At 38.3% G+C, this 272,182-nt stretch overlaps 7 protein-coding genes, 1 long non-coding RNA gene and 2 pseudogenes across 19 annotated transcripts; 4 read left to right on the top strand and 6 right to left on the bottom strand.

Moving 5' to 3' along the window:
• Window positions 1-24,556: 24,556 nt before the first annotated feature.
• Window positions 24,557-29,257, bottom strand: LOC113107726 (endothelial lipase-like; annotated as a pseudogene).
• A 3,376-nt stretch (window positions 29,258-32,633) lies between these two features.
• Window positions 32,634-42,537, top strand: LOC113107727 (probable bifunctional methylenetetrahydrofolate dehydrogenase/cyclohydrolase 2; annotated as a pseudogene).
• A 1,911-nt stretch (window positions 42,538-44,448) lies between these two features.
• On the top strand, window positions 44,449-47,006 carry LOC113107724 (epigen-like). 2 transcript variants are annotated; one of them, XM_026270415.1, is made up of 5 exons: window positions 44,449-44,690; window positions 44,802-44,900; window positions 45,246-45,366; window positions 45,666-45,818; window positions 46,007-47,006. In XM_026270415.1, exons 1-5 carry the CDS (start codon window positions 44,651-44,653, stop codon window positions 46,059-46,061), a joined length of 468 nt encoding a protein of 155 aa, XP_026126200.1. In that variant the 5' UTR covers window positions 44,449-44,650; the 3' UTR covers window positions 46,062-47,006. The 2 variants fall into 2 exon arrangements, with proteins under 2 accessions (XP_026126200.1, XP_026126201.1); XM_026270416.1 differs by having other exon boundaries at window positions 44,462-44,690; window positions 45,249-45,366.
• A 7,518-nt stretch (window positions 47,007-54,524) lies between these two features.
• Window positions 54,525-64,989, bottom strand: LOC113107723 (protein TsetseEP-like). 2 transcript variants are annotated; one of them, XM_026270413.1, is made up of 12 exons: window positions 64,792-64,989; window positions 62,277-62,606; window positions 59,158-59,202; window positions 58,767-58,802; window positions 58,049-58,327; window positions 57,798-57,836; window positions 56,984-57,067; window positions 56,761-56,850; window positions 56,540-56,650; window positions 56,032-56,076; window positions 55,831-55,921; window positions 54,525-55,502 (listed from the first exon to the last, which is right to left on the bottom strand). In XM_026270413.1, exons 1-11 carry the CDS (start codon window positions 64,834-64,836, stop codon window positions 55,841-55,843), a joined length of 1,185 nt encoding a protein of 394 aa, XP_026126198.1. In that variant the 5' UTR covers window positions 64,837-64,989; the 3' UTR covers window positions 54,525-55,502; window positions 55,831-55,840. The 2 variants fall into 2 exon arrangements, with proteins under 2 accessions (XP_026126198.1, XP_026126199.1); XM_026270414.1 differs by lacking the exons at window positions 62,277-62,606; window positions 64,792-64,989 and adding an exon at window positions 60,742-60,890.
• Window positions 64,990-68,051: 3,062 nt separating this feature from the next.
• On the bottom strand, window positions 68,052-73,746 carry LOC113107722 (Rieske domain-containing protein). 3 transcript variants are annotated; one of them, XM_026270411.1, is made up of 4 exons: window positions 73,603-73,746; window positions 70,640-70,861; window positions 70,401-70,435; window positions 68,052-70,301 (listed from the first exon to the last, which is right to left on the bottom strand). In XM_026270411.1, exons 2-4 carry the CDS (start codon window positions 70,803-70,805, stop codon window positions 70,017-70,019), a joined length of 486 nt encoding a protein of 161 aa, XP_026126196.1. In that variant the 5' UTR covers window positions 70,806-70,861; window positions 73,603-73,746; the 3' UTR covers window positions 68,052-70,016. The 3 variants fall into 3 exon arrangements, with proteins under 3 accessions (XP_026126196.1, XP_026126195.1, XP_026126197.1); XM_026270410.1 differs by having other exon boundaries at window positions 70,640-70,828; XM_026270412.1 differs by having other exon boundaries at window positions 68,052-70,298; window positions 70,640-70,828.
• Window positions 73,747-76,615: 2,869 nt separating this feature from the next.
• LOC113107721 (neuronal calcium sensor 1) lies at window positions 76,616-101,079 on the top strand. Of its 6 annotated transcripts, none has more exons than XM_026270409.1 (11): window positions 76,630-76,766; window positions 78,138-78,260; window positions 78,367-78,471; window positions 78,739-79,430; window positions 86,008-86,032; window positions 92,677-92,815; window positions 96,580-96,658; window positions 98,292-98,380; window positions 98,489-98,566; window positions 99,588-99,692; window positions 100,134-101,079. In XM_026270409.1, exons 4-10 carry the CDS (start codon window positions 79,367-79,369, stop codon window positions 99,684-99,686), a joined length of 573 nt encoding a protein of 190 aa, XP_026126194.1. In that variant the 5' UTR covers window positions 76,630-76,766; window positions 78,138-78,260; window positions 78,367-78,471; window positions 78,739-79,366; the 3' UTR covers window positions 99,687-99,692; window positions 100,134-101,079. The 6 variants fall into 6 exon arrangements, with proteins under 6 accessions (XP_026126193.1, XP_026126188.1, XP_026126194.1 ...); XM_026270404.1 differs by having other exon boundaries at window positions 78,367-78,477; XM_026270408.1 differs by lacking the exon at window positions 78,138-78,260 and having other exon boundaries at window positions 76,616-76,766.
• A 3,968-nt stretch (window positions 101,080-105,047) lies between these two features.
• On the top strand, window positions 105,048-186,039 carry hmcn2 (hemicentin 2). Its single transcript, XM_026270402.1, has 81 exons — window positions 105,048-105,809; window positions 110,625-110,695; window positions 111,211-111,369; window positions 112,039-112,161; window positions 121,929-122,100; window positions 122,209-122,315; window positions 122,391-122,511; window positions 122,823-123,086; window positions 123,643-123,787; window positions 124,756-124,877; window positions 125,822-126,094; window positions 126,902-127,043; window positions 127,356-127,483; window positions 128,095-128,208; window positions 130,737-130,895; window positions 132,352-132,546; window positions 135,107-135,202; window positions 135,288-135,415; window positions 135,516-135,660; window positions 136,671-136,783; window positions 138,114-138,273; window positions 138,350-138,509; window positions 142,174-142,301; window positions 142,929-143,174; window positions 143,514-143,597; window positions 148,967-149,164; window positions 149,525-149,655; window positions 150,168-150,315; window positions 150,483-150,609; window positions 150,690-150,847; window positions 152,273-152,551; window positions 152,632-152,774; window positions 153,004-153,154; window positions 153,234-153,464; window positions 153,616-153,729; window positions 153,845-154,032; window positions 154,212-154,308; window positions 154,812-154,973; window positions 155,074-155,187; window positions 155,275-155,471; window positions 155,922-156,003; window positions 156,094-156,225; window positions 156,331-156,474; window positions 156,591-156,750; window positions 157,279-157,403; window positions 157,486-157,669; window positions 157,760-157,857; window positions 157,979-158,257; window positions 158,645-158,838; window positions 158,937-159,018; window positions 159,830-159,966; window positions 160,058-160,199; window positions 161,200-161,344; window positions 161,433-161,560; window positions 161,690-161,846; window positions 161,973-162,094; window positions 162,300-162,464; window positions 162,576-162,683; window positions 162,789-162,923; window positions 163,088-163,222; window positions 163,312-163,581; window positions 164,676-164,866; window positions 164,965-165,178; window positions 165,254-165,388; window positions 165,710-165,900; window positions 166,035-166,116; window positions 166,202-166,372; window positions 175,431-175,583; window positions 178,094-178,231; window positions 178,375-178,496; window positions 179,105-179,345; window positions 179,502-179,561; window positions 179,700-179,819; window positions 180,060-180,194; window positions 180,384-180,503; window positions 181,106-181,231; window positions 181,313-181,441; window positions 181,585-181,896; window positions 182,225-182,344; window positions 182,452-182,578; window positions 184,478-186,039. Exons 1-81 carry the CDS (start codon window positions 105,554-105,556, stop codon window positions 184,851-184,853), a joined length of 12,636 nt encoding a protein of 4,211 aa, XP_026126187.1. The 5' UTR covers window positions 105,048-105,553; the 3' UTR covers window positions 184,854-186,039.
• Window positions 186,040-188,059: 2,020 nt separating this feature from the next.
• On the bottom strand, window positions 188,060-189,307 carry LOC113106830 (glycosyltransferase family 92 protein F13G3.3-like). The gene has a single exon (XM_026268847.1). The coding sequence runs from the start codon at window positions 189,305-189,307 to the stop codon at window positions 188,060-188,062; it is 1,248 nt and encodes a 415-aa protein (XP_026124632.1).
• A 27,627-nt stretch (window positions 189,308-216,934) lies between these two features.
• On the bottom strand, window positions 216,935-218,106 carry LOC113106829 (uncharacterized). Its single transcript, XM_026268846.1, has one exon. The coding sequence runs from the start codon at window positions 218,033-218,035 to the stop codon at window positions 216,935-216,937; it is 1,101 nt and encodes a 366-aa protein (XP_026124631.1). The 5' UTR covers window positions 218,036-218,106.
• An 18,181-nt stretch (window positions 218,107-236,287) lies between these two features.
• Window positions 236,288-238,718, bottom strand: LOC113107718 (uncharacterized). Of its 3 annotated transcripts, none has more exons than XR_003292705.1 (6): window positions 238,601-238,718; window positions 237,316-237,385; window positions 237,132-237,232; window positions 236,963-237,028; window positions 236,809-236,880; window positions 236,288-236,699 (listed from the first exon to the last, which is right to left on the bottom strand). It is a non-coding gene; the product is annotated as an uncharacterized LOC113107718 (long non-coding RNA). The 3 variants fall into 3 exon arrangements; XR_003292704.1 differs by having other exon boundaries at window positions 236,289-236,699; window positions 237,341-237,385; XR_003292703.1 differs by lacking the exon at window positions 237,316-237,385 and having other exon boundaries at window positions 236,292-236,699.
• Window positions 238,719-272,182: the final 33,464 nt, after the last annotated feature.

Here is a 272,182-nt window from a genome sequence, read left to right as displayed (position 1 = left end):
GGCTTTAGAGGTTTCTCATCTCATGGACAAACAGAAATTTGCAGGTTAAATGGCATCCATGCTGTGATAGAAACGAGTCCCAATTTTTTTGTATTTTTATATATAATATGAAACAAAGCACTGTAGAAAGAATACAGTTTGTAAGCAATGCTTGAAGTACAAACTCATAGTCAGTTATTAGAGCGATAAGCACAACTACACTGCAAGCATGAACAAAGGTGTTTCAAGCGGAAGGGGGCAGCTGCGATTTGTTAGTTCTGGGCATCTTGTGCATACAGATTCAAGCACTCTAGAGATGGTGCACACATCTCATCTGAATTAAAATAAAAGTTTAGCTCCAAACCCTAATCAAACACAACTGAACAAGCTAATCAAGATCTTCAGGATTACTAAGGCTACAGACAAGTGAGTTTTTTTTTTTTTTTCAGGGTTGGAGCTAAACTCAGCAGGACATCGGCACTCAATCGATGTTTCCTACCCCTGTGCTAGATCATGTGCAAACTATAGAATTATAGGTTAAAATCAGGGAAGAGCACATGATTGTTTACTCCAACAAAAAAGGTCAAAGGATCTTGCTTTGGGTTCAGGTGCTTTAGCAGAATGTCATGTGGATTTGAGGTACCGTGACATATATTTCACTGGCCTTTAAAACATGACATTTAAGCTGTGATACACTGCAAAGTCACAAAAGACAAATATGACATGGGATCAAGGCTTGGTTGCTTAGCCCCTGCTGGCAGATGTCATAAGCACACAATTCTGGGGGACAATAGCATGTTTTTACACTGAAACACAAAATGCATTGCAAGAAACATGAATCTGTATTATAATGATACACTTACCGGCCTGCTTATTAGGTACACCAGTTCAATTGAGGCAAGGTCTTTACAGGTGATCTGTACCTGGGGCTCATCTAGTTGTCCTAGTCTCCACTGTCTCTCAGGGCTGTAGAGGTCCTTTCTAGGTGCTGATCCACCATCTGGTCTGATCTGGATACAAACTGGATCTGGTGGCTACGGTGACCTCGGAATAAGAGCGAAAACAGACTAATATTAGCGTAGATGCCATTCTTCTAATGATGTAGCAAGTACATCAGAGTTTTAGAAAGTGTTCCCGGTTCCGGTTTAATTAATGCAGTCTAAAAATCCTTTAACGGATTTGGATATTATAATTATTTTTGGATATTAGAATTAGTGTGTTATGTGCAAGCCAGGTTAAAGAGGTGGGTCTTTAATCTAGATTTAAACTGCAAGAGTGTGTCTGCCTCCCGAACAATATTAGGTAGGTTATTCCAGAGTTTAGGCGCTAAATAGGAAAAGGATCTGTCGCCCGAAGTATATTTTGATGTTCTTGGATGTTATCATGTCAATATGGCCCAAAATTTCTGAGGAATGCTTGCAACACCGTGTAGAATCTATGCCACGAAGAATTAAAGCAGTTCTGAAGGAAAAAGGGGGTCCAACCCTGTACTAGTAAGGTGTACCTAATAATGTGGCCAGTTTATGTATTTCCAGTTTCCAATTTATGTATTTGTCACACCAAATGCATTACAAATAACACTACATGAACCCACATCGGTTTACTTGTCTGTGTTTAATGCCATTCTAGCTCCTGTGGCTATTTTCATGGCAAGAAATATTGTGGCTGAATTATATGTTTTATGTTTTTATAATTTATTTTTGCTAAAAACTGCAAAACTGTATTTGGCTTAACTCTATAAAAAATCTCTTCATATGAGTTAACTGAATCACAAAATGTTCTCACTGAGTTAAAACAAGCACAATCTAATAAAACATGGTAAATGTATAAAGGGATTCCAAATAATTAATAAAAACTAAACTAATATAAAATTTAGCCTAACCTTTTTCCCTTCAGGTTTGGAAATCACCATTTTAAAATCTCCTATTGCAGATTTTCATGTAACAGTACTTAACAATATAACAGAAATTAAAGTTTGGTTGAGTAGAGTTTTATTATTATTATTATTATTATTATTATTATTATTATTAACCGTTTTATTTAGCAAGAATAAAATCACAGCATTTCTAAGTTGAATAAATGTAATATTTAACTTTCTATTCACCAAAAAATAAAATAAAAATAAAATCCTGAAAAGATTTTCCTGAAAAATCCCCTCAACTTCCACAAAAGCACAACTGGATTCAATATTCTTAATAATCAATAAATGTTTCTTGAGTAGAAAATTGGCATATTAGAACTAATGACTGCTATAAATTCAGTGTTGCCATCTCAAAAACAAATTACATGAATAAAAGTCACAATATTAGTGTTTTATTGTGTTTTTGATCACACAAATGCTGTCTATGAGAGGCATTATTGGAAAACATATAAAATAATACACCAGAATCAAACTTTTGATTGCTAGTGTAAACAGGATTCCCAAATTGTTCACATTAAATTTACTTCTTTAATACTTTAATGCTATTATTCATTAGAAAAGATTGTAGTTGCATTTGTTGTCCAGCAGGTGACGCACAACTACTACAATACGTCTTTCTGCAGTCTATAATAAAGAGGTTACTCCTTATAATCAACCCAAAACACTGAACCCAAATCACCCAGTGGGTGTGTGGTTAGGGTGTTGGGGTATTCTTGCATAGTTAGACTCTAGACTAACACAGACTGTGTGTGGTCTGAGGCTGTGCTTGGCTGAAAGAAAGTCTGTTCTGTGTCTACTGTTTCCCAGTTACACTAGCCTACACTTTGCAAAGAACATCAGATTGAATATTAGTGAAATGCAAATTGTTCACACAGACAATGAAACCATCTACTTCTGTTATTAAGAGGCAACTTATGCAGCCTGGAATTTAACTTGAGTGGAGCATTGCTTCTAACCGAATAAAATCACACTGCTGTCAGTTTATGCAGTACAACTGAATCAATTCATTGAAATATATTATCAGTCTGAAGAATTGGCCTTTACATATGAAATAAAATCAACATGTTAAAATACATATAATTATTGTGCTATTATTATAAATTATAATTTTACTGTTTTCATTATTATTAATTAAAGTGACTTTTCAACTACATTAGACTGTTTGTAGGTCTAGCTGAATTAAAGTGAATAACCAACATGTTTATGATTATTTTAGGACATTTTGATATTGTTATTGTTCATTTCTGACACTGACTGAAATGGAAAATAACAGTGTGATAAAACCACAACCTGTTTACTGTTTTGAACATAAAATGGGGAAAGTCCAACCTTTTCTGTGGGAGGATGTGGGGGTACAGAAGTAAAATCACAGCTTCACAACAATTACTTTCTGTCTGTACCAGGGCTCAGCGCTTAGAATACAACAGGTTTTTTTTTGTGTGTAACATGACTATTGTTATATATTATGTTATATAAAGTTGAATTTATCAAAGATGCAGTATTGGGGTTGAATCTGGATATAAGTGAAGGAAAGAAATTTAAAATATCAAATGTCATGTGGCTTAAAAACATTAGAGTAGGCCTACATTTCTTTAAAAACGACCTATTTAATTCACACTATGGAATTAATTATAGTGAACCATAAATCAAAGCATTCTTCATTCTCATTAAGAGTGTCCAAATGTTTCTGCTTTTGTCATGACCCCTTATGCTGTCTTTATTTTAAAAGACTGGATTTTAGAGACTCAACAGTTCCTCGCATTGCCCAGATGTACTACATGTGTCAGCGCACAGTTTTATCAGCAAGTCTGTGGGTTTTTCATGCTTTAGTGGTCAGCGTTGAGCTTGCAAATACGTAAGTGACCGATCTGAGGACAACCCATGGCAACTGCGTGAGAATGTCCAAGTTCAGCAGAATTTACTATGAGAACGCAGATGCTGCCCAGCAGACTGAGAACTGATGAGATCAAATTCAGCTCTAAAAAAAATATCTAACTCGTTATAAGGATGCCAGCCTCTGGTGACAGAAATAATTTTCTTCTTCCAACGAAAATCCTTCCATAAACAGACCGGCTGGTAAAGCAAAGCCACGCACACCACAGTGCTTGAATGTCAGTGAACTCAAGTAACCCAGTTTAAGGTGAGACCATAGCTCTCTCAGCCAATCAGAAGCAGGCAGAATCATGCTGCTGTTGTGGACCAATCAACAGCCTGCATTTATTTTTTTATCTTGTAAATAGTATTTTAGTTGCTCACACCCACAAAATCGTTTAACATTGAAGGCGCTTTGTTAAGCCGCCTCTCATGTATTTTCCTGTAATTGCTTCGCTTTTCTTTCATTCTTTCTTCTCACTTTAGACTACTGCAGAGGTGTTCATGTATTGACTAAACAAAGCAACAACTGTCATCTTTAGTCATACATTTGTTGGCTTTGTAGACCCACAGTAATCAATCTATCTGTCTGTCTGTCTATATCTCTGTCTGTCTGCCTGTCTATCTGTCTGTCTATCTCTCTCTCTGTCTGTCTGTCTATATCTCTGTCTGTCTGCCTGTCTGCCTGTCTGTCTGTCTGTCTGTCTGCCTGTCTGTCTGTCTGTCTGTCTGACTGTCTATCTCTCTCTCTCTCTCTCTCTGTCTGTCTGTCTGTCTGTCTATATCTCTCTGTCTGCCTGTCTGCCTGTCTGTCTGTCTGACTGTCTATGTCTCTGTCTGCCTGTCTGTCTGTCTGCCTGTCTGTCTGTCTATATGTCTGTCTGCCTGTCTGTCTGTCTGCCTGTCTGTCTGCCTGTCTGTCTGTCTATATGTCTGTCTGTCTGTCTGTCTGTCTGTCTGTCTATCTCTCTCTCTCTCTCTCTGTCTGTCTGTCTGTCTGTCTGACTGTCTATGTCTCTGTCAGTCTGTCTGTCTGTCTGTCTGTCTGTCTGCCTGTCTGTCTATATGTCTGTCTGCCTGTCTGCCTGTCTGTCTGTCTGTCTGTCTGTCTGTCTGACTGACTGTCTATGCCTCTGTCTGTCTGTCTGTCTGTCTGTCTGTCTGCCTGTCTGTCTGCCTGTCTGACTGTCTATCTCTCTGTCTGTCTATCTCTCTCTCTGTCTGTCTGTCTGCCTGTCTGTCTTTCTGTCTGTCAGCACTTCAGAATAGGCCTCATTGTACGCTGTTCTGCAATGAAATCTTCTCCTAAAACAATAAAACACTTGTATAATTTCACACATTCCAACAAGTGCAAAACAGTTTCATTGTAACAGAGCTTGAGAAATCTGCCATTTCCATGACCGTGTTCAGATGAGGGAGCTTGTTGTAACCCCGTAGTTTGTGTCCCACCACACCAGGGTGAGGGGCAATTTCACTTTGATGTCTGTGGGAAAAGTCTATCTTCAGTGGGATTTAGTTCCTTGTGATTTACAGGAAAGAAAAAAAAAGTGAGTCACAAGACAATTTGACCCCAAACATATTTTTTCTGAGAGTTATTGCCCTCGTTGTGATTCATAGCAATTTTCTCTGCACTGTCTCATCACTTTTCTGGTGAAATAACTAACCATAATGGGATTCCACAGCTGTAGTCATTTAAGTTCTCAAAAGGCCTAGAAGGGTCTCCAGTAAAGTATGACTACTGAATCATGTTCTTTGGTTCTTGTAGTATGATATTGTATTATTTGCAATTGCTTACTTGTATTACCAAATACGGAGTACACTTTTCCCCAAACTCTTCACATACTCTGTTACCAGTTCACAATTTGACACACTCTTCCAGCATGCACTAAAATCAAAGAAGCATTTCACACATCTCAAAATCGGCTCACACATTTAATAAAGTTCTTCAGTAAAACAGATTTTTTAGAAAGTCCATTATGATACCTTTTTTTCTATTTCTTTAAACTTTTCTGTGACAAAACCATTAAGAAAGTGTGTTTGTGTGTGTGTGGGGGGGGGGGGGGGGTAGTCTATGTCTTTAAACTTCCATCTTATTAAAATGTCATTTATATGTGAATGTATCAGTTTGCTTCAAAGTGACACAGGGATCATATGTATAGTATACACTAACAAATTTATGTAGTTTTCACGGCATTATTACTGTAAAAGGAACAAATCCATACTGTAGAATATGTTTACAGTATTTTGCTGTAAATCTCCAAATCATCATGGGCAAAATTACAATAGCAGGACATTTTACAGTAATAGTATTATCCTGTGAATCATAGCATAGTAATTTTTTCTCAGTTGGATTAACCGACGAGATGTACCTAAATGCTTCCTTTTAACCTCAGAAATGTAAAGTTGCTCATATTTTTAGCGTATATTGTTGTATAGACTAATTCAGAGTAGACGTCACAGTTATGTCACTTGCAGCTGCGTGCGCATAGTGGTTGCAGAAAAACAAGTAGAGCTAAATGGGTAAAATCCATGGAATAAGAGAAAAATTTATATTTTTTGTGCCTTTTGATGTCAAGATTGGAAATGCAAATAATTTTTATAGAAAACTGACATCAAAGACACCATTTGAAGCTAAACGCTGACGTTTAAATTTACATATTTTGGATGAAAACTGCTATGATTACTCTACTTTTAAAGTTCCACTCACTTAAATGATACTTTGGCATGTCCATTCTAAATAATGAGGACAAATAATTAATTTACAAATAATAAATAATACGCTTAAGGGATAACATATAACACTTAATCAAAACATTGATTTTTGAGAGCATTAGTGGCAGTGTGCCGATTTTTGCACAAACAGGGGCAGCAGCTATGGTGCTTGGCCTGGAATGAGGTCACAAAATTCTGGACTATTGATAATACCAAGGATTTATCAAAGTCCACCGAAGGAAGTAGAGCTTTTTGCTATTTTACATTGAAATGGCCTTCCTGATAATGTTTGGGACTCAAACACACTCTTTTAGTTTTGAATCAGATTAAAAGACATATTTTTAGCCAAGTATTCACAAAACAAAACTGATAACCTTATACTCCAGTTATATGTGATGAAATACAATTTTTTGTCTGAAATAATATGAAGAGCAGGTATGCTAAACTTTCTCCTTTTGATTTCTTGTTTCTATCTCAAGATGTCCATCCTAAGGTTACTAGAGATTACTCCAGCTCCAGTTTGGATCCAGCCTCACCTGTAAAGACTTCAGATGACGCCAACGCTCACAAAGACTTCAGGTGATGGCAACTGTAAATGGCCATACAAAACTGAAAAAAATTACCCAATATAAAAAAAAATAAACTTTTTTGCAGCATAATAATTAGCAATTAAAAATGCTGTGTTTAAAATGAACTATGTATCTCAGAGACATAATAAACATTGCTCTTTTGCATACTTTACCTACATTGTAACAATTCAAAATGGATTGAAAATTTACCCTTTACCCTTCAATAATGATGAAGGATAGTGTTTAACTGAACGTGACTTGTTTATTAAGATATTTTCAGAAAAGATTTTAGAATTTTTATCATGCAATTTAAAACATTTTAACTGCTTAATTATTATTTGCCTGGCTTTTTTTTATTTACCTTGAAGATAGCTTTTGGGGGGAGGGGGGACTTTAACAAAATAAAGATGTGTACAGTACATCCCAATTGCTGCCAGCAAGTTACTGTAATTTTCATGGAAATCTTTCTGCAGTTTCATACTCCTCAACGGTGGGCATGTGCCACAAAATCTGACAGACAAAATGTTTTAAACAAGATACCTATTGTTTCATAATCTGAAACCTAATTATTTTTTGTATGAAATGATTTGCTGTGCTAGCTTTATTTCTTAATATTTTTTTGCAATCGCTTAGGCTCAATTCTCAAATGATATTTTTTCTCTCAAAACAATGTTCAGATGTCTGAACAATTAGTTTCTTGTTCACATCAGATTTGAATTTCTTATTGATTTAAGCACATTGCATGTGTTTTGGCGTGAGTGCAAAACTGTCAACACAAATTGACTACAATTTGCACAATAACTAAATGCATGGCTTGATGATCAAAACAGTTTCTCAAACTCTTTAACAACTTTTATTTTTTTCATTGTGTGAGTAATCACATTTAAATTTTCCTCTGATTTTAGGGATTACTCGTGGTTAGGTTTAGGTGTAGGGAAATGGTCAAGAATATATTTTTGGAGTAAAATTTTGTGTAATACAGTGTTTACTTTTCCCAGATATACTGTTTGTAATCTCAATTTGTATCTAAAAAGCTCAGTGTGATACACAGACATTCCTGTATAAAGCAGTGAGTGTCAACAGAAAGTAGAAAAAACATGAAATGTTTATATAACAAATATTTCTATGGTGGAAAAGGTCTGACCATTTTGACCATGTGGCTAATACGATGACAGAAACCAATAGGTAGGTTTTGAAGCATGAATGAGATGTTTTGGGAGTTATTACATACAGTATTTCTGAATTCTTACAGTTTTTCTCAGTTGCTTTAGTACATGTCTCGAATCATCCTTGAGATTTGCAAAACAGTAAGTGCATTTCTCAAAACAACTCAAATAGCAAAACACCATGGATTACCTGCAAAAGCCAGTCTCCTGCTCAAAATCCTTAGTTCATCTCTTAAAAATAAATATCTGTGTCAAAAAGTGTGCTTGGCAGTTTGTGACAACTAGATTAACCATTTTGCATTTAATGACTTATACAATGAAATAAAGATGTTTTGAGGGGTAAGACTATTGCACAGAAAACTACTGTATTTAAGAAATTTTGAGCAACATGACATTAGCAACTGATAATGTAGGAGACTGCAGATAAATGTGCGTAATCAATTGCATGAATGTACAAAAGCAATCGCAAAAACTGGTTTTATGATGTGTATAAATGACTAGATGATGTGGAGGTTGTACAAGTAGTTTTGAGAATTTCATTTCTGTTTTGAAAAATGCACCAAAGTGACTGAGAAAACCTGTAATTAATTGTTTATGGTTTTTGTTGAGTTCATGCAATGGAAAAAAAAAAGAAGATGCAGTTAAGCCCTGCTAAAGTACTACATAGTGAGATTCTTTTTACACATTCTACTGACACATTGTTATTATGCTTCCAGGCATTTCACAGATAGTTGAAATGCTGTGTTCCTTTAGGTATGCTTTTGAAGGTTTTTTTTTTTTTTTTTTTTGTCAGATAATTTACAGTACACTCAGTACAGAGACGTGACCTAGGTGCATTCATGCCCTATGAGCAGGGTTTTCATTATGACTACTGACTACTGCCACCACCCACCTGGAACTTTCCTATTGTCAGTTCAGCTTTAGATATTTGATCCGGGCAGGTATACTAAGCTATATAAAAAAAAATAATTATTGCCAGGAGTCCTCAAGCTTACACTTGTTACCGGTTTCTGAAGTAATATAACCACTGTACAACCCTCTTTGCATTTTTTAGGACACTTTGGTTAAAAAAAAAAAAAAAAGCATATTGAAAAGGTGAATGATTTCATTTCTTATGATAGTTATAGGCTGGTTAATCCAACTCATGCCAAGTCATCTTCTATTCAAAGGACATTCTTCTCACATTCTCAATGTCCTCCGGTGGTTTCCCATGAGAAAGTCTCACAGCACAAATGGGACGAAGTCTAATGTGAGATGTGTCGTTTTATGGAGCCTGGGAGACTCCATTCATTTGAATGAACAAAGAGATGGCTATGAATCTGGTATTGTTCAGACTCACAGATGAATCTCTGTAACATTTAAGAAATAGACTGCAAGATGTCCCACACATAAAATCTGGACAATTGTTACTTTCTTAAAAGGCGTGAAGAAATACAGGATTTCTAAAGATGCAGATGCAAGATTGACTCTTGTAACAGGTGTGGTACGATTCTAACACGAGAACAAAAAAATAAAATAAATAAATAAATAAAACTTTTTCTTGATTGCTTAAACACATTTCTTGACATTGTTACTCATTTTCTCGAAACTCTAAACACAGATCTATAACTTTTCACCCGATTCCCCATACTTCCTATTTTCAGGTCAAAATGAAGCTCTCCACTCAAAACTATTCAATCTTGCTGAAACAAACAAACTTCACACATGACACGCAAGCCCTCTGAAACACACACACACACACACACACACTACAACATAATCTTACAAACTACAGTTTTTTTACGATTGCTTACACACCAAAATTAAAAATAACACACAGCTAGGGAAACCTTACATTCAAAGAGCAAATCTATAACTATAAGCACATTCTCAGCCTCACATTTTTTGGAAAACACTACACACATTGTTTTGCGAAATAATAAACACACTTCTCTACATTAGACACAAAAATCTAAAATAAAGTCACTTCTTTGGCATTTTACAACACTGCTTTGTAAAATGCTACACATATGAACCTATATTGATCAAACACAGCATTCAGGAGTGCAGACACTTAGACACAGGTGCTTGGATGTAAAATCAACAATCAAGGTGTAAGCACTATAAAAGGTTAACAGGCAATTTTTTGACATCAACAAATATGAAAGGCAGTGGTGCAGGAGGAGAAATAGGGAAAAACATCTTTAGCCAAAGAGCTCTTTTGAATGTCCCGGTTCAATATGGTGGTAACATCACAATATGCAGGTGCTTGTCAATAAATTAGAATGTTGTGGAAAAGTTCATTTATTTCAGTAATTCAACTCAAATTGTGAAACTTGTGTATTTAATAAATTCAGTGCACACAAACTGAAGTAGTTTACATCTTTGGTTAATTTAATTGTGATGATTTTGGCTCACATTCAACAAAATTCACTACCTCAACAAAATAGAATTCTTCATAAGACGAATAAACATTTTTTTTAGTGAATTGTTGGCCTTTTGAAAAAGTATGTTCTTTTACTGTACATGCACTCAATACTTGGTAGGGGCTCCTTTTGCTTTGATTACTACCATCAATTCATCGTGGCATGGAGGTGATCAGTTTGTGGCACTGCTGAGGTGTTATGGAAGCCCAGGTTTCTTTGGCAGTTGCCTTCAGCTCATCTGCATTTTTTGGTCTCTCGTTTTTCATTTTCCTCTTGACAATACTCCATAGACTCTCTATGGGGTTCAGGTCTGGTGAGTTTGCTGGCCAATCAAATCAGCATCTTCAAAAAGCTGGTCAGCAGAAGGGAGCATGAACGGGTGCAGTGACTTTGGTTTTCAAAAAACTAAATCGATCAACACCAGCAGATGACATTGCACCCCAAATCATCACAGACTGTGGAAACTTAACACTGGACTTCAAGCAACTTGGTCTATGAGCTTCCCCACCCTTCCTCCAGACTCTAGGACATTGGTTTCCAAATGAAATACAAAACTTGCTGTCATCTGAAAAGAGGACTTTGGACCACTGGGCAACAGTCCAGTTCTTCTTCTCCTTATCCCAGGTAAAACGCCTCTGACGTTGTCTGTGGTTCAGCAAATTCCTTGACACATCTGTATATGGTGGCTCTTGATGCCTTGACCCCAGCTTCAGTCCATTCCTTGTGAAGTTCACTCAAATTCTTGAATCGATTTTGTTGACAATCCTCATAAGGCTGCTGTTCTCTAAGTTGGTTGTGCATCTTTTTCTTCTACACTTTTTCCTTCCACTCAACTTTCTGTTAAGATGTTTGGATACAGCACTCTGTGAACAACCAGCTTCTTTGGCAATCAATGTTTGTGGCTTACCCTCCTTGTGAAGGCTGTCAATGATTGTCTTCTGGACAACTGTCAGATCAGCAGTCTTCCACATGATTGTGTAGCCTAGTGAACCAAACTGAGAGACCTTTTTGAAGGCTCAAGAAACATTTGCGGGTGTTTGAGTTGATTAGCTGATTGGCATGTCACCATATTCTAATTTGTTGAGTTGGTGTTTTTTTTTTTTATGTAAATGTTAAATGTGAGTCAAAATCATCACAATTAAAAGAACCAAAGACTTAAACTACTTCAGTCTGTGTGCATTGAAATTATTTAATACACAAGATTCACAATTTGAGATGAATTACTGAAATTAACTTTTCCACAACATTCTAATTTATTGAGATGCACCTGTATGCTGCAATCATGCAGAATGGGGTCCTACTCTGGCATGCAAAAATAGGTCCTTACAACACCGACCACACACGTACTAGGTGTCTGGTCCCATTATTCCAGTACCTCCCACAACAATTTCCCTTCCTTTCCTCTTCCCCTTCTGCATGGCTGTGGAAGTTTATGATCTCTGACCCGAATTCAAGCAATGAAGGAGGCCTGTGCCATAATAGATGCAGAGTCGGTGTAAGGATGGATTCGCCATTTGAGAAGATTCTTCTCTCGCTGTTTTGCAAGCAAGGACATTGACTGTGATACGGATGAAGAGGCCATACCCAGCTATATGAAGAGATGATGCTAAGGTGTTGTTTACTCATCTTCACAAAATGTTATGTACTACTGTTTATTGTATTTGGAATACATTCTTATTTTCAGAGCAAAATGCAGCCTAATTGTAATAATGTACTGAAAGTTTTTACAATGTGGTGAATCGCATGTGTTATGTTTGGTCAATATATTCATGTACTTTAACAATATCTAAAAAATAAATAAATAAATAAATAACTGCATCTTTGTTGAAAATGTTTAAGATTGTGCCTAGCAGTGTCTACCTGTTTTAAATGGAATCCAACTGTATGAATCAGGTGTGTGCCATATAAACTGGGTTTTGTTAAATTATTGTAAAGTTTTGAATGAAGTGCTTCGTTTGGCAAAATATCTGAGATGTTCTGATACTTGTGTTTGTGTATGTGTTAATTGTGTGTAGTGTTTTGACAAAATGAGCCTTGTTTTTTTTATTTTATTGTGACTAAGCAATCATAAAAAATTGTAAACACATTTCTTGAAATTGTGACTTTTCTTGAAACTCTAAACACAAGTCCATAATTTCTCACTCGATTCCCGATACTTCCTATTTTCAGGAGCTCTCCACTCAAAACTATTCAATCTTGCTGAAACAAACAAACTTTGCCCTCACACATGACACACAAGCCCTCTGAAAAACACACTAATGAGATCAATTCATAACACTTTTGCAGAAACCTTCTTTTGGTAATCAGGTATCGTTTTACATTTCATTGTCTATTACAACATATATACAACATAATTAGTGCATATACATTTTACAGTAAATATAGCAGATACAGTGAAATTCAACAATAAGCTTTACAATACAGTTGTTCTTGGTTGCTAACACATTATAACTGATTTTTTTGGCACACTTTTACAAACCATTCATACAGTTCCTGAAACAAAGACACGTTCTCAAAACTTTTAACACATTTCACCTTTTTTCACACATGCTACAATTTGCTCTGTGTTTTTTGCAAAACTCTACTCAAGAACGTCATCATTTTGCACAGGTTTAACCATGTTCTCATGCAGAAACCACAAACACACAAATACTTCAAGAATCACAAAACAAACTCAAACAGCACCCATTATCCATGTGTGAACATTCAGTAGCAAAACTGATGAGACACAGGTCAGAATCTCAGGATGATTTAAAAAGGATATACTGTATACGTGATTCAGAAAATGAATCCTACTAGTGTGAGACAAAGATGAAGAGAAGGGGAAAAGATAATTGAAGGGAATGAGGTAAAAGTACTTTTATTCCTGATTTTTATTAAATTTATGGATTTGGCAGACGCTTTTATCCAAAGTCATTTACAGTGCATTCAGGCTTTGATTATTATTGCCAGCATTTGTGAACCCACAACCTAATTGCGCTGCTAACACAATGCTCTACCACTGAGCCACAGGAACATCCTTATGAAATACACAGTGCTGTAGATGATCATGTTCTTGTCCATGAGGACAGCTGCACAACAGGCTCATCTACAGGCTTTCAATAATACTTAAAGATCAAATATAATGACAGAACAGTAGTAGTACTTCAGATGAGAGATTTTTTATATATATATATATATATATATATATATATATATATATATATATATATATATAAGTCTGTAAGACTATGTGACTATGTTGTACCAGTTTATTCAGAGGGCTTGTGTGTCATGTGTGAGGGCAACGTTTGTTTGTTTCAGCAAGATTGAATGGTTTTGAGTGGACAGCTTCATTTTGATCTGGAAATAGGAAGTATGGGGAATCGGGTGAGAAGTTATGGTTTGAGAGGGAGTCACAATTTCAAGAAATGTGTTTAAGCAATCGTGAAAAACTGTAAGATAAGACTACTTTCATTACACTGCTGTAAAGAGATCTTACAGTACAGTAGATGAAAAGCAAAGGAAACGGTCATTACATGTAAGAAGTACTTGGCTACAAATCAGTTCAACAGTTACAGTTTGAGTTTGAGGGTGCACAACTTGTGCTTCAGTATTTACTGTACCTAAATATATATAAAGTAAAAGTTCTCTCATCTGAAGTACTGCTACTGTTCTGTCATTATATTTGCTCTGTAAGTAGTATTGAAAGCCTGTAGATGGGCTTGTTGTCCAGCTGTCCTCATGCACAAGAACATGATCATCTACAGCACGGTGTATTTCATAAGGATTAAATGTACTCTCCTCTTCCTCTTTGTCTCCCACTAGTAGGATTCATTTTCCGAATCACTTACATATCACCTGGGCTCCTTATTATATCATCCTGAGATTCTGACCTGTATCCATCAGTTTTGCTACTGAATATTCACACATGGATAAATGTGTTCTGTTTGAGTTCATTTTGTGATTCTTGAGATAGTTTGTTTCACTATACCTAACTTGTATTTTCTGTACCCCCGCTGTATCATCATATAATTTGCTGGTATTTTTGAATAAACTTAAACTAAACTAAGTTATACTTGTGTGTTTGTGGTTTCTGCATGAGAACATGGTTAAACCTCTGCAAAATGATGCCGTTCTTGTGTAGAGTTTTGCAGAAAACACAGAGCAAATTGGAATGTGTGTGAAAAAGGTGAAATGTGTTAAAAGTTTTGAGAACTTTGTTTCAACAACTGTATGAATGGTTCGTAAAATGTGCCAAATGAATCAGTGATAATGTGCTAGCAAATCGAGTGAAACTGTAAAAATATTTTAGAAATATTTGGTCTGGGTTATGCAAATGTTAAATGAACATTGAAATTCTATTGTATCATTTTGCAACCATCATGGGAATGTTACTTTTGAATGTTCTCTGAACATTCTCAAATAAGGGCAACATTTTAGTTTAGGTACCAATTCTTTCTATAACCTATTTCTTACAGTTTTTCTGAATTGCTAAAACACTAAACCCCATTCTCTGAACCAAATTCTCACCAGCTTAAACCAATTTACTGAATAAAGCACTCTTTCTGCTGAACCTTATCGTTCAGGCAGATAAGCTCTATTTGCAAATCTCATGCTCTCTTTTTTTAAAAACTCGAAACACAATCTCATTCACTTAAACACTTATAACACTGTGATGCATTTGTGCTGCAAAATCCTAAACACAAGCGGCAAAAGATAACACAACTATAAAGCACAGTTGCCATCGTTTACACAAAATGATTCAAAATTGCTCAAACTTGTTTCTATTGATGGGATCAAACCAACTGTACAAAATATGAGCCAGTTCAGAGAGCACAAGTGGCACAGGTGACTGAATGATGATATGAACAATAGATGGAAACAATCTGAGAAGAAGAGGAAGAAGAGTACATGTAAGAACTGGAGGATGAGGAGAGAAAGAGTAAGGTTTAAAGAGTGTTATCAATGTCAGAACAGAGAGATTTTTTTCTTTGTCTAGCTAAAAAGACTACATTACAGTACTTGTGGGGTGGACAAAGTCCTCAGGTTGGACTTACGCACAAAGACACGATGCTGAGACTCTCTCCTTCACCCTGATTTTACAACTGCACAACTTACAGTACTGTAACATGCTATTCATTCAGAGTTTTATTTGACATATACACTGAACAAAATTATAAACGCAACACTTTTGTTTTGCCCCCATTTTTCATGAGCTGAACTCAAAGATCTAAGACACAAAAGGCCTATTTCTCTAAAATATTGCTCACAAATCTGTCTAAAGCTGTGTCCCTTTCAAGTTGAGTGTGCACACTTGAAAGACTCAGCCTCTGAAGTGCACGAAGGGCTCGCCGAAGTGCATGAGATGCTCCACCTTCAGGAGTTTCCGATTACCGATTAGGTGGACCTAGAATTGCTCATTTTTGTTTTTATGTTTTACGTCATAATGGAGGAGGAGGTGATGTACCTCACACACACACACACACACACACACACACACACACAGCAGTACAAATATTGACTGAGATCTTACAAAGCTGCAATTTTATGTAGTTTATTGTCTTGACCATGGTGATCATATCCAGACAGGTTTGCAAAACTGATTTTTTAGGCAGATAAGGATAAAGTTTTTATTTTATTTTTAAATAGAGCATACTAGTACAGCTTAATGTTCAGCGGCAGCTGTGACAGCTGAACAGTGAGTGCTCCGTTTGACCAGTCCGAGTCCTTCAGATGTAGCCTTTGATTGAGCGTTTCTCAGTGATTGAGTCATGCCAGACTTGGTCATTACTTTGGTCTTTACAAATACTCTCATAGCATCATTCTATGAGTTACAAGCATTCTAAACAAAAAAGCCAGCCAGCCAGCCAGCCAGCCCGCCCCTAAGGACACGGACTTCACGGACCCACAAAGCACTGCGCACTGAAGGAGAAGAGAACGCCAAGCACCGGAAACCCCTCATTTTGGCCATTTCCCCTTCACGGTTTACGATAAAATCCACCCTTCGGGGAACTTACTTTGATCCTCGTGTCGTGTACTTCTTCACCCTGTCACAATATATGTCGGAGTCCACACACTTCAGTTTGGGACAGCCTTCGTTGCGCCACTGTGATGAATTAGCACTTCAAATGTTCACTCTGGAGTCCATGCACTTCAGTTTGGAGCACAGCTTACATCTGTGTTAGTGAGCACTTCTCTTTTTCTGAGATAATCCATCCACCTCACAGGTGTGGCATATCAAAATGCTGTTTAGACGGCATGATTATTGCACAGGTGTGCCTTAAGCATGTCACAATAAAAGGCTACTTTAAAAAAATTGCAGTTTTATCACACAGCACATGCTGACTGCAGGAATGTCCACCAGAGCTGTTGCCAGTCAACTGAATGTTCATTTCTCTACCCTAAGCCGCCTCCAAAGTTGTTTCAGAGAATTTGGCAGTGCATCCAACCGGCCTCACAACTGCAGACCACGTGTAACCACACCTGCCCAGCACCTTCACATCCAGAATCTTCACCTCCAAGATCATCTGAGACCAGCCTACTGGACAGTTGCTTTAACAATCGATTTGCATAACCAAAGAATTTCTGCACAATCTTTCAGAAACGGTCTCAGGGAAGCTCAACTGCATGCTCATCATCCTCACTGGGGTCTCGACCTGACTGCACTTCGTCTGGTAAGATGGTGCAGGACAGCATTATGTGTAATTGCAGCTCACATTGTAATGTTTCCGCCACATTGTCCAGGGACATTGACAATGGCCCTTTGTCTGATGACATTTCTCCCCCTTCCTCTGGTTTTGCTGAGATTGAAACCCACCTCATCCACATAAATGTATTTACGGATAATAGCATGGGCAACCAATTTTCTCTGTAAATGACAAAATAACAACATGTAGATCGGTATATGCACAACAGCCAATAGGTCGACTTGTCTGATATATTGGAGAAAGGGCTGTATGCATACCTCCACAAAGTCATTTTGAAGGTTCCTGGCTCGGTCATAGTTCCTTTCAAATGGGACATATAGCGGTTTCATTCTCAGCTGATTTCTCTGGAGGACACAATGTATTGTTGAGGGGCTCACAGCATTTATAATTCACGATAGAGCAGAAGAGACGGCCCACCATGAAACCTTCACCTTGCTACTCTGTAGAAGATTCAAGAATAGTGGGAGTGTGTGCCATAAACTGTAACATAATACATACTATTTTATAAGACAGAATGTCTTCTTACAGTATGAAAATTCACCAGACTGTGACCAATTGTGCAGTGCACTGCAGTAAATGGATGCATGGGTGATAAAATATATGTATTATAGTATACCATTTAGGTTATGCTGAAATAGCTGTGTACCATGTACATTACAGTAAATTGCTACATACCTGTTATAACTTCTAAAGTTTCAAATTATACCCGCCACTGTAAATCAACTCAAATTAGAATCTCTCATTGTTAGACCATGGTTGATCACATGATCAATAAAAGTAACCCTAATCTCATCAGAGACAGCTCCTTGTTCCTGGTCTTTGTCCTCCTCCTCTGGCCTGTCTGGCTCATCCTCTTCCTCCTCTTGCTCCTCTCTGAACTCCTCATCCTCCTCCTCTAACTCAAACTCTGCCTCGTCCTCTGGCTCTCCCTCCAACTCCCCTTACTCTGTCTGCATTGTTTGCATCCATTGTTCAAAACCTATAACTTGACCTTTGGCCTGTTTATGGGCCTATTCTAAAGCCATGATTGGTCTGCTGTTTGAGTGTCAGGTTTCAGAAATTGTGTGACATAAAGATTTGGTGTGTAAGCAGTTGAAAAACTGTAATCTTTAAAAATGAATTATATACATAAACCCAAATAGGAAATAAAAGTTAAGCATGCGTCCTATTCATGTCCTAAACTCCTGAAACATTGGTGTCTCATATTTAACAGTTTTTCTCAGTCGCTTTTGTGCATTTCTCGAACCAGAAATGAACTTCTCAATACTACTTGTTCAACCTCCACATCATCTAGCCACTTCATAAAAGCACTTTCTTATTCTTTTGGACAAGTTGCGATTGCTTTGGTACATTCATGCAACTGATTTTGCACACTTGTCTATGGTTTCCTACATTATCAGTTGCTATTGTCATGTTGCTCAAAATGTATTACATATTTCTCTGTGCAATAGCCCTCAAAACATCTAGTAATTATTTTTATTATTATTATTATTTGCTAAGACAGACTTAATGAAACTAGCATCCACTTGATCTTCATCATCACATTCTTAGCACAGCAGAAGTCTTCTTTTGGAAATGCCTTAACACTTTTTCATTTAAAACACTCTTTGTCAAAACAGTCACCATAGACCTAGTGAAAGACCCCAAACTCTATTGGAGTCACTGTGTTGAACAAAAGGTAAACATCTACTCACAACTGATAGAAGGTACTTGCCTAATTATAAATCTATAATGCACCGTGAAACTCATTTGCACAACTCTTCAATCAGCAATCAGTCCTGTCCCTCTACAAAAGATTGCACTTCTGCCCTGTTATTTGCAAGTGTTGATAAAAAAGGCCAGAGGCATGGAAAGAAAGGGGTTGTTGAAGGATTTTTTATAAATTTATTCAACACTTCTGAATTTGATTAGTGTCATTTCATATTGATAGCTGTGTTTTGTATTTTGTTGTGTAGTGAATTATTGAAATAATAAATTAATTTGGCCATAAGCTGTCATGTTGGGTGGAAGTATTTGCTTACGTTTTTAATATTTTGTTTTGGAGCATTTTGCCAACAAAATGAGTCATTTGTAAACTGAGTCCCAGTTTCAGCCTGTGTGTTAACTGTTTTGTAAATGTGATGTCTGTGTAGACAAGTGTGTTTAAGTAATTGGGAAAAACCGCAGTGTTCCTGGAAGAACATTTGTTCACAACATTGAGAGAACCTTGCAAGAATGTTATAAGCTTGAACTGATAATTAAAGGAATAAATAACTCTCCCACCAAGTTATAAAAGTTTATTATCCTAATAAAAGACTGTTTATAATTTTAGCTGTTATTTAAGCAAAATACCAACTCTCGTATATTATTAGTATACACATTCTCAGTTAACAGCTTCACATAGAACTCATCCAATCAAAACATATAACCTTTTAGTTTAGAATGTGTGTAACTCATAGAGTGATGCTTGTGCTATGAGAGTGTTTGTAGAGACAGAAAGAATGACCTAATCTGGCACGACTCAATCACTTAAAGGAGTGTTAACTCCAGAAAATGGCATTAGATACAGATGACCAAAACGTGATCAAATGTACAAAATATCCTTGAAGGCTTTTGTAATTAACTCCATGACAGAAAATATAATCAATCTTGAGCATCTGAAGGTTCTAAGGTTAAGCTCATGGGTGAGAAGGTCCAAAAAGAAACCGTCCTCACTAGTTATGGGGGAGTTGAGATTCCCAGAAGCTTATGCAGGAGTCAGATGTTTGCATGTTAATACTTGAATTTCAGTTTCAACAACTGTAACCGCTCACACAGGTTCAATGAACTGGGATGAGAAACTGAAGAAACTCTTGGCTGTGCTCAGTAAATTTCCATTCTGCAAGAAAGGTCATTGTCGTATACTTTTACTTTCTTCCAAACCTATGAGCAGTTGTGAAATTATGTTTAGAGAGGATCCAAAGGATCCAAGAATTTACATACATAATTCTCACATCCATACTGACATTGATGTTTTGTTCACATTTTGTTAAATACAAACTCTTAATATATTTTTCTAAATATACTAACTCTAGCAAAACAAAGCAAACCAGAGTCGTTCGGTCAAAACACTGGCATTGGTTTTCTATCCAATAACAATATAGCTAAAAAATGAATAAGTCAAAATGATGACAATTATTGGCATTACAAAAACTGCATTAATTGTCATGTTTCAGTTTGACCTGTGTAGAACATACAATTAGTAGTAGTAGCCCTTTATTGTCACAAGTCACACGTACCAGCGAAATTAGCCATCAGGCTGTTCATACATACATACATACATACATACAATATGACAAGGGGATAGACAGGACAGGAAGACAGGGAATTAAGGATGAAATAAAGCATAACATTAGGAAAGTGAGGAGAAAAAACAACAACACCCAGACTATGTTCCTATTGGGAGAACAGTGTGAGAACAGGAAAAACACCTCAGCAACAAAGCACTTAATCAATACAAACACACGACTTTGCAACTGGGGATACATCGCAATATTGCAATATGTGATAAATTTAAAATAATAATCATAAGCCAGCTAGTTTATTTTTGTGTGTGTGAATGTGTGGATTCATTTTAGATGTGTACAGCATAAGGAGTCATCAGTACTTTATGGAATATAAAATAAAAAATACAGAATTGCTGCAGTAAAGGCTTTATTGGCTAAATGAATTTGCTGTCAGTGATCATAAAAAAAATAAAAAAAAAAAAAAAACCTTTGCCTTTTGCCCTCTACCTATCCCTTGTCAAAAGGTCAGAAAGAGCTTTATTACCAAGTATGTTTACACACACACACACACACACACAAGGAATTTGACATGACGACAGAAGCTTCCAGTGCAGAAGAAAATAAGGACATGGTGCAAACATACATGATAGTGCAGACATACACAGGAATTATACACAGCAACATACTATAATATAACACTTATATAATAAAAGCAGAAAAATTAAACAATGCACTATATACCGAAGTAGAAATATAGAGGGGAAAAAAACTTTATTGTTTAAATGAATGGACAGATATGTTATTTATGACTGAGTGTGCAGTTTGCAGATGAATTTCTTAAACCTTTTCCTCACTCTGGAGGTCTAAAGACCTTGGTGGTTGGGTAGGGGGCACCAATAACTTTCTCAGCAGTCCTGACTGTCCGCTTTAGTCTCTTAATGTCTGATTTAAACCAGACAGTCCTGGTCCAATTACCTACTCCTCTCCCTAGTCAACCTATCCTCTCCTTGGTCCAACCAGTCCTTTTCCTCACCCAACTATTCCTCTCCCTTGTCCAACTCTCCATCCTCCAGACATTTTCTGTCTTTTTCAGCTTCTCTGTGTTGTTCTATATTGTTTTGAACAAAACCAATCCGGAGAGTGCCTTCTTATTGTGCATGACCACGTCATGGAAAGACTTGGAAAGTTTACATTAAGATTGTTATCAGTCAATTCTCAATTATCAGTAATTTGTAAAAAAAAAAAAAAAAAAAAAAAAAAAAAAGGAAGATCCATGATTTTGGGGTAGAAAATGTAAGCATTAGAAACGTGTAAATTGACTGAATATTGTGTGAAAACAACATGAGTTATATTATTAGTATGGTTAGACTCACAACAGAGTCTTGAAAATGTGACTAGGAATGTTAGTGATTGAAAAAAATAAATATTAATAAAGTGACTGCCAATGAAAACATAATGATAGACTGATGAAAGTTCAGCCCCTTCTAGAAAATAATAGATTTCTCCAGAAGCTCTATATTTTCTTTTCCTGTCAGTGTTTCATCAGAGAGGACTAAAGCTCAACAATGGGTTCATTTCTTCATAAGTTATCCAACATTTTTTAACATTATTTTCTAGGCCATCTTATGATCTGTTTAGACACTGTAATGGATATGATGACTACATTTAAATCAACTTATTTGTATGTTTGTTTGTTTATTTTTCTTTTAATAAAAATGTAGCTAAAAATATTATTAAATAAAATTAAAGCATTGGAAAAGTTATGAGCTTTAAATAAATTATGGCATGCAAATCATGTGGAGATACAATTCATGCATCATTCTTATCAGAAAGTGACTCTTATCACCTCATTCACAACTGAATGAGGTGATAAACGGCATCTCACCTAACTAAATGTTGTGCTACTGTATGCGAAATGTCTGTGGTGGAAATCTCATTTTGCACTGTAATGTCTGTCTTGATTCTTTCTGATTCATTAAATGATTGTAGTTAATTACATTTCTGATTCATTAAAATTTTTGACTCTCCAAAAACATATTTTGGGGCCACTGTATAAAATACTAATAATAAATAAATAAAAACTTAGAGACAGATAGATAGAGAAATATATATTTATGATGTAGGTAGGTCATACAGCACAAACAATAATTATTTATAGACTATACACAAAGAATAATTATTAATCATTTACTTCATACATTTCTCGGCACCCACCTATATTAAGTTGAATGCATTGTGTCTTAATAGTTACCCGAGTAGCATTACAACCAGTCAGTATTGCATGCACATTTACGGGTTTGAACAGTGACGAGAACAGGTGTTTCCACTTGGCTGATATTCTTGGCAGATCAGTTCTGCCACACACAGCTGAACAACACCTTCTCTGGCTATGTTTGCACAACAGCCTGCTGCATGACGTATCAATTGATTCGCAGAAGGTTGAATGGAACATTCTGCACAGTTCAGAGCCTGTCATCAAAGGTTCACAAGAGCACCGCTGACAATTTCAATAGTAAGTTCAAGCTTTAAGGGTGCTGGAAATTGTTTGACATTGTTCTGACATATGTGGCATGTGCACTATGAGTCATAGTGAGTTGTGTGTTTGACAACAATCAAGATACTGTATGTAGGCATGCATGAGGGGAGTCACCTGACTGGGTCCATTCATGTTTGCAAACACATTTATGAGACAGACCATGTGACATTTTGCTTTTAATGCTAACTGATTAAGAAAAAGATAATATGTAAAATCAACTACATGTGGGTTATATATGTTTGTTAATAATAAAAAGGGATTCACAGTTACACTATGAGGGCAAGGCAGGGATAAGCCCTTCATGTTAAACAAACTATTTTAGCTTGGTGATTTATGACTATAAGTTATTGATGAGATTTCTACATTTTGACTAATTTTGAATAATGGTTTGATGTCGTTTAATATTTGAAATTTTGATAGAAATGCTAAAATGTGAGGTCAAAAATGTCTTCTATTTTTTTTAAATCAATATTTTATATCATTCGTTATATTTTTTTTCTCTAGATTCTATTTTTTTCTTAGACAGCAAAGTTATATCATACAATGATACAAATTAAACCACACTTGTTTTTTTTTTAAAGAGATGCATTAGTGATAATATTGTAGCAATCCACTGAAACCACGGTGTCAGAAAACAGCTATTTCCTGTCTCTTATCATCTCATTCAGTTTGGAAACTCTTTCTCTTTACACTAGAAACTGACACGTTCTAGAAAGATTGCAACATTCTTAAGAGGTTTGTCACCAGAACTATTCAGGGTCAGGTAAAAGCACGTTTTGAAAACATTTCTGAAACGGCACATGCAAACAGGTGAGTGATTTGTTTCAGGCTTGCCTCCCCGTCCACAATAGACTTTGGCTACACCCAAAATCGCTTGAGTAGTTTAGAATAAATGGCTACTTAGCGACTGTTAAAAAGAAAGAAAGAAAGAAAAAAAAAGTGTGTTCTGTACAGTGCGAATAGATTGCAGATGCACTACATTTGTCAAGTGTAAAACTTCTTTTGCTTTTTGGGATAATTAAGAGTAGCCTACCGTGTCCATTTTCATCTGCTATGCAGTTTTAGATGCACACTTTGAATATATAGAGAAGAAAGTAATTTTTAACCATGCCTGATACTTTTATGATGCATGTGCATCTTTATGAAAGCGTCAGTCCATAATCATTGCTGCAAAGAGGAACTAGCAAAGCCTTAATGTATCCTTTTGTGTTCCGCAGAAGAAAGTCAGTCATACCGGTTTGGAATGACATGAAATGATTTACAATTTAAGTTGCTAAGACACGTCTCACTACCATTTCCTTTGAAAAACTCTTCCTGAAGCAAGCAAAACAATGGAACCTACTCAAGTTACACAAATACAAATCAGCTGAAGTTATAATAATCAGCATTCAACTACTCAAAATTAATTGTTCTAATACAAACTTCTTCAAGTCAGAAACAGATTTGTTAATAAAATGCATCATGACAGTGGAATCCAAAGTAATTTTATTACAAATTATTATTTTTGTATATACACATTATATACATAAAACATGTACAGAGCAAGGCACAAAATGTTTGTCATTTATGAGGAGCGCTTCTCTCCATTCTTCTGACCTTAAATAATACTCTGAATTCACATAAAAACCTTCTTCCTGTTGAAATCCACAGACAAGCGTAAAAAAAGTGGTCACCAGGTAACTTGGGAGATAATTTATGCCTTGGTACAAGGTGTGCATAAGGTTCATAAATAAGCTTGGTTTTACAGTGCTTTTTTTCCTTCATAAATTAAAAAATGTACAAAAATATATATGACAAGTATTGTGTTGTTAAGAAAAAGTCTGAGATCCACAAAAAAAAACAACATTGAGCACAACAGTAGAAAAACATACAAATAGTACCAAAAGAATCTCAAACAATTCAGAACTTCCCAACGGTAGAGAGAAATGCCCTGAGCAAGTCCAGTAACCAGTCATCATCACCCATCCAAGCAGCACAAGTTGTGTTCTACCCATCCAAACAAATATGGTGCATTATCCACCAAATGTGTCCCAAAACAGAGAAAAGTGCTCAGGCCCTTCATCACCTTGGGTCCCTGGTAACAGTGCTTCCGCTCAGTAATGCAATCTGCAAATAAATAAACAAAAAGGCAAATAAATTAAAATGAACAGCACAATAGATCAAATGTATAATAGTAGATAGTAGACATACATACCGTTTTCTAGGTTTGACTTCCCAGCCATCACGGCATTTAAGAAATGTAATTTCTTGCCCAGGAGATATCTCCGTCTTTTCAGCACAGAAGGTAAACCTGTGAATTTAATAGCGACATTAACAATCAGTTAATGAAATTAAAAATAAAATGAAATAAATAAAAGGAGCCATTCACAACCAATAAGTGCCAAGACAGCACTTACTTCTTCTGCGTTTCTCCTGCCTTGACTCTGATCCTCCGAACCTCCAGAACTTTTTTGTTCTGTGAACTTGACCATGACCAGAATGATGACTTGAGGTGTTTCAACACAGAGGACCAGGAATCAGAAGGGCCTTCCCAGCGAAGAGAAATCTTCAGCAGATCCCCGATGTCCTCTTCCGTGAAGACGAGAAATGTGTTTGTGAGGTTTAGACCAACTCTATCAGCACTGTGTAAACAGAGAAGCCAGGTTAGGTCTTCTGAAGAACCTATACAAAATGACGTTTAGCAGCAAACAGGAGAATATACTGGAACTCTTAATCATGAGGTGCTTACATCTCTACACTGAGGTTATCAGTATCATTGTGGGATCCGTGTAGTTTGATGTAGAATGTAGGATCTGCTTTATCGGAGCTCTTCCTGTCGAAAACATGCATCTTCATCTGATAGTGGAAACCTGGAGAGGATTGGGCAAACAACCACATTTTAGCGACTGCTCGTGACAGCTTGCGACTCCGAAACAAGACGCTAGGATTACTTGCCTCCAAAAGGTGTGTCTGCGCGAGTCTTCAGGTACATTTTGCTGTTTCTCCTCATGCGAATTTTCTTGGCGTTGTAGCCGATGCTGTTGCAGCGGTTCTTCCTGCAGCTCAAGCAAATGCCCTTCTTGAAGCGATCAGGGCCGGTACATTGAAAAGCGTAGCTCACGTGGTCCTTGTTCATGAGGGAGTCCACGAAGAGATGCACTGCCCGCTCATGTTCACACTTCATGACTTCCACAAAGTCTGTGTGGCGACATGAATGATATGGTAAAATGGAAGAGTTGGAATTTGGTTAAACAATAAAAACAAAAAAAAGCACTCACTTCCTGCAGCAGCAGTGGACAGCACATCTCCTAAGGAACAACCTGGCTGTACATCCCCACCATTGGGATAAATATCAATGTGCCCAATAGGCTCCTGGATCCCAATACTGACCCCAAAGCTCCCCGTGTGTATGTGTGCAGGACGTCGACAAAGTCTGCATCATCTGGAGAAAGCCTCTTGTGGGACTCTGCCCCTTCGAACATGGGGCCAGCTGGGTCTAAACCTATTTAAAAAGAACATATGTTTGGAATTGGTCTACATGTGTGCAAAAAGACGGAGCTATTTCTTTTTTGCTTCGTTCCAATAACCAAAGTGTCCATCATAAATCTAAAATCTCACCGGTTATACGTCCAATTCCTTTTACAAAAGTTCCAGCATATCCGGCAACATGAGCACCAAGACTGTATCCAATCATATGCACATCCTCAAGTTGTAACTGCACTTCTTCCTATCAAAAACAGACACGCATTAGATTATGAGGTCACATTGTTGCTGTACCATGCTCAGTGCCAGCTGGGGCATCCTTGTGGGAATGTGGGGGGCTGATATGCTCAGCTGCTTATTTACATGGCTTGATTCTGTCCTGTATAAAAAGACCTTCAGGGTCTAAGGAACCCAGCTACGATGCATGAATATTTATTGTTCCATGAGAATACCCACAGTGCCTTGGGCAAAATCCTGACATCTCAAACAACGAAAAAAAACTAATTGTACTTCGCCAGGACATCTGCTGTACTGACGCCAACAAAGACCCAATGTCCGAGGCCACAAGCAGAGTTTTCACGGTTGCCAGTTCTCTCAAACGCCCACAAAGAGAAACAAACACACTCAATGGGATGTATAATGTAGACGTACCTGGAGCCAGTCCAAAAGGGCTGCAATGCTCTGCCCAACCCGGTGGGTATGGTTAACGGCATCAGGGTAGAGCTGGTGGGCCAGGCCCAGCCAGTCGACCACCACCACATTTGCCTCCGACTCTCGTCTCTGGACAGCAGCCACCAGGTTGTGCATCCAGCTCTCAAACATCCCACTCATCTGTGAAAGATACCGCACCTTTTACCAAACCCAGCCAGCAAAGTTCCAGCAATCATGTGTGAAAGCCTAATATTTGCTTCACATCGGAGAAGTGAAGAAAGAACATTTCAGTTTTTTAACACTATTTCTGGATAACTTCCAGCAATGCATCAAAGACTAAATATGAGGAATCTTCTGAAGATTCAAAGGCTGTGATCATCTAGAATATCTCACCGTCCATCCGTGGATGATCAGAATTGTCTTGACTGAGGCGTCAAAGCCACACTCCTCAATGCTATCCTTTTTCCCAGGTTCGAGGTAACAGCCGTCGTCATCAAGATCCAAAGACTTTCGCATGTTGTATTTGATTCGGTCATGAAGTAGGACTGGATCCATTGAGAAGCTGTCCTCGGCATCATCTTGAAAAAAAATAGCAAAACCATGAATATGTTCATGTAAATCCCAAACTCTACATAATATTGGCAAGACTGGGTGCTTGAGGCATTCCAACGTGCTTAACTGTTTCATAAGGTGTTGAGTTTATTCATGGTAAGCCGTGTGACAACATCTCGTTTTAATGACTAGCTTGAACAATAAAGATGCTGAACGCTTTTTCTAATGAACCAGTTAAACCTTTTAGGAATGCTAAACAGTCTTAATTTGAGTTTACAAACAGTCTGCACACTTTCAAGTGGAAGAAACCTACGACTTTTCGACCCAAGTAAGGAAAAACTTGGTAGCAGGCAACTCCATGAGTTTAACCAATCAGAGAAGGAGAAATCAAATAAAAAACATCCTAAAAACGTTTAGGTCTTTGTAAAAAGTATTTATACAGGATTAATGCATACAGACACGGTCTTATGTTTTAGAGTTGTGTTATGTATCTTCCCTATAGTTTATTTACATTTAGATTGTTTTCGATTAAAATGTATGCGGTTTATGTTTCACCTACATCACGCGACCGGTGATGGAAAAATATATATTTGATTAAGTTAATTAAATTAATGTTTAATGAAAATTAATGTGTAAACGGGCATATTTCACCTGAAGATTTAGATTTCTAAACTAATTAGTTATAAATGAGTGAATATTATATCAAATTGAGCTAAACAACAGAAGAATAAACGTTTTAACCTATTATTTAACAGTACTGTCAGGTATTATAAAAAAAAAAAAAAAAAAAAAAAAAAGTTTATTTTTAAATTTCCTCGAACGTCAAAAAGTCGTTCAAAAGTCACCACAAAGTCACTGCGGTCGACAACGCGGCAGTCCGTGATAAAACGTGGACTTCTCTAGGCGGTAACTTTAGTTTAAAAGGCACATCCGAGACAAAGTGGATTGTCCGGTTTTGTCCCAGACACGTCAAGAAAGCGGACATTTGAACTTACAAGTGACTAATTTGAGTTTTTTCTTTGACAGGTTCATTCACGTAGTTAGTCGCAGTCAGAACGTGAGAATGCGAGACTTAACGTTTCTCACAGTTTGAATGAAATCAGAGTTATTGTTAGCCATTGTCCGTGAAAGGAACGACTGTTAACAGAACAGTAAAAATATAAATAATTTAGGGATTTTGCCCACTAAAGTAACCACTCACTTCTTTGAAAAGCATTAAACAGCAATTAGTTACCAAACTGAAGACAATTTTCTTACCTTTCAGTAGCGTGTTCTCGTCGGGTGCAGCGGCTAAGGCACTGAATGAATGGCACAGGATAAAACATAAGCAAAGTGCAATTCTTATTGATTTTTCTACCATAATGTTCAGGGCTTTAAAATAGTTTCGTTGTTCTTTTGACAAACTGGAGTTACTGAGGAAGTTGTACGTGTTAATCCTTCACGACGTGTCAGACAATGTATGAACCTGTATCAGGTTGCTCATTAGAGTTTTAAATAGTTTTTTTCAGTCATCTGACCATCGGCAGATATCTACGACGAAATTCTTTCTTTCTAATTGGTCAAGCCCCTGGAACTACGTTCTAAGGGGTGTGTCATATATATGTTGAATGAGTTGTAGAAGACTGGCACAATTCTCACGCTGTTAACCCTATGCTCCCCGCGCTCTAATACATGCAGCAGTGCACATGAGTCATGACTATGTTTACAAATACACAAACACGGGGTTGTCTACTATATGTATTAAAGTTGCGAACACATGGGTCTTTTGGGGTCACTGTTGTTCACATGTTGTTTTGCAATGTAGAGTAAGACGGGACTCCTTAGGTTTTGTATAAATTATTGCTTTATTTATTTGTTTGTACTTTTTTTTAACTCAAAAATGTTATCGGGAACTAAATTCCCCTAATAAAAATACAGATCATTTTGAGAAGATGAAATGTTATCAAATTAAAATTTTCCACTATAACACTGCATAAGCCAATTGTATTGAATTTGTTCAAATGGCATACTGAGGTCAATGTGCATTACAAAATTGTTGCACTCTCTTTATTTTTCCTCTTGGGAAATACATGTTCATTGGATTTTTTGCCAAAACTACAAAATAGGTTATATATAGAGAGAGAAATTCGAAAACAACCCTACTTTGAGACATGTTTAAAGTCTTGAAGTGAAACAGTTCTTATCCAAACTCAAACAGTTTTACACTCAAACAATTGAAACTCTATGATAAGAACCTTTAGGCTAAATGTAAACAGCATGATATTGTATAACAGCATGATATTGAGTGATATGATATACCAAAGTCAAATGCAATGACTAAACTGACTGGTGACTGCTGGACAAATGTGTGGATGGATTTGTTTTATACATAAACTAAATATGCAAATGAGCATTAGACCTATATTTTTAATTTCCAAATATACAGTCACTGGGCAATGTGACTTTTCTAAGTTGTTTAGGCTAAAATATCCATTTCCTAATCAAGACCAAAAGGCAAGGTGTGAATAAAAATAAAAAGCTAGACCAACTAGATCAATTTGTTTCTCACAGGCATTGGTCAGAAGTGTCAAAATGACAAGCTGTGTCTTAATTCAATTCAAGTTTATTTGTATATTGCTTTTTACGATACAAATCATTGCAAAACAACTTTACAGAAAATTAATATTTCTACAATATTTAGTAGCTTATCGGTGACTGTCAGTTTATGTGCATACAGGAATTTGCAGAAGAATTAATACAAGACGTACTCCACTAGCAATTATTATGTGATTGCATAGTAAGTAGCAATATGCTAGTTCTGTATGTTTCACGGTTAGGGTCATCTGAGGTACTCTGAGGGGTTGGCATCATCTCTTCTCAGGTGTTCTGGATCCAGACTGGAGCTTGTGTAAATCCTAGTGACCATGGGATGTAAATCCCGTTGCAAAACAGAGAAACAAATAGAGATATAATTATCATAGCTGCTGTTCCAACAAAGTATAATGAATTAGTTTAACCAAGAATAATAATGCGCATTTGATCAGATACAACTGCAGTGACAAATTATGAGGTGCATTATTCAAATGAATGGCGAAAGAGATGCGTTTTTAATCTAGATTTAAATAGAGAGAGTGTGTCTGAACCCCGAACATTATCAGGAAGGCTATTCCAAAGTTTGGCAGCCAAATGCGAAAAAGCTCTACCTCCTTTAGTGGACTTTGCTATCCTAGGAACTACTAAGTCCAGCGTTTTGTGACCTTAGGTCACATGGATTGCGTGATGGATTGTAGCTTGATGGATTGTGGTATAAGGCTAGCTATGTACGCAGGAGCTAAACCATTTAGGGCCTTATAGGTAAGTAATAATAATTTGTAACTGATAAAAGGGGGAAGTCATGGCCTAATGGTTAGATAGTCGGACTTGCAATCCAAGGTTTGTGAGTTTGAGTCCCGGAATGGCAGGAATGGGGGGGGGGGTTAAAAGGAGAGCACGAACTCTGAGTATGGGTCACCATACTTGGATGTATGTCACATCACTTATTATTTTTTTATTTTTTTATTTATACGGAACTTAATTGGTAGCCAGTGCAGAGACTGTAAAATTGGGGCAATATGCTGTATTTTGGACTACCTGTAGCTTGTTTATTGAAGATGCAGGACATATGGTGATAAATGAGATGACTCCCCATTTAAATAAACAAAATGTAAGCGATTAGACAGGTCTTAGAAAACAATACATTTCTTACAGACTACTGAATGTTGGTGAAATCCAAGTGGGTCATATAGAAAAACCTTGGCCCCCTCCTTCCATAGTGGATTTTCTTCTAGAAAACACCCTGATGAAGTCTGCGTAGAAGACCAGGCTTGCATAATAAAGAGCTATAGAGCTTTACAAAAACACATTATTCATCAGCCACCTTCTCTGTCACAGAAGAACATTTGGAAATCAAAAACACTGACCTAGTAACTTACTTTTAGTGTCTAATCAAATCTCACATTTTCTTCCACATGTATCCAGTGGCTAAGCTTACATAATGTGAATCTGGGCACAACACATTTGTTTCAGGGCAGTATATTGGAGTCTGCCCTGGGTTAGGTAAGAATATATTTGGGTTAGTTAGGTCATAGAATGACAACTGCAGCATAGCAGACGATTACAAAACTCATTTGTTACATTTTTCACTGTCTTTAAAGTCTTGTTTATTTGGCACTGTTACTTCTAAAAGTTTTTAATCCTTTTGTTCTAGGATATTAAACTTTGGTGTATGGCCTGCAAATTGAACACTGTAGGCCTATTGAATTTAGACACATAATACAATCCAGATTTGCATGTCCTAAAGGAAAAACTAGTGCATACAAGACAGCAATAGAAAAGAGTTAAAGTAGTTAAAATGATACAGGTTTCTCAAGGTCATGGAGAACCCTGGCAATATGGGAATTATTAATAGTGAATTTCCATGTTAAGGCTAATTACAAATAAAGTAGCCTAATATAATATAGCCTAATAAGTAGGCTATTAATAAATGAATATAAATAAGGCTGAAATGAGCTCCAAAACTAAGTTTTGAAAAACTGCATTCGTTTAAGAACTTAAATAAATTGGTTAGAATATTATTCAGATATTATATTTGATTGATCAATATATCAGTTGTTTGGCTTTTTGTCTGCTCTGGCTGTTGTAAGATCTGTTTCGGCTTTTAGTTTAGGTTTTTGTGGAATTTCCTGCTACATTGATAGATGTGTATTCATTAAATTATTATGTTTATGTTATATTTTTATATCAAATAGAGACAATGAGATAATTGTATTTTGCAGACGGTTTACCGGAAATAGCTTTTGTTTTGAGTCTGCGCGCGTTGCGCGAGCTGTGAGGACCAGCAGGTGATCAGTACTGTATGGCAGCTTCCACTGCATTAATAGTGAATTATACTAGAATACAGACATTAACATCATATTTCCAGCACTGTCGATAAAAATGGATTAATCCGAAAACATTCAACCTGAGAAGCCCTTTTTGTCAGTCACTGGGAAGGTTTGGACTGAATTTCCCCCCTCCTGGTGCAGCTAAACAAAGCTTGCACGCGTTCATATGCAATCTACGCGTGTTTTCTTACCGGAGCAGAATATCATCCGGCTCTAGACATGACATACGGGGCAAATAGTCATTTGAGAAGGTTAATTCATTCACCGAACACATTTTGTGTGTTTGCATATTCCGCCACCATGTGGGTGTTATCGATACTGTCAATGAGATGCTTAAAGCAGAGATTTAAATACATTGCAGATGGATTATAACGGTTTTGATCAGTTTTCCATGGGTCTTTCACGGTCTATTGTTACATATATATTATGTTTGTCACTTAGACATGCTGCCACTGTGGTCTCAGGGACAGAATTTGCTCGGCAGATCCATAAAGAAGTGCAGAGTGATATAAAGCGAAACTAGTGGCCCAAGGCAACGAGTCCTCATCTGAGTGTCATCCTAGTGGGCGATGATCATGCCAGCCACACTTACGTGAGAAACAAACCCCGAGCAGCTTCACTGATTGGTGAGCAACACACAAAGTCAATATAAACTTCAACGTTTTGATGTGGAAGCAATGATTCACAGCAAGAGGTCCACTAGGGGGGCTCTGCAAACTTCTAAGGAGGCCAAAATAAGTCTTAAAATTAATTAAATGTAGTTAAATGAACATAATCCTAAGTATAGTGCTAAAAAAGAAAACACATTCAACTTTATACTGATATTGTATTTAAAATTTTTCATGAATTTGTTTTATTATAACTGATGTAACATTGGGGATTTACAGAAGCCCATTTCTGCCACGGAATAAATACAAATTAAAAAGGTACTTGCAACTTTTTATCTCACAATACTGAGATGAAAAAAACTACAAGATATAAACTCACATTTCTGAAAAAGTCTGGATTTTGAGATATAAAATTGTGAGAAAAAAGTTGCAATTACCTTTTTTTCATGGTAAAAACAAATAAACAATTGTGTGATATAAATTCAAAATTCTGAGAAAAAAAAGTCAGAATTTAGAGTTTCTGTTGCACAAATCTGTGTTTATATTTTGTATAAGTCTGAACTGTGAGATAAAAAGTCATAATTAGCTTATTATATATATATATATATATATATATATATATATATATATATATATATATATATATATATATATATATATATATATATATATTATTTTGTGGCAGAAACAGGCTTCCATGCATATTGCATTAAATAGGAGGGCCTTAAAATATGGTCTCAGACAAAGGTTGGCTTTGAATCAAAAATAGAACAACTTACGATATGTACGACAAGTACGATATAATCATGTGTTCACCAATCTCTTCTTCAAATGGTACTTGTTTGACAAGGCATGTCAATCAGCACAATCTTCAAGCCATCATCGGTATCTCAGGAAGAGATGGTGGAACTGATAGACAAATTCAACAGAGACAGAAACATCAGCAGGCTGCTGGTCCAACTCCCTCTTCCAGGTACTCAATTATTCTGCTGGATAAAAAAAAAAAAAAATGTGAAACTGTTTGTGTAAAATATGAATTGCGAATAAAAATGGGGTTATTCATTGCTTCACATCTTTACTGTAGTGAAACAAGCTAAATCTAATAGTGAAAGCTAATTTCTTAGCTACAATAAAACCACAGGTGGCCGAATATATCTGGATCAGGTTTGTAATTGTGAATTCATGTTTTGAATGCATCTCTCTCAGTCAGAGCACATCAGCGATGAAATGCTGTCACCCCAGAAAAAGACTTTGATGGATTCCACATAGTAAACATTTTGGAAAACTCTTGGACCAGAGGTGCATGGTGCCAGCCACAGCAGTGGTGGTGTGGGAAATCCTCAGAAGAATGAGTTTGTGACAGCTTTCATAGAACTGAGATAAAAATCTTCTTTGAGTTGTAGAATAGTTTCCAATCCCCAGCAGAGGTGTGATTGGGTTGTCTGTGACTACATTGGTTAGGAGCAGGTACAACAACAGTATCTGATGTCAGTTTATATTATTACTTACTCATTTGAAAACATTGCTTTGCAATTATATCTGTTTTTTGATGTTTTGTCCATGCCATGGGCATTGGTAAATTTGAGTTATAAATGTTTCCTCAAATTACATACTAGCAGTCAAATGTTGTTTTTTTTAATGTTTTATAAAAGACATCTCTTATGCTCACCAAGGCTGCATTTTCTTTTATAATATTATTATTTATTTTTTTAGCAGCCATTACTCTAGTTTCACTTGATCCTATTGTAATATGCTGCTAATTATTATTGGTTATAATTTATTAATAATGGTTGTTATTATTATCAGTATTTTGATTTGTAACATTTTTGTTGAAACTCCAATGCATTTTTATTTTTTGTTTTTTTCAGGATTCTTCGATTATTATTGTTATTATTATTTTTTTTTACATGTTTTCTAACATAGCCTTTACTGTTACTTGTTCTGATCTGTTCTGTACTGTTACTGAATTAATGCACCTCATAAGAGTTTAGTTTGTTTGTTTTTTAAATTGTAGTTGAATGGTAGTATGTCACCATTTCCACAAAAATATTAAGCAGCCAAAACATTTATACTAATAAGAACTGTTTCTTGAGTAACAAATCAGATATTAAAATGATTAGACTGAAGAAATGGCGTCTGAAAACTTAGCTCTGCCATCACAGGAAAAACTGTTTTCCAAATATAAACTTAAATTGTAATAATATATCTCAATCTCACTGTGTTTTTGAACTGCAGCCTTGGTGAAAATAACAGACCTCCTCTAAAAGATTGAAAAACTTAATTATTCCAAACTTATGACTACTATAAATGTCCCTTTTTTCAGGCATTGAAACAGTTGGAAAAAATGTGTTTGTCGTTGGGAGCTCCAAGAATGTAGGAATGTCGCAATGCTGCTACATTCGGATAGAAACCATGAACGGCCGGGAGGTGAGATTTGTGTCATTACCCATTATTATTATTATACATTTTTTTGTATTATTTTGTATTTTTAAAATCGGGTGGAGAATCCTCAGTTTTTATTTTTTTCTGTTCCGCCGCTGGTCCAATGGCCGGCGGCACCCAGTTTTTCATAGAAGAGCAATTTCTCTTTCCTCCGAGGTGCAAGGCTCGCGGGTTGCCTCCTCATTCTCACCCACGAAGCCCCCTTTCGCCAGCGTTCAAGAGGTCGCGGTTCTGAGACGCAACGCCTCTCCACGCGTCTCTGGCCAGTTCCTCTGGGAACACGAGGAGTTTGGCCGTGATGACTTGGAACACGATGCCTTCTGGGCCATCCGACACAACTCCCCATCGCTGCACCACTGTGGGTATGTCGACTGTCTCTTTGGTGCCACTTGTACGGAGTTTGGCAGCGTGGCTTGTCCTGCCCAACCCGTCACGATGGCTCATTCAGACGGTCCGACTTGGTTATGCGATTCAGTTCGCCCGGCGACCTCCTGAGTTCAATGGCATCCCCGAGACTTCGGTGCCAGTCCGGGACGCCTCTGTCTTGCGCGAGGAGATTGCTGTCCTGCTGGCGAAGGATGCAATAGAGCTGGTCCCTCCAGCCGATATGAGGACGGGGTTTTACAGCCCTTACTTCATCGTACCCAGGAAAAGCGGTGGCCTTCGGCCTATTCTGGATCTGCGAGTCTTGAATCGGGCCCTGCACAAGCTCCCGTTCAAGATGCTGATGCAGAAACGCATTCTCAAATGCGTTCAGCCCTAGGACTGGTTTGCAGCGATCGACCTGAAAGACGTGTACATTCATGTCTCGATCCTCCCTCGCCACAGACCGATTCTGCAATTTGCACTGAGGGTCAGGCATGGCAGTACAATGTCCTCCCCTTCGGGCTCTCCCTGTCCCCCTGTGTCTTCACGAAGCTCGCGGAGGGCACCCTTGCCCCACTCTGGGAAGTAGGCATCAGGATCCTCTCGATGACTGGCTCATTATGCCCCGATCCCGAGAGCAGTTATGCGATCACAGGACCTTGGTCCTCTGGCACCTCAGTCAGTTGGGGCTTCAGGTCTACAAAGAGAAGAGCAAGCTCTCCCCTGTGCAGAGAATCTCTTATCTCGGTATGGAGTTAGACTCGGTGAGTATGACGTCACCAGCGAGCATGCCCAGTCAGTTCCTTCAGAGGCAGGACAGTGGTACCACTGAAACACTTTCAGAGGCTCCTGGGGCATATGGCATCCGCAGCCGCAGTCACGCCGCACGGGTTGCTCCATATGAGGCCACTTCAGCACTGGTTGCACTCCCTAGTCCCGAGATGGGCATGGCGCCGTGGTACACATCGTGTCACCATCACACCGATGTGTTGCCGCCAATTCAGCCACTGGTCAGACCCTGCCTTTCTACGGGCCGGCATACCCTAAAAACAAGTGTCCCGGCATGTTGTTGTCACAACAGATGCCTCCAACACGGGCTGGGGCGTGACATGCAACGGGCAGGCAGCTTCAGGGTCCTGGACAGGACCTTGACTGCTTTGGCACATCAACTGTCTGGAGTTGCTGGCAGTGCATCTAGCCTTACGGCGGTTTTGGTCTCTGTTGCTAGACAGGCACGTGTTGTTCCGCATGGACAACACTGCGGCTGTTTTGTACATCAACCGACAGGGCTGTCTACGATCACATTTGCATGTCTCAACTCGCCTGCCATCTCCTCCTCTGGAGTCAGATGCGGCTCAAGTCGCTGCGCGCTATCCACATCCCGGGGGAGCTCAATTGTGCAGCCGACGCGCTCTCACGACAGCTCGCCTTTCCCCGGGAATGGTGACTCCATCCCTAGACGGTCCAGCTGATCTGGAGTTGATTTGGGGAAGCCCAGTTAGACCTGTTTGCTTCCCACAAGTCATCCCACTGCCAGCTGTACTATTCCCTGTCCCAGGCCCCCCTGGGCACAGATGCACTGGCACACAGCTGGCCCTCGGGCTCTACGCAAGTATGCGTTTCCCCCAGTGAGCCTGCTCACACAGATACTGTGCAAGGTCAGGGAGGACGAGGAACAGGTCCTGTTGGTTGTGCCTTTCTGGCCCACCCGGACCTGGTTTTCGGAACTCATGCTCCTCGTGACAGCCCCTCCCTGGCGCATCCCCCTGAGGAGGGACTTTCTCTCTCAGGGGCTAGGCACCATTTGGCACCCGCATCCAGATCTTTGGAACCTCCACATGTGGCTTCTGGATGGGGCGAGGCAGACCTAAGTGATCTGCCACCAGCGTTGGTAGACACTATAACTCAGGATAGAGCCCCCTTTATGAGGCAGGCCTATGCTCTGAAGTGGAGTACGAATTGTTGTTCTTCTCACCAAGAAGAACCCTGGAGATGCTCGGTCAGAGTCGTGCTTTCTTTCCTGCAAGAAAGGCTGGAGCGTGAGCTGTCCCCCCTTCACCCTGAAAGTGTATGTGGCATCACAATGCAGTGGACGGCCGGCCCCTGGGGAGGCATGACCTGATCGTTAGGTTCCTGAGGGGTGCCAGAAGGTTACATCCTCCTAGGACACCCCTGATTCCCTCCTGGGATCTCTCTATTGACCTGGCGGGACTTCAGAGGGGTCCCTTTGAGCTGCTGGATTCAGTCGAGCTTAAGTTCCTGTCTCTCAAGACAGCGCTCCTGATCACGCTCACTTCCATCAAGAGGGTCGGGGACCTCCAAGCATTTTCGGTAAGTGAAGAGTGCCTTGTGTTCAGGCCGGCCTACTCTCACGTTGTCCTGAGACCCCGGCCGGGATACGTGCCCAAGGTTCCCACCACTTCCTTCCGAGATCAGGTGGTGAACCTGCAAGCGCTGCCCCTGGAGGAGGCAGATCCAGCCTTGGCGTTGCTGTGTCCCGTAAGAGCGCTTCGCATATACGTGAACCGCACCCAGAGCTTCAGAAGCTCTGAGCAGCTCCTGGTCTGCTTTGGAGGTCAGCATAAGGGGAAGGCTGTCTCCAAGCAGAGATTGGCCCACTGGATAGTGGATGCCATCGCCTTGGCGTACCATTCCCAAGGCGAGCCGTGGCCCCTGGGGGTGAAGGCAGACAGACAGACCCGTTCTGTCAGTCTCTTCTGGCAGCCATTCAAATCTGTACTCTAAGGTAGGACCTGCCTCAGAGACCATATCAGTATCTCCACATGTCACCTCCCTATGGGTGGGATGTGGTCTCCATAGCGACCTTTTCCTAAGGCTCGCTTTCCCATTGTCTTGCCAAGCTGAAAGAACAAATAGGGAAAATTTGAAGCAATCTTTCTCTGAAGGTTGAAATCCCTTCCATCAACTTTATGTGGGCGGAACAGCAGCGTGGCCCCTTCGGTACCAAGGTCAGTGAATTTGCGCTGGGGCTTTGGGAAGGTTACGACCATAAGCGTAGCTTTTGTGGCACGCCACGTCTTGCCGACAATTTTGACAGTGTTCAGGTTGTGGCATTTTCCATAGGACCCCATATGTCGTTCGACATAACTCGTAGTGACAGACAGATAGGGAACGCCTTGGTTACGTACGTAACCCTCGTTCCCTGATGGAGGGAATGGAGACGTTATGTCCCCATGCAACAACCTTGGACCAGTCGATGTTGCCGGGAGACGTTCTGGGCTGCTCAGCGTAAAACCTAATGAGTGGATGCACCTGTCGCCCTATTTATACCCATTGGCACGGGGAGTGGCTCAGGTATGTTAAATTCACTAGCCAATGTTCATTGACATTTTCTCTTAAACTCAGAGATGATTGGCCTCCCAAGTGAGACCCCATATGTTGTTCGACATAACGTCTCCGTTCCCTCCATCAGGGAACGAGGGTTACGTACGTAACCGAGACGTTTTGAAATCCCAAGCGCCCCCTAACATTCACATTGCACTATACTCGGTTTGAACCCTTTTCATTTAATTTTCTTGTTACAATATTCATAACCATTTATGTTTAAGAAATCCCACCAACACTTACATTTCCCAAAGACTTAGACAAGGAAACTGTGCCAAAAAGCTGAATGCAATGCATTTTTTAAATGCAGATATTAAGATGTTGTTGTTTTTATCAGCAGTGTTTAGTATGAAAATACTTTACTTGAAAGTACTAAGTAATTACAGCAAACTGAAAAGTAAAACTTAGTTTTTTTTAATTAAGTTGCAGGAACATTTTCAGAATTTCAATCAATAATCTACATCCCAGTCACCTCGCTTTTTGAAGGGGAGTGAGCGAATTGCGAAATTCACAGAATGAACGGATGTTGCCTCTGCTGACACAAGCTGTCAAATCATTACAATCAAGAATGAACATTTTACCAGTAACCTGTAATAAGCTTCTCAAACAGTAATGGAAAACTGCTGAGAAAACAAGATTTCATCATCCTTAACCATGTAGTTTTATGCTATATTTTTAAATATATAATAGGCGGTAGTATATTGATTGTTTTAAAATCCATATACTGCATGTGGAAACAGAATGCAAATGAAGACATGCAAAGTAAATGTTGTTTTCAAAAATACCTGTTTCTTTGCATAGAATTAAACAGTGATTAAAATATTAGATGGAACCTATTAATCCTAAATAGTTTTGAAAAAGGTTTGATAGTTGCATCATAACTTTTGATTTGCATGTCTCCAGAAATAAGATTAGTTATAATTATTAGAGAATTCAATTCTATAGATCTCAGTGATTAGGAGTAGGTTTGTGCAAGATTTTGATGATTTCAGCAGATAAAACACAAGACATGTTTGAAATGAATTGTGAAATTTCATTGAAAGTTTGTGCTCCGACATGTATTACATTTTTTAATAATGAGAGAAACGGTTCTGCTTTTCAATTTTGTGTGACTCATAGCCTTATAGTATAAAAGGTGAACCTGTGATTACCTGAAGAAACTTTAAGGTTTTGGCAAAACCTCTTAAATCTGTCTAATGTTGAGTTTCTGTGACAGGATGAGTATTGTATTATATAGAATCATTCCCGTCATTTTGCTACATCCGTGGAATTACAGTAGCTATTTTAATTCTGCAGCATGTAACCTGTGATTAGCCAAATTTGATAGCTTTTAGTTTATTTGGTGGTGTAGTTACACATTCTGCAAATTTCTGCTTATGAATGTTATCGTCATGCTGGTGAGCAGAAACCACCAAACCATGAACATTTTTTTTGCTAAAGATTGTGTGGAATGAGCAAAAGATGGAAGATGGCACTTTAAAAATGGCATGAATTTACTGGTGCCTGCATACAATGAAATACTAAGAAATGTTTCAATGTTTTAACATTGTTTTTCTGTGCATGGCAATCAAACTATATTAGATTCAACAATGAAATAAACTAATGAACAAAATACTAGATAAATACTCCTGATGAGTATTGTGTCATTCAGGTGATTCCACGGTTGTTATTGCTCATAGTTGCACTCCTCTACCACACTGAAAAAACTTGCCAGTCTGGCTGACACAGCTTTTTGTGTCCTGGTCAGGTATCATTATTACATGGCTGTCTAGAATACTCAACTCTGATTGGTCAATAGCTGCAGTCTGTGGCCAAATATAATTGTGTAATGACTGCTAAACTGCAAGACTTATGAATGTTATGAAGACTTATGAATAGAGCTGCAGTTATCGATGTCGGCATCAACCGCATGCAGGACCCTGTCACTGCTAAACTTCCGCTTGTTGGAGATGTGGACCTTTATCTATACGTCAATATCAATATCAATACGAGTGGTTCATACAGTGTTTGCTGTGTTTTACAAGTCCGCTTCGTGTCAAGCCATTTTTCACCAACAGTTTGTTCCTCCACTGAGCTTTTGAGTCAATGCCGAATCAATGCAATTCTTAAATTAATCTTCTGGTTTGGTTTTGTGAAGAGAGTGTTTGGATTCATTTAAGAGATCTGATATGAACATGACAAGGTTTTCAGTGAATAATGATTCATAATTCCATCTGACTTGAGGAAGAAGATAAATAGTATGGGTTTGGATTGGAATGACAGAATTTCATTCATTTTTGAGTGATCGGTTCTAATACTTCTGCATGTGCGTCAGTCAGTCTATCTGATATTGTGTCTCAAACCCTCTAGGGCTCTGTTTGGCTCTTTGTGTGTGTTGGTTGGTTGGCTGGAAGTCACATAGCAACATGATTTATAGTTCGATTTCTTTTCTCTTGGAGGAATAAAAGAAATACTTGGCTTGGGCAGAGCTCTTAGTTTTATTTAAGACGTGGTTTGTTTTTGTCTCCCTAATCAGCTGTGAAGGTCAAGGCTGGATTCATCACTCCTGTGCCTGGAGGAGTCGGCCCAATGACCATCGCCATGGTAATGAAAAAACACAGTCACTTCTGCCAAAAATGCTCCAACATACTGAACAAAGACACAAAACCTGCTATTATGGGTGGACAAGATACAAGCACTTCATCCTGGATATTTCAATTGGCACTAATTGTCCTTATCTTAATTATATACGCAAGCCCCTGCAAGCTTCCTTTACAACATCCTTCCCTGCCTCTCGGCAAGCTCTAACAGGCCGTTCTAGCTGGCACGGCAGCCATGCATGGCTATGACAGTAACTACACCCTAATTCTTTTCTTAAAAATTAGAGAGATGCCTCCTCAGTGATTCTTAGTAACTGCTTGCTGTGCTAAAGTATTATTATTTCGTCGGAGCCGAGAAAAATAAGGTGCAAGTGTAACATTACCTCCCTGACAAAGCATGAGTGAAGCCGAAAGTCTGTTGCATCATCCTCACAGAGAGTTTCGGTACGACTTGCCTGGCCGCTCAACAGTTGGCCTCATGGCAGGGTAACAGATGGTTCTCAGATATCTGAGACAAACGAGACATTAATACATTTTCTCAGGAAATTCTTTTAAAAGTGTAGTATAAAAAAATAAATAAAAAAAAAATGGCAAAAAAAAAAAAAAAACTTAAGGATGCTGCTGTATTTAATATTTATTTATTCATCTGTCCATTTAAGGTATTTATGCTTTGTTTATTTATTTATTTTTAATAAATCATAGTTTTGGATTTTTAGCCCCATGAAGTATTTAATATTATTTACTAAAGTGCAATTTATGGAATGTTCTTGACATTAAACACTTTTTTTTTTTTCTTTTAGCATTTTGGGTCCTTTACATTCAAATTGCCAATGAAAAAAAAAAAAAAAAAAAAACATTTTTATATACCCATATTTTGCATTATTAAAAAACTGATAAAAATATATATAAATATGACTTGAAAGTAAAACAACTTGAATGCTTCTTAAGTTCTAAAATATAATATCTTGTATGAGGAACAGACCAGAATTTTAAGCCACAATTCAATGAAAATCAACCCTTGCTGTGTGAAACTGAAGAATAGCAAGCAAAAACCATGACGTTTGGCGCCATTGAGATCAAACGTGGCGTGACATGTCTTGGCATGAAAGAGTATGCAAATCTGAATGAGATTTGTGAGATATGGCAGGAGTCAAATGGACTACCGTACTTTTACAGTACTTTTTGTCGTTTTTGGTCACCACTCACATTTATTGTATGAAACAGATCAGAGATGCTGACTAACATTTTTTTGTGTTACATGAGAGGGAATACATGATGACATAACTTTCATTTTTGGTAAACTATCCCTTTTAAGGCTCTTGTGTTGCTAAAGATATTTCAGTCTGTGACTCTTTAAAAGGGATTGGATTCTTGCTGTTCTTAAATATCGGTGGTTTACAAGAAGAAGCTGTGCATGAAAGAGTCTTCATCAATAAACCAGCTCATGGAAGATTTAAAGGCATAGTTTACTCCAAAACCAACATTGTCATCATTCACTCGCACCCTCATGTCGTTCCAAACCTGTATAACTTCCTCTTGTGAAACATAAAACAAGACATTTTGAGAAATACAACAGAAGTCAATATCCTAAATCCTTTGCATGTTACCAAAATCTTTTAAAATATCTTGTTTTGTGTTTCACAGAGGAAAGTAAGTTTATAATGATATGAGAGTGAGTAAATGATGACAGATTTTTCATTTTTGCCTTGTGGAAAAGCCCCATCTGATTACAGATAAAGAAATATAAATACAAATCATTTAGAAGTTTGGAAATCAGTTATATCATTGACCTGTCAAATAATTTAAGATTATTACTTATTATGTGATATATTTAACATATCTATTTTGCTGTTGAGATAAATGTTTTGAATGGATCTTTCAAAACCTTTCAAATATTTCATTTCTAAATTATGTCTTCCCACATAAACGCTTAAAAATATTAAGTAGCTGATTCAAATTTTTTTGTCAATTGGAATATATCTACACTGTGTCCAACAGCTAAATATGATGTCAGATCGCTGGTTAAGTTACAGGAAAATGTTATACAGACTGCAGAGTTTAGTGCATGAGAAAGGTTATTTTTTAATTGTAATTAATAACTACCCCAAAAAAGTGACTACCCCAAAAAAGAATAAAATATGTTAAAATATGAAAAACATTCAAAATAGGATGCTTTTTTTCTTTCTTTCGGGAATACTTATTGCTTTCATTATGTGACAGGAGTGGAATGTGACATAAGTGTGAGTAAAACACATTTAACAATGAAAATAATACTTTGACTGAATCTGTAATTAGACTTTTCTTTAATACCACTTGTGCCAATAACTATGTCAGAAGCCTGTTTTTGCAGCTGCAGGGAAATACTTTGAACACTTTTTAAAATGTGGGGGCACAAAACACGCCTGTGCATGCTGCTCGCCTGTGTGGATCAGGAAGTATTGTACAGGTATGGGTAAAAGACTCTGGAATCACTGCACTTCCTGTCAGTAGTTAAAACGATTGGCTACCATTAGTGACGCAGAAACGGATATAGAAGGATGGTATAAATTGTGGGGAAAAACCGCTTTCATTTGGAGAGCAACCGAAGTTTGAGGAAAACCGGATACACCCAGAATCTCCAGTCAAACTGAACCTGTATTTGGGCCTCAGCATGACTCAAGAAGTGGATAAAAGGTGTTTGCACTATCAGGGTGAGTCATAATACTTTTCAGAACACAAAAATAGATCCTATTTGAAGCTTACAACAAAATGAATGTCTAATACTTTAAAGTGTATTACTAAAATGTAATCTTGTGTATCAGTTCTTGGATTGATGGTAGTGTTAGCCGTCTTCTCTGGACTTGGAGACACTAAAGAGAATTCAGAGGATGGGATCCTATACAACACAACACACAGTAACGGTAAGTACGTCAAAATTATATAACATTATTTTGAAAGACTACAACTTTTTTTTATGTTTCTTACCAGGCTGCATTTATTTGATAAAAAAAATTCACTAACAGTTAAAAGAAGTGTTTTCTATTTTAATATAATGTATTCTCTCTCTCCCTCTCTCTCTGTATATATACTCTAATTATAGTTTGTTGACATGCAGATGCTAAGTTACTTATAATTAGTATGCTCTGTGCTAAGAATGCTAAGAATGCAGGTTCTTTGGCATGTGGACACAAGTCTGAATGCCTGTCCAATAAAATCACAATCCTTCATGTTTAACTGTCTGGGTGTGTGTGTGGGTGTCTTATCAGCAGAAAGTGCAGAGGAACCACAAGTTTTGGCTGTTCAAAAGTCCTGCGGTCCAAAACATGAGGGATTTTGTCTCAACGGTGCATGTTCCTACTCCTCCGACCTGGACATCCCCATCTGCCGGTGAGACCAGCCACCAATAACCCCTCAATACATTAGAGATCCCATCAGTCAGTTGACACTGATGATCAGGTCTTGATTATCTAGTTCATGTTTGTTTGATTAGCAAACTGGCAGGTTGCAAAGCTTGGGTTGTGGCTGTGATGTGAATAAAGCCTTGTGGATGTTTACAAAATGGGACGATCTCTTAGAGATGTCACACCCAAATTTCCTGTTAAACAAGGAATCAACATATGGAAAAATAACTGGTAAACGATGGATTCTGAGACCTTCCTAACCAATGTGATTTCTACTGTCTTTAGGTGTGACAAAATGTACAACGGTGTGCGCTGTGAGAATTATATTCTGAACTCCCATCAATTGTCTAGTCCTGAAGGAGTCATTGGTATTATCTGTGGTGTAGTTTTATTACTGGGAATCGTTGTCGGACTGATGTACTGCTGTTTAAAGAAAAGGTAAAATCCTGAATACAGCGATTAGGCTTTGTTTATTGATTATTTTTACATTTATTTCTTTATTTTAAATTGTTATTTAATTACTTTAACTTTACTGTTATATTATCAGACAATGTTTGTAAATCAATGAAAATGGAAGCATTTATTGAATGTTTTTTTTAATGTATTTTCTGGTTTATATTTCACAGGTGTCAAAAGTCGTCACCACCCTACAAGAACTATGGCTTTGAAAACTCTGTTTAATTTATTGGGCCAGATATAATTCATGCTCTTAAATAGTGCTTTTAGGCCTAAGACAAGAAGGGGGACAAAATATCAAGACTGATTCTACCAGCAAAACAGGCCAGACTTTGGAGCAGAGACACTACACCCTCTAGAGAACGGAGCAAGAATAGCAAAGAAACACTTTGTGAAACTTTGTGATCTTCATGTTCCACAAAGGACACATTGATCCGATGGTTTTCAGTCCTGTTCCTTTTGCATTTTCCACGTCTCCATTATCAGACACACTCATTTGAGTTCATGGGGCTCTTTCCTAATGAGCTGGTGATCTGAATCAGGTGTATAAATTATGTGTAAATATGTGCAGAGCTGTGGGTCTCCAGGAACAAGTTTGAAAACCACTGCATTAATCAATGTAATTTATTACAATAACAGTCAAAATGGGAAAATGCATGATGTTTAACACAATTATTTTGTTATTTACAAGTTATAACATAACTTGGGCACTGTAATGTTAAAATAATTTACTAACATTTAAAAAACTGCATGTAAAACTGTCAATCAGATGAATTTTTGTGTATCCATAAGCAAATGTCCTACGCTGCCTCCGTTATGAATGTATTATTTAAGTGCACACAGGTATTTATTGCACAGCTTTAAACATGATAATACTAAATATAAAACCTAAACTGTGCGAATGTATTTGTATCAGATATTTATTTATTGACAAATTTGTATAAAATTTGCACCTGAAATAAACAAAAGACAAGTCAAAATGTCTTTCATTTGAAATTACTGTCGCATTGCTGCATTATGATCTTTATGATCTCAGCTCAAGCATTATTACATTTAATAACTGTAAATGTATTGCAGTGTTGTAAGTTGTTTGAAAAATGAAAAGCAGATCATATTGTTTTAATGAAAAATGTCAATATGTAGAATAAATGTGTTCCTGTATTCTGAAAAGAACGATATTCTTGCAAGCACCCCTAATAATGACAAAACGGGTATTTTTCATTTATGGATTTAATAGAGAAAGGCAAAAGTAGTTGGTACACTAAACAGTGTTCAGAAAGAAACCAGAATGTGATTTTTGTTTTCATAATTTGGTACAAACCAGTGTTTTATTGTAAATTTGTCACTCTGGATCATTAATAAAAAAAAGTACTGAATATTCAAGTTATAGTCAAGCATTTGGGAAAACAGAAATCAAACAGAATTTTTTCAGTATGAAGTTGTGCGTGTGGAAGTGGACCCAGCATTACAAAGACACACTGACAGGAAATGAAAGCGCCTGTCTGTCCTGCGATGCATTTAGAAAAGTTAGCGATGCTCCAGAGCTGTGTGAGGAATTTGACCAAGCATCTGTAAAACATAAGAATGTTACATTGAAAGTTCAGGCAATATGCTGAAGAAATCAAGATACAGTGCAGTACTGTATGCTATACTTACACCTCCCTCTTCCCACAAGGGTGTTGAAAACATTTGTAATAGTCATTCTTTTGGAAGAACTGCTTCTTCCGTAAAAATGGGCTCCAGAGCTTGAAGTCTATGATAGGAATGATGCCATTGTGTTTTATAAAAATGGTTTTGCATGAAAAGCCTGAAGATAATAAATGAAGGAAATGTGTCTACATGTGTAGCATGACATCCAGTGCGTTTAGTGGTTCTCAGTCTTCTTTTAAGTGTCTCCCGAACCTGTTAGGAAAAGGAAATACATCTCAGTCACCAAATACTAAGCTCATAAAGCAGAAAATTCAGCTCCTACCTTCTTTTCCATCAGTTTTCCAAGAACCAGTATGGTCGACTGTAAGAAAGGAGTTCATGCAAACTAAATGATATCTTAATAAAAGCATTTAGCCTACATCAGGGGTGTCCAACTCGCTGGATAATTTAAACAATAACATAGAACAATAAATAAAACATCATTTTGAAAATTAAATAAAGCATATTCGCTAAAATATTTTATTTTGTAAATATCTGTATTTATCATGTCTTTGACATTATCCTTGGTTGAGCAACAATTGTGTAATTTCCCCTGTCAAGTTGGGGCACATAAGACAACTAATTTTGTGAATTCTGTAAAATAAAATATAAAAAAAAAACTTAAACGTGTGTGTTCCTTTACTTAACCATATTTTGGGGACAAATGTGTCAGCTTGGTACACGGAAGTAAGCTGAATCTAACAAAATTTGCTTTTGGGGACTGCATGTTTTATATACACTGAACAAAATTATAAACGCAAAACTTTTGTTTTTGCCCCCATTTTTCATGAGCTGAACTCAAAGATCTAAGACTTTTTCTATGTGCACGAAAGGCCCATTTCTCTCAAATATTGTTCACAAATCTGTCTAAATCTGTTTTAGTCAGCACTTCTCCTTTACTGAGAAAATCCATCCACCTCATAGGTGTGGCATATCAAGATACTGATTAGACAGCATGATTATTGCACAGGTGTGCCTTAGGCTGGCCACAATTAAAGGCCACTCTAATCACACGGCACAATGTCATGGAATGGTGAAGTTTTGAGGGAGCATGCAAATGGCATCCAGAGCTGTTGCCAGTCAACTGAATGTTCATTTCTATACCATAAGCCTTATCCAATGGTGTTTCAGAGAATAAGGCAGTACATCCAACTGGCCTAATAACCGCAGACCACGTGTAACCACACCAGCCCAGAACCTCCATATCCAGCATCTTCACCTCCAAGATCATCTGAGACGAGCCTCCCGGACAGTTGCTGCAACAATCGGTTTGCATAACCAAACAATTTCTGCACAATCTGTCAGAAACCATCTAAGGGAAACTCATCTGCATGCTCATCATCCTCATTGGTCTCGACCTGACTGCACTTCGTCATCGTAACCAAGTTGTGTGGGCAGATGCTCACATTCGATGGTGTCTGGCTCTTTGGAGAGGTGTTCACTTCACGGAAGAATACCAGGGATCCTGTGGGTGAGCTGTTTGCTGATGTCAGCATTGTGGATCGAGGGGCCCATGGTGTTGGTGGGGTTATGGTATGGGCAGGTGTATGTTATGGACAACGAACACAGGTGCATTTTATTGATGGAATTTTTAATGCACAGAGATACCATGACGAGATCCTGAGGCCCATTGTTGTGCCATTCATCCATGACCATCGTCTCATGTTGCAACATGATAATGCATGGCCCCATATTGCAAGGATCTGTACACAATTGCTGAAAGCTGAGATCATCCCACCTCTTGCATGGCATGCATACTCACCGGACATGTCACCAATTGAGCATGTTTGGGATGCTCTGGATCGGCGTATACAACAGTGTGTTCCCGTTCCTGACAATATCCAGCAACTTCGCACAGCCATTGAAGAGAAGTGGACCAACATTCCACAGGTCACAATCAACAACCTGATCAACTCTTGACCCCTCAATACAGTAAAACTGCACATTTTACAGTGACCTTTTATTGTGTCCAGCCTAAGGCACACCTGTGCAATAATCATGCTGTCTAATCAGCGTCTTGATATAAAGATGGATGGATTATCTCGGCAAAGGAGAAGTTCAATTCAATTCAATTCAAGTTTATTTGTATAGCGCTTTTTACAAAACAAATCGTTACAAAGCAACTTTACAGAAAATTATGTTTCTACAATATTTAGTAGTAGCTAGTAGTTTATGCACATTTGACAGGATTTTAGAAAAACTAAAAAATAATAATAATACAAGACGTAGTCAGCTAGACGATGAACTATCAATATTATTAATTAAGTTATTATATGATTAAGTCACACATTTAGGAATAATTGTTAGTTCTGTTTGTTGATTCAGGGTCAGCATCATCTGAGGTCCTCTGAGGGTCAGCATCATCTCTTCTCAGGTGTTCTGGATCCAGACTGGAGCTTGTGTAAATCCTAGTTACCACGGGATGTGAATCCCGTGGCAAAACATAGAAACAAAATACAGACATCATTAGCATAGCTGCTGATCCAACAAAGTAAAATTAGTTTAACCCAAGCTAATGAATAAAAATGCACCTTTGATCAGATGCAACTACACTCACAATTAAAAAGATACATTATTCGAATGCTTGGCGAAAGAGATGTGTTTTTAATCTAGATTTAAACAAAGAGAGTGTGTCTGAACCCCGAACATTATCAGGAAGGCTGTTCCAGAGTTTGGGAGCCAAATGTGAGAAGGCTCTACCTCCTTTAGTGGACTTTGCTATCCTAGGAACTACCAAAAGTCCAGCGTTTTGTGACCTTAGGGAGCGTGATGGGTTGTAAAGGGGTAGAAGGCTAGTTAGGTACGCTGGAGCTAAACCATTTAGGGCCTTATAGGTAAGTAATGATAATTTGTAACTGATGCGGAACTTAATAGGTAGCCAGTGCAGAGACTGTAAAATTGGGGTAATATGATCATATTTTCTTGACCTCGTAAGGACTCTCGCTGCTGCATTTTGGACGACCTGTAGCTTGTTTATTGACGAAGCAGGACAACCACCTAGAAGTGCATTACAATAGTCCAGTCTAGAGGTCATGAATGCATGAACTAGCTTTTCTGCATCAGAAACAGATAACATGTTTCGTAGCTTGGCAATGTTTCTAAGATGGAAGAATGCAATTTTTGTAACATTGGAAATATGATTTTCAAAAGACAAATTGCTGTCTAATATAACACCCAGATTTCTGACTGTAGAGGAAGTAACAGTACATCCGTCTAGTTGCAGATTGTAATCTACAAGATTCTGTGTAGTGTTTTTTGGTCCAATAATTAATATCTCCGTCTTATCCGAATTTAATTGGAGAAAATTCTTTGTCATCCAATCTTTTACATTTTTAACACACTCTGTTAGCTTAGATAATTGGGAAGTTTCATCTGGTCTCGTTGATATATATAGCTGAGTATCATCAGCATAACAGTGGAAGCTAATTCCGTATTTTCTAATAATATTACCAAGGGGCAACATGTATATTGAAAATAGAAGGGGACCTAGGACGGATCCTTGTGGCACTCCATATTTTACTGATGATAAATGAGATGACTCCCCATTTAAGTAAACAAAATGGTAGCGATCGGACAGGTAGGATCTAAACCATCTTAGAGCCTGCCCTTGAATACCTGTATAGTTTTGTAATCTATCTATGAGTATGTCATGATCTATGTTGTCGAACGCAGCACTAAGATCAAGTAAGACTAGAAATGAGATGCAGCCTTGGTCTGACGCAAGGAGCAGGTCATTTGTAATTTTAACAAGTGCAGTTTCTGTGCTATGGTGGGGCCTAAAACCTGACTGAAATTCTTCATACAGATCATTTTTATGCAGGAAGGTGCTCAATTGAGCAGACACAACTTTTTCTAAAATTTTAGACATAAATGGAAGATTTGAAATAGGCCTATAATTTGCCAGTACACTAGGATCTAGTTTTGGTTTCTTAATAAGAGGCTTGATAACCGCCAGCTTGAATGGTTTTGGGACGTGTCCTAAAGATAACGACGAGTTTATGATATTGAGAAGCGGTTCTTCGGCTACAGGTAACAGCTCTTTCAGTAATTTAGTGGGTACAGGATCTAATAAACATGTTGTTGGTTTAGATACAGTGATAAGTTTATTTAGCTCCTCCTGTCCTATGGTTGTAAAGCACTGCAGTTTATGTTTGGGTGCGATGGATGAAACTGAAGTGTTAGATGCTGTAGAATCTACATTCGCTATTGTATTTCTAATGTTATCTATTTTATCAGTGAAGAAATTCATAAAGTCATTACTATTTAACGTTGGTGGAATATTTGAATCAGGTGGCGTCTGGTAATTTGTTAACTTAGCCACTGTGCTAAATAAAAACCTTGGATTGTTTTGGTTATTTTCAATGAGTTTGTGTATATGCTCTCCCCTAGCAGTTTTTAGAGCCTGTCTATAGCTGGACATACTGTTTTTCCATGCAATTCTAAAAACTTCTAAGTTAGTTTTTCTCCATTTGCGTTCAAGACTACGAGTTACTTTCTTGAGAGAGTGAGTATTACTGTTATACCATGGTACAGTACGTTTTTCTCTAACTTTTTTCAATTTGATTGGGGCAACAGCTTCTAATGTATTAGAGAAAATAGTGCCAATGTTGTCAGTAATTTTGTCTAATTCATGTGTATTTTTGGGTACAAATAGCAGTTGAGATAGATCAGGCAGGTTATTTGCGAATCTGTCTTTGGTGGCTGGAACAATAGTTCTGCCCAGACGGTATCGCTGCGACATATAGTTAATATCAGTTATACGCAGCATGCACGATACAAGGAAATGGTCTGTAATATCATCACTTTGAGGTACAATATCTATAGCAGTAAGATCGATGCCATGCGATATAATTAAATCTAGTGTATGATTAAAACGATGAGTGGGCCCGGTGACATTTTGCTTGACTCCAAAGGAGTTTATTAGGTCAGTAAACACAAGTCCTAATGTATCATTTGTATTATCAACGTGAATATTAAAATCTCCCATGATTAGCGCCTTATCAACTGTAACTAGAAGGTCTGAGAGGAAATCTGCAAATTCTTTTAGGAATTCTGTATACGGCCCTGGTGGTCTATACACAGTAGCCAGAGCAAGAGATACATTAGATTTCTTTTGCATGTCTGACAGAGTAACATTTAGCATTAGTATTTCAAAAGAGTTAAACCTGTATCCTGTTTTCTGGGTAACATTGAGAATATCACTATATATTGTTGCAACACCCCCGCCACGACCAGTCTGACGGGGCTCATGCTTATAACAGTAGTTTGGTGGAGTAGACTCATTTAGACCAAAATAATCATTTGGTTTTAGCCAGGTTTCAGTCAAGCAGAGTAAATCAAAACTATTATCTGTGATCATTTCATTTACAATAACTGCTTTTGGTGTGAGTGATCTAATATTTATGAGCCCAAACTTTAAAAATTGTTTTTGTTCATTTACTTTACATTTTTCTGGTTTAATTACGATAAGATTTTTTCTAGATCCTACATTATATTTATATTTATATTTTGACCTCACTATTCTGGGAACAGACACAGTCTTAATAGGTTTTACAGCACAAGTACTTTTATCATTTAAGCGGGTGGAACAAAACTCATCATAATGGTTATTTGAGAATTGTCTTACTAGTCACATGGAGCGAAGTGTCCTGGAGATGTTGTCAGAGAGAAGCTCCGCTCCGACTCGACTGGGGTGTAATCCATCAGCGCGAAACAGCCTAGGACGCTCCCAGAAAAGATTCCAGTTATTAACAAATAGCAGTTTCTGTTCTTTACACCATGACAACAACCATTCATTTAAAGCAAAAAGTCTACTGAACCTTTCGTGTCCTCGTCGATACGTGGGCAGTGGTCCTGACACGACGATCGTCGCCGCGGGCGTCGTGCTGCGAACCATCTCGATCAGGCTCCTGAAGTCCCTCTTCAGCGTCTCCGTCTGCCGCAGCGTGGTGTCGTTAACCCCGGCGTGAAGCACGACCGCTCTCGGGCTCTCGTCGTCCTTCAGGATCGCGGGTATCTGCGCAGAAACATCGAGAACACGAGCACCAGGCAAACAATGAGTGTGCACTTTACCTTCGGCTAACGTAGCACTTACGTGTCGGACGATGGAGTCTCCGATGATCACAGCGTCGCGTCCTGTCTCGCGGAGGGGAGCGAAGCGGTTCTGGATGGAGATCTCGAAGGCAGGAGGGGGAGATGTCGTCGCCCGGGACCCGGCTCGCATCCTCACAGATTTAGACAGCTTTGTGAACACTACTTGAAAGAAACAGGCCTTTTGTGTACATAGAAAAACTCTTAGATCTTTGAGTTCAGCTCATGAAAACTGGGGGCAAAAACAAAAGTGTTGAGTTTATAATTCTGTTCAGTGTAATACTGACAAAATATAAATGTTTAAAAATATTAATATAAAATATACAGTATTTTCAACTTATAACTGCTACCAAAAATCTGCGATCAAATAAACATAAAAAGAGACACAGACAGAACAAAACATTACTGAATTTTACAGAAAAAGGTTTGGTTTGTTTGTTTGTTCAGATTCTTTCCTTTGCACTTTACCTCAAACCCCGGCGTTTCGGGCGCAACAAATCGGTTTCCCTACTGATATTAAAGTCATCGAAACACTTACCTGGGCACAGTGGGTTTGAATCCCATTGAACAGTAGTGAAAACGTGATTGTTTAGGTGCCATCCCTTGGCAAAATATATATATATATATATACTTAAACATGTATATTTTAGTGCCGTTAAGGCTTCTCTTTGATATGTAGAAGTTTGATGATCAAGGAAAACTGAACACTGTCTCGCGGATTCGATTCCAAGCTAACTTGATTCCCTCGAAGAATCAATTCTTCAGATGTACCAGTCTATGGTTACACCGGACAGTTTAATGAGAGACAAATAAGTTACGTCGCATCAATGTATTTACATTCAGTGCACTGGAACCCGAGGTTATGAGTGGAAGTCAAGAGAGCAGCGAAAGTCAGTCAAAAGTCTAATATGCTTGGCTAATTCTTTCTTTATTCAATGTATTTTTCTTCACTTAACTTGTTCACAAACATTTGTGACACTAAAACTTCATAAATAAAGCTGTTGAGAGGGAAGGCAAGGGAGTCTGAAGTGAGAAATGTAAAACCTGAAATGGCTAGAGTTGATCGATTTAAAAAAAGCTTTGTGATGGAAGGAGAATTGCTTCATCTCCAATCGACACTCTGGATTCTGAACCCGGCAGTAATACTGTATCTTCTCCGTGGATTGACCTTCCATCAAAATTTACTTTGTTGTTGCTGGCGTTTATTTATCATAAAATACAGGAAGATTGAGTAAGTTTAAATTCAGATAACAGTCGAGGCATTTTGGATATTACAATTGTGAATTGGCAAAATGTTTCCATTTATTTACCTTAATGGATATGTGTCTTTAAAATGTTTTGCCACTGATAGATAAACAACAGTGCATCCCCATACTCAAACCCAAGGGTCATTTGCATCTTGTAGCATAGCGGTAGTTTAGTCAAAAATTTCATCTAAATGAAATGCATACAGCTAAATTTGGGAAGACTAATTATCCTCAAACTCCCTTTATTTATCATTTGGAAAAGGCACATGTGGATGGTTGAAATAAGCACAGAAGAGATGTTGTGATGGTATAGTCTGAAATCGTGCTCCAAAGCACTCCACTACAAATCATTTAATCAAATAGAACAAGGAGTATTCATTCCACTTTACAAAAGGGTCCAAGTAAAAACATATACATTTGCAACACCCTTCCATTTTACTTTACTACGTATGTAATGTATATAACGGCATCAAATTCTACTGTACATGCATATGGAAACTGAAGAAAATTAGCCAGAAGCTCAGAAAAACTCCACCAGCGAAGAACAGCCACACATCCTTGTCATAGTTGAGGAGAGAATCAGTACAGAAAGGCACTTTGCAATGTTTCATGTTTCGCCAACTTTTTATGTCCTATGAAACTGTAAAACACAGAAAATTTATATTTTATTGTTGCCATGGCTCTTGAACCTTATCTAATTTGTTCATGTTTTAAGTGTTTCAAATTACTTGAAGGGATAGGTCTCCAAACAGATGATGGTCCCCTATATATATATATATATATATATATGGTACATGCTTTGACAGTAAATAAGGACCATTAACTGTTTGGTTACCCACATTCTTCAAAATATTTTTTTGTGTTCAGCAGAAGAAAGAAAGATTCATACAGGTTTGGAACATCTTGAGGGTGAGTAAATGATGTTCATTTTTGGGTGAACTTTTCCTTTAAGAGCCCCACAATCTTACCATAGGCACTTTAACCTTCAATTGCAACTTTGGTAGCTCCCAGACATCCATTTATGGCATCCAAAGTTAGGCCACCAGCCACTGCCAACTCCTAGAAAAATGAGAATATGAGAACTGAAACAAATACTATTTGTTGGTGGGGTGATGGCAACATCGTTTTTCATACAATGAAGATGTTTAAAAATACTGAAGGAAAAATACCTTTATAGTTTCAGTTTCTACTTGTGGCATAATTTCATCTTGAGCCTGAAATGTATATAAATATTCATAATTTCACTCGCAGTAGCAGTATTTAATATAAAACTGTTCTTGTGTACTTTCTATTTAACAAACAATCCTGAAAGATCATGGTGTCCCAAAAAATATAAAGGAACATAATTATTTTCAACAGTGATAATTATAAGAAATCTTTTTTAGCACCATATCAGAATAATTTCTGTAGGATTAATGACTGCTGAAAATGTAGCTTTGCCATCTAAGGTATAAATTACACTGTACAGTATATTCAGACAGAAAACAGTTATTTTAAATTATAATAATAAATAAAAAAAATCTTCTATTTGTTTATATACTGTATTTTTAATCATATAAAAGCAGTCTTGGTGAGCATTAAAGGTTTCTTTAAAAACATACAAATCCTAACTAACCTCAAACTTTTGTGTATGTGTGTACATATCTGTAAATAATGGGATGCTGCAGTCAAGCTCACTTGTATAATCTTTGCTACAGGCACAGGCAGAGGCTCAGGCTCAGGAGGAGGAATCGTTTCTGACAGTGTCTCTGATAGAACCTCGGGGGCATCTGTTGTTGTTTCAGGAGTCTTTGGGAAAAGGCCATATATTCTATTTAGATCCATCCAAGGAGCTAACAGGATTTAATACCTGATGTGCACATTGTAGGTGTGTCTCCTCTCTTAGTTCTACTGCTCACCTGCTCCTCTTCAACGGTTGGGTCCACCGCTACTGACTCAGTCACAACACATACTTCAGCGATGGGGTCACTTTTGGACTCGACCGAAGGCTTGAGCATGTGAAAACCCGAGGGCAAGAAACCATGTTTAAAATTAAACTTCAATCTAAAGGGATTCTGAACAAATATGCTTGAAATTACTAGATGAAAGGAGTTAATAAAAAGCATATTTTTTTGGTTTTACCGTTGGTTCTTCCAGTAGGACTGGCTGCTGCTGCTTCTGCTCAGGCTCTGGCTCCACTAAAGCTTCTGCAGGTATCGCAGCTTCCTAATAAAAGGAATGCATATTATTTCTATGCCCCTGGGCATTCATTGCAAATGTTATTGAAGTGAGCTTTTTACCACTACAGAGGAATATTTTACTTTACTGGACAGTTTACAAAAAAAAAAAAAAAAAAATTCAGGACTTTTTAATAATTCTCATGTTTTTCCAAACATGTAAGACTTTATCTCTTCTGCAAAACACAAGATACTCAGAAATGTATTTGTAATTTTTTGTTTGTTTAATGTTTATTTTTTAAAAAAAAATTGGGGGGGGGGGGGGGGGGGGTTCAAAACAGTTTGCCGAAGTCTACTTTCTAGAAAGGTTCCCTCAGCATCTATATAGTAGAAATATAAATATATAAAGTAAAATCTAAGTAAAAATATATATAATTAAACACGCCAAACTAAACAGATTGTCCACGTTGTTATGATATGCTTTCTTAACTGCTGTTTTCTCACCACTTCCATTTGTTGTGTGTATTGTTATTAAGAGATGGGTTTGCAACACATAAGGTATATTAAAAGAACTTGACATCTGTGTTCATGTTCTACAGAGGAAAGTCAGTCAGTGGGGTCCAAAACAACTCCACTTTCACTGTATAGACAAAATTCTGAGATACATCTGTGTTTAAGTTCCAGAGAAGAAAGAAAGTCATACAGGTTTATAAAGACAAGAGTGTTTTTTTTTTTTTTTTCCGTTTTTTTATACTTGGAGAAAAATCTAAAGAGTTTACCACTGGAAACTCTTCTGGTTCAGGCTCTGCGTGTACATCCTATAAGAAAGCAAGGAACTTGTTTAAAATGTTAAGTTTGCCTTAAAAAACACTGACAAAAGTGTCCAAGGGAATGTAAATAGAAGGGGATGAGTGATGCTCTCCAAACAAGTACACAAAACGGACAAGACAGAGTAACCTGTAGTGCATGCAAATACATTCATGCAATGAGTCCATTGCTATGTGCCAAGAAGATGTATTGTGTCAGTCACCTCCATGACTTCTGTGTTGACTTCAGCAGGCTCATTTTCAACAGTTATGGCTTCGGCTTCAACAGCAGGTTCTTCCAAGACACCGACTTCCACTGCAGCATCAGCAACAGGCTCAACTTCAGGTACTACTGTTTCTGTCACAGTTTCAACCGCAGCAACAGTTTCAGCTGTAGTCACCATCTCTGGCACTGGCATCTCTACTACAGGATCCTCAGCAGGAAGCTCAGCTTCATCTTCACACTTGGTTTCAATCTCAACAGGCTGAGCTACAATATGAGTCTGCACCAGAACATCACAAACATGAGGAAAAAATGCAAAACAATGTACACAAAATGCTCAGGTTTACAGATCCTGGGCTTCAAATGTTACAGTACATGGAATTATAGTGAGTTGCATGTTAACCCTGTAAAGCCTGATGTGATATTTAAAAAAATATATTCTTTTGAAATTGATCTGCCTACTGAAATATATCATATTTTAAATCAAGGCTCTATGCTACCATTCAAAAGTCTGGGTACAGTAAGAATTTTTTTAAAAAAAAGGCATAAATGCATTAAAACAAATGCTATTATATATAAAGGCTTTAAGTAAAAAGCATTTATTACATATAAAGGCTTTAAGTGAATTACCTAATTTTGTTTTGTGGTGGTAAAACAAATAGTATCAAACCAAAATAAATTACAGTATTTTCTATCTATACATATGTATATCAACCAACCTCTGTGGCTACAGGTGTAGTGTCCTCGAACTGAACCTGTCAATAGCATATTTTAAAAAGATCATAGTTAACGAATGAACAAATTCCATTGATAAAGTCCATTATATTATAACCATTACATCCTTATATATGTTTATTCTACAGGCATGATGTATGTTTGTGTAAAGCTAGAGTCCTTGTTAGTATGAGTTAATACATTTTCCTTACACCTCATAAAGCAAAGTTACGAGAAAAGAACATTAGTGCACTCTGAAAGGTAAGGTGCCGGAGGCCTGGTAATAAGGAAAAACCCATTTACCAGCCCATTAGTGTGTGTGGTCAAAGGCAATGGTGTTTAGTAGATAAACAGTGGTGAAATGTCAAGGGCTGATGGGATAATGTGTTACCATACCTCAGATTCTGCAGGGATCGACACTGGCTCATCAATAGATGTGACCTAAAAGAAAAAGAACAGTAAGACACAATATTTTAAAGCTCAGTGTCCACATCATACTAACGATCCAATGTGTTACAAACTGTCTGTCATAAAGTCCCTTAAACTATAGTATAATAATACTGATAATCACAACACTTCTTTAATTTATACTTTATGTCACAACAAGAAGATAAACGGCTAAATGTTAATAATGCATATTCATTCCAGAACAAAGTGTAAAACGAGTACAACATATGCATGTTGAAATATTGAGTATGATTTAATATTAATGTGTTCTACTTTGCTATGCCAGTCTCTGCTTAGAGTACTAAAAAACACTTGCACTTGCTGACAGAAGGTAAGTGCTCCAAACGCCCCCTGTGGGAGCAGAACAAAATGTTCCATGGCTAATTCGAGAATTTGAAAAAAAAATAAATAAATAAATAAATAAACTAGCAATGTGCAGCCAAGCTGTTCTGAGATCGTCCACTTTTCCATCTGTGGAAGCCCATTTCTGCCATATAAGAAAAAAGTTATGCTTTAGTATCACAATCATTATTATGGCATGGCAAAGTAATAATTCTGAGAAAAAGTGGTGGAAATGGACTTCTATACCTACCAGCATACAGAAATGTCAAATTGTCATACAAAAGTTTCTCTTTTCAGTGGGCCTCACTTAAGGTTTTAATGAGACTTTTAATTATAAAATAAAAATTATAAGCGAAAATCAATGAAAATGAATGCAAAAATTGAAAATCTTCTAATGCCAACGCAAACATGGCCACACAATGTTTTACAAGTCACCTTTATTAAGCATGAAAATGCCACAAGACAGCACTGAGAAAGTTGTACAGCAATTAAAAACTAAATTGGATTAAAAAATAAATAAAAAAATAAATTAAAAAAAAAATGATAAGAACCTGGGTAAAGTATTACTGTCTAATGTATGCACACATCACACACGCCCCATATGCAGAATGACATTTGTATTGTATTGTACCACACAAAGACTTACACAGTCCAAAAATACACACACAACTGTCACAAAGTTTGTTGTTAAAGAGACAAAAGAGATTCTGTTGGCCACCACGCCTCCTCAGAGCGGAGTATGTGCATGTGGTTATAAAATGAGCTTACAGTCAGATATCTGCTTCACATTCTCTTTCTTCAAAAGTTTGACCATCTTAGAACAAAACAACGTCTTTTACTAATTAATTTAGAAAATCATCGCATTTACAATTCTAATTTATTTAGTAGTAACTTCCTACACTCAAATTTAACAATAAATAATTAAAGGTGCCATACCCCCTCATTAGCATGCATGACTAGGCCATGTACCCCACCCAAGCACATTCCTCATCTCCACCCACCTATCTGCACACACAAGCTCCTCCTCCAAACTGTCTAACACACCAGACACTGAAACACCCACCTTGGCCTACAACAAATACAAGGAGGGTTGAAAAAAAGCTAGGGGCAGACACAGAGACAACAAACTATTATTTTTTCCAGCAGCTAAACCCCTTCACCAAGCCTCCATCCATTAAGGTGGGAGCTCACCTGCGTTTCCACAGAGATATCCAGTAAGTCAACAGGCTCGCGAGGGCCTCGAAACCAACTCAGAATGAGACCCATGCCGTCACAGACCTGACAATCTCCAGTAAACTCAGCCTTTAACCTGACACTCACTGCAAGGGTATGTGCCTCTCTTTCTCTCTCGCCCTGCCCTGTGCCACTCTCAGTGTGTGTGGATGTCCAACCCCAGCTCTTGTGATGTCTGTGAAGGGAGAGGAGAGGCTGAAGCAGAGCTCGCAGGAAAGGAAGGGTGGGCTTTAAGAGCTTGGCTGCTCTTCAAAAAACAGGAGGGAGGGTGAGGTGCAGGAGGTTGAGGAGAGAGCGGCAGTGGTTTTATATTTTGGTATCATTTAGGAGGAACGTCAGCTTGTATAAAAAAAAAAAAAAAAAAGAAAATTGCAACATGCAGAAAACACAACTAAGAAAACATGCTGAAAATACACTATAATATTTGTTTAATATATCAATATTTGTATTAATATAATGTATTAAACTTAACAGGCTTTTATGATACAAACAAGTAATAATGAAACATTACTGCTTAGCCCAAACAAATCACATTCTGTTCAGAATATTTAACAGAATGAAGATGCAGTTTAAAGACTTCATGAAGATCAAGTGTAATAATTCTCAATGGCAGTCTCCCAATAATCAGTTTATAATTTACAGCCATTATCAAAGTAAATGTGCAGTGGAGTAATGCTGAAATCTGTTTATTTTATGTTTAGAGCCGCAGCTTCGTTTAAGCAGCAGAAAAGATGCCAGTGTAAAAATGCAAGCCTGTTATCAATTAAGTTGTGCTCACATTAACAAAATTTTGTGCGAGATACAAGTCTATTTTCTATTGTACCTATGTATAAAGATCACAAAGGGGTTCCACAAGCTGGATTAAACAAGAAAAAGAAAAACATATGACCAACTTGAAACTGTTGCAAAATCTGTGAGGGAAAATCTGTGTGGTTTCCTTGTGCCCCTCGGTTGAAAACGTGATTTCTTTACAATCCAAGCCCCCTCATGCTTGCACCCGGGACAAAAGGTCCAGTTGCCCACCCTTTTTTGATAGCCCTGCTCACAACCCAGTGTGTGTGAAACTGGGCCTAAGGATAAACATGAGAATATCTAATCTCATATATTCAACAGATTCCATAAGATAAAATCCTACAGAGCCAACTGGTATTCAATGACAACATGTCTTAAATACTGTCCCTAAAAAGGAAGCAGTATTCAGAACAATTTTCAAGATATTGAAAATTCACAAGAATTTTCAATAAAACTGCAGTTTGGAAGAATCTGGCTCCAGGCATGCTGTACACAATGTTCACTCACTAAAATATTGCCTTCGTTCTTCCATGCTGGCTGCAAAAGGCTATTGCTGCCAGGCAAATACATATATTGGTCACAACAGTGACATCTATATGATAAATTACAGACTTCATACTATTATTTAGTGTGTACTTGATAATTATCAGCTCTGAACCTGTATGAATGACTTCAAAAGATGGGGTTCAATAGCACATTACCTCTGATACTGGAATGACAATGCTTTCACCTTCCTCTGTCACATATGGCTCTTTTGCAGGGGGTTCAACTGGGGTTTGTCTTAGGTCCTCTGCATCTTTCACCACTTTGTCTTGGATGGCATCTGTGACTAGGACTTCTAATGCGACTTCAGGTACTTCAGCAGGAACGTCAATGGGAGCAATCACTGGGAGGGAAATTGGAACGGTAAAAGGACACTCTATTGGAATTTGATCAGGGTACTGGCAGGGAATTGCATGGAAAGCACGTACTCCTGGGGTTCCCTTTCCAGAGGAGGCGAACCGCTCCTCCAGAGCCTTTCTCTGGGCATGCTGGCCAAAACAAATGAAAGAATGAGAAATAGATGAGATTTGAAATCAGAACCAATTTAATTCTTATCTTTAGTTCACTTGACTGCATAATAGTATTAGACAGGGTTTAACAAATTCACTAAGAGCTTATATAAGTGAACAAAAGTTGGCCGTCTAATGGCAAAAAAATGGCTGAATCCAACTGATTCAGACATGCCTAGTCAACCGAGTTGGAAGAGTCAGCACCCCTCTGAGCTCTGGATGGGGCTAAACAGAATGGACAAAAACGCTAATCACATCATAATGGAACCATAATCACATTATAATCACACTCACAGCTTCATTAGCCAAAAGCAAGGGCTGGCCAGTGCCGTTTACATAGGCCTCTAAAGAATGTAAGCTCTCATTGTGCATGTATGGGGTGTACAGTGGCCAATGCAGTAAAGGCCAAATTATGCAACCATGTGTGAAGACCAGCATCAGCACTGACAAAGCCAAATCAGACAAAACATGGGCTCAAGTCCATGAAGCAGGCCACAACAGAATAAACGGTCTGGTATTTGGGGGAACAGAGGAGGTGGTTAGAAAAAAACTAAAAAAGCATATTTTGCTTCAAGGTTGTTCATTCTATAAAACAGGATAAACTAGTTTGGAAGATGGGCCTACAGCTGAAAAAGATGAGTTAATTGGATCTGGCAGCCGAGTTTAAAAAGATATGTATTCTGCTTTGAAGCACTGGTTAGCAAAAAATAGGGTGTTGGAATGCACTCACCCCCCAGTACTCACTATTTCCTGTTTTACCAGGATGATTGGAGAGGGTGAAATGTGCCCTGTTAAGGACCAGCTGTGTCTGGGGGGGGACTTAACAGCTAGAGAGATAAAAGATACCCCTCTATTTCTGTACTTGTGTGAAAGACAGTTCTGTTGATGTGACTGCATGCCAAAGTTTGGGACAACAACAACTACATGTTTAGCTAAGAATGAAAAGAGTGAGATTTTAATGACATGCACTTTCAAAAGCTCCTGTAAAATTCAAACAAAGAGTCCAGTGTTCACATGCACAAACTGTGTGTGTTTCATTATGTCACTGGTCAGAGAAGACAAAAATGTCTTGGAGTGGTGAGGCATGGTCAGTATTGTTCAACATTCCTTTGCACTGACAGAATGTAAAATAAATTACTTACCAAAAATATATTTATTAAAAAAATCAATGGGTTCATACTGGGTCAATGATACAGAAGACCAGTGGATGCTAAGGTTTTTCTGGTGGTCTCTGGACCAACAGCCTCTGTAGGAATGTGCCCTGAACCATGTTAGGAATCAGACTGGCTGAAGGGATATGCCAAAATCAGCATAAGTCCATATGAGTTTGTGGGTGGGGTCAAAAGGCAAGGTTTGGTTTGTTGCACAGACAGAACAAACAAACAAAAAAGCCAAAATGCAAACCAATCACACTCTATAGAGGAAACAAACACACCCACAAAAAACACAGAGTAACTTATTTATTATTATTATGATTCTTGTATTTATTGTCATGCACAGTGCTACACTGTGATAATGCAGAAGGGTCAAAATCAGGAATATGTTATTTGAAATGGTCATTTCAAATGAACGTTCCAAGCAACACTTTTTTTTAGGACAATACATTAATTTATAAGAGCAGTTATTAATGCAGTGAACCCTAAGGAATTGATGAATTGAGGAATAAATTAATAAATTAACTAATTAATTCAGGTTTTACACAAAATATTTTTATATTCATATTTTTATATTATATTATATTTATTAATTAATCCAAATATTTATATCTATACAAAGTGGAAAGTTTATTTCGGTTCCACTTCTTTACTGGTTCGAATGGGACACACCCCCTGTTACTACAGATACCACTGCAAGTGACATAATGGCAGAAAAGATTAATACATTCTTCATCTGGAAATAGACCAATGGCCAGAGAACAGAAAATTATAAACATATGGTAACTGTTCACTAAATCTGAAAGACTTCGCTAAAAATGCATTATTCTACATTTTCTTAAAAATAAAAAAATAAAAAAATCCATGCAAAGCCGACAGTACAAATTTCAAGTATTAATTAAGTTTGCAAACTAAAAAAAAATACATCAGAATTGTTTGCATGACAATCTGAGAAGAAAAGAAAAGAAAAGAAAGAAAGAAAAGTGTGAAATCAAATGTAGGCTACTCACCACTTTTCTCATTCTGCGCTTGTTCTTCTTTCTCTTGCTAGGCATGTTTACTGTGAATAGTGTTTTAGAATGAACGAATAATAAGTGTATTTCTTCTGTCGTGCGTTGAGGTAATGGATGCTGAGCGGATCTGTCTCGCTCTAGCAGTCAGAATGACGATATGGTTCTATTTAAAGGCGCGTTGATTTTTTTCATCTCTCTGTCTGTCTGTGGGGGAAGGGGTTAGGAGCGCAGTCCACGCTCCTCAGCATCAGTCTTCGTCATGACATGATGTGGGCAGACCCCCACAGCACTTTGCAAGGTTACGCAACATTATTGCAACTCTGGTCCGACAGCACAAGTCGCATTTTAACGCTACTCCACATAACACAGTGTAGCCTATAACATTAAGTAACAGAAGTTGTAAAATCAATTATTTTATATTCATTTTGCTTTGGTGGAGCAAGGATAAAAAGCCAAGTTAACAGATCGAATTATCTGCCTCAGCGCGGGGTGTGCGATATTGTAAGCGTTTGTTTTAACACACGAACAGTGCAACTTACAATGATTAAGTGATATAGTTTTTTTTTTTTTTTTTACCACAGTTAAATAAACAAGAAGTTCATTAAGAGACGTTTTAGACACCATGTTGCATTTGTTGCTCTATTTCGCAACACACTGAGCAACATATATTTCGTTCATGAATGAATCAACCGTTTTAATCGATCAGGTTCAATCGCAAAGACTCAACTATTGAAAGTGATTTGCTGCCACCTATTGGCGGTTTTAATTTCACATTTCGACTTTAAATCATTTTAAATATCTGAATTCAACGTTTTATGTTTCATATATCAAAACATTATTTATGCATTTGTAATTGCAGATTTCATTTGCTTGGTAACAGCCCAAATGTATTTAAAAATAGCTTTATAAAGGCAAAATCAGTTTAAACATATTGGAATTTTTTTTTTTCAGTGAATATAAAGTATATCAAAAACTTTAGGAGTCAGCTGTCAACAGCAGTCCTTAAGATACCAGTATAATACCAGAAAATAACGATATATAATATTTTGTTAATATCGCACACCCCCTACTCAGCGGTCTTACAGAGCTCATTAATTTCAAAGTGTTTGTGACGGCCAATCAAATCAAAGTAGGCGGGGTTTACGTTCACAGGAGTTGAGTGTAAAAATTCCATCTCGAACGCCTCAGACATGTTGCAACTAAAGTTTTTGATTGTATTATGACAACTTTTCCAAAACAGTAATGTAGCAACTAGCAAGATGTAAGTAGCTAAACAAAGTATTTCATACTTCACCGCTGTTTAATGATAGAAATGTTAAACGACTGAAATATTCTGGGATGTATAGCCTACTTATAAACTTTTAATTTCGCTGTTTAGAATTATGTAGGCTATTTGATTAAGTGATATCAGAATCATGAATATAAGGTTACCAAATATTTAAATTTTTCACTAACACAGACGACACTGAAAAAGAATATCAGTCAAAACTCAAAAATGCCCAAGGTTCCCAGGATGGGATTAGCATTATTACAGTCGTTATGTACCTAATTACCACAGAGATTTGTGATCTTTGTTAATTTCAGTGGAAACTGTAGGCTCAATCTAACAACACCACAAACGCTTTATATATATATATATATATATATATATATATATATATATATATATATATATATATATATATATATATATATATATATATATATTATTATTATTTTTTTTTTTTTTTTTTTTTTTTTGGGATATGTTATTCTTTATTGTCAAAAATAAGCAAACTAGCAAACTATATATTCTTTATTTTCAGAGTGGATCATTTATTGTAACATTTATTCTGATTATCATGTTTAAGAATCTTGAAAAATAATGTATGCTACTACTGCCCACTGACTTGGTTTTATTATTATCCAATTTATGAGCCTTAAAACATCTGAAAGTGCACACATTTAGTTAAGGAAAAAAACTAAATTTTCTCGCTGGACCATGCCCCCAAACCCCCACCAATCTTCATTTTGGGACCTCTGTATTGTACAGCACTGCACATACCCACACAATTTTTAAGTAAAAGTGGCTTGAAAGTGTAATCTGTGTGACACACATAAATCTGTGTACTGGTGTTGGAATTGGTCTTGTAAGACGTAAAACATCCACATTTAGATTTACCTTATTAACGACTGCATTCTACACAGTGTGTGAATATATGTGTCCCAAATAATAACAAATCTGACCAATTCATTTTAAAGACCTATAAATCTATGCGTTATGGCTACTATAAGTTAAGTGATTCGAGTTCTGATACACACTCAAAAAAATATAAAAGTTAAAACTTATTTAATTCAATTAGATGTCAATTTTCCATCCAATGTAATCACATAAATCCAACGCAAAAGTTAATATTTGTTTAAGCTTCACCTTTTCATGTTCAGTTAACGTAAATGAATTAAATACATTTTATGAAAACTGATGAACTGTGATTTAAGCTTGAATAATACATAAACTTTACTCATTTTCAATAACTTATTGTTACTTGCTTTATATAAGCACCTTACAGTTTCTTAATTCTATTAAATAAATGGACAAAACATGTTACATTTTCAAACCTTTATTGTTGTAATTGAAAGTGACAAAAGTGAAAGTGATGTGACATTCAGCCAAGTATGGTGACCCATACTCAGAATTTGTGCTCTGCATTTAACCCATCCAAAGTGCACACACACAGCAGTGAACACACACACACACACACACTGTGAGCACACACTCGGAAGTGGGCAGCCAGGGGGTTCGATGCCTTGCTCAAGGGCACCTAAGTCGTGGTATTGAAGGTGGAGAGAGAACTGTACATGCACTCCCCCCACCCACAATTCCTGCAGGCCCGAGACTCGAACTCACAACTTTTCGACTGCCAGTCCGACTCTTACCATTGGGCAGCAACTTCCCTATTTTTATAATTTTAGCTAACTTGGCAGGTCCTCAACCCAACCACAAGCTCCACACTTCACCACAACGGTAACTCGCACAAAATACACCAATATAAAGTCTTTTAAAATGCCCATATAATAGAGCATTAGACTTGAAAAAGTCTCCTTATTATCACATTTTACTAAAAACTGCATAAAATAACACTTTATTTCAACATTTTCTCTCCCCATATCCAGTCCTGTGCAAAGCATGATGGGAAGTGTAAAACTTATTTTGAGGTACTTGATTGAAACATGTTCTTTCAAAATGAAAACTTTATGTTAAACCAACGAGTGACGGTTTTAAGTCAGTTTAACATGACACAATCATGTTGAACTGAAAAATAGCCAAACTGGCATTAATTCAACATGAATTGTTCAGGTAAAGTGAACAAATGTGAAAAATCATTTTTTTGAGTGCATACACAAATGATATAGCCTACACAATGTTTCCAGTCTGAAATACATACATTCCTGCTCTATTTTTCTCAGCCACCTTTACACACACACACACACACACACACAAATACCCCTTGCAGAGAAAGCAAGCCTGAGGAACTGGAGTTGAGCTGTGATAGGTTGATGAGTTACATAACTAACATGCCTGGTAAAAGGAAAACAGAGTGCTGTGATTACAGTTTATTTTTATATTCCACTGAAGACTTTCTAACTAACTGTGCAAATACATATCAACTAACTCTCATTAATTTGCATCGGTTTACAGGGTACGTGGGAGGAGGGAGGGGCACAGGTACTGAAGCGGTGCCGATACTGTAATAAGACTGTACATGTGGGGTATATTTTAATGTATCACTTTAGATTTTAGATTTAATTCTATACTTCTTATTGTCTTGTACTGTCACTTAGAACTTTTTTAATCAGGTACAATGTACTATGGAAATATTTGGTCTTCACAGAAAGCTGCATAGCTGAATGGCAGAAATATATGAAAGGTTTTCAGTCATTTTTGAAGCTTTTGACTCCTCAAGAGTAAAGCCTAAAGTGCAGTGGTAGTGATGTTATTTTACATGCTTTACCTCCAAAGGATTGTAGTCTTTGTGTTAAACAAAATACTGGGACAATGTATGTATTTATTTTTGAGTTGATATGATTGTACAAATAAAAATAAAAACTATTAAAACTATTGTTTTGTATAATATGCATGTTACAGAAATGTCACTAAACCTGTATGAATTGCATGCTTGATATTGATTGTAAGGAAATTACATCCTGTATTCCATCTTATTTTCTATTTTAACTACAGGTCTTTTTTGGTCATTGGTGTTGGTGTAGAATGTTATCTCCAATTGCTATTTTTAAGCATTCCTCAGGTCCACAAGTCCGCCTTAACCACTCCTGTTTACACACAGATTACAAACCCTTTTCTCTCATTCAAACTCGCTCCTTTCACTTCCATCCTTGGCCTCTCATTTTTCCATGTCACCCTCTGAGCCCAGACACACTCCACTATCAGTTCAACAGTCATCACTGTCAGTTCTTAAATCAAATCCCCTACCAGCTCGGAGGACCGCTCTCCTGTTCACAGAATTTAGACTAAAAAGCGTATATTGTGTTCATTCTTTATTTTAAACAGGGAATATAATTAAATATAAACATTATTTTACCTATGACTGTATACAGATATGAGCAACACTTATAATCTTTTTCATTAACGTGTAACGTTAATATGAATGTGCCCAACTTGTTATAAAAGTTGATATAAAAATTTTTTTTTTTTTTTTTTTTTACATTTTATTATTCTGTGCACTTGTCACTAAATTTGCATATCGGAGTAATAAAAGTGAGAAAATCCATGGGATTAGATACAAGATTGTGAGCAAAAATCACGTTAGTAGCCTGATTTAGTGATTAAATTATTATAAAATAAAAAGTTACATATTTCAAGTCAACTTCTACAAAAGTCTGTCTAAACATTGAAAATGTAGGTGGATTCAAATAGTTCATAAGTAGTAGATTTGTCCATTAAAAAACACTTGTGACAAAGTACCGTAAAAGGCTCAAAAATGGTTTTGGGACATGCTAGCTGGTTTTTAGTTGGTCTAAAATGATCATTAGTTAGTAAACCATCTTGGACCACCAACAAACTTGATGGACAGGCTGATTTTTGGAAAATGGTGCTTTATAACTCAGCTTTATAACTCAACTAGGTTTCCAGCGGAGACAGATGAAAACAAATTCAGCAGAACACGTTTGCTGATCAGCTGATGCTTGAGACACTCACTTATCCCATCTATCTTCCCCTGAGGTCACTTTGTTTTCTTCTGCCCTTCTTTCAGGAAGGTGTTTCTATATTTCTCAGTCTGATAGTAATCAGAGTCAATGGGTCCTGGAGAGTTATTTAAGGTGAGGAACACATCTTCGTTAGACACTGTCACTGTGTGGACTCTTTGTTTTATGCCTTTAGAGCACCAGGTTGGTTTCAGGGGCTTCACAGAAGGGTCCACTGCCTGGTAGAGACCCTCACCTTCAGCTAATGTAATTTTATACTTATGCCACGGGCACACTAAACATGTGCGTCCATCAAAGTCCTTCTTTGGCAAAAGAGAAAATTTAAAGTTAAAGCAAATTTGTGGCATTCAATATAAATAAGAAACATAAATTGCCTAACGAAAGTATTTAGAACAACCCACCTCTATATCTCCTTCCTGAAGTGGACCTCCAGAGTCTTCAACAAAAGGAAAGCATAAAAAAGCACAACAGTGTTATTTGTTTAATATATGTGAATAGATATATTTTATGAACATACTAATGAGGACTGAAGGATTTACATGGCCTTCAATCTGTAAAGTTCTTAACAGGCAAAATAATTATCCATGCATAAACACTTTAGGGTGAACTATCCCTTTAAGTCAACCAGCTCTTAACTTACGATAGCAGCGCACGTCAATAGCATAGAAGTCCCCCTTGTGGTAAATCACCAGAACATCTCTTTCACCAACTGACTTCACCACCCGTCTGGCTTGAATTATATTCTCTTTCTTCCCTATGAAATAAGAATGTCTGGATACAGCTGCCACATCTTCATCAGAGCTCATGTTTCCCCCTCAATCTTCTGACACTGTGAAATGGTCCAGAGGAGATAACATCAGAACTGCACGAAATAATAATAAAATAGTCAAACACGGCTTAATTGATAAGATTAAAGGGGAGGGGAGGGAGGGGAGGGGAGGGGGGGGGGGGTGAAATGCTCGTTTTCACTCAATCTCCTGTTAATCTTGAGTTCATATAGAGTAGTACTGCATCCTTCATAAATCCAAAAAGTCTTTAGTTTTATTATATTCATAAGAGAAAGATAGTCTGTAGCTGTGTCCAAATTCAGGGTCTACATCCTTTTTTTTTATTATTATAATGACATTTGAAACACAGAATGACATCAACATATTACATGCCAGGGAGCAAAAAAATAATATACCTTTTAAAAAGATTCACAGTTTTTACAGCTTTCTTATTGGAAGAGTCAGAAATCAAATACAGATACAGTTTTAAATCTTCCAGAAAAAGGTTAAAGAAAGGCTTACATTTACAATATTTACACTTGTGGACAAAATATTTTGGCGAGAAGCAAAATAAGATTAAGTAAATAAAAACATCTGATTGTTCTCTTTCAAAATGTATATAACAGGGTCTACATCCTTCGGAGGACGCATTTGAAGGATGTTACATCACAGCGCCGCGACGAAGTTTGTCCAAATTCGTAGGATCCTTCAAATGCGGCCCACAAATGCGTCCTCCTTTTCCCCGAATTGGAAGGATGGGTGTGGTGGATCCATAGACAGTAAAAGAAATGGACACAGCGACCCCATTGGAACTCAATTGAGACAAGTGAAGCCCATTTTTAGCGTTTTTTAGCACTTCCGTTTCTGACGCGCAGACTCAAACGAAGCTTGACGACGTCAGCAACCTGTCAGACAGATGTAAATCTTCTAGTGGCTGTGCGTGCAAACTGCCATCGTTAATCCTGCAGAGACGGCGAGCTTGAGCGGGGAGTTCTTTGTCGTGAGTGAGCAGGAGTAAGTATTCTGATTAATTATTTTGTATAGTATTTTAAAATGTAACGCCAGTACGCCATATTAAGTTAATTGCCTGCGAGCTTCTCCTCCTGTCTGTACGGTAATGGGACAGAGAGTCGAGTGGTTAGGACGCAATCGTTAGCCTATTTTTTACAAAAACTGTTTCTACGGGGCCATAATGTAACATAGAAGGTAATGGAGCCCTATATACATTGTCGTGTATCTTTAGAAATAAATAATGGACAAACAGAGTCTTTAAACGCCTCAGATGTAAAGTTATTCGCTGTCAAAGTGACGCCAAAATGAATGGGAGTCAATGGGAATGCTAACGCAAGTGAAGTTCTGCTAAAAGATGGCAGCCCCCACCTGACTTCAACTTCCTGTCGAGTTCCTTGCCCCCTGGGTGGATCCTTTTGCGTCCTACCTATCCCATAATTCTTTTCGGCAGGACGAAGCGAGCGGTAGCGGAGTATTATTTTCGATGTTTTTTAAAAACTGGCTTTTCAAAAATATATATTTTCAGTGGTTTTCTAGGTAGGCATTTTGTTTTAGCGTTAAGCATTTTTTTTTTACATTTGTACGTGTATATGTAAAAAAAAAAAGTTTACTTTCGTAAACTAGCTTCTTCGTTTCTGCCTGTGTGAATATCCCCTTACACACAGCTTATTTGTTAGTGATTGAAGCTGTTTTTAACGCTTCTAAGGACGAAAGAGCAGACAGAAGTGTTTATAAAGCTCAGGGGAGAGAACGATGAGCTCTTCACCTGCATCTTGCTTGGCGCTGTCACGGTTGCTAGGCGACAGGATATGAGCAACGGTTAAGGGAGGGAACTGAAAGAAGGGTAGGCTGTCCAAATTCACAAACACCGACTTCCGGTTTTTGTGGTCGTCGGAGGACCCATCCTCCTTCAACCGGGTAGGAAGGATCCTAAGGAGGATGCAGACCCTGAATTTGGACACAGCTTGTATCGATTTTTCCCGGAAAAACACGACCGGCTGGAGGCGTGGCGTGTGGGCGGAGCTAAAGAATTACGAGCGCGAATAGGCTTTTGCGTTGAGAGGATGTGGACACTGTGACATTACCTTGAGGGAAAACCCATCATCCAAAACAAACCATGGCTCACAGTCAGATTCAGCCGTTTATTTATGATCCAGAATCAGATCCAGAGGCTGAAACTGAACGAAAACAGCAGCAGCAACGACTCGCTCCGAGTGGGGTTCGAACCCGGATCTCTGGCATGGGAGGGGACGCACTAACAAGGAGGCAGAGATATTTGAAGCAGTTTTACTCACCGCCTGCGGTTCCAACACATGATCGTGACCCTTTTTCATTGGGATTGCATCATCCTTAAGAGTGTTTGTAAAAGTAATTTTTTGAAATAAATTACATTACATTAAGGTCCATTTTGTGTACTATGTGTATTAATGTGCATAATTGCATTATTATATAATTGATGTATTAATATGCATTAATAAAACAAGTTTGTGAATCCCTGCATTAGGGTACTTGTTTAAAGAGAAATAACTTGAATTTGTGCATTTTAATGTGTTTGAAAGACAAAAGCCTTCCAAAGACATAGAAACACATTTTATTTATTTATTTTTTTAATCCAGTGTTCAAATGCTGTGTCTTCATTCTTCTGTGTAGATTACAGCCGCTTCACTATACTGGTCTTTATGTGGAAACCCACAAAACTGAAAGAGTTTCCGGGTGTTTATAAAAAGTATGATATTTTAGAAAGTAAAATTTAAAAGATGAAACAGAATTAGGAGGAATAACTAATATATTATGAATAATAAAAATGCAACTGCAGTCTGATTACCTGTATTTGACGTTTACTTCTCAAAACGTGATAATCTTCTCTGGCATCTTTCTCACTTTGTCGCGTTTCAAGACAAATGATCAGTAAATATTTATGACTTAAACATTAAAGAGGAAATCAAAAAGTGAAACAATGCGCAGTAGTTTCCGGTTATGGCCAGCGCTTGCGTTTCAAAATAAGAGTTTAGACCGCGAATGAAGAGTTTCCACAAGAAGGATGAACTTTTCTATTTACTATTATTATTATTATTATTATTATTATTATTATTATTATTATTATTATTATTATTATTATTTAACTCTCAATTTTAACTTCATTTTCCTTTTTGGTGGCGTAATTTTAACACGTTTAACCATCCTGCTTTCAGATTAAATGTTTTATTTATTTATTTATTTTATTTTTATTTATTTAATAAAATAAATAAATAAAAATTTTACATACTCTATATGGCTCTGATAGGCATGTACATGTCATCACAGGACATTAATTTTCCCTTAATAGAACAAACATGTAAAACCCTGTTTTTATACTGTCTATGATAAAACCCCATTACAATATTAAATAAAGTTTACTGTAAAACCTTTAGGCGGCGCTGTTGATACGCAACCCAGTTGCAAAATTGGCTATATCATCTGTCAATGTCCTGTCAGATCAACGACTTCAATTAATGTATATGAAGTTTTTTTCCTCTCCAGTTATAACTCCACTCACATGCTTTTGCATAGTGTTTATGTTATCTGAGAAGCCATGTTTATTAACGATAACATTTACATGACAGTTGCAACTGGCCTCAAATGTCATTCAAAATACAAAAACAATACATACTTTAAATTAAAAAACTATTATGTTTAAAAACAATAAATAAAAAGAGTAATAAATGCAAAACAGACTCATTACAAGGCATGGGACATTTTTATGTAAGATTAGAATGAATGTCTATAGTTTGGGTAAAATTGAAACTTGGAAGCCTATGGGATTTCTGTCTGAAGATAAATGCTTACACTAATGTCAATAATTAATTAATTACACTCAGTGACTTATTTCTGAATCTCCAACATAGGCCAAAACAGATGTTTACTTATTGTTGATAATGAACAAACATGGCAACCTACACTCTAAGATTTACGAAACAAGGGTTTAATGAAATGCTAATTTACAGCAAGCCATGCTTGCTTTTTTTTAATTAATTTTTTTACATTAATTGTGGGATACATTTGCACTAAACATTCACAAAATGTCACTCTACTTTAAATAAATATAATTTTAAAATGCATTTGATCATTTGACCTGATGCTTTTGGGTGTAAACATTTAAAACTGCTTTTGATGTCCCTCCTCCATCCCTCTATTTTCTTTCCATTGCCTGACTGAGAATGCATTAACCCAGATTCTTCCAAAGGCCAAATGTTGCTTTTAACAGCTAGCATCATGGGAATTAAGAGCAGGATGTTTTATTTACATCAGAGAGCAGCAGAAGTGGAAAATAAGATGAAACATTGGTAGCCTACACTGTGTGCACCCATTCCCTGAAACGGCTGAACTATATACACAGAAAAGACAGTACAGGTATAGACACATATTCTTCCCATCCTTCCACTGAAATGTATTGCTTTATCCATAACCCTTATTTATAATGCAAGTTGTGTAGTAGAATCTATTGAAAGCAACAAGCGCAGATATGGCAAACTTGAAAAGCAATCAAAGGCTGAAACAAGGGTGCATTTTTAAATATAACTGCACAGCTAATTAATGCTTTTGGTTCATGTGAAACTGTGAGCTTGATATAGCCAATAACAGATGGTAAAGGGGCCGGAATCAACCGCGAGCATGCCAAACATACAGTATACACATCGCTTGGCAGTTGTAACTACAAAGGCTGTGTGCTGCAACCCCCTTTAGTAAGTATTACTAGACTAAATGATTTTCCTTTAAACAGGGAGCCAAAAGGTACCATTTAGTTTCAATATTTTGAGCATTATGAAATAGCTTTAGTCAATCCATTTTCAGGTACAACACTCCATCTGCTGCTACTTTGCAATCACAATCATGTTGCGCAGAATTAAAGCCATAATAAATTGCACTTTTCACTTATCTGGACAAAAAAATATTTGCTTTTATTTTCTGGCTCATTTTTCATTCTGTAAAAAATATTAGTTTTAGACATATTGAAGAATTTAAAAAAAAATCTCAAAGGAAAAAGCTTAGGTTTTTAAGCTAGCAAGAAATAAGTTATGGGATAATGAAAGACATTATGAAATACTATGAATTCTAAAAGGTACTTAAAGTCAATCTTCTCCCTCGCTCTCCTTTTCGCACATTCATCAACCACGCATTCATTTGTTTTATATGGTAAATGGAGAGTAATAGCAGTGTAATTTATGCTTATTTTGACATATTTATTCACAATAGTGTCTTGCACTTAATTTTACTTGATTTTGCCTATTCACGATTGAACAACATTGAACTGTAAATACAGGTAGTGCCAGTCCTATTATATTGTGACAAAAAGTGAGGCACAGGATGAGTTAAAAATGAGACATTTTTTTTGTTCTGTATTAAATAGCAGCTTAACCTGATTTCCTGGTGGTGGGAATATGTAGGCTATGTAGGTCTCTCTTTTTTCTTCTTCTTCTTTTTTTATCCAGGTTACAGACAGACAGATGGTTCTCAGCAAGATGAGCAGCTATCCATATACACACATGGTGTGTGTGTGTGTGTGTGTGTGTGTGTGTGTGTGTGAGTGTAGGGTACAGTATATAGTATGTATACATAGCCTACTGTATATGTATAAAATAATAATATTAATATTTTAAGGGATAATATAAATTATTTATTTTTTATTATTATTATTATTGTTAATATTATTATTATTATTATTATTCGTAGTAGTAGTAGTAGTAGTATAAATATCCTTTAAATATCCCAATTGAAAAAGTGAAGTACGTATTTACAACGAAAGCTCACTACCCACGAGGAACTGAGGGGTTAATGGAGAGCGGTGAGTTGAGTTTGTCCAGCCTCTGGAGAGTCTGCGGGACCAGTCCCGTCTGAATGAAGGTTACAGACACTCAGAGACAGAGCAGGAGGAACCCAACCCAAACACATCCTGACAGACACAGAGCAATCTATGAATAACAAAAAAATCCCAAAGCTAGGTACAGATCGGTAAGTGTCACCTGACGCTGACTTTCATTCAAAATCATTGCATTGTAACAGTTAGACCCTGGAGAAGGGTTTGTGTGACACGTAGCTTGATGGCAAGATGCCCTTATTCTCCGTGCTAGAAGAGTTCCTGTGGATACAAGGAGTCGTCTATTAAGTTTCACAGCTGAAGTTTCAGAGAAAGATGGTTGTAAATAAGAGGTAGGGGGTTATTCACTCCAGTTATGTATTACAGGTAACGTCCTAGTATGCTTTACGTTCACTACATTGCGGTTTGCTGTGATAGCGGTCGATGAGCAACTGTCAAAACGAGTTATTTTGGGCTCTTTACGTTTAAAGGACCGTAATCGTGTAAACACATAGCCTATCGTTTTATCAGTAACGTTAGACCCCGAGCTGTTGTTCAGCCAAATTCAGACTTCAGAGCGCCCCTTCTAACAACATTACCATGGTAACCTGGGTTTCCGCTCAAATACCATAGTTACGACAGATATTGTTACTATAAATGGTTAAGGCCCTCAGACAAATAAATGTAAGCATATTTCTGTTGTTGCAAAATTGGCATTTGAACACTGCAATTATGCCTGTTTTTTTCAGTGCATTTCAGTATTACTGTAACATTACATTGTATTTTGATTTGTGTGTGTGTGTGTGTGTGTGTGTGTTTGTTGTAACCGACAGTCATTGAAAACCTCTTATTGATTTAAATTACCACTACCAAAATACCAATAATGCTTAAATAATGGAGACATTTCCTCTGTTTCACACATTTTACCACATCTTACACCAATCGAATATGTACAATATTTCCTTTATAAAGCAGTACAGCTATATATTATTTATCTTTGTCAGTTAGTATGGTTAAGATGCATCTCTTCATCCATCTAAGGTTGTTCCAGCATTTTATGGCTTGTGCAGGCAGTTAGTGCACACAGTATAGCATTGAATATGAGTGCAGCAGATGTAAGGAGGTTATTAGTTTTGGTGCTCAGTATTGCATTGAGACTATAATGTAATATCTGATCTCAAAGCTTGCTTTGAATGGCCCGTATAAGATGATTATATATGAGCTATTTTTGTGTTCTGTGCCTTGATTCGAAACATTTCCCCAGTTACTGATAACAAGATCAGAGGAAGATAGACTACTTGTTAACCATACCCCTTTTTATATTTTTTTTACTGTAGCTTTTATGTTTTTAATTTTATGCTTATTATTCATTGCCTAAGCTCCCATAACAGGAAACATTTTATTGTTTGAAACAATAATACTGTAGCTATATCAGTAGAACGGAACTCTACAACCCTTAACTAAATATAGAATCCTTCAGACTGCTCCTAACATAATTTGACTAATGCAGTTTGACCTCTGTTCAGGATATTGATGCACTTGCAGTGCTGGCAGGGGAACAGTGCATTGTGCCATCCTTACACAGGCTCAGGGAGAAAATTGTTCTCATGAAAGTCAAGTACGAGAGCTTTCTGCATGGAGAGTGTGTGGTCAGCGATTTTCCCCTCATCTCTCGGTGGCTCGATCAAGATTGCTGGACTCATGACACTGTTATCTTCCAGTGCAGTCTGATCCCGTTGTTGTTTGTGCCCGCAGGTTTCTCCGAACAGCCAGGCCTTTGGTGAACAAGAGTTATTGCTTTGAACTACAGAAGGCGTGAGGAAGAACAGGCCTGAAGATAAGCAAACAAGCAGTTACTAGGTGAAGGTGAATGTCTTGTGTCAAAGACTGCTGTCAGCAGACTGCGACACCAAATTTTTTTTTTCTAAGTCTTCCACTTATTGTCTGATGCGCTCAGCGGTGGCAAGTCTAAGCAGCCTTGTTCACCACCGGATTTTGGTCTATCCTTTTTGTCACTTTGAAAAAAATGTACACCTAATAATACATCAATAATCACCGCCAGTGTAGATTCTGTCGTCATCTACCAGAACCAGGACTAAGTTTATTCTTCTCTTTCAATTCTACTAGACCCTCTCATCTCAGCTGCCAAGACAACGAGAGCAAGGCATCTCCTTTAAGAGTCACTCAGCGCTAACAAGACAGACGTAGAGAGGGAGTAAAAAGAAGAAGAAGAGAGGGAGGGTGGGTGGAGAGCCAGAGAGAATTGGCGCTCAAGTGTGAGCGAGAGAGAGCACGCAGAACACAGCGTGCAAGTGTCTCCTCTAACCATTGGCACTCTGATACATTTCAAAGCCTCGCACCTCGCAGTGAAGAATCTGACAGAACGCGGGTAGCATCTGAGACTTGTACTCGAGCAGACGGCTGAACGAATGGGCTTTTATTTAAGGAGCAACAGTTCAGAAGGACTCGTCTGAGGCGGCTGTAATTGAGGATGAATTTCTGAGAGTCCTGCTGGGTAAGAAGGATCCAAATAGTGACTTAAGATTTTACAATTGCCCAGAAAGCCAAAAAGGCACCGGAAATTCGCAATGGATGAATGTCCTTGGATTTGTTGGCAAAGCTGATCTGTTTCTCAGTTTGCTGGTGCATTTGGGTCTCTGAGATTCTGCTTTAAGAGGACGAGTTTGTAAGGAGTTCTGGTACAGTTCTGTTCCACGCTGGACCACACAACCTATCTGCAGGAGGTCTGGAGAGCATGGGGAAATCAAACAGCAAGCTCAAACCTGAGGTGGTGGAGGAACTAACCAGGAAGACCTACTGTAAGTGCTTTCTGACTACACTTTTAAGAATGAAGGTTTCATTGAACAACTATTAAAGAGCCACTTTTGGGTTCCCCAGATAACCTTAATGGAACATTTCCTAAAAGAAACATTTTTTTTTAGTGTGAAGGACTTTTAATAATCTAAAGATCCATTTTTAACTAGTGCAAATGCAAAAGAAACATTCAGTAGATGTTACAGTTTCTATAGGGAACCATAAAATAATATTTATTTTTAAGGATGCATGTGATAAATGCTGTTTCATAGCCATGTTTTTTTTTCAGCCTTTGCGTAAAAAGGCCATGGTGGCTATTAAAACCACATTTTTTTATTCATCTGTTATCCTCTTGGGTCCAGCACATGCACTAATTAATAGACTAGAAATATGAGCTAATTGTTTGAAAACAACATTGTTTAATCCACACTCAAGATACCCCATATATTTTGTGACAAGAAATCACAATTCTTGTGGCATCACAAATTGTGATTAGCAGAAGCCTGTAAGTGGGCCTAATCAGCATGTTTTAAAAGCCCCCCAATTGGGACTCAAGCTTTCTGAATATGCAAATTGGTCGGTCTTGAGATCTGCAATCAGGCTGGTGGTTGCCCAGAGAGATAACTGAAAGTAGCTTGCTCTCTGCCAGTGAAGCAGATTGGGTTTCCATGGATGCATAAGCTATATACGTAAACACACTGAGCCAAGATCTCAATTCTAAAACTAATGCAGTTTAATGACAAAAGCATTGGAAATTCTAAGGACACAATTCACTGTAGGCCTTCTTTGCATTCTCCATTAGTTTGCTGTCTCTTTATATAGAAATTAATTGTTGTTCATATATTAATCAAATCCTATCTTAGAAACTGTTGCCATCCAGCTTATCAAGAAATATCAAGAAAAGTTTTTGCTATTTTCAAATGCAAATATATGGAAGTCCTGTGAGTTTAGTTGTAATATATATATATATATATATATATATATATATATATATATATATATATATATATATATATATATATATATAGGGTTAATTAAGTGCATCATCTGGGTATTTCAATTTTGTACATTTTCATATTGAAGACACAATGGCATAGTGCAGTACAAAAGTACAAGAAGTAGCATGCACCTACAAATAGAGTTTTAGAATGCACCATAGTTTATTTATTTTTTTTACAAAGATTTACAGCTAAATGAATCTGTGTGACAATATAAAACTCTATATTAGGTTACACTTTCTGAACCGACTAAGAACAAATACCTAACCTGACCATCCGTTTATTAGAAATGATTTAGGAAGCCAAATATAAAACATCTTACGATGATCTTTTTTTCATCAAACTTATGAAAAGAAGCCAAGACACTGTGAGTAAATAGTGTCGGTGTTAATAAGCAGTGAGCATGTTAAAGTAGGCAGCGCTGGCTTGAAGTCATGCAGATATAGAATGGGAAGTGACAGCCAATGGCTTCCTAATAATGGTGTCTGCTGTGTGTTGGGCTCAGTGGTGGGCGCTACATGGAAAGATGCTGGGCAGGAAATTACAGCATGCAGGGAAATGTGCCTCCGTGTTGGGATGGACTCCATGGCCCTCACTTTCTTTCTTTCTTTCTTTCTTTCTTTCTTTCTTTCTTTCTTTCTTTTCCTTTCTTTCTTTTCTTATTCTCTCTCCGAGTCTCTCTCTCCCATTTAATTGCCTCTCTGTGAGCATGGAATGGAATACTGTAATTAAAGCCTTATCAGCTGAAGGACATTGCATTTCTCTTTCTATCCATGTATCCCTCTTACCTACCCCTCTCTCTCCTCAGCAGTCCCTTATCTTTACCCTCCTTTGTTATTTTTTTCTCCTCATCCCCATTTGTAACCTTTATCGGTCTCTCATTCTTTTGTTCCTGTACATTTTTCAAGTCTCTATAAGCTGGAGCCCATAGCTAGAAATTATGTTTTTAATCGGGAAGAAGTTGTCAATTGTGTATTTTTAGTTTGCTTTGCTTAGCTCTATTGTCTGGGACTACTGTAAGAAAGGGAAATGAATGCTACACCTAAAATACAGGTTTTTGCAGTGTAGGATTACCAGGAATTAACCTTTTTTTTTTTTTTGATAGAGACAAGCAGTTTTGTACTTATTTATTGGTGCACTTGAACATAAATTAGCTGATCTCTATTTAACTGTTAGTCTTTAGATATTAATAATATTGTATTAGATTTTCAAAATTATATGTCATAAAATGTCTTTGAAGTCAGTTTAGTCTGAATTAAAAGTTGAATATAAGCAGGTTTTGATTCACAATAATTTATCCATTTAAACCTGTAGTAAATAAACAAATATAGTATGTAAAACATGTTAAAAATGGTTGAAATCATAAGTGCCACATACACCTTTAGAACATAATTTGACTTGACTTTTTGACTCTTTTCGATTCTTTTCAAAATGAACAGCTGGCCTCTCCTCTCTCTCTCTCTCTCTCTCTCTCTCTCTCTCTCTCTCTCCACTGCCATCCCAGATGCAACCGACTAATTCAATCTACACTTTCAGCCGTTTCATGTCTGCATTTTGCATATGTTTATGGCAATTAAAGGACAGCTTAACTTGTTTTACAGCTGTGGAGGCTTGCTGCTGCAAGTGTTTATTTGAGTGGGCTACATGATTGAGTTTTTTGCGTGGTGAAGTGCAAAGGGAAGCGTGCATGAATATAGACTAGATTTTAATGTAGGCAGAAGATTTTTCATTCTGCCAGGAAGGCCTTGATCAAAAGCTTATCAATCAGAACACTGGCTCGCCTTTTCAGTGTGGTGAAACAGATTTTCCATGGCATTTCACTACAAATATAAGGCACTTCTCTTTTGTTGGGTTATGTAACACTGGCATTTTCCATAGCAATTATTCGATTATTTAATGGAGGACATATCTCCTGGTATTGATCGAATGTAAGCTACTGTTGCATAGCTCTGTGGAGAATTGTAGCCTCAAAGAACTACAGCACTGGGCATTAGAGGCCTGAATGATTAAATGAGGCAAATTTAAACAAAGGCCTATATCACTGCCAGCTCACATCTCAGTAAAGTGCTACATGTAATCTCCAATGGTGCTTTAGCTCACTATGCGCTCAGAGCAGTGGAGCAACTGCCCCATTAAAGTTTTGCCCTTTCAGTTAGCAGATTTGCATACAATTGACATTTTAGGTTCCCTTTAGAGTGTTAGTAGCTATATAGTCCAAATGAAATAGGAGCTTGTGAACTCTTTAAGTACTAATGCACCAAAAAATGAACATTCTGCCATCATTTACTCACCCTCATGCCCTTGTATGACTTTTTCTTCTTCTGTTGAACATAATGTTTTTTAAATCATACACTAGTCAAACTTTTCAGGATTTCAGAAAGACAAAAGCACCATAAATCTATTATAAAAGTAGTATATACTTGTTATCAGGTTTATTGAATAAAAATATTTCTGATTAAGAACATTTGTTTGAACTGGCTTAAGTACTTCATCTAAAAATCGAACTGAATTTGTTCTTATAGACTACTTTTACAATGGTTTTATTGTGGCTTTTTTTTTTTTTTTTTTGCCAATTTGGAGCTTAACTGCCCCTCTTCCTTGTTCTCTTTCATTATATTGAAAAGGGTGGTGGTTACCTTTTATGTTCCATTGCAGTAAATCAGTAAATCACACAGGTTTGCCAAGTATTTCCATTGTTCGTTTGATCCGTGCCTTTAATTGCTCACAGCCATTGTGATAGTGACAGGGTGTCTGAAGGGGCCAGTCATTTCCTTCTCCGTCACGCTTTTCTAAATCTCTTTTTCAGAGCTTGAAATACAAACTCTTTGTTTACCCCCAATTAGAACAGTCCACCTCAACAATGATTTCCTGTGACTTTGCGAGGAGGCATCTGAAAAGATCTTGCTTCTGTATGGTTTCCAAGTGATTATTGGTCTTAGTACAAAGAGAGCTTGGCTGCAGAGTCATTCATAAAATGAGAAGGAGGGATGTTGGAGTCATTTTCGTATAAAACAAAAAGCTAGCATGAATTCACACAATTTCCTCTCAGCAGACCATTTAGTGAAACGTATTAGACATACAAATGTTTAATAGTGACAAAGGAGGGTTTGCACACACTGACTGTGTCAGGACCCTGAAAAATGTTGACTTCTCAGAGAGAACATAAAGATAGGAAAGCATCGAGGCATGTTTGAGTCCAATGTTTGCGTAACATCCTACAAAGATTCCTCCATCTGGTCGATTTTCTGAGGGCAGCATGAATGCATCATTTGTTGCCTGAAGCAATCCCAGCAGGGTTTTGCTGAGTTTATTTCTAATCATGGCCAGCCAAATTTATGGAGTTGGCTGTGGCTTTTCCAAAAAATTGCAATGCTATTATTTCTGCATTTTTTGCGTTGTTTTGCAACAAAAACTTATGAATAATCATTATTTAATTATGAAAATAAGTTTAGTTTGTTACCTTCATAAACATTTCTGAGTAAGGCAGGACTATTGATATAAAGCAAATAATGGCATACAGTCTACATTAAAACACATAACAAAATCAGTTTGAGATTTCTGTGAAGTACGATCAATTTCGATTTATCTAAAACTAATAAGCACAGTTATTTCAATAGTGTGCCCTTCACCACCAGTTACCAAGATGCTCCCGGTGAATGTGTCTTAACTTTTTAGTTCCTACAAGCAATTCAAGTGATCTGAAAACAATGCTAAATCATTAGGCTGTGGTTTCAGTTTTGGTGTTTTCATATTTACCTGCATATGCAACCTATATATGCCATTTTCAGTGATATCCAGTGTTTAGCTGTTCATGTAGAAGCATAAAAGGACTCTAAGATCCTGGAAATCCAGTAGAAGTTAGCCAATTTAGAACTAAGCTCTGTACTTTACATTTGAACCAATATTGGGTCATCCAATTGTTCTTAGCATACAGAATTTACATATTGTTAACAGTATATAATATCTTTTATTTTTATTTTTTTTACAGCCAAGTATGGAGACCCATACTCGGAATTCATGCTCTGCATTTAACCCATCCAAAGTGCACACACACCGCAGTGAACACACACACACCGTGAACACAGTGGGCAGCCATTTATGCTGCGGCGCCCGGGGAGCAGTTGGGGGTTCATGGTACTGCCAGCCCGAGACTCGAACCCACAACCTTAGGAGTCATACTCTCTAACCCTTAGGCCATTACTTCCCGTAATATATATATATATATATATATATATATATATATCTAAGAGCAGTGTCCTGTTTGAATAGCCAATAAGGTTTCATAACTCTGCCTTCTTTCCAGAAGCTAGGTGTCCAAGTCTCTTTACTTTTTTCTGTCTTAATCTCTTTTCTCTTCATCTTTTCCTCACAAATGGAGCACGGCATTCCCAAAGGAGGTTTTAGTGAGACAGGATGAAGGTAGACAGACATTGCCCACTCAAATCTTCAAAAGCTTTTCTTGCTTCCGTGATGGGCTTGAGCCACTAACTGCACAAACAGCCATATTTCACTAATGATGATTATCAACAAATGATGAATTCTCGAACCAATCAAACTGCCATTAGTCAAACACGACAGAAGTAGACGTTAAGTGTTATTTACATGAAGATTTCCAGTTACAGCAGATGTAAACTAAACCCATGCTGTGCTGTATTTGACATCCTGTGTCTGGCATAGCAAATTTCAAACTCTCTGGCACCACCAATATGCCAAATTTGCACTCATAGTAAGGTCTAGAAGAAAAATTCCTTGGCTCATGCTGAGTCGAATGCATCCCAAAACTAAAATTTCGGTGAAGACTTCTACTTTTTTTTATGTTCATCCTTGAGAGTTTGTCTGAATTTCACAATTGGCTTGGAATCATCTTCATTATGGCATCAAAAGCTTATTAACCGGTCTGCATGTAATGATTGATTTGCCAAATTAGATAGCATTTCTGATAAATTGATTTCCCTATAGCATATTCCAAATAAGATGCTTTATCCATACGTATTTTCAATTGAAATTGCAAAACTGCTGTTTTCCGTCTGTACTCATTTAAATCTCAAGCAGTTTTCCTCATAGGAATAGATGAGCAGCCATGCTCTTCAAGTTTGTTAGAGGAGGGACTCTTGGGGTCCAACTGTGAAAGCTGCCTCTCAGAATGCAGAGATGAGAGTAATATGATATTATGTCAGGGGATTTGTTGTTTTGCATTTGTAAATCACAAGCTTATGTAATCCGCCAAATGCTGCTGACCAACGAACCACAGCCTACTCATTGTCTTCTGGCTCTCACTTCTGTGTTTGCATTGTTTTTTGTTAGCCCTGTTACCTCTTATGAAGCGTATGAGGCTACAGAGTGTCCAATAAGTCTTCTGCAAGTCACTTAGGATAGATGTGTTAGCTAAGTGTTAAATTAATGTCAATGACCTACAAGTGAGTTCATAAAAAGTGTTGGTATTGTGCATTTTAGAGGACAGGCTGAATCACAAGAGGCAATCAGATATTATGTAATGATAATGTAGCACAGACAAATGTATATTTGTATTTGTTTCATCTTTAATTTATTAGTTTATTTATTATGTTCCTGTTTCCCCCTACAGTTACAGAGAAAGAAGTTCAGCAATGGTAAGTTATTTATCTATCTGTCTGTCTGTCCGTCTGTCCGTCCATCTGTTCTGTCTTTATACTACTCTATCTATTTTTCTATCTAGTTCTACACGTATTCCTCTGCTCAGTGTTTATCCTCCTCCTCTCATCCCTCTGTTGTCTGTTTTGGCACACTGGGCACACCATGCTTTTATACCTCCATCTGCTTTGGCCGCTCAACACAGCATCATTTTACATGTCCTCATCATTTTGTAGTCGTGCTTCCCAGGGGAAAAATCTCAGTGTCTACCCTTGAAACACACACATTTGACAGTAATGTTACAGTCCATCTCTCCGTTCACGTACCCAAATGTCAGCAAGGAGGAGTGTGTTGTTTGGCACACCTCATTCAATGTCAGTCTGTCACAGAGTTCAAGCGCTGGCACCTTAGCTGGCATGGCCAAGGTCAGTCCAGTCCTGGCACTGTGTGTCCCTGGGTGTTTGCCAGGCTAAACTGTTGACTCATTTCTGCCGCTGCGAGGAAAGGACTAAGATGTGGGGCTGCAGTGGGACGTGAGCTATAGGTGCCTTTTGAATTTACTCCGCCTGTCAGAGTCCTGTACTGTTGCTTCTTTAGTATCCATCTTTCCTTTGAGGATCCTTGCTGTGGAGAAATGATGTCACTAAAATGACACAGAGATGAAGGTGCAAAAAGCTGTTGTTTTTTAGTCATGTTTTTAACCACAGTGTCTTTGTGGTGCACAAATGCCAGAAGCGTGTGTGCATTTAAATTTAAATATTATCGTAATTTCAATTTATATACAGAAGTTTCTGGTCAGTAAGTCTGTTATGCTTTTCATGTCTGGATTTTGTTATTTTTTTTTTAAACCTTTTGAAATATTATGAATGTGTTTACTGGTACTTGCATGCCTACTTGCTGAATGAAAGTATTCATTTCTTTCTTTAAAGTCTTTAAATGGTGTAAGGTTATTCGGAATAAGAACTGTGGGATGGGGTCATTGGACATTTATTATTGCAAAATAACATGTTGGCGTGAAACAAGTGTTTGTGTTTTTAAATAGTAATAGAACATGTATATGTTTTCTCATAATGATTTCTGTCTGTCAAAAGGTAATAAATTCAAGTTACTTGTAACTATAGATTATACAGTTGTGCTCATGGATAACTTCGTCCTTAAAACTACTGTTGCCTTCTTAAAGGGGGGGGGGGGGTGAAATGCTATTTCATGCATACTGAGTTTTTTACACTGTTAAAGAGTTGGATTCCCATGCTAAACATGGACAAAGTTTCAAAAATTAAGTTGTGCGTTTGAAGGAGTATTTCTGTTCCAAAAATACCTCTTCCGGTTTGTCACAAGTTTCGGAAAGTTTTTTTCAAGTATGGCTCTGTGTGACGTTAGATGGAGCGGAATATCCCTATATGGGTCCTATGGGCACCTCCCCCCGGAAGAGCGCGCGCTCCCATATAGCAGAGCATAGACGAGACATTCACTGATCAGACCGAGAGCGTCGCGAAATGTCACAAAAAAAGAAGTGTGTTTTTGGTTGCCAGGGCAAGACAACAATGCACAGATTACCAAAAAAAAAACAGTATTAAGGGACCAGTGGATGGAGTTTATTTTTACAGAGCATCAACGGTGAGTTTTTTTTCCCTGCATTTCGAAGATGCTTGTTTTACAAACAAGGCCCAGTTTGACGCCGGATTTGCACATCGTTTATTTCTTAAGGATGATGCAATCCCAACGAAAAAGGGTCACGATCGTGTGCTGGAACCACATGCGGTGAGTAAAACTGCTTCAAATATCTCTGTGTTGTTAACTTAGCTATCGACGCGTAAGCACATCAAGTAAACAACATGCGATGTTGTCATCAAACTGCACTTTCCACATGTACACCTTAAAAAAAAAAAAAAAAAAAAAAAAAAGACGACATAAAGTGGAACTTAGTCATTTTCCAAAACCGCTAAACAAATATATACAGTTTCAGTACATACCACATAGAGACGTCCTGCTGTAGTCGTTGCTGCTGCTGCTCTTGTTCAATTTCAGCCTCTGGATCTGATTCTGGATCATAAATATACGGCTGAATCTGACAGTTAGCCATGGTTTGTTTTGGATGATGGTTTTTTCCTCACGGTAATGTCACAGCTTCCAAACGCTCTCAACGCAAAAGCCTACTCGCGCTCGTGATTCTTTACACGTCACGACTCCAGGCACTCGTGTTTTTCCGGGAAAAAATGGTACAGACTATCTTTCACTTATAAATATAATAAAACTAAAGACTTTTTGGAGTTATGAAGGATGCAGTACTACTCTATAGGTACTCAGATTAACAGGATATTGAGTGAAAACGAGCATTTCACCCCCCCCCCCCCTTAAAATAACTTCATTTCCAATTTTATTGACAGAAATGGTGTGTGTTTACTTCCAGGAGCTGCATATAGTCAGTTATCGCTTGTTATTTTCCTTATTCATCAGATGGTCAGTGAATGGACTGTGGTGGCAAATCTGAGGCTGAGTGTACTATTCTTGTATCTTTTTTGTGTGGTTGTAATTTTAATCTTTGTTATTCAATCTCAGACCTACAATGTAATAAAATCCCTAATCTCAAACTGAATTACAGAACTATTACTTAAGCCTGACAGAATTGCATTCTCTTTCATATAGGCTACAGAATTCATTGTCCTCTTATCCTAGGCATTCTGTCGCTGATAATACATACAGAAATGAAATCCCCAGCATTGACCAAGAGTTCCACTTGCTTTATGCATATAAATGACCGTTTTTATATGTGCTGATAGGCATTGATCAGCCAGCTACATTGCATTGCGGTTAACCAGCGCGGAGGCTGAATTAATGGCTTTGCACAGGTTAACCAACAGCCCCGGGAGCAACAATTAAACATCTCAGTGATTAATTTAGTCATTTGTCTTTCCCTGCAGGAGCTAATGGACTCATGTGTTCTGGACACCTTAATGAAAGTCTGTATTTGAATATACTGCAATCTACTGAAGTGCCTGTTAATGGAGGGCACAGCTAAAGTGCCATAAGGTGGCGAGGTTTTTGTCAGGAGTTTTGCTAAACAAAGTCACATTTTTAAGTCACGTTTCATTCATCTTCCCCTCCTGTGAAATGACAAAAGCTGCAAGTGGATAGTCGAGTCGAACCCAATAACCCAGTTAGCTCAATTTGTGAACAAATCATTCCGATGATTCATTCAAAAGAGTAAACTCGCTTAAGTATTCAATCATCCCTTTTTCTCAGATGTACAGAAGATGTGTACAGAAGATATTTTATTCAGGAACAAATGGCCAACTCTGCCAAAGAGACTAGCATTGTTTTGGGTGCTGGTATCACTACCATTCTCTCTTAAAGACATTGGTCACAAAAAAAAAGAAGAAAATTATGTCATTATTTCAGACATTATTTATTCTGCAAAAAAAAGAAAGAAAGAAAGGAAAAAAAAAAGTGTATATATATATATATATATATATATATATATATATATATAAAAGAATGTTTTAACTACTTTTGTCTGTATATTAAAAGTTATTTGGACATAAAGCATTCCAAATTTATTTGTTATCAACAAAAGAATAACTAGTCTACATTAAAAATGGTGACATGAACCACCATCATCAACTCACATGATATCTCATTGGTTCTTGCATGTCACATGACCAGACTTTCATGTCACCATATTTGATGTTGCAAGTTAGACCAGCATTAAACCATCAATAACCTGCTTGGACCATCAACATTGGTCTTTTCAGCAGGGATGACGTTTAATTACTGATTTTCACATCCGCGATCTAGACTGACTGAACTGATATTGTAGGCTGATGTAGTCGAATAAGGAACTTGTATGGACAGTTTAATAACGTGTAATTAGAGAACGAGGCAGCAGCATTTCTAGAAAGTGCCCTTTAGACACTGCAATGAAATATGCCTTCACTTCATCATCACATCTCAATGAAAGCTGATGTTTAACAGCTTTGACGGGGCAAATTTGTTTTCATTTGAAATCTGAACATTAAAAATGTCATTCCTTAAAACCATGCTGCATTTATGCACATCATATTTGAAGTATGAGAGCTTTGTGTTCCTTGCCTTTCAAAAAACAGCATGCGTTGCTTTGACAACAGTGGCGTGCTCAAATTAAGCCGCAATCAAGTCGGATTAGCTGAAACCGAAATGCCGTTACCCTTCTCATTTGCTCTGTGCTCACTCTGTGCATGCTTAATGCTGTGGAGAGTTTGAATTCTGTGTGTTGAGAAGTAGAGCGTTGTTCAGAGTTCCCTGATGGGGCGTAACAGTCCCCACCACCACCACCTACCACCTTTGCCAATGAATGGATAAAGCATGAATCATACTTACAGAGAACATTTTCTCTTTTCTTGGAGCTGTAAAAATAGCCCAGCTGATTTGTGAATCATTCAGTTGACTGACTGTTTTTCCTGACTGGTGTGGTGTAATGGGGCAATTGCTGAGACATTACACCGCTGGCATTCCTCCGCATGTGGCCAGAGGATGGCGTCATAAAGCTACAGGAGGTTATATAGACTCCTGACCCTCTGCGAGATACTTGTGTGCATGTGGCAGAAAATATCTTTGATTGGTTTTATGGTTGTGTATAAAATCCTTCTTTGGTACACGTCATTTCTGGACTTAAAATGTCTCATATCCTCAGCCGAACCATTCATAATAGTGAGTAAACTTACTGATAATGGCTGTGTGTTTAAGACTTGCATATCCTTTGAATGTTTAATTAAGCATGTTTTTAATCTTATTTGAACTTAACAGTCTGGAAATTTGCCTATTCTGTTTTCTATTGTCTTCCTGTTTCCTAAAATGCATCTTAGTGATCTTATAAACAATTCATCCATGCAAAATGTCAACAAAAGACTTCTCTAACCATTTATTTGCTTAAACCATATCCTTCCATCATTGACCACAAACTTGCGTTCAGATCTGCCTCAATCAAATCAACAACCAATGAACAGAACCATATTTTTATGCTATTTGCATAGAGGTGGAAAAAACTATCCGTGGTAGTAAAAAAATAAAAATAAAATAAAAAAACCATTTAATCAGCATTAGATTGTTTATTGATTTTCTGGGTAGTCTTAGCTGCCTATGAGCAGTGATGACTTTAAAAACACATTTATGCTACAAACGTACACTAGCTCAGTGAAATTTGCTGGATGAAGTTACAGAGTTAAAACTTACAAAGATTGATGTAAACTGTTGCATCAATTTTTTTTTAAACCCCAAACATTTGTTTTCAGGGAATAGACAAGTTTAATTTCCTCTGTTGTTAAAGGATGTATATTTGTTGTCTGAAGTCCTGAATTAGTTCTGAGGTATCAGAGTCTGCTCATCATACTGAAGGCAAAATTGGGATCATTCCAAACCAAATTGGGGTATGCAAACAAACCCATATGACCTTGCGCTTCTCCTGTCCCTCATGTTAGCGGAGTCTACTTTCCTTTAAGCGAGGAAGTTCCTGCCCTTTATCATCAGGAAAGGGAGAGAAAAATAGACAAACTGAGTAAGAGAGAGGCTGTCGTGAGAGTTTGGTAGCTTAAATCACAATGAATCTCCATTAGGAGTTTCAGCATGCGAGTCAAAGCTGAGAGTGTTGTGCTGAGATATCGATAGACCCACTTTCCCTTCACGCTCACGTCACCTAACAGCCTGAATTCACATTCTGTGATAAACTGAGCTGCACTAATAGTCTGCTTGGGTGAAGTTGACATTAGTTGATATAAATTTAATGCAGTATTTAAGTTTGACAATGTTGCTGTTTGTTATATTATATTATATTATATTATATTATATTATATTATATTATATTATATTATATTATATTATATTATATTATATTATATTGTTCAATAGTGTGGTTGGTTTCTAAGTAGTTTTTTATGTTTTTAATGTATCTTATGCTTACCAAGGCAATATGTATGTACTATATAATAAAAAAGGAATATATTTATAATAATCTGTGATATTATGGACAGTTATTAGAATTTAAAATAACTGTTTTATATTTGAATATAGTTTAAAATGTAATTTATTCCTTTGATGTTAAAGCTGAATTTTCAGAATTTACTACATGGTCCTTCAGAAATCAAGAAGACAATGTAATGTAAAATATATTTTCTTTGAAATCGTTTGTAACATTAGGAATGTCTTGACTGTCATTTTGATCAATTTAATGCATCCTTGCCGCATAAAACACATTCTGAAACTAAATGAAGTGTTTCATTATTTTTATTGGAATAAGGAAAAGAAAACTTGAAAGCTTTTTCTGATGAGAAGGTTTGACCAGCAGGGTAGAGTAGACAGGAGACATCAGTTGCTACCTGTAGTTTAGTGAAAGTTTCATTCTTGTTTCATGTCATTCTCAAGTCACAGCAGGGTTCAGGAAGCCGACAGATCTAGCTATAAATTATTTCTAACTGTCAGAAAGAGAACAGACTTCAGAGATCTTATGAAGCAGGAGGCAGAGTATAAAGACATAAGCCTATTTTGTTAGCATGGAGATCAGTCAGGTGCTGTGCTCACAGATGAGCATAGACTGTTCGACAGTCTTCTGTAACATCTTGCCCACTTTTCAAAGACATTGTTTGAAATGATAGTGTTTTTTTCTCTCTTTCAGGTACAAGGGCTTCATAAAAGATTGCCCGAGTGGTCAGCTTGATGCTGCAGGTTTCCAGAAGATCTACAAACAGTTCTTCCCCTTCGGCGACCCCACCAAGTTCGCCTCATTTGTCTTCAATGTTTTTGATGAGAACAAGGTGAAGTGCACATCACTGTTAGGGTCTTGCACAAAATAATTTCTTTAGGGATGGAGACATTCTGTCTTTCTGTCTTTCTTTACCTAGGTCAGTGATCCTTGATTTTATATATATATATATCACTCTTGTCATTTAAATCTATTGCAAATCAAGTTTCCAATGCAGAGCGATATTTGTACCTACACATGGAGTTTTTTATATAGAACATTCTATATCAGACACTTATAAGGTTCCTTTACTGTTAGGATGCTGCCTATGTAGACAGCAAACAGCGAGAGCCCTCAGGTTTTGTATCAGAGCACGTATGTGTATGAATGGGAGGTGAAAGGTTAATTATTCTCACTCTCTTGTGAATTGTGCTCTGTTCCTGTTATTAATTATTCATTAAATAGCCTCAATTTGTTATCTATGCAATCTGTAATGTGATTAGGAGCCAGTTAGCCCTGCCAGATAAGAGTCGTCTGGCAGCCAAACCACTTTCAGAGATCACCCACAGTCGAACTAGTCCCTATGTTTATTTATAGGTTTTGAAAGGCACCGCTGTTAGTGAGAGACATTAGTCTTGGTCTTTGTTTGCTCTTTTCTAGTACTCTGTACCACTGCAGTGCGTTTCACCTCTGATTCACTTTTCCAGTCACCGTCTCATGGTCAGTGTTCTGGAGATGTTATCAGTGTGGGCTTGTAAGGAACTGCAGGGATGTCTTACAGAACAGACTCTGTAGTCTGACTCTAGAACAGAGGTCAAAGAGACACAAACTCTGCCTTCCTTGAATTTGTGCTCCATTAGCAGCATGAGTCTGTTCCTGCAAGTTAACAGTCTTATTCTATGATATGGCATTTGCGTTATCCTTTTTCACATTTGATTGTTACAGCTATGAAAAAAAAAAAAGTTTATATATATATATATATATATATATATATATATATATATATATATATATATATATATATATATATATAAAAACTAAGGAAATAGTGAAATGTGTATTTCACCCAAACATGGCAATTCTGTCATCATTTATTCACCTTCAAGTTGTTCCAAACCTTTATGAATTTCTTTCTTCTGCAGAACATAAAAGAAGATATTTTGAAGAATGTGTGTAACCAAACAGTTGATGGTGATCAACTGTGTTTTTTTAACCTGTATTTTTCAAAATATCTTCTTTTTAATGTTCAATCAAAGCAAGAAACTCATACAGGTTAAACGATGACAGAATTTAGATTTCAGGTTAAACTATACCTTTAATCAGGTTAGACGCAATATTGAATTTAACACGGATGAAAACCAAATATACTTACAATAAGCTTTCAATCTGCACAATGAAGCATATTATAAAGGTCCTTGATCATGTAATTATCACAACTCGCGACTTTGAAAACTAGAAAGTACTGCTGAACAATCGGTATGTTATATATATTTCCACAACTGAATAAAATAGTTAATTGTGACTTTTGATCTTACAAATCAGTTTTTTTTTTTTCAGTTTACATCTCGCAATTCTTACTTTTTTTCTCTCTCAGAATTTTGACTTCATGGCTTTCTCAAAATTGTGAGATACAGTTATGAATTATAGAGTCAGAATTGTGAGTTATAAAGTCAAAATTGCGAGAAAGTCAGAATTGCAAGATATAATATAAAAAAAGACTGATATGTTGTCACAATTCTGACTTATTAAGTTGCAATTGTGAGTTTATATCAGACAATTCTGAAGAAATTGTGAGATGTAAAGTTGAAATTGCAAGAAAAAAAGTCTGAAATGTGAGATCAAAAAGTCGCAGTTAACTTGTTTTATTTTTTATTCAGTGGCGGAAACAGGCTTCCCTAGTATATTGTATAAACAAAAGTAAAATCCATTAAATGCACTAAACATCGTGTATTTTCAGCATCTGCCAGCAGGGGCTAATAGGGTCATGATGATGAGCCAGACCTCAGCACCTTTATAAACTTGACTTGACCTGATCCCCACTATGTGCGTTTTCAAAGAAACACTAAACCCTTATGACCATGTAACATTCAAGCAGATCATCTAAAATGCAAGTCTAGGCAGGGATATAAGAAATGTTTTATGTTGTGGAATACATCTCTGAGCATAATGAAATCCATCATTAAAAGTGAGATAAAAGATGAAATAAATGGCTGTCCTCCAAAAGGTAGTGCTCTGAATAGTGGAAGTGTTGTAGGGCAGTAACAGTAACTGTTGTTGTTGTTCCTCATGACCGGCTGCATGAGACAGCGAAAGCAGATACACTCACAAATGTGACTCATAAGGAAGGGTGGCAAGAAAGTTGAGTCACCTAGAGTTTGCCCAAGGCAGATAGGAAATGCAACAATTTGGTTTAATGAGATTCTATGTTTTGATGACACCGAACTGAACCTTTGAACCTCAAGGCTGTATTTGACTGAAACCTAACACTGCATGCTAGATTCAGTCTGCAGATTGTGTAGCAGGAACTGGAAAACTCATAATGTTGAAAGGAAAATGGATTAAGAGAATGGAATACAGAGGAATTCAGTAGGTAAACATGAATTTGATTCTTGTTCCATCAGTGAGTGAGAACATACAATAATAGCTAGATTGTAGCTGATGTGTAATTTTTAAATAATTTTTATTGTATCTTTAAACTACTTTAGTACATTGTAGTAATTAAAAAATACATATAATATTTATTAGAATTAGGAAATATAAAACAATTTGTTTTATTGTTTTCTGTTTTTCTTTCTATTAATATATAGAAATTATAAGAAATTATATAAATATTATATAAATGTTTTTATTCATTTATTTTTATTTTTTTTTGTGGCTGAATATATCCGATTTCATGGTATAGCACAAACAAATCTATGAAAGTGCAATGGTAGTGAATGCTTTTTGTAGCCTTATCTTTCATTGTCTATAGTGAGCCTTTAGTATATAGTCTAATTGCTGGCATGCATAATTGCAGTGTTTTTATTTTATTTTTTTATTTTTTTACATGCTATTTGTACTCTGTAGTTCAAGAACAGTTCAGTCTGAAATAACACATTGCAAAAATAAACAATTGCAAATCAGGCAGGGTCACCTGGATGTGAAGGCTTGCCAGTGGAACAATGCTTTGATTGGATAATTTTATTCACAGAACTAAATGCTGTCTGTCATTGTTAGTGCCTCTTCAGAAGTTCCTTAAGCCCACCACTTCGGTCTGATGTGAAGATGACAGAAAACAGAGTGCATAGTCAATATAATAAAATTCACACAATAAAGTAAGGTTTGAACAAGCAAGCTGAGGGTTTTCACCCCCTGAGGTTTCAAGACATATTTTGGAAGATCTTAAAGCTGTGTACTAAATAACATGAAAGTGCATTCATTTACCTCTCTTGTTCTAGAATAGACAAATCATAAAATGTGTCATAACGTATCTGCTGGTTATTTGGAAGTGGAATGCATTTTGTAATGGTTGCTGGTGCCAGCCTGTAGCCCCAAGGCAGTGCAGGGGGTGGGACAGGAATAGCAGCCCACTGGCCCATTTTATTCTGCCAGTCAACAGAAGACTTCTGGGTAACACTTTACAATAATGTTCTATACTTAAAAATTAGTTAGTACATTAGACATCATGAAAAAAACTATGAAAATTAGTTTTTAAAGCATTTAACAGCATATGTAAAGCATTTAATAGTGTATGATCTAATGTTAGCTTTTACGGTTAAAATGTATTTGTAGGCTGTTTGTATAAATTAATTAAAATAAAAGGGAAATAACATACATATATTTTTTTTTTTTTCACAGGATGGACGGATTGAGTTCTCAGAGTTCATTCAGGCCCTGTCTGTGACCTCACGTGGGACTTTGGATGAAAAGCTCCGCTGTAAGCAAGTTTTTGTCTAATAAAAGCCCATTCAAGTGAGAATCAGTGAAAGACAGAAGTACCTTTGTGAGATGCTTCATAAAACAGTAAGCATTCTGAATATACAAAATCCCAGCAATGACACTTAAGTCACATTTAAAAATCAATGTTTTTCATATATATATATGTTATCTTATATGTTAGGACAGTATTTGGCCGAGATACAACTATTTGAAAATCTGGAATTTGAGGGCGCAGAAAAATCTAAATACTGTGAAAATCGCCTTTAAAATTGTCCAAAAGAAGTTCTTAGCAATGCATATTACTAACCAAAAATTAAGCTCTATTAAATTTACAATAGGAAAATTACAAAATATTTTAATGATTTTTGGCATAAGAGAAAAATAAATAGTTTTGAACCATACAATGTATTGTTGGCTGTTGCTACAAATATAACCGTGATACTTATGACTGGTTTTGTGGTCCAGACTCACACACACACATATATATATATGTATATACACACACACACACACACACACACACACACACACATCTAGAGCTGTTGCGATTAATTGCATCCAAAATTAAAATTTCTGTTTACATATTATATTTATATAAGCGTAACATATTTTTCATAAATATATACTGTATGTGTGTGTATTTATATAGACATAATAAATATACACAGTACACACACATATATTATGTAAACAAAAACGTGTGTATATATATATTTTTTTTTTTTAATTTTGACAGCACTTATACATACACATAATTATATCACATTAATATGTATTTCTTACAAATAAATTTTACATGGTTTAATATTTTATTATCATATACTCAAAAGTTCATACATTAAGGCTTTAAGTGTCTGAATATTTTTTGGGGAGCTGTATTTTGTCAAATTGATTAAATTTGAAAATGACCTCAACGTATAACAAGCAAAGCAATTTTCTTGCTGATACTAAACAGACTCTTTTACATATACGGGTCGCGTACCGCCTCTTTCTCTGTTGACTCTTCACCCCAGGCACTGACCTGTGTTTGCACTCTGCTGTGTGAGATGAGCAGAATGAAGTGGGGCTGTTTGGGTGGGACGTCCTAGAGTCCTGGAGTGAAGAGAAAACCATAGATGGCGAGATGAAAGAGTCGCTCTTCACTGCTGTAATTGCAGTGCAATGATTTGACTTATACAAAGCATGCCTTTTTCACCCAATCCTGCATCTATCATTCCCTGTAGTGCTTACATATCTGCTCTGCTAACAATGCATTTCAATACATAATCAAAATATATTAAACCCAGTCTACCGAGATGCCTGATGGTGCTTTTTTTCATGATTTAAAAAAATTATTATATATTATATTATATATTATATATGATATATACATATATCACACAGAGACACACACAAAACAGCTTATTTTGCTGCTTGATATTTCAAACTGGTATTTCTTATTTTAATGTATTATCTTAATTATAAACACAATGGTTTCTATTGCAAACTGTTTACTGTTTACTGCACTTTGTTAAGATTTGCGTTATTTCCTTATAGCAGCTAATGAATCGGAAGTCTTGCACATTCACACAAAACCTTTTGCAGCATAGTATTTCTGCACACTCACCATGACTTCTTGTTACACGCTTTAGGGGCCTTCAAGCTTTATGATCTTGATAACGATGGCTATATCACACGTGAGGAAATGCTCAATATCGTAGATGCAATCTATCAGATGGTGGTAAGTCACCGTTCATTTCAACTCTAATTATAGTAGGAACATATGGCATTCATTTAATGAGTAAAATCTTTCATATGTCTTTAAAATTACTTACATTTTTTATTTAAGGGAAACACAGTGGACCTTCCAGAAGAAGAAAACACGCCGGAGAAGAGAGTGGATCGCATTTTTGCCATGATGGATAAAGTACGGATGTACTTTCTTCTTGACCCCAATCACACGGAACCAGTTAATAATCCAAACCAAAACCCAGTGTTATTATGCAGAGGGCTGTTTATTTTATTAAATTAGTGGATTTATTTTATAATAAATCACCTTAGCAGACTAAAGACTATATATTTTCTTGGTTTTGGAAAAGAAAGAAATGTGCACAGATTTGTAATGACATGAGGGTGAATTAATAATGACAGAATTGTCATTTATCGGTGGAATATTCCTAAAAACCTAAGGATTTTTTTGCAGTCCAAACTCAACAGTAATGATTATCGATCAACCATCACTAAAACCATCAAAAAAGTCACTCATTTATAGCTCTGATACAATTTACTAACCACATTCTCATCATCAATCCAGTGCAGATTAAGGATAGAGTAGGAAATAAGAGCTCATATCTGTGGTAAAGCTAGCGTCACTAACGCTGCCCTCGGGTCTATAAACGCCGTTTTGGCATGCGCTACTACTAACATTGGAGCCTAGCATTAATGCCCACTCAAGCCCTCTTCAAGCCCTGAAAGATGAGATCAGGACTTGTTTGGGAATGTTGACAGAGATGGAATGCTTTCCAATACTGTAGCAATCTCAGATAAGAACTGCACCCAATGAGGAACCAGCGGGGTTATTTTAAGGACTTAGTGCTTCTTCAAGTACCACACTGAGCCACATAAGGTGAAAGAAACGTTTTCATCGCCTACTCTGTTGTGAATGTTTCTTCATTGGATCAGACTGCTAGCACTCGCCCCCTGCTGGGCATGTGGAGCATCTTAAAAGTGGGAGAGTGTTCTCCTCATGCATAATTGAAAATCCTCATGGCTGTTTTTTTAGTATCCTCCAGTTTGTAAACTGATGTAACCTTAAAGTCTATTCCACATTCGTTTGAAGTGTCATGCATTCGCATAAAACCACAAACGACCTTAAAATAATACATAGTTGTTTGTACTCAGCATTTGAGACGGTTGTGATTCTAAACAATGTTTGTTTGTTTACCCAGAATGCTGATGGGAAGCTAACCCTGCAGGAGTTCCAGGAGGGATCAAAGGCAGATCCCTCTATTGTCCAAGCTCTGTCACTCTATGATGGCCTCGTATAGTAACAGGTATGTTGTGCTAAATAGAAAAGTATATTCTACATTTTAAGGGATACAATCGAATACGAGAAATACGAGAGCTTTCTGACCTTCCATAGACAGCAACACAGCTACCACATTCAAGACCCGTTCATTGTTGAATGAAGTCTTTATTTTTCTTTGCGCACTTTTATCGTAGCTACATAAAATGAAAGTTAAACCACTGATGTTACATGGAGTATTTTAACAATGTTCTTACTACCTTTCTGGGTCTTGAATGTGGTAGGTCTCAGAAAGCTCTCGGATTTCATCAGAAATATCTTAATTTGTATACCAAAGATGAAAGAAGGTCTTGGGGGTTTAGAACAAAATGAGGGTGATTTAATTAAAAACTCGAATTCATTATTATTCTTTTTTTAAGAACTATCCCTTTAAATAAAATTTAAAAAAAATCTTATGGTTGTTGTACAGGTACGTCAAAGGATCCAGTGCGGTGCCGTCCCACAATGCCATTCAAGAAGATGAGTCTTTGTTGTTTGATCTCTCATTCTGGACACTTGGACACTTCTGGAGACTGAGAAGTCTCACCACAAGCAAATCACATTTCATCCAGCAATGACAGAAAAAAACAACTTGTGCGTGTGTGTGTGTGCGTGTGTGTGTGTGTGTGAATGCTAAACTGCAGGATCCCATTGGAACTCCACCAGTGCTTGTTTTCTGCCGAATAAACATACTTGAGAGTAAATGGATGGCACTGATTGTTAAAGAAAAGCATGCTGGAGAACCTACAGTAAATTAGAAATGTAAATATGTGTAAACATTTCATATTTTTTAATCATACTTTGCTGGGATATTGTGGATGTGCGCCTCATATATAATTTAAGAGACTGTTGGTATTTTATTTATTTCTTGTTTACTTTAAAGTATATCCATCGCAGCTGTTACAAGCCTGAACATTTCTAACAGCCTCTTGGAATGAAAGACTGTAATCCTGTTTTGCTTTTTCTTTGGAACTTTGAATGTGAATTAATTTATTATATTTGCGGAAGACAGCTCCCATTGTGAAGAGTGCGCTGCCCATTCATTGCTGGCAAAAGTCATTGCAGAGTCCTCAAGCTACTTTTGAAATAAGGCACAGTAACCAAGCAACATGCTACAATGTTATCACTGAACAGTTGCTCCTCGAAACTGATGTAAGTACCTTTGTAATGAAGAAACAATCAGTCTACCATCTGCTAACTTCAACTACACCTCTGCCTTTGTCTTTTCCTGTGTCATTTTCCTGTCAAACTAAAGTCATAGACTTGAACCATGACACTCCTCTCAAAGAAAGTAATTGGGTATGTGCTGGGTAGGTTTGAGTGGGTCTCATGCTTTATCAGTCGCTCTCTGGCTGATGATTAAATTTGAGTCACTGCATAATTGCCTCTAATGTTATTTTCTCGTCGGTAAGTAAGATGGAGGTTTTAATATCTGATGTGTCTCCTCTTGATATTTCAACAATGGCTGCTTCCATTTTCATCACTGTGTGCTATGTGTAGAACTGCTGTGCTCATAATAGGACAGTGTTCCACAGGCTCACAGACCTTGTATTCCATCAGCACAATGGATTCGCTGGCACGCTTTCAAAACAATTCACTGTGGTCAATGAATCCCTGAAGTAATCGATTGTGTCACCCTAAAGGAACATAAATCAAATTCACCCATAAAAAAACATATAAAATAGATGTCTCACTCTCCATGTGTGCCATTTTCAGAGAACCACAAGAGCGTTAAGATTTTTTTAACAAATATTTGTATTCAGCAAGAATGCATTAAATTGATAAGAAGTGCAAGTAATGACAATTATAAAGTACAATTCAATTCTGCTGTATAATACACTATATTCATAAAGTAATTTACAAAATATTAAGCGGCACAACTGTCTTCAACATTCTTTACAAGAATAAATGTTTTTGTTGTGCAGCAAATCAGGATGATTTCTGCAGGATCATGTGACACTTAAAATTTAGCTTTGCCATTTTAAGAATAAATTACAATTTAAAATACAATCAAATGGACAGTTATTTTTAATTTTAAGCTTATTGTACTTTTCATCAAATAAAAGCCACATTGGTGAGCAAGAAATATCTGTATATATGTACATATAATGTATTTAAAATGTTTTAATGTATATATATATATATATATATATATATATATATATATATATATATATATATATATATATATATATATATATATATATATATATATATACAGTATATAAACAATTTAATATATAAAATGTAAAGAATTATTGTAAAAAAAATAATCTATTAAGATGTAATATTATTACTGATTGTTGCTTTTAAGAAATAATGAGAGAAAAAATAGGGGAAAAATAAAATTACATATTTATGTCAAACAAATATAATCAGTCATCTCTCCTTGTCATAAAAACCCCAAATATGGTATCATTTCAAATTTGACTGAAAAGTTTTTTTGTTTTTTTTTGGATGTACTGTAACCTTGCAACAGTTCATGAAGGCACACAAGGGTTTTAGGTATCAGCCGGGTCTTGTGATGGCTTGTTGCTGCCTCTTGAAAGTTCATGTCTAGCCCTGCAGTAATGGAGCTCTCATTGTGCGTCTATGGCACGTCTTCCGTTTCATTATGTGGTACTCAAGGCTGGTGGCCCAGTCAACACGACATCTGGGGCTTCTGATTCAGCAAGAACTAAAAGGGTTCTCGCTGACTAAAGTAATACAGACCCCACGCTCAGCTCGCAGGCTTAGTTTCCCGATCCAGCACTAAAACAAAACAGACTTCACACCCTAGTCACACGGGACAGCTAGAGAATAACAGTGAATAGAGGAGGAGAGGAATGTTTCGCACAGGCACGAATTGTTACATGAAGGGTCATAAACATGGTTTTTGCAGTGAGGTCTGGATTATTTATCCCATGTTGTTAAGTGCAGCGGGTGATGAACCGCCTGTTTGGAAAAATTAGAAGACTTGGAAGGATGCAGGCAAACAGCATGTTAAGAGTATTTCATTTTAACAGATGCACTGTTTTTCTAACGGTAAACTGATACGGAAATAGGAACATTTTCATTAACATGTTGCTTTCGGTTTAAAATGTTTCCATGACTGTTATGTTAAGGGATAGTTCACCCAGAATTCAGCATTCGCTCACCATCATATCATTCCAAAGCCGACTTTCTTTCTTCAGTGGAACACACACAAAAAGAGATTTTGAAGAATATTTCAACTTTTCCAGTACAGTATAATGAAACTCTGAAACAACAGTACTGCACTGGATCCTGTTGACTGTTCAGACTTTAAAAAGTGGGATATTTCTCAAAATATCTTCTTTTTGAAGAAGCAATTGAACAAAATAATGACTATGGAAATACTATGGAAGTCACTGGCTACCAGTAAATGTTTTGTTACCAACATTCTTCAGTTTGTGTTCAAAAAAAGAAACTCATACAGTTTGGAGCAACTTGAGTGACATAATGAATGACATAATTTCCATTTTTTGGGTGAGCTATCCCTTTAAAAATAAAGGTTCTTTATTGGCACCTGTAGTTCCTTGAAGAACCTTTAACATCTACATAACTTTTCCATTGCACAAAAGTGCCTTATAGTTAAAGTAGAGTTAAAATGCCCTTATACTGAGAAAAAACAGACAGATTCACTGACAGATTCTTTGGGGAATCCAAAAGGGTTCTTCTATAACCATGCTGCAAAAAAAAAAAAAAAAAAAAAATCTTTTTTTTGGTATATATAAAAAAAAAATATAACCAAATAAAAAATATAACCAAAAAAAAAAAAAAAAACACCTTTAAACCCTTTATTTTAAACAGTGCTAGTCAAGACTTCTGCAATGACCAAACATAACTATATGCCTGTGCTGAAGATGAAATCATTTCCTAAGTTCAATGTCTTTGAATGGCATTGTGTTATTTGGCAAGGCTATTTGGGTGCGTCTTGATCAGTTGACCAACCATGTACTCACATGAGAGCAAATTTCTTGTTGGTTTTAGATCAAATTATCACAGAAACAACCTCTGTTTACCATCATAAAGCCTATCATATGTATGCTTGGTGTCCTTCCAGAAGAATCTAAAGGCTACAATGTAAATAGTACTGAATGCTATTTTTTTAGAGGTTACTGGGTCATTGACATCCTCAAAGACCTCCTTTCCTTACGTTTTTGTAATGTCCTATTATCAACTTGACAGCATTTGCTGCCTCGCTATCAAGTTAAAGCAACATTAAATGACATTATGACCAAAAGCTATGTGAGGATTGATTGATGTATCTGAGAGTTACTGATAGCAGCATAATTCATCCGGATATACAAAGGGGTTGAGGCGTATCCGGAGTCTTTCCTTTCAGAAAGCATCTGGGATGCCTCTACCCGGAGCCTTGTCATTTATGCCACACGTTAAACCGAGTCCAGAGAACAGCATGTATATTATTAGCTGTGTGGCAGCTGAGTATAAACTCACTCTATTAATAAACCTAAAATTATTTCAACCCTATCCATGCACTAAATATTCCTCCCAAGAAGAATGTAAGAAAGGTTGGGGCTGTGTTTTAGTATCTGTTCTGTTTGGGTCTAGTAATACGAGTGCATGTTTTCTCTATTATTGGTTTTGTATGTTAGTTTCAAAATGCTTGTAAATTAGAATAACTTTCATGCATTCTGTCCTCAAAACTCCACAATGGAATGGAACATGGTTTTATTGTGAGCTCAGTAAAACCACACTGGCATTGATTCTGACACAAGTCGATTATTTTAACTAAAAGTTTGAATGTTTTTAGGACAAGAGTAATTTTCATAAATGCCACAAATGTATATTTATAATGTAATCAACTGATTAATTGTAATATTATTTAAAATGAGTTGTTATTAAGTTATTTAATTAAAAACATATTTGTTTGAATGTTTAAATGTAGGTTACAACCCTATAATAAGCTGTTTTAATAGTAGGCTATAGGTTAATTTGTGACAACATGCCCCACTGTTTTTTTTCAATGTCTGTTGAACAAAGAGATCATAAACTGTATAACCATTGAAATAACAGTGAAAGCTCTTTCATTTTAGCCAAGACTTTAAGGTATGTGTCCACTCATTGACTTCCAAGAATGAAACCTCAGAAATAGGCTATTTACTTGAGTGAACAAAGACAACTTGCCCCACAGTGCCATCAGTTCCTCCAGTCACACTTTACATTATAGTGTCAACAAAGTAGTGTTAGAAAGTAATTGCATAAGCGCTGAGCAACACTAATGCTGATAAACATCATATGTTTTGTTGTAGAGCTGCCTGTCAGACTTTGTTATTGTGATGTAGAAGATGGGCACAACAATATACAGTGTTATACAGTAGTTCCATCTCTCTCATGGCAGTTGGCAGGGGTTTCTCGAGTAGCTCCCTGATAAACTGGAGCAGGCCGTGTGGGATGGGGTTTGGAGTCACAGTCGGGTCAAGTTACATACATACAAAAAAAAAAAAAAAAAAAGTCAGGTTGTAAGGACTCCTCACACCCCTCCCCAACACTGCAGTGTTCAGCTCCAGAGGGTCCACGCGCTTCTTACAAGTTTTCTCCGTAACTCAGCCAAGGATGGGACAAGACGCAGGGAATTTACTCCATGTAGCGTTCGTCCAGCGCGAGTAGGATTATTTACATCCCAACTTTTTTTTCTAGGAACTCGAGGCATTTTGAACTCTTTTGGGACAATTTAAAACTTTTTTCCCTCCGTTAATTAACTGATTATCTTTTTTTTCTCACCCACAGTCACATGGTTTACATCTTTTAAATGTTTAAATCATTCGTTTTTACGGTTATTTCTTCATATGCCTCGTTTAAATAGAGTCTAATGAATTTCAAGCAAGAATGAATACGTTTCTCGTGAGTTTCCTCATTTTGGCGCTGACCACCAGCGCGCTCTCCTCATCCGTCACGCCGGTGAAGAGACACTCCGGCGCGGATGACAGCGCCTCAACACTGGCGTTTGTCTTCGATGTGACCGGCTCTATGTACGACGATCTCAAACAGGTGATAGATGGTGCTTCTCGCATCTTGGAGAGAACCCTGAGCCGCAGAACAAGACCAATCAAGAACTTCGTGCTGGTTCCTTTCCATGATCCAGGTAGTTGCACAATCCTATATTTCAGCTTTATTCCTAAAGTCAATTATAAATTAATCCATGTCAGTTAGTTTACCTCATAAAAGTGATTCCGTAGAATAAATAACTTCTGACTGAATATAAATGTTTGTGAGGCAAAGCATTAAAGATTGTCTGGGAACTAATGAATAAAGGTGTTCGGCTGCTAGGAACATCTTGACCACCAGGGACCGCTGAAAGGTGCTGATCCATGGCATCATGGAGTGATGTTTTATTCTACATGTAGCAGGTTGCCCTCTCATGGAAGCCACTATGTTAACATCACATGATCTACTAGTTATGATCCAGTTACTATACTACTATGACACAAATATCATGATTACTTTATATTTTTACAGACAGAATAGGTATGAAAGGAATAGGAAAAAATATAAACCCATATAACAGCACAAATCACCAACAATGTTGACATTTAATCCAATAATGTCCATTTACATGCTATCCAGAAAAACAGACAAAAATGAATGGAACAAAAGATAAACAAACAGTTTTGGTGTGAAATGGCAGCAGTTAGTAAATGCACCCTGGCCAATGGCTATAGTCAGGTTATCGACTCAATATTGAATTAAATGTTAGAGAAAATGAGGCTGCGAGGGAAAGACTTAGTCTTTACATGCATTGTATAAAGTTCCTGTTTCATATTTTTTTTCCCACCAGAACTGTTTTATGCTGAATTTTTTCCCCATTAAGACATTTCATCATTTGCACAGTTGTGTTGTCAAACAACAGTATAATAAATTATACGCACTGTACTTCCATCGCCATTTCTGTCAAATTTAAATATAGTGCTACCCTGACAAAAATCCATAAGCTAAATATTAACAAAACTCACTAAGTGCACCTTCAAGCATCAGGATTGTATTTTATTTCTGCCATTTACATTTTTTTTTTGTGAATTTTGAGCAAGTTAATCTGCAAATCACATCATAATTTTTCGGACTACTACTGAATGTTTGTCATGCTTATGAAATCTGTTTAAATTCCACATCTGGTCACAGACTGCAGAGAGGATACTGTGTTCTCAGGTACGCTTACACAATGTAGCCTAGTTCAAACCAGCTATCTGTTAGCCTTTGGGGGGCAGGGTGCCCAAGGAGCTGATGAGAAACACATGTTGTCTGGTAGTATGTAATTAACACAATCACCCCCAGTCCCCCATCCAATTCTCTGGAACATTCAACCCAGCCCCCCAGTCAGAGGAGAGACGTCAGTCCTAGACTGGTAGGGGGATGGTGCCAGTCCTTCCCTCACCTTTTAATGTGGCCTTCCCTTGGGGACCTTGTAAACCGCTGAGATCACAAAGACAGCCAGTGACAGACAGAAAGGCATTACAGAAACTTAATGGCCCCTCACAGCCGAGAGAGGGATGAAGAAAGTGCAGAAAATGAAAATGAATGTTAGAACTGGTTGCATTGCTGCTTGAGTTCATTAACATTTGTGTTTGTGTTTCGAACCCTGCTGGAAGAAACTAAAGCTGGTCTTAGCTGGTTTCAGCTGGTCTAGCTGCTCTCTCAAGCTGGTTTACAGATAGTTTAACAGTTATAAGTACACAGATGCTAAACCCCCCCTAAACCATCAAAACAGACCAGCATATGCTTGTTTAAAGCTGAGAATGTTATATTGATATTAATGTTGATAAAATGACCTTAATATTAAAGGTCCCGTTTTACGCGCTTTTTTGTAGCTTTGATTGTGTTTACAATGTGCACTATAACGTGTTCATGTTTCGCGTGTAAAAAAACACAGTAATTTTCACACAATTCACCTATCTGTATACTGCTGTTTTCACTTTCACAAAAACGGGCTGATGACTTCCTTGTTCTATGAAGCTTCTCCTTCAGAAATACGTAACGAGTTCTGATTGGGCCAGCGGTGTAGTGATTCGACAGCAGCTGAGAACAGGCTGCACTCCTGGTAACGCGATTGGGCTAGAACGCACGTGATGGAGATGTATTTATAGTCACAGGAGCGTTTTTACTGACGAGATTCGCATGAAAACCGCATTTGTTTTTTTGCACAGCCCTAACATCTAGTTAACAAAGCTAAACAGCGTTGCCCTTTGTGTAATAACTTACAGAAACTGTTAAACGCACCAACTTAAATAATAAAATGCACTTACCAGTTGTGGTCCATAAACAACGCCTTCTCCAGACAAAGAGGGAACTGCTCCATCTTTCAAGAATAATCTTTGTGCAAATCCGGCATTAAACTGATTGAGATTGAGAAAGTTGTCCTCAGCAAAATGAGCTGCACATAGTTTTACATGTGCATTATAATTTTCGGGAACCGAGTTAAACATAAATTGTAACCATTAATCTCAAAGTACAGTGTTCCTGGGAAGCCCAAACAAAGGTGATTGGACTCAGAGATGAAAATAACAGCGTTTCAACGACATGGCGACAAAAACAAACAGCTCTTCCTTCTTCTCCATCGGAGCGCAACAAGGCCACGCCCCCTGTTTGTGAATTCATGTGGGTGGAGGTTAGTCAAAAAAACTGTTTTAGTGACGTCATTCCTGCAGGAACTAGAGGGCTGTAGTCCAAACGGGTCGTTTTTTGTAGGCGAATTCTGTTAAATAAAATATTTTGCTTGGCATTGAACTTTGAGCTTTAGAATTTTACAGATATTATTTATACTCTAACAACAACATTACACACTAACTAAAGTTTAAAACATGGAATCACGAAGAAGGGGACCTTTAAAAATATAATATAATGAAACATACACTGTAAAAAAAAACTGCAACATTTACAGTAAAATATCAGCAGCTGTAGTTGCCAGAATTTCACTGTTAAATATATGTAAACATCATTTTAGGTTTTACAGACTTAACTTAAATTCATAATAAAAAACGTATTTCATTAACTGATGTTATAAACCAGCATACTGAAGTACTAAGATCTGTTTTGAACCGTTGTAATACTGATAACAACCAAGATGGTGATGAGAAAGTCACATGATGAATCAAAGCTCATCACAAACAGCTTTATATAGAAGGTGCACCGTGTCATCCGTGTCAAACACTAAACACCATCATGGTAACACACATGAAACTTAAATAATGCAATAAACATTAATTTGACAACATTAGATGTAACATAAAACCCTAATGTACACAACTAATAAGACAAAACTGTTATTTCAACGAAGAAGAAAATAAAATATGAAGTGTCATGCAGGGAATTCTGTGATTGTCAATTTAAGTTTTTTTCACTGTAAATTGTGCAATGACTTTTTATTTTTCACTTCCAAAAAACGTCATTTTAACAGTACTTTACTGTAAAGTTACAATAAATGTAATTACAGTTATTCACCGTATATAGAATGGAAACTTACTGATAACAAATTAACAGGTTTTTACTGTAGCATTTTTACAGTCTTTTCCAGTTAAAATCACAATCATTTTTACAGTGTAATATAATATAATATAATATAATATAATATAATATAATATAATATAATATAATATAATATAATATAATAGTACAAGTTCAAAAACCTAAACCAGTCTTAGCTGGTTTGCTGGTTTTAGCTGGTTTAAGCTGGTTTAGCTGTGCCTCCAGGTCGGTTTACAGATGCTAGTTTTATGTTTACAACTTACCCAAACCGCTCTTAACTAGCAAAACATACCAGCTTGACCATGCTATGCTAGTTTTATATTATATTCCATTTTATTATATACAGACTGAAACAAACACTAAATCCGCCTTAGTTGGTCTGCTGGTCTGCTGGTCTTAAGCTGGTTCAAGCTGATTAAGAGCCTGGTTTTGTAATATTAATATTAATATTGACAAAATCATTAAAGTATTTATAGTATATTATTATTATTATTCCTAATGTAATGTAACACAAAGTACATTTGGATTCAATATAAAGTTTGTTTGCATTCAGCTCTGAAGATCATAACATAAATGTATTTTTTTTTTTTATTGTTAAATAATGGTGTATTGATCTGTCCTATTCGCTCTCAGAAGAAGATATACTTCTCCTCAGACATATTCAAAATTTCTCCCTTTGTCCTTTCTTCCAAAGCACTGTCAAATTGTAATCCACCTCTTTGTCTTCTATGTTCTAATAATTTCTAAAATTATATGTGTTTTTTTTTGTGCAGAGTAATAAACCATGTGGGATATCTGTCCCATATTCAGATCATAACGATGCGTCTTCTTTATGCTTTTTCATCCATGTGCCGTATATTCAGCTCTCTAATCAATCAGCTTCTGAGTGAGTCCAAATAAGTGCCAAATTCAGGGAGGACACAATTCATCCCGAGACGAAAGAATGGGATAGATAGACACAAGAGATATAGTAGTGGAATGAGAAGAGGTCAGAGATTATCTAGGTGGATGATGACAATCTTAAACAGTGATGCAATGAGGTTATGCACCCAATCTGGTATTTCATGAGGACTGCTGGAATTTTGCATGGTCTTTAATTTATTATCAGCTGTCAAATGTTTCAAGACGGTCATTTGTATCCGCAGATGTTGATGAGGAAGAATCCAGGACAAATGTTCTGTGATTAGGAGTTGGCTGGGTCTGTAGCTAGTTTGTTAGTTTGATCTGCAGTCATTAGTAGGGTCTTATCTGTGGAAGAAGCTTTGCTTGTACTTAATCCGCACGGTTTAAAAAAAGGTTAAACTCCTGCTCCGGGATATCCTTGTTGAAGTGTTCTGATAGACTTTCCAAAACTAATGTCACGTAAAGTCTTTTTAAAGCTTTTGTATACAATTAATAAGTAGTATAGATGTTTCTTGATTCCTTTTTTATCCCTTTCCAGACATTGGTCCTGTTTCCATCACTACTGATCCCAAGAAGTTCCAGAAGGATCTCCAAGAGCTGTTTGTTCAGGTGGGCACCAGTCAAAAAAAAACAAAAAACAAAACAACACACACAAATAAAAAAAAACACTGCATTGAGTGGTTAAAATGATATCCTAACTTTATTATGCCAGACTAGATTACTATATAATTCAAAGTTCCTCCTCTTATCACTTCCACACATACAGTTTTTAACCTCCACACCTCTCTTGGTAACTTTGCTCAGGTGTTTATACTTGTATTCTTTAGCATCAAAAGACACAGCAGTCATTGGCCTCTTTCATCAAAAATCATAATCGAATCATATTCTGTACTTTGTGTTCTTATTTGCTCTTTGTGGCTTCTGCTGAGTATCTTGGCTCGTTTCAGCACTTGATCTGTCTTCAGTGCTACAGTTTTATTAGCACTCTCTTCTTATTGTACCTTTGGGCTCTAGAGCAAGTACTGGAACTTATACGCCGAGCCAATACAATATGCGCTTTCTTGTGCTGTGGTTAGTGCATTAATGTCCATGTCAATGATGAAGGCCTTGTTGTTCTTTCTCAGGGTGGAGGGGATTGTCCAGAGATGAGCATTGGGGCCATCAAGAAGGCTCTGGAGGTCTCTCTACCGGGATCCTTCATCTACGTTTTCACAGATGCCCGAGCCAAAGACTATCGCTTGAAACGAGATGTTCTTCAGCTTGTACAGCTCCGACAGTCTCAGGTAACGACAGATCTTTGAAGTCTTTTTGCAGTTCTGTTCAGTGCAGCTGGTGATGCAGAAATCACGCTTTGTCACCCAATAATGAAAATGTGCTGGAAATGCACTCACCTTTAGGACATTCAAGGTTTAGATAAGTTTGTTTCAGATTTTGGAGAACATATTTTGAGAAATTTAGCAGTATTTCACTTGCTCACTAATGGATCCTCTGTAGTGAATGGGTGCCGTCAGAATGAGAGTCCAAACAGTTGATAAAAACAGCACAGTAATTCACAAGTACTCAAACTGCTAAAATGTTTTATACATAATATTGTTTAATATTCTCATCTGGTTCGGGAGTGAAATATGCAAAGATCAAGCACTTATTACAACAAAAACAATCCAAAAATATTATATAATATAAAAATATTTTGTTGGATTTTAATGTAAGAGGACAACAGCGTGAAGGACCTTTTCACTGGAGTAAACGCTATAATTAATGATTTTGGACTTTGGTATAATTATATACAATAAGATTGTGAATTTGTAAGCCAGAAATCTAAATATATCACAACTCATTTAAAAGAAAATCCATCTGCTCTTCATTGAATATACCCCAGTGTTGACATTTAACCCCAACACCCAACCCCCTAACCAAACACTAACTCTCATAAACATCCCGTTTGAATCCAGGTTGTGTTTGTGTTGACGGGGGACTGTGGGGATCGGTCTCAGCCGGGATACAGAGCTTATGAGGAGATTGCTGCCACAAGTTCTGGTCAAATTTTTCACCTGGACAAACAGCAAGTCAATGAGGTGAGATGCATGAACTCATATGACTTTCAAATGTATGTAAATTGCAGATACGCACAAAAATTGGATGCAGTTAGAAGTAATTATTGGAAGAAAAGAAGACCAAAAAAAAAAAAAAAAATATATATATATATATATATATATATATATATATATATATATATATATATATATATATATATATTTGCAGAAGTAGAAAGAAAAATGTTTTTGGCACACAATAAAGACACAGAAATAACTCCATAGACTCTACACTAGTAGTACAGTGTTCATTTATTGTGTAATGTGACTCGACTGACCAAGTTCTGACATGTGACTAATTTTACAGCTGTATTTTGAGTTGTAAAATCTGTTTAAGTCTGTGTTTCATATGGAGACCTAAATGAAGCATGTTCAGTCATTGTCAGACTTGAAAGAAAGCAGACCTTCCTCTTTGTGAGACGGTGGTATCATGCATGTCAACACAGGACATGGCAGAGCCGAAGCCTTCCAGCAACAACTATGGAAACAGTAATCCATAAGACAACAAGGCAGAACAGCTTGAAAAGTAAAGAAAAGCACGTTTGCGAGTGTGTATTTATAATTGGAGATGTGTGTTGTTGATAGGGCTGTAGTACTCGAGTCCGGTCTTGGACTCGAGTCCGGACTCGAGACATTTTTCTGTCGTCTCGGACTTGTCTCGGACTCGTTGAATTTGCACTCGGACTTGTCTCGGACTTGGCCATTGGACTCGCCAAGTCTTCTAGTTGGTCTCGACCGAGTCCAGCAAAAAAATAAAATAAAAAATTTCTCCTTCATAACAAAACCACATTTGCATGATGTCGCGACTGAAAACGTGTGGAAAACGCTAGGCGCGCCGCTCTCCTTATTTCCAAAGCACTCTGTAATCTAAGCTCGCGCTCCAGTGGCGTCTGCTGTTGCTGGGCAACCCTGACCCGCTCTCCATGATGACGCAGAAGTTTCAGCAAAGAATAAATGGAATTCCAGCACTTAAAATCACTTGCAGTAGCTCTGCTAATAGATTCATTTAAAAAATGGCTATCCTTGTACAACTATGATCATCTGTTTCTCCATCTTAGCTTTCAGTATTGTTCCGGGAAAGGATGTGCATGACCAGTGGTGCACTTACTGCGACCTGAAAAGTTTAGATGTTTCTAATTTAATTTTCTACCTGTTAGATTGTGTTTTATTTACGTCTACACCTAGATAGCCTTTTTTATCAATAAACGCGTATTAATGTATAGCCTTATGCAACAATTACATATGTAAATTTTATATATGACATTACATATTTACATTTTCATGTAACAGACAGTATTTGTATCTGTAACAATCACAAAATTTTTCCTATCTGCATTCGGATACAACATCGTACAGTTACTTGATAAGACTGTTATGACTTTTTATATATTTTTCGTAGTTATCACTGAAATATGTCGTGTTAAACTGAAATAATTATTAATTTCTAAAATAACATTTATCATGCAAGCAGAGAGATGTCATGACAAACGTTTAGTGATCATTTGAACACGACTGAATCCATTCAATGCACAAATTCTCATTACGCAGAACACTTTGAGCGAGTCTTAATGTTAATGAACTTCACTAAACAGATGTGTGTGTTCCGCGCAAACCAGCAAAAGGTAAATATGCAAACATGTAGGACAAGTAGACAATGTATCCGTATCGAAGCTGATTATTAGCCTACTCTTGAGAGAGAACTGATTTGGTTTTTGAGAGACTGAGACGCGCAGCGCGGCTGTTTGATTGGTGAGCGCGTTGTGCTTATTCCATTCATTCGTATCATGGTAGCCTAAGCTTTCAATATTTGCCTTTTAAATATATACAAATAATAAAACCTGTAGCTATGATGTATTATTATAGGTAAAATTACTCTTGCAACGCTCTGATTTCTGAGAGATGCACAGAGAGGCGAAAACAATGCGGTGTTTGATTTGCGCTCTTTTCACTCATAAAGTTTACATTCATTCACTTCTGGCGCTGATGCCCTGGCTCACCTGTTATCTAGCAAACACCAGACTCTGTCAGCTTTAGCCGAGTATTCAGGCAGAATTATTCCTTGTCCGTTTTTCGTTTTTTAAGCCATTATCCGTGCCATTCCGAATAAGGTATTCGGCTTCAGGCACAACCCTAATTATTACATTACATATTTTATTTTTACATGCAACATAGATAAGGTCATATAGTAACAGCTCCACGCAATATTGTAATTCTAAAATTCACGTCGTAACTTGCAAACACTTTGTATGCATTATGGTTAATGCATGCTGGAGTAGTCGATTTGCGTGTGTCTGTGCACTGTTTTTGACCACAGATATAATGTCAACAAAAAATAAAGTACATAAAAATTATTTGACCTTACAGTTCCAAACTTTGTTTGTTTATCCAAGTTTAGCTCCCAGGGTCGGACTGGGGGTAAAACCGTAACTCATTAGCAAGGCCCCAAAGGAAGAGAGGGCCCTTGAAAAATATGAATCTGAAATATATATTTTTTACCTGGATATTTTCATGGGTGGGGGCCATGGGGGCCCATCAGGACTGCCTATGCATAGGGCCCAGGATCTTGTTTAACGCCCCTGTTAGCTTTAACCCTAATTATACACACTTGAACCTATTCAAGCTCTTACTAGACACACTAATCTTCCAGGTGTGTTAAGGCCAGTTGGAGCTAAACTTTTCAGGACATTGGCCATCCAGGATCTAGTTTGGAGACCCCTGTCCTACAGAGTTGTTACTTTGCACATGCTTTTTGATCATTACAAATAATAATGTAAAATGATTTTCTTAGAATAGGAGATATGCTTTCTCTCGCATCACAAACATTATCAGTAGTTAAGTATGTGGTCTTGAAGAGGACCCTTTTTTCTTTCATTTGGACTCGGTCTTGGACTTGGACTCGAAACTTTTGGACTTGGACTTGACTTGGACTCGAACCTCTTTGGACTCGGTCTTGACTCGGTCTCGACTAGTCCTGGACTTGGACTTGACTTGGACTCGACAAAGCCGGACTTGACTACAGCTCTAGTTGTTGACTTATGGTCCTTTGGGGGTGGGTGGCTGATGGTAGTTGTGTTTGAGAGCTTTACCACCTGTACCTGTTGCTGAGAGTCTGCACTGAGGATGACTGGTCAACCTCAAGCTGTTAACACTCTCCAACTCCCCTGCTGCTCTGTGAGGATTGTATCAAGGTCAGGGTCACACAGTTGCCCCCCGCCACCCCCACCACCACAACCTAGTCTTTTTCATGCAATCTGTGGCAAATTGAAGGTTTTGGGGTAGTTTCACATTTTTTTTTTAAATTTTTTTTTGACATAGCATTCTCTGTAGTAAGCATTTTTTGTGCTCTGCTGAAATATTTCATGTACGTTTCCAGATTTCAATAATTTAGAAAGTGCAAATCTTGAAAAAGTCAGTAGAGGGTTAACACTGGAGCTATAAATTTAGAATAATTTAGTAAACATTTGACTGTAGAGCAAATGTGCGATAAACAATAGAAATATCAATATTATCATATTTTTATTCAGCAATGAATGAATGAATGAATAAATCATGTTTATGATACATTATCTAATTTTTATTTATACAGCAATATAATACCATGACAGTAACATATCTTCGTTACCATTCAAAAGTTTGGGGTCAGTAAAATATTTTTTTGAAAGAGATTAATACTTTTATTGAGCTAGGATGCATTAAATTGAAGTCACAGTAAAGTCATTTATAATGTTACAGAAATTTTCTGTTTGTTAATAATTCTGCAAAGCTGAAAATTAATCTCACATGAATAAATTATATATATATATATATATTATTGTGTTTTTACAGCATTTTTCCTGTATGATTGTCTCCCCATTTTTTATTTTATTTTTTATTTATTTTTTAAAATACATGCAGCCTTGGTGAGCATAAGAGACTTTCAAAAATATAAAAAATTGACTGACCTCAAACTTTTACATGGTAGTGTACGGTCTGTAAAAATAGGGCCCATTGTACTGTTAGTATGAAGGAGTGGTCCCTATTGGTTTCTCACAAGTGTTTTAGCTTTATTTTGAATGACACGGTATTTTGTTTTAGTTCCCCATCCCCCCAACCCCCCCGGTGTATTGATACATGTAGAAAATAACATCAAGATCAATAAATACTTACAAAATATTGTTCATTGTTATTACATGAAACCAAATACCCAATACATCAGTGTTCTGCATCCCATATACCTAATTTCTCCAATATTTCAGATCCAAGTATGGAAACACACTCCCCTGTCAGGTGTATTTTTTGCTTTTGATTAGTCTATGGGTGGGATTTTGAAAAATGAATTAAGGCAAATCTGTAAATCCGCAGAAACCTCATGATTGTTCTCCACATCTAACCACAACGGCTATCTGATAGGAGTTAAATGAGTGAAAGCCAAATGAAATACACACAGCGCTTTGTCATTTTTTTGGGAGGGGAAGGGGGCAAAGAGAGAAAGCAGGGCTTATTTTACTTAGTAATCCCGGATATGATCTATCATGCCTGCTCTATCCAGCACAGCTGCCTGTCCAGGGTCCAGGTTGGACGTCTCCAACAGACAACTCTTTGTGGAGCTGATGGAGGAGGCACTACTTAAACAAAGGACGGGGCTCAGCTTAATCATGAGTGATTTGCAGATAAAGCTTTATGAAAGCGTGTCGGTGCTTTAAAGGGTCTAATGGTTTGGCTGAAACCTCAGGCCGGCCAAGCTCAAAGTGAAGGTTGGAGATGTCGGTAGTGCTGGGCAGGAGACTTTAGTAGTGATAAAAGTTCTTGCTTTTTATAGCACACCTAAACCAGGGATCTTCAACTTTTTTCATTTGGTGGAGACAGAGAGGTAGCGAAAATCTGGAGTGTTGCATTTGAAGTCTGGCCTATATTTAGATCTGTATAGTGTATTGAATGGTACTTGTACGTTACATTTACATTTTTAGTTTATGTCTTTGAACTTCAGTACTGCTACAAACCCCTTGGGGTCACAGGACTTTTTGGGAGCCCCTTAATAGTGATAAAAGTAATGACAAAATTTTGTTATATATCAACTGATTTAATACAATTATGCTTTGCTCAAAAGGTTTCTAAGGAAAATCAATTTCACTTGGTTCAGAAATTAGATGCACACACAAAAATTAATATTACTTGATCAAAGGAAAATGTCATGTGAATAAATTTTTTTAAATCCAAAAATCTATCCAATGTAAGACTTTCACAGCCAAATGTTTCAGCATCACTTAACCAGCACATGGACATTAGCCCACAGGTGTTTTCCATCAAAAAGACCTAATAGCAAGAGTGTCTGACCAAGAGTAACTAGATCCAGTTTAGTCTGGATCTCCTGCTCTGTTTTTGTCATAGGTGACCAAAGTCTTGTCTGTAATATGGAGAACATTTAGAGGTCACCTTTGAGAGAGGAAGACAAATGTATTAACCTTTTGCTTTGGTGTCACAGGACAAAAAAAAAACAAGCAGGTGTTAGACATTCTCCACTGAATAGATGAAATTAACTTGGTTAGAGACTTAATTCTCTTGGTGCCTACAATAACACATTTGGCAGATGGTTTTATCTAAAGTGAGTTACAGTGTGTTCAAGTTCCTGTTTTTGCCTGTGTGTCTGAATCCTGGGTCTCCGTAATACAGTATCTTTCCAGTGAAGCATTCAGGGGGAGTTGACCCAAAAACTAAAGGACAAGGTATTCAGGTTTGGAATGACTTGAGGAAGTGATTGAGGACTTCAGGTCACCTTTTATTTACTTTTAGATGATCTGAACATTTATACACTTTCATGTCATTTTGGACCTGTAAGACTTCTGTAGAGCACAAAAGGAGAAAGCTGCAGAATGTCCTGCTGGCTGTTCTTATTCATATAATGAAAGTGAGTTGGGGGATAAAAAAAAGAATTAAAAAAAAAAAAAACTTAAATTTCTGGTCTGTTTCTATATGACTTCTTAAGATGTGGGATAAGGTGCATTGGTGACATAGACTACATTTATGATACAAACCCGATTCCAAAAAAAGTTGTGACTGTACAAATTGTGAAAAAATAAAATAAAACCAGAATGCAATGATGTGGAAGTTTCAAATTTCAATATTTTATTCAGAATACAACATAGATGGCATATCAAATGTTTAAACTGAGAAAATGTATAATTTTAAGGGAAAAATATTATATATTTTTTATATCTTTTTGTAACAGTCTGCAAATGTCTGGGAACTGAGGACACAAGTTTAGGAATAGGAATGTTGTCCCATTCTTGTCTAATACAGGCTTCTAGTTGCTCAACTGTCTTAGGTCTTCTTTGTTGCATCTTCCTCTTTATGATGCGCCAAATGTTTTCTATGGGTGAAAGATCTGGACTGCAGGCTGGCCATTTCATTACCCGGATCCTTCTTCTACGCAGCCATGATGTTGTAATTGATGTAGTATGTGGTCTGGGATTGTCATGTTGGAAAATGCAAGGTCTTCCCTGAAAGAGACGACATCTGGATGGGAGCATATGTTGTTCTAGAACTTGGATATACCTTTCAGCATTGATGGTGCCTTTCCAGCTGCCCATGCTACACACATTCATGCAACCCTGTACCATCAGAGATGCAGGGTCCTGAACTGAGTGCTGATAACAACTTGGGTTGTCCTTGTCCTCTTTAGTCCTTCATGAACTTCAAATTTGGATTCGTCTGACAACAGAACAGTTTTCCACTTAGCCACAGTCCATTTTAAATGAGCCTTGGCCCACAGAAAACGGGATCATGTTTAGATATGGCTTCTTTTTTTTTGACCTATAGAATTTTAGCTGGCAACAGCGAATGGCACGGTGTATTGTGTTCACCGACAATGTTTTCTGGAAGTATTCCTGAGCCCATGTTGTGATTTCCATTACAGAAACATTCCTGTATGTGATGCAGTGCCCTTGAAGATCAAGGGCATTCAGTATGGTTTTGCGGCCTTGACCCTTACACACAGAGATTGTTCCAGATTCTCTGAATCTTTATATGATATTATGCACTGTAGATGATGATAACTCCAAACTCTTTGCAATGTTTCTCTGAGAAACTCCTTTCTGATGTTGCTCCACTATTTTTCGCCACAGCATTGGGGGAATTGGTTATCCTCTGCCCATCTTGACTTCTGAGAGATACTGCCACTCTGAGAGGCTCTTTTTATACCCAATCATGTTGCCAATTGACCTAATACGTTGCAAATTGGTCCTCCAGCTGTTCCTTATATGTACATTTAACTTTTCTGGCCTCTTATTGCTACCTGTCCCAACTTTTTTGCAATGTGTAGCTCTCATGAAATCCAAAACAAGCCAATATTTGGCATGACTTTTCAAAATGTCTCACTTTCAACGTTTGATATGTTATCTATATTCTATTGTGAATAAAATATAAGTTTATGAGATTTATAAATGATTCCATTCATTTTTTACTCACAATTTGTACAGTTTTCCAACTTTTTTGGAATCAGGTTTGTACATTTTGCTGCGTTTTTATGCTGAAATCTCAAGTCCCCTTTCACTTTCATTATATAGGTAAGAGCTGGTTCTTTCATTTCTCTTCTTGTGTTACATGGAAGAACAAGGCATTTAGGTTTGGGATGATGTGAGGGTGAGTAATTGAGGACTTTTGGGTCATTTATTATTTACTTTTAGATTTACCGTCCCTTTAAACCACAAGTTATCCAAACAGTGTGGGTGCTAAGCTGGAATTCGGCTCATCCTCAGCTGACCTCTTCATCCTTTCCACATCTCTGCTTCCCGACCAACACTCCTCCACAACTAATCATTGAAACATGACAGTTTAACTTCCAGAGGAAGCCAGTCTGTTGCCTCCCATTAGGGTTTGTCACGCTGGATGTGGTTTCAGGATCCCTTTGGCTTTGATGATGTCTTTTGGGGGGCACCTTTCAAACCTTTCCTAGATGCACACAGGCTGTAGTTGAAAATATTTCCCTCCGCTGTGCTCTTTTTGTCGATTTTCTATCACTAGGCTAATCTTCCCAGCTCCCATGAGACGTCCATTGAAACAGACACTGGTTTGAGCAGATGTAGGTCATTGGTGAGTTTTTTTTCTGCTCTGTGGGGGATAGTTGCACATGTGGCACTCATTACAGCTGTTTCCAGTTGTAAACTCCGAAAGGAACCAGCTGCTGTCTGCAGCCAGAGAGAATGAGAAAGCGAAAGAGTGAAAGAAATAGTGGAGAATCTGAGTAATGAAATTATCAAAGGCTACGCTTGCTCCAATTTTCTCTCTCATTCGTAAACGTATAAAGATGTGTTAAATAAGCGTCATCCTCGAGGGCGCTGTGTTTTCCTTCATTGTTATGGAGTATGGACACAGAGCATCCATTATGCCTGTGCTCAATATAAAAAGGTCAGAACAAATACACACAGCTGCCTCTAAAAGGAGTTAATGACTGAAATCTAAAAATACATACTCTGAGGAAATAGTTTCTTTTAGTTGTTGGTCTTAGACTCTCCTTGTGCTAATAAGCTGCTGTGAAAAAATTTTCCTTTGTGATGTATAAAATTATGATGTTTAATTGATGTGTACCTAGAAAAACCCCATACCCAATTATCCACTATGGGATGTAAAGTTGATCTTAAATGTATTTAAGTTCTTTCAGGTCATTGTGCTGCATTTGGGCAGTTGGCAAGTTAGATAATGAACCTAATTTCACATTACTGACTTCGGGTGCAAACATCTGCTATTTTGAACAACAGCATCTTGCAGTATTCAAAATAAATGAAGTTAAACAGACAGTTTGCTCAAAACGGAACATTCTGTCATCATTTACTCACCTCGTGTCATTAAAAACCTGAATGAACTTTTGGAGCACAAAAGCGAAAGATGCAAAAGCACCATAAAATGATCAAAAATGTGGTCCATTAAATTATCTGGCCACAGCTGAATGAGAAGATTATTAGTGAATAATGACTTAATTTGAGAAGGTTCCTCAAATAAAAATGATGTCAGAAGTACATGGACCATTATGTTGCTTTTTTTGCTAATTTTGTGATTCATGAAAGTAAGTCAAGCAGATTTGAAAGGGCATGAAGCCGAGGAAATGATGACTGAACATTAATTTTTAGGTGAACTATCCTTTAACCTGTTCTTGTCTGTATTTGAAGCAGCTTGTCTCATCTGGTATGGTCTCAAAATGACTAATGCATTACCTATACTTTTAGACATCTGCTGTGATCTTCTCTGTGATCATCCAGGATGAACAGCAGTCCTTTACTGTTTGTACTGCTCTTTGAGAAATCAATGCCCTGTCGGTCCAGGAATAGTTAGCATTCTCTCACTGACAGACGATCTGATCACATTTTCTCACTGTTTAATAAGGATCCGCTTGTGACATACCTCTATGAGACCGTGAACAGTCTACATGAACAGATGATGTCACTGGGATCCTACCTTGCCTGCAGTTCTTGTCTTTGAATGGATTCGTGTTGATCTGAGCTTCACCAGGCATATTCTCTTGAGTCTTTTGTCCATAGATTGTGTCATCCGGTAAAACTTAAAGGGATAGTTTTCTAGAAATGAAGATCATCATTTACTCTCCCCATGTCATTCTGAAACTGTGTGCCTTTCTTTCTTCTGTAGAACACAAAATTATATATTTAAGCTGCTCTTTCCTTACAGTGTCCTTTCACAAATACTGTTCGTTATTTTCTTGTTTGCACTATGAAACCTCATAATACTTGGAGAAGAGTCTGATAGTTGATTTGTTTGCATAGGTTCTTAAATGGGTTGAGGAAACTGTCCAGGCTATGAAGGTCCACCTTCTCTCATCCGATCATGAAACTGCCCAGGAGACTCAGTGGGAGGTGTCCTTTGACCCCAGTTTAAAAGAAGTCACCGTGTCACTGAGCGGTCCAGCACCACAAATTGAGCTCAAAGACCCTCTTGGTAGGCATATGCTTTTATATTAAATGGTTGTTTGGGAAATACAGCTGAATTTCTTCAATGTACCGCAATACATAAACCTTTTTAAAATCAATATCTAAATAATTATAGGTCGCGTAGTTGGAGAGAGACAGGGTCTGACAGAACTGCTCAACATCCCAAACTCAGCACGGGTGGTCAACCTGAAGAACCCTCGACCAGGACCATGGACATTAAAGGTGCCACCAGCATCTACAACTACAGATACTTCTGAAAAATGTCAGTGATTGATCCCTGCTTTTTCTCTCGTCTAGGTGGGCTGCGATGGGAGACATACTCTTAGAGTAACAGGTGTGAGCAACCTGGACTTCAGGGCAGGTTTTTCTAGTAAACCTGTCACAGAGTTCGGCAGGACCAGAGAGAGACCTATTAAAGGTATTACTACATCATCATGTGGCTAAATAAAACTTTTTCTTTGATTATTGCTGCAGCGATAGCCTAAAAATATAAAAAAAAATCTATATCATTTAAATCATTAAAATTATAAAATTAATCATTTTAAACAGAATTGTATTTATTTTTAAATAATGATTTAAAACAGTTCATATTTAATTTAATAATTGCTCCAGCCACATTTTGCTGGAAGAGGGCTATTACTAAGAAACTGATACCAGATTGTGCTCGTATTTGCACATCACTTAACTTTATTAAGAATTATAGATCTAACATATACTGTTTTTCTCCAGGCGTACCAGCCCATGTGATGCTGAAGTGTTCAGGTCTGAAGCCTCCTGGTCTGGTTACCAATATGGAGCTAGTATCTTTAGGGGGGCGCTCGTTGCGTACCATTCCTGTGCCTTTGCCTGACGATGGAGGCTCTGGAGGTATTTGGAGGATCCCAGAGTTTCGAACACCCTCACAGAGCTTCTTCCTCAAAGTGTCTGGAAATGATGGAGATGGCTATAACTTTCAGAGACTGTCTAGTGTATCATACACCAACATTATCCCAGGTATGCATCTTTCAACAATAGTTTTTTGTATAGTTGCATTCAAAATCCATCTAACTCAGCTTATCCTTTGAACTGTTTGAACACTATTAATACTTTTTGTTTTGGTTTTTAAAATCTGTTACATTTTTTTTTTTTACTTTGAACTGTTTGAACCTGTATAAATACTTGTTTTATTTCTGTTTCATATTGTTTTGTTTGTTTTTTGTCATTTTATTTAAACTTTGAACTGTTTGAACACTATAAATACTTTTTGTTTTGTTTTAAATTTACATTTCTGTTTCATATTTTTTATTATTTAAACTTTGAACTGTTTGAACACTATAAAAAAATGTGTTTTTAATCTTTTGTTTCTTTTTTCTGTTTGTTTTTTGTTTTGTTTAAACTTTGAACTGTTCGGACACTATATACAAACTTTTTATTTTTTGTTTTGTTTTCGATTTGAATGGGCTTGATGCTCTTAGATGTGCTGAGACACAAGTTCACATTGTTTATATTGTGTTTGGTAACCCAGCTGTGATGAACCAGTTTAACCGTTTGACCTCCTCTCACCCTGCAGAGCCTCCACGAGTGAACATGCCCACTATGGTAAGAGGCTTCTACATGCAGCCTGCTACGATTGACTGTTCTGTGGAAAGTGACCTGCCCTATAGGCTGAGATTCACCAGAGGCGGAAGCACAATAGGAGAGGAAAGAGACTATGAGTGAGGCTCTCCTCATATCTTACCTTTTTATATGGTCTTCTTTCTCTTCTCTGTCCGTTTATGTTTCTTTTTCTTTTCTTTTGTTTATGTTTCTCACACTTCACACAAATTCAATACAATTTAAATTTGTTATTAGTATTTTAATGCATGTTTTTATATTTTGCGTACTATTAGATATTCTTGATAATCATGTAGCTGTCTATATCCCTCTTTTCAGATCTTTTGTTTTATAAGAAAAAAGTTTTCAGACCTAATGTTGTACCAAATTGTATTGTTTTTTTCTTCCAACATTCCATTCTGTATATTTCTTCCTTTCTTCCCTTTGTCTTTCTCACATATATCCGTCTTCTTCTTCATATCTCTCTAAACCCAAACATGTATAAACACTTTTGCAGGCATTCTCTCCGGTGATATGGCCCTAAGTAAACAAAATGGAGCAGATGTTAAAGTGAACATCTGCTGGACAATTTTTTGCTCCGTTTGATACCGTTTGCTGACACGGGGCATTCGTTTACAGTCAAATTCAAACCTAACCCAAGAAGGATTTGTTAGCTTTCACTGACATATCAATCTTGGAATGAATATGAATAGCCGGGGTTGTGTGCACTGCACAAAGTCATCATGAAAAATGAAAGAAACGTTTTTTTTTTTTTCTCTATGAAGGGCACTCTGTTTTGAATTACTTTGAACATGAAATAACGTTGACTTATACTGAAAGGTATTCTGTGCAAACTAGTTTTTATTGACATCAGACTGTCTTTTTCCTTTCACCTGCTGCCATCTCTGTGTGCTTGAATAAGTTTGTATCATTTGTAATCTGTAACGCTGTATTTTCAGTCTAATTCTTTCCATTCTTGACCCCATTCTTCTGTGCAAGTGAAATTCTGTGCAGGTTAAATGCATGTTTGTGATCAAAGGCTGCACTTTTGGACTCATCACTTAAACCTGCAAATTTTTGGTAATTGAAGGTCTTCAGTTAAAGCATCATGGGAAATTCCCCATGCTTCAGGCAGTGATGAAGGAGCATATGAATGTGTGGCCCAGAGTACTGCAGGCATGGGACGAGCTCTCACGCAACTCACTGTCAGAGGTACTGCATGGATACACACATTTTCCATACATTTTTCCATACTCAATACAATCTTGCATTCACATGCTTATTTTCTGTTTTGAACCATTGTGCACCTATAGATTTTTGTAACTTTTTTAAGCACAGTGTCATTGCAGCACAGTCGCCATGCTAAAAAAAATATAAATACTGATATGTGCAGCATGATAGCGTATATACAGTATATATATAGTTAGAGGGCCGTCTTCATGTGCTATCGAAGGTTTCCTGGTTCCCACATATGAAATCGTGATTATGAGCATGTTGCATTCTTTTCTGTTAAAAATAACAGTGGACAGTGGTTTGTGAATGTAGATGCTTAGCCTAAACCTTTATCGGGTTTGGAATATATATATATATATAAATATTAAATACATAGTAGAAGAGTAGAAGTTAGAGTATTTACTAATGCATTTGTTGTCGTTTGCACTTTTTGTATATGATCAAGAAAAGCCATTTACATCGAACTAGCAAGAAAAAATAAATTAAACAAATGTTCAATGAAAAAATGTTTTTTCCCCCCACCTGGCTTGGTTAACAATATATTGAAAATTTAGAAATTCAGTTAATGTAAAAATATTACTTTCTGGTTCAGCTAATATTTTCTGCATGCTGCCTTTTGTTGTTGGGGGGAACAGTTCAGCGTGGAACATGTCAAGTATAAATGCTTCTTGAGTGTCGTGAACTGCGCACACAGTGTGCGGAGGGTTATGTGAAAATATAAACAAGGCTTCAGCTTGCTAAGGAGGGTGTAATCTCCAGAATTAAAGGAAACTCTAAATGAGAAACGCTTTTTGCAATGGAATTGTAAGTCACAGCCAAATGACTTGTATTTGACCGCTATGACAACATTAAACTGAGAGATTTGCTGCCTCACATACTGTAGTCTTTTTATAAGCATGTCATCATCATTTCTCTTAATGCAGAGCCACCTCCTGTTCTGCAACCTCCTCTGAATGTGACGTCATTCCCGGGGACAGTGGCAGTGCTGTCCTGTCAGGTTCAAGGCTCTGTGCGGCACAACCTGACCTGGTATCGGACTGGCACCGCTTTATCATCCCGCTCAGGAAGGGTGAAAATACTGGCCAATTCCTCTTTGGAGATCAGTTGGGTTCGCAGCCAGGATGCCGGACCCTACCAGTGCAGAGCTACAAACGCCCACGGAGAGAGCCAGGCTGTCGTATGGCTGGTGGTCCTAGGTATTCTGCAGCACCTGGTCAAACACTCAGCTCCTGCGGCCTCTCGAGTCCAACCGTCATGTGTTTTCCATTAAAACCCTCCAAACCACAGCGCAGCTTCTACACAGCCAGCGAGATTGAGGCCTGCATGTTTCGAATAAGGAAGATTAATGTGATCTTAGATTGGCGGGTCCTTTTGGAGACAAATAGCCTAACAAATCGATAAACTGTATCTCACTGTGAGCAACTTTCAACATGTGCACTTAGACGTCCACCATTATTATACTATTATAAAGTGTGCAGTTTTCATTATCCCTTTTGCCATACCTGCAGACTCAAAGGTTTTGTGCCAAATAATGTGTAGGAATAGTTCACCAAAATTATTTACTCACCCTCATGTCATTCCAAATATGTGTGCTGCTATTCTTTGTTGAACAAATATCTATCTATCTATATATTATTTCTTTCTTTCTGTCCATCCAGAATGCAATTCAAAGCCGGTTCAGTTTCTGAGTTTGACAGAACACATAATTGCAGATAGAATGCATTCTGTTTGGAATTCTTCATTCTTTCAAATCCAGGACTTAAATGGGAATTTTTAAGGCATTTCCGATAAATTATGAATGGTGCACAATTCTACTATGAAATGTTAAAGAGTAAAAAATATCCATGTAAAGATTCTTTAAGATTCTTCTTATATGTTCCATGGAAAAAACTACAACAGCGTATGGGTTTGGAATGACATGAGAGTCGGCAAATAAGCATTTTTGGATATACTGTCCCTGTAAGTATAGGATGATTCACAGTTTATTTCTGTTTCCTTTACAGAGGCCCCATCTGTGGTTGTCTCCCCTCAGAAACAAAGGTTCTCTCTGGGTGCAGAGGTCCACATCTCCTGTTCGGCATCTGGTTCCCCTCCTCCAAAGGTTTTCTGGAGCCATGGCAACATCTTTCTGTCCAACCACCATCGGTAGTCTACCAGCTCCCCCTCCCTTCTCTCACTATACATTTACACACATCATTTGAGATGGTTATTTTGATCTACTTTCCTAAAATGGATCATTTATAGTTTATTTCTGTTTGAATACACTGTCCGCAAACCATTAATAGTCTGAGATTTGGTCAAGACATCAGAATAAATCTGACATCGATGCTGTGATCATTTAGAAGTCAGTGGAAAGAAAAAACTGTTGAGTTTGAAAAGTACTCAACACAACTGTCTCTGTAATATAATCATTACATCAGCAGTCTTAGGACAATATAACCCTGGCTGTGCTTTCAGAATGAGCATCTCTGAGTCTGGCACACTGACAATCCAAGGAGCTGTCCCTGAGGATGCTGGGAACTATACGTGCCTGGCCACCAACGAGGCTGGCACTGCCTCTCAGTCTGTTAGCATCAGTTATGCAGGTGGGTGCCGGAGTCAGTGGCTCTGTTGATGGAAATGCTTGTGCATGGTAAATCAGTCTTCTGTCATTTTGAGTTATAGATTGAATATATATATTTTAAAGTGACATGACAGCATGCATAAAAAATAAATGAGATTCCAGCTGCTGGCAGACCTATCAAATTCAAAATGTTATATGGCTGCTTCTATTAAACTGTTTTGTCAAGCCTCGGAATTTTATACTTAATTCAGTTGGCATACTAAACTTAAAAATTTTTTTTATGTTTTTGAAATAAGTCACCAAGACTGTAAAAACAAGCAAAAATACAGTAAAAACATAGTGATGGATTCTAAAATTAAATATATTCCTGTGATGGCAAAATTTTCACTTTTATGACACTTTTTAAAATGAATGCATACTTATTGAATACAAAATATTAATTTATTTTAAAAGAAAAGTTTGATGGATGAACCAGGAGTAATATATATTTTTTTATGTTTAACCCTCTCTTTCTCCCTCTCTCTTTCACTTTCTGTAAGTAGTAAGCTAATATTTAATTCTGAACATAACCAGATATTTGCATGATATTTACAATGCTAGTTTTAATTCCTTTCTCACTTGTTGTTTTCTCAGAACCTCCGAGCATCTCTGTGGCACAGCAGGTGGTGATGGTCATTGCTGGTGAAGATGCCAGTCTCGAATGTCAGGCTTCTGGCACTCCTCCTCCATTAGTCAAATGGCAGAAAGGTAAATACTGTCCTTCAGCACAAAACCTCCACCTCTTTTTACAGTTTTTACTTGTTTTTTGAGGAAAATGTCTTATATCGTTGCAGCCTGATACTGCAATTGTTTAAATTATTTTTCCCCCTCATTAATCTACACTCTGTACCTCTTAAAGACAAAGTGATAACACCATTTTAGAAATGTCTGTAAATTTATTAAAAAGAAAAAACAAAAAAATATCATTTACGTGTACACAAGTATTCAGACCCTTTGCAACAACACTTAAAATTTAGCTCAGGTGCCTCCCATTTCTCTTGATTATTGCTGAGATGTTTCTACACTTTGATTGGAGTCCACCTGTGGTAAATTAAATTGATTGGACATGATTTGGAAAGGCACTCACCTCTCTATAAAAGGCCTCACAGCTGACAATGCATATCAGAGCAAAAACAAAGCCAAGAGGTCAAAGGAACTGCCTGCAGAGCTCAGAGATAGGATTGTATCAAGGCACAGGTCTGGACAATTAAGGTTCCCAAGAGCACAGTGGCTTCCATAGATCTCAAATGGAAGAAGTTTGCCACAATCAGGACTCTTCCAAGAGCTGGTCACCCAGCCAAACTGAGCAATTGATGGAGAAGGGCTTTGCCTAAACTGGTGAACAAGAACCTGATGGTCTCTCTAGTTGAGCTCCATGATCCTATATATGCAGATGGGAGAAACCTACAGAAGGACAGTCATCACTGCAACACTCCACCAATCTGGGCTTTATAGCGGTGTGAACAAACTCAATCCTCTCTTCAGTGAAGACACATGAAAACACACAGAATTCGCAAATCAGCATCTAAAGGACCCTCAGACTAGATTATCTGGTGTGATGAACCTCAGTTCTAAGCATCACATTTGAAGGAATCCAGCTCTGCTCATCACCTTCAGAAAAAGTAAAGTATACTGGTAGCAACCTCATGCTGTGGGGGTGTTTTTCAGCTGCAGGGACTGGGAGACTGGTCAGGGTTGAGGGAAAGCTGAATGGAGCAAAGTACAGTGAAATCCTCATTGAAAACCTGTTCACCTTGTAACTCTTGTTGTTGTAACCTTGCAACATCCAGTGGCCCTAAGAACACATCCAAGGCAACACCGGAGTGGCTTATGGACAACTCTGTGAATGTCCTAGAGTGGCCCAGCCATAGCCCTGACTTGAACCCTATTGAACATCTCTGGAGAGACCTGAAAATGGCTGTCCACCGACGGTCCCCATCCAATCTGACAGAGCTTGAGAGGATTTGCAAAGAAGAATGTCAGAAAATCCCCCAATCCAGGTGTGCAAAGCTTGTTGCTTCATACCCCAAAACTCTTGAGGCTGTAATTGCTGCCAAAGGAGCTTCAGATAAGTATTGATTAAATACTTATACTGAATACTTTTGTCAATGTGATATTTCAGTTTTCTTATTTTCAAATAAATTTACAGACACTTATGAGGTACGCAGTGTAGATTCATGAGAAATTCATTTAAACAAATCAGGTTGCAACATAACACAATGGAAAAAAGTAAAGGGGATCTAAATGCTTTCTGAATGCACTGTATAATTTTAGTCAACAAAAAATAAAAATGTGCAAACTGACAAAAATGTGTCAAACAGACCAAACTTTGACCAAATCCAATGCAGAAAAAATGTATCAACATATAACATAGGTGACCCTGGACCACAAAACCAGTCTTGCGTCACTGGGGTATATTTGTAGAATTAACTACTATGTACTTACATAAAAAAATAAGTACAATGTACATATTGTGTTCATATTGTATTGTAAAACACTTTTTTCTGCTATTGAGGTGGGATGGGGTAAGGTTAGGGAGAGGGTTGGAGGTATGGGTAAGTTTAAGGGTGGGTTAAGGTGTAAAGTATGGGTCAACAGTGTAATTATAAATGTAATTACAGAAATTAAATATAGATGTAATTACATGTAGTTTTTTTTTTTAAATATAAGTACAATGTAAAAACATGTATGTACACAATAAGTACATTGTACTAAATTATTAATTAAAATGTAAGTACATAGTAGTTAAGGCCACTTAATATAAAGTGGGTCCCCAACAATCAGTAGAATTTTCATGTTCACTGAAGATATTTTGTAAATTTCCCATTGTAAATATATTAACTTATTATTTTTAATAATTTATTAATTCATGCAATGCTAAGAACTTAATTTGGACAACTTTAAAGGCAATTTTCTCAATACAAATATTCAAATAGTTGCACAAATATTCAAATATTTGTATCTCTGTCAAATATGGTCATATCCTAAGAAACTATACATCAATGGAACCTTTATTTATCCAGCTTTCATATGATGTTCAAATCTCAATTTCGATTGACCCTAATGACTGGTTTTGTGGTACAGGGTCACACATGATAATATTTCTTCATGTCTTCTTTCGAGACTGTTATTAATTTTCTGGGTTTTAGAAACCGTTAAGGATATTGCATTACTTGTAGTGGGTAGTTACAGCAACGGTGGATGTTTTCTTTGATTCTTGCACCATCCGTCTTCAGGGGATCTGGATCTGGGAACAGTTCCATTTGCAGAGCAGAATGTCCATCGTGGATCGCTGCGGATCCGTGGGGTCCAGGAACTGGATTCTGGAGACTATACCTGTGTGGCCTCAAATGATGCAGGGTCTGCCTCTGCTGTGGTCAAACTACAGGTGGGAGGTGAGAACAAGAGCTCAGCTGCATTACAAGCTGACACAATATAAATATTACTGTGCATTTTATACGGAACAGTTTCATTTTATGTGAGCTTTTATTTATTGAGCTCACTGTCGCAGTATTTCTATTGCTTTTCCAAAACTTTGAAGCATATGTAGTTCATAGCATGAATCAAAAACCCTGGACAGAACTATCTGATTTTAAGCAGAGCACACCCATAAGCCCATGAGCTTCCAAACCGCAAGTGGAAATGTTCTCTCTGCTTTGTTTCCGAGTGTGAAATTCCGAGAGCAAAATAATTTTTTTGGGAATGTGAATTTAACGGGACTTTTAACAGCTCCTGACAGGATTCTCAGACTCCCAGTAGCTCATGGCCAGTTTACGAGCATGCTTGAATGATTCAAAGCTGGATCATAGCTTTATATTGAACTTGCATTAAAAGTTATATGTGCCTCTAGCATCAATAAGCATAGTTACAGAAATAATGATTATGTATTATGACTGATTCATGTTCTAGTTCCCAGAAAGCTTCCTCTTTCTGCCACTGGTCAATTAAACAGGTGTTCTTGCATTCAAACTCACACCACTGGTTGAGAAAATATTTATCTGGTCATAATATGCAAATAAACTGAGCAATGTGACTAAACTTTTTGAGAGAATCATTTTACAGTCTTTGTCTTTGTTTAGTAAGAGTTTTTCTGAATAATAAACAGGGATGGAGAAAATATTTTTACATTGTAAAAAGCGACAAACTTTTCATCATAATTATTATCCTACATATAATGTGTGAGGGGAAAAATATGTTGGAAATAAATTTGTTCAGTTTAATATTGGTTGTAAAGCTGATTTTTTTTCCATCTATATATTTTCTACTTTGTTCTCAGATATAATTCAGTAGTTTTTACACTTTCTCAATGCCAGGGACACCGAAATACAATAAAGACACCTGTACATAAAAAACAATTTCCACTGTGTGTTAAACACACACACACACACACACACACACACTAAGCACTAAGCACGATGTTATTGACTTTGGCTTTGTTGGATGTGGCAAAATATGTTGTTGGTCTAAAGCCAGATCAAATGAATTAAGTATTATGTAAATAGAAATTAATTGTGGTTGCACTTTATTTTACAGTAGGTGTACTTACATGTACTTACAGTGTATTTATCTAAGAAAGTTCCAGTAATACAAGGTAAATACATGGGGTAGGGTTAGGTTTAGGGGTAGGTTCAGGGTTAGTACCTAGTTATTACATATTGTAATTACTATAATAAGTACATAGTATGTACATGGGAACAGGACTGTAAAATAAAGTGCTACCTAAATTTTAAAAAGGAGAGTTAAAAAGAAAAAAGATTATTTATTTCTCTATATTTATCTATTTATTTACATATGTTACAATACATTTTGTTCACTTTTTTCAAACAAAGTGTTTTTTTGTTGTTGTTGCAGCTGCTCCTACGTTCTCCGAGTCTCCCGTGGACATTACGGCTGGTGTGGGTGACAACATTACTCTACCATGCATCGCCCGTGGTTTCCCCACACCTTCTCTGACATGGAGACGCCAGGACGGACGTCCCATTTTTGGCAAGTCATCTGGCCACATCGGCACCTCTCAACTGCCTTCCGGTGGCCTTCAGATTCAGAGTGAGTTTCTATATTTATCTTTGCATAGATGTCTGATAGAGAAATCCCTCCCAGATACTAAACATGAGGATCTAACGAACATGGTTCAACCACAAGAGGAGAGTGAAGATGTTATTTTAGGTGTTGACATGCAGGGGAGGCTCTGAAACCAACTGCTGCGATAGAGGAAATAGAAGCAGTCCAGCAGAGAGCTTCCTCTCTCAGAGAGTGGGCTGAGAGGAGGTCTCCTCACCCCAGGCCTGATCAGGGGCTGGGTGGGGTAAAAGTCTAACCGCAGGGCAGGCCTCTAGAGCCAACACCGGAGCTTCTGGCAGGACAGGGAGCTACATATGGACAAAGTAGAGCTCTAAATCTTTATAGGCTATAATGTTTTTATTGGACAGCTTCTATAGTATTAGCATTGAACAGCTCATCTGGTGTTGAATAACCTGGTTACTAAAAGCATTCTGAGCAAACGTGTCTGTTCCTAGTCCTACCTTCCCTTTGAGAGAGTGTGTGTGTGTATGTGTTTGTATAGGCTGACAAAGTTTATTTAAATATATATAATTCATTGATTATATATAATTTATTTAATTTTTAATTTGTATTTTTTTTCCAGTAATGCTAAGCTGAATTTTACAATCTTCAGTGTCACATATTCCTTGAAAAAGCATTCTTCTTATATTTGATTAGCTGCTGAATTATTGTTAGTGCTCTGTTTTTAATAACTATTATCATTATTATTATTATCAGTGGTATTTTTGGTGAATAATTTTTACAGGATTCTTTGATGAACAGGATTTATTTGAAATATTTATTAGATTTTTATAGGTTATAAATGTTTTTACTGTCACTTTTGATCATTTTAATGCATCATTGCTGGATAACAAAATTCATTAAAATAATAATAATAAAAAAATCATACTGACCCAGTACCTTTGAATGGTAGTATATCACAGTTTTTCCATAAATATTAAGCAGTCGAATTGCTTTCAGCATTGATAATAAGAAGTTTATTGAGCAGCAAATCATCATATCAGAATAATTTCTGAAGGATCATGTGACACTGAAGACTGGAGTAACGATGCTGAAAATCCAGCTTTGTCCTCCCAGAAATAAATTACATTTTAAAATATATTAATATAAAAACAGCTATTTACCATTACCATTTCTGTTGCATTTTTGATTAAATAAATATAGCCTCAGTGAGCATAAGAGACTTTCAAAAACTGCAACAAATCTTAATAATTCCAGACTTTGGGCCGGCTGTGTCTGTGTGAAAATTTGCGATCATTCCTACTCTCATAGCACTGCATATACATACAACACTCCATACTTGCACACAAATGTATTGCGCAAATGTGACACTGATTTATACTATTTATATCTATTTCAACAGCTACTTATGTGATTGTAAATGACTATTGTATGAATTTCACACACGCAGACTATTGCACAACATTCATAACAGCTTCATTTTTTTTAAAATCAGATGAACATTTGCATATAAAGTAGTGAGTGTGTAATGCTCTCAAACAAAAATGAATAGCCGCTAATGAAGTCAGAACTGTCATCACAGTGGAATTAATAGCTGGACTGTAAGTTACAAGAGAACCAGCATGGCTATAAATTCTCTTTCTCTTCCAAAAGCGCCAACAGCGCCAAGAACCGAATGCGTCTTTTAACAAATGTAAAACTTTAATGGTTAATTAATTAGATCTGTAACAAACGTGCAGATGTGTGTCATTAAAAAACATTCATCATAAACGATGACTTAAGATCCAAGTCATCATCTGTAGCATCTATTTATTTATTATTATTATCAAAGCATGAGGTAGAAAACCGTGGAGAAACAAGTTTATATATTGGGAATGCACTGATATTTAAAAAAAAAAACAATGTCCAAACAATAAGGTCATTATTATTTTTAGGTTATTTTATATGGTAAAGATCACAGTTGGTGTTACTGAGCTGTTAAATGTAACCATAATTTAATAACACCATTACATGTAATCGTCATAAAGTCTCAGATTCATCTTGGTTTAAGAGTTTATAATTATTATTTTTTAAATAACATACTTTTTTATTGTTATTGTTAGTAATGTGAATTGGTTAATTGCATTTAAGTGAGTGTGAGATGATGACAAAAGTAATCTAAACATAAGAAACATGAAAAAATGCAGTAATAAACATTAAAGCTACTTAATCTATACTACTACAGTATATGACTCTAAAATAAGAGACATTCGAAAAATATTGCAGGTTATTATTTGTGTGTATCGTTAAACCAGTCACATTCCTGACTGAATGTTCTGTATGTTGTTTTTATCCTGACTTTGATGCAAAGGTCAAGATACCTCTTTATTAATGAAGTAAAGCCGTTACCAAAAACAAAAAACGCACAAACACATCCATATGTGATCTACCTAATGACCACACATCCATTTCACATTATTAACAGCAAACTAGAATTAAGCTGAATGGTTTGTTAATGAGTTAAGTATGAAATTACATGTTTATAAGAAAAGAAAATACAAAAGAGTCCTTTATGTTCTAATCAGTGTTCCTGTGTTCCCTCCAGGTGTTTGGGTTGATGATGAAGGTGTTTATGTTTGTGAGGCCAAAAACCAGTTTGGATCCATCAAGGCTCATGCCAGAGTCACTGTTACTGGCTTGGGTATGAACATATATTGTTCCCCTTAACAAATCTGACAAATATTATCACCATAAACTGTCATAATAATTATCTGTCCTGTTTGCAGAAGCCCCATTATTAGTTCAAGGTGCACCAGCTGTCGCAGTGATGACCGGTCAGCCTCTGAACCTTCCCTGTATGTTGTTAGATGGCATTCCTCTTCCTGACAGAGTCTGGACGCACAATGGAAAACAAGTGAGTGACGAGGGAGACGCTTACTAGGTGTGAAATTGAAATCCAGGGATAATAGACATTGTTTACACTTATTCTTTTATTGTGATCACTCTGTGTCTAGGTGCGTGTTGGTGGAAGAGTCTTTCTAAGGAGTGACGGCAGTCTGCATGTAGATAGAGCTGGAGCAGGGGATGCTGGGATATATGTGTGCACTGCCATCAATGTAGCAGGATCAGCCAATATAACCGTCACAGTGGAAGTTCATGGTTAGTAGGCAGGGCCTGTTATCATAGAGTATAATTGATTTACATATTTTTCATGGGCTAGATTTTTCACCATGATGATAGCAAGAGTGTTATGAGGAGATGATGGAAGAAAGTTTTTTTTAGACACCCAAATTAAAAGAACAAGTACACTGGTTTCAAACAATCCCTCATCATTTATGGTTTAACTGCCTAACAGTTAGAAACTTAAATGAATAATATGATTTTTTTAAATCTTTATTTTATGTTTCATAAAAGGGAACCGTTAATGGCAACGGGTAAAATTATAATCTTATTACATAAGTCAGAAAAGAGTTTCCAGCTACAATCTACAATCAAGTCATGCATGCATATATGAAAAATACATTATTAAATAAAATACAGTTAATTATTAATTATATTAAAATGATAATAAAGATGTTAATCAGACACACATTGATATAGAAAGAAACAAACAAACAAACAAAGAGAAAGAAAGAGAAAGAGAGAAAGAAAGAGAAAGAAAGAAAATAAAAATTGATAAATTAATAAAAATACAAATGAAGGCTTAACCAACTTATGATCAGCAAAATCAATCTCATATCTATCTACATATCATGATAAATTTACTTTTAAAAAATACAAATGTTTTCAGAGATTTTCTTTATTCAGAGAAAAAAGGTATTTTTTATAAAAATCTAATGAAAAAGGAAATTATTGAGATTTATGCTTAAAATCAATTTTCTGTATTCTCTGAAAACATATGATTTGTTACATCAAACCCGTATCTCATTTTAAGATTATTTTTATTATTAGTGGAAATATGTACAAAGAAAATCTATTTGAAGTACATCCAGCATTACAGTAATCCATCTGGTCCTTAATGAAGCTAAAATAGACGCTAATATGAGAGTTTCATATTTAGAAGCGCTAAGCTGGAATCCTTGTGAAGTATCTTTGGCGTGAAGTTCTAATTGTGAACCGCTGGTTGTTAAGGCCTCGTGAACAGCTGCTATTCTGACCTACTTTTCCAGCCCCTCCTGATATCAAGGCTGGTCCTCTGCACTACACAGCCAACGAGGGCACACCCATCTCCCTGTCCTGTGAAGCAAGTGGGGTCCCCAAACCCACCATTGTCTGGTCCAAGGTACATCACTCTTACTGTGGTCTTTTTTCAGTTATGTTGCTTCTGGCTGTGCTACCATCCCAGCAGTGACAAATAGTGACAGATCGCACCTTGCTATACACTTAGCTGGAATAATTTAGCATAATGGAGGCAGGAGAAGTGCTGATGCAGCATGTTCATTGTTGATGCATGGCTTTCCCAATCGCCTTTCAAATGAATGCATGCTCCCGTCCGCCTGCCCCTGTTATGGGAGGTTAAGTTTTCCACCGCTGTTTCACAAAACGATAGATTGGGGGTGTATTGTCCGCAGTATCCACTTGAGGCATGTAAATTGCTATTCTGGTCACATGAAAGAAGGTCTGCTAAAGTCATCTTGTTTCAGAGCAAAAAGGGGCTGGGGGATATGCATGAGGAATGCCTGATTCCTGGTAACCTAAGAAGCTGCTTCAGAGGTTTCGGACAGGATGTGCATTCCAATGGTGCATTCAAGTCGCGTCGGAAAAATTGTATATACAAGTTGAATGCACATGAACGTCGCCACAAAGCCCTAATTGCGATTGGGAAACTCTGAATTTTCTTTTAGCCCTGAGAAAACATGAAAACATGTCAAACCCAATAGGTGCATCATCTGTTTTAATAGTAAATTCATGAATATATATTTGTTATTTAGAGTAAAATAGAATTGTGTACTTGAGTATTGTACAATTACTGTAGAATATCCACCTTATTTTTTTGAGAGCAGGTGCAGCCATTTGTAACTTTAATGTGCAAAGCTACCAGGTTCATTCACTTCCTATGGAAGCTTTTAAATTAAAAATGGGATTGCAACTTTTTTCTTACAGTTCTGAATTTATTCTTACTCTTTTGAGAGAAAAAAAAGTCAAGATTGCAAGATGTTACCTCACAATTACATTATAACCAGGTTATAACTGGCAATTCTGAGAAGAAAGCCAGAATAGTGAGTTAATTTGAAATTGCAAGAAAAAAATGTCTAAATTGTGAGCTAAAAAGCTAGAACTATAACTTTTTTTTTTTCATACTGAAATCTATGGAAGCTTGTTTCTGCCACAAGATGAGAAATAAAGAAAAATTGCAATTACCTTTTTTATTTTGTGGTAGAAATTAGAAAAAGGTTGCTTACTTCTGTGATGCAAAATAAAATGTAATGTTTACATTTGCAAAACACCCAGTGCACATTCTTTATTCATCATTTTGCAGATGTAGAGTGAAAAATCTGAAAAATCTAGAAAATGTGTATTACCATCCTGTTCTAACCGAAGTGATTTGAGCTTCCTAGCTTCACAGCTCAAACTTTCCCAAGAGGACTTAAAGGCACTTCTTCTCTCCCCAGGGTCGAGATCCCTCAAACAGGCCTGTGTCTGCACCTCTTAAGGCAGCTGATGGAGGTCTGTACATCCCCAGTCCCACAGCGGAGGATGCAGGGGTTTATGTGTGCACCGCCACCAGTGCTGTGGGCTACACCAGCAGAGAGATGCATCTGAGTGTTAACAGTGAGGGAGATATAGATGGATGATTTAATAAAACAATTAAGTGTAGAAGTGTTTTCTGAGTCTCTCATTTCAATAGGCAAACCAAGAATTGTTGGTGCTGACGGGTCACAAGCAGTGGTTAAAATGGCAGCTGAGGTTGGATCAGAGGTCATCCTACCATGTGAAGTTCATGGAAGTCCTACACCTCTGGTGACTTGGAGCAGAAATGGGCAACCAATACCTCCTGTCACAGCCTGGTAGGAAAATATTAATCGTCTTGTGTTGTACTCGCATGCACCATATAGATTATATAAATTCACAAAGACACCTAACCTAACTATCGTTCATACACTAGTATAACTACATGTTTCTTAAGCAACAAATCAGCATATTAGAATGGTTTCTGAAGGATCATGTGACACTGAAGTCTGGAGTAATGGCTTCTTAAAATACAGCTTTGACTAACTAAGCCCACCTGTCAAATTTGACCCATATTAAGGACTGTAAAAAATGCCCCATATAAGAAAGAAAAAATCATACCGGTTTGGAAGGACATGAGGTGCAAATGACAGAATTTGACTGAAATTGTTTGTAAAGAATCTTGAGGTACACAATTTGTGTGAAAGGACATGTTAACCAATTCTGGCACATACTTTTGGTAAAAGGTTTTCCCAGTTTTCTGTTTATTTTTATATTTTTTCAGCATAACTTGCCAAACAGCCTAAGGTCAAAGACCAAATGTGCTCATACTCTTGACAGTGTCACAAACCATGAAGCCGAAAATGATGTGGTATTTAAGTTTTTGCTTTTAGAACAGTTCTTTTTTCGTACATAATAAATGGCAAAAATATGTCCTTATGAGTGATGAGGTTTTCTCGCTGTGAAGGAATGGGCCCTCGTGAGGTGATGTAACCATCTATCAAAGGCTTCAGCTGTGTCAAAATTTACCCCAGCTGACTTCTCTTGCCTCATTCTAACTCCCCTGGACAAGAACTAGAGCCAGCTCAGTTTCAGCAAGAGCCACCGGTGCTCTGTTATAAAGGAGACACATTAGATTTCATCCTGATGGACTGATGCTTTGCATTTATTTGGCATAAGTGAAAGCATCATCTGCAGGCATCTTTTTTCTCGATAATTTCATGTTTTGAGAGTGTTTGATATAGCTGTGTGTTTTCAATTGTGGTGATCTATCATAAGCCAGATTGTAAACTACCCAGGAGTACAATGATGTCACATAGTAAAAGTAGAGATGAGACTCTCTTATGCTGGCTAAAGTTGACATTTTTGCCATCTTAAAAAAAAAATAAAAAAAATCCTGGTTTAATATCGGTTTAGCTCAATCGATATAATTTGGGTTACAAAAAACTGGGTTACATGAGTCACTCGTAATGGAATTGAATGACGCCAGTCTGTAAACATTACTCAGTACAATTCTCAGTGTTTCAATATTACAGCCACAAGACAAACAATATTAATGTTAACATGATTTTAGTGAGAAAAAAAAAACATAAGACTACTAAGCTTTTCTATGTGAAGCTATATCCAATTTTACAACTTTATTACCTTGACAACATAATATAAGCCCTAAAACAACTATTTAAAAAAAAAATGATGATTTAAACAGATTTACAGCTCAAAGAATACACAAGTTTTAATAGGTGCTTTTATAAAATGATACGTTTCACATTACTGCTTTTAAGTTCATTCACTTCATTTTAAGCCCCATTTTGGAGTATTTTTAAAAGAAAACAAAAAATCATACCATAAACCTGTAAAAGCATGTTTTGCAGAAAAGTTTCCCAGGCATTATGGTCATGTGGACTTGCATACAGAAATGCAAGGTGTAAAATCACATGAGGTTCAATGGAAAACAGATGTGAAGTTCATTACATCAAGGTTGATGTATTTTCTCAGTAAACAGATGATGGGACTGGGGCTGGAGGTGCTGGGATCAGAAAGAGAAGCGTGCTGGGTTTTTTTTATGTAGGTGCTTGAGCATGTACTGTAGATGGCATTAGTTAGAGAGGGATGCAGCAGATAGATATTGCAAGGGTTTATGGATAACAGCTTTAGGATTAGGTAATGTGGTCTGTCTGTAAAAACAGGGAATTATTGGAATGTTGAGACACTCTAGTCCTACTAAAGCAAGGAATGAGACGTGTGTGTGTGTGTGTGTGTTTTGAGTGATAGTCACAAAGGAAGAAGTGTAGCCTGCATAATGTTTGAGTCTCCAGGAGCTTCCTGTCTCATAAAACAGCATGTCGATGTCTCAGTCTGCCTGACGCGAATAACACTCCACTCCAGAGACATCTGCCACACAGGAAAGAAGATTGTGAGTGGAAAGTGTATTTAATCTAGAATCAGGTGGCTGTAGGGATGTTAGGGGCACCAGTGCTTGCTTTAACCTTTGTGAGTTTGGAGCTTTATCTCACTGTGAACTGCTTTTTTAGCCTCATTCTCTTTCTCTTTCTGGCCCATTCCAGCACTCTTGATTACACTAATAACCCACAGTCCAATTTTGCCAGCTTGCACAAGTGTTGTTTCAAGCTGGTTCAAACTGCCCCAACAGGATCAACACACTGATCCAACTAGAATTTGTTGTTTGTTGGAATTTGTTTGGTGAATTTGAACCTATACCTAAAAGTGTACAATTAATCAATACAGAACACAGGTATTCAACAAATCCAATCTCTAAATTAAGGTGGCAGTATGTTATATGGCAGAGAAATGTAAAAATTATTGCGCATTTCATGAATGTTTACTGTAATTTTTTTAAAGTTGTCAGCCTTAAAGGGTTAGTTCACCCATAAATTAAAATTTTGAAAATAACTCTGAATGGATTCGTCTGAAAGAAGAAAGTCATATACTGTACACATAGGATTATTTCAGGGTGAGTAATTTATGGCTTAATATTCAGTTTTGGGTGAGCTAACCCTTAAATTTTAAATGTTCAAGCTGGGAACAATAATGCTATGTAAAAAAAAAAAAAAAAAGAAAAAAAAAAAGGCCAAAAGCACCAGTGAATTGAAACTGATGCTGTTTCAGAAATATTCATTGTACATTTTCAAGTTTCAAGAAAACACACGCACGTGCACACACACACACGCACACACAGACACAAGGAATTAAAGAAATAGTCAGTTCCAAATTGATGCTTTTTCAGAAATATTCACTGTAAACTTTCAAGTTGGTATCCATAATACTTTAAAACAAACAAAGAAATACTAACTCTGAAACTGATGCTCTTTCAGAAATATGCACTGTACATTTTCAAGTTAGCAGCCATTTACAGACATAATTCCTTGAAAAAAGTCAAAATATTCTCTTGAAGAGTGCATTTTAGCCTAGCATAGAATCAGAAATTATTTAAAAGAAAAATCCAAAAAGTTTTTATCATAAATAAAATGCTTCATTATAACAGTTCACGTTCACATTTTTGCTGTTCAGATATGACTTATAGAACAAAACTTTTAGAATTCTGTTAATTCATTAGAAATTGTGTGCAATCTGTGTAAAGTCAGTGTTGGGTATGAATCTTGGCCGCGACTCACTATTTAGTGATCTCAGCATTAGTCCACATGTGCAAGACTTGTGAGAAAAAAGTGGGAGGTGGAGTACTTTGTCCCAAAGGGGGTTTGTTGAATATAGAAGCTTGTAGCTTCCTTTCAGATTTATTAGTTGTATTTGTATTTGGGTTGCCATAATAAAGTTGCTAAGCAAATGTTCAAAAGATTATGATCCAAATGAAACCAAGCTGATTTTCTCAATTGGTTTCAATTGCACAAGTTGGGAACCAGCTTGTATGCATATACACAAGACCACACATTCATACTGTATACACCACACATACTCTTTAGCAGACACTATATAACATGCTTCTTTCAGACTTCAGCATCTGACCTTTGACCTCTTCTTACGCAGGTTCACCATTCTGCCGTCTGGTTCTCTGAAGATTAGTGATGTCAGGCTGATAGACAGTAAATTCTACACCTGTTCTGCCGCTAACCCAGCTGGCAACGTCTCACTCACCTACAATTTGCAAGTACAAGGTACAATCCAATAACTTCAGGATTTATCTGTGGAAAAACTCTTAAAATACATGAAATAGAATACAGATTTTAGGAGTGTTCATAGTTCATACAGTTATCGATCCTTTCAATGACAACTTCTCTTTTGAGGTTTGACAATGGAATTTGATCTTATAACAAAAAAACAAAAAGTGCTGTGGTAGAACTATGATACAGTGATAGTATCAGATAGTATTGCCATCATTATTTTACATGATTGATTACTGTAAGAAATGTTTTTTTGAGCAGCAAATCAGTATATTCAAATGATTTCTTAAGTGACACTGAAGGCAATTCTGCTTTGCCATCAAAGAATAAATTACATTTTTAAATATTTTAAAATAGAAAACTGTTATTAAACAGTTCATATTTGACCATTTTGCTGTATTTTTATCAAGTAAATACAGTCTTGGTGAATATGAGATCTTTCAAAAGCATTAAAAATCTTAAAAACTGAACTCAAACTTTTGGATGCTAGTGCATAAAGATGATAGTGTGGTCTTTGTAGTCATTTACATTCTTAAAATTCTATAATTCAATTTCATGTGCCAAATGAACTACCAGACAACACAGAAACCAGACTTTTCTGTACCGGATTTATCCTAACAGCTAAACCAAGGATCCAGCCAGCACCTCCATCTCTCAAGGCTCTGATTGGCCAGACGGTGGTGTTGCCATGTGTGGTCCAAGGAGAGCCAAGCCCTCAGATCAGCTGGCTTCATAAAGGACTTCTTGTGGGCAGTGATAGGATGCTGAAGATCCAGGCGGTCCAGCACTCGGACAGCGGCACCTATAGTTGTGTAGCCAAGAATAGTGCTGGAGAAGATACCATGGAGATTGTTCTGAACATTTTAGGTATGTCTGTTGAGCAAAACTGCAAGTATTACATTGTTCAACTGTAAACATTTGTCATCACATGAAAACTCTTTGGTAACCAAATCATTTAAGGCAGGCAAAATATCATGATCCCCAGCCAATCTGAATGATGACTAAACATGACTTATATGAGTGTGTAAACCAATGGATATGGTCTCAAATCACTTATCCCTGTGTTCCTGTGCTCTCCACTCTTACCCTTGAGTTGAGCTTTGGCTTTGGGCTTTTTATGTTAACCTTGTACTTGATGTTAGTACTTTGTAATGTAACTACTTCTTCAAATGGCTTGACTCTAGTATAATTACTTTGTGGTTACAGAGGGCCCCTATTTTAAGACAAACGGAGAGACCATTATTGAGACTGTGGCTAACAGCAGAGTGCTCATCCCTTGCCCTGCAAGAGGTAGGTAAACTAGCTTAGCTTGTCACTTGTCACTATTACTGTATTTGTGGTGTATTTTCTTCTCTACTTCCATGGGTTAATTAATGCTTGGTTTAATCCCATTTGCAAGATAAACGAATGTTTTAAAAGACTAAATCTAATTTAAACATGAGGTGTTAGTGTGTTGGTGGTTTAAACTAGTTCAACAACCAAAACATCTTTTGTTAACCAACTTTGCTAGCTTTTTAAAAAACGTTTTGCTATTAAACAGTGTGAGTGTGCCCATTCAGCAAGACCAGCATGGAGCCAGCGTAAACTGGCCCCGAAACGACAGGGAAATCTATATTGGTCTAAGTTGATCTTTTTTAGGCAAATTAAATTTTAAACAAGTTGTTTAACTGTCTCTCCATTTCCAGAAATATTCAACATATATTTATGTAAAGTCAGATTTTATTTCTGTAATTTTTGGCTGAGCTGTAGAATGTACTGTATCATATAATACATGCAAAATATTTCTGAAATTTAAGTGAGTTTATCGATAACAAGCTATTCGTAGGCTCTCTCTGTCTAATTTTCTATATGGATGGGTTAAACATTTATTGTAAATAGAAATTCAAATAAATGCATCCCTGCTGAATATAAGCATTTAATAGGTGACATATGAAAAACTTGCTCCATGTTTAAGTGCTATAATCAGGTACATGCATGTACCAAAACCCTATATCAGAAGTTTAAACTAATATGGTTTATGAGAATGCAATATACATGGTCATCAAAACCAAACCGATGTTTTTTAGCAGTGTATCTGAAGCTGTGTTCACACCATGTCGTAATCACCATAATACCAAGATGACAACACGTGACGCTCTACTTGGAGCTTAATTATTTGTTTCTATGGCAACACTATCAACGCCAAAGCCCTCACATGCTGCAGAACTTGGATTTATGACTTATGAGCTCGGAATGTTCTGAGAGTTATGGCTTAGACCAGTACAGCTATTACTTAGGCGCTAACTCGGAGTCCGAGGACATGAGTAAAATGTCATGTGTTGTCATCTCGGAATAACAGTTTTGACTTGGCGTGAACGAAGCATGAGATAGGAGCTGTAATGTCAAAGCCCTATTCTGAAAAAGGGGGCGGGGAGCAGCAGCTCATTTACATTTAAAGAGACATGCATGAAACAGCATGTTTCCACTTCCACTCAAAATAGGTATTTTCAAAATAATATAATAAATGATCTGTGGGGTATTTTGAGCTGAAACTTTACAGACATTCTGGGCACACCTGAGACTTATATTACATCATGTAAAAGGGGTCATAATAGGTCTCCTTTAAAACTTACTGACCTCAATCTTTTGACAGGTGGTGTTTCTAAATAATTTTAGCAATTAATAAAAATATAATGGTGAAAATAAAGGCATATACACTTACATAATATAATAAATAGAGAGTGATGTGATAAAAGCTGTACTGAAAGCTGTCTTTGGTATTTTTTTTTTTTTTTTTCTCACCATATGGTCTCTTTTCTCACCGCCGCCTCATTTTGGCTGCTGGCAACATCTTAATTCGGGAACACTTTGTGCAGGTTTAACAGCTCGTTTCACATAAACAGACCTGGAAAGGAAGTCCTATGCCTCCACTTGTTAGAAGTGAGTGGTGTTTAGTGTGAATCTGTGTCTGTTTATGAAACACACTACACTGATACATACCCAGCTCTTCCCGTGCACACTGTAAGCTAATAGGTGTTGTTTTGATGGAAACCTGCCATGGCAACCCTGCGTGTCGCGGATATGACATGATGTGTGTGTGTATGTGTGTGCGTGCGCAGCAGCTGGAACACAACTCTTCTCCTCTGTCTCTGAGGGCCACATCTGCTTTCCTGCATGCGATGGCCCACTGGGAGAGGAATCCTAATTAGGGACTGTTGCAGGCGGAGAGGAGGAGGTCTAAGAGCGAGATTACAGGGAAAGAAATGGTTTGATGGGTCATTTTAACAGGCGGTTATCAGTCTGTCTTGAATCAAAGCAAAGATGGTCGAGTCATCCTTACTATTAAGTGCAAATTGTGCTGAATTGCTAGTTGTTTTCTTCTGTTTGTGTTGTATCTCTAATGTTGTTATGGCGACTGAGAATTCAGACATCTGTGTAGCACTTAATAAGAGGTACTTAATACAGATATGACAGTAAATAAGTGTAAGCGGCTGTGCTGTCATGCATGTTTGGTGGCGGATGACGGTAATCATTAGGCTCCAGCGAAAGTTGTTGTCTATTAAAATAAAGTGACATGCCTAATAATCCCACTTCATCGGAAATGAGCTAACTCAAACACAACCTTTACAGCTGATTTAGAGGTTTTGTGTTATGATTTCACTCTACACTAAAAGTTTGGGGTCGGCAAGCCACGTTCACTAAGGCTGTAAAAGGATACAGCGATATTGTAAAATAGGATTAAAATAACTGTTCCTGTTCTATATGTATTGTTGACTTGCAGCTCGAGAAATATTTCATATGATCAATGTTGGAAATATAATTTTGGGGGAAACTGTGATGCTTTTTTTTCAGAATTCTATCATGAATAAAAAGTTAAAATTAGCATTTATTTAAAATAAACATCTTTGTAAAAATATGAATGCTTCATTGTCACTTTTGATCAGTGTAATACGTCCTTGCTGAACAAAAGCTGTTGATGTAAAAAAAAAAAAATATATATATATATATATATATATATATATAATAAAACGTTATTTTTTTATTTAAATTCTATGTTTATTTAATTTTATTATTTTAGTATTTTTATTAAGATTATATTAATATAACCAAACTCAAATCATCTTAAGACCGGCTGAGAACAACTGCATAATTTTAGTTTTTTTGCAAACAATCATAATTTTGTTGGTGTTAATGCCGCGTACTGTACATTTAAAAATGTTAACTTCTACATAGAACACACACTGCTTTCTTATTGCAGAATTCCTCAATCCTACAGGTGTGTTAGATAAAGAAGACGTGCCAAAAGGAGTAGGAGTGAGGAAGTCTGTCCTTTTCAGATAGATCCATTTAATCTGGCTTGCACTAAAGACATGACCCCACCCAAGGAACACACACAAGACTTTTTATAGCGTGCATCATCTGAAGTATTGTTCAAGGGATTTTTGACAAATAAACTGCTCCTAATGTTATCCTGTAATGTAAACGGGACCAGCTGCACACCATTCTTTAAGTAACAAAAACAATCAATCCAAACATTATGACTGTAGACATCTGCTCTGGGAGTTCTTTTCCCTCCAATTCTGATTGGCCTGTTAAAAAAAGTGGCTGACTTATTGTATACAGCGGCCCCCTAAAAGTATTTGGACACTTAAGATGCACTTAAAAATGTATGAATATCTTTGAATTCCGTAATAAATTATTACACCAAGTGACATTTATTTTAAAGCTAGCACAAACACACATTTGAAATAAAATGCTTTACTAAAAAGTTTGTAAGAAAGTGAAGACAACCAGCATTTATATACTTTGTAGTTAAAACATTAGTGGATAGTTAATGTGTCAAACTTCAACTGTGGGTACTCTAATAAGACACCTGGGCGAATTTGGCCTCATTTGGTTGCAAGTCATTGCAAGCAAAGTTACTTCTGAGAAAAGTTCCTACATAATTCATTTGCAGATGACACCTGGTTTGATATGTTCTGTCACACCCTATTTCTGTGAAACATAACAGAAGATACTTCGAGGAATGTTTCAGTTGCTTTTTGTCAGTTCAGGTTCCTTAGAAAAAGGTGCATTTACCAACATTTTTGCAAAGAATCCATAAACATGCCTGTACATAAAATCTACTGCAGTTTCCAGCTAAAATAAACACTAGTGGCAGTAAACATCTTTTCTGATGTAGTAAACTTGCTTGTTAGCTCACCTGGTATAGTTGTACCTGATGTGAAGGTCCTGTGAAACACACGTCATGATAAAAGATTTAAAAACTTGTAGAGCTAACTTAAAACATCATGGTTGCTTCAGCCAATGGGTTTTTATCTCACAATTGGTTTGGTTATACCGATCGGTTAGGTTCAGTGTGGGGGGTTGTGTAGGTGGTGCAGTTTTTTCAAATGTGATAGAGCAATAATCTTTTAGTGCTACTGACTGGGTGTTTCATTTCCAAACTGCAGCAATATGTACAACAAATGCTAAAATGTTTATAGATTCACATTCATCTGTATCGGTTAAATCTGAACACTCTTTTAGCACTCTTTTCAGCACGCTTTCCAGTGGGCCAGGGTTGAAATGGGGTTCAAAACAACAAGGGACACTTTCAATGTATGAATAGAAAAACGGATAAATTCTTCAAAATGTCTTTTATGTTTCGCAGAAGAAAAAAGTCACACACTTTTGAAACTCCACAGGGGTTAGGGGTTGGGGGTTGGGGCGGGGGGGGGTTCATCTGTTTTATAAATTTGATTAGATAAAAATGATTGTTTCTCTTCACAAGACTTGGATTAAACCGTGTGATTCATACGGATTCTTTTTATGATGCCCTTATGATCATTTTAGATCTTCCACATTTTGGTTACCTGGAATTTCGGTGAAAGAAAACCTCAGAAACCTCTGAGGTTTCATTAAAAATGTCTTATTTGTTCTATGTTTTGAAGATTAACCAAAGTTTGACGGGTGAGACCATGACAACAGATTTTCTTTTTTGGATGAACTACTCTTAATAGTTCTGAATGTCCAGATGTGTCTAAATACTTCTTTTGGGCCTCTTTTCTTGTATTTTTTAAACCCTTATTAAAGTATATTCCTTCCATCACTATAGACTCTGCATGTCACAGGAGAGTTTCATCTAAAGTGCTCTGGGTGAAACCAAACACAAATAAACACTTCTCAGTATCTATCATTCCTGCCCAAATGGCCTTTGAGGAGGTTTAAGAGGTGACTGTAAAACAAGTTCAAGGTTACCCCCTGCCCCGTCACTTAAAGCTAACCTAGTAAAGTTCATCACACATCTGTTAAAGGGGTCTTGGAGGCTGATATAGGACCTCATTGGTGTGTTTGAACTACTCCCCTTACTGCTGACCTGAAGTCTCTTGACTTTTGTCTTTGAGCTATAAATCTGCTGTTCTTACGCTTGATCCGTTCTCTTCTGATATACTGTTTCTGGCATTTCACTCGGTGTGTTTCACCTTGAAGCACTGTTTGACAGGACATCGACTGATCCACTTCTGAGGATAGAAATTTACTGGCATCTCTTTGTTTCTGCACTATGTTGCCTCGCTTTCAGGTGGATGGATATCTGGTTTTGTTTTTAAGCTCTGGCGAGCCGCGTGTTCATTGTGCAGAGGGTATTGTGATTATGTCTTTTCTGATCGATGTCTTCTTTCACACATACCCCTGGCTAGGATCTCCTGCTCCTTGGGTGCGATGGTTCAAAAATGGCCTGGAGATCCATATGGAGCGATCGGAGCACGGTGTGTCTTTGGCTGAGAATGGTTCGCTGGTGATTGGCTCAGCTTCGGCCAGTCACAGTGGAGATTTTAAGTGTGTGGCCACTAATGAAGCAGGATCAGTGGAGAGGAAGACCAGGCTAAAGGTCAATGGTGAGACTTTTGCACCATTTCCACATGGCTAATAGCTTTACAATACATTTGAAATTAAATTCTATTTGGTCTAACATATAAAATGTTATAATCACTGAATTTTGGATTACAAATTATGAAACAATAATGTGTTAAATGTGTGCAAGTTTTCCAAATTTGTATTGGTGACTCTTAATTACCCTGTATAGTTCACATAGAGGTTAATAGGAATGGGTTTCTGGTTTGTGTTGTTTTAGAGTAGGCACTTACAGTACATTTTCATTGCTTGATTACATGCCTAATTAAATACAATCAAATTACTGTCAAGGATTAGTGCTGGATTGAATTATGCTGAATGATTTCTTTGTCTCACAAATCTAGTTCCACCAGAGATCCAAGAAGATGGGCAGCCTTTGAATCTGACGGTCACACTGAAGCAGCCCCTCACACTGGGATGTGATGCTTTCGGTATCCCACCCCCGACCATTACCTGGTCTAAAGACAACAGGCCTGTAGGTTAAGATCTCCTCATGCATGGTGATTTAAAAAAAAAAAAAATGTTATATGATAAATAATGTATAGTCACGCTATCATTATCGAAAAATAAAACCCAATAGGGTTATCAGGACCCCATCATAAAATTGATCCATTATCCAGATTATTACACAGCTGCTTGTCATCTATATATATATAATTATTATTATGTTATATATTTTTTTTTATTATATTCCATGTTTTTAAAACATGGAATATTAATTTTGATAGTGATGTGAAAGACACAAATCTAGTATGATGTATTATAAAGGTCAAATATATATTTGAATTGTCATTGTACAAAAATATTTGCAGAATGCCAAATAATCCAGAGAGCCATGTATTATTATTAAAATAAACACATTTTATTTTATTTTAGTTTGACTCTCGTCCAGTATAATGGTAACATAGTGTCACCTAGTGGCCATGAAATTCCACACAAATCTTGGCTGCTACTCTTGGAAATCAATTACCCGCTTTGTGCTTCTAGGTATTGGAGACTCCAGGGGTGTATCTGCAGAATGGAAAAAGACTTTTAAAGATTTACCGTGTTCAGCATGATCACGCTGGCCACTTTTCCTGCACTGCCCAGAACTCTGCTGGGGAAGCCAGGAGGGAGTATATTATTGAAGTACAAGGTGAAATATAGACACAAAAGCTGTGTCATTTAAAAAAACAAAAAATCTTGAGGTGTATGGAACAAAGGATAAATATTAGGCTTTGTTTTTATATTTAGCTTGTAACATCTGATACAAATTCCTTTAGTTTCTCATTTATATTTATATGTCCTGGTGTGTACGTTTAGCTCCACCAGTAATTTCAGGTACCTCAGGAGTGCAGGAAATGACTGTCATGGCAGGGCAGGAAGTGGACATGCAGTGTAGAGTCAGTGGCCGCCCACTGCCTATAGTGGAATGGAGTCATGATGGAGAGTGAGTCAATGACACACACAATTACATGCTGCTGTCTTCCAGCTTTTGTGCTCATGTGAGCTCTTCACAACCTTCCTCAGAATTTTATCCCCTAATGGAGACCCTCATGTGGAGTTTCTGGAGAAGGGGCAGGTTTTGAGGATCAAGACTGTCAAGCCGAGGGATCGTGGCCTATATCAGTGTATGGCCAGTAACAACGCTGGGACTCAGACACGGCAGTTCAGGCTGAATGTACAAGGTACAGTGGAAATCACAAGGAATTCTTATTCCAGCTCCTAATACTATGGTGCCCGGAAGAGGACATGGTGGGTTCACTTAGTTTTGTTGTGGCCACGAAATAATAATTTGTGGGAACTTGATAATACTGTATGTTGTGGCCATGAGATATTAATTTGTAGGAACGTCATATTAACTCATAGGAACGTCATATTATGTTGTGGCCACGAGATCATTTTAATGAGGTAACGACAGACTTATATTGTGGCCTCGAGATGTTATGTTGACAAACCTGCATGACCATAGCAACCTAGGTTTATCAGAGATGTATTCACTATAATATTTTATTTTATTTACACTTTAAACTCGTGGGCGTGAGAAAAACATGATGTTCACTCAACATAAGAACTCGTGGCCACAAGAAATGGATGTCGTTCCCTCAACATAGCATCTCGAGGCCACTATATAATATGACGTTCCCACCAGTTAATATGACGTTCCCAAGAATTAATGTCTTGTGGCCACAAATATATCATGTTCCCACTAATTATTTCCTCGCCATGACAAAACTAAGTGAACCGACCATGTCTCTCACAGACACCATATATTACTGTTTCCTAAATTATGTAATTAATTCTAAGTCATATGTGTTTGACATTAAAAAAAAGAAAAATAATTATAAATGTGATTCATATGGGAATCAGACTACACTGCTTGCGCTGTATTGTTTTGTTTCACTAATAATAACTGAATCAAAAGAATAATTTGTTCAAGAATCAAACTATACTGGTTGTGCTCTATAGTTTGGATTTACTAAATGATCAAAACTATTAGAGTCATTCATTCATGAGCCTGAACCACAAAACCAGTCATAAGTAACAGGTATATTTGTAGCAATAGCCAAAAATACATTGTATCGGTCAAAATTATAAATTTTTCTTTTATGCAAAAAATCATTAGGATATTAAGTAAAGATCATACTCCATGAAGATATTTTGTTATTTTTCCATCGTAAATATATGCAAAATTTATTTTTGATAAGTAATATGTAATGCTAAGGCAATTTTCTCAATATTTTGTTTTTGAACCCTTGAATTCCAGATTTTCAAATAGTTATATCTTTGTCAAATATTGTCCTCCTAACCACACATCAATGAAAAGCTTATTTATTCAGCTTTCATATGATGTATAAATCTCAATTTAAAAAAATTGACCCTTAAGGTTTTGTGGTCCAGGGTCAAATTTGGGAATCAAACTCTTCTAGTTACTGTATGTTTTTGATTCACTAAAAACTCATAAGAGTTATGCATTCAAGACACCGACTACATTGGTTCTGTATGTATTTGATTTACTTAAAAGTGACATTTTGAATTTTGAACACCCAGCTTTTCTTCATCTTTACTTTCATCCAGTTCTTCTCCAATCTTTCTTCTCTGTCTTTCCACAGCTGCTCCCACGATTCGTGATGCCGGTGAGAACTCAGAGGTGACTGTTGTTCTGGGCTTCCCTGCTGTCCTTCACTGTGAAGTTGAGGGGATCCCACTTCCCACGATCACCTGGCTAAAGGACAACCAGCCCATTGTGTCCAGCCCTCAGCTCACGTACACACAGGGTGGACAGTCTTTGCGTGTGGCTGCGGCCCGTGGTGAGGATGCAGGCGCTTACACCTGCCGAGCAACTAACCCAGCTGGAACAGCGCACAGACACCACACACTAAGAATTATTGGTAAGTATGCAAGCTAAAGACATTAAATGGCTAGAGGTGGTTTGTCTTTGTGAAAGATTAATACTGTGCCATTTCCTCAGTACCTCCACAGATTGAGGGGGATTCTACGACTCTCAGCTTTGGCAGAAGAGAAGAGAAAGTGAGAATTAATGGGACATTGACTTTGTCATGCCTGGCCAAAGGCTTTCCAGAGCCTGTCACACAATGGTTTAAAGATGGACAGGTCTGTATATCCGTTTTATGTCTCTCAGGTTCTTCCATAGTTATGTCTAGACATTGCTTTTTATGCAGTTGTTAATGAACGAACAAGAAGATAATATTGAGTCACTTACATTTTAAACACAGAGTGTGTGTTTTTATTCCTCCAATTCCTTGGCTCTTTGAATCATGTTTTGAGGAGGAATGGATGAAACAGTAATATTCAAACCCTCTCTATTCACTCTGTTCCACAGCTGTTAAATGGGAATACACACACCGGTCTGAGAGTGAACAGTCACATGCTCCTCATCGAGAATGCCATGTTGTCTCACGAGGGCCAGTACACATGTGTGGTTACCAATTCTGCTGGAGAGGACAAGAGAGACTTCCACCTCATTATACAGGGTCAGTGCAAAGTCTACACACATTAACTTCAGTTGATATTAGTAGATATTAAAGATTGTTTCTTGAACTACCTCCTCAGTTCCTCCGATCTTTCACCGGGTAATAAATGGTGCTGCTGGTTTCTCACTGGGGGAGAGGGAAGATGAAGAGGATCCTGACGGCACTGAAGGGATGGTTGAACGACGCGAGGTGGTACTGGGACACTCCATCAGTCTGTCCTGCGAGAGCAATGCTATTCCTCCTCCTCGACTCAGCTGGTACAGACAAGGCAGGCAGCTTTCCAGCTCAGATGGAGTTGTGTTGTTACCTGGTGAGTGGTGTGAAATGTGCTTTTGATTCTCTTTAGTTATAGTAGTTCAAAACAAACAATGCCATCAGTTTTGAATTTAAAGATAAAACACTGGCATTTGCAGTACAGTACATATACAGTACATTTCTTTTTTGTGTGTGTTTCTCTTCAGGAGGGAACGTCCTGCAGATCCCACGGGTTCAGCTTGAGGATGCTGGGAAATACACCTGCCAGGCTGTGAATGAAGCTGGAGAGGATAAAATGCACTATGACCTGGAGGTGTTGGGTAAGGAAGTACATCCAACAAGCAGATCTCTATGGCATTCAAATTAATATACTTTACTTAATAATGAGCATGACTAATCTGCATAAACATGACTCATTTTACATTGTTTACGCAGTTCCTCCTTTGCTTGATGGCCAGACTGATGAGTTCATGCAGGACGTGGATGCTGTGGTCAACTCGACTATATCACTGCGCTGTGATGTCACAGGAAACCCCACTCCATCTGTATCTTGGCTGAAGGATGGTCTGCCCCTCTACAGCGGCCCTCACCATCAGATATTAGAGGATGGGAAACTGTTGGAGGTGATGGTCATGAGCTCAGAAACAAGAGTTTTGACCCATTTCTCTCCTAATTAAACATACTATCTTTGATTTGTAGGTTAGCATTGATTTATATTACTAGGCTGATAGAAAGATTTTGATAATCTGAGAGAAAGAATGAAGCGCCTTGCCTTATATAACTCCTCTGTGTGTCTCTGTAGATACTGAATGTGCAAGTGTCAGATGCAGCCAGTTATCAGTGTGTGGCAGAGAATAAGGCTGGAGCTGTCGAGAGACTTTACAGCTTGTCTGTTCAAGGTACGAGCAGTCAACCAGGGTCCAACAATCATGGAAAACCAGGAAACATCAGGGAATTGTGTTTTTCAAAATGATTAAAAACTCCCTCAAAAACGGAAATTTCACTAATGATGTATAGTTATGTTCTCCTCTAAAATATTTCATAGTCTAAACTATGGTAATATGGGGGAAAAGAACATGCTCTTTCAAGCCATAGTAGTGTTTAATGTCAAATCATTTTTGAGTCTGTTCTTATTTCCAATGAAGAAGTGTTTTTTAAGCAGTGATTCACCATATTTGAATGATTTCTGAAGGATCATGTGACACTTATGACTGGAGTAATGATGCTAAAAATTCAGCTTTGCCATCACAAGAATAAACAACTTTTTAATATCTCTTACACTAATAAAAAAAGTTATTTTAAATTATATTATTGTTTTAAAGTTGTCAAATAATTGACATAGGAGCATAACTAATTTGCTATTTGTCTAATACACTGTTAATACAGTATGTATTTTTCTTAGTTCCACCAAGGATTGTGGGTCGCCGAGAGGAGGATATGAGTGTGGTGGAGGGTCACATGATCTCTCTGCTGTGTGATGTGCAGGCATACCCACCTGCTGACATCATCTGGACCAAAGATGGGCAGGTGCTGGAGTTCAGCACTGGCATCCACATACTGCCAGGTGATTTGCCATCTAAATATAACTCTCTGTATGTATCACTAATGCTTTGTGAAGCATGTATGCATGTACAGTATGTAATGTGCCATCACCTTGTTCAAAGGTGGTCAGATGCTGCAGCTTCCCAGGGCTGGACAGCAAGATGCTGGCCAGTATGTCTGTACAGCCACAAACTCAGCCGGACAAGACCAGAAGAGCATTCTCCTTACCGTCTACGGTTAGAAGACTATGGGAGTTTTTGTTAATTACTTGCTTCAGTTGATTAATATAGCAGATTAATTTTGTATTTTTTTATGATTTCTAGCCCTGCCTTCACTGGTGCCACGTCTTGAATCCGAGTCAGAGGTCATGACACCTCAGGTCGGGTCATCACTAATTCTGCGTTGTGAAGCCAACGGCACCCCTGAACCAGAGGTCACATGGTATCGTAATGGACTTCAGCTGGCTGCTGGAAATGGTTTGAGGATAGCGCGGCAGCAACTTGAGATAGCTGGGGTGCAGGTAAGAAAGATGTTCTATGGGAGGTTTGCAAATGCTCCCACATGTAGATAATTTGAAATGCATATGTTACATACTACTGTTCAGTTTGGGGGTCATAATTCTTTTAAAGAAAATAGTAATTAGCAAGAAAGCATTAAATTGATAAAAAAGTGACTGTAATGACCACCAAATCTGCACATTAGAATGTTTTCTGATGGAATATGTGACACTGATGAGTAATGGCTGCTGAAAATGCAGCTGTGCTTTACAGAAATTAATGAAATGAAAATGAAAAAAAAAAAGGTTCATTTTGTAATAATATTTGTACAATATTTTTTGATTAAATAAATGCCACCTGGGGAGGCATAACAAAAATAAACCGACCTCAGACTTTTGAACATTAGTTGTAAATGTATAAATAAGCAGTGTATTTCTGTTGGCATTGTTTACATGGTTTCTGACTTTCCCTAGGTGGCTGATGGCGGGGTGTACACCTGTAAAGTGTCCAACATTGCAGGTCAAGTAGATCGCACCTTTAGAGTAACAGTCCATGGTGAGTCCTAAAAACAGAGCACAACTGAAAAATTTACGCTTTTTAACATTTACAGGTGCAGTAAGCGATTTTGCTATCTTTCACTTTTAGTGCCTCCCGTGATGGAGGGCCCTCTTCATGAGACCCTGACTCAAAACATGGGGTCACACATCACCCTCATCTGTGAGGCCTCTGGCATACCTGTACCCAACATTGCTTGGCTAAAAGACGGCTCTCCTATCGGTCAGTTAAATGCTGCATACCCTCAGAGTTTTTTTTGTGTGTGTGTGTGTGTGTCTGTGTTTTTTACTCATGTTTTTGCATTTTATTGTTTGTTCTTTTGTGTAGAGACCAGTTTGCAGTGGAACTGGTCAGCGAGAGGAAACCGACTGGAGTTAGGCCCTCTGCAGATCTCTCATGCTGGCACTTACACATGCATCGCTAAAAACAGTGAAGGCCAGACGCAGAAAGACTACTCACTTACTATATTTGGTAAAACTGCACGTAGCTCTAATCTCAACTACTTTCAGTCTTGTTTCTTGATTCAAACTTTGTGGAATTCACTAATTATTAACTCTAAAATAACCAAATGTATTTGGCTCCATCAGCGTCACCCACAATTCTAGATTCTGGCCACCCATCAGAAGTCAGTGCACCTGCTGGGGAGGAACTGACTCTTGAATGTCAGGTGATGGGTACACCTACTCCCAAAGTGAGCTGGCTGAAGAACGGAAAGACTCTTGAGAATGGAAATACAGAGCATATTGAGTAAGACTCTTGCACTGATTCAGTAATTTCTTTTTTACTACTACTATTACTACTACTACTAAATGTTTAATATAGTAATGTCATGTATTATAATATCATTAATATAATAGCACTTGTTTATTTTAGAACACACTGAAAATGTAAAAAAAAAACAAAAAAATTAATCAGAGAGATTGTTCATGAAAAATAATTAAATTGTCCAATTCCTACACCTTTCAGTCTATTTGTTTTGCTTATAATATTATTTGTAATTAATTTTACTAAAAAGTATTAAACTATAAAAAAATCACTAGTGGGACTTTTTGACCATACTGCATAATAAAGATATGTATGTATGTGTATGTATATATATATATATATATATATATATATATATATATATATATATATATATATATATATATATATATATATATATATATATATATTAAAGCATATTTTATTTTTATTTTAATATTCTAACTTTGTGCTTGGTGAAGAAAAGCTTGTTTATAGTTGCACGTTAACATATATACTGGTGTGTTACAGTATCTCTCCTGATGGGAGCACTCTAACACTTCTGAATATAAAGCCAGAAGACTCAGGAACATACACCTGCCTGGCTGTCAGCTCTGCTGGCCAAGAGAGCAAGATCTATACCTTGTTTGTACTAGGTGAGAGCAGCTTTCTTTCTATACTGTTTTAGCAAACATGATACAAATCTGTTAAATAATTGCCATGCTTTTTGCATCACAGTTCCTCCCTCCATGAGTGGGGAGACCAGCGTCCCCCGTGAGGTGCACACCACTCAGCACAGTGTAGTCACACTGGAGTGCAAAGCCACTGGGACTCCTCAACCTCAAATCAGCTGGCTGAGGGACGGTCATCCTTTACTCCTGTCACCCCGTCTCCGTCTGCTTTCTGCAGATACTGTTCTTAGGTCAGTGTTGAACGCACAACAGATTACAGTTTCTGATATTATAGATATAACATTCGATTGACGGTGTCCTGTGTCCTTGTGTCTGAACAGGATTGCATCAGTACAGCTGTCTGATTCTGGCATCTACACGTGTGTGGCTCGTAGCAGAGCTGGATCAGCTGAACTCAGATTTGACCTCCACGTGCAAGGTACAGCAGAACTTTTTAATTGATGAATTTCTGTAAACCAGAATCAGTTAACAAATAATATATGAAAATAGAAACAACAAACCTGCAGGTTTTAACCATCGCTGTTTCTCCCCCTCATCAGCTCCCCCTGCGGTTGAGCGTACAGAGCCGACTGAGCAGGTGGCCGTGGTCCAGGGCTCTTCGGTAACATTGACCTGTGAAGCCCGCGGTGTGCCTCCTCCAACTCTATCATGGCTAAAGGATGGCCAACCGCTTTCACTGCACCGTAATCTTCTGCTGGATGGACAGGAAACCCGATTCCTGCTCTCTGATGTGGGTCCCAGTGATGGAGGCCTCTACAGCTGTGTGGCAAGCAACCAGGCAGGAAGCAGTACCAAGACTTTCAACCTGACCGTGCTAGGTATTTGCAATCGAAAGCAATGTAAACATGAGAAGTTTGTAAAATTTGAAAATGTGTTTTTTTTTTTTTTTTTTGATGCTCAGAAAATGAGTTTCTGAGCATCTTTTGTGCACATTTGCATTGGCTCGCCAATATTTTGTAATGGAAATCCATGCTTTTATGAGAGAATGTAAAGTTTGTTTGGGACACACAATGCTTTTGCATGAAAATGCAAATGTTTTGCAGGAGAACTCTTGAGTTTCTCAGGTAAGAGCAATACCTTTGCCAGAGTATGTCAGTTTAAAATGCAATACTTCCCCATTTCATATTGTATTTACTCTAAGGGACATATGAATGCATAGTATCTGATGTTAGTATTAAATCTGATGACGTATTTTTCCACATAAGAGCCCCCCAAGATCTCTGGCTCTTCATCCCCTGACGAGCAGCTGGTTGCAGTGGACAGTGTGCTGGAGCTGGAGTGTATCGCGACGGGTCTTCCCCCTCCAACCCTCAGCTGGCTGAAAGATGGGCGTCCACTACAGGACAGCATGGCAGTAATAGAGAGAGATGGGCAGCTTCTCAGAATCAACAAAGTTCAGGTGCTTATTCAAATGAAGCTTTTTGGCTTGTTTGAAATATATACCTAGACTCGCATTTGTTTGTGGTTTTGTGGTTATACCAGTATGTTTTGAAACAGGTGGAGGACGCAGGTCTGTATACCTGTATTGCTAGTAGCCCAGCAGGAGAGGATGGTAGAAACCATTGGGTTCGCATTCAGCGTGAGTATATGTGGGACAGTAAAGACTTTTCTAATGTTACAGACGATTTCTATTACAAATAAATGCAGTTGTTTTGAACTTTCTATTAATCATGATGAATGAAATTTCCACAAAAATAACAAGCAGCACAGCTGTTTTCAACATTGATAATAATAAGAAATGTTTCTTGAGCACCAAATTGACCCATTTATGAAGAATTTGATTACAGTAGATATGCTAAAATGTAGCTTTGCCATCACAGGAATAAATTACATTTTAAAATGTATAGTAAAATAGACAACACTGGAAAAAAATGTCATATGTCACCATGGACCATAAAACCAGTCCCAAGTCGCTAGGGTATATTTGTAGCAACAGCCAAAAAAATAAATAAAATAATAATAATAATTCCTTGTATGGGTCAAAATTATAGATTTTTCTTTTATGCCAAAAATCATTAGGATATTAAGTAAAGATCATGTTCCATGAATATATTTTGTAAATTTCCTACCCTAAATATATCAAAACTTATTTTTTGATTATTAATATACATTGCTAAGAATTAATTTGGACACATTTAGAGGTGATTTTCTCAGTATTTAGATTTTTTGCACCCTCAGATTCCAGATATTCAAATAGTTGTATCTCGACCTTATATAGTCCGATCTTAATAAACCATACATCAATGGAAAGTGTATTTATTCAGCTTTCAGGGGATGTACACATCTCAATTTAAAAAAAAATATTGACACTTAAGACTGGTTTTGTGTTCCAGGGTCAAATATAAAGACCACAGTCATAACAGGTGAATCATTTGTCTGATCACTTTCAGTTCCACCCACTCTTCTCGGCTCTAATGACATCAGAACTGTATCAGTTCCAGCTAAAGGTCACTTGACACTGGAATGTCAGGCCGACAGTGACCCTCCACCAGAGATTGAGTGGTACAAGGATGATGTCAAACTACAGGCGAGTTGTTCAGGGTACTTTCTGGATGTATTTGTAACTTTCCATTCACATATCACAATCACATTATTCTGCCTTTCTGTCTCTCTCTCAGTTGGGAGGTCGAATTCAGTCCATTGCTGGTGGACAGTATTTGGAAATTCAAGATGTCCGGACCCAAGATAGCGGACAGTACAGCTGTGTGGTCACCAACATTGCTGGCAGCACCAGTCTGTTCTTCACTGTAGAGATTCTCTGTAAGTTTGTGTCACTCACTCTCGTGTTGTTTTAAACTTGTGTTACTTTCTTGCATGGAACTCCATATACACATAAGCATATACATTGCTGTTCAAAAGTTTGGGGTTGGTAAGATTTTTGAAAGAAGCATCTCTCATACTCACCAAGAGTACATTTATTTGACAAAAAATCCAGCAAAATAAGAAAATATTGTTAAATATTACCATTTCAAATAGCAGTTTTCCATTTGAATATATTTTAAAATATAATTTATTGTTGTGGTGGAAAATCTGAATTGTCATTACTTCCAGTCTTCAGTCACATAATCATTAGGACATTATTCTAATTTGATGATTTTGATGCTCAAGAAACATTTCTAATTATTATGAATTCAAAAAAAAAACATTTTGCTACTTAATATTTGTATAGAAACTAAATGATGATGTCCTATTTGATGAATAGGACATTTTTATAAAACAGAAATCTTTTGCTGTCACTTTTGATTAGTTTAATAGATCGACAATAGAACAAAAGATTTGATAGAAAAAAAGGTAACACTTTATTTTAAGGTGTAATTTTTACACATTACATGTACTTACTATTATAATAACAATGAGTTATGCATAATTAAGCCAAATCCTAACCCTAACCATATAGTAAGAAGCAAATTAATATTACTCAATACTTAAATGTATAACTACACTGTAATAAGGGCACCTTAAATTAAAATGTAAGAAAAAAAAGTATACAAATTCATATTGACCTACGAATGTTTGAACTTTTATGACAGGTTTATGATAATGACAGATTACATTTCAAGATCCTATGCTTTCACTGTATGGGAAAGAGTCCTGCAGAGCAAAACATCTCTTTGTTTATGTTCCACAAAAGAAAGTCATTCCCACAAGTTTCATTTTTGGGGGGAGTGGTCATTTAACGCTAAACATGTTGTTGTTCATTCTCAATTAGTCAGTCTTCGGTTCGAAGGAAATAAACGGCTTATTGATTCTGTTCACTTAGTGCCGCCAGTCATCAGAGTGGGCAGTTCATTGATCATAGCACATGTCGATCAGGATGCAGTGTTGCCATGTGAGGTGGAGGGAGGGCCCTCCTCATCTGTCCTGTGGAGGAAAGATGGCGTTCCAGTCCCATTTCACCATGGCAGGTAAGTTTGAACCTCAAACAATCAAATAAACAGCCATTTTAATCCTGTACTGAATGTATAACTAAATTTAATCTCTGTCTGCTTAAAGATTCACCTTGCTATCAGAAGGCTCTTTGCGCATTGCGTCAGTGCAGCTGTCCGACACTGGGCGTTACTACTGCAGTGTATCAAATCAGGCAGGATCAGACCATCGCGGCATGGACCTTAAAGTCTATGGTACTGCAGAACACTTACACTTTCTATAGGTTGCACATAAAGACATTTCACCAACCCCCCCCCCCCCAAAAGAGTTCAGACTAGTTGTAAGGCAATTTTTTTCCTTCCTATCCTCTTTTATCCTTTCAGTTGGGCCCTCGATCAGCCCTGGCCCCTTTAATGTGACGGTGGTCACAGGTCAGAGAGCAGTCTTGAGTTGTGAGAGCACTGGCATACCTGCTCCTCAGGTGAGCTGGAAAAGGAACGGCTCACCCCTCAATGTGGATCTCCAGTCTGGCGCTTACAGGTTTGAAGAGATATTTAAAATGCCAAAAGATTATAATCATTTAATATGTAATCTATACTGGTGTAATTTGTAAGAATATTTTACGATTAGTATTTTTACTTAATCTTATTATTTTTTGTTTTGAAGGTTAATGTCTTCTGGATCTCTGATCATTACCTCGCCGTCTGTTGAGGATGAGGGCTACTTTGAGTGCACAGTGACCAATGAGGTTGGAGAAGAGCGAAGGGTCATAGAGGTTATTCTGCAAGGTACTGTGTGACAGATTTGTGTATAATAGGAAATATAAAATACATATTCACACTCCTATACTATAGTCCAGAAACTGTTTGGAGGCTGCATTTATTATAATGAAGGGTAAAGTGTCCAAATGTTTTTTGGGATAACTTTAGCATATTGTGAACTCATACTATGTGTGCATATTCATTATTATCTTTTTTTTTTTTTTTTCCTCAGTTCCTCCTGTAATTAAAGATGATGTCAGCAGTGTAACAGCTGTTAAAATGTCCCCTGTCGTGTTGCCATGTCATGCCACGGGCCGTCCAGAGCCTGTCATCAGCTGGAACAAGAACTGGATGCAGCTGGGCGCTCGAGGGGGCAGTTACCGTGTGCTGCCCACAGGTGAATCTAAGACAAATTTCCACCATAAGCTAAACACTTCAGATATTACTGATATTCCTGAACCTATGCTGTGGTAGATGATTTCACTGTAGTTGTTTCATTGCGTTGTAGGTGCACTGGAGATCTTGGCTGCAACACCTAGTCATGCTGGCAAATATACCTGCTCTGCCCGCAATTCTGTTGGAGTGGCTTACAAACACGTTACACTTACTGTACAGGGTAAGATGTACTAGTGGTGTTATGTTGCTTGAAATAATCTTATGAATACTAAGCACATTTAGTAGCTGCAATAAATAAAGTACATGGTTTGGTTTGGGTTCTTAGAGCCTCCAGAGATCAGTCCCATGGCAGAAGAAGTCCAGGTGGTGTTACATCACTCAGTGGTTCTACCCTGTGAAGTACAAGGATTCCCAAGACCCACCATTACATGGCAGAGAGAAGGTGTTCCTGTGGCGACAGGTTGGTTTGGTTGGTTCGGTTATTGAAATTGGATTTGTTACCAGTTTAAATGATAAAAAAGGAAATATTAATATTATAGATAATGTGTGACACAAGTGCTTATAATAGACTTTCTGATAAAAGATCTAGTATACAGTATATACCCTGGCTGTGAATATGTTTAGGTCATAGATTGACCGTACTCCCCAATGGAGCTTTGAAGTTTTCACGGGTCACTCTTGGAGATGCCGGAACATACCAGTGTTTAGCACAAAATGAAGCAGGAACCACTATGGGAAGAACCAACCTTATTTTACAAGGTATGCCATGTTTATATAAGGAAATCAGCCTATACAGTATCTCAAACTAAAGGTTCAGTTGCATAATTATCTCACTGTTTCGGTGACAGTTCCTCCGGTGTTGTCTGTGCCTCGTCTGGAGTACACAGCAGTTCTTGGCCAGCCGGTCAGTCTGGAGTGTACTGCGGATGGTCAGCCAAAGCCAGAAGTGACGTGGCACAGGGAGCGTAGGCCTGTGGTGGAGGGCACACACCTGAGACTGTTCTCTAACGGCACACTTCACATCACTGCCACTCAACGCAGCGATGCAGGAATCTACACCTGCTCTGCCCGAAACAATGTTGGTAGAGCCAGCCATGACATCAGAGTACTTCTGCAAAGTGAGTTCCATTAATATCAAGAGAAGCATTGTTTAAAGGGTTCATCAGATGCCTATTTTCCACAAGTATAATATGATTCTTTAGGGTCTTAATGAAAAGTCTATAACATATTTCTCAATGGTAGTGTAAAACAACACTCTTTCAACCTGTCAAAAACAGCTCTGTTTACAGCAAGCCATTTTACATTTCTCTTTTAGTTGCTAATGAGCTCTGCTCACCCCGCCCCTCTCTTCCATGGGGTGATGTGCAGTTCACTCATTTCGCTGCTTTCACCGTAAAACTTGCTAACTAGAACATTATTAGGAAAGGCAATTTGCAAAACTCATAAAAATAAAAATAAAACTTCTCGCGGTGAATCTCAAGAATGATTCGCACGAACATAGATGCATTTAGGTAGATCAGGGGGCGCATTCCCTTCAGAAACAAAAGTAATCCACTGCGTCTTCAGTGGCTCAGATGTCAGGAGTAAATGACAACTGCTATGTTCATTATCATATCCAACAACTAAGGATAACTACTAGTCCTGCTGCGGTGTCGAATCAATGGCAGACTGTTGACAGCCCAATCAGGGTGGGTCTAAGGTAAAAATCCAGCATCAGTCAACTATTGTGGGAGAGGCCTTGTCCTGTGTGATGTCACACTGGCAGAAAATCTGGAAAGGCTTGATTTGAGAAAGAGGATTAAATTTATCGAGATAAAAAAAAAGAAAAAAAAAAGCTGGGTGGATTTTTAGCATTGTTGGGTGGTTGTGTACACACACTGTCAAGACACATTTCAGTTCAAACAACATGTAAAAGTGAATTTTGCATCCGATGACCTCTTTGCAGTATTTCTCACAGATAGTGTCATGGAATGTAGTTTTAAGACTTTTTTTTTTTTTTTTTTGGTGAGAATGTAGTTTCCTGTGTCCTTGTGCCTACAGCTGAATCACAGCCATGCATGCCAGTATACAGATATATGACACTGCAATTAGCATAACATTACATTTATCAAACTGTGGTCTTGCACATTTTAAACCTATTATTAATGACTATTAATGAAATGCATTAATATACATTGTATTCATAAAGATCATCAAATGCCTCTACTCTTAGCCCCACCACAGATTTCTGTTGGTCAGTCAGAGATGTCTGTCATCCAGGGATTTCAAGCGCTTCTGCCATGTACAGCACAGGGTCTTCCAGAGCCCAGGGTGAGTTGGGAGAAACAGGGAGTCCTTGTGCCAACTCTCCCGGGCAAATTCACTCCGCTGAGGTCAGGAGAACTGATTATTGAAAGGGCTGAGGTCAGTAATATGCATTTCATTGGATATAAATGAGCAGAACGCCCATTTAAAATTACCTTCATATTAAGTCATGATGTTACTTTATGTATTTTTTGCAGTCTGGTGATGCGGGTCTGTTCACATGTGTAGCCACCAACACTGCTGGAACAGCTCGAAGGGACATTCGCCTGTCTGTCAACATGAGACCTGCTTTTAAAGAGTTACCTGGTGACGTGACGTTGAATAAAGGGCAAAGTCTCACCCTATCCTGCCATGCTCAGGGTACTCCACCTCCCACCATAACCTGGACTGCCAACAACAGGCCCTATACAGGTATGGGAGGAGTTTATCGTCTTTTCTTCATCTTTTTTTCCAGCATAAAAATAATTACCTTGTTTTTGCCCACAGGTGCAAGTGTTGATGGATCTGGCAGAAGTTCAGTGATTATTGACAATGTCACTGTAAGTGATGGTGGCACCTACGTCTGCACTGCAGAGAACACTGTAGGATCCATAAGGGCTCTTTCGTTTGTGCGTGTCAGAGGTATGAATTTATTCTTTTTTTTTTCTTTTTTTTCAACAATTGTATTCAGTTGTTTTCAGAACAATTTGTTTTATTTTAATTCATCTATTAATTATTCATTTTAATTATTTTTATTTTAATTATTTAGTTGCTTATTTTAATCCACAGACAGCCCTAGTTTATGTAAAAAAAAAAAATATGACCAAAAAACTTATTGGCTTACATATTGGGTTCTTTAAAGTCAAAAAGGCTGAAAACTCTGTTCTAGATGGTGTCTTGTGATTAAAAATGAAACTTTCCTAATTTATAGAGTTAAGTTAAGCATACACTCTGTCTTTACAGAACCTCCCATGCTGAGAGGGGAAGCCCAGACCACTCAGAATGTAGTTAAGGGTAAAGCTGCCATGCTGGACTGCGCTGTCACTGGGGATCCTGTACCTTCCTTGCGGTGGTACAAAGATGGCCAGCCGATACTTGGCTCTCTGCGGTTTCATCCCCTCCGCAATGGCTCTCTGGCTCTGTATAGTGCCACGGTAACCTTATTTGTGTGAAAATGATTGAGTAGGATTTTAAAGCCTTTTCAAGATATCAAAGGCTATTTGACCAGCCTACCACTGCACATTCTATTTAAACAAATGTGTGAGAGGTAAATCTGTGTGTTTTCCAGATTGGAGATTCAGGAGAGTACAGATGTGTTGCTGAAAGTGAGGCAGGCGCTGTGGAGAGAACAATATCTCTGAAAGTACAAGGTAAATTATTTTATTAGAGCCATGTTCATCTGTATATTTTAGATTCCCATTAAAAGTAATTTCACATTATGAACTGTTATTGCAGTTCCAGGGGGCTACTCAGACTGGGAGGAGTGGGGCCCGTGCAGTACTACCTGTGGGCAAGGCATCCAGGAGCGAATCAGATTCTGTAACAACCCACCTCCAGCCAATGGTGGGCCATCGTGCGTGGGTCCAAATGTGGATTCCAGGAAATGTCAGGCCTCTTTGTGTCCAGGTGCATCTGTGTTTATTGAAAGAAACCATGTAGTTTTAAATCCTAATTAGAGATGTTTTTTGTAGGCCTAAACCCAGAAACAAGTTAGCCTTTTAGCATGTCCATCTCCATTGTTCTAGTGTTAATGGATTTTTTTCAACCAGCATTATGAAAATATGTCTACAGCAATTACCTTACTTCCTGAAATACTTACATTAACATTTACATTTAATCATTTAGCAGATGCTTTTATCCAAAGCGACTTACAAATGAGAACAATAGAAGCAGTCAGGTCAACAAGAGAACAAAAACAGTATACAAGTGCCATGACAAGTCTCAGTTAGTCTAGTATAGAATGCATAGCCAGGTTTTTTTTTTTAAATGAATGAAAAGACAAGAAAAGGAAAAGTGCTAGTATTAGTTGGTTAAGTGCAGGTGAAAAGATGAGTCTTTAGATGTTTCTTGAAAATGAGTGTAAACTCAGCTGTACGAATTGAGATTGGGAGGTCATTCAACCAGCTGGGCACAGTCCAGGAAAAGGTCCGTGAGAGTGATTTTGAACTACTTTGGGATGGCACAACAAGGCAAGACTTAACCCACAGTAGTGCGGTACCAGAGATGCCCAGCTTTCTGAGGGTGGACAGGAGAATCTGGTGATTAACAGGGTCAAAAGCAGCAGACAGGTCCAGTAAGATGAGTACGTAGGATTTTGAAGCTGCTCTTGCTAGTCGCAGGGATTCAGTAACCGAGAGCAGGGCAGTCTCAGTTGAGTGGCCACTTTTGAAGCCAGATTGGTTGCTGTCCAGGAGGTTGTTCTGCACAAGGAACATAGAAAGCTGGTTGAACACAGCTCGCTCAAGTGTCTTTGAAATGAATGGAAGAAGGGATACCGGTCTGTAGTTTTCAAGAAGCGCTGGATTTAGAGATGGTTTCCCTGAGCAGTGGGCTTACCCAAGCCTGCTTGAATGCTGAGGGAGTGAAGAGAGGAGTTGATAATATGAGTAAGCGAAGGTATGACTGAAGAAGAGATCGCTTGAAGGAGGTGAGTGGGGATTGGATCAATGGACAAGTAGTAGGATGATTGGACAGGAGAAGTTTGAAAACGTCCATCTCTGAGAGTGGGGAGAAGGAGGAGAAAGAGTGTGCGTTGGTCATTGTGAAGTTGTCCTCAGTCTGCGGTGTGGAGAATTGGTCACTGATGGTTCTTGTCTTATTTGTGAAGAAAACTGCAAAGTCGTCCGCTGTAAGAGTTGATGGAGGAGGTGGTGGCGGAGGATTAAAATGAGAAGAGAAAGTCTTGAAGAGTGTCCGAGCATCACAACAGCTGTTAATTTTGTTGTGGTAGTAGGATGTTTTAGCCGTGAATACATTTGTAGAGAAGGAAGACTGATACACACTGAGGTCGGTAGAGTTTCTTGATTTCTGCCATTTCCTCTCTGCAGAGAGTTTAGAGCGATGTTCACAGAGAACGGCGGACAGCCAGGGGGCAGATGGGGTGGTGCGTGCTGGTCTAGACAACAATTGGCAAAAGTTCAAGTTCAAGTTCATTTATTTATATAGCACATTTAAACAGCCACACTAGACAGACCAAAGTGCTTTACAGAACAAGCATATAAAAATAAAAGCAGCAAAACACACTTAAGCACATAGAGAACAACTAAGCTAAGATTTATTATAAAATCAAGAAGCAAATGTAAAATAATAAGAACAGTCTAAGATAAGTAATCAATATGCTAACGAGAATAGATAAGTTTTGACCAGAGACTTAAAAACAGAGAGGTTGGGAGCAGTTCTGATCTCTAGAGGCATGGTGTTCCACAGACAAGGCCCTGCCACTGCAAAAGCACGCTCCCCTCTACGCTTAAGTCTGACACGAGGGACTACCAGCAGCGCCTGGTCGTGGGATCTGAGACTTCTGAACGGAATGTACGGATGAATAAGTTCAGAGAGATAAACTGGTGCTAAGTTGTGTAAAGAAACTTGAAGACAAAGAGAAGAATTTTGAAATCTATTCTCTGCCGGACTGGTAACCAATGTAAAGATCCGAGGATGGGAGAGATATGGTCATATTTGCGACAATTATGGATGAGTCTGGCCGCTGCATTTTGGACTAACTGAAGATGGGAGATTTGAGAATCTGATATACCGCAATAAAGTGAGTTGCAATAGTCCAGTCGACACGTGATGAAAGCATGAACCGCCATTTACAGAGTTATTGGAGTGAGAAATTCTTTGATTTTAGATAGTAAGCGAAGTTGGTAGAAACCAGAACTGACTACAGATGAGATGTGTTTATCAAACTTTAAAGACTGGTCAACAAGAACACCTAAGTTCCGCACTTCTGTAGATTTAAAGGGAGATAGACCTCCCAAGTCTGGGCATGTGCACTGGGACCTTTCACTCGGGCTGAAAACAATGACCTCGGTCTTATCATCATTAAGGGATAGGAAATTTTGAGCTAGCCATGCCTTCACCTCCTCTAAGCATAGATGAAGAGTTTAGTTTAGTGCTACAGGATTATTGCGCTTGATTGGAATGTAAATTTGGGTGTTGTCTGCATAAAAGTGAAAAGATTTTTAGTGTTTCCTAAAAATTGTGCCCAGCGGTAGCATGTAAAGAGAAAATAGAGAGGGAGCCAAAATAGAGCCCTGTGGAATACCACATCTCAGGGTTGCCATGAAGCTGGAAAAGTTTCCCATTTTTACTAAAAACTTTCTGTCAGTAAGGTAGGACTGGAACCATGACAGGACAGAGCCTTTTATGCCCACCCACGTCTCTAGTCTAGCTAACAGAGTGGGGTGGTCAACTGTGTAAAAAGCCGCCGACAGATATAGGAGAACTAGAACCACAGTGTCTCCACAGTCAGTGGAGAGATAAATGTTGTTTAGCACTCACAGGAGAGCGGACTCAGTGCTGTGGGCAGTCCTAAACCCAGATTGAAAGAGCTAATATATACAGTTATTTGACTAAAAGTGTTGGAACTGATCCAACACTATTTTCTCTAATAACTTGGAAATGAAATGTAGGACAGAGATGGGCCGGTGAGTTTTAAAACAGAAGGATCCAGTGAAGGCTTCTTGAGCAAAGGAGTGACCGTAGCCACTTTAAGATTGGCCGGAACAGATCCAGTGCTTAGACACTTGTTAATAAGCGATAGCATACCTGGACCCACCGTGTTGATGATTAATTTTAAAAATCTCGGGTGAATGATGTAATTTGGGCAGAATGAAGGTTTGAGCTTAGCGCTCACATCCTTCAGTGTCTGGAGGTTAATGGGAACAAAAGCCTCCCAAACACAGGAGGTACACGGCATAATAGGGGGGAGAGTTAATTTAGGGCAGATACTGGTCCTTAATGTAGTGATTTTGTTAATAAAAAATCTCTGGAAGTCTTCACATAGAGCATCTGAGGCAACAGACAATTTAGCAGATGGGTTTAAAACAGAATGAATGACAGAAAACAAGACCTTAGGGTTAGAGTGATTGGATTCAATTAAGTTTGAGAAGTATGCGGCTTTAGCTGATTTAGCAGTGTTCTGGTAAGCAGTAAGTGAGTCTTTGAACATGCGGAAGGAGACACTTAGCCTGTCCCGTTTCCATTTGTGTTCGGCCTTTCTACATATTTGTCTTTGGAGACGAGTGTCAGAATTTTGCCACATATCTGATTTTGGTTTGGGTTTGTGAGGCTTAAGAGGAGCAGTCACGTTTGCTACTTTAAGCCAGGCAGAATTTAAAAGGCTAAGATGCTGATCTGCATCCAGGTCAGATAAAGGTTGGTCCAAGTGCCAGTGAGAGCATAGCTCAGTAAAGCACAAGTCGAAGTTTGTGTTGAACTGAGGAGAATAGAACCGTGACATAACAGGATCAGTAGTGGGTTGAGAAAGCTCCAGAAGAGACAGTGAGAATAAAATAGGCTTGTGATCAGAGAGAGGAAAATCAGAGATAACAATATCAGTGACATCAATCCCATAAGATAACACAAGGTCCAGTGTGTGGCCCTGAGTGTGGGTAGAGTTTTTGACCCACTGCAGTAGGTTAAAAGCATCTATTAAGTCAAGAAACTCCTGAGACAGGGAGTTTGAATGACAGCAGACATGAATATTGAAGTCGCCCAACAAAAGGAAGCGATCATAGTTTGTGGCAATGTTGCCAATGAACTCAGTGAATTGGAGTATAAAATCCTTAGTGAAGAGTGGAGGGCGGTATATCACCCCTATACAGATGGGACCATTCCAATCTAGGTGGAGAAGCTGAGTTTCAAAGCTGGGGAAGGCCGTTGCAGGGACCAGCCGGCAGCGTGAGGAGAGAGAGTTATTTAAAATGGTTAAAATCCCACCCCCGCGTCCATTAGGACGAGGAGAGTCAAAAAATGTACAGTTTGCTGGAACCAGTTCTGATAAGGGAGTTAAATCACCAACCTTTATCCATGATTCTGTGATGAACATAAAATCCAAGTTGTGTGATGAGTAGAAGTCGTTTAATAAAAAGGTCTTATTCACCACGGAGCGGGCGTTTATTAGCGCCAACTTAGGTGGAGGAATAGACACGTGAGTTGACGGTGCTTTTCTCAATGAGTGCAGATTTCCGTGATTTACTCCGTTCCGCCGGGCACGTCAGCCAACACTGCGGAGATCAACCTGAGTGGCAAGGCTCAGATGTAGAGGGAAAACAGGACGAAGACATTGGTAAACCACGTCCCGCGGGTGCCATGATACAGATCTGCGTCCAAACGAAATGTCAGCTTGTAAATAAGCTTTCAGTTTCGTCATGTAACCTCCGCACCAACCTCGTTTCCTCCTTCGCTTTCTCCGCACGGTGTTTAGCGGCCACTGGCAGATATCGTGCAGGAAGATAGTTTGGGGAGGCTCGTACGGTTTGTGAAGTGGGCATTCCACGTCCACGGTGTGAAAGTTCACGTATGAATCCCCAACGGAGATGCGGATGTCTAGGAGAGCTTGACTGGCGTACACCAGCCGCGTACAATAGGTAACCGACACATCAGACAGAAAGAGAAGAAAACACGAGAGCTGCAGACAGCATGCCAAACACACAGGCGCCATCTTCAATCCAATCCAACAGATTGGACATCAAAAGTTGTCCAAGCAAGATGTTAAAGTGGAGCAAAGAGTGTCCGTAGCGCTGCTCGTGTCCAGAGCTGAAAACTGAGAGAGTGCAGGAAGCGAGGATGAAACCACAGAAGATAGGCGAGATTGAGAGAATGAGCCTAGGTTCCATTGAAAGGTGACCTGCGTTGGAGTGTGAGGTGCTTCAGGAGTAAGTGCTAGGTTAGCAGTAATGAGGAAGTGGTCTGAGGTGTGCAGTGGAGCAACTGAAGAGTTGTCCACAGAGCAACAGTGCGTGTAGATAAGGTCCAGTTGGTTGCCTGATTTGTGAGTCGCTGTAGTAGACACTAGCTTGAGATCAAATGAGGTGAGCAGAGCTTTGAAGTCAGCAGCCTGGGGTTTATCTAGGTGGATGTTGAGGTCACCAGGCAGTACCAGAGGAGTACAATCTTCAGGAAAGTTTGATAGCAGCACATCCATCTCCTCCAAGAAGTTTCCCAATTGACCTGGGGGATGATAAATGACCACAAAGTGGATTTTAACAGGGTTGGGTTACAGTAATGGCATGTGATTCAAATGAACCATTACCTGTAGGTGATGGCTGAAGATCAAATTTCCATTCTTTTGATATAAGGAGACCTGTACCTGCACCCCTCCCAGTGGTACGAGGAGTCTGGGAACAAGTGAAATTAGTGGAGAGGGCTGCAGGGGTGGCAGTATCTTTAGGTTTGATCCAAGTCTCAGTCAGTGCCATGAGGTTGAGACCGGAATGAGTAGCAATAGAAGAAATGAAGTCTGCTTTGTTAACTGCAGACTGGCAGTTCCAGAGACCAACTGGAATAGAGAGCGTAGTAGTAGAGGTCAAAGGGACAGTAGGTTTGTCAGACAGGCCTTCCTGCGATGTACGTAGCGTGCTCTTCGAGTGGTAGTAGTGATAGTAGAGATCTGAAAGCACATTGTGACTACAAGTGTAATAAATATTTGAGAACAAGCTATACAAAAAGTAAAGAAAGGGGCAAAAAGCAATACTCAAGTGCTCTGTCGGTGTCCTTGCTCGGTCGTGCAGGTCGATTGTCTTTACACTCGTCTGACTTCACACGAGGAGGGCTCACACGAGGCCTGCCGCGACCGCTGACGTGGTGAATCCTACTGCTTTTGTATTTGCCTGATTACCTGTGATTGAAGTCAGCTGGCCACACCTCACTATTTAGCAGATCGAAACTGGGCAGTCCCGCGATCAAACGCAAAACCAACGGCCACTTTCAGCACGTATTTACCAGGGTAACACACACACAATTTAAACCAAAAACTTTCCTAGCAATGACAATCACACAGTATTCTAATGAGAAAACGAGACAAAACACTCACAAGCTGCTGTCCTTCTCTGTTGCTCGATTGTTTCTTCTGACAAGTGCTTTCAAAACAGCTAATTAAGTACTTTCACTGGCTTTGACCACGCCTCACTATTTAGCAGATCGAAACTGGGCAGTCCCGCGATAGGCAAATGCAAAACCAAGCGCCACTTTCAGCACGTATTTACCAGGGTAAGACACACAATTTAAACCAAAAACTTTCCTAGCAATGACGATCACACAGTAGTCTAATGAGAAAACGAAACAAAACACTCACAAGCTGCTGTCCTTCTCCTTCATATATATAGGGCCACCTCATACCGTGCTGTTTGTCTACTTCTCTAGAAATTCACAATGGATGTAGCGATACAAAGTCACCTGTTCCAAATGACAATCTACTTTAAAAGAAACTGTTGAAAACCCACCTCTTTAAAATAGCTTTTCATGACTACGCTGAATTTAGCATTTTAATATTTTTTTTACATTGTTGAAGCGTAATATAATGAAATGTATTATTATTTACATCAGGGCAGCAACATCAGCAATTAGATGTTGAATCTCAAATGAAACTATCAGAATTCTCGACCACTGGTCATCACAAGTATAACTCGCCTACATATTCAAACAAACTCGAAGACCTCAATCAATCCCGTGTTTAACTCAGCCCTTCCTAACTTAGGGAGTCCTAATTGTCTGGCCTAAATATACAATCATCCCATTCCATCTACCTCTTCGTCCTCTTTCTACTTCTCCCCAACATCCTGTTAAATTACCTATTCCATAGCTTGTTTGTTGCATGGTCCTAGTTCTTGAAAGGGAGTTGACTTGTTAACTTAGGTTCGGGAGCAGGGCCACGCCCCATAAACCTTCATGTATAAACCTTCCCCAAACCTTCTGTGGTGAGTGGGGCTGGGTGAGAGCCGTGGGAACGGAGTGAGGCCAGTGGAGTGATTGGAAATGAGCGACACCTGCTCAACACACCGGTCTTGAGTCCCACGGAGGAGATGGAAGGATACAAAAGAGGAGCGATGACAGTGAATGACGAGAGAGGGCCTGGATTTTGTTTGTGTTTGGTTATTGTTTGTGTTCGTGGCAGTCATCCATGAGGTGCTGCCATGCTGTTTTGTCTTTAGTTTGTAATCAAAGTTTCATTTTGATTGTCCGCCGGTTCCTGGCTCCTTCTTCCCACGAAAGAACGTTGTTACATTGGTGGGTCCCTCCTTCCTCCTGGGTTTCGGCACCAATGTAACAATGTTCTTTCATGGGAAGAAGGAGGCAGGAATCGCTCCATTCCCACGGCTCTTGGCCCCGCTCCACTCGCCACACCTTCATGTATCGGGCCACCTCATGCCGTACTGTTTGTCTCCTTCTCTCGAACCCACCCTTTCCCTCCCTTTCACACCCATTTAGCACATATTTCTCTTTCTTTCAAGTTTTATCGGGGGGGCCTAATCATATAAATATACAATCAAGACGATACCCCTCACCCTGAGTCTCTTTGGGCCATCGCTTCTAGATGCCCTGATCAACCGGACCATCAGTGTTGGGAATGTTACTTTAAAAAAGTAATTAGTTATAGTTACTCCCTACTTGTTCCAAAAAGTAACTGAGTTAGTAACTGAATTACTCTATAATAAAAGTCGTTACTAGGGAAAGTAACTATTTGCGTTACTGTAAAAAAAAAAAAAGTTGCTACATGTCAGAGAATTTGTACTTTTTTTTTTTTTTTTGCAGTTTTCACAAGTAGGTTGAAATGAGTAGAACAGACAGGTACATAACTTTCAATATTTATTGCATGTCAACAGACAGCAAGAGTTTTATCCTGCCCTTCAAGTATTATCTTTGTAAGAAAAGTGTTTTTGGCCACTAGCTTTGTAGATGCGTGTCACACATTACATGTACACATTACATGCACGTTCTTGCCTTTGACCACAATGAATTTGAAGTAGTGCTTATATCTTCACTTTGAAAATGCCAACTTGCTCCTGACTCGCCATCTCTTCTGCGAATCTCTGTGTGTGTAGCTGTTGTGTGTGTGTTTGGCGCCGCTGGCATGTGTGTAAAAACACTGGCTCTGATTGGCTACCATGAAACACATGACTCTGCCTTAGCCAATCACAACCACATATCTCGTCATTAACCATTAACCCACCTGCTCACTCGCTGTGTGAGCCAGGGGTCGGTTCGGATTGCATAGTTTATTAAATCAATGCATAGTAACGCACCGCATATAATGTTCAGTAACGTTAACGGCGTTGTAACGACGGGAAAAGTAATTAGTTAGATTACAGTGTTACTGAAAAAATAACGTCGTTACCTAACTACCTAACTAGTTCTTTTAAACGCCGTTATTCCAAACTCTGCGGACCATCAACCCATTCTATCTACCCCTTCATCCTCTTTCCACTCTTCCACAACATCTAAATTAACTATTCCATAGCTTGTATGTGGCGTGGTCCTAGCTTGTGAAGAGATAATGTGGTTTATGATACTATTGTTGCCAAAATCAAACAATATTCAAAAGCACTCATTGTAGCATGTGTCATTACTCCTAGATCCTTTAGCAGATAAAAAAACTCACCATTTTAGTGTAAAATGTACCTCACACTGTCTGTAATGTTATAGACTAAAATAACCCTTACAACCTGTCTTCTCTTTTGTGTAGGCGAGTCTCCACGGCGTGCACGGGGCAGTCTGATAGGCATGATTAATGAGAAGGAGTTTGGAGTGGCCCATCTGGAAGCCAATATCACAGAGAATGAAGCGGATGGCACCAGCACGCTGGAAGCCCATGTAGAAAACATTCCTCCAAGTGTTGGTGAGTGTATTTACATGATTGTATGCACAGTGTGGTTTAACCATGTGCCAGAGTATGTACCGTATTTTCCGAACTATAAGTCGCACTTTTTTTCATAGTTTGGCTGGTCCTGCGACTTATAGTCAGGTGCAACTTATTTATCAAAATTAGTTTGACATGAACCAAGAGAAAAGAACTAAGAGACATGAACTAAGAGAAAACATTACCGTCTACAGCCGCAAGAGGGCACTCTATACTGCTCAGTGCTCCTGTAGTATACACTGAGTGCCCTCTCGCGGCTGTAGACGGTAATGTTTTCTCCTGGTTCTTGGTTCTAAATAAATACGACTTATAGACGGTTTCATCGGGCACACGCGCCTGGACCTAAGTTAACTTCCGGTCTGTGTTGTGTATATCGGTCTGGCTGCAGTGCCTTCTACAAATGCAGTTAAAGGCAAGGTGATGAATAGACTGAAGTTGGGCTCAGGTGGTTGTGCTGTGGGATGTGTTTCCCATACATTTATTTATTTTTGGAAACTCGCCACAATTTTAAAACTGATCTTTTTTCAAAAAGGCTTCATTGAATAAACATGAGTAACGTTACGTACTGCATGTTTAATAATAATAATTCCTTACATTTATATGTTTAAATATCAAAACGAGGCACAGGTGTTTTTATATCGCTGTATTTCTGAAAGAAGACTTGCATGTTATATGCCTGATAGCAGCGTATGAGCGTACCAGCTCTGCTTCATTACAGCTGTTACTGGGGAAACCTCTATTTCTCACACTTTATGTCTATGCTTTAAATCATCTCCTGTTGGCAAATAATGAATTTGCATTTTCATTAAGTCCGCCTGATCAACGCAGCAAACATTTTGTTTGTTATCAAAAAATATCTACTCTAGAGGGACTTGGCTGTTGTTATTGATTCTATTTGGAAGTCTTCCGGAAGTTAAGTTAGGTCCACAAAAGCGCTCATGCGCAGTAACGTTTGTTTATGTTGTTGCCGTTGAAACCGTCTATAGTCCAATGCGACTTTTATATGTTTTTTTTCTCATCATGACGTATTTTTGGACTGATGCGACTTATATTCAGGTGTGACTTATAGTCTGAAAAATACGGTAACCCCAATTCCAGAAAAGTTGGGACATTTTATAAAATGCAATAAAATCAAGAATATTTGATTTGTTCATTCTCTTTAACTTTTATTTAATTGACAAAAGTACAAAGAAAATATTTCCATAAGTTCTCACTGACCAACATAAATGTATTTTATTCAAATGAACAAATTTAGATTTTGATGGCTGCAACACACTCCAAAAGAGTCTGGACAGATTAAACTGTTTTGAAACAGTTCACATTAAGCAGGTGAATTGGTAATTGATCAAGTTATCATGTTTGGGTATAAATGGAGCATCTCAGAAATAGAACCAACGCCTATTTTTTCACGCAACGCGCGTGTTGGAAGCGTCTCCAGGAAAAATATAATAGGAAAATATGTTTATATGTCATTTTGTACACAAATACATATTAATTCATGACATTTTGATATTTGAAAGTCTGTAGGTTGACATAAATTCAGATATAAATGTAATTTTAAAAATAAATAAATATAAAATATATCGATTTTCAAATATTGCACCTGTCAAACATAGTCTATATTGCCATCAATACTGTTGACGGTGTCCTTTATCAGTAGGCGTAGGTGTAGGTGTGAAAAAAAAAAAAAAGTTGATATTGTTGTCATGAAGACAAGATCTGGTCTGTCGGCGGCCTCCCTCTATTGTCACCTACAGCAGCAGCAGCGCGTCAGCGCCGCGTCAGGTACGCTTCTGGTGTGTAAAGACACAGAAAACGTGAGGCAGCCGGCACGCTTCTGGCACGCAGCAGAGACGCCACGCAGCCAGTGTGTCACCGGCCTCAGTCGCGAAAGAGCAAGAAGTGAGAAGAATGAGTCTGGAGCCCTACTGTGCACCAGGACAAACGGCATGGGTGACTGCCACATGTGCGAAGGTACTATTCACATGGAGGCATAAACTGGGATAGTACAGAGAAATATACTGCCATCGAGATGATGTCTTTCATGGGAAATCCATTGTTATTAGACTCTTTATATGCTACAACAGCATGGTTTTGTCGACTCACAGAGTGAATATGCTAGACTGGCCTACCTGCAAACCTTATATGTCTCCAATTGAAAATGTATGACCAGTCATGAAAAGGAGAATCAGACAATGACACAAAACTGCTGACCATCTAAAGAGAGATTTTGCTCGTTGACAAAACGTCCCAACTTTTCTGGAATTGGTGTTGTACTTAAGCAAGCAGTCATGCTCAAAGCTATGTTGACTTAAAGCTGACAAGAACAGGAGAAATGGGTTCTTGTCATTTGACAAGTGTGCTCTCAAACAGACATCAAGAAGTACAGTACCAGACAACACATTTAAACTGCCAATGTTCTTTCTCTGACAATGAGACCTTGCTGTTTTATTTTTTTTAATTTTATTTGAAACTTTCCTGCATTACAGGTCCTTTGTTGCGAGTTCTTGTGTCAGTATTTTCCCCAATTTACTGGACAACTGTACATCAATCACCGGAAACCCAAAATGGCTTCTCTCTCAATCAAGGGCAGTTCAGACAGGAATCTCAGCTGGAGTTTGACACAGGTTATAGATTTCCATACATGCCAGTTAAAAGAGCTTAAATAACATATCTGTTGTTGTATATAAGACAAAAACATAATCTGTTGATAAAAGGACTTCATTTTGGATTCTATCAACTTAATGTGTCTTCTGCTTTGGAATGACAGGAGAGGTCTTAAAGCTGACTCATGTGGCCAGAGGTCTGGATGCAGAAGGGGCTCTGCTTGTGGACATTGTGATCAACGGCTTTGTTCCTCCTATGCTGTTGACTTCTAATCTCAATCTGCAGGTTGGTCTTTCAAACTCATGGATGTAAGTCTATCTAACTTGCATTTATGGACACAACTTTTAAAAAAGGTGTTCATCTTTACTGATCTGAATCTATTTTAAGTGCGGGGGAAGGGGGCTGCTGGTGGTGTTAATGGTTGTGTAAGATCAGGTGTGGGGTTTGAGACCAGTATAATAAAACTCATTCAGGTCTTCAGCTGATTGTTGATTTGCCTCAGTGCTGGGGGATGTTGCCTTCCAGTGATGTCTTTCAGACCTTTCCATATTGATGCAAGTTTCAGCATCGTTACTCCAATCTTCAGTGTCACATGATCTTTCTGAAATCATTCTAATATGCTGATATGGTAGTCAAGAAACAATTCTTAATATTATCAGTGTTGAAAACAGTTGTGCTGCTTAATATTTTTAATGAAACCAATAATAAAAATATTTTGTAACAATTTAATGCCACAATTGATACATTTAATGTAATACAAATGTATTAATAGAAAAGTAGTTAATTAAAATTTACCAAATAGGTAGGTATAGTTTGAAATACTCTTAAAGTGATAGATCATACCAAAATGAATTCTTCAAAAGTATTTGATTTTCTTTCTATCTGTTCATTAGGAGTTTGACGAGTCATATGTGCAGACAGGCTCCGGGCAGCTTTACTCCTGGTCCTCACAGAATCACATGTGGGACGGGGCTCCTCTAACCCTAAGATGCAATCATTCTGTGGTTTATGAAGGGCCGGAGAACCGTCAGGGGCCCCTGCTGCAGCTCCTCAGACTGACAGGAATAAGTAGCACCTACAGCTTTTTCACTCTCAGCCTGGAGTTCAAGATGACTGCCAGTTTACTCATACCAGGTCAGGCCATGGGATGTTTTATTCAGTTAGTTGATAATGTGTAAAAAGATGCATCTTCACATATACACAAGAATTTTATATATGTATATATATATATATATATATATATATATATATATATATATATATATATATCAATGATTTGTTTGTGTGCAGAGGGTGATGGAGAGACATGTCCAAAAGGTTTTGTATTGGACACAGCATCTTACTGTGCCGGTATGTACTTTTAAACTGTTTTAAAATGTATATGCAACTGCATATTAGCTATGAAAGCCCACATTCTTTTACCAATTTTAAAACAAAATTTATTGTAGAATGTGATTGGAATATTTTGTTGTCGTCTTTGTCTTTTAGATGAGGATGAATGTGCTGTTGACTCTCCCTGCTCACACTCATGTAATAATATCATGGGTGGTTTCTCCTGCGCATGTCCTTCTGGATTCACCATCTCTACCGAGTCTAACACCTGCCAAGGTCAGATCTATATTAATCAGACGTTCTGCATTTTTTTTTTTTTATTATCTATATTAAATTTTTTTTTGGTTTAATACAAATTCACTTTTCAACTCAAAAATTCAAGATACAGTATTCAAGTTCAAAAGTTCAAATGTTCCTAGATGACATTACCACATTCGCCTGGAAGGCAGTGAAAAGTTAATCTCTGTTTTCTTGGAAACAGAACAGTTGCTTACTGTGATTTCTATTGTGATTCAGATATTGATGAGTGCACACAAGGTTCCCACTTGTGTCACCCCAACCAGCAGTGTGTGAACACTGTTGGGACATATCGCTGTCAAGCCAAGTGTGGCCTGGGCTTCAAACCCAGTTTAGTTGGCACCAGCTGTGAAGGTTAGTTTAAAATATGGTGGTCAATGGATAATGGATGGAGCATTATTAAATTATTAGCATTATTAAATCCCAAGTCAACAACAATTTGAAAAGTCATTGAGATTTCCCCAATGAAACTAGACTGAATTATTCTAGATACAGAAACTATCCAGAATGTAGAGGAGTTAAATGACCAATCTCTTCCTTCAGATGTGGATGAGTGTCAAGAATCAGCAGTCTCTCCATGCCAGCAGCAGTGTTTCAATACTCTAGGCTCCTACCGTTGCACCTGCCATCCAGGATACCAGCTAGTGGGACATCGCTGCCTGGGTCAGTGTAATTTTGTAAAACAATACTGACTTTCACAGGTCCATTGGTGTTGGTTAGTGGAGTTTTTGAATAGCATATATCATGGGATTTACACTTTAAAGACTCTAAGACTTCCATTGGACCAGTTAGGAATGCATAGAAATGCGTTTTTTACTTTAGTTTTACACTCTAGGAGATGAAATTGTCATTTATTCACCTTCTTGTCATACCAAAATTAAAACTGGAACATGAAAGAAGATATTTAGAACAGTGGGAGACAAGCAACATTGAAAGCCCATTGACTTACACTGACACAGACAAATATCTATTGTGTTCAGCAAAAGAAAGTCATACATGTTTGGACTGATATTAATTATGACGTTTTTTTTTTTCAGACTATAACTTTAAATATATGTCTTTTATATGTGTAATTTCCTTAATATTTGTTTAGTGTGCAGTAATGAGGAAATTCAAACCAACACCCCAGGGGTGGAAGATGCAAAAAAGTTTTTGAATGAGTTTTTGAATGGCAATATTGTGCTCAGAAGATATTAACAGAATCAAAACTGTAGCTTAGTAAGTTTGTATTTTACTTATCATCATTTATGCTTGTTTATAACCAGATATAAATGAGTGTTTGAGGAATGTGTGTCCAGCACACCAGCAGTGTCGAAACACAGATGGAGGATACCAGTGTTTTGACAGCTGCCCATCTGGCATGACCACAGCGGAAAATGGAGTGTGTGTAGGTAAGGAGTCACACAAATAAGACCCTGTTACTTCAACAAATCAGTTTATTTTAAATGAAACATGCCATCTGTTCCTCACAGACATAGACGAATGCCAGGATGGCAGTCACATGTGCCGCTACAGTCAAATCTGCCAGAACACCATTGGTGGGTATGGATGTGTTTGTCCTCGAGGCTACCGCTCTCAAGGTGTAGGTCGACCTTGCTTAGGTAAGGGTCATAAACACAGTCAAGCAGTTTCAAATATGTGACCCTGTCTGTGGAATCCAGGCTAAAGTCTAATTTAAAAAAATAAAATAATATACATTTATAAACCGTGTAAAACCAATGAATATTATTTTTTGGCATTGCAGATATTGACGAATGTGCGCAGGTGCCCAGCCCTTGTGCTTTTCAATGCCGGAATGTTCCGGGCAGCTTCCGCTGCATTTGTCCACCAGGGACGGTTCTTCTGGGAGATGGTCGCTCATGTGCTGGACTTGAGAGAGGGCATATCTTTACCAACAGTACCCGGGTACAAGCCAGGCTCCGGCCACAACTGGTATCTACTTTAGAGCGACCCTACCTCACTCGCCTCTCAGTCCTACCAGAGCATCTTGGATCTTCACGTCGTCCCAGGCATGAATGCCCAGTTGGATACACCAGCAAGGATGGTACTTGCATAGGTGTGTAACATTACACTATATTGTATTTTATCTTATCCAAACTGAGACTGGAGCCTATCCCAGCAATAGCAAGGAAACATGCGGTATGGATGGCCATTCAAAAGGGTTGAATTTGCATCAAAGGATTGAATTTTATTAGATTATTTTATTTTTATATTCTTTTTTACTTTATTTTTTTATTAGTTTAATTTATTTAAACTACTTGACTTAAATACACTCAACCCTGGACTTATAAAACACTCAAACCTGGACTTATAGACTTATTTTGTTTTTAATTTATATATTCAAGACTATAAATTAACAGAACAATCTTACTTCTTTCACAAAGATATCGATGAATGTGCATTTAAAAAGCCTTGCCAACATGAGTGCAGAAACACAATAGGAAGCTACCAGTGCACTTGCCCACCAGGATACCAACTATCATCCAATGGCCGAACATGCAAAGGTGAGTCATTTGCACTTTTTATTATAAAATGTCTTTCATTAACTAAGATACACATTCCTGTATATAAAGCCTTTTTTACTGTGTAAACAAATCTACTTTTATTATAGATATTGATGAGTGCACTGTGCAAGGTGTTCAGTGTGGCCCAAACCAAATGTGCTTTAACACACGTGGGGGCTACCAGTGTCTTGACACACCCTGTCCTACCAGCTACCAAAGAGGACGCAATCCAGGGTAAGATTTGCTTGTAATATAATGAATGAAAGTCTCGGCAATATAAATTATTGAACAAAAATTTTTATTTAACAGTCACAGGCTCAAGCCGTTGGAATCATTGGCTCAAGCCGGATAAAACACATGCCTCAGATTTGGCAAACGTTTGGGGTATTTTGCCTATTTTGCAAAAAAATACTTTTGCAAACTACTCCTAGGTTTTTTACCCAAATGGAAACAAACCAGTGCAGAAAGATTCTCTGTAGAATCTATTGATGAATATCAATAATTATCAAAAAAAGTTCATCTTTTGACAAGAACGTTTGAAAGAGGCAGGGTCACTTTTAGTAAAGTGCCTATAACTACTGAATGGAATAAGTTATCTTTGCCAAACTCACAGGAAAACAATCATGGAATTTGGTCAGTTGGTGGTGCTATAAGAGATGGAAAAAATTAAAATGGCTATAACCGTGCAACAATTTCTCCTATCAACAGGGAAATCGGTGTGCACGGTCTTGGTCCTAACTGCCACAAGTGTCTACAGCACATTTGTGTATCTAAAAAAAAAAAAAAAAAAAAAAGGGCGCCATTGGCAGACAAAATTTGAGTACCCATTTGACAAGGTTAACGAAGGCCAGCGCTTCCCAACCGGGGTACCGTCCGTTGTGAGCAGGGGTGAAAAATGGCCTGTCCAAATTTACCCCAAATCCTATAAAGCCTTGAGGAAAACTCAGGCACCAGATTTTTTGATAGGTTTAAATGGGAGCTTGACCAAAAAAGTTTGAGAACCACTGAGTTACAGGCTAGCTAAATAATATGTAATGTTTTTATCCTTATGTGCTTAAATGCTTTGATCCCTGATAATTGCTGCTTGCAGCTATATTTTTTATTACTTTTATTATTACTTATGAATTAATAATTCATGATGTAAAAAATTACTTGGAAACGTAAACATGAAAAGGATGTAAAGATGTGTGCACTCTTTTTATGTGTACACATTAGCAATGCATGATTAATCTAACACTTCTAATCACGAGTGTCATGCGCATTTAGTCAGTAAAGCCAGTTCTGTGATTTAGCAGTAAATTTCCATCACCTGCTTTCAGCTGGAGCAGCATTTATACACGTAGCAGTAGTTCTCTGATAAGCTATGTAAAATCACGTTCATAATTGCAGGCGATATAACTGTAGGATTATGAAATCAAGTAAATTGTTTGCGATAATGACAGATGTCTGCGTATCTTCACAGTGAACTATGACTCTGTGTAGTAAATGCTGCTCCATCTGAGAGCACATGAAAATACCACATTTAATAACATTTGAACTCCAAATTCACTTCATAACATCAGTCGAGTGTTTAAAATAAATCCTTTTGAGAGATGTTTCGGCTTCTTAAACAGAATAATTAAGGCACACAATATTTAATTGTATTCTGAGCAGTGATGTCGATTAATATTTCATTATAGATATTATTATAATTTTCATCATAATAAAGTGTAAGACCTCCAAAAAAACTATATATTGCCATAGTCATGTGTTTATAATTAGTCACATTGAATCAATGAAAGCAGTTAAATCTTGTTTATTCAGCTGTAGTGAGGCAAATTTGGATTTTCAGCATGAGATCCTTTGGATGGATATTTACTGCTGATCACAGAACCGTGCTTCACTGAAGAAACGCATGACAGTCGCAGGTTCTGCCTTTATTTATTGCCTTTTGCGATTTAATTTCAATTAATAGTGCAGCCCTAGTACACACTTTTTAGAATCATTACATTTTTCTTGCAAATGCTATAAAAGGTTTTCAAAACCACATTAAAACATTCCTTGAATAATTACCAACAAGTTATTTTTCTCCATTTCCTTAACATGGAAACTCTTGTTGACCCGTATACATTTGCTCTATTGCTTTGACCCCAGCACCTGCTACAAGCCTTGCACTTCCAGACTAGATTGTGGCTCCACAGGCTTTCCTCTGCTCCAGTACAAGCTCCTTACTCTTCCTCTGGGAATACCAGCACACCACAACTTGGCCCGTTTGTCAGCTTTCTCTGAATCAGGTGTTCTCCAAGACCACACATCCTTCACTATCCTGGAGCAAGGAGGGGGAAATGGAGAGAGGCCATTTGGCATCAAGGACGAAGCAGGAAGAGGCATCATATTCACAGTAAAGCCTTTAGACTGGCCCGGCCTGGTGCGACTTCGGGTACAAGCCACTACGCTGTCAGACCAGGGGCGCATAACCTACCAGAGTATCTTTATTATCTACATCTCCATATCCAAATACCCCTACTGAGTGTGCAGGCTGCACAGGATGTACTGTTGCTTAATGGGACATGGGAGGAGCATTAGTAAATGAACTCGATTCCCACCTATTTATGTGCCCTCTTGTGGAGCGGAATGTTGGATTAATGAGTTATCATCAGGATAATAAATACATTGCACCTTTTCAAATTACTGTTATTTTAAAGTATTGTAGTAGCTTTGGAATCTTACCTGGTCTCTTTTATTTTCACTGATGTGCTGTAATTTCTCCATTTTTTTTTTTTTTTTTTTTTTGGTAATGAATCAGGATACATCTGGTATTAAAACAACAAAAATAATAGCAGAAGACATTTCCCACTGACATTTTGAGCAGGCTTCATTACCTACATTAAAACTGATTACTGGTATGTTTAGATATATTTACTTATCATATGTTGTATTGCTATATTCTTGTACATTATTGAGTGTACTCTCGTATGAGAATGAGAGTGTGTGTGTATGAATTATTGCGAGCGTGTTTGCCTTATCTGTGAATATTGATGGTTGTGCTCTCTCTGCTCATGACTCCTTGAAACTAACATGTAGATTATAAAAATTCTTTAAAAAAAAAGTGATTATTTTAGTCAATCAGACCTATCTTTTTGACATTAAACACCATTCCTTTTTAATCCTTGGAAAAAATATATGTCAGGAGATGCATAAGAATCCATTGCTTTAGAATTTTAAGTTGCTAAAGACCATGAAACTTTTGGGTATCTTCAGAAGACTTATTTATTGAGAACATGCTGTGTGGCTCTGCAGTGTTCAAACGTCTAAGGCAAACATACATTGTATTTTATAGGCGTTCAGTGGGCAGTCCTTAAAGGTGTTTACCTGACACATCCTTGGAAGTGACCACTCTAAGCTAAATATCTAAAAACTATATAGGTAATCATCCCCCAGCTGCGAGTTCCAGTAAACCTAAATATAATAGGTTAAGGTAGGTTAAGTACCTATTTAACACCTTTGCAGGTGTGTATGAAAATGAGTCAGTGTCCGAATACACTATCTTCACTGTGTATTATATAATATGCATCAATAAAAATGCATCTGTTTTCAGTGTATAGTAAGTAAAACTCAAGTAAAGGCAAACTTTGTTACTTTCCCACTGTTAGACTGTTAAAATGATGTTCAATCAGATTTTATTTTAAATCATTAAATTACAACAAAATACATTACAATTGAATCATTCTTTCAACAGATGCAAAAACTACATGAAAGTTTGTATATGCACATTACAGTCCACAATGAGCAGGTGTGCATAAATGAGCTAAGCCTAAGGTCAAAAAATATATAGGAAGAGATGACACAGGATCCTCTGCGTGTCAGATCAACTGCACTTCTGTGGTTGCAATAAATTTGCATTTGATCATAATTTGAATGTCATATGCAGCTTGTATATAAACTAATACAGGCTATCAATAAGCGGGTTCTTTTCCAGTTTTTTGCATAATGAACGTGAAATCTTTATGAACATAATCAGAATGTCTTAAACCCCATTAAAAAAAAATAAAAAAAAAACGAAACATTCTGTCACTGACAAAATTATTTCATTTTACAGTATATACATTGAGAGTATCAAGGTTTTTTTTTTTTTATCACATCAATACAGTATAACAAGTCATATTTTTGCATTATAAAATAGGGGAGACCGGGTATGGTTGTAACACTTTTGTCTTCAGCACCCAAAACTACCTTTTTTTTAGCTACATGTCTGAAACTTTCTACTACAAATGGAAACAGATTTAATTTCTTCAACTATATCACAGACTTCGTGAGATGATGACAAATACCAGGTGGTCCTTTGTTACAAGACAACCTACCCCACTACTCACTGTGTGAATATGGGAAGTGTATGAGCATATTGTGTGTTTTTGTGCATGCGCACGTGTGCGTTTGTGTGTGCATGTCTGTACGTGCACATTCATATGGGTGTGTGTGTGTGAGTGAGAGCAAATTAACATACACATATTTACCCCCACTCCACAGAATGAACAAATTAAATGCATTCTTTATCAGTCACAATGGTGACAAGAACAAACAAATTAAATTCCTGGTGGGCCCAAAAGCTACATCAAACACACTTGACCCACACTTCTTTGAATCTTGAATTTCTGAATGGTTTCATGCAGACGACACACAAATCTTCCTCTTCTGAAGAGGAGTTATCAGCCTTCACCCTTTTCCCGGCAGGTTTTTTTTACCTTCTTGTTTTTGCTTTTCTCACTCCCCGAGATTTGTTTTCTGATGTTTTTCCCTTTTCGACTACTCTTCCAATGCCAGCCTCACTGGTGTATCAGTGAGGATTTACGAGCACCTCTTCTTCCTACCCCTACCTGTCTCTTTGCTTGGGCCTGCTTTTGCAAATGGCCTAATGAGTGAAGGACTGAACGACTGACCTACGATGGACCCCGAGGTGCTCGGCATCTCATCAGAGTGCAGGTGGGCTCTTTTTAAAAGACTGGCATTGACTCCACAATCTGTTTTTCTCACCCAAGGTCTAGGCATTCTGTAGAATTATTAAAATCACAAAAGAGTTCTTAGTTGTATGTTAGGGGATGGTTGTAACACTTTCAAAACACGTGTTACAACCTACCCCGCCACTGTCACCTATTGTTTAGCTAGCTGTATTAGCATGGTGCTTTGAAATTAGCAGGTTGATACACCATTCTTTACTAGAGAAACTACAGTTTGACCTGATATAACTCATACAAGATTATCTACAACGGCAGAAGTACTAAACAAAATATTATCTTTTTTTTTTTTTTTACTTTCTTGCCTCAGAATTAGATTTTCTGCTGTAGCTTCAGGAGAGATAGCAACACAGACTGGAAAACCTCCATGTGAGATTGTAAAGGAAGCCTGAGGAAACTGACAATGTCACATGACTCCTATCTTATCCCTGGTTCGTGGAATTGGTATTGTACAACTCTCCCCATATTACAACTATACCTGGTCTCCCCTACTTATGCATTAATTATGCATAAACTATTGGCTTGATGATATTTGACAAATACCAATGCTTTCTCATTTGTTAATGGTTTTATTTATTTTTTTAAAGAGCATTTTATTTGACAGTTGAGCCGGTGGCAACAACTCAAATGCATTATTATTTTAACGAATGTGTTCAAGTTTAAAAAAATGTTTTAAATATATTTGTCTATATTTGCATACTTTTATTAATTCTATACAACGATATCAAACAGAAGCCTTCAAGAAGCCAGAAAGTTTCAAAGTGTGGTCAATGTTGTGTATCAATTCTTGCTCAAAGTCCCAGACTCTTTTGTCTACAACAAGTTGCTCTTTGGTAAGACTCCCCTGCAGTGGGACTCTCACGTGTACAATCCTACATACATTAAACGGTACAAGAACACTGCCTCTAAAGTGTTTCAAAGGGGAGTGTACTGATGTTTGCTGCACCTTCCTTGGGTTGACAATCATCTTTGTGGGATTGTAAATATTTTTTCGACTTGGTTCTCTATAGATGTGCTCCATTATATTGACACCTGGGATATTATTCCATTCTGCTCGTTTGAACTTCCCACTCTCCTCAAACTGTGTTTTAGGGAATATGTGGTTCTCTATGAGGAACACTCCTATACTGGGATGAGCAGACTGGAGGTCTTCCATTAGAGATTGTAGAGTGGCATGTTTGTAAGGCATGATGATTTCATCAATGTCATTCAGGAGAACGTACTTTGACTGGTACATGTGCCTGTAAATGCACTCATTGAGTGTTACTAACTGACCATAATACTGAATGTCTCCCTTGTGTAGCTTGATGTTCCAGCCTGAAGAAGGGTTCAGAAACTGGTCGATAGGCCATGGAACGATCTCCAGTATCCCCTCCGTTTCATAATGTTTTAAGAGCTTTTCCATGTCTGGTCCACTACTAGTGTTATAGATGACCACATGCTGTACTCCCAGAAGCTTGTACATCTCCATCGTTTGAGCAAACTGCAGTACATTGTTGTAGTCGCCAAAAAGGTTAGAAATGCAAACGGTGAAGTTAAACTTGAAAGTCTCTTGTAAAGCCTTATTTTTTATTGGCAGATATTCAATTTTGAGGTCAGCTGAATCTTTCTTGACAGTTATGAGGACATGAGTTGCATCAGTCATGGGTTTACCTTTACAAATCACATCGGAGGCACCATACGGGAAGCCAAAATGGTCGCTGTGTATCTGGACCTCAGTGTGAACAGTTTTGCAGACTTGTTCAGCATTGCAGTAAACACAGTAAAGCGGCTGAAGATGGTTTCTGTTGATTATACTGATGACTCGAATGACCCCATCCAGTCTGTGGTCGATAAAGGCAGACACCATGAAATGCTCCGAGTCTCTAATGGGTGTTATTGGATATGAAGCTTCCAGGATTTTGAATTTATTATTTGACAGAGGAGCTTTTATTGCTGTAGGAGCTTGTATGTAATATGTATCACCGTTCATGTGCACTAAAACTAGAATGCCAATAATACTGACAACTAATAGTGAAAGAAGCACTTTGCCTTTTTCCATCGGTCCTTTAGTTGCTGTGGAGTGAAGAAAAGAAATGTCAAAATCCAAAATACTTAATTTATAACGCAATGGTATTGATTGCAAGATATTTGTTTAAACAGATCTATACTAGTAGTATCCACACTTATGAGATATGGAGTAGTCTGGTCTTGCATTGTACTTTCAACAACAAACAAATACGACAAGAACAAAAGTCTCACGCAACAACCACTGATGAAGGCAGATAATAAACAAGAAAGAAAGACTTCCTGAGAACACATCTTTTTCATGGCCAGTTGATGTCGCAATGAACTATTTAATAAGGCTGATTCAAAAATACAAAATGTATAAATAATATAAATTTGTAAATCTAAAATCTAACATTTTTACAATTACTTATTTAATTAAGAATTTGATTATTTAAAGATAAGTCTCTAGGCAGAGCATACGTCACATTGTAACAAGTCTCAAGATATATATATATATATATATATATATATATATATATATATATATACACACACACATACACACACAGTAAAGCAATTACGTTTAAAACAGAATATATGAAAAAAAAGGTATATATATATATATATATATATATATATATATATATATATATATATATATATATATATATAGATGGAACCAGGAAGCAGCGAGCTATTTTGCATGAATGGCAAGTTTAGGTCATATAAGGAGCCTTAATACAAACTTAATTTATCAATAATTATATTTTAACTTTCATTTGCTTGTAAAGTATTTAAGTAGCCTACTTTAAGATTAGATTCCAAGTAGAGTCCAAACTTGAAAAAAAAAAAAAAAAAAAAAAAACATTTCTCTTTTAAAAGACATCAGCCATAATTTGTCATTAATAAAAACATATGTTTAGTTTTTCTACAATCGCGTTTAACATTTCGTTACAATATAAAGTCTACTTTCATATTTAATATTTTTTGCTTGACTTACTGACCAAAGACAACATAATACTTCCTGATTCATCCCTTTTTGCATTTTTTTTCCAAATGAAAAAAAGAAAAGAAAAAAAGTGTTACAGTACCTTTACTCGCAATACAAATAACGATTGGATTCCATAAAGATATTTAAAAAAATATTACGCAAAAATCTGTAGAACAAGATGGAAAAACAAAACCAACCAGACATCTGAAGTCATACTAAAGAATTACTGTGTGCCTCACAGAATGTTAAACGATCATTTGATGCATCAGCCTTGTAGATCTGTACTGATCATAGAGCACGATGCACCCTTAAAGTATTTCGGCAAAATTCGCTCAAAATAATGAAATATATCATTAAATAAGCTACGTAAAAAAATCGTTAATATCTACCAACCATGCCTGCTATAGCGTCACCTTTAACACGTAACATTACTCCCTTAGATGTGTCTGGAGTCCAAGTAGATTCTAGAGATGAGTCGTTCTTGAACGATTCATTCATTTTGAACGAATCTTTAATGTGACTCGAGACGAAGATTTGTTCAGTTGCGCATCAACTGGTTTCAAGCCGGGGACATGTCAGATAAACGGTGAGGTGAGCCAATCATAAACTGAAGACTCATGTAAATAATGAATTAATATTTTCTGTTTTTATCGCATTATTGTTTTGTAGTGTCTGTAGTGTTATTAACGTTTGCGTAATTAGTAGATGTGTTAGGGAATTAACACGTAACATTTTGATAAAATGAATTCATCTTGTTTTGAGTTATTTCGTTCATTTTGCTGAACGAGACTAAAAGGTCCGAGTCGGAAAAATGATCCGAACTTACCAGTAGCTTCCAGTAAACGAATCAGTGCAGCACTGAGCAACAGTTGAGGTCTTGGAGTCTTCAATAATGAGCTGATGAGTTAAATCAGGTGTGTTTGAATAGGGAGACATCTAAAATGAGCAGTGTTGGGGGTTCTCCTGGACAAGGATTGGGAACCACTGACATAAGTAATTGTTTAAGGCAGTAGTTTTCAGTGCTGGTCATGGGAACCCGCTTAGAACATTTTGTGTGTCTCCGTTATTTAACACCTGATTCAGATCATCTCATTAGGCTTAACTAGAGCTCCTGGGGTGTATTCCAGAAAGCAGGGTTAACTTACCGTGAACTAAACCCTGAACTCTCGGTTGATTAACCCCAAACCTTGCTGACTCGAGGTATGTGGTTCCAAAAACACGTCCAGGAGTAAGTTCATTCAACTCAGAGTATGTTCCTGGTTAAGACTCAAGACATTCTCAACAGAGCAACGAATCGACGAGTCACTATAGAAACGGACGCTAAGAAAAAGCGCGCCAAGCTGTTTCTTTCTTCTTCTTTTGTTCATTAGTTGTTTACCTGCTTAGTGCATATCGCCACCTTACTGATGGCTGTGCAATCATTTAATTTTTTTTTCCAATCCTTGAGAATGTAAATTGTATTATTTGTTTTATGCTAATTATACATTAAGTCATATCAGATATGTTTTTTGATTTAGAATTCAGACATTATAGAAAATACCACTCCATGTGTGAGATATAACATGTAATAAATAAAATATATAAATATATATGTTAAACATTACCTTGTCATATTGTTTTATAATTTATGCATACCTCTTAATACATAATTTATAGATAACTCTTATGCCAATAAAATAAATAATCATATTAGAATAATATATTACCTTATTTATTACTTATATTAGCGCTTCCTCATTAACATATCATATATATATATATATATATATATATATATATATATATATATATATATATATATATATAAAATAGGCTATATTACATATTGTAATATTGTATAATAATCTGTCACCCCATTGAAGGCTCGCTGTAGTGAACTAACCCTGGAACATAACCTGCTCCGGAGCAGGTTAAGTTTAGAGAGTGAGTTGCTATGACTACTAACATACCCTGAAAGTTACCTCTGTTTTTGGAACCCAAAGTTGAGGTTATCCGCTTACTTACTCTTAAACATACCCGGGTATGTCACATAACCTGCTTTCTGGAATACCCCCCTGAACTGAGTCTGTAAGAATAATAATAATTATTATTATTATTTCTCAATCCTTCCCCTTTTCGATTCTGTCGGCTGCAGATTGGATGAAACATAGGCTACTCTATACAGCAGCCCCTGCTCTTGAGCTCGCAGGCGACACAAGTTGTAGATATAGTAAGCTATGGGTTAAGGGGCGAGCTTACTATATAATATCCACCGTTGCTCTACATCCTCCTTGGATCAAGTGTTTTCTCAAATTTATAGTTAGGCTATATATATATATATATATATATACTAATTCAGAGTATTTCTTATAACAAGTTTTCCCCTTCTCTGTTATCTGCTTCGCTGAACTAATGCAGACACGTTCATTTGATTTGGCGCTTACGCTTCCAACTCTTGTTCGTGCAGGCCTATTGTTTTTAAATGCAGACTCTAAGGAGTCCTGCAACGGGTGTTTGTGCATTATGTTTTTTGGCACTTCAAGCTACCAAACATTAATTTACCCGACTACTTACTATTTATTTCAGCTCCGCTGCTGCATTATTATTATTTTGGCGCTTAGTGCTACCAATAATAGTTGCCTGTCTACTTCATTCGGCTCCGCTGCTGCGTTGAGTTGAAACAAATGGAAGAGCTCAAGTGATTATAGCAAGCTATAACAGTCAGATGGCGGGCTGCACTGATGCAGACATGTTCATTTGATTTGGCGCTTACCCTTCCAACTCTTGTTCGTGTAGGCTACTGTTTTAGACGCAGACTCTGAGGTGTCCCACACATGTTGTGCAATGTGATTTTTGGCGCTTCAAGCTACCAAACATTATTTTGCCCGACTAATTACTATTTATTTAATCTCCGCTGCTACATTGTTCTGAAACAAATAAGTGAAAAAATTTACGTGCTTCAGAATATTTCTTATAGCAAGCTATAAAGGTGAGTAGGTGGCTAAATTCCCCTTTCTCTCTTACCGGGGCCGTTTGAAGGAATTTGGGGGCCCCGAGCAAAATGGACATAGAGGCCCCCCGACCCCCACACACATGCAAAGCCTACAGGAACCACAGCATAGCCATACAGTTTAAGTTCACCCACACTTTATATAAATAAAAAAGGTTTACAGTGCAAATACTGCTTGAAAAAATAGTTTGGTGGGAATTCAATAGTGATTTGCACTGTTTTTGTTTTCTAATAAAATGAACACACACTTATCAGTTTAAACTCTGGGCTGTGCAAAATATCAGCTATAATTATAGAGCTTGTGGTAACTTGGCTATATAGAAGAAACATCAGCACTGAGAAGTGATGCATCTGTTGATGTTGAGGATGAAGTTAATGGTGTAGCTGGGAAAATAATTGAAAAAAAATCAGAAATTACCTGTGAAGTACATTTTACCATTTTACTGTTAGCATATTGAAAGAGGTGACTATTAACAGCTCAGGGGTGCGTTTCCCCAAACCATAGTTTCTAACTAAGTTAGATGGTAGACACTTTGTAATAACAATTATTAATAGATGGTAAATTGATAGTTAATTAATCTTGAGTTAATTGTAATTTAACTGTTAGCAAACAGTATTTTTACTTATTATAAAGTTTACCGAAAAAATTTAAGATATGTTAGCATTTCCATATTTTGATATTAGAAGGGAAGGGATGCAGGCAGCTGCTTTCACTACCTATGCTTAAAAACATCCCAAGCTAATGTTTGATGCAAGGAATTTATTGTGTGGTTTTCATAACCCCCATTTGGTAAATAGATTATCACGGTGGAATAGTATAGCATGCTATTTGCTATGCCACTTTCATCTGGGGCTGTAGCAATCAAATTTTTTAGTAATCAAGTATTCTACCAAAAATTCCATTGAATAATCAAGTAATCGGATAAATTGTGTTTTTGCTTATTAATATTAATTATGCTAGAGGAAATAAGACTCCTGGGTCTCTTAAAATGAACAACTAAGTTTCCTTTTTTTAGAAAATTATTATTTTTTTTATTTTAAAATGCATAGAATGCAATGCATACATCAAAAATAAACATTTAATTATTATCCATTGTTTCTCTGTCTGTACTTGTACTGTGAACAATGACAATAAAGTTTGACAGATGAATTAAGTGCATTTAAGTGCCATTCAGTTGAGGTTTTAAATAAAGCATTTTCTGAGATGCACATTAAACATTAAACACAAAACATTAATTTAATTTATATTTTAATTATTGAAAATTAAGCAAACTTAACTTTTTGGTAAACAATGGGGATTTACTATTAAAAATAAAGCATGGAAGATATTTTGTGTGATTAAACCTTAAAAAAAAAGTTTGATTTTTTTTTAGTAGTAGGCTATGTACATTCTGCTGAACAATAGTAATACATCTCTGGCAAATACTTGTCTAAAACAGGACTTTTATTTTGACGGGTTGTCGTACCTTTACAGTTCTGTGTATGTGATGTGACGCTAGTTTTACTCAAATCAAAAGGTCAAATGCTCATGAAGTGGCTGTCAGAGCAGTTATGGAGATGTTGTTCATGTGTTCTCGTCTTATTTAGTTTGACAGCAGACGCTGAAATTACCGTCACGTGCGCTTCAGTGTGTGTTAATAAAGGAAGTCGCGCTTCTGCTCCATTCATTGACAGAGACACGCAGAACATGCAGGATTCATATTTAAATAGACTGTTACGGCTTAATATTCACAGATATTAGTCCATCACGTGAGATCACGTGGTTGGCTGGCTGCTGTCAGCGACTACTGAGAGGGGCCCCCTTGAGGGGGATCCCGATAAAAATGCCATTACACATTACTGCATTGACGATCAAAGGGGCGCTCACACAGTGTCGTTGCATTTTATTCTTAACCAGTCGTTGTCTTGGGGCCCCAGGCCAGCTCGGGCCCCAAGCAATTGCTTGGTTTGCCTGCCTTGTCCTCTTACGTTACCTGCTGCACTGTAATGCAGACACGTTCATTTGATTTGGCTCTTAAGCTTCCAACTCTCGTTCGTGTACTGTTTTTAGACGCAGACTCTGAGGGGTCCTGCACAGATGTTGTTGTGCACTGTGATATTGGCGCTTCTGAAACCAATAATTTGTTGCATGACTACTTCCTTCAGCTCCGCTGCTGCGTCAAGCTGAAGCAAGTTGAAGACCTCACGTGTTTATAGCAATTGGTTATAACAGTGAGCAGGCGGGTTTTGCTCCCTCTCCCTTATCAGCTGCGCAGGTTCTTAGCTTCCAACTTTTGTTCGTATACTGTTTTTAGACGCAAACTCTGAAGAGTTCCTGCAACAGATATTATATTGTGCACCATGGTCTTGGCGCTTCATGCTACCAAGCGTTGGTCTGCCGGAGTAATATAAAATTTGTTCAGCTCTGCTTGGGCGCCGACTTGCATTCTGGGACGTGGCGGCCCTGTTGGTAGCCTCGCGAATGTAAATATACAGCAAGTCGAACGAGAAGAAGCAGAGTTGGGAGAAAGAGAAAAGATGGTAAAATTGCGAAAAGGTTGTAGGATTTAAAGGGATACACAAAATAGGGATGTCAGGGACCGGTATGTGCACAAAATCGGCACTATACCAATGACGACTTGCTGCCGCACTTTTGCATTACAGATATCCTATGCTACATTGTTTGTTTTATGAGCGCCTACTCTTCAGGACAGTTCCGAAGCTACAAGTCATTGGAGTCTCATGTGCAGTTCACAAATGGATATGTTCAGGAGTTGCAGATCATAAAACCAGCAAACAGTATACGTTACAGTAATCTGGACAAAGGTAAGCTGCGCTACACCTAGCTGGTAGTTTGGTAAACGTTAGTGCTAACAACCATTCACACATGTAATTACTTTTAACAAAAGTGTAGTTAGAAGCTGTCAACCCTCCCGTTTTTATCCGGGATTCTCACGTATTTGAGCTCTTTTCCCGCCGTCTTCCCGATTTAGTATTTTCCTGTAAATTATCCTGTTAGAGGGATAGCAACAAAATTATGAATGTTGAAATTTCCCGTATTTTGGATGTGTAACCCAAGAAATTTCCCTTATTTTCAATGTTAACTTAAGCTATATAAATTAATATTCAGATGTTATGGTCTCCGTGGTCGCGCCTCCTAGCAGGAAAGCGGTCTAAAGTTAATCCATTCTCATTTTGTTTTCCTCATGGCGATTACGTGTTGCGCTATTACACCCCATAATACAGCAACGATTTACCATGGTTGAAATAGATTTTTAATTAGCTGAAATATTAAGTGGCAAGCCTTTTGTAACATTAATGTTATAATGGCTCAGGTTGTAAAGCTGAGCAGACAGGTTTTCCTATCTCTCTCTCTACTTTTGCGCTGCACTGATGCAGGCACGTGCATTGAATTGGTCCTACACTGCCAGCACTTATTTTGTGAACTGCTTCTGGGCGCAGACTCTAAGAATTCTGCAGCCAATTTTTGTCTTGCATTATGGTCTTGACGCCTTGTGCTACCAAGCATAAGTCGACCCGGCTATTAATTTGTCTTTCAGCTCCGCTGATGCTCCGCTGATGCTTGAGCTGGAACAAATCAGTGGGGGAGCTCACATCTCCGGAAGCAGAAAAGGAAAAAAGCACCAGGCCCAGATTGTGTTACACCAGCCTGTCTGAAATCCTGTGATGACCAGCTGGCCCCCATCTTCACACAGATCTTCAACAGATCGCTGGAGCTGTGCGAAGTCCCTTCATGCTTCAAAAGCTCCACCATCATCCCCATCCCTAAGAAAACCAAAATTACAGGACTAAATGACTAAAGGCCTGTGGCTCTAACGTCTGTAGTCATGAAGTCATTTGAAAAACTGGTGCTGGCCCACCTGAAGGACATCACTGGACCCTTGCTGGATCCTCTTCAGTTTGTCTACAGAGCAAACAGGTCTGTGGACGATGCAGTAAACATTGGACTGCATTATGTTCTGCAACACCTCGACAGACCGGGGACTTATGTGAGGATCCTGTTTGTGGACTTCAGCTCGGCCTTCAACACGATCATCCCAAACCTCCTCCTGCCCAAACTAAATCAGCTCTCCGTGCCCACCTCCATCTGTCAGTGGATCAACAGCTTCCTGACAGACAGGCAGCAGCTAGTGAGGTTGGGAAAATACACATCCAGCACCCGTACAATCAGCACCGGAGCTCCCCAGGGCTGCGTTCTCTCCCCACTGCTCTTCTCCCTGTACACTAACGACTGCACATCTAAGGACCCCTCTGTCAAGCTCCTGAAGTTTGCAGACGACACCACACTCATCGGCCTCATTCAGGACGGTGACGAGTCTGCTTACAGACAGGAGGTAAAAGAGCTGGCTGTCTGCTGCACTCTCAACAACCTGGAGCTTAACACGCTCAAAACAGTGGAGATGATCGTGGACTTCAGGAGAAACCCCCCTGCACTATCATGAACAGCCCTGTGACTGCAGTGGAGTCATTCAGGATCCTGGGCACCACTATCTCTCAGGACCTGAAGTGGGACATTCACATTGACTCCATCGTGAAAAAGGCCCAGCAGAGGTTGTACTTCCTTCGCCAGCTGAGGAAGTTTAACCTGCCACAGGAGCTGCTGAAACAGTTCTACTCCACCATCATTGAATCCATCCTCTGCACTTCAGTAACTGTCTGGTTCAGCTCAGCTTCTAAATCTGACCTCAGAAGACTACAGAGGGTAGTCCGGACTGCTGAGCGAATCATTGGTACAACCCTCCCTTCTATTCAAGAACTGTACTTATCCAGAGTGAGAAAAAGGGCTGTCAAAATCACTCTGGACCCCTCACATCCAGCACGCTCCCTCTTTGAACTGTTGCCATCTAGTCGACGCTACAGAGCACTGAGCACTAGAACGACCAGACACAGGACCGGTTTCTTCCTTCAGGCAATCCATCTTATTAACAGCTGATAATAACTGTGAACACACTACACTTTATATTTATATACACATACACTTATTTATCTAACACATATACTTAGTATACACTTAAATTTTGCACATAATATACATGTACATACATAACTGTATTTTGTAATATACCTGCCTACAATTGTCAATTTGTATATTGTCATTCACTATCTACTTATTTGTATTTTTTATTCTTTATTATGTGTTTTATGTTCTGTCGCTGTCATTCTGTTGTACTGCGGAGCTTCTGTCACGAAAACAAATTCCTTGTATGTGTAAACATACCTGGCAATAAAGCTCATTCTGATTCTGATTCTGATCTGAGTAGAGCCTTATGGCAAGCTGTTTTTACGAAAAACCTAATGCCATAGTGACTGGAGCTGCAGAGTGAGCAGGGGTTTCTTGTCTCTATTCCTGCACTGCATGAATGCATGCACTTTGAATTGGCATTTATGCTTCCAGCTCTAGTTACATGTGACCCATTTTTATCATGGATTCCACAGCCGACATTGCAGTGCACATTGATTTTTGGCGCTTCATGTTACTGTAACCCTGTAAATTTTGCCCCAATAAAGTCCTGAAATGACCTTTAATGCAAACACGTAACACTAGGGTAAAATGCAATATCTAGTTCGCCACTAGTTGGCAGTGCAAAATGAAACGTTCTTCTTCTGCTGTTTTCTGCCATTCGAGCTGCCTTGAAAAAAGTTGGAAAACGGGAGCCAAAGCAGAAGTAAATATTACGATTGAAATTGATTTAGAAAACTAATTATATCCTCGAGGTTGAACTACATTGAAATTTAGACGACACCTGTTGTAAAACGAAGTTATCTCGGTGAGTGAAAACTATAATTTTGTGTTGATTAGCTTGAAGCTAAAATTGTGAAATGACTAAGAAGTTTACATTTCAATGTTACAGTGGATTAAAAAAAACAGTCTGGCTACAATAGCAGTGGATGTTACCACACAGGTACATTTTGTTGTATATTTTGGTATAATGAAAAATGCATTTTGAAAGGAAATAATTTTGTTTGAGTCAAGTACGTTAATTTTGAGTTACTATGCTATACTGTAATTTTGTTTGTCCAATTCCATTTGGTTGATTTAAATTTTAAGTTGTATTATTGAACATATGGACTCTTAAATGATGAAAAGATGGAAAAAATGACATTTAGTTGAACATTAATTAATTTTCTGCACATTTTTGTGTAGACTGTTTTTTTTTTGTTTTTTTTTAGGCTTCTTCTGGTCACGGATCCCTGGTGTTCTTTCCACCGAAGTTGGATTCCTCTCTTTTTGCCCTGGTGCCTGTTTCCCTGGTCCACTGCCTCAACTAACAGCGCTGCAACGGTTCCATTGGGTGGTTTGATATGGATGCTGAGTATTGAAGGGGTGGTTGGACAGTTAAAATATTTGAGTGCACTCAAGGGTAACATTTTATTTTTCCTTTGAAGGATTTTCCCTTTTGTTTGTTTCATGAGATCACAAAAGTTGTAACCGATTTGTTAACATCGGTGGTACTAATGCTATGTGAACTGAACTAAATATTGAATGTTGAACAAGGAAATAAGGAATTTGAAGAGCTACATTCAAACTTTAATCTATTGCCCTGTGCTTCTTTTGGAGTGGAATCTGTGAGTCTTTTGACCATATGATTAGTACATAACCAACCTCCTCATCGAATCTAGATTTAGATAACTCCTACAATAGATTGTTAGCCTGCATATAAGCACCGTAGGGTTACATTGGTGGCGAGCCTAGCCAGGAGGTTGGTACAGTGTGTAAATAGACTCCACCCCAAAGCTGAAGTACACTAAGACCGCGTTTACTGCAAAATGGATCTTTGTAATCAGTTTAAGGTGCATGGGTCTAGTTGTTTATATGTCACAGGCATAGACGAAGCCTATTCTGATGATGACATTACAGAGTTCTTTAAAGTTTACGGGGACATTATGAAAGTAGTCAGAGTTCCCAATGACCCAGAACAACCCCGAGCCCGTGCACTCATTGAATACACAGCAGAGCGAACAATATCCAGACTTGACCCAGTACAACTAGGTAACCGCCCCAGTCCCAATGATCCAGCAGTTACCTGGTGTGTCAAGACAGTCCGTGAGCTATGCCAGGAAGAACTAGGACGAGAACTCGCTCAGAGATGTTTAGCTGAATTGAGCTCTCTTGCTGAAATTTGTAAAGCTGGCTTTTGAGAAGCACTTCAAAATGAACTGCAGAGTGCCCAGCCCCAGACAGAACTTGCCCCTCCGCAAAGCCCAGATACTCAGCCACAGCCCTCTGAAAATCCTGTTGGTGTCTCCACAAATGGTGCCAGTGCAGATGGTGATATGCAAACCAACAATGATATTGCTAATCCATTTGATGCAGTCACCCGCAACATCCCAACTACTGCTACAAGGAGTCAATTTCTCGATGAAGGCACAGTTAACCCACCTCATGTCCAAAAAGTTATTGTTGAACATTTCATTCGCAGTGACTCCACACCGTCTAGCTACAGTCAAAGCAGGATCCGTACATTCTCAGGGCGGCTGCCAAAACCAAATGGAGAAGTTGATTATGATTCCTGGCGTACTCAGGTAGACCTACTTCTTAAGGACGTGTCTGTCTCTGATTCACAGAAAGTAAGGAGAATTTTGGAGAGCCTCCTCAGCCCAGCAGCGGATATTGTTAAGCCACTTGGGACGGATGCAACCCCTCAAGCTTACCTCACCCAGCTCGAGTCAACATTTGGAGTGGTTGAAGATGGAGAGGAGCTATTTGCTACCTTCCTGGGCTCTAACCAAAACTCAGGTGAAAAACCCTCTGTTTATTTGGGCCGGCTCCAGACTCTCCTCACCAAAGCCGTAACCAGAGGGGGAGTTTCAGCTGCAGAGTCTGACAAGTACTTACTCCGGCAGTTCTGTAGGGGATGCTGGGACCAGACTCTGATCATTGGCCTGCAGCTCGAACACAGGAAACCCAATCCCCCCTCATTCCCAGAAATGTTGTTGCTTTTGAGAATGGAGGAGGATAGGAGAGCAGCAAAGATGGATCGCATGAAAAAGCACCTTGGAAGCACGAAAGCTGCTGTACATGTTCATTCAATTATGAGCATGCCATTATTCGAACCTGAAGCTGCCCCCACTATAACAAAGAAACACGAGACAGATTCTAAGCTAGAAAAGGAAGTTGCAGAGTTGAAGATACAGGTTGCAAAGCTAATACAGCAAGGAAAGAAAGGAGAAAGGCATGAGGGAGTGTGGAGCCATCCAGCCCAAGGTGAACCGCCTGCTAAGACTGAAAGTTTACTCGCGCAAGCTTCCAATAGAGACTCAAACCCCCAATCTCCGACACCACCTAAGCCCTGGTTCTGTTTTAAATGTGGGGGTGATGGCCACATCGCTGCAAAGTGCACTTTTGAACCCAATCCAGGCCTCATCCAGAAAAAGAATGCAGAGCTCAAAGAAAAACTAAGCAAATTCTGGTTCAAGCAGGCAGCCAACAGATCATCTTTAAACTTCTAGAGGCTCCTGCCTTGGGGCGACCAGGAGCTGAGGACAAAGAATGTCCCATAGCATTGACTCACAATGAGTGCTTTTCTGAAAGCAGTAGTTCTTCTGGCTATAAATTGCCGCCTGGACTTGTGGGACCCTGTTGCACTTCGAACATCTCTGTTGGAGACATGAAATGTGATGCTATTCTCGACACTGGATCCCAAGTAACAACAATTTCAGAGACTTTTCATTCTAAATACATGTCAAACTTACCTGTTCAGTCGATACACAATCTTTTAGAGGTTGAAGGGGCTGGAGGTCAAGCAGTGCCTTACCTGGGGTACGTGGAAGTTAATTTAACCTTCCCTGAGAATGTTACTGGAACAGAAGAGCAAATTTCTGTTTTAGCACTCATTGTCCCTGAAAACCAGTTCAATAGCAAGGTTCCTGTCTTAATTGGCACAAATGTCTTGCTTGAGTTATACCAATGTGGAATAGGCTATGACAAATTCAAATTTCTCAGAAGATCAGACAGTTTTGCAGTACTACTCCAACATGTGGCCCGAGTACGCGAAAGAGAAGCTAAAGCTTGTCTAGTGAAATTGCACGGAGAAGAGCCCATTACTATTCCGGCAAGACAAAAAATGTGTCTTTTTGGATATGTTAGAGTCGGAAAAGCCAACCCAATTTGACATTTGTCGTTGAACCCCCTGAATCTTCCTTCCTGCCGGGTGGGTTGTTCATTCAGTGTGCACTAATAAACATAAACACAAGAGCTTCAAACAAGATCCCTGTAGTCCTCAGCAACACCACAGATCACACTGTCACCCTACATCCAAAGTGTGTTATTGGTCAAGTGTCTGCAGTTCAAAGTGTAATGCCCATGACCTCCTTTGCACAAGTCGATTCACAAACATCAAATGGCAAACATTCATTCAATCTGGATGACTCCCCAATGCCAGAGGAGTGGAAGACACGCATTCGAGATAAACTGAACTCCATTCCTGAGGTTTTTGCGCTTGATGAGCTGTCATTTGGCCATACCATCGCCGTGAAACATGCCATCCATCTGCAGGACGAGAGGCCCTTCAAAGAAAGATCCAGGCCGATACACCCCAGCGATGTAGAAGCTGTCAGACAACACCTTAGAGAGCTTCTGGATGCTGGTATAATAAGGGAATCCGAGAGCCCCTTTGCATCCCCAGTGGTTGTCGTGAAAAAGAAAAATGGAAAGATCAGACTATGCATCGACTATAGGAAGCTTAACAGCCGCACTATTAAGGATGCTTATGCTCTTCCTAACATCGAGGAGATGTTTTCTGCCCTGAGTGGAGCAAGGTGGTTCTCGGTGATGGATCTTAAGTCTAGTTATTACCAGGTGGAAATGGTGGAAGAAGATAAACACAAAACTGCGTTCACATGTCCATTAGGTTTCTACGAATTCAATCGTATGCCGCAAGGTGTCACCAACGCGCCTAGCACCTTTCAACGCCTTATGGAAAAGTGTGTTGGTGACCTACATCTGAGCGAGGTTTTGGTGTTTTTAGATGACGTCATTGTCTTTTCCCAGACTCTAAAAGAGCATGAGGCAAGGCTCCTGAAGGTGCTTCATCGTCTCAAAAGCTATGGCCTAAAACTATCCCCAGAGAAGTGTCAGTTTTTCAAGTCCTCCGTGAAATACCTGGGCCATATTGTTGATGCTCAAGGAGTTCAAACAGACCCAGATAAAGTGTCAGCTCTGAGAGATTGGCCCCGCCCTGGAAACAGAGAAGAACTGAAACGCTTCCTCGGATTTTCAGGGTATTACAGAAGATTGTGGAGGGCTACTCAAAAATCGCCAGGCCTCTCAACGCTCTCACCGCTGGGTACTATCCACCTAAAAAGAGTGGTAAAGTTTATAAAACATTGAGACCCAACACTGGTATAAGCCCCAAAGCACCCTTTGGCTCAGAGTGGACACCTGAGTGTGAGTCCTCTTTCAGAACACTGGTTGAAAAGTTGACATCGGCCCCTGTACTCGCTTTCGCAAATCCAAAGCTCCCATATGTGCTACATACAGACGCTTGCTGTGAGGGGTTAGGAGCAGCTCTTTATCAAGCTCAAGATGGAAAGCTTAGAGTAATAACCTATGCCAGCAGAGGCTTATGCAAGAGCGAGAAGAACTACCCTACTCACAAACTAGAATTTCTAGCGTTAAAATGGGCAGTTTGTGAGAAATTCTGTGATTACCTGTATGGTACAGACTTTTCAGTCCTAACAGATAACAACCCGCTTACCTATGTCCTTTCATCCGCAAAGCTCGACGCAGCCGGACACCGCTGGCTAGCGGCCCTCTCAACCTTCAGATTCAACATCAAATATTGAGCTGGACGTGCTAATGGTGATGCGGATGGACTGTCAAGGAGACCTCAAGCAGCTCCTCAAGAGGATCATGAGTACCTGCAGGAAAAAGAACGGATCAACTCAATGACAAACCGCCTTATAGAGGCTGAGATTCCATCTGATGCAGTCTCAGCTGTATGTCAACGCCATTCAGTAACTATACACTGACCTGTCCTTGCTGAGTCCCTTGTTGTTGACGCCTCCTCCTTACCTGATCTATTCGCTGGTACTGGACAAGACACTGTACCTGGCATGACAAAAGAAAACTGGCATGAAGCACAAAGAAACGATCCATTAATTGGGAAAGTCATCACCTTGGTAAAAAAAAAGACTAAAGCCCCACTTCAAATCCTTAAAAGCTGAGTCACCTGAAGTCAAGTTGCTCCTTCGGAAGTGGGATAAGTTTGAGCCCATTGATGATGTCCTTTACAGGACGTGTTTTGACAGAGGAAACAAAATTCATCAGCTCGTCTTACCTGAGGAATTCAGAGAAAGAGCTCTCAAAGGCTTTCACGATGAGGTTGGTCACTTAGGGCCAGAGCGTGTGTTCAGTCTTGCTCGTGCCAGATGTTATTGGCCTAAAATAAAAAAAATCAGTTGAGAAGTGTCACACATGCGAACGTTGTTTCAGAAGAAAAACTCTTCTGCCACAAAGCCACAAAGAGCAACACCCATGGTGAATATTAAAACAACTTACCCGCTAGAGCTTGTTTGCATGGACTACTTGTCCCTTAAACCCGACAACCGTGACATCAGAAACATACTAGTCATCACTGACCATTTCACCCGCTTCGCAGTAGCTGTGCCAACAAAAGACCAAAAGGCCAGAACTGTTGCTAAAGCTCTCTGGGAAAACTTCCTGGTCTACTATGGGTTCCCTAGTCGCCTTCATAGTGATCAGGGACGCGACTTTGAATCCCACACAATCAAGGAGCTGTGTTCGCTCATAGGGGCTGAGAAAGTGCGCACCACCCCATACCATCCTCAGGGGAATCCTGTGGAGCGCTTTAACAGGACCCTTATCAGCATGCTCGGTACCCTTGACGAGAAAGACAAACATCACTGGCGAGACTTTGTGAGGCCTGTTGTACATGCGTACAACTGCACCAGGAATGATGCAACAGGTTATTCACCGTATGAGCTGATGTTCGGCAGGCAGCCGACTCTGCCAGTTGACCTCATACTTGGCCTGAAACTTCCAACTGAGACTCATACAACTCACCCAGAATATGTCCAAATTTTGCGCCAGAGACTCAAAGAAAGCTATGCACTAGCTGCAGAGAACTCCAAAAAGTCTGGAGAAAGAAATAAGCACAGATTTGATGCCAAGGTGAAAACTGCTGAATTAGAAGAAAGGGACCGTGTCTTGGTGAAGAATGTCCACGTCCGTGGCAAACACAAGTTAGCCGATAAATGGGAAAGGCCCAACCATATCGTTGTGAAACGGATTGACGGTGGTCCTGTGTATGTAGTCAAGCCAGAAACAGGAATTGGCCCTCGGCGTACACTTCACAGGGACTTACTTTTACCATGTGGATTTCTGCCAGTTGAGACTACTCCTGATTCAGTGCCACACCAAAGCAAACAAACTCAAATGCGCCTGAGGAATAGACAAACCCAAGAGATGGAATGTGAGTACTCGGACAGAGAAGAAGAGGATGATGGCTACTATGTGAATGAACCTCCACAGTTCACCACATGGGGACCCTATGTGCAAGAGTTTGAAGCCATTCCCATCAGTGGATCTCAGTCTTCTCTGAACCCCATGGCTCCTGAGTTCAAATCGCTAGGACTCCAACCAATTCTTGATCACTCAGTTGCACCTCTTGACACAAATACAGCTGTCCATCAGTCCCCAACCCAAAGTGGCCATGTCATCATTGATATTCCAGAAGATGAGATATTGCAAAGCACAGTGGTCACAGACCCAACACCAGCTCATGACACGGACAATGTTCAGAACAAGGTTCCTGTAACCCCTTAAAGGCACTCAGAAGTTACTTGTGGGGAAGAACAAGATAAGCAGCCCAGGCGTTCAAACAGAGAAAGATACCCCCCAGCCAAGTTCACCTATGAGGAGCTAGGGAAACCCCTAATCCTTGCCCTTAGTCAGTTTTTTGGGAAACTCCAAGATATTATTCCTGATCATCAGATACCTTGTCAGATTTAACGCACATGCAGGGACTCATGTGGTTTAGAGGGGGAGGGTGTAACCCTGTCAATTTTGCCCCAATAAAGACCTGAAATGATCTTTAATGCAAACACGTAAAACTAGGGTAAAATGCAATATCTAGCTCGCCACTAGGTGGCAGTGCACAATGAAACGTTCTTCTGCCATTCGAGCTGCCTTGAAAAAAGTTGGAAAACGGGAGCCAGAGCAGAAGTAAATATTAAGATTGAAATTGATTTAGAAAACTAAATATATCCTCGAGGTTGAACTACATAGACATTTAGACGACACCTGTTGTAAAACGAAGTTATCTCGTTGAGTGAAAACTATAATTTTGTGTTGATTAGCTTGAAGCTAAAATGATGAAATGACTAAGAAGTTTACATTTCAACGTTACAGTGGGTTACAGTGGATTAAAAAAACAGTCTGGCTATCTACAATAGCAGTGGATGTTACCACACAGGTAAATTTTGTTGTATATTTTGGTACAATGAAAAATGCATTTTGAAAGGAAATAATTTTGTTTGAGCCAAGTATGTTAATTTTGAGTTACTATGCTATACTGTAATTTTGTTTGTCCAATTCCATTTGGTTGATTTTAATTTTAAGCTGTATTATTGAACATATGGACTCTTAAATGATGAAAAGATGGAAAAAAATGACATTTAGTTGAACATTAATTAATTTTCTGCACATTTTTGTGTAGACTGTTTTTTTTTTTTTTTTTTTGAGGCTTCTTCTGGTCACGGATCCCTGGTGTTCTTTCCACCGAAGCTGGATTCCTGGTGCCTGGTTCCCTGGTCCACTGCCTCAACTAACAGCGCTGCAACGGTTCCATTGGGTGGTTTGATATGGATGCTGAGTATTGAAGGGGTGGTTGGACAGTTAAAAGTATTTGAGTGCACTCAAGGGTTACATTTTTTTCTTCCTTTGAAGGATTTTCCCTTTTGTTTTGTTTCATGAGATCTCAAAAGTTGTGCCCGATTTGTTAACATTGGTGGTACTAATGCTATGTGAACTGAACTAAATATTGAATGTTGAACAAGGAAATAAGGAAATTAAATTGAATAAGAGCTACATTCAAACTTTAATCTATTGCCCTGTGCTTCTTTTGGAGTGGAATCTGTGAGTCTTTTGACCATATGAATAGTACATAACCAACCTCATCATCGAATCTAGATTTAGATAACTCCTACAATAGATTGTTAGCCTGCCTATAAGCAGGACATACCACCGTAGGGTTCCATTACCAAACACTAGACTGTCCAGCTTACATCATTATTCTTCTCATCCCAACTGAGTTACTCTGAGCTGAGCTACTTTCTGAACAAGTTCACGTGTAAGAGTATGTTTTATGGCAAGCTATTAATGCACACAATGGTCAGCCGACTTCATGTGATTGTTGCAGCGCTTTTGCTACCAACACTCACTTCACGTGGATGGCCACATTATGTACTGCAGCATACATTATTATGCACTAGAGCTGTTGGGTGCTTCATGCTACCAAGCAGTGGTTTGCATGATTAATTACTCTGTTCTTTTCAGCTCCGCTGTTGCTTTGAGCTGGAACTGTGTATAAATGTGGGCAACCTACAAGTTTGTTGCCTTTATCAGTTTTTCCACCGCATGTTGCGTTTAGACTGATTTTACCGTTCTCCGCACTTTAGCTAAAGATGGAGAGGATAGCCCTAAAGCCATTAGTGCAGGGCCTATGTTGACATCCAAGTTCCCACTCTGTGGTTGGTGCTGGCATGCCTTATTTAGTATTCATTCCTGTTTCAGAGGTTTTTCCCGCAACTCATGTGTCTCGGGGCCTCATGAGGGAGGATCAGGCTGTCATATGGTTACACAATCCAGCTTATTGGGTTGATTGGATTTGTGTCCTAACCTTGTGCTTGGAGTAAGCAATGTCAAGGACACAGATGCTCATCCGGTCTCTATCTGAACCAGAGATTGGTTTGTGACCATCAGTCTAAGGATGCGTACTTCTGCATCCAGATCGTCAGGAGACACAGGAAGTTCCTCAGTTTTGCTTTTTGAATGAAGTTTGCCAATACTTTATTCCATTGAACTGGTCTTTAACACCAGTTGAGTGGCTGTTAGATTAGGTCAAGAACTGACAACATGGCTGTGGTCTCATAAATTGGTCAGAGAGTATTACACTCTCGCCCCCTGTCAGGTTGATGAGATGTGTTCTTCTTTGGACGCAGACCAGGTTCCTGTCAATCAGAGCGGTTTATGACCTCAGGAGTGGACTTACTCTTGCACCCTCAGTTGGGTAAGAATCATATGGCAAGGTTCGGCTGAGCAGAAGTGGATTGTTTGCTTCGAGCATGCGCATTGGCCGCTCTGGTTTCCTTGTCTCCTCCGTCACCTCTGGGTGGGGACACTCTAGCCAAGAATGGCCCAGGACCAGTCCTCTGCTTTCAAGTCGACCTGTTTGCTTCCAAACGATTCTGTTCAGAGTAAGGTTGGTCTGAGTGATCATCTCCATTACCCTTAAGGACCTGCCACAAGTATATGTCTGCTGAGCGTTACCCATAGAGGTGTTTCAGAAGGAGGTCACCCTCTGGTTTTCCATTATGCAGGGACTAGACGGCTTAGGCCTTTCCACCCAGCACAGATTCATTTTTGGACTTATTTCGATTGGAAGGCCTGGCAGGCCATTCATTTGAGCCGTTTGAGTTTGTCAGAGAACTTTGAAGTCATCTATTCTCAATTAGAGGAATAAGATCTGCAGGCTCTGTCAGCTCCTCTTGTATGGACTTTTCCCCTAGGTCGGTTAAGTCTTACTGCTTCCTAGGCCTAGTATATCCTAGGCTGCTTCAACACTGTTCATTTCAGCAAGTGGTTGGAGGCTTTATCCCTTGCTATGTGGGGTCAGATAGTGCTATATCTTTAGCCTATGAGGGGCGTGGTGTGACTTTGCCTCCTAAGGTGTGTGCTCGTCGTTTTACAAGAGCAATGGCTTCCTTTCAGGCTCTCTTTTAAGAGCTTTGTATGAGATGTCTGTGCTGTGGCAGGTTAGTACTGCTTTCATCAAGTTCTACTTATCTGGATGTGAGGATGGCTCTTGGCTCCCGGGTCTCTTCCTCTTGAGCAGATTCTTTCCTTGGTCCTCCAGCTATCTTAGGTACGTCAGGCGTTATGGTATATCGTTCCCAAGGCGATGACGTCATCGCAGCATCAAAGTGAACCTATGAAAGGGAACATCTCGTTTACATATGTAACCTTGATTCCCTGAGTAGGGAACGAGATGCTGCGATGCTTGTCTGTTCCGTACCTTCGATAGCGCTTCATCATTGTGTAAATCTGATGAAATGGTGCTCAGCACGCATATATAGCATTCGTACGTATGGGCGTTGCTAAGCGCTATTGGCCAATGAATTGGCGTGATGGTATAAAGGCTTCAGACATTCGTCACACCAAAGGTTTCCCAAGGCGATGACGTCATTGCAGCATCTCATTCCCTACTCAAGGAACCAACATTACATACGTAATAGAGATGTTCTGTTGCTTTTATATGAAAATAAATAAAATAAACAAGACGCCCATTTAATTACATACCAAAGACGTGTTTATCAATATTTTTTTTTCTTTAATACAGACAAATGTGGTTTGATTTTTATAAAAAATTAATTACATAACCCAAAGAGGTCACACTTTCAGATAGTTTGATAATATTCACACATGACATTCATTTCAATTCATTTAATTTTTACTTTTAGGAGTGTGTGGAATCAACCTCGGCTCTCTTGTGTGTTGAGGAAACAATGATATCAACAGTGTTATGCATGCGCGGGATACTTTACTTCCTGAACAAGCACCCGAGTCCATATTGTTTGCACATTCACGCGAACCGCGATACAGTTCGGGAGCAACCAAACTCAGACCACCTTCTCCAGGTAGTCTCAGGTTCGGTACCCTGTTCTGCACTAAACTGCCAGTGTGCAATCCCCCTTAAATTTCAGACTCATCACTGTAAGTGTAATTTACATTCCGTAAAGTAGGTGGCGATAATGCTCTTAAGAAGTTAATTGCGATTAAGCAAGAAGTAGAAGAGTCTGTCAGATAAGAGCGAAATAAAAATGTTTAAAGCGGTGGGTACCCAGGACCAGGATTGAAAACCACGGGTTTAGGGTATTTTTAAAGTATGAGTTAATGCAGTTTTATTCAAATGGACATATACTGAAAAAGACTTAATTCTCAGGTTTGTTTCCTGAAGACAATATGTTCTCTTATGACGGATGTCTGTGGCTCTTGTGATATACTATAGTAGGGATCTCCAACCCTGCAGACTTCAGTTCCAACCCTGTTTCAACAAACCTGTCTGTAATTATCAAGTAGCCCTGAACACCTTGATTAGCTGGTTCAGCTGGTTTGAATGGATTGGAGCTGAAATCTGCAGGACAGAAGCTCTCCAGAGCAGGGTTGGAGACCCCCTGCACTATAGGCTATAGGCAGTGTTTCTTAAACAGGTCCTGCAAGATCCCCTATCACCTCACATTTTGTATGTCCCCCTATATCTTACACACCCATTTCAGGTCTTGCAGTCTCTACTAAAGAACTGATGAGTTGAATCAGGTGTAGATGAGGAAGACCCAGAAAATGTGCAGTGTGTCCCTAAGATCACTGCTTTACATGTTAGTCTTTTTAAAAATGTTTGTATGTTTTTAAATATGATGTTGAAAAGCACTTCACCACCTGCAAGACTGCCAGATTGGATGGATGATTTCCAGTCCAAAAGATCACAAAAACATGCCCATATTTTAACTGTCAAAATAATGGGATGGAATATGTAAATCAAGGTTGATAAGGGCGCTTTTTAACTCCTTAAATCAAACTAATGACGACAAAATAAATATAACGTTATATACATTTCCCAGTAACGGATCAAATTGGGGAAAATCGTCATCAGTTAGGAACCTAGGTGTGCTATTTGATAGTAATCTTTCCCTAAAAAGCCACATTTCTAGCATTTGTAAAACTGCATTTTTCCATCTCAAAAATATTTTTAAATTACGACCCATGCTCTCAATGTCAAATGCAGAAATGTTAATCAATGCATTTATGACCTCAAGGTTAGATTATTGTAATGCTTTATTGGGTGGTTGTTCTGCACGCTTGGTAAGCAAACCCCAGTTAGTCCAAAATGCAGCAGCTAGAGTTCCTACTATAACCAGGAAGTATGACCAAATTAGTCCTGTTCTGTCAACACTGCATTGGCTCCCTATCTAACATCGTATAGATTTTAAAATGTTGCTTATTATAAAAAGCCCTGAATGGTTTAGCACCTCAGTATTTGAATGAGCTCTTGTTGCATTATAATCCTCCATGTCTGCTTTGTTCTCAAAACTCAGGCAATTTGATAATACTTAGAATATCAAAATAACTGCGGGCGGCAGATACTTTTTCTATTTGGCCTATTTCCTATTCATGAACCTTAACTCTGGAATAACCTACCTAACATTGTTCGGGAGGCAGACACACTCTGTCAGTTTAATCTACATTAAAGACCTCTCTTTAATGTCACAGGCCAGAGCGGACCACCAATTTAACGGGTCTCGCTCCTCCCTCTAACTTCCACCTCGAGGAGGTCCCACAACTACCCCAATGAATGGACGGACAACCAAGATTTAAAATTTAACAATTTTATTTATTTAAAAGTTTGGGGAAAGGGGTAAGGAAACTTTAAAACTATGATGACTCGAACTATTCTTTATCCACAAATACGGATTCCAGTCTCAAGAACACTCCTCTTCAGCCCTTCCTCGACAACACTCCACTTCAGCCCTTAATTTCCCGCCGACTCCACTCCAGGTAAGTTTAAAGCAAGAGCTAGGCAGTTACCGTGCAGGGGTTCTAGCTCTCAGGTAAATACAGAGTTCAATACACAGGTGAGTATTCACAGGGCTAAGCTGTTAGCGTGCAGGGGTTCTAGCTCTCAAGTAAGTACAGTGTTCCATACACAGGTAGTATTCAAAGGGCTGGGCTGTTAGCGTGCAGGGGTTCTAGCTCTCAAGTAACTACAGTGTTCAATACACAGGTGGGTATTCACAGGGCTGGGCTTGTTAATGTGAAGAGGTTCTTGCTCTTAGGTAAGTACAGCGTTCAATACACAGGTAAGTATTCACAGGGCTGGGCTGTCGGCATGCAGAGGTTCTAGCTCTCAGGGAAGTACAGTGTTCAATACACAGGTGGATATTCACAGGGCTGGGCTGTTAATGTGCAGAGGTTCTAGCTCTCAGGTAAGTACAGCGTTCAATACACAGGTAAGTATTCACAGGGCTGGGCTGTTAATGTACAGGGGTTCTAGCTCTCAGGTAAATACAGTGTTCGATACACAGGTGGGTATTCACAGGGCTGGGCTGTTAGCGTGCAGAGGTTCTAGCTCTCAGGTAAGTACAGTGTTCGATACACAGGTAAGTATTCACAGGGCTGAGCTGTTAGCGTGCAGGGGTTCTAGCTCTCAATGTAAGTTCAGTGTTCCATACACAGGTAAGTATTCACAGGGCTGAGCTGTTAGCGTGCAGGGGTTCTAGCTCTCAAGTAAGTACAGTGTTCAATACACAGGTGAGTATTCACAGGGCTGGGCTGTTAATGTGCAGAGGTTCTAGCTCTCAGGTAAGTACAGTGTTCGATACACAGGTAAGTATTCACAGGGCTGAGCTGTTAGCGTGCAGGGGTTCTAGCTCTCAATTTAAGTACGGTGTTCCATACACAGGTGGGTATTCACAGGGCTGAGCTGTTAGCGTGCAGGGGTTCTAGCTCTCAAGTAAGTACAGTGTTCAATACACAGGTGAGTATTCACAGGGCTGGGCTGTTAATGCGCTACTCACCACTGAAGATATTCAGAGGTCTGTATTCCAAGCAGATACGGGTTTAGTCGATGACTGACGGCTGGTGGGCCTTACAGATGAAACTGCAAACAATACTGGGCTTCCCGCCCAGCTTGACAAGGGAGCACACGGGGGAGGATCGGCTGTTGTCCTTCGCTTCCCTCGTCAAATAAACAGCACAGACGACACGCACAAGGCCGGTGGTTGCCGACAGGGCCAAGGACACAACGTCACATGGATAAAAAAAAGGATAAGGCTTTGATTTAAAAGCTTACAGGGATTGCTGCGTGGGCAACGACATCCAACCTCCTCCAGAGGCGCCTCCAACACGTCCGAGCTCCAGCTTACTTAAGGTAAAGACTGTGGTTGCCACCAATACACTACTCCTCTCCGTCAGGCCTCTTCCTACGACCAGGGACACAACCACGGACAAACCACAAAGGCACTACAATTCTTCTCGTGTGTACACTTCAATATAGCAGCACTCACCACACTCCACACACTCAGTAAAAGAAGATCGGTGGTGTATTCCCGTTTCGGGCTCAGAGTCCTGACAGGGCGGGTCAGATGGACAAAGGCAGGAGGGCAGACCACAGCAGGCAGATATATCGTACACCGGAGTCTCTCCGTCTTTCCCAGCGATCTCCAACGCAAGGCACTACTATCAACACTGAGTAAACACACAAGCACTGAGGATTATCAGATCAACACAAGAGGGGGGGGGGATTTTCCACTGCTACGGAGAGATATGCAGTCGGAATCCTTTCTTAAAGGCGGTTAGTCTCCCTCCACATCCGTCATTCACTCTCCACAATGTACAAGAAATGTTCGTAAAGTCTTCACCCACCAGTGCACAGTGTTGTCCTCTCCCAACACGAATTCAATGATCTCCTTCACTCAGGGGCCTTCCAAACGTAGGATCGCTCCTTCAACTCAATCCACAATAAGAGGTAAACACAATATACAAAAGGTCGATCACTTAACTTCCTCCACACTTCCAATATCCATTTTCCTTTGATTCTCCGTTGCAGCCCGTAAATCGCAACATCCACGCCACACCAGCCACTTCCGTATCCCGTGAAACAACAGCAGAACAAAAACCTACTCCTGTTCATAAACCAGCCCCTTTTATATCACTGCATCCTTCCCGATCCTCCAATCGGTATCCAACACGTCCTCTTCCCACACCTGACATGTATTTTGGATAATTTCCCCACCTTGGGCCAACCGGAACAGAACTTATGTTTCACTTAAATTGGTCCGGGCGGAAATATTTCCCACACTACAGTTCCGCCCGGATTAGTCACCCAGTGACATCCTCCCCCGCCAAATCGTTCTAGTCCCTAGAACGTGGTTGTTCAACCCAATCCCCATACCTCTCGGGGGGCCGTCCTTGGTTCTCTCGTTGGGACCGTCTAGGTGGTGATCCGGGGTCCAGTCCCCTTGGTTCAGCCTCTGGGAGCCTCGGAACTATGGCCCATGCTTGCAACGGCGGAGCGCACACAGTCGGAGCTGGTAATGCCTCTAGGGGAGGTCTAGGGTAGTTCGGGCATGGCCGAATCAAGTTGCGATGTAATACCCGTTCTGGTCCAGCCTTCCCCTCAGGTCAAAGTACATAGACCGGCTGCCCCAGCCACTGCTGGTGCTGCACCACATATGGAACAGACTCCCAACGATCACTCAACTTCCCTTTCCCCTGTCGCCGGTTGTCCCGTACCAGCACTCTCTCTCCTGGTAACAACGGGGCTTCTCTGGCCGTCCGATCATATATCTGTTTGTTCTTAATTGCGGCAGCATTTATCCTCCCGAGACTTGCTCATAGGCAGAGTGAAGGCGCTGGTGGTGGCATCTTACCCACTCGGTCAAACTCAAGGTCTCTTCCAATGTGGCCACCCCCAATACCAAGTCTGTCGGCAACCGCACATGTCTCCCGAACATCAGGTAGGTCGGAGCGTACCCCGTAGTGCTGTGGACGCTGTTGTTATAGGCCTGGACCAGTGCAGGAAGGTTACTCACCCAATCATTCTGATGTTCCTGGTCCAGCGTACCCAGTAGGCTCAACAGAGTCTGGTTGAAGCGTTCGCAGCACCCATTCCCTTGGGGATGGTAGGGGGTAGTATGGGTCTTAGTACATCCATACACCCGACACAACTCCCTGATCACTCTGGACTCAAAGTTCGGCCCCTGGTCACTGTGCAAGAATTCTGGGCATCCGAAAGGCTGAATCACTGCCCTCCATAAAGCGGTGGCGGTCACGTTGGCTGTCTGATCCAAAGTCGGGATGGCCCAAGCATACTTGGTAAACAGGTCGGTGACCACCAAGATGTTTGGTAGCGGTCCATGGGCCTGCCCAAGGTTAGATAATCCATGGCCAGGATATGCAACGGGGCCCTGGCCTGTATCGGAACCATCGGGGCCTTCACCTCCTTCCGAGCCTTAAACAGGGTACATCGAGGGCATGCTTGAATGAACAAACTCACAGCGGCCTCCATCCCGGGCCAGTAGAAATGTCGCCGCAGAAGCGACAACGTCCTCTCATTCCCCTGATGCCCCAATTGTGTATGGTAGGCCTCTAACAAAGCCTGCACCTGGCCCCCTGGCACCAACACCTGGCGGAACTCCTCTCCCGACTTCGGGTCTTTAATCGTCCTGCACATCACCCCATCTCTCAAGCCAAGGCGTGCCCACTGCCCCAACAACTTCCTCACCTTGTGAGTCTGGGCTCGCCATTCCACCTTCGTTGGCCCCCTCCTCCGTCTTAACCAATGACCTAGCATTCTCAAATCCTGGTCCTCCTCTTGACGCTCCCTCCATCGTTGCGGGTCCCAGCCCCAACTCACTGGCACAGCCTCCTGCGGAGCCCCCGGTACCTCTACAACCCCCACTGTCAGCCCTTCCTCCGGGCCTATCGGTAACTCTCGTTCACTCTCCATCTGATGTGCCTCCGGGAGTCTGGACAAGACGTCGGCATTTGTGTGCTCTCGGCCTGGCCGATATTGGATCTGGTAGTCGAAGTTGGCCAGCTGGGCCACCCATCTTTGCTCCACTGCCCCCAGCTTTGCCGTCTGTAAGTGGACCAAGGGGTTGTTATCTGTTATCACCTGTACTTTAGCACCCCATAAGTAATCTTTGAATTTTTCACTCAGGGCCCACTTCAAAGCCAGCAACTCCAGCTTAAATGAACTGTAATTCGAATCATTCCTCTCTGCCGGGTGGAGGCTTCGGCTAGCATAGGCGATCACTCGCTCTACCCCTTGCTGCTGCTGAGCTAACACCGCCCCAAGCCCGAGGTTACTGGCGTCTGTGTACAAGATGAAAGGTTGTGAATAATCCGCATAGCCCAAGATTGGAGCCTGGAGCAGCTCTTGCTTCAGCCTTTGAAACGCCGATTCACACACCGGGCTCCAAGCGATGGAGGGAGACCCACGGCCGCGAGGACGCCCAGTCCCTGCCAACAGCTGATTCAAGGGTTTGGCAATTTTTGAAAAAATCCTTGATGAATCGCCGATAGTATCCGACGAAGCCCAAAAAGGACTGAACTTGCCTCACGGTTTTCGGTGCCTCCCAGCCCTGCACAGCCGCCACCTTCTCGGGATCCACCGAGACCCCCGAGGCACTCACACAATGGCCCAGAAACTTCACCTCCTTCCTCAACAGGTGGCACTTCTCTGGCTGCAGCTTCAACCCATACTGCTCCATGGCCCGGAACACATCCTCCAGATGTCGCAGATGGGACTCAAAATCTGGGGAATAGACGATGACATCATCTAGATATACCAGCGTAGAGTCCACCAACTGGCCACCCAGACACGGCTGCATCAGCCGTTGGAACGTGGCCGGTGCATTACATAGGCCAAAGGGCATACGGTCCCACTCAAAAAGCCCAAAGGGAGTGGTGAAAGCAGTCTTCTCTCGGTCGACCCCTCGACCTGGACTTGCCAATACCCACTCGCAAGATCCAAAGTGGAGTACCATACAGACCGTGTCAGGCTGGCAAGAGAGTCCTCTATCCGCGGCAGTGGAAAAGCATCTTTCTTTGTGACTTGATTTAATTTCCGATAGTCTACACAAAATCTCCAAGCTCCCGTCTTCTTCTGGATGAGGACAATCGGGGCCGCCCATGGGCTACTGCTCTCCCGGACAATCCCCTTGTCCAACATTCCCTGCAGCAGAGTACGAACCTCCGAATACAGAGTGGGTGGTACTGGACGGTATCTCTCACGACTAGGCAGGGCATCGCCAGTGGGGATCTGATGTTTCACTACACCGGTACAGCCATAGTCCTCATCATGTCTGGAGAACACATGTTGCCACTTGGTAAGGAGATCCTGCAATTGTTTACTCTGGCTTTCCTCTAGCCCTTCTCCCTGCAGGGACTCTCTGGTCAGGTGAACAGGCACCTCATTTCCGAGCTGTTCCAGGGATGAGTCCACCTGAGCCAAGGTCACTTCTACGACCGTAGGACACACCTGCCGGAAGCTGACTTCCCGGCCCTCTCGCACCTGGTGGGCATCCACCATGGTCACCAGGACCAACCGCTGGTGACGATGTAAATTGACAGGGTAAGGGTTCTCGTTCCGTATCTTCACCGGGACTCGGCCTCGGCGAACCACTGCCAATCCATGGGCCACTGCTACACTCTGGCAGTCCATATGGGGCTCGACCAGCACCCAGCCTGACGACCCGCACTCGTGCGATGGTACTCTTGCCCAGACAATGGCCTCACTCCTTGCCGGTATAGATACTGCGTATCGGCAGGCAACCCGCCCGATACCTTCTTGACTCCCCCGTGCCTTGGCCATGTGTACCCGACGACAATCGGCCTCTATCCTTTCCCATTCTTGTCTTTCTGCCGGTGGTAGGGTCTTCTTAGGCCTAGCCTGAAACAACTCCTCCCAGCAGTCTGCAATTACGTTCATCCCCAACAGGGCTTTTTGGATTCCTAGGCAATGATCTCGGACAATAACGACCCCCTTCTGGGGCACAGTGATTCCATTAATCTCCAAACCTGTAACTAGATATCCGACATAGGGGATCTCCAGTCCATTAGCCCCCCGTAAGGTCAGCCAGGGTGCTTCTGTTCCCTGTACCTGGCTACCCTGAAACAGCTCCTTGGACAGGCTCTCTGAGACTAAGGTGACTTGAGACCCAGTGTCTACCAGACATCGTATCTTCACCCCACGGATCCGTACCTCTACCACTGGGCTATGCCCGATCAGCTGATTCCTGGGGGCGCTCATCCAATTTGGGTCACTCACAGAGGTCCCAGCCACTTGACCCAGAGTGGCCGGCCGACCTAAAAATCCCCTTCGGAACCCCGTCGAGAGCCGCATTGGCGACTATAATGCCCTGGCTCACCACACCGATTACAAATGGGGCGTCCCTGTTTGTCCCACTGAAAACGGGCCCGGGCTTCCCGTACTGGACGTCTCTCCAGACCTCGTCTTCCCTCGGAATGCGACCGCTCCCGTGACATTGGTGGTAAGCGTTGGGGGCCTCGTCGCATCTCTTCTAGGAGGGTTTTAGATAACTCTGCCATCTGCTCTCGGACATCCTTCAAGAGCTCAGAACGTAAGGCCTGTTTCCAATCCCCTGTTCCAGAGGCAGCTGCCACTTCTCCACTCACTGCCGCACACACTGGGGAATCCACCACTCCCACCTGATCCGCTTCTAGGGCCAGAGCCTCGGCTCTCAGGTCTTCAAACGTCATAGCTGGGTCTCTACGAAATTGAACACGTAGACTCTGACGAACTGGGCCCTCTCGCAGCCCCAACAGGAACTGGTCTCGTAAGAGAGTCTCCCCCTCTCCCAAGCCATGGTCCCGCTTACCTCGCAGCCTGATGAACTGCTCCCGCAACCTTAGTGTGAAGGCCCTTAAGGATTGTTGCTGCCCTTGCTTGCAATTGAAAAACTGGGCCCGAAGGACCGCTACTGGGGTTGCATCCCCATATATTCCTGTGAGGAAGTCCAACACATCTTGTGCAGTAGCTCGGACTGTCTCTGGGGCAGCCTGGACTTCCCGTTGGGCCTCCCCCTCTAGGGAATTTATCACAAACTGCAGTTTCTGGGGGGCGCTCAATCCTTGAATCCCAGCCAGATATTCGACCTGGGCTTTCCATTCCGACAGCCGTATCTCAGATCCCGGCCCTCCATACTTCGGTGCCCAGGGGGCTCCCAAGAAAATGGGCATGACTCGGGGTGGGGCCTCAGGCACTGCCTCGTCCGCCATTGGGGAGCCGCGGTCGCTCAACTCGAGGTGGAATCCTGCCGACTACGCCAAAATCTGTCACAGGCCAGAGCGGACCACCAATTTAACGGGTCTCGCTCCTCCCTCTAACTTCCACCTCGAGGAGGTCCCACAACTACCCCAATGAATGGACGGACAACCAAGATTTAAAATTTAACAATTTTATTTATTTAAAAGTTTGGGGAAAGGGGTAAGGAAACTTTAAAACTATGATGACTCGAACTATTCTTTATCCACAAATACGGATTCCAGTCTCAAGAACACTCCTCTTCAGCCCTTCCTCGACAACACTCCACTTCAGCCCTTAATTTCCCGCCGACTCCACTCCAGGTAAGTTTAAAGCAAGAGCTAGGCAGTTACCGTGCAGGGGTTCTAGCTCTCAGGTAAATACAGAGTTCAATACACAGGTGAGTATTCACAGGGCTAAGCTGTTAGCGTGCAGGGGTTCTAGCTCTCAAGTAAGTACAGTGTTCCATACACAGGTAGTATTCAAAGGGCTGGGCTGTTAGCGTGCAGGGGTTCTAGCTCTCAAGTAAGTACAGTGTTCAATACACAGGTGGGTATTCACAGGGCTGGGCTTGTTAATGTGAAGAGGTTCTTGCTCTTAGGTAAGTACAGCGTTCAATACACAGGTAAGTATTCACAGGGCTGGGCTGTCGGCGTGCAGAGGTTCTAGCTCTCAGGGAAGTACAGTGTTCAATACACAGGTGGGTATTCACAGGGCTGGGCTGTTAATGTGCAGAGGTTCTAGCTCTCAATGTAAGTACAGTGTTCCATACACAGGTAAGTATTCACAGGGCTGAGCTGTTAGCGTGCAGGGGTTCTAGCTCTCAATGTAAGTACAGTGTTCCATACACAGGTGGGTATTCACAGGGCTGAGCTGTTAGCGTGCAGGGGTTCTAGCTCTCAAGTAAGTACATTGTTCAATACACAGGTGAGTATTCACAGGGCTGGGCTGTTAATGCGCTACTCACCACTGAAGATATTCAGAGGTCTGTATTCCAAGCAGCTACGGGTTTAGTCGATGACTGACGGCTGGTGGGCCTTACAGATGAAACTGCAAACAATACTGGGCTTCCCGCCCAGCTTGACAAGGGGGCACACGGGGGAGGATCGGCTGTTGTCCTTCGCTTCCCTCGTCAAATAAACAGCACAGACGACACGCACAAGGCCGGTGGTTGCCGACAGGGCCAAGGACACAACGTCACATGGATAAAAAAAAGGATAAGGCTTTGATTTAAAAGCTTACAGGGATTGCTGCGTGGGCAACGACATCCAACCTCCTCCAGAGGCGCCTCCAACACGTCCGAGCTCCAGCTTACTTAAGGTAAAGACTGTGGTTGCCACCAATACACTACTCCTCTCCGTCAGGCCTCTTCCTACGACCAGGGACACAACCACGGACAAACACCACACACCACAAAGGCACTACAATTCTTCTCGTGTGTACACTTCAATATAGCAGCACTCACCACACTCCACACACTCAGTGAAAGAAGATCGGTGGTGTATTCCCGTTTCGGGCTCAGAGTCCTGACAGGGCGGGTCAGATGGACAAAGGCAGGAGGGCAGACCACAGCAGGCAGATATATCGTACACCGGAGTCTCTCCGTCTTTCCCAGCGATCTCCAACGCAAGGCACTACTATCAACACTGAGTAAACACACAAGCACTGAGGATTATCAGATCAACACAAGAGGGGGGGGGGATTTTCCACTGCTACGGAGAGATATGCAGTCTGAATCCTTTCTTAAAGGCGGTTAGTCTCCCTCCACATCCGTCATTCACTCTCCACAATGTACAAGAAATGTTCGTAAAGTCTTCACCCACCAGTGCACAGTGTTGTCCTCTCCCAACACGAATTCAATGATCTCCTTCACTCAGGGGCCTTCCAAACGTAGGATCGCTCCTTCAACTCAATCCACAATAAGAGGTAAACACAATATACAAAAGGTCGATCACTTAACTTCCTCCGCACTTCCAATATCCATTTTCCTTGGATTCTCCGTTGCAGCCCGTAAATCGCAACATCCACGCCACACCAGCCACTTCCGTATCCCGTGAAACAACAGCAGAACAAAAACCTACTCCTGTTCATAAACCAGCCCCTTTTATATCACTGCATCCTTCCCGATCCTCCAATCGGTATCCAACACGTCCTCTTCCCACACCTGACATGTATTTTGGATAATTTCCCCACCTTGGGCCAACCGGAACAGAACTTATGTTTCACTTAAATTGGTCCGGGCGGAAATATTTCCCACACTACAGTTCCGCCCGGATTAGTCACCCAGTGACATTAATCTGGCTAACACTTAACACACTAATATGCTTCTAATATCCAATTCTGATTTTTAGGCTGCATTAATTAGGTAAACCGGAACTGGGAACACTTCCCATAACACCTGGGGCCTGTACCATGAAGCTAGATTAGCTGGCTAGCCAGGTAAATTCCAGGTTAGTTTGCGCCAATCCTGGGTTTTAGGTACCATGTAAGTGGCTTGGCTTTTAGTGGCATTCATTGCCATAGTAACTTATCCTCCATGGCTAACCTGCTCCGGGGCAGGTTATGTTCTGGGTTAGAAATCTCAGACTGAAGTTCGACCAATCAGATGTCAGAGAAGTGACACATGTCTGACGCAAAGTCACTCTTCCAGTTTATCTTGCTCCAAATTAAAGGTCTCTAATGCTAAAAAAAAAACAAAAAAAAAAAACAATAGAAGTCTGGCTTTAATGATAATAACTTAGACATTTTATGATTTATATAATTATTGTGATTCATATTATTATTATTATTATTATTATTATTATTATTATTATTATTATTATTATTATTATTATTTATCTTTTACACACAATTTTAGTTTAACAGTTATTATAAATCATTTATTTTAAATAAATATTAACGTATACAGATCATGTAATATAAATAAGCTGTAGCATAATTTTAAAAATAATAAAATGTTTACGTTTGAGTCTCTATCACCATATTTTTTCAAATGTATAGACTAAGTTAACAAGAATCACTTGTCACTGCATTGATAGAGCAAGATTATTTATTTTATTTTTCATATGACGTTAAAATTTGTCATATTCTTTAATCTCTTAACCTTTAGCAAAATTTTTAACCTTTAGTTTTGAATCTCGCTGGGTCTCTAACGAGAAGTAAATCAAACTTGTTTTGTGTTGCAAGGCTTGTGATTGGCTGTACATTCATGTGCACGCACTCCACAAACTCAGGATCAAAGCCTGAGTTGACAAAGAAAGTGGATGAAGAGTATTATGGTACCAACAAAGCTGAATTGGAGAGGTTTGTTTTGTCAACTCTAAACTGATCCTTTAACTCTGAATTTGTTCAGCTACCATCATGGTACAGGCCCCTGATGTACTTGCTACATGAGTAGAAGAATAGCATCTACACTAATATTAGTCTGTTTCTCTCTTATTCCTAGGTCATCGTAGCCACCAGATCCAGTCTGTATCCAGATCAGATGGTCACTGCAGTCACCCGGATGCAGTACAGATCCAGACCAGATGGTGGATCAGCAGAAAGGACCTCTACAGCCCTAAATGTCAAAGGGAGACCAGGACAACTAGAGCCCCAGATCCCCTGTAAAGACCTTGTCTCAGACAACCACCGAGACAAGACCACAGGAAACAGATGATTCTTCTGCACGATCTGACTTTGCTGCAACCTGGAATCCCACAATTAAAATAAAAAAACAACAATAATAGGCTTTGTATCACTCTATAATTTTACACAGAACTAGTGGAAGGTTATAAGTTTATAGAACATAGGCTAATACAGAACTTTGCAGAGTCAAAACTAATCAAGTTTAGCAGTTTAGTATTTATCAGTGGACTCTTTAAAATATAAAAGATAGGATCGTCTAAACTAAAATATATATATTTATTTCAGTTTTGATTCATTAATTGAAATGTGCTATTATTTCGGAGTTGCAGTGACAGACATTGCACTCCATTGCATTCACGTTTTGATAGTTGAGTCACTCTCCCACTCTTTAACTTATATTTAGGCATTGTGATTACTACTTGAAGTCATTCAAAATCAGATACGTTATAACTTATACAAAAAGGAAAAATTCAAAGTCAAAGAAGCACTTTGCCTTTTTCCACCTGCCCTTTAGTTTCTGTGATGAATAAAATACTTACAAAAATACTTTGTGTAATTTTTACAATTACATTTATATACAGTCTTGTTCAAAATAATAGCAGTACAATGTGACTAACCAGAATAATCAAGGTTTTTAGTATATTTTTTATTGCTACGTGGCAAACAAGTTACCAGTAGGTTCAGTAGATTCTCAGAAAACAAATGAGACCCAGCATTCATGATATGCACGCTCTTAAGGCTGTGCAATTGGGCAATTAGTTGAATTAGTTGAAAGGGGTGTGTTCAAAAAAATAGCAGTGTGGCATTCAATCACTGAGGTCATCAATTTTGTGAAGAAACAGGTGTGAATCAGGTGGCCCCTATTTAAGGATGAAGCCAGCACTTGTTAAACATGCATTTGAAAGCTGAGGAAAATGGGTCGTTCAAGACATTGTTCAGAAGAACAGCGTACTTTGATTAAAAAGTTGATTAGAGAGGGGAAAACCTATAAAGAGGTGCAAAAAATGATAGGCTGTTCAGCTAAAATGATCTCCAATGCCTTAAAATGGAGAGCAAAACCAGAGAGACGTGGAAGAAAACGGAAGACAACCATCAAAATGGATAGAAGAATAACCAGAATGGCAAAGGCTCAGCCAATGATCACCTCCAGGATGATCAAAGACAGTCTGGAGTTACCTGTAAGTACTGTGACAGTTAGAAGACGTCTGTGTGAAGCTAATCTATTTTCAAGAATCCCCCGCAAAGTCCCTCTGTTAAAAAAAAGGCATGTGCAGAAGAGGTTACAATTTGCCAAAGAACACATCAACTGGCCTAAAGAGAAATGGAGGAACATTTTGTGGACTGATGAGAGTAAACTTGTTCTTTTTGGGTCCAAGGGCCACAGGCAGTTTGTGAGATGACCCCCAAACTCTGAATTCAAGCCACAGTACATAGTGAAGACAGTGAAGCATGGAGGTGCAAGCATCATGATATGGGCATGTTTCTCCTACTATGGCGTTGGGCCTATTTATCGCATACCAGGGATCATGGATCAGTTTGCATATGTTAAAATACTTGAAGAGGTCATGTTGCCCTATGCTGAAGAGGACATGCCCTTGAAATGGTTGTTTCAACAAGACAATGACCCAAAACACACTAGTAAACGGGCAAAGTCTCGGTTCCAAACCAACAAAATTAATGTTATGGAGTGGCCAGCCCAATCTCCAGACCTTAATCCAATTGAGAACTTGTGGGGTGATATCAAAAATGCTGTTTCTGAAGCAAAACCAAGAAATGTGAATGAATTGTGGAATGTTGTTAAAGAATCATGGAGTGGAATAACAGCTGAGAGGTGCCACAAGTTGGTTGACTCCATGCCACACAGATGTCAAGCAGTTTTAAAAAACTGTGGTCATACAACTAAATATTAGTTTAGTGATTCACAGGATTGCTAAATCCCAGAAAAAAAAAATGTTTGTACAAAATAGTTTTGAGTTTGTACAGTCAAAGGTAGACACTGCTATTTTTTTGAACACACCCCTTTCAACTAATTGCCCAATTGCACAGCCTTAAGAGCGTGCATATCATGAATGCTGGGTCTTGTTTGTTTTCTGACAATCTACTGAACCTACTGGTAACTTGTTTGCCACGTAGCAATAAAAAATATACTAAAAACCTTGATTATTCTGGTTAGTCACATTGTACTGCTATTATTATGAACAAGACTGTATAACTTATCATGTTAAAAAACGTGTCACTCATGAATACGTCTGTCTTGCTGAGCCCTCGTGATAAGTGCGGCTGTCGACGTTTACATCAGCAACCAGTGCCTCTGCTGTGTGTGTGTTTGACCGTTTTATTTTTTCGTTTAAATCTGGCAAAAATCTAGAAAAGATTATGCTTGCTATGACTAAGTGCAATTTAAGCTAAGATTATCTTCGTAATTTTTGACGCTATGAAAAAATGACGCTTACCATATTTTCTACTCAAACTGGTGTTGTGAAATATACGGTGTCTGAGATATTTGGTGTCACTGGGCGGAGAAAATATGAATATTCATGTGGTGTATCAAAGTTACTATGCGTTTTCACCCGAACACAAAAACTTTTCAACCAGGACGATTCAGCTTTAAATGTATAGAATATAAATCTTAGAATATAATTGTTTGTTTGTGCACAAAGAGCAGCAGATGTTAAATATTTTCTTACATTCCTCTGTTTTGCTATTAAAAGTAGTTATGTCCTCTGAAGTTTGTAGGCTATGGTGGCACAATAAAACTTGCTCACTTTATTTTAAGACTGTAAGGTATGAAAAAAGGAACAATATAAAGACTTATGAAGTAACAACTACTGAACTATTTCAGAATTAACTTTGTGTGTGTGTGTGTGTTTGTTTGGTTTTTTAATCCAGTGCAGAGGATGGTGGATGACGACCAACATAATGTGTACTTTATTACTGTAATACTGTAGTTAAACAAATCAAATGCAAAAAAGTTTTAAAGTTTTACTACATTTGTTCCTGAAATCCACACTTTTTGAATCAAGAAATTTAAAGGTAATCAAACCAATCACAAACTAATAAAACATGTTTAATGGATAAAGGGTTTTGGAAAAAAGAGCATGTTGGTGGATATTCTACTAATATTAAAAACGTGGGTCATTCTTGAATGGCTTTTTCTTTAATGGGTATAAACAATCAGGTCACATTGATTTGGAAGCATGTTTCTTCTCCCAACATTTAGACTCCTTTCGTTGAGTTTGTCCATGAAGTATAAATCTCTACTTGGCTTTTGTTGTTCATATAGGAATGTATAACAGGTTTTAGATCCATAAGAGATATTACCACAGAAATCCTATGACGTGTGCCTGCCTGTGTTGATCAGTAGAAGTTTCCCTACACACAAAGTAGACATTATGTAGCTTTTTTTTTCTTTAAACATGACCATGTATTTTATATTTATACAGGTGTTTTTTTTCTAAATGTCATTTATGCAATGCCTTCACCACATCTGTTAATACAATTTTAGAACAGGAATCAGGTGCTGTCTTTTTTCTGCAAAAGGAGCACTGTATATAAATGAATCTTGGGTTTTTTTTTAATTTTCATTACAAAAATTAAGGTGATAAAAAATAAAAGGGATAGTTCACCCAAAAATGAAAATGATGTCATTAATGGCCCTCATGTCGTTCCAAACCCGTAAGACCTCCGTTCATCTTCGGAACACAGTTTAAGATATTTTAGTAATAACCTGCAATAAACCTGTTGAAGAAAATGGTTCACCGATTCTTTTGTGCTCGACGTAATGGCATCATTGGCGATGATTGCCCTTGATTCAAGCCTTCGGTTTACCTCCACTCATAACATTAGCACAGAATCAGTTCAGAATCAATCACCAAAAAACAAAAAAAAAACAAAACACCGGTTCAGTTCAGACGCGCTGTGTGTCAGTCTGCTTCACGCTGAATCACACATGCGCAGTATCATCAGCTCCTCAGATCTAAAATCGGACGCGTCTGACAGAAACGGTTCTTGACTTGAGAACGAGACAATTTTTTGTTCGTTATCTGTATCAGCTCGGTGTTCATCTTCAGTTCTCTCTTCACAGCAGTTCAGTCAGTGTACTGTTTGAGTACATGAATTACTCTGGGATATTGGTTTGTTTTAACTCTGAGGGAGTGTCAGCCATGTTACAAAAGTTAACAGCTTAAGTCATTTGTGGATTAATGCGTATTGGAGACGTGAACCGTTTCAAACGATTCAGTTCGATTTGGTGAACTGGTTCAAGAAGATCCGGTTACATCGAGTGATTCGTTCGTGAACCAGATATCACTACACTTCAGTGAACTCACAACATACCCGGAAGAGAAGACAATGCTGAATAAAGTCATAGTTTTGCTTGCTTTGGATGCTTCAAAAAATTCTAACCAACCCTCTGATGTCACATAGACTACTTCGAAGATGTTTTTTATAACCTTTCAGGAACAGGGACAGTATACCATACATACATTTTACATGGAGGGACAGAAGGCTCTCGGACTAAATCTAAAATATCTTAAACTGTGTTCTCACGGGTTTGGAACGACATGAGGGTGAGTTATTAAAGACATAATTTTCCTTTTTGGGTGAACTAATACATATTAGTTATTTACTTTGTAGCAACTGTAAATTCTTGTCTAATGGTAATTTTGACTGTATATATATATATATATATATATATATATATATATATATATATAATCTTTTTAAATTGTAATTTATTAATGCATTCAAAGAGCATTGCCTTTTTAGAAATCAGAATCACATTACATTCAAATTACATTCAAATTCATATCTCATCCGAATGCATTTTACTCGTATACTAAATTTAATCCATTCTAATAAATAAATAAATAATCCCCTAAGAACTTAGTAAATTAAGTTTTGAAACAAGATTTTATACTTCCCTACTAAATACTAGGCGACAGAATGTTAAAGGGTTAGAGGAAATATGTCATATTGTGTGCAAGTAAGTTTTTCTCATTAGGCTTATATTTCCATAAAGTCAAAACACAAAAGTATTGAGTTAGTAAAGGTCTAGGCACATTATAGACCATATGAAGTTTCAATGACATCACATTGTGAGAACTGATTAGAACATCCAAAACTCAGTTAAAGCTGCAGTAGGGAACTTTTGTAAATATATATTTTTTACATATTTGTTAAACCTGTCATTATGTCCTGACAGTAGAATATGAGACAGATAATCTGTGAAAAAAATCAAGCTCCTCTGGCTCCTCCCAGTGGTCCTATTGCCATTTGCAGTTACTGACCGTTCCCGGTAAGAAATCAACCAATCAGAGCTGCGGTCCGTATCTTTGTTTGTGTTCAAAATGTAGAAAAATGTATATAATAAGTGAGTACACCATGAATCCATTTTCCAAACTGTGTTTTTAGCTTGTCCTGAATCACTAGGGTGCACCTATAATAAGTGTTTATATTCTGACTATTTTAGATTGCTTCGGGGGTACCGCGGCTACGATGTTCTTCCGCAAGACGCAAGCAGTTCTGTTTATTAACCGCTAGAGCGTCAAAAGTTCCCTACTGCAGCTTTAATAGCAGAAGACAGAAATATACTGTACAGAAATATGTGAACTTTCAGATGGTATGGTAACCATAACCCCCCAAAAAAGAAAGAATAAAGAGTTAGCTACCACTTAGTAATACTATACTTGCTGATAACATCAGTGCATGTACAGATGTACTATGTAATCACATGTTTATTACGTGACGCAAAATCGAACAAAATCTTTCAGAGCAGCATTCCATCTGTCATCTTTATAATATGTTGTAGTCTTGTTTTAACAGGTTCTTGTAGTTAGCCAACTGTACTGTTTAAAGATTCAAAGCCTGATAAATTATTTTCATGCTAACATATTCACACCTTTTTCTGGAGTAGTTCCTGTGAATAGTGTGTAGGCATGTATTCTGATACTGAAGCGACACAAAAAAGTTCAAAGTTAGTTCAAAGCATTCATGCATGTTCTGAACAATTTACAGAAACTCAAACAAAGCATATTCTAAATTTTTACATTTGCTATATACAAAACATTCTATCTTCACATTTAGTGCTTTAATATCAGTGAATAAGTCTTCACTCCTACACCTTATAAAAATTTGTGACTATGCAAAATACAAGACTTTGCCATGTACTTTACAATTTTTACAGGCCTTTTGATGTATTCCATTTAAATAAAGAAAGAATTAATAACAAAAATAATACTACACTGAAGTATTAGATGTAAAAAATACTGAACATCCATGAAAACGTTGTTTCTCCAATGACTACAATGTCTCTGAAAAAAAGACAGTTGTTTTCATTCACATTCTCCCGGAACTTTATATCACAACAGTATCTCTAAAAAACCTGATCAGCATCCAAAACTATATACCTTTTGGGTCCTGCCCACTTTATGATGTCAAGACATACACTCAAAAGTAAATACACTACAGAACTTTGAGTTGAACTACACCACATTAACATTGTCACTTATTTCCTTATCCCTGTGACATTACAAGTTTAATGTTTAATCCACATTTTCCATTAAAATGCCATTATTGTGTCAATGTGCAATTCCCTTTGTGTAACAAATTTCCTTCATACAGGGCTCCTCTTATGAAGTGCCATTATAAATGTTTTATGCATGATCATCATCCAGGGATTTAATGATTTCAATTTTGCTCTCTAACATCTAACATGAATTGAACATAATTCTATATGATTTAATAAAACAAAGGTCGTAATTTTGGCATTAATCACATGAAGTCATCTATTGGCAAATGTTATTTACAACATATTTCACATGTAACTTTAGTTTTGTCAGGTAAAACTAAGAATAGGGTTTCAATTTGTTAACATCAGTTATATATGAGTGTATAAATTAACTAATGTATTATGAAAAAAAAATGGATAGGACTAACAGCAGTTCCTTTTCAAGGGAACTTTGAACTGCGTCCTCTAGGGGTCGCTATGGGGAACAACTCGTCGTGAGCTGTTTCTGAAGCATACATTGAAAAAACACCAACAAATTGGCAGGGGACAGCCTCTGACGTCACTACCGGCGCGACTATAGGTAAGCTGCGGGAGAACATGACATCCTCTTCTTCATCTTCACTGACTGTTCTGTTTGAAGCATGCATCTGAAAGAACTGGTAAGAGCAATCTTTCTCTGTCTATCATGGCGACTACTAGCAAGTGTTTAGACAATGTGTGTATCTCTGTCAGCGTTATTTGAGACCCGATGACACACACAATCTTTGCGTCATTTGTTTGGGTGAAGAGCATGCACGTTATGTCTTTGAGGATGCAATCTGCTTGCATTGTGAGCATTTTTTCAATGAAATAGCTCCGCTCTCATTCGCCTCCCTTTCCGAGAAAAAAAAAAAAGGAAAAAAGGCAGCCATCTGCTTCCCAGTCCAGGACCAGCCGCCCCTGAAGCATAGAGGAGAATGAGCCTGTGAGAATTACAGGTGGATCTGTCTAAGTGGTTTAGAGAAGGACTTTCCCTTTCGCGCTCATCTGCGGTGGACAAAAGAGAGCCTTGGGAAGATGATGTTATATCTTTAACACTTTCTGATCCTGAGGTTAGTGCTCTGCTTGGTTTTTACCCAGGAAAAGCGAGAGATATTTGAGGATGGTGAAGAAGCTGAGGATGAGCCTTCTCAATCCTCCTGCCCTGTGTATGTAGAGCTGTTGGTGGTTATGGATTGCGCCACGGCAAAGTTGGACTTGCCATGAAAGTGCGCTAACAAGGTGACGTTGTGAGGCCACCTCGATGAGCATTATCTTTCTGACCACAGCTCTTCAGCTCAGATGAGCCTTCCATTTCTGCCTGATCTCCATACAGAGATCGAAAAGAAATGGAAGAGGCCGTTTCTTCTCGCATCCACCGGTTTCGGCTTAAGTGTTATGCTGACATCAAGGCGATGCGCAAAAGCCGCTAATGAGAGGATGGCCCCTTTAGAAACAGCTTTCTTTCTGTCGGGGAGACATCCTCTCTTTATCTCCCTCCTTGCCATCTAAGCCCCCTCAAGAAATACATCTTGCTTAAATGGCAAGGCATACACAGCAGCAGGTCAGGCTGTGGCTTAATTACACACAATGGTGGTGCTTCAAGCATATCAGACTGATCTGCTAAGAGACCTGGATTCCTCCCCTTGCAAAATTTTTAACCTTTAGTTTTGAATCTCGCTGGGTCTCTCACGAGAAGTAAATCAAACTTGCTTTGTGTTGCAAGGCTTGTGATTGGCTGTACATTCATGTGCACGCACTCCACAAACTCAGGATCAAAGCCTGAGTTGACAAAGAAAGTGGATGAAGAGTATTATGGTACCAACAAAGCTGAATTGGAGAGGTTTGTTTTGTCAACTCTAAACTGATCCTTTAACTCTGAATTTGTTCAGCTACCATCATGGTACAGGCCCCTGATGTACTTGCTACATCAGTAGAAGAATAGCATCTACACTAATATTAGTCTCTCTTATTCCTAGGTCATCGGATCCAGTCTGTATCCAGATCAGATGGTCACTGCAGTCACCCGGATGCAGTACAGATCCAGACCAGATGGTGGATCAGCAGAAAGGACCTCTACAGCCCTAAATGTCAAAGGGAGACCAGGACAACTAGAGCCCCAGATCCCCTGTAAAGACCTTGTCTCAGACAACCACCGGGACAAGACCACAGGAAACAGATGATTCTTCTGCACGATCTGACTTTGCTGCAACCTGGAATCCCACCATTAAAATAAAAAAAAACAACAATAATAGGCTTTGTGTCACTCTATAATTTTACACAGAACTAGTGGAAGGTTATAAGTTTATAGAACATAGGCTAATACAGAACTTTGCAGAGTCAAAACTAATCAAGTTTAGCAGTTTAGTATTTATCAGTGGACTCTTTAAAATATAAAAGATAGGATCGTATAAACTAAAATATATATATTTATTTCAGTTTTGATTCATTAATTGAAATGTGCTATTATTTCGGAGTTGCAGTGACAGACATTGCACTCCATTGCATTCACGTTTTGATAGTTGAGTCACTCTCCCACTCTTTAACTTATATTTAGGCATTGTGATTACTACTTGAAGTCATTCAGAATCAGATACGTTATAACTTATACAAAAAGGAAAAATTCAAAGTCAAAGAAGCACTTTGCCTTTTTCCATCTGCCCTTTAGTTTCTGTGAAGAATAAAATACTTACAAAAATACTTTGTGTAATTTTAACAATTACATTTATATATAACTTATCATGTTAAAAAACGTGTCACTCATGAATACGTCTGTCTTGCTGAGCCCTCGTGATAAGTGCGGCTGTCGACGTTTACATCAGCAACCAGTGCCTCTGCTGTGTGTGTGTTTGACCGTTTTATTTTTTCGTTTAAATCTGGCAAAAATCTAGAAAAGATTATGCTTGCTATGACTAAGTGCAATTTAAGCTAAGATTATCTTCGTAATTTTTGACGCTATGAAAAAATGACGCTAACCATATTTTCTACTCAAACTGGTGTTGTGAAATATACGGTGTCTGAGATATTTGGTGTCACTGGGCGGAGAAAAATATGAATATTCATGTGGTGTATCAAAGTTACTATGCGTTTTCACCCGAACACAAAAACTTTTCAACCAGGACGATTCAGCTTTAAATGTATAGAATATAAATCTTAGAATATAATTGTTTGTTTGTGCACAAAGAGCAGCAGATGTTAAATATTTTCTTACATTCCTCTGTTTTGCTATTAAAAGTAGTTATGTCCTCTGAAGTGTGTAGGCTATGGTGGCACAATAAAACTTGCTCACTTTATTTTAAGACTGTAAGGTATGAAAACAGGAACAATATAAAGACTTATGAAGTAACAACTATTGGACTATTTCAGAATTAACTTTGTGTGTGTGTGTGTGTGTGTTTGTTTGGTTTTTTAATCCAGTGCAGAGGATGGTGGATGACGACCAACACAATGTGTACTTTATTACTGTAATACTGTAGTTAAACAAATCAAATGCAAAAAAGTTTTAAAGTTTTACTACATTTGTTCCTGAAATCCACACTTTTTGAATCAAGAAATTTAAAGGTAATCAAACCAATCACAAACTAATAAAACATGTTTAATGGATAAAGGGTTTTGGAAAAAAGAGCATGTTGGTGGATATTCTACTAATATTAAAAACGTGGGTCATTCTTGAATGGCTTATTCTTTAATGGGTATAAACAATCAGGTCACATTGATTTGGAAGCATGTTTCTTCTCCCAACATTTAGACTCCTTTCATTGAGTTTGTCCATGAAGTATAAATCTCTACTTGGCTTTTGTTGTTCATATAGGAATGTATAACAGGTTTTAGATCCATAAGAGATATTACCACATAAATCCTATGACGTGTGCCTGCCTGTGTTGATCAGTAGAAGTTTCCCTACACACAAAGTAGACATTATGTAGCTTTTTTTTTCTTTAAACATGACCATGTATTTTATATTTATACAGGTGTTTTTTTTCTAAATGTCATTTATGCAATGCCTTCACCACATCTGTTAATACAATTTTAGAACAGAATCAGGTGCTGTCTTTTTTCTGCAAAAGGAGCACTGTATATAAATGAATCATGGGTCTTTTAATTTTCATTACAAAAATTAAGGTGATAATTAAAAATAATGTGTGGATTTCATTAAAGAAATTGTAATTCAGTTTTTTTTTTTTTTTTTTTTTTTTTTTACTTTTTACTAATAAAACCAAGAGATGCATTTTCCTCATTTTTTTTAAGGAGCCTTAAAGGGATAGTTCACCCAAAAATGAAAATGATGTCATTAATGGCCCTCATGTCGTTCCAAACCCGTAAGACCTCCGTTCATCTTCGGAACACAGTTTAAGATATTTTAGTAATAACCTGCAATAAACCTGTTGAAGAAAATGGTTCACCGATTCTTTTGTGCTCGACGTAATGGCATCATTGGCAATGATTGCCCTTGATTCAAGCCTTCGGTTTACCTCCACTCATAACATTAGCACAGAATCAGTTCAGAATCAATCACCAAAAAAAAAAAAAAAAAAACACCGGTTCAGTTCAGACGCGCTGTGTGTCAGTCTGCTTCACGCTGAATCACACATGCGCAGTATCATCAGCTCCTCAGATCTAAAATCGGACGCGTCTGACAGAAACGGTTCTTGACTTGAGAACGAGACAATTTTTTGTTCGTTATCTGTATCAGCTCGGTGTTCATCTTCAGTTCTCTCTTCACAGCAGTTCAGTCAGTGTACTGTTTGAGTACATGAATTACTCTGGGATATTGGTTTGTTTTAACTCTGAGGGAGTGTCAGCCATGTTACAAAAGTTAACAGCTTAAGTCATTTGTGGATTAATGCGTATTGGAGACGTGAACCGTTTCAAACGATTCAGTTCGATTTGGTGAACTGGTTCAAGAAGATCCGGTTACATCGAGTGATTCGTTCGTGAACCAGATATCACTACACTTCAGTGAACTCACAACATACCCGGAAGAGAAGACAATGCTGAATAAAGTCATAGTTTTGCTTGCTTTGGATGCTTCAAAAAATTCTAACCGACCCTCTGATGTCACATAGACTACTTCGAAGATGTTTTTTATAACCTTTCAGGAACAGGGACAGTATACCATACATACATTTTACATGAAGGGACAGAAGGCTCTCGGACTAAATCTAAAATATCTTAAACTGTGTTCTCACGGGTTTGGAACGACATGAGGGTGAGTTATTAAAGACATAATTTTCCTTTTTGGGTGAACTAATATATATTAGTTATTTACTTTGTAGCAACTGTAAATTCTTGTCTAATGGTAATTTTGACTGTGTGTATATATATATATATATAAAATACAAGACTTTGCCATGTACTTTACAATTTTTACAGGCCTTTTGATGTATTCCATTTAAATAAAGAAAGAATTAATAACAAAAATAATACTACACTGAAGTATTAGATGTAAATACTGAACATCCATGAAAACGTTGTTTCTCCAATGACTACAATGTCTCTGAAAAAAAGACAGTTGTTTTCATTCACATTCTCCCGGAACTTTATATCACAACAGTATCTCTAAAAAACCTGATCAGCATCCAAAACTATATACCTTTTGGGTCCTGCCCACTTTATGATGTCAAGACATACACTCAAAAGTAAATACACTACAGAACTTTGAGTTGAACTACACCACATTAACATTGTCACTTATTTCCTTATCCCTGTGACATTACAAGTTTAATGTTTAATCCACATTTTCCATTAAAATGCCATTATTGTGTCAATGTGCAATTCCCTTTGTGTAACAAATTTCCTTCATACAGGGCTCCTCTTATGAAGTGCCATTATAAATGTTTTATGCATGATCATCATCCAGGGATTTAATGATTTCAATTTTGCTCTCTAACATCTAACATGAATTGAACATAATTCTATATGATTTAATAAAACAAAGGTCGTAATTTTGGCACTTAATCACATGAAGTCATCTATTGGCAAATGTTATTTACAACATATTTTACATGTAACTTTAGTTTTGTCAGGTAAAACTAAGAATAGGGTTTCAATTTGTTAAAATCAGTTATATATGAGTGTATAAATTAACTAATGTATTATGAAAAAAAAATGGATAGGACTAACAGCAGTTCCTTTTCAAGGGAACTTTGAACTGCGTCCTCTAGGGGTCGCTATGGGGAACACCTCGTTGTGACAAGAGGGTCTGGCTGCAGACATATGGGCGAGTGGAGCTCCACTCAAGAGCGGAAATACGTCACCTCCACTAGCGATGCCGCCGCCATGTTGGACCGGGCCACACTTTCCGTAGAATTACGTCGCCTCCACTAATGACGCGGCCGCCATGTTGGTCCGGGTAACACTTTACGTAGAGTGGAGCTCCATTTAAGAGGGAAAATATGTCACTACCACCAAACTTTCGTTTTGTATTACTTGTTATATACACGTATAAAGGGTGCTTTGCCAGTTATGTCACCTCTTTGTACGTAATGTTAATATGTTCTGTACTTTTATCTTTGTTACTTTTACCTAGTAGAAATAAAAAAATATATATATACTAATCTTGTACGGTTTATGACAAGACAGCAATTTGCACTACAGACATCAATTTGTTCATGTTTGTTTTACCAGTGTACAACTGCCAATGTAACATTCCATACATTTTAGAAACTTAACCTTATGTTTTTAATATTTAGCAGTGAAAAATAAATGAAATATGAAATAAATTATTAAAATAATACCTCAACCAGAATTATGTGTTGAATGTTGTATTTTAATCAACAGTATATTACAACAACAGTAAAATAATGAAGAATAACTTCCACAATTTAGAAGTTTTAATGGTTTTTGAGTAATAATAATAATTAACACATCTTACATTACATTGAAAACACATGAACTGCAAGTGACCATAATTGTTACTGTAATAACACAATGTGTTCACAATGCACGCACACTTTACTCTTTAAGACCTCCATTGTCTGTGAAGCAATCCCAGCTACAGTAGCCAGGGTGGTCATCTGAGGAGTAAAACCCCAAAAGCACTCCTTGTTGGCCATTTTCCTGGTGACCAGCCCCACAGTCTTTGTGAAGCTGGCTGCACTGTAGGCGACTGCACCTAGAGATTATGTACGGCTTTCTGTACTTTAGATAGTGTCTCTTTAAATATCTTCACTGCACCTGTTCAGTATCAACAACAAAAAAATTTAATGTTAAGGAAATGGAAGAGAGTGAGATTACTTAGTCTAATTGTTATAGCCACAAAAACAAGAGGGTTGACCACACTTACTGAAGTCACCATCAAGCCAGTTGAGTGTGGCTCCTGTTAAATATTCTCCCGACTGACAGTGTTGTTAAATCTCTGGCATGAACAATTAAGTCAGATGGGTCAAGTTTAATTACAATACTGACATTTAATTATCATTAATGTTAAAGCAATTTACTTGTTGCTGAAGGTGCCTAGGCCACCACAGTTGTGCTTTGTTGTTCTGATGCATCTGATTGCTGGGCTGGGGACACAAAGAAGACATGAGCACAGCAAAACTGGAACAATACTAAGTCTGTGTGCTGACGTTAGGTAAATTCAACACAGAATAGTACTGCATCATTCACCTATGACAGTCCCATAGCAGACAAGGTGATGGTGCTCAGAAGTTCCACTCTCTATTTGTGGAGGTGTTATGAGGATGGATAACACTTGATATACATTTGATCTGAAACAAAAAAGTAAAACAATAGAATAACAGAACAACAAAATAGAAAAAAATAAATAGGTTAATGTCACATGTAAAAAGACCTTGACTTCTAAGGTGGCAACTTACATTTAAAATGTAAAGAGTGCTGCATCTTCTATGCCAATCCTATCCCTGGAGGTGAATGAAAAATTTAATATGAAAACAACCTCCTCATATGACCTTTTTAAAATTATACAACAAATGCTAAAGGAATACACATACAAAACGACCGTGTCCTTTCATTATTTACTACGTTATTTTACCACAAGCCACCAAAAACTAAGTTACATCTATGCGATCCATCATGTACTAAAGGTAAAAATTTAAAGAGCAAACAATTAACAAATAAGTTTATCAGAAATGTATTATCCAAACTTTACTTCCCCAGTCAACTGAAAAGAAAGTATGTTCTTCAAGAATTTATTGAAGAAGAGGCAAAGAAAATAAGGAAGCTTTATTTTACTTATCCAGTTCTTCCTAAAGCCAAAGAAGTAACATTTAAAATTCTAAAGGACATTTATCCATCTAATCACTTCCTACAAGAAAGATTTAATTGGGAGAACAATTCATGCGGGTTCTGTGAGAAAGATATTGAAACTGTTGATCATATGTTTTTGAAGTGTGAATCTGTACAGACTTTTTGGCTGGAATTTCAAAACTGGCTTCATTTCAAACAGATATCAATACACCCTTTGACTGTGATCTCAGTTAAGGTTGGAGTATTGTTGAAGGAAAAGATCCTAGACTTTTTGATAAATAACTTAATTACTTTGTGCAAATACTAGATTCGTAGATAAGTAAGATAAGTAAGTTTTTAAAGGTTAAACCTCACTTCAGCGGATGGAAGAATGAACTAAAGATATTTTCAAAGTCTCTTCATTACAGGATTGACAGGAACGCCCAGAAACTCTTGTATGCTTTGAACTTGTTTTTGTTGTTAGAATAAGACCCTAAGACATCTTTCTTTTTCTTTCCGTTATTTATTCTGTTTTATCTTATGGTGTGATTAATGTTATTTATTATTTTTTTCAATCTTTTTTCTTTCTATTTGGCTTTATCAACACTAATTATATGTGTTCAGTTGTTGAAATGTGGCGTAAAGGTTTGTAATTGAACTTGATAACTTAAAAAACACATTGGACAGACACATTGATCTATAAATTACTATATGTGGTGTATATATGATCAGTGGCCAGACATCAACATTGCTCGCGATATAAATCTATAAATCCATAGTGTTTATTAATTCTTTTGTTAGTAATTTCACGTAAGCCCTGTGCGTTTTTCTTACACTGCACGTTACAACAGCGTCAGTTCACCATTTTAGCGATGAAGAGATAAAATTACCTGAGTTTAATTTTGAAGTACTCCCCGCGACGCCATCTTGATGTTTTCAAGTGGAGGTGACGTATTTCCGGTTTGAGAGTGGAGCTCCACTCGCCCATGGTCTGCAGCCAGACCCTTCTCCGTTGTTAGCTGTTTCTGAAGCATACATTGAAAAAACACCAACAAATTGGCAGGGGACAGCCTCTGACGTCGCTACCGGCACGACTATAGGTAAGCTCTGGGAGAACATGACATCCTCTTCTTCATCTTCACTGACTGTTCTGTTTGAAGCATGCATCTGAAAGAACTGGTAAGAGCAATCTTTCTCTGTCTATCATGGCGACTACTAGCAAGTGTTTGGACAATGTGTGTATCTCTGTCAGCGTTATTTGAGACCCGATGACACACACAATCTTTGCGTCATTTGTTTGGGTGAAGAGCATGCACGTTATGTCTTTGAGGATGCAATCTGCTTGCATTGTGAGCATTTTTTCAATGAAATAGCTCCGCTCTCATTCGCCTCCCTTTCCGAGAAAAAAAAAGGAAAAAAGGCAGCCATCTGCTTCCCAGTCCAGGACCAGCCGCCCCTGAAGCATAGAGGAGAATGAGCTTGTGAGAATTACAGGTGGATCTGTCTAAGTGGTTTAGAGAAGGACTTTCCCTTTCGCGCTCATCTGCGGTGGACAAAAGAGAGCCTTGGGAAGATGATGTTATATCTTTAACACTTTCTGATCCTGAGGTTAGTGCTCTGCTTGGTTTTTACCCAGGAAAAGCGAGAGATATTTGAGGATGGTGAAGAAGCTGAGGATGAGCCTTCTCAATCCTCCTGCCCTGTGTATGTAGAGCTGTTGGTGGTTATGGATTGCGCCATGGCAAAGTTGGACTTGCCATGAAAGTGCGCTAACAAGGTGACGTTGTGAGGCCACCTCGATGAGCATTATCTTTCTGACCACAGCTCTTCAGCTCAGATGAGCCTTCCATTTCTGCCTGATCTCCATACAGAGATCGAAAAGAAATGGAAGAGGCCGTTTCTTCTCGCATCCACCGGTTTCGGCTTAAGTGTTATGCTGACATCAAGGCGATGCGCAAAAGCCGCTAATGAGAGGATGGCCCCTTTAGAAACAGCTTTCTTTCTGTCGGGGAGACATCCTCTCTTTATCTCCCTCCTTGCCATCTAAGCCCCCTCAAGAAATACATCTTGCTTAAATGGCAAGGCATACACAGCAGCAGGTCAGGCTGTGGCTTCATTACGCACAATGGTGGTGCTTCAAGCATATCAGACTGATCTGCTAAGAGACCTGGATTCCTCCCCTTGCAAAATTTTTAACCTTTAGTTTTGAATCTCGCTGGGTCTCTCACGAGAAGTAAATCAAACTTGCTTTGTGTTGCAAGGCTTGTGATTGGCTGTACATTCATGTGCACGCACTCCACAAACTCAGGATCAAAGCCTGAGTTGACAAAGAAAGTGGATGAAGAGTATTATGGTACCAACAAAGCTGAATTGGAGAGGTTTGTTTTGTCAACTCTAAACTGATCCTTTAACTCTGAATTTGTTCAGCTACCATCATGGTACAGGCCCCTGATGTACTTGCTATATCAGTAGAAGAATAGCATCTACACTAATATTAGTCTGTTTCTCTCTTATTCCTAGGTCATCGTAGTCACCAGATCCAGTCTGTATCCAGATCAGATGGTCACTGCAGTCACCCGGATACAGTACAGATCCAGACCAGATGGTGGATCAGCAGAAAGGACCTCTACAGCCCTAAATGTCAAAGGGAGACCAGGACAACTAGAGCCCCAGATCCCCTGTAAAGACCTTGTCTCAGACAACCACCAGGACAAGACCACAGGAAACAGATGATTCTTCTGCACGATCTGACTTTGCTGCAACCTGGAATGCCACAATTAAAATAAAAAAACAACAATAATAGGCTTTGTGTCACTCTATAATTTTACACAGAACTAGTGGAAGGTTATAAGTTTATAGAACATAGGCTAATACAGAACTTTGCAGAGTCAAAACTAATCAAGTTTAGCAGTTTAGTATTTATCAGTGGACTCTTTAAAATATAAAAGATAGGATCGTATAAACTAAAATATATATATTTATTTCAGTTTTGATTCATTAATTGAAATGTGCTATTATGTAATGAAGGTGAAGCCGAAGCTGTGTTAGAATCCATTTGCAGAAGTTTATTTAAAAAACAGTTCAACCATCCAAATCGTGAAGCAGAAATCAGAGTCGAGGTCACAGGCAAAGGGGTCAAAATCATAGAAAACAATCCAACCAGCAAACAAGCAAAAGGGGCAATCCAAAGGCAAAAATCCAGAGAAACAGGCAAAAAGTCAAACACAGTGTAATCAAATCAGACAATGGAAAAATGCTTGGTAAGGCAGTAGAACTGGCAATACTTCGCAAATCATGTTTCGGCCTGGCCATGCTTAAATGGCTGCCAAACAGGAAGTGATAGTAGAAGCAGAGGGAGCGGCACCAGTCAATACTCAGGCGAGGGCTCCCTCTGCTGGCGTGGCGTTACAGGATCCCCCCCCCTAGGAGCGCCTCCTGGCGCTCGACGGGGACGTCCCCGTAGTCGGGGTGCTGGACGATCGGGTCTGGCTTGATGGAAATCCTCGATGAGTGATGGATCCAGGATGTCGGAGGCGGCTACCCATGATCTCTCTTCAGGTCCATAGCCCTCCCAGTCCACCAGGTATTGGAGCTGACCCCCTCTGCGTCTTGAGTCCAGCAATTCCTTCACCTTGTATGCAGGTGATCCATTTATGTCCAGTGGTGGCGGTGGCTCTTGGTTCTCAGCATTGGGGTCAGCATCCGGATGGACCGGTTTGAGGAGCGAGACATGGAAGGATGGGGAGATACGGTAGTTAACGGGAAGTTCAAGCTGGTATGTGACCTCATTAATCTGTTTTATTATTTTGAAAGGTCCAACATACCTTGGGCTGAGTTTTCTGCTAGGTAGCCGCAGTTTGAGGTCTCTCGTAGAAAGCCAGACCCGTTGTCCTGGTTGGTAGGGAGGGTGTGGGCGACGTCGTCTGTTAGCCTGGAATTCTTGGGTTCTGACGGCTCTCTGCAGACGAACATGAGCACTGTCCCACACCCTCTCACTACGTCTGATCCAGTCATCAACTGCAGGTACTGTTGAGGGTTCACCAGACCACGGAAACAAGGGGGGTTGGTCTCCCAAGACACATTGGAAAGGGGTCAAGCCAGTGGAGGAGTGGGTCAGGGAGTTTTGGGCATACTCAGCCCATGGAAGAAATTCTGCCCATCGGTTCTGTTCACGGCTGCAATATGTTCTGAGATACCTGCCAATTTCCTGGTTCAACCTCTCCACTTGGCCGTTTGATTGTGGATGGTATCCTGATGTAAGGCTTATGTTGATGTCAAGTTGTTTACAAAAAGCTTTCCAAACCTGAGAGGTAAACTGAGGTCCTCTATCCGACACAATATCCTCAGGTAAGCCATAAACTCTGAAGACATGGTGAAATAGGGCTTGAGCCGTTTCCATGGCAGTGGGAAGACTTTTGAGAGGGATCAGACGGCAGGCTTTAGAGAAGCGATCAATGATTACTAGTATGGTGGTGAAACCAGTGGAGAGAGGCAGGTCTGTTACAAAGTCTATGGACAAGTGGGACCAAGGATGCTGTGGAATGGGTAACGGCTGAAGGAGGCCAGAGGGTAGTTCTTTGGGTGTCTTGGATTGAGCGCAGATTTGACAGGACTTGACATAGGTTACCACATCCTTGGTCATTGTAGGCCACCAGAAAGAGTTCTGAAGCAGATGGAGAGTGCGTGAAATTCCAGGATGTCCTGAGCTCAAAGTGGTGTGAACCCATTGCATAACTCGGAGACGCAAACCTTGAGGCACAAAGCACTTATTCAGGGGACAATTTGCGGGTGGTGGTTCTTGTTGATGGGCCCGCTGGATCTCTTCCATAATGTCCCAGGTTACTGGAGCAATGATAACAGATGGTGGGAGGATAGATTCAGGTGTGACATTGTCTACGGGATGATCGTGACATCTAGATAGAGCATCAGCCTTACTGTTTTTGCTGCCAGGTCTGTAGGTGACTGTAAACTGGAAACGGGTGAAGAATAAAGACCAACGGGCTTGACGTGGATTCAGGCGTTTGGCACTCTTGATATATTCCAGGTTTTTGTGGTCGGTGATTACTTGGAATGGGTGGACTGCTCCCTCAAGCCAGTGTCTCCATTCTTCAATAGCAGCTTTCATGGACAACAGTTCTTTATTGCCTACATCATAGTTGCACTCAGCAGAAGTCAATTTCCTTGAGAAGAATGCACAGGGGTAGAGCTTGCCAGACTGACCATGACGTTGAGAAAGGACGGCTCCAATTCCACAATCAGATGCATCCACTTCTAACACAAAAGGTAGATTAGGATCAGGGTGCTTGAGGATTGGGGCCGTTGTGAAACTATACTTGAGTTTGGTGAATGCCTGGATAGCTTCCTGAGTCCATTTAAGTTTGGATGGTTTGCCTTTTAACAGTGATGTTAGGGGGGATGCAATCAGACTGTAATTACGAATGAACCGCCGGTAAAAGTTTGCAAAACCAAGGAAACGTTGTAGTTCCTTGACTGTAGTGGGTTGTGGCCAGTCGGTGACTACTCTGACCTTGGAGTTATCCATCTCCACACCCTGGTAACTGATGTTGTACCCAAGAAAGGACGTTTGCTTGACATGAAACTCACATTTCTCTGCCTTGATGTATAGTTGATTATCCAGCAGGCGGGAGAGTACTGTCTTGACATGTTGGATGTGTTCAGATTCTGTCTTGGAGTAAATCAGTATGTCATCTATGTATGCTATCACATATTGGTTCAAGAGATCTCTGAATATTTCATTGATAAAAGATTGGAAGACTGCTGGGGCATTAGCAAGTCCATACGGCATGACCAAATACTCATAGTGCCCCCTAGTGGTGAGGAAGGCAGTTTTCCATTCATCACCTTCACGAATGCGGATCAAGTTGTACGCACTTCTGAGGTCCAGCTTCGTGTAAACCCTTGCTTCACGTAGTTGTTCCAGTGCAGATGGAACCAGTGGAAGGGGGTAACGGAACTTGATAGTTACATTATTTAGCCCTCTGTAGTCTATGCATGGCCGTAAGCCTCCATCTTTCTTTTCTACAAAGAAAAACCCTGCAGCCGCTGGAGAGGTGGAGGGACGGATAAATCCAGAGTTCATGGCTTCTTCAATGTATTCTTCCATGGCTTGAGTCTCGTTACGTGACAAAGGGTAAACCTTGCTCTTAGGAGGCATGGCATTGGGCAACAAATCAATAGCACAGTCCCATGGTCGGTGAGGTGGTAACTGTGTGGCTTTGATTTTACTGAAAACTTCAGAGAATTCTTTGTAACAGGATGGAATTTTAGTATTTTGAGTGGTGTTTGGGCTTTCAATAGTGGTCGTTAAACAGGGCTTGATTATGGTGGAGTGCATACACTGGTTTTGGCAGAATTCAGACCAATGGGTTAACTCACCATGATGCCAGGAAAAAAACTGGGTCATGAACAGCTAACCAGGGGTATCCAAGGATAATATCATATCTTGGGGAGTCAATGACATAGAATGAGATGGCCTCTTGATGGAAAAGTCCAACATGGAGTTGTAGTGGTTGTGTTTGGTGGTTGATGCCATCTCCTATGAGGGTGTTGTTAACAGCACTAATCTTGATGGATGGCACACAGGGTTGCGTGGGAAGGTTGAACTTGCTAATGATGTCCTTGTGGATGAGATTTAGGGCAGCTCCAGAATCGATTAGCGCTGTTAAATCAATGGAAGTACTTTCAGTAGATAGTCGAACTGGAAAAGTCAATGATTTGGTAGGAAGCAGAGAAAATTGTTCAACACTCACCCGGGTAGTTATCTTGGTGTTTTTCCGGGCTTTGTGTGGACATGTTATGCTGTGGTGGCCTGTTTCACCACAGTAGTAGCACAGATTGAGTTGACGTCGTCGATTTCTCTCCTCTTCCGTGAGTCTTGAAAAACCCAGCTGCATGGGCTCCTGGCTAAGCATTGACATGGGTTGGGGAACATGGGAAAGCTGGGGTGTGACTGTAGCACTGGAGTGTGATATCTTCCTCTTGGGAGCATTCCTCAAAAGATTATCGATCTTGATAGCAAGAGTGATATATTCATTCAAAGAACAGTTTTCCCCTTTGCAGGCCAGTTCAGTTTGTAGGTCGAGGTTCAGACTTTGTCGAAACACAGCCTTTAATGAGACATCATTCCAGCCACTTTGTGCAGCGAGGGTTCTAAACTCAATAGCATAATCTGCAGCGGTGCGATTGTCTTGAGATAGATGAAGCAATTGTGTGGAAATATCTTTGCCCCCAGCGGGATATTCAAACACATCTTGTAATTGTTGAATAAAATAGGTATAGGAGGAACGAAACAAATGATCCGTCTCCCAGACTGCTGCAGCCCAATCGATTGCTTTACCAGAGAGCAGTGACATTAGAAAAGCACATTTCTTTTCACCTGAGTGAAACTGTTCTTCCTGGTTAACAAAAAAAATCTCCACTTGACGAATAAAACCCCGGCATTGTTCAGCTGAACCGTCAAACTTCTCTGGCATAGCCAGTCTTACCGTCTGTGGTGTTGGAGAGGGAAGTGATCGTATATAATGGGTTAGGTGTTCATTTGCAGCCTGAAGTTTGTTGAGTTGATCCTGGTAATTCTTGAGCATTTCACCTTGATAAGCAAAAGCAGCTTGAAGCTGGGAAACTTCCGCTGGATTCATAGGAGGCGAAGTATTCTGTAATGAAGGTGAAGCCGAAGCTGTGTTAGAATCCATTTGCAGAAGTTTATTTAAAAAACAGTTCAACCATCCAAATCGTGAAGCAGAAATCAGAGTCGAGGTCACAGGCAAAGGGGTCAAAATCATAGAAAACAATCCAACCAGCAAACAAGCAAAAGGGGCAATCCAAAGGCAAAAATCCAGAGAAACAGGCAAAAAGTCAAACACAGTGTAATCAAATCAGACAATGGAAAACGCTTGGTAAGGCAGTAGAACTGGCAATACTTCGCAAATCATGTTTCGGCCTGGCCATGCTTAAATGGCTGCCAAACAGGAAGTGATAGTAGAAGCAGAGGGAGCGGCACCAGTCAATACTCAGGCGAGGGCTCCCTCTGCTGGCATGGCGTTACATATTATTTCAGAGTTGCAGTGACAGACATTGCACTCCATTGCATTCACGTTTTGATAGTTGAGTCACTCTCCCACTCTTTAACTTATATTTAGACATTGTGATTACTACTTGAAGTCATTCAGAATCAGATACGTTATAACTTATACAAAAAGAAAAAATTCAAAGTCAAAGAAGCACTTTGCCTTTTTCCACCTGCCCTTTAGTTTCTGTGAAGAATAAAATACTTACAAAAATACTTTGTGTAATTTTTACAATTACATTTATATATAACTTATCATGTTAAAAAACGTGTCACTCATGAATACGTCTGTCTTGCTGAGCCCTCGTGATAAGTGCGGCTGTCGACGTTTACATCAGCAACCAGTGCCTCTGCTGTGTGTGTGTTTGACCGTTTTATTTTTTCGTTTAAATCTGGCAAAAATCTAGAAAAGATTATGCTTGCTATGACTAAGTGCAATTTAAGCTAAGATTATCTTCGTAATTTTTGACGCTATGAAAAAATGACGCTAACCATATTTTCTACTCAAACTGGTGTTGTGAAATATACGGTGTCTGAGATATTTGGTGTCACTGGGCGGAGAAAATATGAATATTCATGTGGTGTATCAAAGTTACTATGCGTTTTCACCCGAACACAAAAACTTTTCAACCAGGACGATTCAGCTTTAAATGTATAGAATATAAATCTTAGAATATAATTGTTTGTTTGTGCACAAAGAGCAGCAGATGTTAAATATTTTCTTACATTCCTCTGTTTTGCTATTAAAAGTAGTTATGTCCTCTGAAGTGTGTAGGCTATGGTGGCACAATAAAACTTGCTCACTTTATTTTAAGACTGTAAGGTATGAAAAAAGGAACAATATAAAGACTTATGAAGTAACAACTATTGGACTATTTCAGAATTAACTTTGTGTGTGTGTGTGTGTTTGTTTGGTTTTTTAATCCAGTGCAGAGGATGGTGGATGACGACCAACATAATGTGTACTTTATTACTGTAATACTGTAGTTAAACAAATCAAATGCAAAAAAGTTTTAAAGTTTTACTACATTTGTTCCTGAAATCCACACTTTTTGAATCAAGAAATTTAAAGGTAATCAAACCAATCACAAACTAATAAAACATGTTTAATGGATAAAGGGTTTTGGAAAAAAGAGCATGTTGGTGGATATTCTACTAATATTAAAAACGTGGGTCATTCTTGAATGGCTTATTCTTTAATGGGTATAAACAATCAGGTCACATTGATTTGGAAGCATGTTTCTTCTCCCAACATTTAGACTCCTTTCATTGAGTTTGTCCATGAAGTATAAATCTCTACTTGGCTTTTGTTGTTCATATAGGAATGTATAACAGGTTTTAGATCCATAAGAGATATTACCACATAAATCCTATGACGTGTGCCTGCCTGTGTTGATCAGTAGAAGTTTCCCTACACACAAAGTAGACATTCACGAGTTCACCCTTACATCTAATCTGAAGGCAAATAGTAGGCATATTTTGGCGTGCTGTCCTGGGGGAGGGGTCCGGGCCCGGAGCATAGCCCGAACCCAAATAACTCCCACTATCCCTAATTTGGGATAAATAGATTAGAAGTGAGGAGTTGGGGTGGAGGAGGGTTGCCAAAAAACTGTCGTGGGACAGGAGGTAGGAAGACTGGATATATATATATGCTTGCGTGCTATTTAAGATGATTAGCTAAACGAGATGCACCTGTGCTAAATTGGATGATTATCTGATCGTGCTTCTCCCGAACTTTGTTAATAAAACCACATTTATGTAGCTTTTTTTTTCTTTAAACATGACCATGTATTTTATATTTATACAGGTGTTTTTTTTCTAAATGTCATTTATGCAATGCCTTCACCACATCTGTTAATACAATTTTAGAACAGAATCAGGTGCTGTCTTTTTTCTGCAAAAGGAGCACTGTATATAAATGAATCATGGGTCTTTTAATTTTCATTACAAAAATTAAGGTGATAATTAAAAATAATGTGTGGATTTCATTAAAGAAATTGTAATTCAGTGTTTTTTTTTTTTTTTTTTTACTTTTTACTAATAAAACCAAGAGATGCATTTTCCTCATTTTTTTTTAAGGAGCCTTAAAGGGATAGTTCACCCAAAAATGAAAATGATGTCATTAATGGCCCTCATGTCGTTCCAAACCCGTAAGACCTCCGTTCATCTTCGGAACACAGTTTAAGATATTTTAGTAATAACCTGCAATAAACCTGTTGAAGAAAATGGTTCACCGATTCTTTTGTGCTCGACGTAATGGCATCATTGGCGATGATTGCCCTTGATTCAAGCCTTCAGTTTACCTCCACTCATAACATTAGCACAGAATCAGTTCAGAATCAATCACCAAAAAAAAAAAAAAAAAAAAAAACACCGGTTCAGTTCAGACGCGCTGTGTGTCAGTCTGCTTCACGCTGAATCACACATGCGCAGTATCATCAGCTCCTCAGATCTAAAATCGGACGCGTCTGACAGAAACGGTTCTTGACTTGAGAACGAGACAGTTTTTTGTTCGTTATCTGTATCAGCTCGGTGTTCATCTTCAGTTCTCTCTTCACAGCAGTTCAGTCAGTGTACTGTTTGAGTACATGAATTACTCTGGGATATTGGTTTGTTTTAACTCTGAGGGAGTGTCAGCCATGTTACAAAAGTTAACAGCTTAAGTCATTTGTGGATTAATGCGTATTGGAGACGTGAACCGTTTCAAACGATTCAGTTCGATTTGGTGAACTGGTTCAAGAAGATCCGGTTACATCGAGTGATTCGTTCGTGAACCAGATATCACTACACTTCAGTGAACTCACAACATACCCGGAAGAGAAGACAATGCTGAATAAAGTCATAGTTTTGCTTGCTTTGGATGCTTCAAAAAATTCTAACCGACCCTCTGATGTCACATAGACTACTTCGAAGATGTTTTTTATAACCTTTCAGGAACAGGGACAGTATACCATACATACATTTTACATGGAGGGACAGAAGGCTCTCGGACTAAATCTAAAATATCTTAAACTGTGTTCTCACGGGTTTGGAACGACATGAGGGTGAGTTATTAAAGACATAATTTTCCTTTTTGGGTGAACTAATATATATTAGTTATTTACTTTGTAGCAACTGTAAATTCTTGTCTAATGGTAGTTTTGACTGTATATATATATATATATATATATATATATATATATATATATATATATATATATATATATAAAATCTTTTTAAATTGTAATTTATTAATGCATTCAAAGAGCATTGCCTTTTTAGAAATCAGAATCACATTACATTCAAATTACATTCAAATTCATATCTCATCCGAATGCATTTTACTCTTATACTAAATTTAATCCATTCTAATAAATAAATAAATAATCCCCTAAGAACTTAGTAAATTAAGTTTTGAAACAAGATTTTATACTTCCCTACTAAATACTAGGTGACAGAATGTTAAAGGGTTAGAGGAAATATGTCATATTGTGTGCAAGTAAGTTTTTCTCATTAGGCTTATATTTCCATAAAGTCAAAACACAAAAGTATTGAGTTAGTAAAGGTCTAGGCACATTATAGACCATATGAAGTTTCAATGACATCACATTGTGAGAACTGATTAGAACATCCAAAACTCAGTTAAAGCTGCAGTAGGGAACTTTTGTAAATCTATATTTTTTACATATTTGTTAAACCTGTCATTATGTCCTGACAGTAGAATATGAGACAGATAATCTGTGAAAAAAAATCAAGCTCCTCTGGCTCCTCCCAGTGGTCCTATTGCCATTTGCAGTTACTGACCGTTCCCGGTAAGAAATCAACCAATCAGAGCTGCGGTCCGTAACTTTGTTTGTGTTCAAAATGTAGAAAAATGTATATAATAAGCGAGTACACCATGAATCCATTTTCCAAACTGTGTTTTTAGCTTGTCCTGAATCACTAGGGTGCACCTATAATAAGTGTTTATATTCTGACTATTTTAGATTGCTTCGGGGGTACCGCGGCTACGATGTTCTTCCGCAAGACGCAAGCAGTTCTGTTTATTAACCGCTAGAGCGTCAAAAGTTCCCTTCTGCAGCTTTAATAACAGAAGACAGAAATATACTGTACAGAAATATGTGAACTTTCAGATGGTATGGTAACCATAACCCCCCAAAAAAGAAAGAATAAAGAGTTAGCTACCACTTAGTAATACTATACTTGCTGATAACATCAGTGCATGTACAGATGTACTATGTAATCACATGCTTATTACGTGACGCAAAATCGAACAAAATCTTTCAGAGCAGCATTCCATCTGTCATCTTTATAATATGTTGTAGTCTTGTTTTAACAGGTTCTTGTAGTTAGCCAACTGTACCGTTTAAAGATTCAAAGCCTGATAAATTATTTTCATGCTAACATATTCACACCTTTTTCTGGAGTAGTTCCTGTGAATAGTGTGTAGGCATGTATTCTGATACTGAAGCGACACAAAAAAACCTGTTAGTTCAAAGCATTCATGCATGTTCTGAACAATTTACAGAAACTCAAACAAAGCATATTCTAAATTTTTACATTTGCTATATACAAAACATTCTATCTTCACATTTAGTGCTTTAATATCAGTGAATACGTCTTCACTCCTACACCTTATAAAAATTTGTGACTATGCAAAATACAAGACTTTGCCATGTACTTTACAATTTTTACAGGCCTTTTGATGTATTCCATTTAAATAAAGAAAGAATTAATAACAAAAATAATACTACACTGAAGTATTAGATGTAAATACTGAACATCCATGAAAACGTTGTTTCTCCAATGACTACAATGTCTCTGAAAAAAAGACAGTTGTTTTCATTCACATTCTCCCGGAACTTTATATCACAACAGTATCTCTAAAAAACCTGATCAGCATCCAAAACTATATACCTTTTGGTTCGACGTGTGCCTGCCTGTGTTGATCAGTAGAAGTTTCCCTACACACAAAGTAGACATTATGTAGCTTTTTTTTTCTTTAAACATGACCATGTATTTTATATTTATACAGGTGTTTTTTTTCTAAATGTCATTTATGCAATGCCTTCACCACATCTGTTAATACAATTTTAGAACAGAATCAGGTGCTGTCTTTTTTCTGCAAAAGGAGCACTGTATATAAATGAATCATGGGTCTTTTAATTTTCATTAAAAAAATTAAGGTGATAATTAAAAATAATGTGTGGATTTCATTAAAGAAATTGTAATTCAGTGTTTTTTTTTTTTTTTTACTTTTTACTAATAAAACCAAGAGATGCATTTTCCTCATTTTTTTTAAGGAGCCTTAAAGGGATAGTTCACCCAAAAATGAAAATGATGTCATTAATGGCCCTCATGTCGTTCCAAACCCGTAAGACCTCCGTTCATCTTCGGAACACAGTTTAAGATATTTTAGTAATAACCTGCAATAAACCTGTTGAAGAAAATGGTTTACCGATTCTTTTGTGCTCGACGTAATGGCATCATTGGCGATGATTGCCCTTGATTCAAGCCTTCGGTTTACCTCCACTCATAACATTAGCACAGAATCAGTTCAGAATCAATCACCAAAAAAAAAAAAAAAAAAAAAAACACCGGTTCAGTTCAGACGCGCTGTGTGTCAGTCTGCTTCACGCTGAATCACACATGCGCAGTATCATCAGCTCCTCAGATCTAAAATCGGACGCGTCTGACAGAAACGGTTCTTGACTTGAGAACGAGACAATTTTTTGTTCGTTATCTGTATCAGCTCGGTGTTCATCTTCAGTTCTCTCTTCACAGCAGTTCAGTCAGTGTACTGTTTGAGTACATGAATTACTCTGGGATATTGGTTTGTTTTAACTCTGAGGGAGTGTCAGCCATGTTACAAAAGTTAACAGCTTAAGTCATTTGTGGATTAATGCGTATTGGAGACGTGAACCGTTTCAAACGATTCAGTTCGATTTGGTGAACTGGTTCAAGAAGATACGGTTACATCGAGTGATTCGTTCGTGAACCAGATATCACTACACTTCAGTGAACTCACAACATACCCGGAAGAGAAGACAATGCTGAATAAAGTCATAGTTTTGCTTGCTTTGGATGCTTCAAAAAATTCTAACCGACCCTCTGATGTCATATAGACTACTTCGAAGATGTTTTTTATAACCTTTCAGGAACAGGGACAGTATACCATACATACATTTTACATGGAGGGACAGAAGGCTCTCGGACTAAATCTAAAATATCTTAAACTGTGTTCTCACGGGTTTGGAACGACATGAGGGTGAGTTATTAAAGACATAATTTTCCTTTTTGGGTGAACTAATATATATTAGTTATTTACTTTGTAGCAACTGTAAATTCTTGTCTAATGGTAGTTTTGACTGTATATATATATATATATATATATATATATATAAAATCTTTTTAAATTGTAATTTATTAATGCATTCAAAGAGCATTGCCTTTTTAGAAATCAGAATCACATTACATTCAAATTACATTCAAATTCATATCTCATCCGAATGCATTTTACTCTTATACTAAATTTAATCCATTCTAATAAATAAATAAATAATCCCCTAAGAACTTAGTAAATTAAGTTTTGAAACAAGATTTTATACTTCCCTACTAAATACTAGGCGACAGAATGTTAAAGGGTTAGAGGAAATATGTCATATTGTGTGCAAGTAAGTTTTTCTCATTAGGCTTATATTTCCATAAAGTCAAAACACAAAAGTATTGAGTTAGTAAAGGTCTAGGCACATTATAGACCATATGAAGTTTCAATGACATCACATTGTGAGAACTGATTAGAACATCCAAAACTCAGTTAAAGCTGCAGTAGGGAACTTTTGTAAATCTATATTTTTTACATATTTGTTAAACCTGTCATTATGTCCTGACAGTAGAATATGAGACAAATAATCTGTGAAAAAAAATCAAGCTCCTCTGGCTCCTCCCAGTGGTCCTATTGCCATTTGCAGTTACTGACCGTTCCCGGTAAGAAATCAACCAATCAGAGCTGCGGTCCGTAACTTTGTTTGTGTTCAAAATGTAGAAAAATGTATATAATAAGCGAGTACACCATGAATCCATTTTCCAAACTGTGTTTTTAGCTTGTCCTGAATCACTAGGGTGCACCTATAATAAGTGTTTATATTCTGACTATTTTAGATTGCTTCGGGGGTACCGCGGCTACGATGTTCTTCCGCAAGACGCAAGCAGTTCTGTTTATTAACCGCTAGAGCGTCAAAAGTTCCCTACTGCAGCTTTAATAGCAGAAGACAGAAATATACTGTACAGAAATATGTGAACTTTCAGATGGTATGGTAACCATAACCCCCCAAAAAAGAAAGAATAAAGAGTTAGCTACCACTTAGTAATACTATACTTGCTGATAACATCAGTGCATGTACAGATGTACTATGTAATCACATGCTTATTACGTGACGCAAAATCGAACAAAATATTTCAGAGCAGCATTCCATCTGTCATCTTTATAATATGTTGTAGTCTTGTTTTAACAGGTTCTTGTAGTTAGCCAACTGTACCGTTTAAAGATTCAAAGCCTGATAAATTATTTTCATGCTAACATATTCACACCTTTTTCTGGAGTAGTTCCTGTGAATAGTGTGTAGGCATGTATTCTGATACTGAAGCGACACAAAAAAACCTGTTAGTTCAAAGCATTCATGCATGTTCTGAACAATTTACAGAAACTCAAACAAAGCATATTCTAAATTTTTACATTTGCTATATACAAAACATTCTATCTTCACATTTAGTGCTTTAATATCAGTGAATACGTCTTCACTCCTACACCTTATAAAAATTTGTGACTATGCAAAATACAAGACTTTGCCATGTACTTTACAATTTTTACAGGCCTTTTGATGTATTCCATTTAAATAAAGAAAGAATTAATAACAAAAATAATACTACACTGAAGTATTAGATGTAAATACTGAACATCCATGAAAACGTTGTTTCTCCAATGACTACAATGTCTCTGAAAAAAAGACAGTTGTTTTCATTCACATTCTCCCGGAACTTTATATCACAACAGTATCTCTAAAAAACCTGATCAGCATCCAAAACTATATACCTTTTGGGTCCTGCCCACTTTATGATGTCAAGACATACACTCAAAAGTAAATACTCTACAGCCCTAAATGTCAAAGGGAGACCAGGACAACTAGAGCCCCAGATCCCCTGTAAAGACCTTGTCTCAGACAACCACCGGGACAAGACCACTGGAAACAGATGATTCTTCTGCACGATCTGACTTTGCTGCAACCTGGAATCCCACAATTAAAATAAAAAAAAACAACAATAATAGGCTTTGTGTCACTCTATAATTTTACACAGAACTAGTGGAAGGTTATAAGTTTATAGAACATAGGCTAATACAGAACTTTGCAGAGTCAAAACTAATCAAGTTTAGCAGTTTAGTATTTATCAGTGGACTCTTTAAAATATAAAAGATAGGATCGTATGAACTAAAATATATATATTTATTTCAGTTTTGATTCATTAATTGAAATGTGCTATTATTTCAGAGTTGCAGTGACAGACATTGCACTCCATTGCATTCACGTTTTGATAGTTGAGTCACTCTCCCACTCTTTAACTTATATTTAGGCATTGTGATTTCTACTTGAAGTCATTCAGAATCAGATACGTTATAACTTATACAAAAAGGAAAAATTCAAAGTCAAAGAAGCACTTTGCCTTTTTCCACCTGCCCTTTAGTTTCTGTGAAGAATAAAATACTTACAAAAATACTTTGTGTAATTTTTACAATTACATTTATATATAACTTATCATGTTAAAAAACGTGTCTCTCATGAATACGTCTGTTTTGCTGAGCCCTCGTGATGAATGCGGCTGTCGACGTTTACATCAGCAACCAGTGCCTCTGCTGTGTGTGTGTTTGACCGTTTTATTTTTTCGTTTAAATCTGGAAAAAATCTAGAAAAGATTATGCTTGCTATGACTAAGTGCAATTTAAGCTAAGATTATCTTCGTAATTTTTGACGCTAACCATATTTTCTACTCAAACTGGTGTTGTGAAATATACGGTGTCTGAGATATTTGGTGTCACTGGGCGGAGAAAATATGAATATTCATGTGGTGTATCAAAGTTACTATGCGTTTTCACCTGAACACAAAAACTTTTCAACCAGGACGATTCAGCTTTAAATGTATAGAATATAAATCTTAGAATATAATTGTTTGTTTGTGCACAAAGAGCAGCAGATGTTAAATATTTTCTTACATTCCTCTGTTTTGCTATTAAAAGTAGTTATGTCCTCTGAAGTGTGTAGGCTATGGTGGCACAATAAAACTTGCTCACTTTATTTTAAGACTGTAAGGTATGAAAAAAGGAACAATATAAAGACTTATGAAGTAACAACTATTGGACTATTTCAGAATTAACTTTGTGTGTGTGTGTGTGTGTTTGTTTGGTTTTTTAATCCAGTGCAGAGGATGGTGGATGACGACCAACATAATGTGTACTTTATTACTGTAATACTGTAGTTAAACAAATCAAATGCAAAAAAGTTTTAAAGTTTTACTACATTTGTTCCTGAAATCCACACTTTTTGAATCAAGAAATTTAAAGGTAATCAAACCAATCACAAACTAATAAAACATGTTTAATGGATAAAGGGTTTTGGAAAAAAGAGCATGTTGGTGGATATTCTACTAATATTAAAAACGTGGGTCATTCTTGAATGGCTTATTCTTTAATGGGTATAAACAATCAGGGCACATTGATTTGGAAGCATGTTTCTTCTCCCAACATTTAGGGCCCTATTTAAACGATCTGAAACGCAAGTGTCAAAGCGCAAAGCGCAAGTAACTTTGTGGGCGGGTTTCGGCGCTGTTGCTATTTTCCCGGCGGGATAAATGGCTCTTGCGCCCGGCGCAAATCTGAAATGGGTTGGTCTGAAGTAGCTTCATTATTCATAGGTGTGGTTTGGGCGTAACGTGAAATAAACCAATCAAAGCGTCATCCAACATTCCCTTTAAAAGCAGGTGCGCAAGTTCCATTATGGATTGCTATTATTATGGCGTATTTACCAGGCGCACGCCAGGAGCGGTTCACAGCCGAGGAGACTGATGTTCTTGTAAGAGCAGTGAAAGACAGAGAAGTTGTGCTGTATGGGGATGGGAGAAACCCACCCAAAATAGCGTCATGATTTCCGTCATCTCATGTGTTAATATTTTTTTAGTGTAACAATTTATGATTTGCAAAAATAACTGTTGCATCTGTGTAGATTACAGTGTATGCGCGTTGTGCAGCATGCGCCCCTAAAATAGCATAATGAACATCGCGCAACGCGCCACTGACTTTAGACTAGGTTTTTTCTGGTCAGTGGCGCAATTGTTTAATGGAACAGCAAAATAGCACCAGGGATTGTTTGCGCCGGAACACGCCTCCTTTTTTTGCGCTGAACCGCCCAGGGAGCGCAAGTTCATTCACTAGTTTAGCGACGTGCTTCTATGGAGGGAAAAGCGCGCTTTGCGCGGGTGCAAAATAGGAATTACACATGCGTCAGTGTACAAAGTCAATTGCGCTGGGTGCAAGATAGGGCCCTTAGACTCCTTTCACTGAGTTTGTCCATGAAGTATAAATCTCTACTTGGCTTTTGTTGTTCATATAGGAATGTATAACAGGTTTTAGATCCATAAGAGATATTACAACATAAATCCTATGACGTGTGCCTGCCTGTGTTGATCAGTAGAAGTTTCCCTACACACAAAGTAGACATTATGTAGCTTTTTTTTTCTTTAAACATGACCATGTATTTTATATTTATACAGGTGTTTTTTTTCTAAATGTCATTTATGCAATGCCTTCACCACATCTGTTAATACAATTTTAGAACAGAATCAGGTGCTGTCTTTTTTCTGCAAAAGGAGCACTGTATATAAATGAATCAAGGGTCTTTTAATTTTCATTACAAAAATTAAGGTGATAATTAAAAATAATGTGTGGATTTCATTAAAGAAATTGTAATTCAGTGTTTTTTTTTTTTTTTTTTTTTTACTTTTTACTAATAAAACCAAGAGATGCATTTTCCTCATTTTTTTTAAGGAGCCATAAAGGGATAGTTCACCCAAAAATGAAAATGATGTCATTAATGGCCCTCATGTCGTTCCAAACCCGTAAGACCTCCGTTCATCTTCGGAACACAGTTTAAGATATTTTAGTAATAACCTGCAATAAACCTGTTGAAGAAAATGGTTCACCGATTCTTTTGTGCTCGACGTAATGGCATCATTGGCGATGATTGCCCTTGATTCAAGCCTTCGGTTTACCTCCACTCATAACATTAGCACAGAATCAGTTCAGAATCAATCACCAAAAAAAAAAAAAAAAAAAAAAAACACCGGTTCAGTTCAGACGCGCTGTGTGTCAGTCTGCTTCACGCTGAATCACACATGCGCAGTATCATCAGCTCCTCAGATCTAAAATCGGACGCGTCTGACAGAAACGGTTCTTGACTTGAGAACGAGACAATTTTTTGTTCGTTATCTGTATCAGCTCGGTGTTCATCTTCAGTTCTCTCTTCACAGCAGTTCAGTCAGTGTACTGTTTGAGTACATGAATTACTCTGGGATATTGGTTTGTTTTAACTCTGAGGGAGTGTCAGCCATGTTACAAAAGTTAACAGCTTAAGTCATTTGTGGATTAATGCGTATTGGAGACGTGAACCGTTTCAAACGATTCAGTTCGATTTGGTGAACTGGTTCAAGAAGATCCGGTTACATCGAGTGATTCGTTCGTGAACCAGATATCACTACACTTCAGTGAACTCACAACATACCCGGAAGAGAAGACAATGCTGAATAAAGTCATAGTTTTGCTTGCTTTGGATGCTTCAAAAAATTCTAACCGACCCTCTGATGTCATATAGACTACTTCGAAGATGTTTTTTATAACCTTTCAGGAACAGGGACAGTATACCATACATACATTTTACATGGAGGGACAGAAGGCTCTCGGACTAAATCTAAAATATCTTAAACTGTGTTCTCACGGGTTTGGAATGACATGAGGGTGAGTTATTAAAGACATAATTTTCCTTTTTGGGTGAACTAATATATATTAGTTATTTACTTTGTAGCAACTGTAAATTCTTGTCTAATGGTAATTTTGACTGTGTGTATATATATATATATATATATATATATATATATATATATATATATAATCTTTTTAAATTGTAATTTATTAATGCATTCAAAGAGCATTGCCTTTTTAGAAATCAGAATCACATTACATTCAAATTACATTCAAATTCATATCTCATCCGAATGCATTTTACTCTTATACTAAATTTAATCCATTCTAATAAATAAATAAATAATCCCCTAAGAACTTAGTAAATTAAGTTTTGAAACAAGATTTTATACTTCCCTACTAAATACTAGGCGACAGAATGTTAAAGGGTTAGAGGAAATATGTCATATTGTGTGCAAGTAAGTTTTTCTCATTAGGCTTATATTTCCATAAAGTCAAAACACAAAAGTATTGAGTTAGTAAAGGTCTAGGCACATTATAGACCATATGAAGTTTCAATGACATCACATTGTGAGAACTGATTAGAACATCCAAAACTCAGTTAAAGCTGCAGTAGGGAACTTTTGTAAATCTATATTTTTTACATATTTGTTAAACCTGTCATTATGTCCTGACAGTAGAATATGAGACAGATAATCTGTGAAAAAAATCAAGCTCCTCTGGCTCCTCCCAGTGGTCCTATTGCCATTTGCAGTTACTGACCGTTCCCGGTAAGAAATCAACCAATCAGAGCTGCGGCCCGTAACTTTGTTTGTGTTCAAAATGTAGAAAAATGTATATAATAAGCGAGTACACCATGAATCCATTTTCCAAACTGTGTTTTTAGCTTGTCCTGAATCACTAGGGTGCACCTATAATAAGTGTTTATATTCGGACTATTTTAGATTGCTTCGGGGGTACCGCGGCTACGATGTTCTTCCGCAAGACGCAAGCAGTTCTGTTTATTAACCGCTAGAGCGTCAAAAGTTCCCTACTGCAGCTTTAATAGCAGAAGACAGAAATATACTGTACAGAAATATGTGAACTTTCAGATGGTATGGTAACCATAACCCCCCAAAAAAGAAAGAATAAAGAGTTAGCTACCACTTAGTAATACTATACTTGCTGATAACATCAGTGCATGTACAGATGTACTATGTAGTCACATGCTTATTACGTGACGCAAAATCGAACAAAATCTTTCAGAGCAGCATTCCATCTGTCATCTTTATAATATGTTGTAGTCTTGTTTTAACAGGTTCTTGTAGTTAGCCAACTGTACTGTTTAAAGATTCAAAGCCTGATAAATTATTTTCATGCTAACATATTCACACCTTTTTCTGGAGTAGTTCCTGTGAATATATATATAATCTTTTTAAATTGTAATTTATTAATGCATTCAAAGAGCATTGCCTTTTTAGAAATCAGAATCACATTACATTCAAATTACATTCAAATTCATATCTCATCCGAATGCATTTTACTCTTATACTAAATTTAATCCATTCTAATAAATAAATAAATAATCCCCTAAGAACTTAGTAAATTAAGTTTTGAAACAAGATTTTATACTTCCCTACTAAATACTAGGCGACAGAATGTTAAAGGGTTAGAGGAAATATGTCATATTGTGTGCAAGTAAGTTTTTCTCATTAGGCTTATATTTCCATAAAGTCAAAACACAAAAGTATTGAGTTAGTAAAGGTCTAGGCACATTATAGACCATATGAAGTTTCAATGACATCACATTGTGAGAACTGATTAGAACATCCAAAACTCAGTTAAAGCTGCAGTAGGGAACTTTTGTAAATCTATATTTTTTACATATTTGTTAAACCTGTCATTATGTCCTGACCAGTGTTGGGTATAGTTACTTTGGAAAGTAGTTAGTTAGGTTACAACGTTACCATCAATTAAAAGTAATCAGTTATGATACAGCGTTACCTATTCATAAAAGTAACGCGTTAGAGTACTCATGCGTTACCAAAAATTAAAAGCCGTTTGCAGCGGCTCACACACGACAGACACAGCCCCCGGCCCCTTTAAATGCACCTAGAAGTCGTGACTCCCGACAATGAATAACGTCAGTCATCCGACTAAATTAACACTGCAGGATAACAATAACAGGAAAGACAGTCAACAATAGGCTATTCCACATGGCGTTTTATTTATTTATTATCACAGAACATATTATTAATCAAAATTCGCACCTAACGTTACCCAGCCCGGGTAGCCTAGGCTACTGTATATTATGAGCACCACAAGATAACGCCTGATTTTTCTTTAACTTTAAATAATGCAGTTATCAAAGTACAAGTATGCTTACTTGTAAACACAACCTTAAACAGGCTTGCAGATTTAAATCCATTTAGAAATGATGAACAACCAGCCAGCCAATGATCTAACAGAAATTAACAGCTGCCTGTCAAACAAAAATGATAACAAACCGATTTAAATCCTTCACTGCCACACATGCAAATGACAAATCGCTTAATAGCCGAACTAATTATTATTAAAGAGTCACTCACAGTCACAAGCCTAAATTCGCTTTAACACAGTCCTCTTACATTTACTCTTCAAAGTAGTGATTAAAACGTAGCGTTAAATTTGAGGTAGAATTTTTGGCGGTCGACAGAAGCTTTTCACCGAAGCAGAGTGTGCATTTTACCGTTATGTTCTTTTCTTTTTCGTTGACAAATTTAAAATAATGTGCGTACTTCCATAAACCAAACGCTGTCCTCTCTGCTATCTTGCCGGGAGTTCGAAAAAAAAAAAAAAAAAACACCACACACACACACACACAGGGTCAGGCGCAGGGCACAGACGCATCACAGCCATTGACTTTACGATCACAGAGCTTCGGCTCCGCTGATACATCCGCAGGTGGCACAATAGACCTAGGCCTACTGTCTGAAAAAAAGCAGGCTGCAGTCGGGATTTTCCTTTCCTTAAAATAACGGATTACTTTTTTTAAAAAATAACGAAGTTACTGATTACTTACGCACGAAACTAACGCGTTAAGTTACACATTTCAGGAAAAAAGTAATTAGAGTACTCTAACGCGTTACTTTGTAACGCGTTACCCACAACACTGGTCCTGACAGTAGAATATGAGACAGATAATCTGTGAAAAAAATCAAGCTCCTCTGGCTCCTCCCAGTGGTCCTATTGCCATTTGCAGTTACTGACCGTTCCCGGTAAGAAATCAACCAATCAGAGCTGCGGCCCGTAACTTTGTTTGTGTTCAAAATGTAGAAAAATGTATATAATAAGCGAGTACACCATGAATCCATTTTCCAAACTGTGTTTTTAGCTTGTCCTGAATCACTAGGGTGCACCTATAATAAGTGTTTATATTCGGACTATTTTAGATTGCTTCGGGGGTACCGCGGCTACGATGTTCTTCCGCAAGACGCAAGCAGTTCTGTTTATTAACCACTAGAGCGTCAAAAGTTCCCTACTGCAGCTTTAATAGCAGAAGACAGAAATATACTGTACAGAAATATGTGAACTTTCAGATGGTATGGTAACCATAACCCCCCAAAAAAGAAAGAATAAAGAGTTAGCTACCACTTAGTAATACTATACTTGCTGATAACATCAGTGCATGTACAGATGTACTATGTAATCACATGCTTATTACGTGACGCAAAATCGAACAAAATCTTTCAGAGCAGCATTCCATCTGTCATCTTTATAATATGTTGTAGTCTTGTTTTAACAGGTTCTTGTAGTTAGCCAACTGTACTGTTTAAAGATTCAAAGCCTGATAAATTATTTTCATGCTAACATATTCACACCTTTTTCTGGAGTAGTTCCTGTGAATAGTGTGTAGGCATGTATTCTGATAATGAAGCGACACAAAAAAACCTGTTAGTTCAAAGCATTCATGCATGTTCTGAACAATTTACAGAAACTCAAACAAAGCATATTCTAAATTTTTACATTTGCTATATACAAAACATTCTATCTTCACATTTAGTGCTTTAATATCAGTGAATAAGTCTTCACTCCTACACCTTATAAAAATTTGTGACTATGCAAAATACAAGACTTTGCCATGTACTTTACAATTTTTACAGGCCTTTTGATGTATTCCATTTAAATAAAGAAAGAATTAATAACAAAAATAATACTACACTGAAGTATTAGATGTAAATACTGAACATCCATGAAAACGTTGTTTCTCCAATGACTACAATGTCTCTGAAAAAAAGACAGTTGTTTTCATTCACATTCTCCCGGAACTTTATATCACAACAGTATCTCTAAAAAACCTGATCAGCATCCAAAACTATATACCTTTTGGGTCCTGCCCACTTTATGATGTCAAGACATACACTCAAAAGTAAATACTCTACAGCCCTAAATGTCAAAGGGAGACCAGGACAACTAGAGCCCCAGATCCCCTGTAAAGACCTTGTCTCAGACAACCACCGGGACAAGACCACAGGAAACAGATGATTCTTCTGCACGATCTGACTTTGCTGCAACATGGAATCCCACAATTAAAATAAAAAAACAACAATAATAGGCTTTGTGTCACTCTATAATTTTACACAGAACTAGTAGAAGGTTATAAGTTTATAGAACATAGGCTAATACAGAACTTTGCAGAGTCAAAACTAATCAAGTTTAGCAGTTTAGTATTTATCAGTGGACTCTTTAAAATATAAAAGATAGGATCGTATAAACTAAAATATATATATATTTATTTCAGTTTTGATTCATTAATTGAAATGTGCTATTATTTCAGAGTTGCAGTGACAGACATTGCACTCCATTGCATTCACGTTTTGATAGTTGAGTCACTCTCCCACTCTTTAACTTATATTTAGGCATTGTGATTACTACTTGAAGTCATTCAGAATCAGATACGTTATAACTTATACAAAAAGGAAAAATTCAAAGTCAAAGAAGCACTTTGCCTTTTTCCACCTGCCCTTTAGTTTCTGTGAAGAATAAAATACTTACAAAAATACTTTGTGTAATTTTTACAATTACATTTATATATAACTTATCATGTTAAAAAACGTGTCTCTCATGAATACGTCTGTTTTGCTGAGCCCTCGTGATAAATGCGGCTGTCGACGTTTACATCAGCAACCAGTGCCTCTGCTGTGTGTGTGTTTGACCGTTTTATTTTTTCGTTTAAATCTGGAAAAAATCTAGAAAAGATTATGCTTGCTATGACTAAGTGCAATTTAAGCTAAGATTATCTTCGTAATTTTTGACGCTAACCATATTTTCTACTCAAACTGGTGTTGTGAAATATACGGTGTCTGAGATATTTGGTGTCACTGGGCGGAGAAAATATGAATATTCATGTGGTGTATCAAAGTTACTATGCGTTTTCACCCGAACACAAAAACTTTTCAACCAGGACGATTCAGCTTTAAATGTATAGAATATAAATCTTAGAATATAATTGTTTGTTTGTGCACAAAGAGCAGCAGATGTTAAATATTTTCTTACATTCCTCTGTTTTGCTATTAAAAGTAGTTATGTCCTCTGAAGTGTGTAGGCTATGGTGGCACAATAAAACTTGCTCACTTTATTTTAAGACTGTAAGGTATGAAAAAAGGAACAATATAAAGACTTATGAAGTAACAACTATTGGACTATTTCAGAATTAACTTTGTGTGTGTGTGTGTGTTTGTTTGGTTTTTTAATCCAGTGCAGAGGATGGTGGATGACGACCAACATAATGTGTACTTTATTACTGTAATACTGTAGTTAAACAAATCAAATGCAAAAAAGTTTTTAAAGTTTTACTACATTTGTTCCTGAAATCCACACTTTTTGAATCAAGAAATTTAAAGGTAATCAAACCAATCACAAACTAATAAAACATGTTTAATGGATAAAGGGTTTTGGAAAAAAGAGCATGTTGGTGGATATTCTACTAATATTAAAAACGTGGGTCATTCTTGAATGGCTTATTCTTTAATGGGTATAAACAATCAGGTCACATTGATTTGGAAGCATGTTTCTTCTCCCAACATTTAGACTCCTTTCATTGAGTTTGTCCATGAAGTATAAATCTCTACTTGGCTTTTGTTGTTCATATAGGAATGTATAACAGGTTTTAGATCCATAAGAGATATTACCACATAAATCCTATGACGTGTGCCTGCCTGTGTTGATCAGTAGAAGTTTCCCTACACACAAAGTAGACATTATGTAGCTTTTTTTTTCTTTAAACATGACCATGTATTTTATATTTATACAGGTGTTTTTTTTCTAAATGTCATTTATGCAATGCCTTCACCACATCTGTTAATACAATTTTAGAACAGAATCAGGTGCTGTCTTTTTTCTGCAAAAGGAGCACTGTATATAAATGAATCATGGGTCTTTTAATTTTCATTACAAAAATTAAGGTGATAATTACAAATAATGTGTGGATTTCATTAAAGAAATTGTAATTCAGTGTTTTTTTTTTTTTGTTTTTAATTTTTACTAATAAAACCACGAGATGCATTTTCCTCATTTTTTTTAAGGAGCCTTAAAGGGATAGTTCACCCAAAAATGAAAATGATGTCATTAATGGCCCTCATGTCGTTCCAAACCCGTAAGACCTCCGTTCATCTTCGGAACACAGTTTAAGATATTTTAGTAATAACCTGCAATAAACCTGTTGAAGAAAATGGTTTACCGATTCTTTTGTGCTCGACGTAATGGCATCATTGGCGATGATTGCCCTTGATTCAAGCCTTCGGTTTACCTCCACTCATAACATTAGCACAGAATCAGTTCAGAATCAATCACCAAAAAAAAAAAAAAAAAAAAAACACCGGTTCAGTTCAGACGCGCTGTGTGTCAGTCTGCTTCACGCTGAATCACACATGCGCAGTATCATCAGCTCCTCAGATCTAAAATCGGACGCGTCTGACAGAAACGGTTCTTGACTTGAGAACGAGACAATTTTTTGTTCGTTATCTGTATCAGCTCGGTGTTCATCTTCAGTTCTCTCTTCACAGCAGTTCAGTCAGTGTACTGTTTGAGTACATGAATTACTCTGGGATATTGGTTTGTTTTAACTCTGAGGGAGTGTCAGCCATGTTACAAAAGTTAACAGCTTAAGTCATTTGTGGATTAATGCGTATTGGAGACGTGAACCGTTTCAAACGATTCAGTTCGATTTGGTGAACTGGTTCAAGAAGATCCGGTTACATCGAGTGAGATATCACTACACTTCAGTGAACTCACAACATACCCGGAAGAGAAGACAATGCTGAATAAAGTCATAGTTTTGCTTGCTTTGGATGCTTCAAAAAATTCTAACCGACCCTCTGATGTCACATAGACTACTTCGAAGATGTTTTTTATAAACTTTCAGGAACAGGGACAGTATACCATACATACATTTTACATGGAGGGACAGAAGGCTCTCGGACTAAATCTAAAATATCTTAAACTGTGTTCTCACGGGTTTGGAATGACATGAGGGTGAGTTATTAAAGACATAATTTTCCTTTTTGGGTGAACTAATATATATTAGTTATTTACTTTGTAGCAACTGTAAATTCTTGTCTAATGGTAATTTTGACTGTGTGTGTATATATATATATATATATATATATATATATATATATATATATATATATATATATATATATATATATATATATATATATATAATCTTTTTAAATTGTAATTTATTAATGCATTCAAAGAGCATTGCCTTTTTAGAAATCAGAATCACATTACATTCAAATTACATTCAAATTCATATCTCATCCGAATGCATTTTACTCTTATACGAAATTTAATCCATTCTAATAAATAAATAAATAATCCCCTAAGAACTTAGTAAATTAAGTCTTGAAACAAGATTTTATACTTCCCTACTAAATACTAGGCGACAGAATGTTAAAGGGTTAGAGGAAATATGTCATATTGTGTGCAAGTAAGTTTTTCTCATTAGGCTTATATTTCCATAAAGTCAAAACACAAAAGTATTGAGTTAGTAAAGGTCTAGGCACATTATAGACCATATGAAGTTTCAATGACATCACATTGTGAGAACTGATTAGAACATCCAAAACTCAGTTAAAGCTGCAGTAGGGAACTTTTGTAAATATATATTTTTTACATATTTGTTAAACCTGTCATTATGTCCTGACAGTAGAATATGAGACAGATAATCTGTGAAAAAAATCAAGCTCCTCTGGCTCCTCCCAGTGGTCCTATTGCCATTTGCAGTTACTGACCGTTCCCGGTAAGAAATCAACCAATCAGAGCTGCGGTCCGTAACTTTGTTTGTGTTCAAAATGTAGAAAAATGTATATAATAAGCGAGTACACCATGAATCCATTTTCCAAACTGTGTTTTTAGCTTGTCCTGAATCACTAGGGTGCACCTATAATAAGTGTTTATATTCTGACTATTTTAGATTGCTTCGGGGTACCGCGGCTACGATGTTCTTCCGCAAGACGCAAGCAGTTCTGTTTATTAACCGCTAGAGCGTCAAAAGTTCCCTACTGCAGCTTTAATAGCAGAAGACAGAAATATACTGTACAGAAATATGTGAACTTTCAGATGGTATGGTAACCATAACCCCCCAAAAAAGAAAGAATAAAGAGTTAGCTACCACTTAGTAATACTATACTTGCTGATAACATCAGTGCATGTACAGATGTACTATGTAATCACATGCTTATTACGTGACGCAAAATCGAACAAAATCTTTCAGAGCAGCATTCCATCTGTCATCTTTATAATATGTTGTAGTCTTGTTTTAACAGGTTCTTGTAGTTAGCCAACTGTACTGTTTAAAGATTCAAAGCCTGATAAATTATTTTCATGCTAACATATTCACACCTTTTTCTGGAGTAGTTCCTGTGAATAGTGTGTAGGCATGTATTCTGATACTGAAGCGACACAAAAAAACCTGTTAGTTCAAAGCATTCATGCATGTTCTGAACAATTTACAGAAACTCAAACAAAGCATATTCTACATTTTTACATTTGCTATATACAAAACATTCTATCTTCACATTTAGTGCTTTAATATCAGTGAATAAGTCTTCACTCCTACACCTTATAAAAATTTGTGACTATGCAAAATACAAGACTTTGCCATGTACTTTACAATTTTTACAGGCCTTTTGATGTATTCCATTTAAATAAATAAAGAATTAATAACAAAAATAATACTACACTGAAGTATTAGATGTAAATACTGAACATCCATGAAAACGTTGTTTCTCCAATGACTACAATGTCTCTGAAAAAAAGACAGTTGTTTTCATTCACATTCTCCCGGAACTTTATATCACAACAGTATCTCTAAAAAACCTGATCAGCATCCAAAACTATATACCTTTTGGGTCCTGCCCACTTTATGATGTCAAGACATACACTCAAAAGTAAATACACTACAGAACTTTGAGTTGAACTACACCACATTAACATTGCCACTTATTTCCTTATCCCTGTGACATTACAAGTTTAATGTTTAATCCACATTTTCCATTAAAATGCCATTATTGTGTCAACGTGCAATTCCCTTTGTGTAACAAATTTCCTTCATACAGGGCTCCTCTTATGAAGTGCCATTTTAAATGTTTTATGCATGATCATCATCCAGGGATTTAATGCTTTCAATTTTGCTCTCTGACATCTAACATGAATTGAACATAATTCTATATGATTTAATAAAACAAAGGTCGTAATTTTGGCACTTAATCACATGAAGTCATCTATTGGCAAATGTTATTTACAACATATTTCACATGTAACTTTAGTTTTGTCAGGTAAAACTAAGAATAGGGTTTCAATTTGTTAACATCAGTTATATATGAGTGTATAAATTAACTAATGTATTATGAAAAAAAATGGATAGGACTAACAGCAGTTCCTTTTCAAGGGAACTTTGAACTGCGTCCTCTAGGGGGTCGCTATGGGGAACACCTCGTCGTGAGCTGTTTCTGAAGCATACATTGAAAAAACACCAACAAATTGGCAGGGGACAGCCTCTGACGTCACTACCGGCGCGACTATAGGTAAGCTGCGGGAGAACATGACATCCTCTTCTTCATCTTCACTGACTGTTCTGTTTGAAGCATGCATCTGAAAGAACTGGTAAGAGCAATCTTTCTCTGTCTATCATGGCGACTACTAGCAAGTGTTTAGACAATGTGTGTATCTCTGTAAGCGTTATTTGAGACCCGATGACACACACAATCTTTGCGTCATTTGTTTGGGTGAAGAGCATGCACGTCTTTGAGGATGCAATCTGCTTGCATTGTGAGCATTTTTTCAATGAAATAGCTCCGCTCTCATTCGCCTCCCTTTCCGAGAAAAAAAAAAAGGAAAAAAGGCAGCCATCTGCTTCCCAGTCCAGGACCAGCCGCCCCTGAAGCATAGAGGAGAATGAGCTTGTGAGAATTACAGGTGGATCTGTCTAAGTGGTTTAGAGAAGGACTTTCCCTTTCGCGCTCATCTGCGGTGGACAAAAGAGAGCCTTGGGAAGATGATGTTATATCTTTAACACTTTCTGATCCTGAGGTTAGTGCTCTGCTTGGTTTTTACCCAGGAAAAGCGAGAGATATTTGAGGATGGTGAAGAAGCTGAGGATGAGCCTTCTCAATCCTCCTGCCCTGTGTATGTAGAGCTGTTGGTGGTTATGGATTGCGCCACGGCAAAGTTGGACTTGCCATGAAAGTGCGCTAACAAGGTGACGTTGTGAGGCCACCTCGATGAGCATTATCTTTCTGACCACAGCTCTTCAGCTCAGATGAGCCTTCCATTTCTGCCTGATCTCCATACAGAGATCGAAAAGAAATGGAAGAGGCCGTTTCTTCTCGCATCCACCGGTTTTGGCTCAAGTGTTATGCTGACATCAAGGCGATGCGCAAAAGCCGCTAATGAGAGGATGGCCCCTTTAGAAACAGCTTTCTTTCTGTCGGGGAGACATCCTCTCTTTATCTCCCTCCTTGCCATCTAAGCCCCCTCAAGAAATACATCTTGCTTAAATGGCAAGGCATACACAGCAGCAGGTCAGGCTGTGGCTTCATTACACACAATGGTGGTGCTTCAAGCATATCAGACTGATCTGCTAAGAGACCTGGATAGAGGCGAGGGCCTTTCTCCTGATTAGGTAGCCGAGCACTACGGAGATCTCTCCATGCTACCAAGTAGGCCGCCTCCGCCATGGGCAGGAATATGGTGGCCATGGTGATATCGGAGAGACATCTGTGGATGAACCTGGCAGACATCAGGAAGAAAGAAAAGTTTTTTTTTTTTTATGATGCTCAGGTTTCATCTTCTGAACGTTTTGGTATTTCTGTTGAGACAGTGACCGAGAAGTTCAGGGAGATGAAGGCATGCTCCTCTGATTCTTCATTCCACAAAGGTCCACGTATGAGCCCGAACAACATAGTCCTGGGTCCTGGCCTGTCTCGATCTGAGGACCAGAGACAGGCACAGAAGTCTAGTGCCGCGACTCACGCTCCTCCCAAACCTGCGGGCAGGGGTGAGAGGAGTCGTGGGTCATGAGGAGGTAAGCAGAAGGGATGTGATCCAGATGAGGCAGCGATCTTGTCCGAATCAGAGCGATACCTAGGTATCTACTCATACCCATTGGGGATTTTTAACTTCTGCATTTATCCTCCCCTTCCTAATTCCCCTGTAACCACAAGCTCTCCACCTGTTCGAGGTATAGAGCGTCGAGGTACCTCTCACATAACAGCCTCCTATACTGGACCTATGATGTTTTTTGCTGGTTATATGTTCATAGCAACCACCTCATTGATGGTCCGGACTAAAAGGAAGCGCCCCTTGAGCGGGGCTCCAGCACAGGAGGGTGGGTGCAGTTTGAAGTTCCCTTGAAAGGGAACATCTCAGGTTATGAATGTAACCATGGTTCCCTGAGTAGGGAACGAGAGACTGCATCCTCTAGCTCCCTGCCATGCTTCGGATGCAAGCTTCACGCGAAAAAGTGAATGACGTGTTCTCGGCTAAATGTCTGTGCCAGATAATGGCAGAGAAACGTGATCCGGTCTGGAACTTGTAAACATTACCTGAACCACAGATTGAACTTGTGTGGGTTTATTCATTGCAAATCTGCCACTTATAAAGCCAAAAAGTAATTTGCTGAATCGAATCTATGTATTTTTGTCAAAACTTTTATGTCAAACTTTTTCCTGAAACTTCATCATGACATGTGTTACTCTTCATTTAAATGAAAAAACAAAAACAAAAAAAAACAATAGCTGGTGAAAAAAAAAAAAAAAAAAAATCACTTTTAGAAGATCTTTCGCAATGTTCCAGTTTTCTTTCATTTCTGACACTTAGAATGCTGTACTAGGTGAAAGCACTCCAAAAGTTTCTTATTCACACCAGTGGCATGACATTTCAGTGATAGTTGGTGAGAGTTTTAAAATGCCACACAATTAATGCAAGCTTTTCTGATTGCGAAACTAATGTTTGTTTTGAATCAAAATATAAAGTAGAAAGCACAAAGACATTTTTATGTCAAACATATGCATGTCGTGTGAAATAATAAATGAAAAATAGCCATAAACATCATTTGATGCATGAAAACAGCGTGAAATAGTCACATAAATTATATGTTCATACATGAGAAAATGGTACCTCTTACAGGATCAGTGAGCTGGAAAATGTTTGGCTGTTCAGGGTTTTCTGGAAGAACCACCATCCAACCTGTAAGTGTGATCTTTTTACATGGCCTGGATTTATACCCGAGACAAAAACGCAGAATTACAAAGAGGTTAAGCCAAGAACCTTGATTTCAAAAGAGTACTGAAATTTCCCCTAGTAGCTTGGTTGAAATAATTAAATCATTTTAATTAGCATAATCATAAGCAACACTTTTTTATTTTTAATATTAGACCATTTAAAGTCTGAATACTAGGTTAGACGTGACTATGTTATGGACTTAATACCCATCTTAATTTCTTTATTAACTATCAACTGGGGTAGTCACACTTACATTTAGACCTCCAACAATGAAGACCTGGCCAAGACTGGCAGCACTACAAATGGTTTTGGACGTCATCATCTGTGGGGTATTTGGAGATAAAAATTCACATACACACACTCTGGGGACATCAGACACATATTTTACATCTTTCCCTTTCATGTCACACTTATGTTCTGTTCTTTTTAGTTCTCATGAACTTTTGTTGTTTTCATTCCTCATGTGTTCTGTGACCTAGTTTTTCCCTGTGTTTGATTATGTTAGTCAGTTGACCTGTGTCCTACTCATTAGTTGATCCTCCTCACCTGTCTGTCCCTCACTGTCTGGACCACTATCGTCAAAGATGACTTAGAATTAGCATACAGTTTAGGCTGGGGTTATGGTTCTGTTCTGGGGAACACTCACTGCCCATCCATGCAGCCTGCCTAGATAGGAGCAAGGAGAGCATAAATAACCTCCCTAGGGTAAACAGAACAGAACCAACGTTAATGATTAATGTAGAAGATATCATTAATGCCTCTTTTGCTATTTTCAAAAAGTTATTTTAACGCTGGTAATGGAGGCTTGAGCCGTTGATGGTTCGAATGCAGTTATTAATGAAGTTTTTATAAAGAGTGCGAGAGAGACAGAGACACAGAGAAAGAAAGAAAGAATTTGTGTGAATTAGGCTAACTCTGTGCATCTCACAGCACTATTACCTTGCTAGTGAGAAATGTATGCTAATTTTCATTAAATCAGCATTGCGTTAGTTCAGTCAGGCCACATTAGTCACGCTTGCATTAGCCGACAGTCAGCTGTTCCTGACATGTACCAATCCAGTGTTGACACTTATCACATGTGGTCTATTTAAATTCCCATTCTTCAGCGTCTTTTCCATCGCATCGCTGCTTGCAATTAACTCCCTCCTCCAACCCCAACTCCACCAACTGAACCTGTAATTCGATCTAACTTTTTGTATTTATTTACAGTCACTTCATCGGAAGCATGTTTCGTTTACAACTCATGTAATGGTGAATTGTAATTATGTATGCATATAATGGTTCTGTTCTGTACCCCAGGGGGGGTTTGTCTTGCTGCCCTCCCGGCTCTGTCCAAGCATGACTGCATGGACTGTCGTGTGGAGTGTTGCCCAGAACATAACCATACTGCCAACACTAACTCAAAAATCAGGCAATTTGATAATACTTAGAACATCAAAATCAGATATCAAAAACATTGTTCGGGAGGCAGACACACTTTTGCAGTTTAAATCTAGATTAAAGGTATAGCTCACCCAAAAATCAAAATTATGTCATTAATAACCCTAAAATCGTTCCAAACGAGACATAATTTAGATTTTTGGGTGAACTATCCCTTTAACTATGCAAACTTAAACTTGTTTCAATAAGTTACTTATC

This window comes from Carassius auratus, chromosome 8, assembly GCF_003368295.1.
Source record: "Carassius auratus strain Wakin chromosome 8, ASM336829v1, whole genome shotgun sequence".
NCBI lineage: Eukaryota > Metazoa > Chordata > Actinopteri > Cypriniformes > Cyprinidae > Carassius > Carassius auratus.
This window is presented reverse-complemented; position numbering and strand designations above follow the sequence as displayed.

Excerpts from the sequence above, each read along its gene's own strand:
- LOC113107721 (XM_026270408.1), top strand. The coding sequence starts at position 79,367 with ATGGGGAAATCAAACAGCAAGCTCAAACCTGAGGTGGTGGAGGAACTA. Across the intron at positions 92,816-96,579 it reads ATGTTTTTGATGAGAACAAG|GATGGACGGATTGAGTTCTC; the intron begins GTGAAGTGCACA and ends TTTTTTTCACAG. Across the intron at positions 96,659-98,291 it reads TTTGGATGAAAAGCTCCGCT|GGGCCTTCAAGCTTTATGAT; the intron begins GTAAGCAAGTTT and ends TACACGCTTTAG.
- LOC113107723 (XM_026270413.1), bottom strand. The coding sequence starts at position 64,836 with ATGCCTAGCAAGAGAAAGAAGAACAAGCGCAGAATGAGAAAAGTG. Across the intron at positions 56,651-56,760 it reads CAACCGTTGAAGAGGAGCAG|ACTCCTGAAACAACAACAGA; the intron begins GTGAGCAGTAGA and ends CTTTTCCCAAAG. Across the intron at positions 55,922-56,031 it reads TAGAAACTGAAACTATAAAG|GAGTTGGCAGTGGCTGGTGG; the intron begins GTATTTTTCCTT and ends TCATTTTTCTAG.
- hmcn2 (XM_026270402.1), top strand. The coding sequence starts at position 105,554 with ATGAATACGTTTCTCGTGAGTTTCCTCATTTTGGCGCTGACCACCAGC. Across the intron at positions 122,512-122,822 it reads CAGAGAGAGACCTATTAAAG|GCGTACCAGCCCATGTGATG; the intron begins GTATTACTACAT and ends GTTTTTCTCCAG. Across the intron at positions 181,897-182,224 it reads CAAGGATGGTACTTGCATAG|ATATCGATGAATGTGCATTT; the intron begins GTGTGTAACATT and ends TCTTTCACAAAG.
- LOC113106829 (XM_026268846.1), bottom strand. The coding sequence starts at position 218,035 with ATGAACGTAATTGCAGACTGCTGGGAGGAGTTGTTTCAGGCTAGGCCT.
- LOC113107722 (XM_026270411.1), bottom strand. The coding sequence starts at position 70,805 with ATGAGCTCTGATGAAGATGTGGCAGCTGTATCCAGACATTCTTATTTC. Across the intron at positions 70,436-70,639 it reads TATTGACGTGCGCTGCTATC|ACTCTGGAGGTCCACTTCAG; the intron begins GTAAGTTAAGAG and ends CTTTTGTTGAAG. Across the intron at positions 70,302-70,400 it reads TTCAGGAAGGAGATATAGAG|AAGGACTTTGATGGACGCAC; the intron begins GTGGGTTGTTCT and ends CTTTTGCCAAAG.
- LOC113106830 (XM_026268847.1), bottom strand. The coding sequence starts at position 189,307 with ATGAACGGTGATACATATTACATACAAGCTCCTACAGCAATAAAAGCT.
- LOC113107724 (XM_026270415.1), top strand. The coding sequence starts at position 44,651 with ATGACTCAAGAAGTGGATAAAAGGTGTTTGCACTATCAGG. Across the intron at positions 44,901-45,245 it reads CAACACAACACACAGTAACG|CAGAAAGTGCAGAGGAACCA; the intron begins GTAAGTACGTCA and ends GTGTCTTATCAG. Across the intron at positions 45,819-46,006 it reads TACTGCTGTTTAAAGAAAAG|GTGTCAAAAGTCGTCACCAC; the intron begins GTAAAATCCTGA and ends TATATTTCACAG.